This window comes from Schistocerca cancellata, chromosome 4 (assembly GCF_023864275.1).
Source record: "Schistocerca cancellata isolate TAMUIC-IGC-003103 chromosome 4, iqSchCanc2.1, whole genome shotgun sequence".
Taxonomy (NCBI): Eukaryota; Metazoa; Arthropoda; class Insecta; order Orthoptera; family Acrididae; genus Schistocerca; species Schistocerca cancellata.
In genome coordinates this window covers 211,038,907-211,291,291 of record NC_064629.1, presented here as the reverse complement: position 1 = coordinate 211,291,291, position 252,385 = coordinate 211,038,907, and the positions used below count along the sequence as shown (strand labels likewise).

General features: G+C 42.0%; 1 protein-coding gene across 3 annotated transcripts; it reads left to right on the top strand.

Annotated features, from left to right (window-relative positions):
* Window positions 1–8,818: 8,818 nt before the first annotated feature.
* On the top strand, window positions 8,819–179,897 carry LOC126184728 (uncharacterized). Of its 3 annotated transcripts, none has more exons than XM_049927263.1 (12): window positions 8,819–8,950; window positions 39,779–39,906; window positions 55,425–55,519; window positions 80,633–80,843; window positions 80,924–81,063; window positions 97,571–97,728; window positions 108,382–108,473; window positions 123,650–123,761; window positions 133,037–133,122; window positions 141,070–141,219; window positions 163,218–163,398; window positions 179,063–179,897. In XM_049927263.1, coding segments are annotated over exons 3-12 (1,182 nt in total). In that variant the 5' UTR covers window positions 8,819–8,950; window positions 39,779–39,906; window positions 55,425–55,517; the 3' UTR covers window positions 179,113–179,897. The 3 variants fall into 3 exon arrangements, with proteins under 3 accessions (XP_049783220.1, XP_049783219.1, XP_049783222.1); XM_049927262.1 differs by having other exon boundaries at window positions 55,425–55,588; XM_049927265.1 differs by lacking the exon at window positions 55,425–55,519.
* The last annotated feature ends 72,488 nt before the right edge of the window (window positions 179,898–252,385 follow it).

Here is a 252,385-nt window from a genome sequence, read left to right as displayed (position 1 = left end):
GCTGAAACCGGGACTTAAGCGGATTGTTCAAATGGTTCAAATGGCTCTGAGCACTATACGACTCAACTTCTGAGGTCATCAGTCGCCTAGAACTTAGAACTAATTAAACCTAACTAACCTAAGGACATCACACACATCCACGCCCGAGGCAGGATTCGAACCTGCGACCGTAGCGGTCACGCGGTTCCAGACTGAAGCGCCTTTAACCGCACGGCCACACTGGCCGGCCAAGCGGATTGTGGACAGACAGTTTTGTGGTGGTGTTTCCCCATTCCAGATGCTTCAGTCATATGTTCTGCTGACGGGAAAAGAATTGTTGTCAGAACAATCATTGAAGCTGTTTCGTCTCCATCCCCTGTCTAATAATGTGCAAGCTGTTCTCTCTGCTTTCCCTGAACTCTCTGTGGATGAAATGGCACATAAGGCGGATGCTGTGGCGATTGCCTGTTTAAACGGTAATTCGTGCGCCGCGATAAGTAAGGTTATGGATGATGGCCCCCAATCATGCATGCAAGCAGTGACGACTGAAGTGGGCCCAGACTCGCTCATTTCACAATATGCGTTGAGTGATACAATGAAGGCTTTCACTACCGGATGGTACTGTTGTTGATAATTCTTCCGGGTCATATGGCCGTGGTCCATGGAATACTTCTATTCCTAACGTTTCGTCCAATACTACGCTGGACATCCTCAGAGGTATGGCTGATCCTGTTGAGTCCTGAGTATTCCATGGAACACGGCCATATGACCCGGAAGAATTATCAACAATATGCGTTGAGTGGTTTGACAAACTGATCAACGAAATGGCCAGGCTTAATTCACGGCTTTCAAAGAAGGGAGGCTACGACGGTAGTGACAAATGTGCCTCTCCCACACGCCACAGATGCCGGTGCTGGTACCTCGAGCGTTTTGGCAAAGCTACGAGATATTGCACTCGTCCCTGTGTATACGCAAGAAGGCGCACGTGCTCTTCCAAATTTTACAGACCGCCAACCATTCAACAAGATAGCTACAGTACGGGCAGCTGATGGCTCCGCAAGATTATTAATCACAGACAAAGCGTCTGGAGATCGTTTCCTAGTAGATACTGGTTCGGAAATTAGTGTGGTTCGCCGCGCGGGATTAGCCGAGCAGTCTATGGCGCTGCAGTCATGGACTGTGCAGCTGGTCCCGGCGGAGGTTTGAGTGCTCCCTTCGGCATGGGTGCGTGTGTTTGTCCTTAGGATAATTTAGGTTAAGTAGTGTGTAAGCTTAGGGACTGATGACCTTGGCCGTTAAGTCCTATAAGATTTCACACACATTTGAACATTTTAGTGTGGTTCCAGAGAGAAAAGGAGAATTTTGCCGATCCACCGGCAACTGCTAACGATTCGTACATTGTGACGTTTCGGAAGAAGGCGCTGAGATTGGTATATGATGACAGGTTTTATCCTACTTGGATGTTTGTGCTTGCTGACGTTTCAGGATCAATCGTGTGCGTAGATTTTCTCGAGCATTGTCTGATGGTACCTAATTTATTGCACTGTTGTCTGATAAGAATACTTCTGTCTGTCAAGCTCTTGACCTACCGAGCCAACACTGCACAATGCTGCTCATATCGGCTGCGTAGAAATATCCAAGCTTTCCTTGCCTACCACTCCAGACGATTTGCATCTGTCTCCTTTCTTGTCTGGGCAACGGCCTTGTCGCAATGGATACACCGGTTCCCATGAGATCACTGAAGTTAAGCGCTGTCGGGCGTGATCGGCATTTGGACAGGTGACCATCCAGGCCGCCATGCGCTGTTGCCACTTTTCGGGGTGCACTCAGCCTCGTTATGCCAATTGAGGAGCTACTCGACCGAATAATAGCGGCTCCGGTCAAGAATATCATCTTACAACTGGGAGAGCGGTGTGCTGACCCCATGCCCCTCTTATCCGCATCCTCCAGATAGGATGACGCGGCGGTCGGATGGTCCCGGTAGGCCACTCGTAGCCTGAAGACGGAGTGCTCCTACCTTGTCTGAATGCGGAATGCAGTTCTGTGCATTACCGAGAAGCTTGCGATTCCTGATCACGTGACAGTCGTGAGCTTGCTGAGTTATGTGAAAAGCGCTTGATGCTTGACGCAAAAATTTGTGAGATCAACGTATTATACACTAAGAAAGTCGTTATCGTACTACATGAGAACAATGTTCATTTAAGACTGAATGTGGCAAGCACTGGAAAATGGTTGAAAGAAACAATCGATGTATTATGGCGCCTGCATGACACGGTGGCTGTCTTGGGGCTGAGCTCTTTCCTTTCTCCTTCGTCCCCCTCCAGGGGCACACCACTGACGGAGGACGGCCTTGGTCAGATGCTCCTGCAGGAGTTCCCTGCGCTGACGGACTCCATTGTGTCTTAGAGTAAAGTGAGGTTTTCTACTACTCTTCACATAAGAACTATTCCTGAGCAACCTGTATTTAGTCAGCGTAAAGGTTTGTGTCCCGAGAAACTGCACGCAACAGAAGTTGTATTTGATGAAATGGGGCGGTGTCAAGATCACGTAATGCACGGGTATCACCACTACAGATGGTGAAGAAAAAAGATAGATCATGGTGAATTTGTGTGGATTAAAGGGGTCTCAATGCTTGTACTGTCCCTTATAGACATATCAAAAAAACATTTGCAATAACCCAGTTCCCAGAACTCCCAAAGTGAAACGTTGACTGTGGATGTCGTATCACAGACACAGTCCCTTTGATTGTTCAGAAATGTCACTAAATTCGCCCAAAGATGTAAACAACCATGCATGAGCAGAGCCTATTAGACAGAGGGGGTCCGACAGCCGATCAATTACAGTCATTTCACCAGGAATGAGGTACACGGCTTGTGTTGTTTGTAGTTCAAGCATGCCTAGGCGGTCAGTACCGCGGTTCGATCGCGTCCGCATTGTTACTTTGTACCAGGAAGGGCTCTCAACAAGGAAAGTGTCCAGGCCTCTCGGATTGAACCAAAACGATGTTATTTGGACATGGAGGAGATACAGAGAGACAGGAACTGTCGATGACATGCCTCGATCAGGCCGCCCAAGGGCTACTACTGCAGTGTATGACGGCTGCCTATGGATTATGGCTTGGAGGAACCCTGACAGCAACGCCACCATGTTGAATAATGCTTTTTGTGCAGCCACAGGACATCGTGTTAACGACTCAGACTGTGCACAATAGGCTGCATGATGCGCAACGTCACTCCTGACGTCCATCTTTGCAACCATGACACCATGCAGCGCAGTGCAGATGGGCCCAACAACATGCCAGATGGACCGCTCAGGATTAACATCACGTTCTCCTCACCGATGAGTGTCGCCTATGCTTTCAAACAGACAATCGCTTGAGACGCCTTTGGAGGCAACCCGGTCAGGCTGAACGCCTTAGACACACTATCCAGCGAGTGCAGCAAGATGGAGGTTCCCTGTTGTTTTGGGATGGCATTATGTGGAGCCGACGTATGCCACTGGTGGTCATGGAAGGCGCCATAACGATTGTACGATAAGTGAATGCCATCCTCCGACCGATAGTGCAACCATATAGGCAGCATATTGGCGAGGCATTCGCCCCCATCGTGCACATCTTGTGAATGACTTCCTTCAGGATAACGACATCACTCGACTAGAATGGCCAGCATGTTCTCCAGACATGAACCCTATCGAACATTCCTGGGGTAGATTGAATTTTTTTCCTTTTTTTCCAGCTATTAGCTGAAAAAAAAAGAAATTCTTTCATAAGCTTTTGATAATCACCTTCCTGTGGCATTTTTGGACGTGAAATAACCACTGAATTAATCTCTAATGTCTTGGGCAGTCTGCATTGGATGCCGTCGAATGTTTCTTAATCCTGCACACATTGCAGGAGGAGTGATCTCATTTCTCCAAGTTCCTGGCGCTAAGTGTTAGTACTCCTCATGATCCACTGCTCCTACAGTTGCATAAATTTGTCAGTCAGCAAAAGTACTTCGCAGGAAATTATGAAGGTGTATACAAGTCATACTACAATTCGGGCTTTCTCAGGCTGTAGTAATATAGGCTTTCTTAGTATCCAGAACATGGAAGAATGTATTTTGAAAGCATTTTCCACAATCCGTCGTGCTCTTGAAAGTCTGTCGTAAAAAATTTTCTTTATTGACCTCCAAGGTTGATGTTCACAATATGATGCTTCATATGATTGTTGAGGGGTAACGCATCATCTGTGATAGTAATGTTCTCTACCCAGATAGAAATGACTGAAAAGGAAGCATAGCTCCGTTAATAATATCCTCTGTGGCTTTTGCAATACAGTATATAGATTTTACCACTACATATAATTTTCATGTGGTACTAACAAAAGTGTCTGCAGCTCATGGTCTTGTGGTAGTGTTCTCGCTACCCACGCACAGGGTCCCGGTTTCGATTCCCAGTGGGGTCAGGGATTTGTTCTGCCTTGTGATGACTGGGTGTTGTTGTGTCGTCTTCATCATCATCATTCATCCCCATTACGGTCGGACGAAGGCAATGGCAAACCACCTCCGCTAGGACCTTGCCTAGTACAACAGTGTGGGTCTCCCACCTCCTCCTCGGAGTATGGGACCTCATCATCATCAGCAACAAAAGTGCATATTTCATGACAAGTTTTAACTATAATCCCAATGTATTGTCTGTTGAGATCTAAAGTAACAATAATAAAATGATACTCACTATTTAATCAGTTAAACCCGCCAATTTTAATACATGGAGACTTTAATGCTCATAATTCTTTATGGAGCTGCAAAATCAATAACATCTTGAGAGAAGCCATTTTGGAAGCAACGGTTGAATTTAATTTATTCATACTAAACGATGAGTCTCTGACACTGTTTACTATGCCACACAAGAGAAACTCGGCTGTTGTTGATTTATCTACTGGTTTAGCATTCCTGAAAGACACATTTGAGTGGAAAGTTAGCTCATATCCGATAGGTTCCAGTCACTTGCCAATTGAAATATCAGTATATAATTCCCCAAAGATGTTATCTACGAACCAAAATCGAGATGGAATGCAAGAAAAAGCAAACTTTAACATAGGATGTATTACATTTTTAACTAGCAGAAGAATGCCATAGTTTCTATACTTAATTTGTAAATGTGGTCAGTGCAGTAGTGTCAACCTCCATTCCTCAGACGAAGGCGGCAAGAAATCTGAAATTTCGATCTGTATTGTGGTGGAATAATGAGTGTTCACGTGTAAATGTAAATTAGCATTTACACAACACAAGCGTAATAACGCGTGGGAACATTCTTGCAACTATGAGAAAGTAGGTGTGAAAGCTAAACGATTCCTTAAGCTCCAAAGGGCAGATTCTGAAAAAATATTGTGAAAGGTCTGCAAGAAACGCCCCTCCCTCAGAGGTCTAGGCAATGACAACAAAAATCAACAACAAACCTCTACTACCAAAACCTATAAAAAATTGGCTTTGAGACTTCGCAGATATTGTTACACCTCCATCAGCAGAATGGGAGCCATTACAGTTTAAGAAAGCATTTACAAAGAAGCACAGCCATCTAGTGAATCATTTACAAAACCTTTTACAATCCAAGAATTAGAAGTGGTACTGGTACTTAAAAGTCCAAATAATACAGCACTGGGAATATTACCCTATGATATCCAACTTACCAGTAGCAGCAAAAGACATACTGTTGCCAGTCTTTAATAGAATATCGGTGGAACGCGAAATTCCTCAAGAATGGACCACACAAATTATTGCATTTATACTAAAGCCCAGTAAAGATGCTTCAACTGCAGATTCGTATCATTCAATAGCACTGTCATCGTGCTTAGCAAAGATTTTTGAACACCTTCTCAAATCACATTTCGAGAAGTGGTTGGAACATAATAAAAATCTGCGTGTCACAGTATGGCTTTCGGAAAGGTGTTTGGTGTCCTAACTGTTGTGTTGCAGAAGAGCCAACACAGTGTTACGAATGGAGCCCGAAATGCACGCGTTTTAGCTCACGCAGGCTGGCGTGAGGAGGGAAGGACTCTACTGACGTGAGGTCTGCAACATGACAAGGAATTAGAATTCAGAAAGCGGACGTAATTAGTTTCATACTTAACTTTAATCCATTAATGATGAACGTCGCTCTTGATGGTACATGATTCACAATATTATCTGTTCAGAATAGTAACTGAATATGGCGCCTTGCTAGGTCGTAGCAAATGACGTAGCTGAAGGCTATGCTAAACTGTCGTCTCGTCAAATGAGAGCGTATGTAGACAGTGAACCATCGTTAGCAAAGTCGGCTGTCCAATTGGGGCGAGTACTGGGGAGTCTCTCTAGACTAGACCTGCCGTGTGGCGGTGCTCGGTCTGCAATCACTGATAGTGGCGACACGCGGGCCCGACGTGTACTAACAGACCGCGGCCGATTTAAAGGCTACCACCTAGCAAGTGTGGTATCTGGCGGTGACACCACACTCACAATGGAGACTGAAAAAGTTTTCGATGAGAAAGATTATATTAAAACTTTATCCTTCGATATATCGAGAGCAAATCACTCTGTTGACCTTTACTTGCTGTTGTAGAAGTAAGACCACTTAGTTGTTCCACACATTTATCTTAATTTTCTTCAAACTTATTTACACCATAGAACCGTTTCTACATCTACACCTATGTATATACTCTGCAAAGTACCATGGTGTGCATGGTTGAGGGCATGTCCCATTGTACCAAAGTCTACCACCAGCTCTACCCATAACTGAGCCTATGTGATCATTCTATTTTGTATCCCTACAGAGTGTTACATCCAGGTATTTGGATGAGTTGGCCGATTCCAATAGTGACTTATTGATATTATAGTCATAGAATACCTCGTTTTCTGTTTTGTGATGTACACACTTTTACACTGTTGAACGTTTAAAGCAAGTTCCCAATCTTTGCACCACTTCGAAATCTTGCCAAGACCTGACTGAATATTTATGCAGCTCCTGTCAGACAGTACTTCATTTCATATCACTGCATCATCTTTGAAAAGCCTGATATTACTATTAATATTGTCTGAAAGGCCATTAATATACAACATGAACAGCAACGGTTCCAAACACTTCCCTGGATTACACCTGAAGTTACTTCTACACTTGACAATGACCCTCCACCCAAGGTAACATGCTGTGTCCTCCTTACCAAAAAGTACTCAATCCAGTCACAAATTTGACGTGATACACCATATGATCGTTCTTTTGACAATAAGCGTAGGTGTTGTACTGAGTCAAAAGCTTTTCGCAAATCAAGAAATACCGCCCCTACCTGACTGCCTTGACCCAATATGTCATGTGAGAAAAGTGTGAGTTGGATTTCACTGAGTGATGTTTTCAGAATCGATTCTTGTTGCCACTGAGGAGGTCATTCTGTCCAAGATAGGTCATTATGTTCGAGCTCAGAATATGTTCCAAGATTCAACTAGAAAACAAAGTCAAGGATAAGGATGGTAGTTCTGTGGATCACTTCGACTACTCTTCTTGTAGACGAGCGTGACCTGTGCTATTTTTCCAAGAAGTAGGTACGGTTTTTTGTTCGAAGGATCTAGCATAGATTATAATTAGAAGAGGGGCTTACTCAGCCACAAATTCAGTATAGAATCTGATAGGGATTCCCTCGGCCCTGGAGCTTTGTTCAGTCTTAATGATTTCAGCTGTTTCTCAACACCACTGACATTAATACTTATTTTATTCACCTTTTCAGTGGTATGAGAATTAAACTGGAGCAATTCTCCTGTGTTTTCCATTGCAAAGGAACATTTGAAAACGGAGTTAAGCATTTCAGATTTTTCTTTGTTATCCTCAATTTCAGTTCCTGCCTCATTCGCTAGGGTCTGGACACTAACTTTGGTGCCACTAACAGCCTGTATGTAAGAGTAGAATTTCTTTGTGTTTTGTGAAATATGATTTGTCAATATCCTGCTACAGTAGTCACTGAAAGCATCACACATTCCTCCATTAACAGCCAAACGCGTTTCATTCAGCATTTCTCTACAATCTACATATAGCCCTACACTTTATTTTACACCTGTTATGCAGTAGGCTCTGTTTCTTTACATTAGAAAGGAAGACAAGAGTTTATATAGCACCTTTCGTAGTGTGGAAATGAGTACCTCAAGGAGCTATTCTAAGTCTCCTCTTACATGCCTTATTTATAGTAGATTTGGAAAACACATTTGGCCTCACTATTCATGTGCTACAATTGGCAGTGATGTCTGCTTTTCACAGCATCTATCAGTCTGGAATTGTGTTGCTCACGGATGAATAATGCTGCTGATCTACTATTTGTATGGTTGCTGAAGAAAGCTCTCAATTTGTCACCATCAAAATCTCTGTAGTTTTCTTTACATGAAAACACCAAACATACCCAACAAATTCGATAGGCCTGGGAACTTTTAAATTTCGTGTACGAACATCAGCAAAAGTGTTGGTGCTTTTTTTGGATAGCAGGCTGCACAGAACATGTTAATCATGTTGATTTTTGTTGCAGTTGTTAAATGTCTCCCACAGTGGCGTCAATTTAGTTTTATTTGGATTCCTGGCTTCATTTTATTGAATTATGATTTTTGTTGCAGTTGTTAAATGTCTCCCACAGTGGCGTCAATTTAGTTTTATTTGGATTCCTGGCTTCATTTTATTGAATTATTCGTTGACCAGCGTTCAGGTATTCATTTCGTGAACGAACAGTACTGATTCAATCACTGAATAATGATGTACTTTACTTTAGTAAAGTTCCTTATGCATAAACTACGTTGTACCAAAGCTGTTTCGCGTTAACGACAAAACACACACACCCCCATCAATAGTTTATCTTTGATCATATTAGTTGTGTTGCGCATGCTCTGTGTTGTGGCGGCGAAATGCGAATGCTGTGAAATTGAAAGGAAATGTGTTTCGAAGAGTTGACATATTATGTTACTCATCATCATCGGAAAACGCGAATGTGAGTGGCTGTATATCTGTGCACCCCATTTTTGTTTTTGTTTATAAATCGGAGTTAAGTGTAATGTACGTTCCTCGTACGACCGGCGAAAAATACGTTATTGAGTACAATACGGAGGCAAAGCATCTATATTTTCTTATAACTGTTCATGTAACTAACGATTTGCGTATTGCATTCTGTTTTACACCCCTATTGTTTCCTAACCAGTGGGATGTTTTTGTAACGCCAGAAATGTATATTTACATAGTTGGAGACGAACTACTTTCCTGATGCACTGGTCTTGGAATAGTACTATATTTTTTTTATTTTTCATTGTGGAAGCTATGGATCCTGAGGAGCTGCGAGTAGATGAACACTGATGAGAGTCGGCTGTTTCATGTGGACGAATTAGTACAGTGTAGGGAGTCGAAATTTGGGCTACAGTAGTACTGGCGGGCACCATGCTTCGGGTGACACATCAAATGTATATCGCTCATTCGTTATTTGCTGTGGTTTTGTTTCCTCATCCGAAGATACATATATTATTGAGCGTCACTTCAGAATTTGCTTGCAGTTTTATGGTGAAGGACAAGGATATCTTTTTTTCTTCAGTTGTTTCATCACAAAACTTACAAGTCAATGTTCGCAGTTTTTTTGATATCTGTTAAGGGGGATCTTTGTAGTTATATTGGAAGATATTTTTGCGATACCTTTACAATGGGCTGAGGCGTCTCCTTAATTATGTACAGATACCAGTTATTTGCAGAAAGATAGTTGTTTCAGGGGGAGAGGGAGGACCTGTCAGATTATATTCCCACCACAAGTCAGACGGGGCATCAGTGGATGCTTTTACAAACGTCTGAGTTTCTGTAGCGTACCCATATAAATTTAATATTCATGATTTGCGTTAGGTACCCATAACTGCTAGTAAAAAAATTACTCTCCTAGTATACTTGTATTAGAAATCAAAACATAGCATTAAACAAATTTTTGAAGGTGTATCAGTGAGACTAAGTAACATGGGGGTATGGGATTGGCAGAATATAGGTAAATGTGGGAATGTTAATCATAGTGGTGTGAATGTTTATGCTACATCTAATGGTTAAAATTTTTCCTAGACAAACAGTGGCGCACACACTCTCCAGTTTGCATGGTGAAGATTTTCTAAAACTAACTTTATGGCATGATTTATGTTAGGAAAATATGTATGCTAATACCACAGTGACACTTTCTGGGTACACATCTTTCAGCTAATAACCTGATGACTGAGCTTAGTGTTTAACACACATCACCACCTACCACCCCCATAATAATATTTATACACTTCCTAGTGTATATTTTAGTTAGTGTAATAGTGGATCACCTGTGACATCTTGGATGTGGTGACAGAGAGATCAGGAGCATAAAAACACATCTGTCAGTTTGGAAACTGATAATGTGGTTGTGAGTTGGCAAAACTAATGAACGTAAAAGTGAAATAAAGATTGCGGTAACAGACTGATCAATAGCATCTCTTGATGTCTATGTTTGTGCCATATTTAACACACTTTTTGCAATATAAACTAAAATTGTGAGGTAAATTTAGAAAACGTGTTTGATAATGTACAAGTCTTTGAGTATTTTGATACATATCATATACATAAACTATGAGAAAGTGCAACAGGATTTCACTACATAAGTTCCACAAGTAGGCTTATATTTTTCCTTCTGTGATCCATTTGAATTTGGTACTTTGACATTTTCACCAACCAGTAGGAATGCTATTTGTATCACTTTGATAGGGGACAAAATCTCCTTTTATGAGGATATCAACATTTTTGCAGATGTGGTACTAAACAGCCTTCTTGAACTTGCCACTATAATCTACTGTATTAGTTCCCTCAGACAAAACACCATGCCCAGTTCTTGGAAAAAGGCACAGGTCACACCTGTCTGCAGGAAGGGTAGTAGGAGTGATCCACAAAACTACTGTCAAATATCCTTTGACATTGATTTGTTGTAGAATCTTAGAACGTATTCTGAGCTCAAAGATAATGAGATATCTTGAACAGAATGATCTCCTCTATGCCAATTAGCAAGATTTTCGAAAACATCGCTCATGTGAAACTTAACTCACACTTTTCTCTCATGATATACTGAAACCTTGGAATCAGGGCCACCAGGTAGATGCAGTGTTTCTTGATTTCCAAAAAGCATTCGACTCCATATTGTACGTATGTGTATTGTCAAAAGAACAATCATATGGTGTATCAGGTCAAATTTGTGACTGGATTTAGGACATTTTAGTAGGGAGGACACAGCATGTTATCTTGGATGGAGAGTTATCGTCAAATGTAGAAGTAACTTCAGGTGTAATCCAGGGAAGTGTTTGGAGCCCTTGCTGTTCATGTTGTATATTAGTGGCCTTTCAGACAATATTAATAGTAATATCAGGCTTTTCAAAGATGATGCAGTGATATGAAATGAAGTACTGTCTGACAGCAGCTGCATAAATATTCAGTCAGGTCTTGGTAAGATTTCAAAGTGGTGCAAAGATTGGGAACTTGCTTTAAACGTTCAACAGTGTAAAAGTGTGTACATCACAAAACAGAAAACGAGGTATTCTATGACTATAATATCAATAAGTCACTATTGGAATCGGCCAACTCATCCAAATACCTGGATGTAACACTCTGTAGGGATACAAAATAGAATGATCACATAGGCTCAGTTATGGGTAGAGCTGGTGGTAGACTTTGGTTTCTTGATAGAATACAGGGGAAGTGCAATCAGTCTACAAAGGAGATTGCTTACAAATCACTCATGCATCCCATGCGAGAATATTATTCAAGTGTGTGGGACCCATGCCAAATAGAACTAACAGGCAATATTGAACATGTACAGAGAAGGGCAGTACAAATGGTCACAGGTTTGTTTAATCCATGGGAGAGTGTCACAGAGACACTGAAGGAAATGAAGTGGCAGACTCATGAATTCTTGCAGACAGACATTAACTATCCCGAGAAAGTCTATTAACAATGTTTCAAGAACCGGCTTTAAATGATTTCTGTAGGGATACACTACAACCCCCTACGTATCACTCACATGGATTGTGGGGATACAATTAGAGTAATTAGTGCACGCACAGAGGCATTCATTCAATCAATCATTCTTCCTGTGCTCCATATGTGAATGGAACAGGAATAAACCCTAATAACTGGTACAGTGAGATGTACCATCTACTATGCACATCATGGTGGTTTGCAGAGTATAGATGTAGATATAGATATGTTATGGAACATGTTATGAATTATTTTTGACAAATTCAGTACCAAGTGAAGAAGAACCATCTAAGAACATTTTCAGGAGTGAAAGTATTCATATTCTCACTAACCCCCATTACCAAATTGGACCAAGGATCTTCATGGCATGGCTTCCGTGTATCAGTGGTAGAGAATGAATAAGTGCAACATTGTCAAGTGAGTATATGTGAAAATACCATACTAACATGCATCCTGAAGAGGAACAGCAACATTTTTAGTTGTTGACAAGCAACAATCTGGATGTTTTTCTGATCTGGCCCTATAACATTGACACGAGCTTGTCTTGCTGGTACTGGGAATGACTGAAAGTAGGGGAAAATGCAGCTTTTATGTTTCCCAAGGACATGCAGCTGTTCTGTATAGCTTCATGTTGATAATGTCCTCTTGGGTCAGATACCCTGGAGGTAAAATAATCCCCATTCACGTCTCTGTGTGGGACCTAATCAGGATGATGATATGTATATAAAAAAAAGCAAAACTGACATTCAATGAATAAGTATGTGGATCGCTTAATGGAGTAGATACATCAGAGAATTTAGGAAGTGTAAGTGGCTGGGTTGAAGTTATTGTGGGAAATAGTGAAGTGCAGTTTCAGGGAGAACAGGACTTCTGGTCAGGTGAGTGCTGGGCTATAAACACTAACTCAGATAGGGATAATGCAGGAGTAGGTCTAATAATGAATAAGAGAATTGGAATTTAGGTAAGCTGTGACACCATACTAACATTATCATAGTCAGGTTACACATAAAGCCAATTCCCATCATAGCAGTGTGCTAACTATGCAGGTGAAGAAGAGATTGAAATACTGTGAAGTGAAAGTTAAGGGAGACAAAAATTTTTGATGGTTGACTGGAATTTGAAAGTAAGCCAAGAAAGAAGAGTAAACATAGGGAAGCAACATGTGCTAGAGTGTAAGGAACGAAAGAGGCAGCTGGTAGAATTTTGTGCAGAGCACAGTTTAGTTATTACTAATATTTGATTTAAGAATAATGAAAGAAGATTGTATACATGGAAGAAACCTAGAGAACAGGAAGGTTTCTGATACATATTTATTAGGTTTGTAATATGAAACAACAGCTAGCTGCAAGTATGGTGTAAACAAGTTTATTTGAATCTCTAACAAATCCGTTTTCAAATGGCTCTTACAGACTCTTTTTGCTTTCCTATTGGGGCCATGTTTTGTAATAATTATTTGTTTTATGCAGTAGTTTACATTTCTGTGTGGCAAATTTGTCATGTATTTGTTATAGACCTACATTTTAAAATTTCCATGTTTCGGTACTTGCAGTGTTTCAGTGCTGTTAAATTCTTGCAGAACTTGTTAATGCACTCTGTCCCAAGTTTTATGGCAGTGCACATGTTCAACATAAAAAAAAGTGTGCCTGAGCTTCACATAGCTAACAAGAGCGTTAGTTTCCAAGAAGCTTTAGTATTATTAGAACGTGTAACAGAAACACATGGCAAATAGACTGAACTGAAATATGCACCACTCCACACAAGCAATAAAGCCTACAAAACAAAGTTGCAGCAGGAAGGCAAGAAACTCTAACTGGTAATGATTAAATTTGAATAAACTTGTTTAAACTATGTATGTGTGTGGTTACTGTTTCAGTGTACAAGAATTATAATGCAACCATGGCTCTCAGCTTTGTTCTCAACAAGATGGGTTTCTGAAATGTGGAGTGGTTAGACAGAGATTGCAAAACATTTCTCTGGGGAAAGATGTGAACTGACCAAATCTATTAAATTACATTAGAATAAAATAGAAGACAAACATGTAGCTTTTATAGATGCAGTAGAGGTTCAAACAAGCAAAATGCCAGGGCCCAATATATTCTGTTCAGTTAGCATGAGTTCAAAATACAAAAATGAAAAAGGCAAAGGGCTGTGAAGAAGTCAAAATAATGAGATTGACAGAAAGTACAAAATATAAAAGCAGGAATGGATAGAGGATAAATGTGAAGCTGTAAAAGCATGTATGACTGGGAAATGTAGAAGCTGTATATAGGAAAATTACACATTTTGGAGAAAGAAAGAGGTACGTGTATGCTCAGGTGGCAAGCATGTACTAAGCAAGGGGGAAAAGGCTAAAAGATGGAAGGAATGTACACACGGGCTGTACAAGGAAAACAAACATGAAGACAGTATTACAGAAAGGGAAGAGAAAGTAGATGAAGATTAGATGAGAGACGTGATACTGTGAGAATTCCTCAACATTTTTGAGATCCTTGGGAGAGTAAGGTACGTAAGACGGAAAATATTTGATGAGGTGAACATATGTAGCTGAGGAATGTATTTATAGAATAAATAATAATTCAGTTGCTAGTGATTTTTCAAATTTATTCCAAGACTAATGGTGTAAAATACTTGTACATTTATAAATTGGGGCAAATGCTCAGGATAAATACCCAGGCATTTTAAAGATTAATTGATAAGGGGCACCTATAAAAAAATTTAAAGGTAATATTGTGTATTGGTAAAGGTGTTTTGCAACACTGCTTCTTTAGTTGTTGGGTAACCTTGTTGAAAAAGTTACTAGAAAGTTAGGGGAGAGTTATTAGGGGAAATAAATTGTACTATAAATGTAACTTTTTACAGCGTCAATGAGGTCAAGTCTTGGGGTACTGCTTCATAAAAAAGAAAATAATATTCAGGTTTAAAATTAATTTAGCCTGTAGATAGTATTTCTACTTATACTGTACTACTGCAAAAAAAAAAAAATTAAAAAATTGGTCTCAATCAGTATCTTGATCTTCACTCTGAATCATAGTCTCCTGTGTCTGATTTCTTGTGGACTACTGGGTTCCTTTCCATTTTGTCTTTGCTTTGGCTGTTCAGCGTTGCTTTTTTCTTGGGATCAACAGGCTTATGTTGTGTTCCTGCTCCCTTCGTCAACTTCCAGTTCGGTTAGTTTTGCAACTCTCTCTGCTTTGAGTATGTTCCTTTTTTTACTGTGGATCCATCCAGAAGTAATGAAGGCACACTCTGTAGCAGCAGATGTAACTGGTGTGCTCAGAATTTTTATGCCAACTTCTGCCAATTCACAAGTTTTTCTTAAACATAAACACCACAAATGATTTGCACAATGATTATCTTCATGTGGGGGAGAACTCACTGTCCCACATACTGTTTCTGGACCAAATTCCTTGTTTGTCTATATAACCAACCAGGTTCTCTCTAACCTAAATACCATTTATTCCAGTGTTCTTTGTTGTGCCACAAACAAAGCTTATTGCATCAAGCGTCTCAATAGGCTTCATGTTATTACTTCATACTGTAGGGTCAAGATGGTTAGCTTCAAGGTGGGCATTGATTCTTTGTTATTAAATCCTTTTTATGTTAGTGTTATCTTTACAGTAGTGCAGCCATAAGAAAATAAATAAAAGAAGGAGCAGAGTGGAAAACTATAGTTTCTCAACTGTTGCTACATCTGACAGTAAAGCATTTTTTTTTTACTGAAAATAGTTTAACATTTAAGAATGAATTTATCATCAAATAACACATGCAAGCTATTTAATACATTCAGTAATAATTTTGCTATCGATAATCATTCTTCAGTAATATTCAGAGATTTGACACGGATTGTAAAGTGTTACATTAAAAAGTGGTGACTTATGGACGATGTTTTTTTTTTTCCCAGCTTATCAGTGCACAGCTGTTCAGTCTGTGTGCATGCACGTGTACGTGCGTGCGATAGAGAACGACTGAGAGTGAAGAGTAGAACTGGTAACATTATAAATGATAAGCAACTGCCAACAACACATGCCCTTTCTCGGTACAAAACACATGCTCTCTCCCTCCCTCCCCCTTTCCTTTTATTCTTAGTAATAAAGTCAATGAATGATACATGTAAGTTTAAATGTAACACTTAGTAACTTTTAATGTCGGGAGTATCGTCTCGTCCCTTATTTTAATTGGTAAATTTAACATTATTGCTGTAAAAATGTTAAAAAGTACTTTTATAAATGCCCAGATTTTGGGCATTTAAAACTGCTTTGGACAAGTTCCCAGACAAGTGCCCATTTATAAATGTCCTGCCCTCTGGGCATTTGCCCAGCTTACATCACTATCCAAGACTGGATTCGAAGCATAAAGCCTCATCGTCAGTTGCCACAAAAGAATTATGAAAACATAAATGTATAACTGACTTTCCCAACTGCTAGGCATTTATGTGTTCATAATTATTTAGTAGCTCCTGAAGATGGAGCTTTGAGCTTCAAAACTGGTCTTGGAATAAATTTAAAAATTACTAGCAACTGAAGCAGATTTTTATTCTCTAAATACATAAAACAGACTTAACATAAGAAGCGGTACTAACTATGACATTTTAGAATATTAGTTAAAGAAAGGCAAACCTTTGTTTTTAGGGTTGGTAGACTTAGAGGAGGTTTTTGAGTGTGTTGAGCGATGCAATAATGTTTGAAATTCTGAAGGTAGCAGGGATAAAACTCAAGATAAAAAGGGTGTCTGCAACTTGTACAGAATATGGACAAGTGTTACAAGAACTGAAAGACAAGAAAGGGACACAATGGTTGAGAGGAAAGTGAGACATACTTGTAGCCTATCCCTGATGATATTTGATCTGCACATTGAGTGGGCTTGAGGAAACTAAGGAGAAAAGTAGAATGGCAATAACAAGGAAAGCTTATTTAATAAACACAGTTGTGATTGCATTTAAGTTGTTAAATTTTATTTCTTAGATGACTGGTATTGATCTTCTGAGATACCATCATCAGATCTATACTCCTTGACCACTGTAGGAACCTGCAGTGTTCTCGATGCCTGTGCAGATGAACCCGCTTGATGCCAGCAATTCCTCCTGTCATCAAGGAATATAGAGCTGATGGTCTCATAGAAGACCAAAGCCGGTCATCTAAAAAATAAAAATTAGCTGCTGAAATCCAATCACGACTTTGTTTATTAAGTCAGTCATAATATTAATAGATCACTGTTTGTCTTGAAACAATGTTCCAAGAAAAGCATCTCTGGATGTTCATTGTGTGGCCTTGTATACTAGTGAAAGTGGATGATAAACAGACAAAAAGTGAACAGAAACTTTATAAGAAATATGAAAATTAGGTGGGTAGATTGGATAACTAATGAAGAGTTGCTGGACTGAACAGAGAAGGAAACTTTTCTAAAAGAAGGAATTGGTTGCTCAAACACAACATGAAGCATAAAGGAATTGTGTGTGTGTGTGTGTGTGTGTGTGTGTGTGTGTGTGTGTGTGTGTGTGTGTGTTTTTTGGGGGAGGGGTCATGACCCCCTATAAATTCCCCCGCCATCCTCCCCATCCATCCACCTTGTATCCAATGTAAACATGTACTAAGCAAACTAGTGAAATGGTTATGATACTGGATTTTTACTTGGGAGCAATGTGACTCATAATGCTGTAAGGCAGTATTAATTTAGGCATTTCTCAGGAAGGAATAAATGGCTGGGGTGAACTTCTCTTGAATCATGCTGTAGGTCCTGTTCAGCAGCTGGGTACTGGATGTCCTTAAGGTGGACAGTTCTCTTGTTTCCATTTCTGTTTACTGCCAGTTTAATGGTAGGCACTTTTGCTCTTCATATTTCTTAATTACCTTATTCTTTTTATTTTCCATGTATCTTTTTTTTTTTTAAGTGATGCTTCTTAGTAAGACCCTTCCATCATCTCTGAGCAGGAACTGCACAGTGTGTACCAATGCACGATCTTTGACCTATTCTGGCACATTCTCCCTCTTCACATCTCCTACCTTGTTATCACAACAGGTGTGTCCATCCGAATCTTAGAGTTGTAATGACATGTCTCCGTCGCCTTCATTCTAATCTTCTCCAACTAACCCTGCTTTCTTCTGTGAAATTAAGGTTACTTTCTGCTTGTAGGACTGGGAATTGGGCCTCTTGGAGGTAAGCTTCTTACCCTCTGATGAGATTAGGCCAGCTTGGATTAGATATACATTTTGTTCCAAAGGATCCATAGTGAAAAGTGTCTCCAAGATGTGGATCTCAGTAACAAGAATATGCAATAAATATTAAAAAAAAAAAACAAATATTGCAATGTACATCCCACAGATCCCAAGTGAAATGATAGAATGTGGGAAAAAAATTGTAATCATATTGTTGTTTAAAAGGTAATAACTTGTAACTACAAAGGTAAATGCTCATTACATTGAGGTGCATGCGATAATTCTTTTGCTTTTGTAGCCACACATCATCAAATTGAAAAATCATTTTATAGCACTTATTTACAATGATCCCATTACTTCATTGAATTTGTGCAGAAGCCAAAATACTAAGGTCATTTGATATTATCAGTAAAATGCAAACGAGTTTGTTTAACCAATAAATTCATCAAAGGAGTGAAAGGAGTTAGCCACCAATAAACCCTTTAATCTTGTCTTAAACTGAACTTTATTACTAGTTAAACTTCTTATGACTGCTGGCAAGTTTTTAAAAAATCTGTGTTCCGGAGTAATGGACACATTTCTGGACCAAATTGGCTTTATCAAAGGTTTTTGTTTCTAGTACTGATTCCATGAACTGAGCTGTTGGTTTGAGAAAGATTATCTGTAATGACAAATTTCATTAAGGAAGAAATATCTGGGAAAGCAGTAATTAGTATCCATAGTTCCCTAAACAGACATCTGCAGGATGTTCTTCAGTTCATGCTACAAATAATTCTTATTGCACATTTTTTTACCCGGAAAACTTGAGCTTGGCTTGATGAGCTACCTCAGAATATAATCCCTTATTGACATTCCTGTCAGAGGCAGATGATTTGAACCATTTTGCTGCATACCTTGTGTCACCGTAATGTCTAATTTACTTAAAAGGATAGTGTGATTTTTCGTAGTAAAATGTCTTCGACTATTACAAAATACACCAGCAGCGTATAATTTATTGTCTAATGAATTGAGTAAATTCTTACTGTGTGTGTAAATAATCTTCTCAGTATCAGAAATCTTTAGCAATCCTAACTGTGACTTTGACAATATATTTTTTGCTGTCAGGTGGCTAAGAAGCTTAGTGTATATTACCTTAATGAAATATTTTGAGAATGTTGGTAAAAGTGAAGCTTGTTGGAAATTTTGATGTTAGTTCTGTATTGTCTTTCGTAAACAAAGTTGTAACTTCAGCCTATTTGTCATTCAGGAAATGTTTGTGATAAATGACTGGTTGCACAGATAGCTCAATACGTTGTTAAACCCAGAAGAACAGTTTTTAATTAACTTTGTTGATGTGTTATAATAACCTGTAGATTTTTTGATTTTGAGGATTTTTTTGATGGACATTTATTGTATTGGTTTTGTAAGGTTCACTTTTATTTTACTAAAGATATTTGTAAAGAATTGCCAGAGATATTCCATGGCAGCACCAATTGAATCTGACAACCCCAACTTTTCAGGAACAGTTATGAAATGCTCATTAAAGTTTTGCAACAAAGCACACATCTGTTATAAATGTGTTGTTTACTGTAAATGCTTTCTGCTCCTCTTCACACCTGGTTCTGCCAGTCTCCTACTTCACTATTCCCATATTATTATCTTTATTTTGCTTTCTGATCTGATTATCTTTCCCTCGTAATATTTTTGCTTTGATGTCCGTATTACTATCCTCAGTATTTGGCAGTGTAATGAGCTATAGCACCATCAGAGCTCTTTCTGACTGATGGAAATTGTTTCCTTTTTTGGTTTACAGGATATTTTTATTCATTGAGTAATCTGTGGTTTCTTTGTAGACTGTAGTTGAATCAGTGTTAGTTTTAGGGGAAAACAGTATTCTAGCAAAGGAAGGACATTAATTACTAGTGTCATATTTTTCATTCATTCCATGAGCACTTTATACATCACTCTCGCTCATGTCTTCGAGGAGTGTCCTAAAGTAATAGCATTTTGGCTTACTAACTTCCCATTTGAATAAGAATTAGTAGATTTTATATCATATTCAGTATTAACATTTAACAAAGGGAACTGCACGTCATGGTCTGAGATACCATTGACCATTACTTTCGTAATGTAATTTTGTTCATTAGACCTTTCCATAAAGATGTTACGGTTGTTCATGAGCAGTTGACTACCCTAGTTGGGAAGTTTGCAGTAGGAATTAAGTTGAATGGTTGTGTTCCTGACTAGTAAACTCTTCCAGTAAGAGTTGTTAAGAAAATGTACATTAAAATCTCCAGGAACCATGTCCGCAGCTCGTGGTACATCTACATCCATACACCGCAATCCACCTGACGGTTTGTGGTGGAGGGTACCTTGAGTACCTCTATTGGTTCTCCCTTCCATTCCAGTCTCGTATTGTTCGTGGAAAGAAAAATTGACGGTATGCCTCTGTGTGGGCTCTGATGTCTCTAATTTTATCCTCATGGTCTGTTTGCGGGATATATGTAGGAGGGAGCAATATACTGCTTGACTCCTCGGTGAAGGTATGTTCTCTTACTTCAACAAAAGCCTGTACCGAGCTACTGAGCATCTCTCTTGCAGAGTCTTCCACTGGAGTCTATCTATCATCTCCGTAACGCTTTTGCGATTACTAAATGACCCTGTAATGAAGCGCGCTGCTCTCCGTTGGATCTACTCTCTCTCTTCTATCAACCCTGTCTGGTACGGATCCCACACCGGTGAGCAGTATTCAAGCAGTGGGTGAGCAAGTGTACTGTAACCTACTTCCTTTGTTTTCGGATTGCATGTCCTTAGGATTCTTCCAATGAATCTCAGTCTGCATCTGCTTTACCGATGATTAATTTTATATAGTCATTCCATTTTAAATCACTCCTAATGCCTACTCCCAGATAATTTATGGAATGAACTGCTTCCAGTTGCTTACGTGCTATATTGTAGGTAAATGATTAAGGATCTTTCTTTCCATGTATTCACAGCACATTACACTTGTCTACATTGAGATTCAATTGCCATTCCCTGCACCATGCGTCAATTCGCTGCAGATCCTCCTGCATTTCAGTACAATTTTCTATTGTTACAACCTCTCGATATATTACAGCTTCATCCGAAAAAAGCCTCAGTGAACTTCCTGTGTTATCCACAAGGTCTTTTATATATTTTGTGAATAGCAACGGTCCTACGACACTCCCCTGTGGCACACCTGAAATCACTCTTACTTCGGAAGACGTCTCTCTATTCAGAATGACATGCTGCGTTCTGTTATGTAGGAACTCTTCAATCCAATCACACAATTGGTCTGATAGTCCATATTCTCTTACTTTGTTCATTAAACGACTGTGGGGAACTGTATCAAACAACTTGCGGAAGTCAAGAAACACGGCATCTACCTGAGAACCCATGTCTATGGCCCTCTGAGTCTCGTGGATGAATAGCGCGAGCTGGGTTTCACAAGATCGTTTTTTCAAAACCCATGCTGATTTCTACAGAGTAGATTTTTAGCCTCCAGATAAGTAATTATACTTGAACATAATAAGTGTTCCAAAATTCTACAACTGATTGACGTTAGAGATATAAGTCTATAGTTCTGCACATCTGTTCAATGTCCCTTCTTGAAAATGGGGATGACCTGTGCCCTTTTCCAATCTTTTGGAATGCTACGCTCTTCTAGAGACCTACGGTAGTGACTAGTGTTGCTGCCTCTAGATCACAGGGTCCTGGGGGCGATTACCGGCCGGGTTGGGGATTTTCTCTGCCCGGGGAATGGGTGTTTGTGTTATCATCATCATCATCATCATCATCATCATCATTTGTGACAGTGGCTAGATTGGATTGTGTAAAAATTGGACTGTGTAAACATTGGGACATTGTATGGGCGTCAACAACAATGGCATGTCATGATGCTGATGCAGTTATCCAGGTCACATTCTATATTATACCCAGAATCTCTGTCAAACTATTACCTGGCCCATCCACTATAAGCATGGGTCTTCCGTGGTGAAGTCTTTGCCAAGTGATCCTAAACCCTCTTGTGACCTGCTCCAGACCAGCACTAGGTTTAAAAAGTTGGTGACCTGATATTGTGATTGTAGTTTATCCTGAAAAATTGTCCAACACCTCTAGCATGAGGACTACCTAACAAAAAAACTTTTTTTTATTTACTGATTCCACCAAATTCTTACTCCCCAATTTACTGCTGGAAGTATGTTGTGCCCTGTCTTCACCTACCTCTGTCCAAGACTTGACAGTTTCTAACTGGTGTAACAGGTCAAATTTATTTATCACTTTCACCACAAAGCTGTCATTACCTTTTGCCTCTTCACAGCTCCTTTTACCCTTCTTCCTCCTTAACCTAACCGTATCTTTCCTTGCCTTCTTAATTTAGCCTGAAGAGCTGCATTTTCTCCTCCTGTTTCATCTTCCTGTGTCAGCTACATATCCTGCAAAACCACTGAAAAACCTCATTTACTTCTCCAATTCCCAAAGCACTACAATCTCCACAGTGGAAAAGAAAACTACAGCACCCATCACACCAGACCCCAGAACAAACAGTTCTACAGCAAGCCGGCACTTTTTGCTTGTAATAAAAATCATACTTCAGTAAGAATAAGCCAATTAAATTACCAAAAAAAAAAATTAGGCCTATTTGTAAGTATATGTAAACTAACTACTGTTGCAAAGATCTGATTCAACTTAAAATGTATTCTACTTTCTGGAAATATGAGCTAAATGAAGGTATATGCTCTACTTAAATTGCTGGAAAGAAAAATTAATAGTTAAATGAGTTTAAGTTACTGTGCCAAAAATCATACAGTGACACACTGTACAGTGGTAAGGTATTACTCATAACCAATTTAGAAAAGTGTTGAAAATTTTAATTATGGTGGCCTGAGATTGGATCAGTTAACATCTTGAGAATGAATCTAAATTTGACTGCTGCACTGTTCCTTTCATAGATACAGGTCTCCATGATTGGCTATAAGCACAGGGAATGAGAGCAAAAGTGCCCATTGTGCTTCAGTAACTGACTAGAGCAGGTATTTCAGTATTAGCTTCCTGTAGTTTTTTTAATTAGTTCTGGAACTGAAATGAGAAATGGAATACACGCCACGCTCTTACAAAGAGTGAATGCTGTGCCTGAGCCGTGTATGTGGTGCTGTATTTCAAAAGGTAAAGAATTACACATAATGTTGTTGTGTTGTTGTGGTCTTCAGTCCTGAGACTGGTTTGATGCAGCTCTCCATGCTACTCTATCCTGTGCAAGCTTCTTCATCTCCCAGTATCTACTGCAGCCTACATCCTTCTGAATCTGCTTAGTGTATTCATCTCTTGGTCTCCCTCTACGATTTTTACCCTCCACACTGCCCTCCAATGCTAAATTTGTGATCCCTTGATGCCTCAAAACATGTCCTACCAACCGATCCCTTCTTCTGGTCAAGTTGTGCCACAAACTTCTCTTCTCCCCAATCCTATTCAACACCTCCTCATTAGTTACGTGATCTACCCACCTTATCTTCAGCATTCTTCTGTAGCACCACATTTCGAAAGCTTCTATTCTCTTCTTGTCCAAACTAGTTATCGTCCATGTTTCACTTCCATACATAACTACACTCCATACAAATACTTTCAGAAACGACTTCCTGACACTTAAATCTATACTCGATGTTAACAAATTCCTCTTCTTGAGAAACGCTTTCCTTGCCATTGCCAGTCTACATTTTATATCCTCTCTACTTCGACCATCATCGGTTATTTTGCTCCCCAAATAGCAAAACTCCTTTACTACTTTAAGTGTCTCATTTCCTAATCTAATTCCCTCAGCATCACCCGACTTAATTTGACTACATTCCATTATCCTCGTTTTGCTTTTGTTGATGTTCATCTTATATCCTCCTTTCAAGACACTGTCCATTCCGTTCAACTGCTCTTCCAAGTCGTCTGCTGTGTCTGACAGAATCACAATGTCATCGGCGAACCTCAAAGTTTTTACTTCTTCTCCATGAATTTTAATACCTACTCCGAATTTTTCTTTTGTTTCCTTTACTGCTTGCTCAATATACAGATTGAATAACATCGGGGAGAGGCTACAACCCTGTCTTACTCCTTTCCCAACCACTGCTTCCCTTTCATGCCCCTCGACTCTTATAACTGCCATCTGGTTTCTGTACAAACTGTAAATAGCCTTTCGCTCCCTGTATTTTACCCCTGCCACCTTCAGAACTTGAAAGAGAGTATTCCAGTTAACATTGTCAAAAGCTTTCTCTAAGTCTACAAATGCTAGAAACGTAGGTTTGCCTTTTCTTAATCTTTCTTCTAAGATAAGCCGTAAGGTCAGTATTGCCTCACGTGTTCCAACATTTCTACGGAATCCAAACTGATCTTCCCCGAGGTCGGCTTCTACCAGTTTTTCCATTCGTCTGTAAAGAATTCGCGTTAGTATTTTGCAGCTGTGACTTATTAAACTGATAGTTCGGTAATTTTCACATCTGTCAACACCTGCTTTCTTTGGGATTGGAATTATTATATTCTTCTTGAAGTCTGAGGGTATTTCGCCTGTCTCATACATCGTGCTCACCAGATGGTAGAGTCTTGTCATGAGTGGCTCTCCCGAGGCCATCAGTAGTTCAAATGGAATGTTGTCTACTCCCGGGGCCTTGTTTCGACTCATGTCTTTCAGTGCTTTGTCAAACTCTTCACGCAGTATCTTATCTCCCATTTCGTCTTCATCTACATCCTCTTCCATTTCCATAATATTGTCCTCAGGTACATCGCCCTTGTACAAACCCTCTATATACTCCTTCCACCTTTCTGCCTTCCCTTCTTTGCTTAGAACTGGGTTGCCATCTGAGCTCTTGATATTCCTACAAGTGGTTCTCTTCTCTCCAAAGGTCTCTTTAATTTTCCTGTAGGCAGTATCTATCTTACCCCTAGTGAGACAAGCCTCTACATCCTTACATTTGTCCTCTAGCCATCCCTGCTTAGCCATTTTGCACTTCCTGTCGATATCATTTTTGAGACGTTTGTATTCCTTTTTGCCTGCTTCATTTACTGCATTTTTATATTTTCTCCTTTCATCAATTAAATTCAATATTTCTTCTGTTACCCAAGGATTTCTATTAGCCCTCGTCTTTTTACCTACTTGATCCTCTGCTGCCTTCACTACTTCATCCCTCAGAGCTACCCATTCTTCTTCTACTGTATTTCTTTCCCCCATTCCTGTCAATTGTTCCCTTATGCTCTCCCTGAAACTCTCTACAACCTCTGGTTCTTTCAGTTTATCCAGGTCCCATCTCCTTAAATTCCCACCTTTTTGCAGTTTCTTCAGTTTCAATCTGCAGTTCATAACCAATAGATTGTGGTCAGAATCCACATCTGCCCCAGGAAATGTCTTACAATTTAAAACCTGGTTCCTAAATCTCTGTCTTACCATTATATAATCTATCTGATACCTTTTAGTATCTCCAGGATTCTTCCAGGTATACAGCCTTCTTTTATGATTCTTGAACCAAGTGTTGGCTATGATTAAGTTATGCTCTGTGCAAAATTCTACAAGGCGGCTTCCTCTTTCATTCCTTCCCCCCAATCCATATTCACCTACTATGTTTCCTTCTCTCCCTTTCCCTACTGACGAATTCCAGTCACCCATGACTATTAAATTTTCGTCTCCCTTCACTACCTGAATAATTTCTTTTATCTCGTCATACATTTCATCTATTTCTTCATCATCTGCAGAGGTAGTTGGCATATAAACTTGTACTACTGTAGTAGGCATGGGCTTTGTGTCTATCTTGGCCACAATAATGCGTTCACTATGCTGTTTGTAGTAGCTAACCCGCACTCCTATTTTTTTATTCATTATTAAACCTACTCCTGCATTACCCCTATTTGATTTTGTATTTATAACCCTGTAATCACCTGACCAAAAGTCTTGTTCCTCCTGCCACCGAACTTCACTAATTCCCACTATATCTAACTTTAACCTATCCATTTCCCTTTTTAAATTTTCTAACCTACCTGCCCGATTAAGGGATCTGACATTCCACGCTCCGATCCGTAGAACGCCAGTTTTCTTTTTCCTGATAACGACGTCCTCCTGAGTAGTCCCCGCCCGGAGATCCGAATGGGGGACTATTTTACCTCCGGAATATTTTACCCAAGAGGACGCCATCATCATTTAATCGTACAGTAGAGCTGCATGTCCTCGGGAAAAATTACGGCCGTAGTTTCCCCTTGCTTTCAGCCGTTCGCAGTACCAGCACAGCAAGGCCGTTTTGGTTAATGTTACAAGGCCAGATCAGTCAATCATCCAGACTGTTGCCCTTGCAACTACTGAAAAGGCTGCTGCCCCTCTTCAGGAACCACTTGTTTGTCTGGCCTCTCAACAGATACCCCTCCGTTGTGGTTGCACCTACGGTACGGCCATCTGTATCGCTGAGGCACGCAAGCCTCCCCACCAACGGCAAGGTCCATGGTTCATGGGGGGATTTTACACATAATGGCTAAAATTATTCTGAATGCATTGACCCACACTGCTTGGAATTTTCACCAGTAAAGTTTTATTGGTATTTGGGATGTTGCTGTAATTCAGTTTTAAAATGTATGCATCATTCTATGTTGCAATGTTCCCACCACTCCTCCTTACAAGCTATAATGTTAGAGTTTCTACATAGTTTTAAGTTTCAGCATTGTCAATTGTGTTGAAAATACTTTCCAGTTTGAATGTAAAGTGTGAAGTAAAGGATTAGTAGAACATACATTTAAGTGATAAATATTAAAAGTTAAACAAAAGAAAACTGAGGAAATAATTGGTGTTAGGTTGCAGAACTATACAGACAAACAAAAGGTGACCGAGCTATTGTTTATTAGGGATTCCTTCATCCTGCAAATGAAAAGGCTGCAGGAAATGAAACTGTTCTTGGATTAACTATGAAAGTTAACAGTTCAGGGCAGGCACAGTAGAAATGATAAAAAAGGAAATTGGGCAAGAAATTAATAAAATTAGTTGGTGTATACCTGTATAGAAAAAAAGTCACCATGTGTCCACTTTCTGTGTGCATGTGTGATGGTGTGAAAAATAAATGTTGGATTATTTATTCTTGGCATTATTCACTGATGGGCCAAAGCATGAAGACTACCTGTTTAATAATGTGTCAGTCTACTTTCGAAATGTAATACAGGACTGATTCTGTGTGGCATGAATTTTATAAGTCCAGAGATATGTAGCAACAGATTTGTATACACAGGTCACAAAAACCCCATAAATTATCGGCTTCTTGTTTGTGTATGTGGAGTTCGTGCCTGATAGCATCCCCGATGTGTTCCATTGGGCTAAGATCAGATAAATTTGGTGGTAAAGATGTCAAAATGATCCAGAATGAGATTTTCACTCTGCAGCGGAGTGTGCGCTGATATGAAACTTCCTGGCAGATTAAAACTGTGTGCCCGACCGAGTTCGAGTCTCGGTCGGGCACACAGTTTTAATCTGCCAGGAAGTTTCATGTCAAAATGAGTTCACTGTTGTGCTCCTCAAACCACTGTAGTATGTTTCTGGCCATGTGATGCAGACTTCCGTCCTGCTGGAAAATGTCATTGTCATTGGAGAAGACATCAAGCATGAAGCGATGCAGGTGTGCAGTAATGTTCACTTATTCGCCAGCTGCCATGGTGCCTTTAATCAGTACCACAAGCCCATGGAAGCTTAAATAAATGTCCTCTATTGCATAATACTATCTCTAATAACTGGTGTCTGTGTGGCTTTGTATGTTGAAACCAGTTGTACACTTGGATGATTGTGTACCTGGACATGATCATTGACATGGTGTAACAAGAAACATGTTGCACCTGATGAGGTAACAAGTTTCCATTACTCCACAGTTCATTCTCTAAGATCTCATGCTCACTGATATTGAAACTGATGATGCCATTGGGTCAACATGGGAACATGTAAGGGTTGTACTGTGGGCCTCATGTCCAACAGTGTGCACCGAATTGTATGCTCCAGAACATTTGTGCTTGCACTGGCATTATACTGGCACCAGATCTGCCACAAATTGTCCCCTATCCTGCTTTACAGAATGAGCAAGACTCCAACCTCCACTTTCTGTGATGAGACTTTGACATCCAAAACCTTATCACCTATTTGTGGTTTCACCATCCTTCACCCACTTTCCATAAACACTTGAGATAGTAGCATGCGAACAGCTAACCAGTTCGCTGTTTCAGAGATAACTCATTCCCAAGTGCTGAGCCACAACAATCTGCCATTTATTGAAGTCACTTACATCATTGAATTTCCTTATTTGCATCCCATATCATCGGTAGAATGAATGCCCCATCCATCCCTGCTGCACTTACATACTTTCCTTACTATGTCATATGCCTGCAATGCTACCATGTGGCATTGAATCTTGTGGTGTACAGTGGTCATGATGTTTTGGCTCATCAGTGCCATAGAAAAATGATTATTGTTTCTTTATGTGTACTTTCAATATACTCAACAGCGCCAATTGAGTTAGTTGCAACTTGGTTGCTCAGGATGTAAGAATGTTGGGAGGTAGGTTAATTGATGTGTAAAAGTAAAGCAAACTGATGAGCTTGTTTTAAAATAGTTGGGCTATGTGGTAATTTATGGTTGTTTTCCATTGTGTTTCTTTGATCTGGTTTTGAGGGGCTTATTGTTGAAATGAAGATTTGTTTGAGATAGTATATTTAATGTGTGCATATTATTGCTGAATTTGAATATTGGGTTAAAGTTAGATAAAAAATCTAGTAGTCTGGTGACTGAACCCAGAGCTAGTGGGTGAATGAGGTGATGTTTCAGTAAGGAAGTTACCAAGCCACTGTAAATAAAATGTCGTAGGATAGTTAAAATGTTTGTGGCTTTTTTTTTTAACTTTAAGCAGTGATTGTGAAAATTGAGAGACAAACCTGTCACAAGATATTATTGCCTTAATTTGTTTCACATACTGCATTCTAGACCCAGTTTCCCCCCCTGCGGGTCTGAGGGTTAGAATAGGTCCTAGGTATTCCTGCGTGTGATAAGAGGTGACTAAAAGAAGTCACACATTTCGGCTTTTATGTGATGGTCCTCTGACGGGTTTGACCTCCATCTTTCTAAATTTTGCCGAAGAGTGAGCCAATTCGGGAAGGGCGCCTTACATGATGCAACATGTCCATCATGCATTGAGATCTTTAGCCCACGTTCTCATTGTCGCATTCAGTCCCACTCATTTTCCATCTCTTGGGCAAGGACACCTTCCTGGGTGCGTTTTCCACCTTACACTATGCAGTGACGCTTTCTGCGCTGACGATGACCATGGACTTCTTAGCGTCCCATATCCAGCATGGTAGCCAGTCCGTTGTGGGTTGTGGTGAGGCCGCCATGTGCCCTGTTGGTTGTAGCCGCCTGAAAACACAGGGATCGCTCTGCTTATGCCTGCACTGTTAACTTCCCATGTATGCCATGGAGTAGATGCCCTTCTTTCTGGGACATCGGGACTCCTGGCAAAGGCCATCCTGCCAGGTGGCCGTTCCTGAGGCTGGGTGGCGCCCGTGGAGAGGGCCCCTGGTTGGAGTGGGTGGCATCAGGGCGGATGGCACGCCATGAAGCGTAGTACATCATCTCTTGCTGGTGGGCCACAGCCCCCAGTCTCTAAGCAGGCGAAGTCAACATCAATGCTAAGAAATATGACTCCAAATCGTTGCCCTCCATGGCCACACCATGGTAGGAACGCCAGGCTAAGGATGACAGTGAAACTTATTCACCGCGGTACCTCGTATGTATGAGAGTTGATGGGGAATCTTTCATGTCCATGATGCCTCAGTTTTTTGTGAAGCATTTGGAGGACTAGTTCTGGGAGGTGGAGGGCTTGTCCAAAATGCGCTCTGGGTCAGTCTTTTATAAAAACAGCATCCTGTACCCAGTCAGGGGCATTACTGGCATGTGACAAATGAGGGGCTGTTTCTGTTACCATCACGCCCCATAAGAACTTAAATATGGTCCAGGGTATTATATTCCACAGGGACCTTCTTTAGCAGTCTGACGACGAGCTGCGCACCAATTTAGAGCAGCGAGGTGTTCGTTTCGTCCGGCACGTCCATAGGGGTCCGAGGGATAATCAAGTTGCCACCGTGCCTTCATCTTGGCCTTCGAGGGTGACACATTGCCCGACAAGGACAGGGTGATGGTCTACCACTGTGATGTCAAGCCCCTCTCCTGATGCGGTGCTTTAAGTGCTGGAAGTTTGGCCATATGTCTCCCCGCTGTACTTTCAGTGTCACATGTTGAGATTGTGGTCATCCATAACATCCCAGTACTACATGTGCCCAGCCTCCCATCTGTGTCAACTGCAGAGAGCGTAATTCATCTTGCTCACCAGACTGCAGGATTTTACAGAAAGAGGAAAATCATGGAATATAAGACCCAGGACCAACTGACCTACACTGAGACTAATAGGAAATTTGAGCGCCTACATCCTGTGTCTATGACCACCTCTTAACCTGCCACTACGAGAACAATTGTCACCCCTTGAGTTCCTCGTATTCCTGTCACTTCTCAGAACCAGAATAGTACACCTGCCCCCTTGATGGTGGGGGTGTGGCACTTCCCTCCCTGTTGCTGCCGCACCGCCTACTTAGGGCCAACACCCCCCCCTTCCCCTCTCCGCCCCCCCTCTCCCCCCTCCCCCCTCTCCCCAACCATTGGGGATATCAGTCCCCACGTCTGAGCCGGAGAAGCGTAGTCCCGGAGACTGAATCGGTGAAGTCCTCCCACCCAGGGAAACCCAAGGAGCAGTGAGAGAAATCCAAAAAGACCAAGGGAATTGCTGTGGCACCCACTCCACCGCTACCTACAAGCTCTGCATCTGCGGATGAGGTGAAGATTCTGGCGTCCGCTGAGGACCTAGATCTTGCCGGACCCTCAGCCAAAATGGATATAGACTGCTCAGGCAAAAAGTCGGTGGCAGCAGGTGACCCTGAGGCGTAAACTGCCTCATTGAATTTTACATGCCTTCCCAATCTCATGATGACATCATCCTCCAGTGAAATTGCAGCGGTTTTTTCCACTGCCTGGCTGAGCTACAGTAACACCGAGCGAGGTGGCGCAGTGGTTAGCACACTGGACTCGCCTTCGGGAGGACGATGGTTCAATCCCGTCTCCGGCCATCCTGATTTAGGTTTTCTGTGATTTCCCTAAATTGCTTCAGGCCAATGCCGGGATGGTTCCTTTGAAAGGGCACGGCCGATTTCCTTCCCCATCCTTCCCTCCCCTGAGCTTGCGCTCCGTCTCTAATGACCTCGTTGTTGACGGGACGTTAAACACTAATATCCTCCTCCTCCCTCCAGCTACAGTAACTGTTAAGCTTTACACCTGATTTCTGCATTGCCTTCCAGGAAACCTAGTTCCCAGCAGTGCCCTGCTCTCCGCAGCTATAAGGGATACTACAGGAACTGTAGCGACTGTAATAGTGTGTCAGGTGGAGTTTGTGTTCATGTCTTAAACTTTCTGTAGTGAACCTGTGCCCCCTTCAAACCCCTCTTGAAGCTGTGGCTGTCAGAATAAGGGCGGCAAAGGAAATAACTGTCTGCAATGTATATCTTCCTCCAGATGGTGCAGTATCCCTGAATGTATTAGCTGCACTGATTGATAAACTCCCTAAACCTTTCCTATTTTTGGGAGATATTAATGCCCATAACGCCTTGTGGGATGGCACTGTGCTTACTGGCCGAGGCAGAGATGTCGAAACTTTACTGTCTCAGTTCAACCTCTACCTCTTAAATGCTGTGGCTGCCACACATTTCATTGTGGCTCATGGAAGTTACTCGGCCATTGATTTATCAATTTACAGCCCAGGACTTCACCCATCTATCCACTGGAGAGCACATGACGACCTGTGTGGTAGTGACGACTTCCCCATCTTCCTGTCACTGCCCCGCCGTTACTCCCCACAGACGCTTGCCCAGGTGGGCTTTAGACAATGTGGACTGGGAAACTTTCACATCTGCTGTCACTGTTGAATCTCCCCCACGCGGTAACATTGATGTAATGATTGAATAGGTGACAACAACAATCATTTCTGTGGCAGAAAACACGGATCCCCTGCGAAAGGTAATCCCTTCGTGGTCGCCGGAAGTCGATGAAGCAATCGAAGAGTGTTGGCAACCTCTACAGCGGCACCCTTCCCTGGAGCACCTCATAGCCTTTAAACGGTTCTCTGCCCGCGTTCGCTAACTTAACAAACGACGGAAGCAGGAGTGTTGGGAGAGAGATGTCGTGACTATTGGGTGCCATCCGTCACCTTCCCAAGTCTGGGCAAATGTCAAACGTGTTTTCGGGTACCAGACCCCAACAGGTGTTCCCAGTCTTAACATAAATGGTCTGTTATCTACAGACGCAAACACAATTGCCAAGCACTTTGCTGAGCACTGTGCTCGAGCCTCTGCATGGGAGAATTATCCCCCAACCTTTTGCACTCTCAAACGACAGCTTCAAGGGAAAGTCCTCTCATTCACTACATGTCACAGTGAATCCTATAACACCCCACTCCTCAGTGCCCTTGAACATTGTCCCAACACACCTCCTGGGCCAGATCGGATCCACAGTCAGATGATTAAACATCTCACATCTGACTACATGCGACATCTTCAAATGGCTCTGAGCACTATGGGACTTAACTTCTAAGGTCATCAGTCCCCTAGAACTTAGAACTACTTAAACCTAACTAACCTAAGGACATCACACACATCCATGCCCGAGGCAGGATTCGAACCTGCGACCGTAGCGGTCACGCGATTCCAGACTGTAGCGCCTTTAACCGTTTGGCCACCCAGGCCGGCTGCGACATCTCCTCATGGTCTTCAACCGGATCAGATGCGATGGCATCTTTCCATTGCAACGGCGGTAGGGCACCATCATTCCGGTGTTCAAACGCTGTAAAAACCTGCTTGATGTGGATAGCTATCAGCCCATCAGTATCACCAACGTTCTTCGTAAGCTGATGGAACGTATGGTGTGTTGGCTGTTGGGTAGGGTCGTGGAGTCACGTGGCCTACTGGCTCCATGTCAGGGCAGCTTCTGCCAGGGTCACTCTAACACTGGTAATCTTGTGTCCCTCGAGTCTGCCATCTGAACAGCCTTTTCCAAACGCCAACACCTGGTTGCCGTCTCCTTTGATTTACGAAAAGAGTGTGACACCACCTGGCGACATCGTATCCTTGCAGCATTATAAGGAGTGGGGTCTCAGAGGCCCACTCCCGATTTTTATCCATAATTCTCTGTCCCTTCGTACTTTCCATATCCAAGATGATGCCTGCCGTAGTTCCCCTAATACCCAGGGGACTGGGGTTCCATAGGGCTCTGTATTGAGTGTTGATTTGTCCTCCATCGCCAGAGGGCGTCACGGTGCTTAGCGTGCGAACGCTGACGGCTTTTGTGGAGAGGACATACTAGTGTTTGGGCAGTTGGTGGTAGGTGGCCTGCGTGGATGGCTGTGTTTCGCGATTGGGATTGTATCATACAATGAGCTGTTTTCATGTGGGAAGCCATGCCTCGTCGCAGTTTGTTTTGCGACTCATCCAGAAGGGCGGTGAGGCGGTGTGTTTTGAGGCATGAGGCATGATGTTCTGCCATTTGTATTATCGAGTTCCCGGCTTCTTGTGTTAAGACTGCTCTTTCCTTATGCATTGTACCCCCGCCCCGTTGAAGAGGATGTGGTGGTTTAACTGTGGCCTTTGGTCTGTGAAACTGTGGCCATTGGTGTTCGAAGCTGCTCACGCAGACTAGACTCATGATTGCTAGTATGTGCCAGTTGTTTGCTATTTATTTTGCTGTCCTCAAGGTTGCATTGGCGAGATTGCCTCCTGGTAGAGCGACGCTCACTGTTGGACAATTTGACTCTGCCTGTGGTCGCATGTGTGTGTTCACCGTTAAATGGTAGATTGTCAACTTGATCTGCAAGTTTGCATCTTGCAGATTAGTGTTGTTTCTTTCTTGTAGTGTTCCCCGATTTTGCTGTTGTCATTAACGTGCACCGTTGAATGACAATTTGTTTAACGGCAAGCACTAAGAAGAGCCCTTCGACAGAATGCCGTTGAGTGTTCAGTGAGCTTACAGTCGAAATTACTGTTACAACCAAATACGTCATTGTTCTGTGATTATTAAATACTGTTGGTAAGATTACTACTTTTCAACAGAGTGCTGTTGATATTCCTGTTGTTGTTAATGTTTACTGTTGAATGGCAATTTGTTTAATGGCAAGCAACAAGAAGAGCCTTTCAACAGGGTGCCCTTGAGTGTTCAATCAGCATACAGTTGAAAATACTATTATTACCAAATGTTTTACAGCCACTAACAGTTGTACTCTGGGCTTGTGACTTGGTTGATTACATTTTTCTAGTTTTATGTACATACGTACTGTTTAAATCTTTGTATAAAAGTCTGAGAATTAAGGTATCATTATTGAGAATTGTGCCCTGGTTGTTGGTGTGATTGCATAGTGACCATAATTTTGTTATATCCTATTATATACATTCTTCCGACTTAAGGTTTGAGAAGACAAGAAAAGTCTGTATTATGATCATTGCAGGGCCTACAATGGTTTCCGATGTTCTGCACCCAACCGTGATCCTGTATCCTGTACCTTGGGGGCGTATTTGGGTTGAAGCGCACCACTCGCTATCTCTGTCAGAGCCTGTATTGCTCGATCCCCCGGAACTGGGCCTAACCCTCCCACTCCCACTCATACTTAACGATAAATCCAGACTTGAGTAGGACCTTATCAAGTGTCTATTTTTAGTTGTCATTAATGTTCTAGCAGCAGCTGTAGGGCCGTCCATTTCACCTTCTCTGTATGAAGATGACTTCTGCATTTCGTACTGTTCCACGAGTACTTATGTTGCTGAGCGGTGCCTACAGGGAGCCATCCACAAGGTGCAGTCATGGGCTCTAGCCCACGATTTCCTGTTTTCAGCCACAAAGTAATGGATTGTGCACTTTTGTCAGCATTGTACTGTTCATCCAGAACCAGAACTTTACCTTAATAACAATCCACTCACGGTAGTGGAGACATATTGATACTTAGGACTGGTTTTCAGCACCCGATTGACTTGGGTTCCTCACCTTTGTAAGCTTGAGTGGAAGTGCTGGCAGCACCTCAATGCCCACTGCTGCCTGAGTAACACCAATTGGGGTGCAGATCGGTCTACGCTGTTGCAGCTCTACAGAGCCCTTGTTCAATCACACCTTGAGTATGGGAGTCTGGTTTATGGTTTGGCGGCCCTGTAAGCATTGCGCACCCAGTGCACCACTGTCGCGTTCGCCAAGCAACAGGAGCTTTTAGGACAAGTCCAGTGACCAGTGTCCTTGTGGAGGCTGGAGTCCCTCCATTGCAGGTTAGGCATCCACAAATTCTAGCCAGTTATGTTGCACATGTTCATAGTTTTCCTGCGTATCCGAATCACCGTCTCATTTTCCCACCCATGGTGGTTAATCTCCCGCATTGGCGGAGCAGGTCAGGGCTTCCAATTGCTGTTGGTGTCCGATCCCTTCTTTCTGAACTGGAGTCCTTGCCTTTACCACCTGTACTTGAGGTCCATTCACCTACACCTCCAGGGTGTAGACTTAGGCCGCGGCTTCATCTGGACCTTTTTCATGGCCCTAAGGACCCCGTTAACCCCACCGCTTTCCGCTTTCACTTCCTCTCGATTCTTGACGTGTTCCGGGGCTCTGAAGTGGTTTACACTGACGGCTCAATTGCTGATGGTCATGTGGCTTTGCATATGTTCATGGAGGACATACTGAGCAGCACTCGTTTCTTGTTGGCTGCAGTGTTTTCACTGCAAAGTTGGCGGCCACATCTCGTGCCCTTGAGTACATCCACTCATGCCTTGGCGAGTCATTTCTCCTGTGTACTGACTCATTGAGCGGCCTACAAGCTATCGACCAGTGTTACCCTTGTCACCCTCTGGTAGCGTCCATTCAGGAGTCCATATATGCCCTGGACCAGTCCTGCCACTCTGTGGTGTTTGTGTGGACCCCAGGACACGTCAGAATCCCCGCCAACGAACTTGCTTACTGGCATGGCCAAACAGACAATGCAGAAACCGCTTCTGGAGATAGGCATCTCCGAAGCTGACCTGCATTTCCGGCTTTGGGAGACGGAATGGCATAACAGCACGCACAACAAACTGCGTGTCATTAAGGAGACTATGAATGTGTGGAAGTCTTCTATGCAGGCCTCTTGCAGGGAATCAGTTGTCCTCTGCCAGCTCAGCATTGGCCATACGTGGCTAATGCGTGGTTACCTACTCCGTCGCGACGACCCACCTCAGTGTTGCTGTGGCTACCAAATGACTGTTGTCCACCTCTTGCTGGACTGCCCACTTTTAGCCACTCTGCAGCAGACTTTTAACTTTCCCAGCACCCTACCTTTGGTGTTGGGCAACAAAGCCTCACAGCAGCTTTAGTTTTACGTTTTATCCGTGAGAGTGGGTTTTATACTTGTATCGAAGTTTTAGCGCATGTCTTTGTCCCTCTGTGCCCTCCACCCTAGTACTTTGAGGGTGGAGGTTTTATTGTTCTGCAGAGTGGCTGGCTTTCCCTTTTTATTCTCGTGGTTGGCTAGCCATTCTAATCTGCTTTCATGTTTTACTCTCTTGTGTTGCTAGTGCCTTTCTGTTGTTTTCTTGTCCTCTTTTGTTGCTTTTAATGTTCGTTGCCTTCCCTTCGTACTTGTGGCTTATCCTTTCTTTCTGTTTTGTGTTATATGTTTTGTCCATTTTATTCTCACACTTGTGGCATTGTTTTTTTAGGACCAAGGGACTGATGACCTCATAGTTTCGTCCCTTCTCCCGCCTCTAAACCAACCAACCAACCATCCATCCATCCATCCATCCATCCATCCTTCCTTCCTTCCTCTCGATTCTTGGCATGTACCAAGGCCACGAAGTGGTTTCCACCGATGGCTCGATGGCTGATGCTTGTGTTGGCTTCATGGATGTCCATGGAGGACATATTGAACAGCATTCCTTGCCCGATGGCTGCAGAGTTTTCACTGCTAAGCTGGAGCCTATATATCGTGTTGTTGAGCACATCCGTTCATGCCCTGGCGAGTCGTTTCTTCTGTGTACTGACTACTTGAGCAGCCTACAAGCTATCGACCAGTGCTACCCTCATCATCGTTTGGTAACGACTATCCAGGAGTCCATCTATGCCCTGGAATGGTCCAGTCATTCAGTGGTGTTTGCCTGGACCCCTGGTCACTTCGGAAGCCCAGGCAATGAACTTGCAGACAGGCTGGCCAAACAGGCTACGAGGAAACCGCTTATGGACATTGGGTGCTCTGCAACTGACCTGCGTTCAGTACCACACCGTAAGGATTTGCGGATTTGGGAGATGAAATGGCATCACCTCAGCACACACAACAAACTGCATGCCATTAAAGAGACGATTAATGTGTGGTAGTCCTCCATGCAGGCCTCTTGCAGGGACTCTGTGGTTTTCTGCCGGCTCTGCATAGGCCACGCTTGGGTGACACAAGACTACCTCCTGCGCCGTGCTGACCCACCTCAGTGTCAGTGTGGTGCCCGGCTGACAGTGGGCCATATTTTGTTGAGCTGTCCTTCTTTCGCTGCCCTGCGATGGACTCTTCAGTTACTGGGCTCGTTGCCATTAATTTTAGCTGACATCGCCTCATTGGCTAATTTAGTTTTATGTTTATACTTGACGGTGGGTTTTTGTCACTCTATATATATTTGCAGAGACCTTGGTTAGTATGGGATGCGAACATTGTTGCCCATGTCTTTGCTGATGTATGTCGGCAGGTGAGCCATTCATTACAGGAATGCTTAAGGTAGATGCTTGATGCGTCGGCCACTAACTCCACTTGCTGTTGTATCATTTCACCAGATTGGAATTGATTCTTAAAGTTTTCTCAGTGTGACGGGTATTCCATGACATTCTGGGATTACAGCCAGATGACGCTGACATTTTATCACTGTAACAGGAATCTGGATGAACGGAGTGTGTGAATCGCTCACTGGTGACGAGTGGAGATGCTGGCACTGTTTGCAGCCAATTTGTTGTTAAAGCTTTTTACTTTCAATCACAAAAAAATAGTGCACCGTGTCTGCAATCCAGACCAGCCCTGTGGAAGACAGCTGAACTGTCCAGGTGGGTACTCTTGTGTTGGTAGTGGCAGAGCACTGGCCACCAGGTGGCAAGACTGTCAGGCAGTGGTTGTTGGTTAGCAGCTCAGCTACGTTGATGGTAACTGCGTAGGGAAAATTTCATCAACCCTGCAGCAAAGACTGACATGCAGTGGCTGTTGTGTATGGCCTTGTCATGCCAATGACCTGATCTGCTAGCGTGGAGTTATATGTATGGCGAGAGTGGATTTGTTAATGCGGAAGACGAGGGCTGCCGCATATTTTCAGTCCAGCGAAGTCATTGCTAATGTGGGGGATGAGGGCTGCCATTTACTTAAAGTATATTGACACTTGCTGAAGTTTGGTCACTGTCAGGAAAACTGGGTCGTTTTCCAGGAAGCAGCTAGTACGGCAAAATGCTTCAGTGACTTAATGTGACAAATGCCCTGGAAACAGCACTGGGCGCTGACTTTGACTTGTGCTGTTACACCTTGATATTTTGGCTGACAGCCATTCAGCTGTCTTCAGGTGAGTGTTTTACACCCCTGTTGGGCTAGTTGAGCTTTCAGAAAAAAATTATAATCTATACTGAATATTGTGTCATTTGGTTTGGATGTTGTGTGTGAACGCAGTGTTGCAATCCTATGTTAAGAAAACACAAGTATAGAGATGTCATCTGTTTCATCTGTATTAAGCCCTATTAGTCCTGAGGAGTAGATTGCTTATGAAGACTTCCCATGTAATGGTCTTTAAACCAAACAAGGTGATTATGAAACCTCAGTGGGAGGCTCTAAATTTCGAGCATCGTAGTGGCGATGTGGATGTGTCAATATGATCAGAGTGGGAGAATTCTCAAATGCACCATACACAGTGGTACTTTGACAAGATTCAGGGCCAGAATTCAGTACTGAATTCAGAAAAATCTTCTGAAGCAGTAGGTTGCTATTTTTTCAGGAGGAACAATATACCACAGCTAGTGCTTTATCCAGCTTGATTTAGCAGTGTTCAAGTTCTAATTTGGGTTCTTATCTGTTTCCAGTATTTGTCATTTTATATTTATGCTCTCTGCAAGATTTTTGAATGTTAACAGTGACAGACATTTGGTTGTTTGGGGAAATTCAGTTTTGCTTTTAAAAAGGAACAATCTTTGTGTAGGTGGTAGTTTAGATCCGTTAATGAGCCTATCATATTTTGTGCAATAAACCTGCTTTCAGTATTGAGTGCTGGCATTCATTGACAACCATACTCTCCTGCTTATCACATGATTCTGATGACTACATGACAATAATTGCTGGTTTGTTAGCATATTTAAAGTAGTCTCAAGTAACATGAAATTGTGAATGAGTGGGCAGTGCTAATGTAACACTTGAAATACATGTAGGTAAATAATTTCTGGCAAAGAGTGTTGCACATTTTGTGATTTATGCACTATATTGTTATAAATGAAGTGTAATAAATGTAATCATGATGGGTTTTTTGAATTGCTTATTTTGTGTAAATGATTTTTGTTATTCCAGGTCCTTGGTGATGGTTCAGTGAAACATATTTCTTATTAGCAACAACCATACATTACATAAAGTAATGATAGTTTGCCACAAGGGAAATCTTCATTTGCTTGCATTTCTGAAGATAAGAAAGAAGCAAAGTAGTACAGTAGTTTCAGTATCTACTTGTTGAAAATTCGTTACTACTTGTAAAGTTGAAAATGTGCTAAACTTAAAAATTCACACACAGTTGATGCTACATATTGAGACATTGGCTTACAGACATGGTATGTCCTATTTTTACTGCCCAAGAAAGAAAAAGCTTATTGTAGATTAACAGTTTAAATTGAAAATCTGTCGTTGTCTGATGAGAAGTTTTGAATTGTTGCAGTAAAAATGGTTCATTACCATAACATGCAAAATATAATGAAATATTTAGCAGTTCTCAAATTGAATTATTAGATTTCTCAAGACGTTAAACAATTATTGCAGATCTCCTCCACAAATATTAATGGACATTTGTTACTGTTGTGTTTAATCTGTTTCTGCGTACGGTTTTTCATAAGATTTGTACTTGTAACATAACTGACTGATTGCAGAATCTTAAAAGTGTTTGATAGGCAGAGACTACACTGTTACCCCCTCTGCTTATTTGGCAGAAGGATGCTTTTCAGGCTTTTGTGACATATTATGTTTGCAGAATACTATCCTCGAGTAGTTACATGAGTAGTGAAGACCAGATGATGAACAAACATAATTTTGAATAAAAAATGGCAACTCTTCTTCATGACTGCAAAATTGTAGGATGTTACTGAAGTTGCTAATTTAAGTCACTCAGTTTTTTGTGTCTTGCAGTTTTGGTGATTGTGAAGCAGTGGGCCTGACAAACAATATATTTATGTTTGTGCCTATGCTTTCATTTAAGTACGGTTTTATTTAGAAATTTCTCACCTCACACAGCTACATGCTCCATGTTGGGACCCTGATGATGAAAGCCAAAGTGTACTCTTTGTTAGAGAATGGCACCCTCTGCATTTGAACAGTGTTTAAAAATGGCTGATGTTTTCCTTGTATTCCATTTGATTGGTAATACTGCTATGTCAGTAGGTCTCGCATTTCTTTGTGGTGTTTGACTGTGTTGGATAACACACTGTGTATTTCACGCATCTCCCTCTCTTGTGATATGTCATACTAGAAGATGCTGTTGCCGGTACATCAACATGTTATCTTTCACTAGTTAGTATTCCTCATCAGTGAATACTTCTGTAGTGTGTGTGTGTGTGTGTGTGTGTGTGTGTGTGTGTAGCTTATTCAGGACAGAAACAAACTCCCTTTTGAAATAATTTAAATCAGAACTAATCTATAGTGACATAAATGGACCTGAAACAAATTTGCCCATACATTATTCACTTCTATGGCTACGAGTGCTGTTTATTAATAATTCAGCTCCCAGGATAGGCACATAAATTAGTCACCCAGTGTCATCCCTTCCTGGTTAAAATTGCAGTGCTACTTGGTCCTTTGACTCATTTGCGATTAAAATTGCACTGGGGCTCCAGGTTGCTAAAGTGCTGTAAGAATACTCAAATTCTAAAGATTCAGAAGCTTGAATTTACTACTGGGTGTCTAACAAGAAAATTATCACGTGCGCTTGTTAGGTACACCTTACCATAAGCTCTTTCTTGTTGCTATTAATAACACCAAACATCAGGATTACTGTTCCATGTCGCTCCACATTAGAAGGAAGATAATGATTATGTGAAACTGAAGGAACATAAATGTGGTCCTTCTGTGGCCAGTCACTTAATGCTGTTGGATAACAGCAGTTCAATACCCGCTGTTTCTTTAATGACTTTAATGTAGATGTACCAAACACAAATTTGCCAGTTGGCACAGCAGACTTCTATGGTTGTGTGACATTAAGTATGAATAGCATTGAGTGCTGACCTTGCAAATTTTCTTGGAGTTTAAGAGAAATATAGGTAGAATCTCTAATCCATAATAAACTACGGAGGTGTATACCATAAAAGCCATATTTTCTCAAAGCTGTGTATAGTGGTGAAGTTGAACACAAATTTTATGTGAATGTATGTCATTTAGAGATGCTTATCTTGACTTTGTTTTTCTTCTAAACTCTCATGTACTTGGTGCAATGTTTCACTATCTACATATACTGCTTTAACTTAGCCATCAACACAGAACTGGTTTTCTCGATGACTACTATGACTTACATTTAGCAGCAGATAGTTAGTTGATAATTTCATAAATCAGGAACTTAGTATTGCCTATATTACTGTGGAGAGTTTTAACTTTGGATTCCAGAATTATTTAACTTTTCAATATTGTTTAAATTAAAACATCATTTAATCTAGTTAAAAGATGCCACTGCATTAAAAGATGCCACTGCTGAAGAGGTTGGGGGAACTTTACAGACTGCAGGATTAAATGAGTCTCTCACACTATACATTATACAGGGTGATTCAAAGAAACGTTTACAAACTGAGATGGCATGTCAAGCATACAACAAGGATCAGTAGTCACATAGGAACCGGATGTTGTAAAGGCCGTCTGGGGCTGCCAAATTACATTGCAGTTATTTGGTCACAGCCTTCAAATGGATGCCCATTACAGGAAATGCTCAAAAGTTTTGTCCAGATGCACAGACACTCGCCTGATGATGATGCTGCATTGAACAGTGCACCCTCTCAAAGATACGTGGTGTAGCCCGAAGACATCCTGCTGCTGCAACAATCCTGCCCACTACGTCCTCCAGCGATGTAAAAGGCTTTCCAAGCAAAGGTCCCTCAGATATCCTCACAAGAAAAAATCTGTTGGGGACAGATAGAGTGATCATAGTGGCCATGTCACAGGCCCACTGCGACCAATCTAGTCACCAGGAAAGGTTGCCTGCAGATGTGCCCTCACTTATTTGCTGAAATGCACTCGAGCTCTGTTGTGCTGAAATCAAATACAGTAATGAATAGTAATGTGGACATCATTCAGCGTGTCCAGCGGAACCCCTCGCAGGAATAAGACATAGCTGCGACCATAAAGTCAATCTGGGAGAATGTACGGCCCTGTCAAACAGTCTGACAATGCCAGACCACACATTAAGGGTAAATTAGCATTGTGAGGCTTTCGTACATGTAGCGTCCGGTGAAGCTTTTGTTTGCAGTGGATTCCTGCAGAAACCATTGTGCAAACCCTCTGTGCTTGGCGTAGTCCCCCAGTTACAATGCCTGGGTGCACAGAAAATGAAACGGATGCTGTCCTTCGCTATGTACAGTGCACCGGATGAAGGGTTGGGGGATATTTGTAGCACAGGATATGTCTCGTGTCCTTATTGATGGATTATGCTGCACCCTTTAGAGAACGATACCTTCTGCTGCCAACGAGCATCCAGCTTGTGCACATGGAATCAGCCGGTTTTGCACAGTGGTGAATAATTGTGGCACGGCACCTTTCTGTTGAGACATTTTTCACGGTACAATTGCACAACTTCTAGTCCATTGCACTTGGCTGCGCCATAAATTGAATGCATCTCAATCATTTCACAGTACATGTATGTAGCTATGTTACTCCACAGTGTGAACAGAATGGGCTCTGTGAACTCTGCCCATATTTATACAGCAGTGTCCTCATGTGACCATAGCGCCCCCTTGTGTGGCTTTTGCGACCCCCCGCCCTTGGTTGTGTCCCTGATGTGCCATGTCAGTTTCTAAATACACTCCTGGAAATGGAAAAAAGAACACATTGACACCGGTGTGTCAGTCCCACCATACTTGCTCCGGACACTGCGAGAGGGCTGTACAAGCAATGATCACACGCACGGCACAGCGGACACACCAGGAACTGCGGTGTTGGCCGTCGAATGGTGCTAGCTGCGCAGCATTTGTGCACCGCCGCCGTCAGTGTCAGCCAGTTTGCCTTGGCATACGGAGCTCCATCGCAGTCTTTAACACTGGTAGCATGCCGCGACAGCGTAGACGTGAACCGTATGTGCAGTTGACGGACTTTGAGCGAGGGCGTATAGTGGGCATGCGGGAGGCCGGGTGGACGTACCGCCGAATTGCTCAACACGTGGGGCGTGAGGTCTCCACAGTACATCGATGTTGTCGCCAGTGGTCGGCGGAAGGTGCACGTGCCCGTCGACCTGGGATCGGACCGCAGCGACGCACGGATGCACGCCAAGACCGTAGGATCCTACGCAGTGCCGTAGGGGACCGCACCGCCACTTCCCAGCAAATTAGGGACACTGTTGCTCCTGGGGTATCGGCGAGGACCATTCGCAACCGTCTCATGGAGCTGGGCTACGGTCCCGCACACCGTTAGGCCGTCTTCCGCTCACGCCCCAACATCGTGCAGCCCGCCTCCAGTGGTGTCGCGACAGGCACGAATGGAGACGTGTCGTCTTCAGCGATGAGAGTCGCTTCTGCCTTGGTGCCAATGATGGTCGTATGCGTGTTTGGCGCCGTGCAGGTGAGCGCCACAATCAGGACTGCATACGACCGAGGCACACAGGGCCAACACCCGGCATCATGGTGTGGGGAGCGATCTCCTACACTGGCCATACACCACTGGTGATCGTCGAGGGGACACTGAATAGTGCACGGTACATCCAAACCGTCATCGAACCCATCGTTCTACCATTCCTAGACCGGCAAGGGAACTTGCTGTTCCAACAGGACAATGCACGTCCGCATGTATCCCGTGCCACCCAACGTGCTCTAGAAGGTGTAAGTCAACTACCCTGGCCAGCAAGATCTCCGGATCTGTCCCCCATTGAGCATGTTTGGGACTGGATGAAGCGTCGTCTCACGTGGTCTGCACGTCCAGCACGAACGCTGGTCCAACTGAGGCGCCAGGTGGAAATGGCATGGCAAGCCGTTCCACAGGACTACATCCAGCATCTCTACGATCGTCTCCATGGGAGAATAGCAGCCTGCATTGCTGCGAAAGGAGGATATACACTGTACTAGTGCCAACATTGTGCATGCTCTGTTGCCTGTGTCTATGTGCCTGTGGTTCTGTCAGTGTGATCATGTGATGTATCTGACCCCAGGAATGTGTCAATAAAGTTTCCCCTTCCTGGGACAATCAATTCACGGTGTTCTTATTTCAATTTCCAGGAGTGTATTTTTTGAATTGCCCTGTATTTTATGTAAGTTGTCTTGGAAAAGTGTAAGCTAGATGTAGTGATGTAATTAAAATTGTGTGATGTAGTAATTGTGTGTACTTATGCAAGTCCTCGTATCAATTATTCTTTTTTAAGCAGCAGGTAGATTTCAGAATATATCGTGCATATGTTGGGAACAATTGTGAGATTCGGCATTAGTGTAGTGCCCTTATTAGTCAGTTTTATTGGAAGCTAATGTGGAAAGATTGTATTACGAGACAATTGATGTAATTTTTTTCCTTATTCGAATGACAGGAATTTTCTGAAAAAAGGTGCATATGGTGATGTAAATTGACTGTCAGTTTGTGAAACTGGAAGTGCTGATTTTTAAACTTTTTACTTGTCCAAGGTTTGATGGCAGCCGTATAAAGGAGCGCAAGACAAATGGGTATCGTGACATCAGTGTGACTTTAAGAAATGTCTGTTACATTCCTACTTCATTCATCCATGTGAGTGGTCTGTGTGTGATATTGAATTGTTATTTATGTCCGATATTATATGCTCAAAGGGAATTACATTAATTAAAGGGCCTACTGCCTTTGTCAGTGTAATAAAGTGTGAACATTTACATCAGGGAGAAAATCCAAAATGAGTGGTCAGAACCACAGTCTTAATTGGTAGTGCAGAATGTTGTGTTTTTGGAGTTGACTTTCACTTATACAGGGAAAGAGTGCAATGAAGATGCAGGTGACTGTACTGAACTTCATTAAAAGTTACTGTTTCTATTCATTATAAATTGATAATACCTAGTAGCACATCCTCATGCATTGGTGCATGCCTGTATTCGTCGTGGCATACTATCTAAAAGTTCATCAAGGCACTGTTGGTCCAGATTGTCCCACTCCTCAACGGCGATTTGGTGTAGATCCCTCAGAGTGGTAGGTGGGTCACGTCATCCATAAACAGCCCTTTCCAATCTATCCCAGGGATGTTCGATAGGGTTCATGTCTGGAGAACATGCTGGCCATTCCAGTTGAGCAATGTCGTTATCCTGAAGGAAGTCATTCACAAGATGTGCACGATGAGGGCGCGAATTGTCGTCCATGAAAACAATTGCCTCACCAATATGCTGCCGAAATGGTTGGACTATCGGTTGGAGGACAGCATTCACGTATCATACAGCTGTTAAAGCGCCTTCCATGATCACCAGCGGCATACGTCGGCCCCACATAATGCCACCCCAAAACATCAGATAATCTCCACCTTGCTGCACTCGCTGGACAGTTTGTCTAAGGCATTTAGACTGACCAGGTGGCCTCCAAACACAGCTCCGACTATTGTCTGGTTGAAGGCATATGCGACACTCATCTTTGAAGAGAACGTGATACTTTAAGTGCTGGAAGTTCGGCCATATCTCCCCGCTGCACTTGCAGTGTCACAGGCCGAGATTGTGGACGTCTATCACATCCCAATACTCCATGTGCCCCATCTCCGATCTGTGTCAACTGTGGAGAGCATCATTTGCCTTGCTCGCCAGACTGCAGGATTTTACAGAGAGGAAAATCATGGAATATAAGACCATGGACTGACTAACCTACACTGAGGCTAAGAGGAAATTCTAGTGCCTACATCATGTGGCTATGACCTGCTTTACGCTGCCACTACAAGAACAGTTGTCGCCCCATCAGTTCCTCACATTCCTGTCACCTCTCAAAACCAGAAGACTACACCTGTCCCCTTGATGGTGAGGGGCACTTCCCTACCTGTCACTCCCGCACCACCTACTTCGGCAGCAACAGCCCCCCAACCATTGGGATTATCAATCCCCACCTCTGAGGCGGAGAAGCGCAAGTCGTAGTCTCCTCTCGTTAGGAAGGGGTCCATTGGGTCACTCCCTTCCCAGGTTTTTGCTAGTGGGAAAGATGACACCCGCCAGTGGCTGAAGAGCCCAAAAGCAGCTGGTTGTAGGGCTTCATGCTCATCCTCAGTCCCGGAGACTGAATCAGTGAAGTCCTCCCATCCAGGGAAACCCAAGGAGCAGGGAGAGAAATTTAAAAAGAAGGTCCCAAAGACCAAGGGAATTGCGGTGGCACCCACACCACCGTTATCCACAAGCTCTGCATCTGCGGATGAGGTGGAGATTCTGGCATCCACTGAGGACCTAGGTCTCGCCAAGCCCTCAGCCAAAATGGGTATAGACTGGTCAGGGAAAAAGTTGGTGGTAGCAGGTGACCCTGAGGCGTAAACTGCCTCATTGAATTCTGCATGCCTTCCCAATCTCATGATGACATCATCGTCCAGTGAAATTGCGGCAGTTTTTTCCACTGCCTGGCTGCGCTATGGTAACTGTTAAGCTTTACACCTGATTTCTGCATTGCCTTCCAGGAAACCTGGTTCCCAGCAGTGCCCTGCTCTCCGCAGCTATAAGGGATACTACAGGAACTGTAGCGACTGTAATAGTGTGTCAGGTGGAGTTTGCGTTCATGTCTTAAACTTTCTGTAGTGAACCTGTGCCCCCTTCAAACCCCTCTTGAAGCTGTGGCTGTCAGAATAAGGGCAGTACAGGAAATAACTGTCTGCAATGTATATCTTCCTCCAGATGGTGCAGTATCCCTGAATGTATTAGCTGCACTGATTGATAAACTCCCTAAACCTTTCCTACTTTTGGGAGATATTAATGCCCATAACGCCTTGTGGGGTGGCACTGTGCTTACTGGCCGAGGCAGAGATGTCGAAACTTTACTGTCTCAATTCAACTTCTGCCTCTTAAATACTGTGGCCACCACACATTTCAGTGTGCCTCATGGTAGTTATTCGGCCATTGATTTATCAATTTTTAGCCCAGGACTTCTTCCATCTATCCACTGGAGAGCACATGACAACCTGTGTGGTAGTCATCTTCCTGTCACTGCCCTAGTGTCAGGCCCAAGTATGCCTGCCCAGGTGGGCTTTAGACAAGGCCCTCACGATGTTAACATAAATTGTGTGTTATCTACGGACGCAAACGCAATTGCCAAGCACTAAGCTCGAGTCTCTGCGTTTGAGAATTACCCGCCAGCCTTTCACATTCTCAAAGACCAGCTGGAAGGGAAAGTCCTCTCGTTCACTACGTGCCGCAGTGAATCCTATAACACCCCATTTACTGAGTGGGAACTCCTCAGTCCTTGCATATTGCCCCGACACAGCTCCTGGACCAGATTGAATCCACAGTCAGATGATTAAACATCTCTCATCTGACTACATGCGACATCTCTTTGTCATCTTCAACCGGATCTGGTGCGATGGTGTCCTTCCATCGCAATGGCAGGACAGCAGCATCATTCCGGTGCTCAAACCCGGTGAAAACCTGCTTGATGCGGATCGCTGTTGGCCCATCAGCCTCACCAACGTTCTTTGTAAGCTACTGGAAGATGTGGTGTGTTGGCAGTTGGGTTGGGTCCTGGAGTCATGTGGCCCACTGGTTCCATGTCAGGGCTGCTTCCGCCGGGGATGCTCTACCACTGATAATCTTGTGTCCCTCGAGTTTGCCATCCGAACACCCTTTTCCCTACGCCAATCCGTGGTTGCCATCTTTTTTTTATTTAGAAAAAGCATATGTCACCACCTGGCAACATCATATCCGAGGCCCGTTCCCAATTTTTATCCAAAACTCCCTGTCGCTTTGTACTTTCCGTGTCCAAGTCGGCGCCTCCCTTAGTTCCCTCCATATCCATGAGAATGGGGTCCCTCAGGGCTCTGTATTGAGTGTCTATTTTTAGTGGCCATTGACAGTCTAGCAACAGCTGTCAGGCCATCCGTCTCATCTTCTCTGTATGCAGACAACTTCTGCATTTCGTATATTTCTCCACCAGGCCATCCGTCTCATCTTCTCTGTATGCAGACAACTTCTGCATTTCGTATATTTCTCCACCAGTACTGGTGTTGCTGACCAGCACCTACAGGGAGCCATCCACAAGGTGCAGTCATGGGCTCTAGCTCACGGTTTCCAGTTTTCGGCTGGAAAGACATGTGTTACGCACTTCTGTCAGCGTCATACCATTCATCCAGAATCAGAATTTTGCCTTAATGACGGTCTACTCACTGTAGTGGAGACATGGAGACATATCGATTCTTACTACTGGTTTTTGACCCCCGATTGTCTTGCCTTCCTCACCTTTGTCAGCTTAAGCAGAAGTGCTGGCAGCATCTCAATGCCCTCACCTTGACTATGGGAGTCTGTTTGGTGGCGCCCTCAGTGTTGCGTTTACTCGACCCAGTGCACCACTGTAGCGTTTGCCTAGCGACAGGAGCTTTTAGGAAGAGTCTGGTGACCAGCGTCCTTGTGGAGGTCGGAGTCCCTCCATTGCAGGGTTGGCAGCACAACTGCTGGCCACTTACTTTGCACACGTTCGTAGTTCTCCTGCACATCTGAATCACCATCTCATTTGCCCACCCACGGTGGTTCATCTCCCACATCGGCGGCCCAGGCCAGGGCTTCCAATTGGTGTCCAATCCCTTCTTTCCAAACTGGAGTCCTTTACCACCTATACTTGAGGTCCATTCATGTGCACCTACATGGTGTACACCTTAGCCATTTGCTTTGTGTGGACCTTTCACATGGCCCTAAGGCCACGGTTCTCCACTGCCACTTCATCTCGATTCTTGACATGTACTTAGGCACAAAGTGGTTTACACCGACGGCTCAATGGCTGATGCTCACGTCGGATTCGCACATGTCCATGGAGGACATATTGAACAGCATTCCTTGCCCAATGGCTGCAGTGTTTTCACTGCTGAGCTGGTGGCTGTATCTCGTGCTCTTGAGCACGTCTGTTCATGCCCTGGGGAGTCGTTTCTTTTGTGTACTGACTCCTTGAGCAGCCTACAAGCTGTCTACCAGTGCTACCCTTGTCATCCATCGGTAGTGACCACCCAGGTGTCCATTCATGCCCTGGAACGGTCCAGTCATTCAGTGGTGTTTGTCGGGACCCCAGGTCACATTGGAATCCCAGGCAACAAACTTGCTGACAAGCTGGGCAAACAGGCTATGCATAAACCGCTTACGGAGATTGGCTTCTCTGCAACCGAAGTGTGTCAGTACTATGCTGCAAGGTTTTGCAGTTTTGGGAGACGAAATGGTATCACCTCAGCACACACAACAAACCGCTTGCCATTAAGGAGACTATGAATGTATGATAGTCCTCCATGCAGGCCTCTCGCAGGGACTCTGTGCTTCTCTGCCGGCTCTGCATTGACCACGCTTGGGTGACACACGGCTACCTCCTGTGCCATGATGACCCACCTCAGTGTTGGTTCTGCACCCAGCTGACAGTGGCCCGTATCTTGGTGAGTTGTCCTTCTTTGGCTGTCCTGCAACAGACTCTTCAGTTACCGGACCAATTGCCATTAATTTTAGCTGACAAAGCCTCAGCGGCTAATTTATTCTTATATTTTGTATGTGATGGTGGGTTTTATCATTCTGTATAAGTTTTGGCACATGTCCTTTATCTCTTTGTGTTCTCCATTCTAATGCTTTTAGGGTGGATGTTTTAATGTGTCACAGAGTGGCTGGCATTTCCTTTTTATTTTCGTGGTCGGCCAGCCACGGTCGCTGCTCTCTTGTTTTTACCCCTTGTACCTGTTTCTTGATTCTCTGTGTTTTTTTTCCTGTTTTGTCCATAGTAGTGTTGGTTGTCCTTTTGTCATTTTCTGGTTTTTCCTTTCTTCTGTTATTGTGCTGTGTGCCTCCTTTCTTTTCTTTTTTCCCTTGTGTAATTATTTTACTGTAGCAAGGGACCCATGACCTCACTGTTTGGTCCCCCCTCCCCTCCCCCCCCCTCCCCCTCCTTTTAAACCAACCAACCTCTTCATGAGACGTGGCCGCAGGCCCGGATTTCATTCACAACCAGATTATTGAACACTTTGACGTTCCCCGGAGGCAACTCCTCCTCAGGGTCTTCAACTGCATTTGGCTGAGGGGTGCTTTTCCGTCACAATGGCGAGACAGTATACTTATCCCCACCCTTAAGCCCAGGAAGAACCCAGTCTCTCAACAGCTACTGTCCAATTAGCCTATGTAAACTGCTTGAGAGGATGGCCAGCTTCAGATTATGTTGGATACTTGAATCTCGAGGCCTTTTGCCCCCGTATCACTGTGGCTTCCGGTCAGGACAATCTCAAATTGACCATTTACTCAGATAGGAATCAGCTCTCTGGCAGGCTTTTACTCACTGCTGGCACCTTGTCATGCTCTTTTTTCGACCTACATAAGGCGTACGACATGGCTTGGCGCCATCACATTTCACTTACTCTCCACGACTGGGGGTTCCTTGGTCCCCTTTTGACTTTTATCTGTGAGCTTTTATTTCACCGGCTCTTCCGGGTTCTAGTGGCACTTTACTCAGCACCCCTAGGATTAAAGAGAACGGTATCCCACAGGGTTGTGTGCTAAGTGTCACTCTCTTCCTCATTGCCATCAATAGACTTGTGACCTCTGTTGGGCCTCTGGTTACCCGGCATTGTACATAGACATTTTTGCATCTGGTGCAGCTCCCACTCAATAGCATCTGCTGTGCGCCGGATCAAGGTGCAATCCAATGGGCCTGTGTGTGGGCCACCTCCCATGGTTTCCAGTTTTCTCCCTCCAAAACGCAGGTTATGCATTTTTGTCGTCAATCCACCGTACACCCCAATCCAGAACTTCATTTAGTTGACTAGCTCTTCTGTGTTGTAGCAATCCAGTTTCTTGGGCCTTATTTTTGATAACAAGCTGACATGGGTGCCCCGCATTTGCCACCTAAAGACTGCATGTATGCGGAGGCTTAATGCTCTCTGCCTCCTGGCCCACACATCTTGGGGTGCAGACTATTCCACTGTTCTCCATCTTTGCTGTGGTCTCGTCTTGTCCAGACTAGATTATGGTTTATGGCTCAGCAGCTCCTTCCACTTTGAAACTGATTGACCCTGTTCACCATTATGGGGTGCATCTGGCTATTGGTGCCTTTTGCGCTAGTTTTGTTGATAGTCTCGTTACAGAAGAGGTGATTCCCCCTTCCCCATACAATGGAGCCAACTCCTGGTTTCATACGCAATCGCCATTCACCAATTCCCTGACCATCTCGTGTACCCTGTGCTCTTTGCGAATGAGGGATGTCTCCCTCCTGACACCCGCCAATGGGTGGGATTGCTGGTTGGCATGTGTCTCACTTCTCTCTGTTGGAATCTCCATCTCCACTCACTGTAATGCAGCCCATGTCTTTCCTCCCATACACCCCCCCCCCCCCCCTCCCTCCCTCCTTGTTTGGTGCCTAGACCATGGATTAGGACCGATCTCTGTTGCTTCTAGGGTTTTCCGGCGTCTTGTATGTGCCATCCTTGCAGAGTTCCAGGGTGCCATCATCTTTTACACTGATGGTTCTAAGACAATGGATAAGGTGGGATATGATTTCAAATTTCCTACTGGCTTAGAACACCATTTATTGCTGGGATCATGGAGCGTGTTCACAGTGGAGCTTCTAGCCATTTACAGAGCCCTCGTTTTTGTTTTTCAGGCCTCTTTCCACTGTGTTTTAATTTGTTCAGACTCAGTGAGAAGTCTGCAGGCTATCAACCGATGCTACTCTCATCACCCTTTGGTATGTGCTATCCATGACCTCCTGTCTACCCTTGGCTATGCTGCCTGTTCTGTTGTCTTTCTCTGGATCCCAAGTCATGTGAGCATACCAGGCAATTGATTGGGTGATTGTTTGGCTAGAAGAGCAGATACTTACCTCCCTTCTCTCCCCCCCCCCCCCCCCCCAATTTCTTTCATGATTTTCGCTGCAGATATGCGGATCTACATCAAATCTCTCTTTGCCCAAAAATATTATGACATCTGGTGCACTACTTCTTATAGTAATAAACTCCGCGCAGTCAAGGAGTCTACTGCAATTTGGCGCTCTTCCTTCCACTCCTCTCTGAAGGAGTCCACTGTTTTATGCTGTTTACGCATTGGTCATACCAGACTCACCCATTATTTCCTCCTGCGTAACGACCCACCCCCACAATGTGTTTGTGGAGCCAGACTGACAATATCTCACATAGTGATGGAATGTCTCCTTCTTTCGGCCCTTCGTGCTAAGTATAGTCTTCCTGATTCCTTAAATTTAATATTAGCAAATGATTCTCGGTTGACTGAACTGGTTCTCAGTTTCCTCTGTGAAAGTGGCTTTTATTTCCACTTGTAAGTTTCTACTTTAGTCTTTGAGCAGAGGCAGGTTGGTTGTGGTTGAGACTTCTCTTCCAGTCTTCTCTGTCTATGACCCTTTTAAACATGTAACTTTTATACCTTTTACTGCGTGTGTTTAATCATGGTTGCCATAGGTTCTGGAAATCAGGGAATAGCAGGGAATTTCAAATGCATCAGGGGAATATAAGGGAAATTTGAAAAAAAAAAAGAACAATGGAAAAATCTCACTTTTGTTTCAGTAGGTTAAATGGTTGTTTACTGAGGTGTCATGCATTGTCACTGGCTGGGTGCTACTGAGCACGTGCACCACTTCCCTACTCCCTCATTACTACTGCTTCTCTCCTCCCTACCACTCCCTTCAGCTTGCAGTCAGTGCTGCCACCACTTCTTGCCGCTAGCTTAGCAGCTGCTGACGAGATGCAGGGAAGCATGAGTGGTGTTTGGATCTGATTCTCAGAGACTGTAGACACAGTGGCCGGAGATGGCGGTCATATGTGCATGAGTTGTGTCAGAGTGATTGTGTGAATGTGTGTGCGCTCTCATTTTCTGACAAAAGCCATGGCTGAAAATTTGGTGGTGAGAGTGTGATTGTCTTTTCTACATGCCTATCTGCAGCTCAGCAATCATCTTTATAGTGAGTTGCTACCTATCCTCATTATTATTGATTCTCAGAGTATTTGAACAAGTTACATGTTGCATGATTGATCACCGTGGTCTCATTTCATCAACATGCCACCTGTGGCTCATGAATAGCTGGCCACATGAATGGATTTCTGTGACAGGCCAAAACTACAGGCTGTTTCTGCAGGTATCTGTAATGGATCGGGTGTGCTGATCCGAAGCCATTCAGTTTCCATTAATGTGCAGGCCTTGCCCGCTGTATCTAGTATCACCAACCTGCCCACAGGCCAGGTCTGTCTGTGTGTGGTGTAATGCAGCGGATTTTCATGATTTATCCTTGCAGCCAGGACTGCAGTGACCCTCAGCAGGCCAGAGGCCATGGGTGATGGATTTCAGGAATAGTGACTGTCTCACCACGAGTAAATTGTACAGTGTGGCATTCTTAGACAATTTATTTGTTATAGTACCTTTTGGCACTTCAGAAGTAGTTCATATGTTAAAAAGTATGGACGATAACAGGAAGAACATTGTCAGTCGCTGGTGGTTTGTACGCTATGTACTTATGTATTTCTCGATAGAAAAATCGCAAAATACATGTAAAATAATAGATATACCACAGTGGGTAATAACCGACAGTAATGAACATAGCAGAACCAACACTTTACAGGCAGTCACCTACAGTGTTGGTTTACACAATTCTTCCCTGCCTTATACTCTTGAAAGAAGAGACATACTTGTTTCTGAGGTTATTTCTGAAGTCAGTGAAGGTATTTTAAATCTGTCTTGTGACTCCAAGGAAATGCGTATTTTTGTCACCAAATGTGTTTTGTTTTATTGAAATAAAATAACATCATTGGTCTTAATGAAACACACATGCCATTTGGCTTGCTTTCTCCATCTAAAAACAGTTCATTATGAAAGATATTGATGTTAGTACTGAAGATGTTTGCTCGCATCAGGAAACGCCATCTACTTGCAAGTTTTTTAATTATTTCCTTGCTTGCACTATTGTTTCTTGTATCGTAGCTGCACAAGACAGATTGTCAACTTATGTCTTAACTTACCCTTGAGATTTCAAAGTTTGTCAGGGAAAAATGCTAAAACTTCTCTGGAAATCAGGGAATTTCACTTGGAGAAACTTGAGGCAACCCTGTTAATGTTTATTATGTTATAATTGACGCCCCTGACTGGATCCGTCCACTTTTGGTGGACCGTCTTTCTTCTGACTAACTTTGAAATCGCGGGACTGATGACCTCGCTGTTTGGTCCGATAACCTCTCAGAATTAATCAGTTGAGCAAATTAATTCATTTGATACAGTACTGAATTTCTTCTCATTATTCAACATACATACTGTGCTGCATCAAATTAAGTGCAACATTGCACCCAGTTTTAAAGAGTTTGGAGAGGTAAATACACACTGTGTAAACTTTGCGTATGGTTCATTTTAGCTCATACATTGCAGGGAATGAAATGTAGATAAGATATCAAAACTTAATTTTAAATTGAGAGCGAATGATATCTCGTTTTATTTTAAAGTTATTGGGTTTCATATCCAACGGATGGTCACTTGCAGTGCAGCCTTTCACGTCATTGCACATCACAGATCACATGGTAATAACAGTCCTCATATCTCATAAATGATTCAAGATATCAAAACAAAGTTTTTTGCAAATGATAGCATCTAGTGAGGCACATGTGTTGAATGATAAATACTCAAAACTTTTTTGTTCACAGATACATGGATGTCACTCATTCATAGCAGTGAGAGGTCAGTGGTTCAGGAAGCATACAGAAGTCCATAGCACTGTAGGAAAATCCAAGTGACAAATGTACGCTAACCACAGCACATGGGGAAATGGCGTAGCAGGATGTGTATACACACCCACAGCTGCAAAAGGGTTAATTAACTTTGTTGATGTTTTATCGTAACCACTAGAATGCTCTGATTTTAAAGATTTTTAGTATGTATGCTATTTCTTTTGGCGAAGAAAATGTAACTCAATTTATTAGTAAAGACTAATCTCAGGTATTGTAGGGCATTATTTACTGACCCTGCCAATCCTTTGCTTTTAGCATCAGAGATTTACTTGCTAAAGAGATTTGCCACACTACACACACCTGTTTGCAGTGTATCATCTATGCTTAAAGCTATCGGCTCCTGTTCCATTATAGTTTTACCAGTCTCCTCCTCCACTATATCCCATACTGTTTTTATTTAGTTGCCTAATGTTGCTATCTTCTTCTCGTAGTGCATTTGCTTAGATATCTGAATTACTTTGCTTGTTATTCTGCAGTATTTCCTGTAATGAGCTACATCATAAACATTAGAGATGTTTCTGGCTGAAATGTAGTGTTCCTTTTTTTTCGTACAAGATACAATTATTCTTTCGGTAATCCATGGTTTTATTGGAGACTTCTGTTAAAAATGTATTACTTTCAGAGGAAAACTTTTTTCAAACATCGTTTTCATTGCTTGCTTAGTGGCTGGAGACATGTACACAATGTATGAAATAAGTGATAGTCCAACATGAAACTTAGTCTTGATTGTTTATTTTCATTTACTTATGACACATGGTATGGTATTCTGGGGTTACTCCTCCATTCACAAAAAGTATTTTTGTCCAAGAAATAGGTAGTTTGAGGAGTATGTAGTATAAGTTCACGAACCTCTTGTCGACTCCTGTTTCAGAATCTGGGCATTCTGACATTGGTCTCCCAATAATATATATTTTCTTTAATGTCATTTATTGTAAACAGTATGAACTTATATTCACAATAGTTAAAAGCTTTCACTCTGCACTCTGTCAATACTAGGCATAAATCCGATCTGCGTTTGGATCCCATCTCCTTGACTCTTGTGCAGAAGGGCATGCAGCATTTTACTGCATCCATTTTCAACAGGCATAAGAACTAAAAATATTAGCAGTAATCCATGCACTTTCAAGTCTAAACTGAAGAATTTACTTATGGATCACTCCTTATAATCTGTCAGAGCTCTTGCAAAAATGAAGCCAATCCCTGTGTTGTACTGTTGATATGGTAGTATAGACATGCAGCTTGCCATATGTATATGATTTCTCTACATTTCATTTTTTTATTTATTTTACACATCTAGTTCTGTAGGACCAAATTGAGGAGCAAATCTCAAAGGTCATGGAATGTGTCAGTACGTGAAATTACAACATAAAAGTAATAACAGATAAAATAAAATGTTTATGAACCCAAAAAAGACAAGCCATAAGTTTATGTAAATACAATCAACAATATAACACAGGAATCGGCTTAATTTTTCGAGAAATTCCTCGACAAAATAGGAGAAGTGACCCATGAGGAAACTCTTCAGTTAGGATTTGAAAGCACATGTATTACTTCTAAGACTTTTGAATTCTTGTGGTAGCTTATTGGAAATAGATGCAGCAGTATGCTGCACACCTTTCTGCACAAGAGTTGAGGGAGTGTGATTCAAATGCAGATTGGATTTCTGCTGTTTCTCAGCCAAAAATATTCTTTGAGAAGGGGAAGAGTTACCCCAAAAAATAATACTGTACGCCATAAGCAAATGAAAATAAGCAAAGTAGACTACTTCTTGTGTGAGTCTATCACTTGCTTCAGATACCATTCGAATTGTAAAAATGGCAGCAGTAAGTCTTTGAACGAGATCCTGAATGTGGGCTTTCCATGACAGCTTGCTATCTGTCTGAACACCAAGGAATTTGAACTGTTCAGTTTCACTAATCATATGCCCATTCTGTGAAATTAAAACTTCGGGTTTTGTTGAATTATATATTAGAAACTGTTAAAACTGAGTCTTACTGTGATTTATTTTGTACAAGCCATGAACTTACACTCCTGGAAATTGAAATAAGAACACCGTGAATTCATTGTCCCAGGAAGGGGAAACTTTATTGACACATTCCTGGGGTCAGATACATCACATGATCACACTGACAGAACCACAGGCACATAGACACAGGCAACAGAGCATGCACAATGTCGGCACTAGTACAGTGTATATCCACCTTTCGCAGCAATACAGGCTGCTATTCTCCCATGGAGACGATCGTAGAGATGCTGGATGTAGTCCTGTGGAACGGCTTGCCATGCCATTTCCACCTGGCGCCTCAGTTGGACCAGCGTTCGTGCTGGACGTGCAGACCGCGTGAGACGACGCTTCATCCAGTCCCAAACATGCTCAATGGGGGACAGATCCGGAGATCTTGCTGGCCAGGGTAGTTGACTTACACCTTCTAGAGCACGTTGGGTGGCACGGGATACATGCGGACGTGTATTGTCCTGTTGGAACAGCAAGTTCCCTTGCCGGTCTAGGAACGGTAGAACGATGGGTTCGATGACGGTTTGGATGTACCGTGCACTATTCAGTGTCCCCTCGACGATCACCAGTGGTGTACGGCCAGTGTAGGAGATCGCTCCCCACACCATGACGCCGGGTGTTGGCCCTGTGTGCCTCGGTCGTATGCAGTCCTGATTGTGGCGCTCACCTGCACGGCGCCAAACACGCATACGACCATCATTGGCACCAAGGCAGAAGCGACTCTCATCGCTGAAGAAGACACGTCTCCATTTGTGCCTGTCGCGACACCACTGGAGGCGGGCTGCACGATGTTGGGGCGTGAGCGGAAGACGGCCTAACGGTGTGCGGGACCGTAGCCCAGCTTCGTGGAGACGGTTGCGAATGGTCCTCGCCGATACCCCAGGAGCAACAGTGTCCCTAATTTGCTGGGAAGTGGCGGTGCGGTCCCCTACGGCACTGCGTAGGATCCTACGGTCTTGGCGTGCATCCGTGCGTCGCTGCGGTCCGGTCCCAGGTCGACGGGCACGTGCACCTTCCGCCGACCACTGGCGACAACATCGATGTACTGTGGAGACCTCATGCCCCACGTGTTGAGCAATTCGGCGGTACGTCCACCCGGCCTCCCGCATGCCCACTATACGCCCTCGCTCAAAGTCCGTCAACTGCACATACGGTTCACGTCCATGCTGTCGCGGCATGCTACCAGTGTTAAAGACTGCGATGGAGCTCCGTATGCCACGGCAAACTGGCCGACACTGACGGCGGCGGTGCATAAATGCTGCGCAGCTAGCGCCATTCGACGGCCAACACCGCGGTTCCTGGTGTGTCCGCTGTGCCGTGCGTGTGATCATTGCTTGTACAGCCCTCTCGCAGTGTCCGGAGCAAGTATGGTGGGTCTGACACACCGGTGTCAATGTGTTCTTTTTTCCATTTCCAGGAGCGTATGTCATGAACTGCACTTTTTGAAACAGTGCCAGTGCTGCACACAACATCCTTCACTACCAAGCTAGTGTCGTCACCAAACAGAAACATTTTAGAATTACCTGTAAGACTAGAGGGCATATCATTTATTTAAATAAGGAACAGGAGTGGCCCCAGCACTGATCCCTGGGGCATCCCCACCCCCAGTTGACTGTGCCCCACTCAGACCCCACATCATAGCCATTCAGAACTCTGTAGATAATGACCTTTTGCTGTCTGTTGTTAAAGTAAGAGGTAAACTAATTGTGAACTATTCCCCGTATTCCATAATGGTCCAACTTCTGGAGCAATATTTTGTGATCAGCACAAACACCGTAATTAAATAAAAAAAGGTGCCTAGCATTTGAAACGTTTTTTGTAATCCATCCAGTACCTCACAGAGAAAAGAGAATATAGCGTTTTCAGTTGCTGAACCACTTCTAAAACAGAACTGTGCAGTTGATAGCAAATTACGTGAAATAAAATGATCAATTATCCTTACATACAGTCTTTTCAATAACTCTAGCAAACACTAATGGCATAGAAATAGGTCTAAAATTGTCTGCATTATCCCTTTCTTCCTTTTTATGAAGCAGCTTTACTACTGAATACTTTAATCGTTCAGGAAAGTGACCATTATTAACCCAAATAGTCCTGAATTATTTGTTTTTCAAAATTGATTTATATCTTATCTACAATGATTCACAAGGTTGTAAGGAAGAAAGTAAAAACAATTTTGAGTATTTATTTTTATTTAGTATTTCCAAAAATGGGCGTCCTTCCAGGACGATGTCAGGACAATAAGGGAACATGTTTTTAAAGTATATGACATTGCACAATTAACTTGTTTTGGTTTTTATACTTTCAAATAAACATAAATAAATTTGAATTATGGGCTAAAACAGCTAGTAAATACAAAAAACAAAGAAAATAACCTATACACATTTTATGCACTAGTATGATAAGACAAAAAGCAACAAACATGAAGTGGTTCTTCACATTTTACGCACATAGTAGTAGTTTTTTTTGTGGCAACTTCGACATTTCAGCTGCTTCTTCTTTTTTGTTATCTCGTCCATTGGTAATTCAGCAACCTAATGTTCTCTTCCATCAAATCTAGAATATAGTTTTGCCCTCTTACTAGGACGTCCTCTGCTGGTAGTGACTCTTCTGTTACTTTCAAGAATTGCAGTGACAATTCGACGACGAAATGTCAGATGATCTATGGGTTCTTCGTTGTGCGTGTAAAGATCCCAGGCATTTTGCTCTGCAATAACTATAAAATGTGCAATGATCGGGAAGTACCACTTTTTCCCTCTTACAGAGCATCTATATAGGGATACATTTTGGTCAGCTCGATCTATGCCTCCCATATGAATATTGTAGGAGTGTAATAAATTAGGTTGAGGCACGCTAATCCTTTTCTTTTGTTCTGTGGAAAATCTTGCCATAGAGCATAGTGGTTGCACTCTGTCAAAGTTAGTGGCTACAGTAACAACATTGTTGTCATTCCAACGTACAATGGAAATCCTGGATGCTGAGTCAGAACAAACTTCATATGATCCTCTATTTTCTTTTATCATTTTATATACATATGATAGAGTACAATTCTTAGCTCTGTTTCCTCTTATTGTTCCTGTTGCTTCCACGCCCCTCTCTTCTAGGTCATGTAGTAGTTCAACGCTGGTAAAGAGGTTATCAAAGCATATTTGATATAGAACATGTGGAAGTAACTGGTCAACATAAGTCATTACCACCCCATACCCCATACCTTTCGTTTCATAATCCTTACTACATATGCCAGTGTTAGGTATTTCCTCATCTTTTGATCCTAACATGTCCAAAAGTTCCATCAGTGTACATCATTTTCTGTGAATACAAAATGACAACATATTACCCTGACATCCTTCTGGAAGGACGGTTGAAAACATAATTGAATTACAACTAACGAAAACTTTGAATCGTAATATGAACCCATAAATAATATAGGTTAATTCTTGAAGATATTATATGACAAGTTTCAGAATTATTGATGCAATATGAAAGAAAATATACATACACATCGATGACAAGGTCGGTCAGTTCGTCCATGGTAAAATAGGCTCTATTTTCAAGACACAGTTTCTCACTCAGTATGAACGACAGCGGCAAACTGACTGTCGCAGCGCGCAACTGACTCGGCCTACTTCATATAACAATGCGTCACAGTCCGTTGCAACAATGTGTTATTCGCAATAATAAATAATTTCAACAGTGAGTGATGCTGTCCTTCCAGAAGGACGTCAGGGTTATCTGGGTTAAAGGAAAAATTACAAATATGGCTAAGTACAGGGCTAACATGTGTAGCACAATACTTCAATATTCTTCTAAGTACGCCATCATATCCATGAGAGTCCTTACTCTTCAGTGATTTAATTATTGACTCAATCACACCCTTGTCAGTATCACAGAGGAGTATTTCAGATATCAGCCTCGGAAAGGCATTTTCCAAGAGGTATATGATTCCCTGTAGAAACTATGTTTTTATTTAATTCACCAGCAATTCTCAGAAAGTGAGTGTTAAATACTGTACATATATCTGATATACAGAAATAATTTTACTATGAACTGACTTTATATTGTTGACCTTGTGCTGCTGACCAGACACTTCCTTCACAACTGACCATTTGGTTTTAATTTTATCCTGTGAATTAACTATTCTATTTGCCTACCACATACTCTTTGCCTTCCTGGTAACATTTTTTAAGCACCTTACTATGCTGTTTGTAATAGGCTGCTGTAGCTCGATTTTGACTACTTATAACATTTTGATATAATTCCCACTTTGTGCCACATGATATCATTATCCCAGTAGTCAGCCACCCCAGCTGCCTTTTACTGCTAGTACCCTGTTTAGAATGTTAAAATAGAAAGAAACTTTCAAAGAGCATGAGAAATGTGTAAGGAAAGCATTAAATTTGTTGTGTATGTTATCGGTGCTATAAACATCTGCTACTCTTGTCCCTTAAATAAGTTTAAAAACTCTGTTGCTGTTGGATTAGCTTTTCTACATAGTTTGTAATTATATATAATATTTGTGTATCATGTAAAATTTGTGTATCATGGTCTGAAAGGCCATTCATCCTTTTACTAACAGAATGTGCATCTAGTAATGAAGAATGAATAAAAATATTGTCTGTGGCTGTGCTACTGTTCCCTGCACCCTGGTTGCAAAAAACACAGTGTGTGTCAGGTCATATGAATTAAGGAGATCTTCCAGCATCCTTTTTCTTGCACAATCACATACAAAGTTCATATGGAAGTCACCACACGTAACTAATTTTTTGTACTTCCTATAAAGTGAACTAAGAACCCTCTGTAGTATGAGCAGAAATGATCTGAAGTCAGAGTTAGGGGACCTATTAACAACAACAATTAGAAGTTCAGTTTGACTAAATTCAACTGCCCCTGCACAACATCAAAATATCTATTCAGTGCAGTGCCATGACACGTCTATGGACTCAAATGGAATACTGTTTTTTATGTACATGGCCACGCCCTCACTCCTTGAAAAACAGCCAGCCAATCTGTATTCTGGTAAAGGAAGCCTCTGAATTGTCAAATTATTTAAGTGGTGCTCTGATATACCAATATTGTCAAAGTCAACATCTACAGGGTGAGTCACCTAACGTTACTGCTGGATATATTTCATAAACCACATCAAATACTGACGAACCGATTCCACAGACCAAACGTGAGGAGAGGGGCTAGTGTAATTGGTTAATACAAACCATAAAAAAATGCACGGAAGTATGTTTTTTAACACAAACCTACGTTTTTTTAAATGGAACTACATTAGTTTTGTTAGCACATATGAACATATAAACAAATACGTAATCAGTGCTGTTTGTTGCATTGTAAAATGTTAATTACATCCAGAGATATTGTAACCTAAAGTTGACACTTGAAACCTCCGATGTTCAGTTGCGTGTTATAACAAACACGGGCCACGGTCGGCGAGCAGCATCTGCAGGGACATGTTTACGATGATGACCGTGTTTACGAGTGTGGCTGTAGTGCACTGTTGTGGTTTGGTCTAGCTGTCGCAGTGTCCGCATGCAGCGCTTGCTGCTATTGTTCTTCTGCATTCGTCTCCGCACGCAGACCAACTGTAGTACACCGTGTTACCAGACGTCTGTGATAGTGTAGTGTTGTAGGAACTGTGACCATAGTGTATTCGAACTCTGAAAAGGCGGAGATGATACTCATCTATGGCGAGTGTCGACGAAATGCAGCTGAAGCCTGCAGGGTGTATGCAGAAAAGTACCCAGAAAGAGAGCATCCAACATGCCGCGTACATTGCAAAACATCTACCGCCAACTGTATGCAACAGGTATGGTCGTAGCACGCAAACGGGTCCATAACAGGCCCGCCACAGGAGAAGCGGGTGCAGTTGGTGTGTTAGCTGCTGTTGCCATGAACCCACACGTGAGTACACGGGTCATTGCGAGAGCCGGTGGACTGAGTCAAAGTAGTGTCATGCGCATACTGCATCGTCACCGCTTTCACCCGTTTCATGTGTCGCTACATCACCAATTACATGGTGATGACTTTAATCTTCGAGTGCAATTCTGTCAGTAGGCATTAACAGAGAATGCGTTGTTGCAGTTCTACCTGTTTACCGATGAAGTGGGTTTCACAAACCATGGGGCAGTGAATCTACGGAACATGCATTACTGGTCTGTGGACAATCCTCGCTGGCTCAGACAGGTAGAGCGACAGCGACCGTGTACTGTAAATGTATGGTGCGGAATCATTGGCGACCACCTCATTGGTCCTCACTTCATTGCAGGGGCCCAAACAGCTGCAACATACATCGCGTTTCTACAGAATGATCTGCCAACGTTGCTCGAAAATGTCCCACTGGAAACGCGTCGATGTATGTGGTATCAAGCATGATGGTGCACCTGCACATTCCGCAATTAACACTAAGCTGACCCTTGACAGGATGTTCGACGGCTGTTTCATAGGACATGGAGGACGCATAAATTGTCCAGCCCGTTCTCCTGATCTTACACCTCTGGACTTCTTTCTGTGGGGTACGTTAAAGGAGAATGTGTACCGTGATGTGCCTACAACCCAACAGGATATGAAACAACGTATTGTGGCAGCCTGCGGCGACATTACACCAGATGTACTGTGGCGTGTACGACATTCATTACGCCAGAGATTGCAATTGTGTGCAGCAAATGATGGCCACCACATTGAACATCTATTGGCCTGACATGTCGGGACACACACTATTCCACTCCGTAATTGAAAACGGAAAACACGTGTGTACGTGTACCTCACCCCTCATGGTACTGTACATGTGCGTCAGTGAAAAAGACCAATAAAAAGGTGTTAGCATGTGGACGTAATGTGCTGTTCCAGTCTCTTCCGTACCCAAGGTCCATCACCGTTCCCTTTGGATCCCTACGTAATTCGGTGCTCTCCGATACACACGATCGAAAAGCGGAGGAGTGGTACTCAAGCGTCAACTTTAGGTTACATTATCTCCGGATGTAATTAACATTTTACAATGCAACAAACGGGACTGATTACGTATTTGTTTATATGTTCAGATGTGCTAACAAAACTAACGGGGTTCCATTTAAAAAAATGTAGGTTTGTGTTAAAAAACATACTTCCGTGCATTTTTTTATGGTTTGTATTAACCAATTACACTAGCCCCTCTCCTCACGTTCGGTCTGTGGAATCGATTCATCATTATTTGGTGTGGTTTACGAAATATATCCAGCGGTAATGTTAGGTGACTCACCCTGTATAAGCAGTTCACTAACTTTATTGCTAATACCTCTTATATTTCGATGAAATAACCTAATTCCACCACTACTTGGATACCTGGCCCCCCTTTGAAGGTGATTCGTTTGTTAGAGATACTTCCTTTAAACATAGATAACTATCAGCTGACTTCAGTCTAAACAGGGTGCAGCTATAACACCAAACTACTGCAGGAATTTTCCCGTGAGTGATCCCATCACTGCCCATTACACTGTCACCTATAAGCTTTGCCAGCCTCCCTGTCTCATACCTATCGAGGTGCAGGCCATGCCTAGTAAAACCGATCTGTTGATAGACTCAGCTGGCACCACTGCAATGTGAGCCATTCCCTCTGCCATCAGTGCCTTCTCCAGCCCCATGTTAACATGCCTAACAGCAGTGTTAAGATGAGGCCGACCATGACGCTTAAACAGTTGCACGAAGTGCAATTTCATCTATGGACTCATTGCATGATCACGAAGATTTGCCTCTACTCAGTTGGGTCCTGTGGAACTAGACAGGTAAAATAAAAATAAATCCTTCTTCTTCTTATTCTTCTTCTTCTTCTTCTTCTTCTTCTTCTTCTTAGCATTCATCCCATGCTAGCAGGGTCCACTTGTTGACACACATGCCTCCATTTGGTTCTGCTAAGGCTATCTTCATAGGTGGCATTGATGAATTCCATATCCTTTTTGGGTCTGCCACGAGGTCATCGGTCATTTACGACCTGGTGCATAGCTGTTATTGCCACAGAGTCTCCTTTACTGTGCGTGATATGTCCGTACCTTCTTAACCTACTTTCCTGTAGTTTGTCTGAGATGGGTGCAACTGCAAGTCACCAAAAGAACGTAGACGTTTGTTGCATTGTCAAATTGGGTAAGCCCAAGGGACCACCGAAGCATACGCATTTCCATCACGTGGAGAGTGTGCTCGTGCTTAGCTGTCGTTGGCCAACACTCCGACCTGTAAAGTGTGATTGGGTGTACTATAGTCCTATAAGCTTTTAACTTCAGAAAGGCATATGGCGATCACACATGATGCCAGTCACATGTCGCCATTTCACCCAGGTTGTCTTAACATGGGCACAAACGTCTGGGAGACTTTTATCATCACCGTGTATGAGTGAGCCAAGATATTTGAATTGCTCCTCTTTCTTCAGGTCTTCTCCACTGACTTTGATGGTCCAATCAGTTGAACACCACACTCCATATATTCTGTCTTCTTGATATTCAGCTGAAGACCAAATTTACCAAGTCATTGAATCCATTGCTGCATCTGTTCCTGGAGGTCTTCATGGTGTTTGCTTGCCAGTAAAACCAAGGGTGGGGTGACTGTAGGTCATATGTCACAGTGTCCATACAAAAGCTAAGCAGTTAAGGTGACAGTGCTGAACCTTGATGTACTCAGACATTGATAGTAAAAGGGAGTGATATTCCCACTGCACATCAGACGTTGCTGGAGACATTTTGATACAGCAATTGGACCCATCGGACATAAGCTTCAGAGACATTGAGATCTTAAAGCATGCTACATAAGGTGATATGGGACGTGTTCAAAGGCCTTTCCAGATCTAGGAATGTTGTATGAATATCTTCTCAAGGTGTTTCTCAATAAGTAACTGAGTGACATTCATGGCATCTGTGGTTCCGCTTTGATAAATATGCATTTATTTGGGGTCATAGAAACAATTGTCTGTAGCCTGGTGCCCGTAACCTGCTCAATGATCATCATGATGTCACAAAGCAGTTGAATTGGTCGATACTGTGAGCATTCTGTCACATCACCTTTTCTCTTCCAGATTGCTAGTTGTCCAGACTGCTGGGATTGTATCATCATCAATGATTCTGTTGAAGAAGGTAGTATAATTGAGGCACATTTGTGGCCAAGGATCTTCTATACTTTAGCTGGTATGTCATGAGGGCCAATAATCTTCCCATTCTTCATCTTCTTGACCACTTCCTTGACCTCCTGGATGGTGATTGGTAGTGCAGATCCACCAAACGGTTCAGCACTCAGTATTGGAGGATGGTCAAATTCCTCATTGCTGATTTTGGAGAAGTGATCACTCCATCTGCAGAGAATGTTGAGATGGCCTTGAAGGAGTTAATGGTTTTCGTCCTTTGTGTTTGACATGACCACTGTCCTGGGTTGCTTGGTGGCATGCTTTGGTGAGGTAATAAATTTTATTTACTCCTTCAGGTTTATCTAGTTCATCGTGCACACGATAGTAGTAAGATGATTTGGCTGCTGCAACTGCTCTCTTGGCAGCCAGTTTTTGCATCTTGTAGCGTTGCAGATCTTCATTAGTGTGGGACTGGAACAGTAGTTTAAAAGTCTTCTTCTCCCTCACAGCTGTTCACCCATTTTAATTCCACCACCAGACTTCTTTATTGATTGCACATTTGCCTAGTTTTGTGCTGCTAAGAATGTTATTTACTGCACAGTGAGCTTGGCTGGTAATGCTGTCCCATGTGCCTGATACTGGCTGGTCTGTGTCTATGTTGATGGCCGTAAGAGCAGTGGTGAGCTGAGCTTTGATTCTCTGCACTCCAGTGATTTGAGGATGATTTTCATTGTGGATATTCAACTTAAGGTCCATGGCAAGAGGCTGATGCTGCGGCAATTGATTCTAAGTCGATGACTTTTATGTCATTTACTAGCTTCAGGTTGCATCTTGTAAGCAGATGGTCAAATTGAGTCTTGTGCACACCACTTGTATAGGTTATCAGATGTGTATGGTTCTTCTTGAAGAATGTGTTGGCCACCATAAGCTCATGTGCTTGATCAAAATCCAGAATCTGTGTCCCATCCTCATTGACAGTGCCATATCTGTTTCCACCATGGTATTGATGATACCTTTTTCTTATTCATCCTACATGACCATTGAGGTTGCCTCCTATTATTATGTGGGGTTGTTCAGAAAGTAAATTCTGATTGGTCGTGAAATAGACACCACAGTGTAAACCTGATGAAGCTTTGCACAGATGTGTTGCGTAGTGGCTCTAGTATGACCATTGATCACATCAAGATGCTCTTTTTCTAGATTTGACCTTAATTTCCTAAATTTTTCTATAGTACGAACCAACTGCATAGGCTGTTATTTGCACCTCAAAGCCAACATGATAGCCAATCTGACATGTTAGGGGTCGTTATGTATCTTTTTGGTTTAGCCACCTGACAATACAGGGATCACACAGTTGATGCCTGATCTGGTAAGTTCCTACACATGTAAAGGAGTAAATGCCCCTCTTCCTGCAGAATGAGGACTTCCAGCAATGTGTATCATGCCATATGGCCTTTGCTGCGGCTGGGTGGCACCCGCAGGAAGAGCCCTCGATAGGGATAGCATCAGGATGGATGTTTCACACATGAAACATATCAAATTACAGCAGAACAATGAACATTCGGATCCATCCATATTTTCAAACAGGAATTGAAACTTTATGGTGGACAGTCACAACCCTGCTGCTTATCCTCCCCCAGGGAATGAACTGGCAACTGTTTGGTTAGAGTAGCAATTACCCCCATCCATCCTTGTCTCCCACCCCGTTTCCCCTTCACTTTGCTAATCCCAGGTGAGAATTTGCAGGTGCAAGAAAAACCTTTGCTCACTTGGAGATGGAACGACGTCTGGTTGGCTACTTCCCTGCCTAATAAACTCTGCACAATCAAGGAGACTGCTGGTGCATTGTGCTCTTCCTCTCGGAAAGAATCCGCTGTCCTGTTGCCTCTGTATTTGGTCGTACCAGGCCAATTCATAATTTTATTTTACATAATGAGCTGCCGCCGCCCCCCCCCCCTTCCCCCCTACATTCTAGTTGTGGAGCATGACAGACAGTAGCTGATATGCTGGTGGAGTGCTCCCTTCTTGTGGCCCTTCATGGTAAGCATGACCTTCCGTATTCTTTACCTCTAATATTGGCAGACAATTCATGGACAGTTGAGCTGGTCATCCGTTTTCCCCATGAAAGTGGTTTTCATTTTCTGATATAAGGTTTTAAACTATAAGCAGGGCAGGGGCTGGGTGGTTGGGGTTGGGATGTCTCCAGCTACATGCTGGGTCTGGGGGCTCACAACCCTACCCTACCTTCTTGACCAGCTTACTCTTTCATCCCTCTTAGTCTGTTTTAATTGCTTTTAGATGTGGTTTGTCTCATCCTCTGCCACATCCTATTTTCAGGGTTAATGGTAGCATTCTGTGGAGCAGTGGATGCTCTTTAATGCCTTGACTACAGTGGAGCAGGTGTGGGACTGTTGTGGTTGGGGCGACACCTTCCGCATGCAGAGCCCTGCGGACACCCACCTGCTGCCTTAGGTGTTTCTCTCCTCTTGTTTTTGTTACTGATGGCCCAACGTATATTCATTACATATTTAGCCTTCTTTTGTTGTGTTCTGAATCTACTGACTAGGAGACATTGCAGTTCAACTGTTCATCAGGCTTGTGGGGATTGGATGCGGGGTAGGGCATTTCTCACAATTGGATGAGCCCTGGAAGATCCCTCGTCTGCTCAGACCTTTGTAACAGCCCTTTCCATACACTTCTCTGTGAATTCCTTTTTAGCTCTTGGCATCAGTATTACCTTCAGTGTCTCAGTCTGAGTGCTCCGACATACTTTCATAATCAGAACATGTACTTAGCAAGTGTCAGTAGTTCCTGATGAATTACACCTGGATTGAGGTACACATGAACTTCCTATTTAGCCTCTTAACCCCCAATCAATCAACCAACCAGCCCAAATTAACTGTCCTGATGAAAGAGTTAAAGTAATGTTGATTGTTGTGTCCCAAAACAGACGCAAATTGCACTCTGTTATGCTTCATTGCTGACTCAAATTTAATCAGCTCACTCTCCATAGAGTAATTAAGAATCTCTGTCAATACTATTACATGGTTCTCCTGCAGTGACATGGTATCTTCCTTTGTAAAGTGTACATGTAATGGTCCTGTATCCCCTATCACTTGACAAGATCAGCACTAGGTTTAAAAAAAGTCTGTGGCCTGATACTTCGGACTTAAAGCATCGTGTAACAGTTGGCCAACATCTGTACTAAGTAAACTATGTAACAACACTTTCTTTTGCTTTACAAATTTTTCTCCCTTTTTATATCTCAAATGCTTTATGGAAGTTCATTGTGCCCGTACGACAGCTTCATCTATGTGAGGCTCATCTGATCTAACTGCGGCAACAGGTTAGATGTGTTCTCCACATTAACTATAATACTGTCTGCAAATGTCTTGTCTGTTCCTTCTGTTAGCAGTAGCCATTTTCTGTTGCTCTTTACCCATATGCCTCCACAATGTGTTTAAATCTTTCCTTGCCTAGTCTAGTTGAAATAGAGGAACTGCTATCTTCTCCTCCTGTTCCACTATCTTCTGCTCTCTACTGCATGCCCAGCAATACCACTGCAGAGCCTCATTTCTTTCCGTATTTCCCAGTCCATTGCCGTTCCCTCTGTGGGGAAAAGCTACAGCAATCATCACACCACACTCCAGAGCCAAAAATCCTATGACAAATCGAGCACTTCTTATTCATGGTACACTACGCAAATATAACTAAAATAAATTGATAGATTATCGAATAAACCAAAACAACTCATACATAAAAAAATTATGCCCGAAAACAGTAAATACTATGCAACTTTACCAAACCAGGAAATTTAACACTCTTTTCTGTCAATGTATGGTTGATAGTAATGTTACCTTGAACAGAAGTAAACAAAAAATAGTGCCCCTGTTTGTCGCAGCTAAACGCCCCCCCCCCTCCCCCCCCCCCCTCCCAACACCAGCTTTTCTGAATTGCGCAGGTGGGAACTTTCCCTGCAATACATCCTATGTTCATGTAACCCTCCTGGCCTAAACCTTCGTTAGTCACTGTCCTCACCCATCCAGCCCCTTCCCTGTTCCCATTCCAGCACTATACAGCTGTCATTCCACCAGTGGATCTAGTCTTTTCACCCCGCTGCAGGTCCGGGGGTTAGAATAGGCCTGAGGTATTCCTGCCTGTCGTACGAGGCAACTAAAAGGAGTTTCACACATTTCGGCCTTTATGTGATGGTCCTCTGTCGGGTTTGACCTCCATTCTTCAAAATTTTCCTGAAGAGCGAGCCAATTGGGGAAGGGCGCCTGACAAGGTGCATCGTGTCCTTTGTGCATTGTATCTTTGGTCCACTTTCTTGTCGTCGCATTGCAGTCCTGCTCATTCTCCATCTTGGGTGGGGACATCTTCCTGAGTGAGTTTTCCACCATGCACTGTGCAGTGTTGATTTCTGCATCGGCGATGACCATGGACTTCTTTGCACCTGATATCCAGCACGGTAGCCAGTCCATTGAGGTGGGGCCACCATGTATCCTGTTGGTTGTAGCCCCCTGACCACGCAGGGATTGCTCTGCTGATGCCTTCACCGTTAACTCCCCATGTATGCCAATTGGTAGATGCCCATCCCCCTGGGGCATTGGGACTCTCGGCATTGGCCATCCTGCCACGTGGCCATTGCTGTGGCTGGGTAGCGCCTGTGGGGAGGGCCCCTGGTCGAAGTGGGTGGCATCAGGGTGGATGACACGCAATGAAGTGTCCATCATCTCTTGCTGGTGGTGAAACAACAGCAGTCTCTAAGTGATCACGAGCTCAATTCAGTGCACAGAAGTACAACCCCAAATCGTTCCCCTCCCTGACCACACCGTGGGAGGAACGTCAGGCTAAGTATGGCAGCAGATCTTATTCGCCCCGGCACCTTGTGTGTTTGAGAGCTGATGGGAATCTTTTATGGTGATGAAGCCTCAGTTTTTTGTTGAGCATTTAGAGAACAAGTTCGGGGAGGTGGAGGGCTTGTCCAAAATGAGATCTGGGTCAGTCTTGATCAAAACAGCATCCTCTGCCCAGTCACAGGAGTTACTCGCTTGTGACAAGCTGGGGGATGTTTCTGTAACCATCACGCCCCGTAAGAGCTTAAATATGGTTCAGGGTATCATATTACACAGAGACTTTCTTTTGCAGTCCAACGATGAGCTGTGCCCCAATTTAGGGTGGCGAGGTGTACCTCTCATCGTGCACCTCCAACGGGGTGCAAAGGATAATCAGGTTGCCACTGGTGCTGTCATCTTGGCCTTTGAGGGTGATAGATTGCCTGAGAAGGTAAAAGTGATGGTCTACTGTTGTGATGTAAAGTCCTGTATTGCTCCCTTGATGTGGGGCTTTAAGTGCTGGAAGTTTGGCCATAAGTCTTCCCACTCTCCTTCCAGTGTCACATGCCGAGATTGCAGATGCCCATCATATCCCAATACTCCATGTGCCCTGCCTCCCATCTGTGTCAGCGGTGGAGAGCACCATTCGCCTTGCTTGCCTGACTGCAGGATTCTCCAGAAAGAAAGGATAATCATGGAGTACAAGATCCTGAACAGACTGACCTACACTGAGGCTAAGAGAAAAATTGAAAGCGTGTATCCTGTGTGTATGACATCGTCTTGCACTGCCGCTACAACAGTTCTGGCACCATCAGCTCTGCCAACCCAGGTCAACTCTCAGAGCCGGAAGACTACACCTGCCCCCCCCCCCCCCCCCCCGCACCTCCACCCAACCATGGCGGACGTCTGCCCCCACAACTAAGACGCAGAAGCGTAAGTTTTCTTTGGCTTCTCTCACTAGGAAGGAGTCCCTTGGGTTACTCCTTTTCCAGGTTTCTTCTAGTGGGAAAGACGACACCTGCCAGTTGCTGAAGAGCCCAAAAGCAGCTGGTTGTAAGGCTTCATGCTCATCCTCAGTCCCGGAGACTGAGGCAGTGAAGTCCTACCAGTCAGGGAAACCAAAGGAGCAGTGGGAGAGATCCAAAAAGAAAACCCCTAAGATCAAGGAAATTGCAGTGGCACCCACACCACCGCTACCTATAAGCTCTGCGGCTGAGGATAGGGTGGAGATTTTGGCGTCCTCTGAGGACCTAGATCTTGCCAAACCCTCAGACACACTGGATGTAGACTGCTCAGGCAATAAAACGGTGGCAGCAGGTGACTCTGAGGCGTAAACTGCCTCACTGAATGTTCCATGCCTTCCCAGTCTCAAGATTTCATCCTCCAGTGGAATTGCGACCATTTTTTCCACTGCCTGGCTGAGCTATGGCAACTGTTAAGCTTTACACCTGCTATCAGAATTGCCCTCCAGGAAACCTGGTTCCCAGCAATGCGGACCCCTGCCCTCCATGGCTATAAGTGATATTACAGGAACCGTAGTGACTGTAATTGAGTGTCAGGTGGAGTTTGCGTTCATGTACTAAACTCGGTCTGTAGTGAACCTGTGCTCCTTCAAACCCCTCTTGAAGCTGTGGCTGTCAGAATAAGGGCGGCACAGGAAATAACTATCTGCAGTGTATATCTTCATCCAGAGGGTGCAATAACCCTGAATGTATTAGCTGTACTGATTGATCAGTTCCCTAAACCTTTCCTACTTCTAGGAGATATTAATGCCTATAACCCCTTGTGGGGTGGTATCATGCTTACTGGACGAGGCAGAGATGTCGAAACTTTACTGTCGCAATTTGACCTCTGTCTCTTGATTACTGGGGACGACACACATTTCAATGTGGCTTGTGGTAGTTACTCGGCCATTGAATTATCAATTTGCAGCCCAGGACTTCCCCCATCTATCCACTGGAGAGCATATGATGACCTGTGTGATAGTGACGACTTCCGCATCTTCCTGTCACTGCCCCAGCGTCAGGCACATGGACGCGTGCCCAGATGGGCTTTGAACAAGGCAGACTGGAGAACTTTCACCTCTGCTGTCACCGCTGAATCTCCCCAACACGGTAACATTGATGTGATGGTTGAGCAGGTGACAACAATTATTTCTGTGGCAGAAAACGCAATACCTCGCTCTTTAGGGTGCCAGAGGCGTAAGGCAGTCCCTTGGTGGTCAAGGCAGTCCCTTGGTGGTCGCCGGAAGTCGCTGAAGCAATTAAGGATCGTTGGCGAGCTCTACAGTGGCATAAGTGGCAACCTTCCCCGGAGCTCCTCATAGTCTTTAAACGGCTCCGTGCCCGTGTTCGCCACCTTATCAAGCAACGGAAGAAGGAGTGTTGGGAGAGATACGTCTCCACCATCGCGTGCCACACGCCACCTTCCCCAGATCCCAACAGCTGTCCCCGGTGTTACTATAAATGGCGAGTTATGTACCGACGCAAACGTGATTGCCGAGCAATTTGCTCGAGCCTCTGCATTGGAGAATTACCCTCCAGCCTTTCGCACACTCAAACGGCAGCTGGAAGGGAACATCCTGTCATTCACTACACGCTGCAGTGAATCCTGTAATGCCCCATTTACAGAGTGGGAGCTGCTCAGTGCCCTTGCACATTGCCCCAACACAGCTCCTGGGCCTGACCGCATCCACAGCCAGATGATTCAACGTCTCTCATCTGACTACAAGCGACATCTTCTCGTCATCTTCAGCTGGATCTGGTGCGATGGCGTCTTTCCACCACAATGACGAAAGAACACCATCATTGTGGTGCTCAAACTTGGTAAAAACCTGCTCGATGTGGATAGCTATCGGCCCATCAGCCTCACCAATGTTCTTTATAAGCTGCTGGAACGTATGGTATGTCGGCGGTTGGGTTGGGTCCTGGAGTCACATGGCTTGTTGGCTCCATGTCAGGGCAGCTTCTGCCAGGGTCGATCTACCGCTGATAATCTTGTGTCCATCGATTCTGCCATACAAACAGCCTTTTCCAGACGGCAACACCTGATTGCTGTCTTTTTTGGCTTATGTAAAGCATACGACACGGCTTCGCGACATCATATCCTTGCCCCATTGTATGAGTGGGGTCTCGGAGGACCATTCCCGATTTTTATCCAAAACTTCCTGTCGCTCCGTACTTACTGTGTCCAAGTTGGTGACTCCCATAGTTCCATCCATATCCAGGAGAATGGAGTCCTGCAGGGCTTTGTATTGAGTGTGTCTCTATTTTTAGTGGGCATTAACAGTCTAGCAGCAGCTGTCGGGCCCTCCGTCTCACCTTTTCTATATGTAGACGACTTCTTCTTTTCGTACTGATGCTACAGTACTGTTGTTGCTGAGCGGTGCCTCCAGGGAGCCATCCACAAGGTGCAGTCATGGGCTGTAGCACACGGCTTCCAGTTTTCAGCCACAAAGTTGTGTGTCATGCACTTCTGTCGGTGTTGTACCATTCATCCGGAACCCACACTTTACCTTAATGATGATCCACTCACTGTAGTGGAGACATATCAATTCCTAGGACTGGTTTTCGTCACTTGATTGACTTGGCTCCCTCATCTTCATCAGCTTAAGCAGAGGTGCTGGCAGCATCTCAATGCCCTCCGTTTCCGGAGCAACACCAATTGGGGTGCAGGACGCTGCACGCTGCTGCAGCTCTACAGAGCCCTTGTCCAATCCCAAATTGACTATGGAAGTCTGGTTTGTGTTTCGGCAGGGCCTTCAGCATTGCATTTACTCTACCCTGTGCACCACTGTGGGGTTAGATTAGAGTCCAGTGACCAGCGTATTGGTGGAGGCTGGTGTCCCTCCACTGCAGATCAGACGTGCGCAACTGCTCACCAGTTATGCAGCACACATTCCTAGTTCCCCTGAGTATCTGAATTACAGTCTCTTTTTCCCGCCCGCAGCAGTCCATCTCCCGCATCGGCGGCCCAGTTGGGGCTAACGATTGCGGTTTGTATGCGGTCCCTTCTCTCTTGTCTGGAGTCCTTCCCTTTACCACCTCTACTTGCAGTCTGTTCACATATGCTTCCATGGTGTACGCCTCAGCCGCAGCTTCGTCTGGACCTTTGCGTGGCCCTAAGGACTCCGTTAACCCCGCTGCTCTCCGCTATTACTTCCTCTTGATTCTTGACGTGTTCCGGGGCTCTGAAGCGGTTTACACTGACGGCTCAATGGCTGATGGTCATGTAGGCTTCGCATATATTCGTGGAGGACATATTGAGCTGCACTCCTTGCCAGTTGGCTGAAGTGTTTTCACTCCAGAGTGGTGGTTATACCTCGTGCTCTTGAGTACATCCACTCATGCCCTGGCGAGTCATTTCTCCTGTGTACTGACTCATTGAGCAGCCTACAAGCTATCAACCAATGCTACCCTCGCCACCCTCTGGTAGCGTCTATTCAGGAATCCATCTATGCCCTGGAACAGTCCTGCCGTTCCGTGGTGTTTGTGTGGACCCCAGGACACGTCAGAATCCCCGCCAACGAACTTGCTTACTGGCATGGCCAAACAGGCAATGCAGAAACCGCTTCTGGAGATAGGCATCTCTGAAGCTGACCTGCATTCTGTCTTACACCGCAGGGTTTTCCGGCTTTGGGAGACGGAATGGCATAACAGCACGCACAACAAACTGCGTGTCATTAAGGAGACTGTGAATTTGTGGAAGTCTTCCATGCAGGCCTCTCGCAGGGAATAAGTTGTTCTCTGCCGACTCCGCATTGGCCATACGTGGCTAATGCATGGTTACGTACTCCATCGCGAGGTCCCACCTCAGTGTCGCTATAGCTCCCAAATGACAGTCATCCATCTCTTGCTGGACTGCCCGCTTTTAGCCGCTCTGCGGCAGACATTTAACTTTCCCTCCGGTGTTGGGCGACAGTGCCTCCACAGCAGCTTCAGTTTTACGTTTTATCCGTGAGAGTAGGTTTTATACTTCTATGTAGGTTTTAGCGCATGTCCTTTGTCCCTCTTTGTCCTCCACCTTACTGCTTTTAGGGTGGAGGTTTTAATGTGTTGCAGAGTGGCTTGCTTTCCCTTTTTATTCTCATGGTTGGCCAGCCACTGTAATCTGCTTTCATGTTTTACTCTCTTCTGTTTCTAGTGTCTCTGTTGTTTTCTTGGTCTCTTTTGTTCCTTGTAGTGTTTGTTGCCTTCCCTTCATTCTTGTGGCTTTTCCTTTCCTTCCGTTTTGTGTTATTTGTTTCGTCCATTTAATTCTCACACTTGTGGCATTGTTTTATTAGGAACAAGGGACCAATGACGTCGTAGTTTGGTCCCTTCTCCTGCCTTTAAACCAACCAACCAACCAATCAGTCTTTTCAGTTCATTCCCTTTCAGCTACCAACCCCCCCCCCCCACTCCCCCACTCCCCCCGACCTCTCCCCTGCCCTCAGTCTAATCTGCAGCACTTTGCTGTCCGCCGTGCCCACCATACTATCCCTCCCCCTCCCTGCTCCAGCCTCCTCCTTACCGCCACCCAATTGCCACTCCCATAATGCACTGGTGCTGCTGCTCACAGTGTGGTTTCAGTTGCCTGGGACTGTAGTCGTGTGTGTGTGTGTGTGTGTGTGTGTGTGTGTGTGTGTGTGTGTGTGTGTGTGTTTGAAGGTCTTAATGGCCGAAAGCTATAATTGTGAGTGTCTTTTTGTTGTGCCTATCTGTGACTCAGTGTCTCCGCTATATGGTGAGTGGCAGCTTTCCTTCTCATAATATTGGCGGAATTAAAGACTTGATAGTTCATATGACAACTTAATGAAGATGGACGCAGCAGAATGCTGCATGCACTTCTACAAAAGTCATGGAGGTGTGATCCAAATGCAGATTGCATTCCTGCATAGTATTAACTGTGTGAAAGCTACTAATTCTTGGGAACAAGCTAATATTATTAACAGCAAATGACATTAAAGAAAATACATATTGAGAGGCCAATGACAGAATTCCCAGACTTCTGAACAGGAGTCGACAAGAAACTCAAGAGTTTACACCACATATTGCTCAAACTACCTGTTTCTGAGCCAAAAATACCCTTTGTGAATGGAAGAGCTATCCCAGAATATAATACCATATGTCATAATCAAATGAAAACAAGCAAAGAGATTAATTTTTGTATTGGACTACCATTTATTTTAGACACAGTTCTAACAGTAAATATAGAGCAGCATTAAGTTAGTGAATAATATTCTGAACTTTGGCTCTCTACAACAGCTTACTGTCTATTTGCAACATGGAAATTTGAGTTTTTCAGACTCACTTATCATATGCCCGTTCTGTGTAACCCAATTTCAGTTTTAGTTGAATTGTGTCTTAGAAACTGTAAAAACTGAGTCTTCGTGTGATGTAGTATAAGTTTATTTTCTACAAGTCACGAACTTGTGTCTTGAACTGTGGTATTTGATACGTTGCCTATGTTCCACACAACTGGTTCCTCCTGCCTTCTTAGCCTTTAATGAATATAATGAGAGCAAATTTGGTGGCGTAAAAGCATACATGCTTGCCCACCCTCATACTTCGTTAAATATGACTCAGTAGGGAGGATCATTAGCTTGAAGAGCTAAAATAGAATTAAAATGATTAAGTATGTGGATGTATGTGTTGTACCATCCATCGTGTTCATATATCTATAAAACCTACCATTTGTGTACAGTAGATGTTTGTAAGTAAATGACTCTACAGACAACAGAGGCAAAAGTTGCAAGAACCACAAATGAGATATTAATTGGCCAGAACTGAACATTTGCTTGAAACAATGTATTAACACACGTAATACTTACAAAGTCATACTTATCAAGATAGCTGTTGACATATTGTCATACATTTCCCTGGAAGTATCATTGTGGATACTGTTAAAAGCATCTTGCATTGAGTTTTGCGCTAAATTTTGTGCTTGATTTATTGAGTGGTTGCTTGAGGGTGGGGTTATGGGACATAAATTTCCCTTATTCGTCATTGCAGATGAAATGTAAAGTTTCTATGAAGTCATTAAAATGCAATGGTATGGAACAGCTCATAGCAAAGTTCTAGATACTGTGATTACTGTCGCTTTTAGTTCTGGACTACTACTGTGCTGATACACTGAAAAGGATGCGTATCCACATGTTACACATGGCAAAATGCGCATATTTTTCCATTCCACAATGTTTCAATCAGCTCATTGTGGTGCCACATTAATAATGAGGAAGGGAAGAGTGTAGCCCAAACCAGCAGTATCTGTTCTGGGAAGGATGATTTTGTGGGTATTTAATGTACTAACATATTGTTTCAAGTAAATGTTTAGCTTTTGGTCAATTAATATCTCTTAAGACTTGTGTGACATATTCTTTTATATTCCCTAGATTCATTAACCTTCAGACATTCACTGTACACATAAGCATGACTGTGGGTTCAAAAACATAAACTATTTCTTTATCTTAAAATCAGTTACATTCAGTTTTAGGTGCTCGAGCTTGTTTGTTGTTTTTAAATGTAGATGAAATTACACTTCTTTTTTTGATAGGCTCTGCTCCTTCCCTGTATCAATGTGAAGCCCGATTGCTACCCCAACAATTATTTGCATATTATTTTGAGATGTTTATATTTTCCCATCTCCGCGTTGCAAATGTTTTGAGTGAAATGCCCAGCCGATGCGCTGTTGTTTTCACGTCAATTCTACCAACATTGAGAGTTGTTTAGTTCTTGGGGTTTTGTAAAATTCCTGGATTCATGTCTCGCCGCTGTGCAGCCTATGAAAAGGATTGCGGAAGACTCCCAAATAAATTACAAAATACAGTGCAGTTTTAATACCAATATATTTTCAGGACTCTGGTGTCCGAGCCTGGTGCACTGTACTGGTTCCATCACATGTACCCAAAGTTGACATCAAATGACACAGAGTTCACAACAATCAACAAACGAGTGAGCCTACAATACATTTGCTCGCAACCCTAGCCAAAAAACGAGTGCCCCAAGGTGCCTGCGTGACCTCTATTTATATTTTTGTTTACAATTACGTACAATGAAAATTACAATTTTATGTAAAATTAAAATTAAAAGTTAAACCGAATATGAGCTACACATTGATAAAAATTTACAATCTCAGTGCTGAACAAGGTGAACCTGTTTTCAACTTAGTTACGAGTTAATATAACATTTTCTGACTAATTATGTTACAGGTAACAATTACATTTCTAAATTTGTTTATAACAAATCAACTAGTGCCTAAATTTTAGTGCTAACATATATCGGAGATTCAGTTAACATGCTTTATTTATATGTTCTATTTAATTTGCTGTAGTAATTTTATACTGATAGGTTTACAGGTACATCCTGACCATGTGCTAAATTTATTTCGATTAGTTACAGTATTTATTTCACATTTATATTATGTTTCTCACATAAGAACAATGTTAATCAGCAAAGCATTGTTTTCAAATTATATGTATACTGAAATAGTGTTTATTTTTGTATGTAATTTGGAAACAGGTCACTTTACAATTGGACAATTAGGACTGGTGTTTATCTTTAATGCTCTCCGAGGGGTTCTGATAGGTAGCAATGAGATACAGTAATATTTCAATTACAAGCTTCTTAGTTTCATTTATGACAGCTTGAATTTGATTGTGATAGTTAGATGAATTATGTCTTGCAGTCACTTACAAAGTATCAAAGATGCCTTAGCTTAATATCAAATTTCGGTCTCTCTTTCATTCTTCTTACATTGAAAAATCTATTTTACTTATCTGTAAATCAATTGAAACTGTCTGTGAAGGCAAAGTATTGCCTTCCAGTATGAAATAAGGTATTTAGAATTTCTCATTGCCACTGTGATAAGTGTGTGTAATGAAGCAAATGGTTATTGTGTCAGTGGCATCAGATATGCAATGTGTTGACAGCTGCAGCTTCTTCATTATAAATAAGCATTTTATTGGCATCCATTTCTCATATTGTTTTTCAAAGCTCCTGTTGTCCACGTCCTGGTAAATAGTTTATTAGTAAATATGAAAAAATATGTATATCAAAGATTTCACTTTGAATTTGTGTTTCCCAATTAAGAATGACGGTTATTCTTTTTATTTATTTTTATTTTGTTTGAGTGTGTGTTGTCTTAACTGTCAAGACTCCTGAAATATTATGGAATGTTATGAAGAATGCCAATGGTTGATTACTTTTAGGTTTGGCATGGTCCAAGAGATGAATAAATATTCACAAACTAAAGACCTGAGCAGTCCCTCAGAAGACAGTGGATGTGCAGAAATTACTGGCTGTTCCTCAGAGGATTTTTCAAGAACCTCATTTGATCGTTCCATTAGAAATCCATTCTATATCAGCTATGTGGACAGACTGAGATATCCAGTATGCAGCCCTTCTCTTTTCAAAAGCACTGTGAGTCATAGAATTTATATAGAGTAAGTTAATGAAAGCATACAAGAAAATTAGCTAATTAACTAAATTAACTTTTTCAGGGAAAAACGAGAGCTGATGTCAACAGAGAAACTGATATATCATCATTGATATCCCGTGATTTTGATGAAAGTGAGAGCGTAATTTTTGATGAGACATTGGATCCTGAGACTGAAAAAGCAGCTCAAGAAGCCATTTCCAAGTATTAACTTCGTGTTTTGTCTTGCCTTATCAAAGTTTAATAGTTTCTTTCAAGAACCAGTTCTCCCTCCCGTCCTCTCCTGTCCCCTACCATGCGTGTGAGAGAGAACAAGTAGCCATCTCTAGAAACAAAGAAGCTACTACACATACTGAAAGGCACTTCTACTGACTTCTTAATGTGGTTAACTTGAGGGTGTAGTCATCAGTCTGTGGAGATGATGAAGGTTTATCTAGATTGTACAGAAGGTCATAGAAGCTCTAAATGAAAGCAGCCGCAGTGACATCAAGAACACAAGTACTAGACCATAGCAGATATTTGTAGCATTCAAAGAAAAGCCAGTTTCAATCATAATCTGTAAGGGAAAGGATTCAGTTAATCAAAACTTCATCTGTCCAAAGTGCTGCACGCTTATGTCGTGGAGTTTGTCGTCCTGTCTCAACATTGTATACCGAGCGAGGTGGCGCAGTGGTTAGCACACTGGACTCGCATTCGGGAGGACGACGGTTCAATCCCGTCTCCGGCCATCCTGATTTAGGTTTTCCGTGATTTCCCTAAATCGTTTCAGGCAAATGCCGGGATGGTTCCTTTGAAAGGGCACGGCCGATTTCCTTCCCCATCCTTCCCTAACCCGAGTTTGCGCTCCGTCTCTAATGACCTCGTTGTCGACGGGACGTTAAACACCACTAACCTAACCTAACCTGTCTCAACATTGCTTGGTACATATCTGCTTCTTAAGTCCATCTCAGTGTTGCTCAGCTCTTCTTGGCATATCATTTAAATTTAACAGTGCAATACTACAATGTTTCTTCTGACATTTGGTGCAACATTTTTTGGTTAGCACAACATTCAATTCAGGAGAATTATAGTGGCAGTGCGGTTTCTCTCTTGCTATTTGCTCTTGGTTTAAAGGAAGTTCAAAGGTCCAGTAGCTATTGCTGTGGGACATACACAAAGAATCAGTCTGGTGACGTATTTGTCACAAGCGTTTGAAAATGAATGGAATTTCAGTGCTTTTTCGAGGAGAAGGATGGTAATTTTCACCCGTTACTCCACTGCATAATCGTTGGGCACCAAACGTTTTTTGTTGAACAGCATTACAGCATATGCACAAAGAATTTCATGATTTAGCAGTCATGTTAACAGAATCTTCTGTCAGTTCTTGGTAGAACAACATTATAATAAATGAAAAGCACCAGTTTGCTTTTGTTCTAAAATATTAATTTTATTGTTAACCGGTTTTCGGCTTAGAAGGCCATCTTCAGACATTTACTGAGTATTATCACCAAAGAAGTTACAGTGTTTGCAAACAACATTGGAAGAGAAGTGACATGTCTAGACTGAAGTAGAAACATACAGAAAGTAACATCTTTGACAGTGTGGTGGTAATGCAATGAAAAAGTAAAAATTGAACAGTACATAAATAACAATGGAATAGACAGGAAAACCTTTAACTCAAAATAGGAGTAGCATGCCTACATACTAAGTGTAAATATTTAGAGACTGAACCACTACTTCAAAATAGTCAGTGATGTTCCATAAATAGATAGGAATAACAGTGTAAGACAGGGCCAGCCACAGCTTGGCGGACTGAATGTGCAGGCCTTGGGTGGGCCAGGGTCTGGCCTGCCACTTGGTTTTGCGCGGTCCTTGGAAATACCCAGAACAGCGCGAAATTTCATGTAGCATTGCAGTATGATAGTTTTTGGTCAGCAAAAATCTCAGTGTTTGGCAGAATCGAGGTCTCAGTGCTGTTTACCCTTCGCTATTGTTTGTGGTATGAGGACGTTCACACGTCCAGTGGCTGTTTGCACAAAAAGAGAGAGTCTAGTCATTTGTCATCACAGTCCTTTAAAAATGAATAACAGTGACAGAAGAGAGGGATGAGAATTCTCAATTTTCATAAGCGATGGATGTCGTATATTTACTAAGAAACTACATTACAATCAATATTGTGCAGAAAGAATTTAAATATTTAGTTGACAATTAAACAACCAAAAATTGCAATGATTGACAAATGGTATTCATTGTTCTCTACATCAAGAAACACTTTGTGCTAGATTTGCAGGTATGAAGTACGTAAAGAAATTGGTGATACAAACAGTAAAATTTCGGAATTCACACATATTATTCCATTGTCAGTTGCAGTCGTTTTCAGTGAAACTGAACAAAAAGCATGGAGGCTTCATTTATCACTGCACTGTACATTTGTCAAGTCAAGGGGCATGTTTGGAATAATTTTTCAATTTAAAACTTAGTATTGTTGAATTTATGAATGACAAAAGAGTGCAGTAACGAAAATTAGAATGTATGGAATGGATTGCAGACCTCGCATTTTAAGTCAGCTTGACTGAACACTGCTTACAGAAGACATGGCAAGGTAACTTCTTTCTGATTTGATGGGGATGTATTTAAAAAGAAAATACTTTTGTAGAAGAGATAAGATTTGACAAAGGCAGTCCAGTTCCCTAAGCTCACTGGCATTAAGGAAGATGTGAGGTTTGAATAATTTATTGCAGCCTTGAAAGAATTACAAAGATAGTTTCCTGAACGTTTTGAGGACACTGCCAATCTTACATTTTCAAACCGTTTGCACGACCATTTACCATGTCATTTGAAAGTGGGGCTGTGCATGTGCAGAAGTAACTGTTTGATCTCAAAGCAATTACTGTTTCAAAGACAAATACCTTTAATGTTAAAACAATCTAGGACATACAAATTGCTTTCCTAAGGTAGAGTTTCCACATCTCCATGATGGGGTTCCAAAAGTGCTACAATATTTCAATCAACATCTGTATGAAAGAAGTTTTTTCGATTACAAAACTAAATACGTCCTGATTATATGGCAACCTGAGTTCGAAAATCTGTGAAATTGTCTGCATCTGTCCATATACCTACAGTTTGAGCCAGATAAAAATTGGAACATGTCTTCAGTGCTTCAAAAACAATCAAGTAATTCTGAAGATTTGTTTTGTTTTTGGTCTGTGTTATTGAGAAGTATGAAATATAAAATTAAGTCATATGTTGTGCAACTGCACTACCATTCAAATGCAGCACGTTTGCAGTTGCCCCTTCTTCCCCCTCCACACTGCCAGACAGTGTAGTGTGGTGGTGGGGGAAATATGCCAGCCTGGTTTAGCTCTGTGGCACTTGTGCCAGGGCATGGCTCAGGAGCCAAATCCTTGGTCACCCCTGATGCAAGATGAAATGAAATGAAACGAAACCATTACGTAGCTTCAGACATTTGTAAAAGATGTGATGGGCTGAAGCCCTTTCCTAAGGTTACTGGGAAACTGTAGTTTGATTGTGGAGAGATTCCTTTCAAAATGGTAGTCACATGTATAGGAATTCTTGCTTGAATGTGTGGAAATGATGAGACACATCAGGGAACTGAAGCATACTCAATGATAAGAAATAGAAAGTCACCGCATAGAACCAGTTCAGAGTTCAGTAAATAAATATCTCCCAGTCTCCTAGATAGTGCTGTATTAGAGAATGTATGAGAACAGGAAAACATATAATATTACTTACAGCTTCCACAGAGCCCTAAAACTAGTTCTCGGGCACCATATGTGTATGAAATGGAGATAAGATTTTATAGTGGTGTATTAAGAAGTACCATGTGCAATGTAGATTAAAACCTTATAAAGAAAATTAAATCTCTTTTTGTGAAAAATGCGTTGTTAAAATATGATTTCAGTGACAGTATCCATGTGACCGAAGTCCTTGAAGCCTAAAACCTACATGCTGGAGAAATAAGGGAGCTAGTTGGAGGAAAAACAGAGTAACGAATGTGATTAATTTGTTAATTTCAGTACTAATAAAAGTGGGGCTGCTGAGTGTTTCAGGATAGAGTGCTGAAGTTGCGGTGATGTATAAGAAAAACTAATTCTGAAGGAAAGGTACAAGTAACTGTAATTTGTAATCCTCCCTTGGATTTGCAGTATTGATGACTGTGGTTATTGTCTGAATAGGAATAGTATTTTTTTTTCTTCAAAATTTTAATCCAAGTTTGAGAAAGGTCATACAGTGGAAAGACTTGACTCACATTTGCATGAACAGTGTTTCAAATCTCTGCTCAGCCATCCGGGTTTTCATTTTTTGTGATTTCCGTAAATTGCCAGGCAAATGCTGTGATGGTTGCTTTGAAATGGAAGTAGCTGATTTCTTCTCCATCCTCCCCCAATTAAAATGTGTGCTCAGTCTCTATTGACTCTGTCAGTAGGCTGTTAAATCCTAATCTTCTTTCAAATGCCAATAATTTTGCTTCTGCTTTTTATTTTGTTTCAAAGGACATGACAGATTTCCTTCTCCATCCTTGCCCTGTCTGAATTTCTGCTTTGTGTTTAATAACTTCAACAGGATGTTAAACCATAATTTTCAGTTTCTTTAGCTTAACAGTAAAATCTTTAGTACAGAGATGGTACAGGTACCATCAGAAGATCTTTTTATAAATATAATTTGCACATATGTCAAAGTTGTTTCAACATAGTCATTATTGGAAATTTGTGGTAAGTTCCTATGGGACTAAACTGCTGAGGCCGTCGGTATAGTCATTATTATCCCATATTTTAAATACCAGTTGATACAAAAAAGATTTCAATTGTTTATTACAGACAAACTATAAAAGATAGAAATACATTGTGCATGTTACTGGATAGGGGAAGGTTCAAAGTTTTGACACAGCTGTGCTGTTAGTTTTTTTTTTTTTTTTTGTAGCGACATGGTGAATACACCATAAGAAGAATCATTTTATGCATTTGGATTTGTATGAAGTCATGCCATTGCCCAATTGCAACAAATGTTCCGCCATCAATTCAGCAAGAAGCCGCCTCTGTACAAGTAGATTTATGACTGGCATACAAAATTATTAGAAGTTGGCTGCATCTGCAAAGGCAATAGGACTGGTCAGCCACGCATGTTTGGTGAAAATGCCCAGCGTATCTGAGATGTGTTTACACACAGCTGTCAGAAGTCCACAAGGTATGCAAGCCAGGAGCTGCAACTCCCTCAAACAATGATGTGGTGTGAATTGAAATGATGCCTGCGCGTGAAGCCTTACAAGTTGCAGTTACTGCAGCAATTGGGTCCTGGTGACCTTAACAGAAGGTGCAAATTTTGCATTTCAGTTATCCAGAATATGGCAGGGGGCACTTTTTCCGAATGACTCATCTTTATGGACAAATAGACTTTTCGTCTAACGGGTAAAGTAAACTGTCATAATGTAAGAATTTGGAGGTCATAAAATCCTGGCATCATCATTGAACATGAGGGAATCGCTGAAACTGAATGTGTTTTGTGTCATTTCTGTCCACAGAGTTTCTGAACTTCTTTCTTTTTGTGTAGGAAACTAACATTAATTTCATACCTGGAAATATCGCAAAATTGGTACTTTCCACAACTTCATGAAGATTTCAGTGATACCATTTTTGTGTAAAACAATGCCCTCCCTCACTTTCACCTTGAGGTGCAGCAGTATCTTAACACCACCACCCCGCAATGTTGCATTGGAAGAGGTAGACAACATGATTTTGTTCATTGCTTTTGGCCTCCCAGGTCAGTAGACTTCACACTTTCTGATATTATTTTATTTTTTTCTGTAGGGTTACATAAGTGTCTTTGTCCCACCCATGGCAGCTACTCTTAAGGAGCTGAGAAATCGAATGGTTGAAGTTAAGTTTTTAAACATGGATATGTTGATTGGCATGTGGAATGAAATGGACTACCATTTCAATGTTTCTTGAGCAAGGCATGATGCTGATGTTGAGTGTACAATATATTGTCTGTGCAAACACAAAAGTTTGAACCTTCCTCTATCCAGTGACAGGTGCACTGTGTTTCTATCTTTCATAGTTTGTCAGGAATAAACAATTGAAATCTGTTCATTCTTTTTGAATCATCCAGTACAATAAATAGTGTTGTTACTGTAATCTCATTGCATACTACATAATAGTGAAATTAGCTTCTAAAAAATTAATCAAACAAAAAGCAGGGCATCTGTGGATAAACAAGGAGAAAAGTTATATAAAGTAAGACACATGTGAAACAAACAACTGCTAATGTTATATTTAACAGTAGCCAGTAGTATGTGTCCTTGTATGTGGATTGCAGTCGAAATAATTTACATTATTTACTAGATTTTTAAGACGTGTAACACATATAGCAAGAAACTAATTCATTGCAATGCAAACAGAGTAAACAGAACACTGTATAACAAATAATAGAAGCTACAGAGAAATAGATCTGATGTAGCAAGACTTCATACAAATGCAAACATTGTGGTGGGCCACAATAGGAATAAGTTGTTAGAAATGGAATGTTAAAAAAAAAAACAGTAAATTACCTCAAGATCAGCATAGGGAAGATATGAATAGGAAGCAGCAGCCAAGCAATAAGGCCTAAAGCAGATGGAAAGGCAATGTTTTAGTGACAATGCAAGCATATGGCTACATACACAAAAGTGAGGAATTCATCAAAGAAAATAATATTACGTAGTTGGAAACCTTTTTCAGAAGATTTGTAGTGATATGCCCATGTATATTTTGTCTATTGGGAAGGAAGACACCTCTTCTACATTAATCACAAATGTGCACTGTTACAAAGTCAACAACAAAATCAAACTGAAGTTGGTTAAGCAAAAGGCTACCTCTGAAAGCACATCAGCAGACAAACTTTATCATAAGCTCAATGAAATATCCAGAAAGTCCCCATTTAGAGAAATTTAGTTTACAAAAAACAGTGTTCCATAGGTTAGAGACTTGGAGGGTATGCCCATTCTTTTCATTGCACATTTTATATCTTTAAAAACAAGAAGTTCAAACTCCTGCATATAATTAGTACAAGGTATATATGTCATTAAGAACAATTTACTAAATATGAAAGACCCCTTCTACAATATTAAGAATTGCGCAGTCTAATTTTACATTACTAATATTTCAAATTCAACAATGTGTTGTACATGTAGTTAAATGTACTGGAATTGAACAGCCTCTTTTTTATACTGTTGCTGATACATACATAAACCATTATTGCTGATACCTACAAGAACCACCATAAGCAGTAAATATTTCACAGCAGTGGACCATGCATGAGGAAATAATCTACCACAGATATGAAGAAGACTGTTAATAAAAAGAGAAACAGGGTTACTGGAAAACCTAGATTTTTGGATAATTTATGGTACAAAATAAAACACGCAATAGAACCCAAGGAAAAGTGTAATGTAAATTCCTGTGACCTGTGTATATAAAACCACAATTACAGACTCTGCATTACAATTCACAGAAAGGAATCATCTCATTATTTCCCTGTATCTACGTATATTTTTATGGACCTGACTATTAGCATACAAACAAATATGCCTTCTCTGTATATTTTTCTTTTTTCCAGCCTGGCACCAAATTTCAGCAAGACTTTGTCATTTCTCATAGCCTCAGGCCTTTGACAAGACTTCCCTTCGGCATCTTCCTCCCCACTCACTCCCACCACTCTACAGATGCCCAATTCATAGACACGTCCAAGATCTAGAAGATAAGCCATCCCGATTCTGCCTGATTACTATATCTCTACTGAATTAATCTCTGTTGTTCTAGATGAACACTGGATGAACACTGTAAACTTACTGCCCTCAGTCTACCCTCCCATTTCCAAGACGCTAACCATTTCCCTCTTATGTCACCACCTCCCAAGGGAGGGTGGGGGGGGGGGTGGTACTGCATTATCATTGGCACCCTCAGTGCCAGATGGGAGCGTTTGTGCACCTCAGTGAAGCTAAGTGTTATGCCGGCAGTAGCATAGCTACTGGCAAGCTTCCCAAGCCAGACAGATCTGAACAGAGGGGCCTGATACAGTGTGTCCCACAACATAGGGAAGAGAGGGCTGTGTGTTCCCAGGGAGCTCCACAAGCTGTGGTTGGATATGGGCATGGCGACACTGGGGACTTGCCAGCAGTGCCAGGTGTCTTCTACTGAAAACTCTGGGCATATTTCAGAGACCACTGTTAAGCACGATGATGGAATTTTGTGTGTTTCGGAGAGTTGGGCCCTTGGCTTCAACACCTGGAGTGTGGGTAAGGTACACACTTCCATAAAAAAAAAAACCCCAACCTCAAGGTGTGCAACGTGCTGATGAGATGAATGGCTCTTCAGGCAAGACAGTCTCTAGTGGGCAACTTCTCTTGAAGACACACATTCCGTATGGTGAAGCTATAAAAGCTTTCAGATGTATTCAGCCTCGGGTATTTGCTACTTCTTTTGCATTGGCACTTAGGAAACCAGTTGCTCAGTGTGATGCCTCCACTCTGCCCCAGACCACAGATTCAGTCACTTGTCATTGTATCAGTCATTTGTCATTGTACTTATGAGGGGATAAGCCACACTTTAAACCAAAATCATTCAGAAGCCGTCAACACCAGATGTGAGACCTCAGCCACATGCAGCTGCACACCATCAGAAGCCCACTAAGCAGTTGTCTCTACCCACGCAGGAAACTTCTCCTATAAGTAAGGGGGGGGGGGGGGGGGAGAATCACACAAAAAGTTCTTCGAAATCGAAGAAAGTAGCAGCTAAACTTTTGGATTGATGAGCACTCTCCCTTTTTGATTGTGATTTTACTTTCGAGGATATTGATATCCAAATGGATGAACTGGAGAGCCGAGCACCATTTAATGTTCCCTCTGACCTCTTGGTACAATCATCGCTAGCCTTTGCATCCATAGGGCCTTCTTTGTTGCAGTGGAACTTAAACTGATCCTTACTTGATTCACATTCACCTCAGTAAGTCACTAAAAAGCCTTAACTATACATACACTGTCGTATGCAACCCAAACTGATCATTACACCCAGAAAATGTTGGCCATGATAGCCTACTGTTTTGGAAAAAAAAAAAAAAAAAAAAAAAAAAAAAAAAAAAAAAAAAAGAAAGCAAAATATCCATTGTATTTAAAGTCTGACTGTTCATTAAGCAAGTTATCGAGCCCCTTTATCTTGTTCTTATAAATCCCAAGTTCCTCTAAAATTTCAATCTTTAAGGGTAACTTGCAGTATCTTCATCTTCTCTATGCTACTGTCGACGTGACCCTCATTGCCCAAATGTTGAACAAAAACCATCCTGTTAGCAGAATCAGTATGCTCTTTGATCTTGGCTTTTGAAACATATACCCATCTGGCTGATGTAAATTTTATCGCAGATTCCACATTTCAATTAATAGAAGTGATAAATTGTAATCCAGCCAGACAGGTAGATACTTCACACCCAGGTTCAAGGAGCATGTCAATTTTGCTAACAGAATTGCTTTTGTCCAGCATTTACATAATGAGGATTACGTAGCTGGTAGCATAAAGAAGACAATGAAGATATAGAATATTGCCCCTAAAGGCTTAAAGTTTGAAATTTTAGAGGAACTTGAGATGTATGAGAGCAAGAATAAGAGCCAGATAAGCTGCTTAATGAACAGTTGGACTTTAAAATATGATGAATATTTTGCTGGTTTCAAAAAAGGAGTCCAATATGGCCAAGGTCTTACGGGTCTAGTGATCAATTTGAGTTTCAAGACTTCCATATGTGACAGTGTGTTAATAATAGCTTTTTAGTGACTTACTGATTAGACTGTGTGACTCAAATAAGAATAGTCAGCCATTGCACTTTTATATGTGAAAAAGAAAATAAAATTTTACATTCATTTTCATTAGGTCAGTGTTGTGTGGCCACTGTTATTTGATACCAGACTAATTTTAAAAAAGTAGTAATGCTGTGTAAAAGTGGTTGGAAGCTTTATCACTGAAATTTTATTCTGGGTTTTATATTTAGACAACGAAGTCATTTAAGGTATATAAATAAATCGACTGGCGATAGGGAATGTTCCATCAATAATGTAAATTTGTACACATCAAAAACTGACACCTAATGTTGATGACAGGTGTTATGCTACCGATGCGTCAGTTTTCAGTCGTAAACTATGAATGACAGTCAACTGTGATTTGACAATAGCTTTTAATCTGGGTAAGAGGTTTCTTTGGGAGTACAATTTATGTGGTAAGGTGGCATTCCATAGTCACTGACTTTTTTTTGCTACAGGAGACTTATTTGGTATGTTTTAAGCATTCTGTTACTTGATTACAGGTACACAGTAGTATGGTTCTGTATATTTAATCTAGATATTGTTTTATGCCACTGTATGTGATGAGCATTTTATGCTCTATTCAACAATATTATGAAAAGGATAGTTGCTACTCACCATATAGTGAAGGTGTTGAGTTGCAGATAGGCATTACAGTTTTATGTTTTATTTGTAGACTGTAATTAGTGGTAGGTTTTAAGAACTAAATTGATTATTTGGTTAATGCTAGCTAACAATACCATTTTAAGGCAGCTGGCAGATCGTACCTTAGAGGGTGCATAGGATCTCATCCTTCTACTAGTGACTCCTGGCATATATACTTCTAAGTTGCTGCAATGTCATGTATCAGTTGTACTAGTGCTGTTTGGCAAGAAGCACTGATAATATGTTGTAGGTGAGTTTGTACATGTTCATGATTGCAGATTGTGGCTATTTCCAAGTACACTGGTTGTTAGTGTTCTTACAATGAAATTATCTGTCTGTGTATAAAAGCAAGATATGTTCTCCACATGTGAAATTGTTTATTATAAAAGTAGTTGGTCACAACTGCTGTAATTTGTTTATAAATGATGGTTTGATAATGGAAGTCATGTCTGAAACTAATCAGTGCAAATGAAGGATTGTTTTAGCCACAAAGTTGACAGAATTACTAATAATTGTTTCAATAAAAAAAAGTTGCTTACATGTTTCCTGCATCATGCTATAGGTTCACAAACTCCTGCATTCCAGGTGTTCTGTAGGACTGTGGGATGACGAGCCTTCACTACTTCTTGTATAATGAGGTGGTTTAGAATTTTCCATTCTATACATGGGAATTGTAATCAGCTCTGTCAGTGCCCAGGGACACTGCTCCCATACATGATCAGATTCATTATCTGATGCTCCGTTATCTGTGCCCTGAAGGCCAAAGGAAAGTTCCTATCTTATTTCAAGCAGACCTGGTGTGATGGGCAGTACCCCACAACTTGGAAGGAGGCAATATTAATTCCATTATGGAAACCAGGCAAGGGTCAAACCGATCCTAGCAGTTATTGGAGTGTAGCCCTTACCAGTTATACTGGTAAGACTCTTGGGCACACGGCCATCCACTGCCTCGTCTGGCTCCTCAAATCTCAAAGTTACCTGTACTGCTCCCGGTGCAATTACAGGTGTTACTGTTCAGTACTTGATAACTTAATTCTACTGGAAATTGCGATACAGGAATTCATCTTACGCTGAAACTATTTGGTACGTGTATTTCTTTACCTCGAAAAAGTGTGTCACGACTTAGAGATAAGATGTCCTTCGCCAGCTTCATGAGTGGGGACTACATGAATATCTGCCTCTTTTTATCCAATCCTTCCTGCAGGACAGGTGCCTTTGATATCATGTTGGTGATGCCATGTCAGATTGCTGCGTTCAGGAGAATGAGGTCCTCTAAGGCAATGTACTCAGTCATATGGCTTGCAATTGCTATTAATGAAATATCCTCTGTTGTCAGAAGCCCTGTTAAATGCTGTGTGTTTGTGGATGACTTAGCAATCTTCTACCCTTCCTCCAGTCTTACGAAGACAATGAGGTAAGTACAGATGACCATCAGGAGGCTGGAAGCTTGGACAAATAAAACAGGTTTTAGATTTTCACTAGAGAAGACTAAGAGTGTTAATTTTAACCACACTCGTTGAAGTTTTAAGCTACCAGAGCTCATAATATTTTACATTTTTAGGTAATTGTGTCCCACCACCTGAAACACCTACTTCAAATCACTGAATATTTTGAAATGCCGTAGTGGAAAGGCAAAGTGAGCTGACAGGTCTTGTCTCCTGCAGCTTCATAGGGGATTTCTCAGATCACATTTTGGTTTTGGCAGTGTGGTCTGTGGGTCAGCCTGTGTTTCCTACCTCAAGATTTTAGACACTGTCCATCATGAGGCCATTCGAATATCGTGTGGGCCCTATCGGACCAGCACAGTTCAGAGTCTGTGTGCAGAGGCAGGTGAACCACCGTTCTGGATTTCACCATGCCTCTATCTGACTCAACAGGCCCTGAAAATCTCAAAATGGTCTGTCATTGGCATTCAGCGCAGCAATCCAACACCTTTGAGTGGCTCTCTAGGAATCAGTCCCATGCAACCAAACCATTCAGGATATGTGCTACTTGATAGTTTCAGTCCTCTGAATGCATTGCCAAGGATGGAACAAATTGGTGCCTTTAGAGGCCCAAAGTGATTTTGAGCTTGATGCTGTGGAAGAGAAATTGTACTCAATATTAAGTTTTTACAACTCTTGGTTACTTCAATTTTAAGTACATACTTTGTCATTGTTTTTATGGATGGATCCCAGCAACAGAATGCCCTCAGTTGTTTTCGATGAGGTGTTTTCAAAGTGCACCTTCCAGAACAGTCTACATACTATGATGCTGGTATTATGGTGGCATTGGAATGGATTCACAGACGTTACAATACAAGGTTTCTAGTCTATGACGACTCGCTCAGTGCGCTACAAGTGGTCCACCAGATGTATCCGGTAGACCAGTTTTTTTCAGCTCGTCTATGACCCCTTACCTCATCTACAATACACTGACGAGGTGTTGGTCTTCTGCTGGGTACCTAGACACATCAGGGTACAGAGAAATGACATATCCAACAAATCAGCCAAAGAAGTATGTAGGGATGGTGTTGTCTGTCAATATGCCATACCCTTGGAGGCCATCATCTCATTATCTGACAGTTGATCATGCATCATTGGGAAACTGAATGTTTGGAGGTGGTGGAGAACAAACTGCAGTCACTCAAATTGACCACGCAGGCATGATGATGGACGCCATGCCAATCTCGCCAATGGAAGGAAGTGCTGCTCACCAGACTGCACATAGGACAAAGCCTTTTAACAGTTCCCTCCTCCAGCAGGATGATCCGCCACTCTGTGAAATTTGTGATGTGCCACTTTTGATTCAGCATATTTTGGCTACATGTGTGGTACATAAACAGCCATTGGTTTGGCTGGAGATCTGTCCACAATCCTGTCTGACAATGATGCCAGTGTTAGATGGGTTCTGAAATTTTGTGTACTTTTGGGTCTTCTCTTTAAAGTGCTGGGGAGGGGAGGCAGACTTCAATGCATTGTAAACTATTCCATCTGTGGGTACAGCCTTCACCTTTCTTTCAAACTGTGTGGCCACCCATGGCAGACATATTGCAAAATAACCTGAAGAGTTTGGTCACAAGCAGTTGCTCCAACATTATGCTGAAAGTCGAGAGGAAAATTTTGAAGAATTTCAATATTCTGAGTGTCAGTTTGCTAACATGACTCCTCAGAAGATGCAAATGCCATGTTGGTACCAACTCGTAATGAAGATGAGCAATCGCTGTATGTTGTGCAGTGGGCATTTATAACAACTTGTATTGATAATTACACAGTAACAGAGCCCAATGTTGCAGTTTTTGTACTGTCTATGGTGGGAGAGGCTTGCAAGGATTGAACAAAGCTGTTAAAGGCTGATTATCTGCAATCAGTTAGAACGTCTGACCATACAAATATTAGTGAAACTTGGTAACAACATAAATAATGGAGAGAGCCTCTTTTTCAAATTATCTGTAATTTCACTATACTTCGTTGAGAGTTTTCGAGGCAAAAGCAATAGGTTTATCAGATGAACCAATTCTACGGGAGAGCACAGCTCCAGTCCTGTAAGGTGATGCATGCATAGCTAACACAACAGGCTTAACTAGATCAAAATGAATCAGATGACAATGATGACATAGACTTAACAATTCATCCTTTAACTGCTGAATGGGTCCCATAGTTGTTGGGGCCACAAAAGAACACCTTTCCATTGCAGCCGGTTTAGCAAAGCTGCAATTTGCCCAGCATTTGCAATAAACTTAATGTAATATATAATCTTCTGTATAAAAGAGTGGAGCTCCTTCACATTACAGGGCACCGGGAGATCTTTATTCACAGACAAGTGTGAATTAGCAGGTGAATGCCATGTGCATTTATAACATGTTCTAAGTATTAAAGTTCTTCATTTCCTTGTTACACTTTTGCCAGCTGCAGAAAGAACTTAAAACAAACAGTCTAAATTTGTGACATGTTCAGGAGGCATGTAATCTGGTGACGACAATGTTGTCCAGATAGTTTGTACATGAAGGGACTTTGGCTATTAATTGGTCTGTGAACCACTGAAATACAGTAGCAACTGAGGTGCTTCCAAACTGGAACGAACTCAGGTGAGTGTTGATCACAAAATATTGCTTGGACTGCTTGTCTGTAAGTATGCCTCGCATAAATCAGTCTTGAAAAAGAATCTGCTCTGTCCTAATCTGTCCATTGATTCCTCTAGTAGTGGAAGAGGAAGTGAATCCACAACAGTTTGTGTGTTTTCTGTGGCTTTGAAATCGGTACGCAAGTATAAATCTCATGATGGCTTTTTGAGAATGACCAATGGGGATGCCCATTGACTCGCAGAAACAGGTTATATCGCCCCGTTGTCTTTCCATCACTGCAGTTTGTGAGAAGCCTGCTCCCATATTGCATGGGAGACAGGTCTAGCATGAAGAAATCATGGCTGTGGAATGTTTTTTAACAGTAATGCGTGCATCAAAATCCTTAACTCTTCCTAGTCCTGGTTCAAACTGTTCACTGTACTTTCTACACAAGTCAGAAACAGTGTGACACACTGAAATACTGAGTTGTAACACAGTCTTGTACACACATATTGAACAAGTCAGACAAGTCTAAACAAAAAATGTTTGCACTGTTTCTAGAACATAGTAAATGAAATGAAACATATTTTGTAACTTCACCTAAACTTATGGCGAACTGCAAATGTCAAGTACTGGTATTTCATATCCGTTATATGCAGACAAACAAAAGTCAGTTTCTGTAAATATGGGCTACCAATTATTTCATAAGTGTCCTTATTGATGAGGGAAACTGATGCTCCTGTGCCTTATTAAAACCTTGTCTTTGAGCCACCATTGACTGGAAAAACAACTTGTTCATCTGTCTGTGGACTACAGCAGGAGTCTTCTACAGAGCGGAAATATTCTGCCTGAGTAGGTGCCATCCATGGTTGTCTGGACTCAATGACATGTACTTGCTGAGAGCTACACTGTTGCCTCACGATAGACTGGCACTGTGAATTGCAATGCAGTAAACATATGGCCTGTATATGATCATGCTTACCACCCTGGAGACACTTTGAATTATGATAAGAATGACCTTGTTTATCATGCCTAGAAAAAGAGTGAGGACAAGATTTCCTCATATGGTTCTGATGTTTCTGATCCTTGTTTTTATTCACTTTAGATTGTGTCACTTGTACACTCTGAACAAGAGAAATAGATGGAGACTCAGAATTAACTTCAGTTGTGTACACCAATCTTAGAAATTCTACAGTAGACAAAACTGTTTTCAGATCCGGATCTAGTAATTTGAGAATAACAGCATGAATGTATGCGTGCAACACATTTTGCATGATTGTGCAGTATCAGCCATTATCTGGTCGACTGCAATTTCAAATATGCCTGCTGCCAGCTATGCCACAGTGTTTCCCACGGCCGCCACCATGGCACGAGGGCACTGCCATGAATGATTACACAGCAGTTAATGAGAGGTTCAGACACTAACCTCATTCTTCCAGAACATCAACACTTTCTGTCCCACTAATTTCACCATGTCCTCCTTCATTGATCTTCATAAAACATATTCACGTTCATCCTACCAATAAACAACAGTATCTCTACTACAATTACTGTCGTCTAGTCCGCCCTAAAAAGTCTCTCATATCCAGCCTGGCCAAATGTGGGTGCCACATATTTAGTCGGAAGCAGCCCGTGTCCCAGGAAGCTGGAAGTCTTGCCAAGGTTTTGCAGATGCTTGAGCTTCTTCACTTTACACAGAAGCATATATGTTCTGTTCTTTATCTCCACATTCCTCACATACATGATCAGCCATGAAGGAATACCAGCCAGTAACATACAGGACTGTTACAGCAGTCTCGTTTGTTGCTCTGAAATGAGGTATACAGGATGACCGAGTCATCTAAGCAGTTCAAGTCAAGTGGTGGTTGTTTTTTTTTTTTTTTCTGAAAGAGAGAGTGGGTGCAGATACAGTGTGTGAAGATACAGATCATTCTTATAGTGAAACCATATTTTATGTGGATACGACATTTTAAATTGCATGAATGGCACAGGGCATGGTAAATTAAATGTGTTGTTGTTGTATTATAGATAAAGATAATTTATAACTGATATCAAATTGCTGAGTCCACCACAGGCAGGTCCTTGTCACCTCACAAAGTTACTCAGTGAAGTGTTCTCGGCTAAGCTGTCAGAAAATGTTTGCTGCAAAAAATATTCGCTCATTATTTACATTAAACAGCCCTAATGAAGACTAATTCGCTTTTCAGGTTTTTTGAAGATGAATCTAAAGATCTCTTTGTCACACCTGACAAAGTGGTAAATTCATTTTTATTAAATCCAGAAGAGGAGCGGGATGATGAGGATATTTCTTTGCCATATACCTGTGACCCATCAACTCTTCAGCATGATATTAATCTTAGTACCAGTAAGCATATCTTCATTTCTTATTCACAGAACAAGCCTGTCTCAGTTTTTAAATGTTGTTTATCTGTTTATTGTGGCTACCTTGAGAAAACAAAAAACTGAATAGGAAGAGAATTAGAAAAATTCATACATTAAAATCAGTAATTTTAAAAAGTTTCAGTTTCAAGTAGAAATCGGGTAAGTGGTTCAGTGAGAGTTTTGAGCTATCATGTTTATTTTAGTATAATAATGTGTTTCATATTGGTGAGTATCAGAGATTCTTGTTTGTATGCCTAGTTGTTTAAACAGTTGTCTACAGGCTACATGAGCACATGGACTGCATGTTACCGCTACTGCACATTTATATGCAGTTAATATTTTTTACCCGAGTGTTTGTTTTCATTAATTATAGAGAATAATAGTCAACAATCTTACAGAAGAAGATAATGTGGACACTTATCACCAAAATAAGAAAAATTACAGCAGCCTTGCATGTGTGCATTTTGCTTTTGCTCAACCTGCTCAACAGTTATTGATGAAGATGCATAATTTATTGTAATATCTTGAAAAGTGATCAGAAATTTTATTGCAGATTTAATTAGCTGTGCTTTTGATTGATGTGTCACTGGATTTTGATTGTGATCCATAGTAACAAAGTGACTGGTTTGTACTTCTTCAGGTCAATATAATCAGATGCTTGTTCGTACTTGTTCAGATCAATACAATCAGTTGCTTTTGCAAGGTCATATGAACTGTTTTATATCTCCCGTACAGAGGGATTTACCTGAATGGTTCTGGAGCATCTCCAGCCAGGCTGCTTTGGTATGAATCCACAGTTCATAGATACTGAGAAAGGGGCCATCATTGGGGCTTTTACTGTGTGACAGAATGTCTATATCGTAAGGTGGGTAGGACGTCAAATGGGCCGACTTGGAGCAGGAGAGAGACCACAGAACATTTTAAATTCCACTGTCTATACTTTTACAAATAAATTCATAAAACTGTGTCAGCATGACCAGGAAGGGTTCAGGATTCACACTCGTAGCAGTAAAAGCTCAAAAACATAAGGAAATAATTTTTTTTTACATGCGAAATTTCATGATTTTTTTCACTTACTATTCGCTTAATTTGTTGCTATAGGTACACTTTTCTTCATAAGTAAGAGAGATTCTTCCACGAATTTTGCACTGCTTGTTAAACACAAACTCCTTAATGCAAAACTCTAGAATTTTCCAAATCTATTAAAATCTGTGGTAAAAGATGAGATAAATAATTATAAAATTTGAATTTCTTCTAAGCATGAAGTTAAAAATGTAACAGCTCATTCATTTTTCCATAAATTAAATAAATTCTAGAGTTTCATACACCTGTAAGTATGGTTTGTATGCTGTGCAAAATTCATCGAAGAATCTCTCTTACTTATAAAGAAAAGTGTACCTATAGCAACAAATGCAGCCAATAGTAAGTGAAAAAATTATGAAATTTTCTATTTTTAAAAAAATTATTTGGTTATGTTTTTGAACTTTCATTGCTATGAATGTGAATTTTGAATCCTTCTTGGTCATGCTGACAAAGTTGTAAGAATTTATTTGTGAAAGGATACACAGTGGAAATTAAAATGCCCTGTGGTGCCTCTCCTGCTCCAAGTCGACCCATTTGACGTCCTACCCCCTTAAAGAAATCGGTATGCCTAGTAAATGTGCAATACTATGTGACATGTATAAACTAAAATAATGAATTTTGTGGATGTGGTCAGGCATTGGTTTTTGGAGTATAATGGAAAGTGTGTGCCTTTGACTTCTGCAATTACCCTGGCATAACCTTACATGCTGAGATTGCCCTAACTTAGTAGTTGCAAAACTCACTGAATCCACCTTCAGATCCAAAGGATTATTGATAGCTACCTTTTTGTAGTCCACTAAGTCTGTATATTGTGTATAGTTCAGATAGTACACAACAGTGTTTTACTAGGCTTTAGAGACCCCTCAGACGAACAATTTTAACAATGAAACTGAGTGAGACATATCTTCATTTGTGCCAGACTGTGAGTTGAACTGTAACATTCAGGTACGTAGAGAGAAGTTTAGGTACAAGTTCTTATCTGTGTGTAACACGGCATGCAAGAGTGACACCTGGAAGAGCCATATGTAAATGGTGCAACTCGCACCCAAGTATGTGCAACTGTGTGGAGTTCCATCACTTCTACTGCAGCAGTAGGTACTGCAGTTACCAGTATGAACATAAATAAAAGATGTGGTTCTGTGGGTATAAGTACAGGTATTGTCACAATCTTATCCCTTTGATTAGTTATGAGACAGTTAACTATTGAAACTATTAAAGAATGAACAGTGTGATATGATATTGGATATCATCAAAGACTACCCCACCATCAGTTGTGTACTCATTGACTTCATCAATTCCTTTTTGGTCAATACCATATTCATCATTCTCACTCAGCAAGAGATTTACCCTCACTCACAGAAGCATACATGTTACAATACCTCACACTGGCAGCTCTTGATCAATGGTAAAGAAAAGCAAATCGTAGTACAACAAAGATGGTACAAAAATATAAGAGAGAGACCTTCCACTTAACTTTCTGTCACAAATTTTCTTCAGTTTCTTTCTTCATCCAGCATTGGGAATCTCATGATCACGTCACATACTGCAGGTTCCTGGCAAGAATCTGTGGGAGAGTGCACAACAATCGTTTCATGTACTGTAGGCAACTGAGAAGATCCTGTGTGAGAATGTCACATGCCATGCATTGCTGCATTTCTGTTGCATGCACGTTGTCAAAATGTACTGGCATGCAGGTACAGGATGCATCTGACCGGAATCTTAAATACACATGTGTCTGGTTCATGAGATGGCATCTGCATGGACCCTAAATGGCATAGTCATGAGTGTCCGTGTGAGGGGTCCTATTGGATGATACGGTCTTCCATCATGTGGAATTGAAACTAGGCAGCTAGTTAGCATTTTTCACATACACAATGCATTGTCAAAGGAGAAAGCAGTGACAGGAAAGGTGTAAGACTTGACATGGGATTGAACCCAAATCTTTGGATTTGTTGCCTGTACCATATCTACTCAGTCACTGAGCTACAGTCAATCCATAATGACAAAGCAAAATCTTGCTGTACACAGTGGTCTCCAGAATCCAGATCTCCAGATTACTAGATAAAAAAAATGCATCTCCTTATCTGATGTTTATATTGTAGTCTGAGAGGTAGATGGCTTTATTGGATGTCTTAGACAGTATTGGCAACAGTGCTAAGGAACAGTGAAAGTGATGGCTGTAGTGCAAATAACTGTTCTCCCACTCTTTCCCTCTTCTATTAAAGGTGGTGAGAAGCCTTTAGCTTAACTGATGACTTAATACTGTGCAGCCACAGTGTATTTTCTGCTGCAACCATTCTGAGTAGCATTGTACGGAAGTGATGGCTACCATATTCCTTTGTACATGGTGTGCAAGTGCCTGTTTCACACATATGCCATCAGTACAACTGTGATGCTGTTGTGAATGATTGTCTTTTGTGTGTCTACTGTTTGGTACAGTTGATTTTTCTCATATTTGTTCGCTGCATTCTGTTCAGTTTGTTTTTGGTTTAATATCGCCCATTTCCAAGATACTGGGACTCAAATGAAGGGTATTGTGTATAAAGTGTAAGAATTTTTGTTTGTGACAGAGAATCCCTGTTGAATCTGCAGAACTGTGACAGAAGCAGCATGCAATATTGTACTTCAGATGGTTCAAAGAAAATTTACATGCACATGGCTAATGGAAACTTGTTATCATGGTAATAAATTTGTCCCAGAGGGAAAACAGTGGAAGAAATGTTAGCATTCATTTGATGTCCATGAGGATGATACTAAAAATAGGAAGGTTCAACAGTAATTCGAAGACTGAAATTCTGCTACAGTATTGTCTGATGACTAAGATCAGTGGGTGTTGAATAACATGTATGTTACTGGAATGAAATGCAATTTGTTTGCTTTTCACCCATAAATAAAATATGCTACATATCTTGAAAGCCTATCTTCTTTTCATTGTTTGGATTACTGGACCCTTCTCATATGCAGGATTTGTGAAGTTTTAGCACAAGTAGGCCGGCCTTTTCCCAAGTTAGTTATTGGGTTTTGTATTCTGCATTGTAGACCCTTTTGTTCTGCTATCAACTTTAAATATGTAGTATCTCAACAGTAGCATTGGGCACTTATACAATGTATCTTATATGTCAGCTCGTAAGACTCGGGATTCATTCCTGTGGGCATAGGCTGCATCTTGTGAAATGAGCACATGCCAGGAGGAAGCACACAGAAAAGACAGTGTGGAGACCTCAGTTATTTGACTCTACAGTTCTCACTTTCACTGCTCCCTTGTGTAAGAATTTTGAGTGCTTGTAACAGAAGGTAAAGAGGCTTAAATTATCCACTTTTTTCAGTATGTTCATGTTACTATATTATCAAAGCTGCTCCCCAAACATTTTATGTGACATGTCCTAGCCTTTCTTGCAACACAGTGGATGTGCATTCTTCATTGCCCATTCTGGTCACCAGGAATTGTTTGGGACACTGCCAGCTAGGAAATGCTTCAGCATTGTTTTTCAGTTCGCATTATCTTTAAATTTTGAGTTTTGATCAAAGTAGCTTAGTTGGCAACACCCTGGAACATACTCAGCGAATCCTTGATTTGATTGCTTATAATGCATAGTTTCATGGGTCCAGAATGAGTCATTCACTCTGCAGCGGAATGTGCTCTGTTTTGAAACATTCTTACAGATCAAAACTGAGCAGGACACTTACTTGGCAGGCAGGGTTCCAGATTAGAAGTCCGGTTGGTACACAGCTTTTATGTTTCACAAAAGGTTTTTATTGCAACTGATGGTTCTTCATAAAATTCTGGTTTTGGTACTTGTCCTGTATTCGACTGAAACTTTGTAAAACGTGTATTCTGTGTGAGATACATTTTGTCTTTTTATGGTTTGTTAATGGTACTGTGTTCTTTTGTTTTGAGGAACACTGAATGATAAACTTCAAGGGGAAAACCTTAGCATAAGGCTATGATTGTATATTTTGGCTGTGTTGAATGTTGTGGATTGCTGATAGTGGAACGCTTTTATGTGGTAACAAAAATTAATATTACAGACCTATTCTTTGTGCTGAGTGAGGTGTCCTATTCTCATTACACACGTGTAAATTCGTATGTCTGTTCCTTGTATGAAGCTCCTGTGTCATTGTAAAATAATCCTTGGGGAAACAAATTACTGTACTGTTTAAGTCCCCAGACTCAGAGACCGACCTTCCTTATGGAAGGACTGAAGCTGAAATATCCATCTGACCATCCATATTGTTTCACATGGTTTGCCCAAATAACTTTAGGAAAATGCTAGAATGGTATATTTTAACAGGGCACAGATAATATCCTGCTTCCCAATCCTATTCCTGCTTGTGCATTGGAAGACCTTGTTGTCAGTGGGGCATTAAGTCCCCAATCTTCCAGCTTTCCTTTTTGTTCTTCACTGAGAAATCAGTGAATGAAACAATATTACTGTAAAGCAAAACAAATGTCCAGACGTATTTTCTTCCTGTCTTCCCCTTGCAAGTAATCCATGAGAGCTGTTTTTGTAGAGCTGTTTTTGTAGAGCTGTTTTTGTAGAGCTGTTTTTGTAGAGCTGTTTTTGTAGAGCTGTTTTTGTAGAGCTGTTTTTGTAGAGCTGTTTTTGTAGAGCTGTTTTTGTAGAGCTGTTTTTGTAGAGCTGTTTTTGTAGAGCTGTTTTTGTAGAGCTGTTTTTGTAGAGCTGTTTTTGTAGAGCTGTTTTTGTAGAGCTGTTTTTGTAGAGCTGTTTTTGTAGAGCTGTTTTTGTAGAGCTGTTTTTGTAGAGCTGTTTTTGTAGAGCTGTTTTTGTAGAGCTGTTTTTGTAGAGCTGTTTTTGTAGAGCTGTTTTTGTAGAGCTGTTTTTGTAGAGCTGTTTTTGTAGAGCTGTTTTTGTAGAGCTGTTTTTGTAGAGCTGTTTTTGTAGAGCTGTTTTTGTAGAGCTGTTTTTGTAGAGCTGTTTTTGTAGAGCTGTTTTTGTAGAGCTGTTTTTGTAGAGCTGTTTTTGTAGAGCTGTTTTTGTAGAGCTGTTTTTGTAGAGCTGTTTTTGTAGAGCTGTTTTTGTAGAGCTGTTTTTGTAGAGCTGTTTTTGTAGAGCTGTTTTTGTAGAGCTGTTTTTGTAGAGCTGTTTTTGTAGAGCTGTTTTTGTAGAGCTGTTTTTGTAGAGCTGTTTTTGTAGAGCTGTTTTTGTAGAGCTGTTTTTGTAGAGCTGTTTTTGTAGAGCTGTTTTTGTAGAGCTGTTTTTGTAGAGCTGTTTTTGTAGAGCTGTTTTTGTAGAGCTGTTTTTGTAGAGCTGTTTTTGTAGAGCTGTTTTTGTAGAGCTGTTTTTGTAGAGCTGTTTTTGTAGAGCTGTTTTTGTAGAGCTGTTTTTGTAGAGCTGTTTTTGTAGAGCTGTTTTTGTAGAGCTGTTTTTGTAGAGCTGTTTTTGTAGAGCTGTTTTTGTAGAGCTGTTTTTGTAGAGCTGTTTTTGTAGAGCTGTTTTTGTAGAGCTGTTTTTGTAGAGCTGTTTTTGTAGAGCTGTTTTTGTAGAGCTGTTTTTGTAGAGCTGTTTTTGTAGAGCTGTTTTTGTAGAGCTGTTTTTGTAGAGCTGTTTTTGTAGAGCTGTTTTTGTAGAGCTGTTTTTGTAGAGCTGTTTTTGTAGAGCTGTTTTTGTAGAGCTGTTTTTGTAGAGCTGTTTTTGTAGAGCTGTTTTTGTAGAGCTGTTTTTGTAGAGCTGTTTTTGTAGAGCTGTTTTTGTAGAGCTGTTTTTGTAGAGCTGTTTTTGTAGAGCTGTTTTTGTAGAGCTGTTTTTGTAGAGCTGTTTTTGTAGAGCTGTTTTTGTAGAGCTGTTTTTGTAGAGCTGTTTTTGTAGAGCTGTTTTTGTAGAGCTGTTTTTGTAGAGCTGTTTTTGTAGAGCTGTTTTTGTAGAGCTGTTTTTGTAGAGCTGTTTTTGTAGAGCTGTTTTTGTAGAGCTGTTTTTGTAGAGCTGTTTTTGTAGAGCTGTTTTTGTAGAGCTGTTTTTGTAGAGCTGTTTTTGTAGAGCTGTTTTTGTAGAGCTGTTTTTGTAGAGCTGTTTTTGTAGAGCTGTTTTTGTAGAGCTGTTTTTGTAGAGCTGTTTTTGTAGAGCTGTTTTTGTAGAGCTGTTTTTGTAGAGCTGTTTTTGTAGAGCTGTTTTTGTAGAGCTGTTTTTGTAGAGCTGTTTTTGTAGAGCTGTTTTTGTAGAGCTGTTTCTGTAGAGCTGTTTCTGTAGAGCTGTTTCTGTAGAGCTGTTTCTGTAGAGCTGTTTTTCTAGAGCTGTTTTTCTAGAGCTGTTTTTCTAGAGCTGTTTTTTGGGAAGCAATTGTTTATGAAAGGGACATAATTTCTCTTAGTGCAGTGCTATGATTATGTTTATCTGTCATTTTGTGATTTGAAGTTTTTATTGTGCTGTTACACATTGGATTTTGCACACTCGAAACTTATGAATGTTTTTCAGGAGTTATAAAATAGAGCTGCAAGTGGAAAAAAAATCTTAACATTTGATATATATTGTTTGCTCTGGGTGAAGACAGCAAGGCAGTTCGGAACACTTGCATCCATGGTTGTTGTGGTTGGGCAGGGAGGGAGTGGGTGTGAGTTATGGTGTTGTAGACTGTAACAGTTGTTTATCACTTCCAAACTGAGGTGACAGTCTACTGCAAAAGAAGGAAAAAAGAAAAAAAAAAAAAAAAAGACACTGCCAGAAAGACACGGGCATATGGCGTTTCACTGCAATGAACTAGTTTATTATGGGTCTGTGTTTTGTGTAGGTTACCAGGGTGTGGAAGCTATTCACCCACTGCTGAGCAACTCTTTTATGAGCAGAAAATAAGCCTGAGCTACAGTCCGACATAGTGGGAGTTTAGCATCGTGGATTAGCAGCATGTAGAGATAGTCTCTGCAAGTACTTTATCTGTCTGTCCATCTGTGCTGTCATATTACTACCTGCTGATTCTCATCTGAGTATTGTGGCAAGATAGAGGCGTGTTTGCTTTTGAAGAGAGCGCTGCTTTGGGTCACGGTTCCAGTCTCGCTGAAGACAAGAATTTGTAGCCTTTTCGTGACAGAGCAAAGGCATTCAGATCCAAAGTCAATAAATAAATTATAACTATGAAATGCCAAATTTGTATACGGTTTCTGTTTGACATATGACAGCAAACAAAAACATACTGTTTTGAAGTTGAGAATGAGTAATATCTTATTCATTCGTGCTGTTTTGGACATGCTAGTGTTACAGTACTTTCTGTTCTGTTAAAATAGATTTTCGTCGTAAGGTTACCGTGGTAAGCTGAATTACACTTAGTTGTTGGCAACAAACACCAGCTGCAATAGATGGGACCCGGGAGAGGGTTTTGTAGTGCATGACATCCTTATTGACACACCTGCTGAAAAATGTTATGTCACACTATCCTTTCGTCAAGGTGATGTCTTTTCTTATGGCCCAGCCATCAATTTCACTTAAGAAGTTAACATAAATACATCATAACTAGACACCAGTAACAGTACTGCTTAGGAATTCTCAATGAGTGAAATGACAATGTTTGATCTGAAATGCATTAATAGTCCCACCTTTTATTTATACTGTTGTACCACAGTTAAATGGTCACGGTTCATCATGTATGTTTGTTAATGAGACTTCCTGAATGTAGAAAATGAGTCATGACAATGAAAGACATTTCTTGAAAAAGTAAAATCCTTTGCTGACATGTTTTGCCCAAAAGCACATGCTCCACCCACAGTGAAAGTATACTTGAGCTGCCTTGCTGCCCTCACACCTCTGTTAAACCCAGAGCAAACTATGCGTTTCAGATTTTAAGACTTTTTCCACTTTGAACTCTATTTCACAACTCTTGAACAACATTCATAAGTTTCGCGCTTGCAAAATCCAATATGTAACTGCAAGATGAAAGAACTTCAAATCGGAAAATGACAGATAAACACAATCATAGCACTGCATCCACCTGGTCGTACGACGCCTGATGATGTTGACAAGCGGAGTGCGGCTGGTCGCTAGCTACGGAGGGCTGCTATAGGGTGAAGAAACTCCCACGTCTAAACTTCGTCTTGAAACGTGTGACCTGTGTGGTGGAATTGTTGTGGAGATTTCTAGTATTGCAGGTGAGTTAGAGTGTGAAGGGAATTACTTTTGAGCTCCATCAGACTGACTACTTCCGCAGACAATCAAAATGTGACTAACGCAAAAAAATGGAATGGAATGGAGTGGATTCGATCTCATGACTTCATGGCTACGTTGTACGACATTTACCACCATGAGCAGTTACAGCCTTTCAGCTTCTCAAGGAAAGGACAAGATTTGCTCCAGACACTTCCACATTCTACAGTGTTGTGAGATCATGCATATTGCCGTAATTAGAATTCTGAGGGGTGATTAACTGCATTGGCCACCATAAGTGAACGACTTGGACTTAGCCTCTGCAGCAGCTGGCCAGTTATCAGTTTTTTTGTGAAAGACTGTACGTGCTGACAATTAAATGATAACATTGACCAACAGTGAGAAACTTTATCAGTGGAAGGTGCTTATTATCGTAACTATGGCCTATTTCAAAAGGATTCATCTGATTTCCCCAAGACCATATCTTCAATGGAATGAAGGTCTTTGTCTCTGATGTGGTGAATATTCAGGTTATGCAGATATTTTATTCTTTGGATTCCTGTTATGAATTTATGTAGACAAGAGCATTTACCAGTGAGCAAATACATTTATGCATTTATTCTGACATAAGCTGAATGTAAGCTGGCTGCTGTTTTAATTCATGGCATGTGTTTTTTTTTTTTTACTTTTATATCACTTTTATATATGACAACAGCCGCTCAGCTTCAGGTAATGCAATTTACCACCATGTGATATAACAAGGCCCACTTCTTCTGAAGATATGTTTAGAAATATTGAAACCTAGGTCAAGGGCTAAATAAACCTTTGGTTTGCAACTGATTGGCTGTTTTTTTTTCCAAATTTATACAGTTGCTGAATGGCAGCCATGTTTAAGATTTTGAATTAAAATGACTAAGTGAGAGTGAAGCTACAAAGCTGTGATATTATTCAAGGATGGTGTTATTAAATTCTTCAGAAACAAAAAGGATGTAACCACCATGCTGGAAAAATTCAGCTAATTATGTTGCTTGACGAGCAGTCACCTCAGTTTTTTTCCCTGAAAATTTGGGCATTGTCAGTGGGGAATGAAATCAACACTTCAGAATCGTCAGAGTTCAGGGCTTATGGAATACCAGTATGATGAGACAGTTCTGTTGATTGCTTCACTGACACACACAACAGGCAGTTCTTGGTGAAAAAGCTAGTTAGATGCTTTAATGAGAAGTAAGGAAGGGTATATGATCCAGTGGACGCAAAATTCCAGAGTAATAAGGTTGTGTAAAAACACTTAAATAAAATCCTGTTAGTGTTTAAAAGTTAAATTACCTTTTGTTCCAGATACACGTTTTGCTAATTTCCTGGTTCATTGAAGTCATGTTGTGACAAAACTGTATGTGATTTTTACCCCATGTGGATGCTTTCATATCTTCAATGAATAATGGATATTTTTTTTGTCTTGCTTTAAGCGTGGGCACAAACAAACATCACATTCCCTCCAAATCTACCTGAGGAAGTTGAGGCAGCCTTAGCTTCATACAGAAAGCAAGATGAGAATGAGGTAGGTCTACACAGGAAACTGCTAACTTTCGTAATTTGTGGACAGTTTTAGCTCCTCTATTATTTTGCTGCTGTAGTACATGTACAATGAATCAGCATGCAAGCATTGTGGTTATTTTCAAAATACATGTTGGAATTGGAATTAACTATGCCTTCATTGTAGATTTGCCTGGTCAGATATATGTACAAAGGCAAATACACATAAAATAATACTAAAGTCCTCTGTAAATGTAAGTGACAACTTAAATGATTTGTTTGTACTAGATGTGTATTACTAATAATACACTCCTAGGTCATTTTTCTTTTTCTCCTGGTGCATGTAACTAAACAGTGATTAGATTCTGTAGCATAAAATGTAAATGTGGGGAAACAGTTATCCCTTGTGTATTAAGTTGGAACCAGACCGAACAACTGAGGTTGTGACAAAACCATTGCCTTGCTTATCACTTTTCACAGGGGCCAATCATGAATTGGGCCTGAACAGTTTAGCAAGAGCAATGCCCACAAATCGCCAGTCTCTAGGTTAGAGTCTTGGTCTGGCAAACTGCTTTAATGTCAGGAAATTTGACCTGTGTGAGAGATCCATAAGTAATAGGTGTTTGCAGCTGATTTCCCATTTTAATATGTTTCCTGTGCAAAAGTGTATTCTGATACTCACTTGGTTAGGGGGTGTCGTCAAATGTGTAAGAAGACTGTGTCCTGCTTGTCTGTTTTTAATAGGACTGTATTTGCAATTATCTCTAAGTGATAAATTTTGTATGAGGAGGAACGAGGAACCCTGTAGAAAGACACTTCTTTGTGAAATGTGTTTGTATTTTACAAGCCTTGTCTAGTAGTGTAACTGAAATGTGTTATTTTGATTAACAGTGAATAGATTGGTTGTATTATTTAGAATATTTCCTGCAGAAATCTCTGATTTTGATTATTAAATCTTTAATCTACCTGAATTTTGAATGATAAGTGTACTCAATTTGGAACAGTTAGTAAAATTTGTGGGTATCCCATTTGATAGTGAGATTACTGTTACAGGATTTCAAATGAATAACTTTAAAACTGCTAAAATTTTAGCCACAGAGTAAGGAGATGTGACAGAGTACATCATTATCAGATTTGCATTGCTTTGAGTGATCTAGCTTGGCTATAGTTGCACTCTTGTGTGTTTCCAGAAGCTTATCCTACCTGAAAATAATGAGGGGAGAATGGTTTAGTCTGGAGAACGGCATTTTAACATGTTTTTGTTACATCATTTTCATGTATGTTGGTATGTTCAGAACAAATTTTGCAATTTATTTCTAACTAACTTCCTGATGACCTAGAGATTCCAAACTTTCTACACAGCTCAGAACTAGATGACATTGTAATACTAAATCACTTTCCTGTCTGGTGCGTGGCAAAGAGTATTTTGTATTCCACTGCTATTTTCTCCTTTTTCTGTTCATTACAAATGGTTTGTGGTAAGAATGAGCTCAATTGTCTAGTTTTTTTACCTTCATGGTTTTCCTGTGAGATACACATAGGAAGAAGCAATATATTGGTTGGCTCAGCTGTCAGGAAACTGAAATAAACTTGAAATTTATTTCTCTCTCTTAATCTTGTGAAAAAATTTTAAATCAGTTGAAAAATTTCTCACACAACAGTAAAAAGCAGAAAATAATTATTAAAATAAAAACTTTAATGAAGCATATTTTTAAAACAGACTGAAAAGTATAAAATGTTTTCTCTTGGCCCCAAACAGGTAGTCCTGATAATTTGTGCTTGGATATTTTTGATAGCTTAGGCAATAGTTGTAAAGTTTGAAATGAAAAATGTGGTGCACATGCAATAGGTAATAATAAGAGTAGAGTAGCTGTTAAGAAAAACCACACATTAGTTCATGTCATTTGCAGTGGAATAAAATTGATTTTCAGTAATTAATAATATGTATCTACTATGTGTGATTAGTGCCTGCGGTTAAAGTACGATAATCATGACTAGCCAATTTTGGTGGTGTTGTCAAGCTTCATTTGTGCCGATTAAGGTAAATTTTGAACTTTGTGAAGTGAATTCATGTTTAGGTTACATAACAGAACACATTCCTGAACAGAGTTCAATTTCTGAACTAGGGCTAAATATCATCTCCAGTCAGCAATGTTCATACAATTGACCGTAAGACTTTTTTATAGCATCATACATTGATGAGAGGTTAGTAACTGTAGCTGAAAGAAAGATGTGATTGTTGAAATATGTCACTGAATTGGGACATAAGTCTCAAAATTAATGAAATATTATTAACTTGTCTTCAAATAGATGATTTATTTGTTTAAGAATATCAGTGGTAAAAATTCAAATATATTATCTTCTCTGTACAGTAATAAGGCACAACAGTTAGATTATTCAGAATGTGGGAACTATTTTAGATGGCAAATGAAGTTACAGGTTTTGTATCCTGCCTGGAAGGCAGTGCGTGGGTCTGTTTCTTTGAAAAAATAACACCCTCCCCGTTGTAAGTAGTACAAAGTCTCAATAGTAAGTAAACACTCTGAAGTTGAAACGATGTATCCAGGCCGTCTGCTCTTGATGAAATGGGGCAGAAAGCAGAGCGGCACTCGTTGAGCTCCACAACGTCAGCTAGAGGGAGCTGTGGTCGGCATAGTTCGTCTGCTCTTGTAGTGCCAACCTACGAGTGTGCATCTACGCTGTGCCATCGGAACTATCAATACTACACCTCTCCCCCCTGAAATGGTGCACCGTCGTGGAGTAATGCTTCTGACGGCGGGTGGAGGGACCCAGGGGCGGTGCAACTGAGGGGGCGGACAGCGGAAGTGCTGGGGCGCGTTGCCCACCTGCGTCTCCGAATTGCTCGCGAGGGGGGCGAGGAAAATGTCCCGTTTAAAGCCTGCCCGTGGCCCACACCGCCACTGGGTATGCTCGGATGAGGCGGCGGAGCAACAACCTCCATGGTTGGCAGTGGTGTGACGGCAGCTGCAGTGTCCATTGGCTCCGGCACTGTGGAGGAACACGGCAGTGACGGCGGTCAGAGGTGGGGCCGTGGCGGTGGCTAGAGGTGCCTGCCCGATGCTGCAGACTAGACTGGCGGCACAGGCAATGGTGCCCTCGCCACAGATGCCGTCAGTGGAGTCATGAGCTGTGGCAGTGGAAGCCACGAAGCATCCAATTCTGCTGCAAAAGAACCAGCGGCAGAAAACCGAGGGCGGCACAACAGATCTGGTTCCGTTGTCGCTTGACAGTTCCAGAGGGGCCAGAAATGACAAGTGAGTCGCAGCCAAGCTGGCGAAGAATGCACCCTTGCTTCCAGCGTTGCCTGCTACAGAGAACGCGACAGAACACCAATGTATGTGGTTCCAACCCAGAACGAGGCAGAGTATTGGGAGTGCGCAGCAGCCGGTGGGCATGGCCATGTAGCCATTCTGCTGGGGAACGGGCGCCGTGCGGCTTGGAGCAATAGGAAGCAAGGAAATCTCTTGTGCGAGTGCATGGCTTGCAACTTGCTCATCTGAGACTTAAATGTACACACAAAGCGTCAGCCTCGCCATTTGACTGGGGGTGGAACGGGGCTAAGGTCAGATGGCGAATGCCATTAGCAGCACAGAATGCTTCAAAGGAGTACACGAATTGGCAGCCATTGTCGGAGACAATAACTTCAGGAAGGCCCTCAATACAAAACAGATATTTCAAAGCCCGAACAGTACTGGCAGATGTAGTAGGAGACATAGGTACAACAAAAGGGAAGTTGCTGTATGTATCAATAACTATCAATGAGCAGGTGTCCCAGAAAGGACCCGCAAAATCAATATAAACGTGCTGCCAAGGCGCAGGAGGAGTCAGCCACGCAAAGAAGCGCTGACAGGGAGCAGATTGATGCTCCGCGCAAGAGTGACAGTTAGCAAGCAAATTCTCAATTTGTTTATCAATGCCGACCCAAGTGCAGTGACGACACGCTAATTGCTTTGTCCGCACTATACCCCAATGACTAGCGTGCAGTAAGTGGAGGATTTCCAGCTGCAATGAACGATGTACGAGTGAGTCAAATGAAAACCTAAAATATTTTTTAAATGTTATTTATTGTGCAGAGCTGGTACAAAGCTGTATCACTTTTCAACATAATCTCCCCCACACTCAATGCGAGTTCTCCACTGCTTACAGAGTGCATGAATTCCCTTAGAAAAAAATTCTTTTGGTAGACCGCGCAATCACTCGTGCATTGCGTCGTGTACCTCTTCATCACAACGGAACTTCTTTCCTCCCGTTGCATGTTTGAGTAGTCCAAACATATGGAAATCACTTGGGGGCAAGGTCTGGTGAGTATGGTGGATGAGGAAGACACCCAAAAAGCAGGTCTGTGATTGTTGCAACTGTTGTACGGGCAGTGTGGGGCCTTGCATTGTCATGTTGCAAAAGGACACCTGCTGACAGCAATCCATGTCACTTTGATTTGATTGCAGACTGCAGATGATTTTTTAGGAGATCTGTCCTTCGCTGCTGATGGTTCTGTTCGAAACTACTTTGGTTTTGGTGATGAGGAATTGCGCCATTCCTTGCTTGCTCTTTTCGTTTCTGGTTGGTGGACGTGAACCCAGGTTTCGTCCCCAGTAACGATTCTTGCAAGAAAGGCATCACCTTCTCGTTCAAAGTGCTGAAGTTCCTCACAAGCATCAACACGTCGTTCTGTCATTTCAGGAGTCAGCTGCCGTGGCACCTATCTTGCAGGTACTTTGTGAAACTGGAGCACATCATGCACAATGCGGTGTGCTGACCCATGACTAATCTGTAAACGTGCTGCAATGTCATTCAGTGTCACTTGGTGGTTTCTTCACTATGGCTTCAACTGCTGCAATGTTCTGTGGAGTCACAACTCGTTGTGCCTGACCTGGACAAGCAGCATCTTCCACTTAAGTCACACCATTTGCGAACTTCCTACTCCATTCGTAGACTTGCTGCTGTGACACATTCGTAGACTTGCTGCTGTGACAAACATGCATCACCGTACTGAACCTTCATTCATCGATGAATTTCAATAGGTTTCACACCTTCACTACGCAAAAACCGAATAACAGAATGCTGTTCTTCCCTAGTGCAAGCCGCAAGTGGGGCGGCCATCTTTACACTGATACTGCAACGGTATGTGTGCATCTGCATTATGCTGCCACCTACAGGTCATTCTGCACGCTGTTTGTAGCACGCTTACCAACTTACAGGATAACTGCGCCAAATTTCGATTTGTTATTACAAGTTTAAGGTTTTCATTTGAGACACCCTCGTACAACCGCATGAGACTCATTATTGTCAGTTCGTAACAAAATAACACCATGGTGTACAGCAAAGTTGTGACTTTGCACAAAGTAACATCAAACAAGGGGATCACTAATCTACATAGCAGATGGAGTCCATTGAGTACAAATATAATGCAAAAGAATCTGCAAAGAAGCATTGCCAGCTGTCGCAGAAGCAATGCGACGAAAATCCACTGGAAAACAATCAACTAATTCCTTATCTTGCGAATCAATGAACGTACATGACAGTTCGGAAGAATCAAACTCGTCAGGACCGATAGGGAGGCGAGACAAAGCATTGGCATTGCCATGCTGGGCCTCAGGCCGAAACAAAATTTCATAATTGTAGTTAGACAAAAACAAAGACCAACGTTGCAACTTTTTTGCAGTACGGGTTAGAACTGGCTTTGATGGGTGAAACGACGATGTCAGAGGCTTATGGTCGGTGACCAAATAGAACTTACGACCGTACAAAAAATCGTGAAACTTTGTCACTCCATATACAATAGCTAAACCTTCTTTCTCGATTTGAGAATAGTTTTGCCGGGCAGAATTGAGCAACTTAGACCCAAAAGTGATCGACAGAATTAATGCAGTGTGAGAGAATTGCTCCGATGCCATGAGAAGATGCATCGACAGCCAAAACAACTGATTTGGAGGGATCGAAAGAAATCACGCAGCGATCACTCAACAAAGAAGATTTGAGCTTGTGGAAAGCAGCATCACATTCCAAAAGCCCAAACAAAAGGAACATTCTTATGCGTAAGGCGACGCAAAGGCGCTGCAATCTGTGTTGCATTTGGTATAAACCGAATGTAAACATAATATGTAATTTTGCCAAACACAGACTGAAGTTCTTTCAAGTTCCTAATCGCACAGAGATGTGATGGTGAGGGGTGGATACCCTGTCCGGTAATCATATGTCCTAATTACTGAATCTCAGGTGGAAAAAAATTGTACTTGTCTGTTACACTTGAGTTCTGCCTGATAAAGTACAGTAAATAAGGCACGCCAATTCTGCAAGTGTTCGTCAGGTACTCAACCTGACATAACAACATCGTCCAGATAATTGGAACAACCAGGGACAGTGGCACACAACTGCTGCAAGTTAGCTTGAAAAGTAGCAGGAGCTGAAGGACTACCGAATGGAAGTCGGTGAAACTTGAACAATCCAAGGTGGGTGTTGACCACAAAATAACGCTGCGACTGTTCGTTGAGCGGAATTTGAAAGTATGCATCCCGCAAGTCAATCGTGGAAAAGAATTTTTGCGCACCAAGCTTATCAAAAATGTCTTCAGGACACGGTAAGGAAAACATAGTGACCACTGTCTGGGGATTTACTGTAGATTTAGTCAGCACAAATACGGAGATGACTGTTTGGTTTCATCACACACACTATAGGTGAAGCCCATTGCAAAGCAGGAACAGGTTCAATGACACCACTGTCTTGCAAATGCTTAAGCTCAGCAGCAACGATGTCGCGCAGTGCTTGCGGTACTGGGCGTGCGTGCCGCAAAATAGGCATGGCATTGTCTTTAACTACAACATGTGCTGCAAAGTCTGTGCCACAACCAAGGCCATCAGAAAAGAGTTCAGCAAAATCATTGCATAGTGTGGCAACACTGTCTTCATGGTCACTAGCGTTATCCTGGATTGCGAGGCCAAAAAGTTCAAACGCGTACATGCCAAAAATGTTCGTAGCATCACTAGAGTGGATCTCATGGAAAGACACTGTTTTCGTCATTGCACTATATGTGACTTGCAAACGACAGTGCCGAGTATTGAGATTTCCTGTCCAGTAAATGCAGTCAGTGTGGAATGTGAACGACAACGCGGGCGCGAACAAAGCAAGTCATATGTTGATCTGTTCAGTAAAGAAACAGACGCACTAGTGTCCATCTGCATCCGAACAGAACGTCCACAAATGTTCAAAGCCACAAAAAGTTTCCTCGCATCGCGCTGAATGTGAGAAGCAGCATCTGGCAAAACTGGTTTATTCACACGACGAGCTGTAGAAGAACGTGAAGCAGAAGGCCTTGAAAAAATGGCATCAACATCCATAGGCTGATGATGTGAATCATGATCACGGCAGTTTCCATTGCGGTGACGACCACACAAATCACGTGAATGGGAAACAGGTTGTGAATTTGGTTATCTTACTACACACAGCTTGCATATGTCCTTTTTTATTACAAAAATAACACTGTGCTTGACGAGATGGGCAACTGTCCTGTGGGTGGGCACGAAAACAGTTCGGACAAGATTTCAGTTTCTTAGTGGGTTCCTGGTTGGAAACTTGTTTACTTGCACGCGAGCAGCGCAGTGCGGCGCGGCACTCTTGCCGGGGCCGGGTGGGAGGGCCGTGCCGTGCTAACAGTACACACACCCCGGGTCACGTCGAACGCTTAAGTAGCCGTATCTAATGTATCTTGTCTGTCTAGCAAGTCCACTACTTCCTGCAAAGACGGGGTTTTAAATCGTAAGATTTGCTTGTGGATGCGGTGGTCCGCCACATTCTGTGCAATAGCGTCTCTAATCATATCATCTGCATAAGAGAGTCCACATGAACAATTAAAGGCACAATCAGATGTTAGTCCCTGAAGGTCCACTAACCAAGATTTATTAGACTGAGTAGGACCTTGCCAGAGATGAAAGAATTTGTAGCGTGCACCTACCACATTTACACTGTCACGGAAGTGGGAGTTCAATGCATCAGTCACTTCTGCGTAAGTTTTAGTCTCTGGGCGGATCAGTTTTATGAGCACACGGTATAACACTACACCCGCGTTGGCAATGAAAAAGGCAAGCCGCTCTGTACCTGGTATGTTGTATGCGGCGAAGTGTGCCTCGAGCTGGGCAATGTATTCTGGCCAGTGTTCAAAGTCAGGATTGAAGGCATTAAATGACGGCACCGTAGGAGATGTCTGTGGTACAGATGGGGGCGTCGGAGGCGCCGTAGGAGCTGCAGTTTGTAGTGAGACCAATCCATTTACAGCAGCAAGCAGCTGCATCATTTGCTGAGCCTGAAACCGTACAAGATTGGACAGCGGAGGCTGTTCCTGTGGCGAAGCCATCTTTGACACAAAATAATGTCTTATAGCGAAGGGTGAAAGCGAACACTCACACAGTCACATGGGGATATCACAAAAAAGCTAATGCAGTACTGAGCAAAAAACATAGGTAAGAGGAGGAAAAATGATCCTCGTTGCCAATTATTTTGTGTACCGGCTGGAAGGCGACACGTGGGTCTGCTCCTGTGACCTGCAAAATAGGCTGAATGAAGGAAGCGAGTAGGAGCAGGAGAGGTAAAGCACTTCGGTATTGTGTTTAAAATTAAAGATGTTTACTATAGGCAAAAAACAAGTTAATAAATGGTTACATAACTTTGCGATGATGAGCACATAGGTTCGAAGCCTTATTCCAGTTGTAAGTAGTACAAAGTCTCAATAGCAAGCAAACACTCAGAAGTTGAAGTGATGTATCCAGGCTGTCTGCTTTTGATTAAATGGGGCAGAGAGCAGAGCGGTGCTTGTTGAGCTGCACAGCATCTGCTAGAGGGAGCTGTGGTTGGCGTAGTTCATCCGCTCTTGGTAGTGCCAACCTATGAGCATGCACCTACGCTGTGGCATCGGAAGTATCGATACCACAACAGGCTTTCCTTGACCACTCATTGTTTCTTCAGAATGGTAAATAGGGATGAAGGAATGCCTCCAATTTTTAGTAGTTAGTTACTATTTTGCTAATACATGCTGTAGGCAATGTGGTCCAGAGAGACTCACAAAGGCAGTATTTAAATGTAGCATGCACATTGAACAGTGGGAGCTTTGTAGGTCATCATAAACCACTCATTATAACAGTCTTTCATTTTAATCATGTTATTATGTAATTGGTCTTGAAAATCAGACAAATAAAAATGGAACAGGTGGTAGGGCAGACAAGCTGTTAGAAATAAATTTATGTAATAATAAGCTTCTGTAAGAATTTATGATTTTTGTAACATATTTGGAGTAACAGCAAACTAAATTTAATTATAATTGAAACAATCAATCTTTATCACGAAACAGAACATAATTTATTAGTGTTGACCAGTTTCAGTCTGTACAGATTATCTTCAGAGCCTAAGGTATCTCAGAAAATTTAACGTAAATTTTCTTAGACGGAGATCAGAAACTATTAAACATATGAGGGCAGTTTGTGTATTAAGGTCTGATAAGTTGCAAAATGGAAACCACAGTGAAAGTATGATGAAGCTTTGTACAGATCTGCTGGGCAGTGTCTCTAGTAGGTCTGTTGATCGCGTAACAATGCTCCTTCGTCCTGAGTGCGTAGTCAGCGTGTAAAGATGCCTAGAAAATAGTCTCTTGCCAAGTATGGGTGCCTGCTGAGAGATTGTGCCTGATTTTATACAGACCACATAATGTAACTGTCCTTGTTGTTGAGAAATTCTCAGCTGCTTGCTGCAGATGCAGTGAAGACACTCCCGTAGCATTTTGTCTCTGCTCACATGAGCTGCTGGCTGTGAAGACAACATTTTGACATAACAATGAGCTGCAGACCAACATAGAAAATTTTTGAAAAGCCCAGGTGGCCGCCTTGTATGACAAGGGTATTGGAAAGTTGGTACAACGCTATGTCAAATGTCTAACAAGGGAATGGTCCAATAAGACATGTCGAAACCTACCCTGAAATTTTTGACGCAGGAAGAAGACAACGAAAGAAATGCACCGTCAAAATTTTAGCTGCTAAGAGGCACTCAAAGTATTAAAGAATACCTGAAAATTGCCAGATTTGCCAGTTGCCCAATCAACGAATGCAGTGACAAATCATATATGATAATGCCAGTGATAAGTATGAGTGGTTTACTGTTTCTACAGCTGTATGTCTGTCTTCAAGAACCACAAGGCAAATTAGTACCAAACATTACACTACACTGCTAGATTTATTCCCGAAAGTGACCAGAACTATTAACTAGACATATATAACCTTTAATGTAGGCTTTACAAGGTATTGTAATAAATAATACAATAATAAAACACAAGGACCAGTACATAAGTTCCTTAAAGGGTACTGAGGCAGATTATACCCGCAGAAGACGTGGACTGATGGAGCGTTACACTGAACTACTGGTCATCAGACCTCTTTTTAGAACACACATGTTACAAGAACCAAGGGGCAAAAATCTTGTAATCAGCGTATCAAAATCTGGAAAAATTGGAAAAAAATATTCTCAACATTTCATTCAAAAGGTATTCCTACCAGCCACAGAAACTAATTCATTGGTTTTGTTGGATTCATGGTCTGGACAGAACGATGCCTCTGTTTTTGTGGATGACGACGAAAAATCTGTAGATGTAATGTGGATTCTGCCTGGAACTACTAGTGTGATTCGACCTCTTGATAAAGAACTTTTTTGGCAGTGGAAAGCATTTTTCAGGAAATTATCAGACAGCATAATTTCTGATACCTCTCTCTCATTTCAGGTTTCTCAGCAGAAGAGTATTCTTAAGTTCCACTCATTTGTGCATTACCAGTTTTCTTCACCTTTTCGAATTTGACAAAGTATGCCTGGTATGCAGCGCAATATGCAGAACAGTGGCCGGGACCATTTCTGACACCATCCCAGTTCTGTCTAAATAAAACTAGTGGTTACTGTGAAGTGCCTGGCTGCATCAATTTTTCCTTTGTCTGGTGTGCCTGGTGCAAGAAAAATGTTTGTTTCTGTCATTCAATAGACACTTTACATTTTTGTGACGACTACAGGGTATAAACAAAGAACTGTTTCACTGATAGTCAAATGTACAACATTCAAACATTATTGTAAGGAATGGCCTACAGGAATTGTTATAAAGTGTAGTACTGCATGACACATTTGATTTCAACAGATTAAAAGTCCTCATTGATGGACATCAAAAACAGCCATAATTTTATTTTCTCTACTAGCCACTTTTATTAGAATTACATGTGCAGGAATTGAACTGTTGATATTAAGCTATTCCAAAAGAATGTTTGTATAGTTTAAGCCAGGTTTTCACTGGAGCAAATAAGCTAACAAGCACGAGCAAAAGAGAATTCTGTCTGGTCTAACCGGTAGGCCTCTTGCAGGTTTTTCAACTGGATGCCACTGCAGTTACTTACGTGTCCCTAAGCTTCCCCAGTTACCTAATCAGAAAATGGAGACCTGCAGGTAATGTGGAATTCGAACCACATGTCTTTCATGGCCACTTACAACATCTGTGAAAAGTTAATGCTTGGTTCAAAATCATAGTGAAAAAGTTATGGGCTGAATGGGATTTAATCCCGTGCTCTCTGGATCAGAAGCATGCAGTTTGCCACTAGACCATTTTTGTTTTAAGGAGGAATAAAAAAAAAAAAAGAATATGACCATTAGACCTTACATGCGTAGTGGAAACGCTAGCTGTGTCACCTCTTGAGATGATGCTCATCATCAGTAATTAGTGTTATGTTTATAAATTTCCCCTCAGTGGTAACAAGAAGCCAGGGAAAAATGGCAGCCTACATATGAGGAAAATTTTGGACCAGTGCTAAGGAGAGATGGAGATGCAATTCTGTGTAAAGGGCACAATCTCCACGCATGTCACGCTTTCATACAAATTGAGACATTTAAATTCTTGTTTCCCTGCGCCATTTTGCATACTCAGTCAAGAACACTATACTCGCCATACAAAATAATCCTCACTGAATAGCAACATTTCACATTGTGGCTCTTACAAGATAGAGGTGTATCCTGTATACCGAATATTAGCTCCGTAAACTAAAAACTAATAACACAGCATTCATAGGCAATGTTCGCTACCTCGTGTTCTCTTCCATTTCCTGTAGTATAAACGATTCTACCCATATGCAAGTGAATGGCAGTGAATTTTCTGCAAATACTCATTCACTCGTGTTCCCTTACATTTGCTCCATTGTAAACCAGACTTTAGGTGCTTAAAATTGGTGTCTATGAACTCTGGATAATTCTGCTATGCGGCGCTGTGTGAGTGATTCGCCGAGTCGCACACTAGCTGGACAGGGCTGTACAAACCGCTGTTATAAGTTGTTCTTCACCTGGCAAAAATGTGTATCTTCAACATTTTTTACAAAATACTTGCAGTGCCCCTTAGCAGTTAAAATTTTGGCAATGCATTTCTTTCATTGTCTTCTTCCTGTGTAAGCAATTTCAGGGTAGGTTTCAACATGTCTTATTGGACCATTCACTTGTAAGTTGGAACGGTGACTTAGTGTATGTGAGGAGCTGGAAGGTGTAGTTAACTGGTACAAATGAAACATTTTTGATTTTCAGTATGGTTTCCATTTTGCGACCAATCATACCGTACTTGTATAATAACCCTTGTATTAACAGTATACAGAAAAGGCAATATACATTGAAATAAAATTGAAGACATTTATACTCTTGCGTGATCTGCAGAGGTGCAGAGCAGAGCTGAACTGTATTCCAGGAGGCACATTTATCGACGGCTGAATAGAGTAAAAAGGTGAAGCTCCACCCATCATTTAGCCCATGATCACAGAAGATCCTAGTGAGAAGAAAATATGATGGTATCATACAGAATTACACTGATAAATAATAATGAGTAAATTAAAAGGCTGGGAAATATAAATGAGGTGAAACACGTCACTATTCATTGTGTTATGCATTAAACACATTTAAATAATATAGTGGAAGGAATAAATAGGACAACCAATAGAAAATGGTTACAGTGACCGGAACTGCTATCTGTGGGCAATATGTGAAAATAATAGACCGTAGCCTTGATCAGTGACTGTAGGAAACTGGAAATTAATGCAAAGATGTATCCAAAATAATTCCACCAGTCACCATGGAGATGAGTGGTTTCAACTTCAATGATGAAATGTGCCTGTGACAGTGCAGAAATCAGTCCAGAGATGCAGTGAAAAGGGACACCACCAGTCACCATGGAGGCAAAAGCATCGATGTATGCCGATACAGCAAACATTGCCATGAAAATAGCCAGCTCGAAGTTAAACAAGAAATGTATGTCTTTGGGTATGATATTTTGGCACTAGATGCCATCTGTCACAATGGGGATGAAAGATGTAAATTAATGACATGTTGTACCTATGTGGGTCCATTTCTAGTAAAATATTATACCTTATGGCCAGCTGTAAGCTGCTAACATTTTATATTATTATTTAATAACTGATGAAAAAGGAAAATTAAATTTAAAAGTTAATTGACAAAAGCCAGTAATATAATTGACAAAAATTGCAATAAAAAAAAAAGATGAGACTTAAAAAATCTCTAACCTCGTAGCATAGAAGAGGAAATAATCAAATATTTTATTTCCTATACTATGCTTTGAAATTAAATATTTTTCTAATCTTATATATCTTCTATTTTAAATTTTGCCAATTATATTACTGGCATTTTCAATGAATTTTTAAATTTAATTTTCCTTTCTCACGAGTTTTTAAACATTTATATGCAATATTGCTGTTTATAGCTGGTCCTTTGGTATGGTATTTCACTATAAATGGATCTAAATAATTTGATACCTTTCATCCCTATGGTGACCAATGTCATCTAGAGGCAAAATATCTTCTCTTGTTAAGCTTCAGGCTGGCTATCTCCATGGCAGTGGGCATTATATTGCCATATATTGATGCTTTCATCTCCTTGACAACTGACAGCTCCTGTTGTCACTGTGTATGTGGATGTGTGACTGCTCTGCCATAGACAGGTTTCATCAGTGGTCTGAGGCCATTTGTCTGGTGACTGCTGCCATTGTTTCATTACATCTTTGTATTGATGTCTTGTTTCCTTTACAAAGACTCCAGTGTTCATTATTTTCATGTATTGGCCACAGGTGGTAGTTGTGGTTACAGTAACCTTCTTCTATTGGTTGTCCTTTTTGTTAATTATGTTATACTGTTAAAATGTGTTTAATGTATAACAACACAATTAGTATTGATGTGTTTTGTCTTACTTAAAAACGTTCAGCTTTTTAATTTACTCAGTGTTATTTCTTGATGTAACTATATATGATACCATTGTAATTTATTCTCATTGGGGGCTTTTTTAGTCATGTGTTAGGTGGTGGATGAATATTCTGTAGCACTTTTACGGTATTCAGCAGTTGATGAATGTGCCTTCCAGCATACAGTGCGGTTCTGTTCAGTGCCTCTGTGGATCACTGAAGGGTATAAATACTTCGAATTTTATTGTAATGTATGTCTCTTTCCTGTATACCGTTGACATATGATCTCTCTCTAAGAAAACCAAAGTTAAATTTTCAGTTATGTTATGGTCTGCAAATCTGTATAGATTGAAACTTGTCACCGCTAATAAATTATATTATATTCTGTTTTACAATCAAGGCTTATTTTTTTTAATTATATAATAAGTTCGATACTTGATGGGCTTTTTGGTACCTACTGTTAATGGCATTCTAATTCTTGTTGACTTCATAATTTAGTGTCATATGTGTTGGCAGCCCTAACACAATATTGTTTCTTCCCCAGAAATTACTAACTGAATAGTCTTCAGATAAGTGCAACAGTTCTGACCCCCTTTTTTCTGACTGATATGTCTATCAATTTAGAAGAAAAGAAGAAATGATTTAAAACTTGAGTTCTACTGTTTATATTTTGTGCATATTAACTGTATTGACCTGGTACTGACTTGAAGATCTGCACCAGTAGTGTAGTATTTTACTCTTTTTTTTTTTTTAGATGCATGTTTCTGCTCTGCAAATTATGGCGTTCAGGTAAGTTAACTTGTGTGCAACTTTGCAGTCAACTCCATTTTCACATTGTTGCAAAGTCTTACATAAACTATGAGCAATGTATGTAAAAAGTAATAGGGTAGTAACTGTAGAATGCACCATTCTTTACTGTTCTGTTAACAGTGGTTTTTGATTTTCAGCTTCTGAAGTTAGCTACATGCAGAGTATGTGATACAGAATGTGGGAGACACTTACAAGGTACTGAGACTGATGACCAGGAAATGAATCTCAGAAGTGTTAAAACACTTGAAAGTAAGTGAAGAAATGTCAAATTATTTCTACTGTAATGTATAAGATGCTTTTGTTTTAAAATTACAGTTAATTTTAGAAGTGTGAACTTCCTGTTGTCGGTTGTTTCTGCTGAAATCAGTTGTAGACATTTTGATAGAATATATTGTGCATTGCAATCTGATCAGACTGTAATGTACACAGGCTAGCATTAGAAACTACCATTTAGCTATAGAACTGTAACTACAAAAGAAGGAAAATCAGAAAGTGTAATTTTTCTCTTTTTGCACTTGTCAAATGTGAACGTCACTGTAGCTTCTGTATTTGTAAATAAGACAGAATGCGGCTTTGCATGGTGGCCCATGACATGGTTTTCTGTTAGTTTTATTAGAGTAATTTTATGTTTTTTTCCAGGTGGTAGTCACAAGACAATAGTTTTTCTTATTGATTGGTACATTGGAATCTCTCTGAAATTGTGAAACAAATAGGCTTGGCAATTTTTAATGTTTTACAGCTGAAGCCTTTATCCACTCTTATAACAGAGGTGAACAACTCCTCTTAAGAGTTTCAGAGTGTTGAGGATATCTGAACTGTGTCGTATGTATAGGAGGAAAACACTTAATCATAGTACCGTAATAAAACTGATTTGCTTTCTATTTTTCCCCCTGCTCATTCTTATAAGGGTAGTTGGTATAGGATGTTATTTGCATCACAGTTAAAGTGCTATTTTTTGAGAGTTCATCATTTTATCAATGAATTCATCGATGGAAAAGTAATCTGCATTTGAAGCCATTGCCTAGTACAGGCATTCCTGTTTCATATTTTGGTAGATGAGACAAGGTTTGTGCTGCAAACTTATTTAAATGAGGCATTACCCAGAACTTGAAATAGTCAGCAATGCAAAAAGAAACAATTCAGTGCACAGCTTTGTTGAGCATGTTATTTAGTTGATAATGCATTCCACATACTGGTTATATGGTATGTATTCTTCAGGATCAGTGAAACAGATGTTGGGATTACTGAATGTATTGCAGAAGGAATTTAATGTTTTCACTGTTTATGTACTAGTGGACAGTAAAATCAAAAGAACCCACAGCTGCTGAAACTAAAAGACAGTAAGCCCATACATGCATTCGTGGTAACTGGATTAACCAATCAAAGGTTTTTTGATGCTGCAATTCAAATTCATGAACATTTTGCACATTACTGTTGCAGAAGATGAACTGCACAACAAAACATCAACTGAGTCACGTCCAGTTCTAATTTTACATTGTCTAAATCTAAACCATTTCCTTATAGCGGAGATGCTGAGTCGCAGAAAGGCAGAAGAAAAACGACTGTCGTAAGGTTAGTTTTTGGCCAACAAGGCCTTTGTCAAAAATAGACAACATACACACAAGCACACGCACACGAATGCACTCCTGCATACGCAATTTGCACATACGTCACCACAGTGGCAAAGGTCTTGTTGGCAGAAAGCTAATTCTCTGACAGTCTTTTTGTTATGCCTTTCTGTGACTCAGCCTATTCACTATATGGTGAATAGCAACTATCCTTTTCATTATATTGTTACATTCCATCCTGGATTTTCCATTGTTTGATTTAAACTATTTGCGTGGTAGTAATAAAAGTATATTTATCTCTAATCTTGAGGTCTGTTGTTTTCTCATTTCATCCATGAGATTTGACGTTTTTTCAGTATTTATATTAAACCCAAAAATGAAACAATCTTCACTTTTAACCTGGAATATAGTTAATGGTTTTATCCATATTTTTGTGTAACAAGTTGCTCCAGAAAGGCACAGTTTCGGGAGTTCATTAATGTGGTGCATCAGTTAAACTGCACAGTTTTGTAGGGTGCAATATACATCAGAAACTCATCAAATACGGCACTTAAACTTTACAAGTATGGACATTAATATGACACCTCTTAGTTTGCATCCATGCCAATCAGAGCACAAAACACATGACGTCATGCAAACGTGTTTGTGGTGTAGAAACTGAGAATGTTTATTTCAATATTTATTAAATATTAGTTTTTCTATTTTATGACTAATGCTTGTGGTGATGGTGACCTATTGCGTATACTGGGATCTGGGTTAGGTTGAAAGGCAATCAGACACTGTTGATTTATGTGTTTACATGACTAGAGGGCTGTGTTTGATACTTCTCATAAATATGCTTTTGTGCTACAAAAATATGTAGGTTGAGGCACTACATTAAATGTTTTTTACCATACGTTGTGCGAAAGTGTCGGAAAATAAGTCGGTGACAAATTGTTACTGGAACAGAGATCACTGCAAGTAGGGTATTCTCATTTGATGTTGCGTTTAGAGCCATAGTTCTTTGTGCAAGAAACCAATCCAGATTCTACGAAGTTGAGAAGAATAGTCAGTCAAATATGTGTATTAAAAAACTATCAGTTACCAATGTTAATAAACTGTGCCCCCTCTCCCCCATCCCATCCCCCCCCCCCCCCCCCCCCCTCCAGTTTTACCATATTTTTACACAGGTACAGGGAAATATGCAAAATTTTGTGACACTTCATAAAAATACTGCTTTCACATTATGTAGCTAAATATCGCAGATTACATGTTATTTTTTACTTCATCATTTGTGCAGAATTTTCCTGTCCCGTCCCAAGTTAACAGTTTTGATGGCATTGTTGTATAGGCACTCAAGGCATATGTTACTTTCATCCTAACACTTTGTATCATCTTGATAGTTTGTTGTAATACCCATTAGTTCAGTACCATATGCCACATAACATTTTGATGTGCTGCCTATAATGCAGTTAGACTTAAAAAAGTCAACATTTTGCAACTACAGGTACTACAGTTGCTTGAATTTGTCTCATTCTTCACAAAATGTAAAGACAGAAACATTCCCAAAGCTACATAAGAATACAGCTGGGTTCATGAGCATGTTGGGGTGTATATACTGTGGTGACTAGCTGTTCTCTGCAATGAAGAGGAAAAAAAAAAATGCAGAATTCATTGCTTCAGGATCCTACAATGAGAGTTTGTTGTGCATTACTGCAACAAACATGATATCACCTTGATACAATGCCACTTGCCTCACCAAAAAATAAAAAAAAATCAATTGTTAGTTCTGCAAAGGTTGCGTGTTATTTTGTTCTGCTTGCCACTTCCACACAGCCGTCAGTTCCCTTTCCAGGTGTTACATTTTTATGATGTTCAATTTGAAGTTATGACCAATTTCATATAGAAAGGAAATGTAAAGACATGGTCCTGCCACATTAACGTGACCACCGCATATGTTCGACATCAACTTGTAATAATCATTTACTGGTGGCGGGCGGCAGTGCTAGCAGTGTACGATATGTAGTGTGTGTGTAGGGGGATGCAAAAACGAGTGCAGTTGTAGTCGTAATGCGGAAACAGTGTGATTTATCTGCCATCCAAAAGGGCATGATCATAGGCTTTCAGACCAAGGGTGGAAGCATTTCCGAAATGACTAGTTGTGAATTGTTCACATGCTGCCACGGTTAAAAGTATACCGTGAATGGCAAAATGACGCTATCCAAAACTGGCAGTGAGGTAGCTGTGGTGCACGATAGACAATAAGTGATATGGGTGAATGATTGTTGCAGAGATGTGTACAGGCGAATAGAGGGGCAACTGTTGAGCAACTGACCACCCAGATGAACTGACGGGCTACCAACTGTGTGTCCTAAACGACTGTTTAGCGAAATGACGATTCAGCGATTGTTACTGTGTGTGGGCCTCTGCAGCAGGCACCTGGTTCATGCACCTGTGCTGGCTACTGTTCATTGGCGACAAATTCTGGAGTTTGCTCGCCAATACCAACTGGATGTCCCCTCAGTGACAACAGGTGCCTTCTCAGACGAATCACAATCTATGCTGTATTGGACAGATGCTGTTGCTGTGTATGGTGTGAAATGTTGAAAGAAAACACCCTGATATCTGGAGGGAGCTTTATGGCCTGGACAATGTTTTTGTAGCATTCCATGGTTGAACTCATCATTCTGGAAGGCACAGTGGATCAGCAGAATATGCATCTATCCTTATTGACAATGTTCACCCCCTACATGCAGTTTGTGCTCGTCATGATGGCCTTTACCAGCAGGACAATGTCATGCGTCACACAGCTCACAGTGAACATGCATGGTTCAAAGAGCATCAAGATGAGTTTACTGTACTCCCCTGGCCACCAAACTCTCCGGATTTAAACCAATTCAAGAATCTGTGGGACTGCCTCAATCAGGTTGTTTGCATCTTGGATCCTCAACCGAGAAACCTAGTGCAGCTGGCCACAGCACTGGAGTTGGCGTGGCTTGACATGCCTGTTGGTAAACTCTCTCCCTACACGTCTCGCAGCAGTCAGCTCTGCAAAGGGGGTTATTCTGGCTTTTGACAGGTAGTCGCATTAATGTGACTGGACAGTGTAGAATTAGTGATTTCACAAACAGCTGATCCCGAGGTGGGATATGGAGTGCAGCTGCCATTCCATGTAATGTCACACCCTGTCTGGCTCCTTCACTTGTACAGTTGCTCACCACATCATTGTCCCCATACAATAAAAGACAATACAACCACAGTCCACCATTGAGAGGTGGTGCCCCACGGGCAGGTAGGTGCTCCCAAGCTCATATTCAAACAGACAGGCTGGACCAGGCTGAATTTGGGGGGGGGGGGGGGGGGGGGGAAACACTCCTCCATGAGCTCTGGTCTGCGAACAAAGTGTGAACCCCGTAATATTAAAGCTGAAAAAATGCAGGAAGCTGACAGTGGTCACTTAATTCATTCTCCAAGGCTTAAAATTGAAGCATTGCAATATGCTTATCAAGTGCAATGAATATGAGCAACAGCGAGGGTACAGCAGCATCATAATAAAATTTCTTGAGAGGCAGACTCTTTTCTGTATAGAACTGCATCAATACCTACTTACGCTTTATCACTGTACTATTTTTACATCTAAATGAAGTTAAAAAATTATTTTGCTGTTGACAAACAGTATTACAACTATATTTATCTATAAAGTTCAGTATAACAAGATATTATGCTCTTTGTATAATATTATTCGCCAAAGACGTTGTTTTGATTTTCCTTGCTATATTGTGCATGGTACAAGAATATTTTCAGGCTCTGCAGAAGACTGGATGCCGTGACATTATGCTGCAAAAATTGTGGCCTTTGCATCAATTTTATCTTGAAAATACATCTGGCTGCTCACTGCAGAAGCATGCAGCTGGCTGTGTATATAATGTGCATCTTGTGCCACTGACAAAATACAGTCCTCTGCATTTAACACCCACAGCCTGGCACAAGAGTACTTAGCTGTGATGGCAGGCTGCACAGTCTCTGGCTAGATCTTCAATCCTTGGAGACCTGCTGAACGTTGTTCATTTGTTATAGTTCGTCTTATAACTGCTGCAGTATGTACAAAAAATGTTTTATGGTGGATGGCATGGTGTAGTCACATCTGGTAAAAAGATAACCAATCTGAATGCAATGATACTACACAGATACTGCAGAGTTTTATTATCTTGTACAATTTTGATGAGAACCACCAGTACCAGCTAATATTCTTTATTAGTCATCTTAAAAATATCTTGTGCTTTTCATATAAGTAGGCTTGGATGCTAATCCATAAAAATTCTGATACTTTCTTTCTGTCCAACTTCTGTGTTACACTTTTACTATTACACAATCTGTGGGTTTCATTGCAGTGAACATTGCTTACCAATGCTGTAGAGGGTTTTTGAGATGTAATGTATGATAGATTTTGATATGTAGACCTTACATGAAATAAAAGCTGTGGATTGAGCTTTGTTAGATTAAATTACTGGATTGTTGGATTTGACTTGACCAGTCAAAATTTGGAGAAATGATTTTGATGTGTAAAATCAGAAATTCTGAGTCTAACTTAAAATGTGTGCTTTTACATAAATTGTACATCTTTGTGTAACACTTACCAGTCCTATCAACTGCTAATTTTTTTTAAATTCCAGAATTTGCAGAGTTTTCCATCCATTAGTGTGGAGTTGTTTAGAAGCAGCTATCCTCTTAGTACATCATTTCCTCTAATACGTTTCTCATTTTTGTTTTCCTTTATCAAGGTTTTTGTGATATTAAATCACAATAAGGACTTGTATAAGTGTTGTAGGAAGGTTCTAGTAGAATGTAAATGGCTCTGAGCACTATGGGACTCATCATCTTAGGTCATAAGTCCCCTAGAACTTAGAACTACTTAAACCTAACTAACCTAAGGACATCACACACACCCATGCCCGAGGCAGGATTCGAACCTGCGACCGTAGCAGCCCCGCGGTCCCGGACTGCAGCACCAGAACCGCTAGACCACCGCGGCCGGCAGAATGTAAATACTCTTGGATTAAAGGAGACATCTCGCCAAGAAGCATAAGAGTAGAGTTGTCAACAGGCATTTACAAAAAGAAAGAGAAACTCCATAGCTTCTGGAGTAATCCTTTCTTGAGCTAGAGTTAAATACAGACATGAAGGCTTGTAAAGGAGAGAATCACAGTGCACTTTGACATATAAAAGGTAACAGGTCAAAGGTCTTGGATGTACCATACTTTAATGGATATTATTTTTAACAGTTAATAAAGTCTTGAATATCTTTTATTTTATAGTGTTGTTCTTATTGAAGCATAAGACATGAGTCTGCTAATATTCCATTTATTGTGCATGCATATTTCTACTCTTTCTGTTCCTTGTTAGATAAGTTTTATTCAACAAGGAATATGGAGAAACAGATATTGATGAGTTTCATGAATTTGTATACAGATTAGCCCAAAGGTCATGGGTTCATTTTGCACTCACTCTTAGGATTTTACTCTATCCCTTCTAACTTTTTTACCTCTGGCACTGTTTGTCAGTGTGACAAATGCTGAGTTGACCAGTGGTTTGGAGTTACTCTTAAACTGTAGGTGCTCCTGTCACTGGCTGGGTGAGCCGGTTAAAAGGTTGGAGGAAGGCAACGGCATCCCACCTCAAAAAGGACCATGCCTTGTAAAGCAGCATAGCATTCAAACCAACCTTCAGATTCATGTTTACTTTTTCATACAAATTAATAACTGTTCTATGGCTCTAGAACAATTTCATTTTATGGCGTAAACATGATTTTCATACAATTATCAGAAAGATAAACTTCAGTCGTGAAGCAAATTGCCTCTTTCTACTTGTAACATACTTGGAGCACTATGTTGTTTGATGTTTCAATGGGTACAAATTGTGAATTGTGCCTCTGGTCTACTAGCATCCCTCTTCAAACAATACAACATGCTTGAGGTATTTAAATTCTGTGTGAATGATCAGTTTCATTTAAGATTTTCTGGCCGAACAAAATGTTAAGTTTTAAAGAAAATGTTTCACACAGATGTTTTACTGAGGAAACAGCTGTTTAAATGGGGGACTAAAAGTAAAGATACCAATTCATCGCACAGTGAAGGCATGGAGTAGTAGCAATGGTTGTGGTCATAATATGGATTCAAAGCCAAGACACACGTTCTTCTTTCTTCTTCACCTCAAATGAGCCACCACCCTTGGCATTGATATCTGCTTCAGTTAGATATGTATATATCAAACCCACCAGCAACCAACAATACCATATCTTCAATAGCTACCATTACTTCCACATCAAAAGATGTATTCTGTACAGTCCTGCGAACTTAGAATGATGCATCTGCTGTGATGAACAGTCCCTCACATAGTGCACTGAAAGCCTTCCCATATCTTTCACAGAATTACTACACCCTGTTGCAACTTCCTTTGCATGCTGTGTGGTTCTTTAGTGGATACAGGAGTGAGGCTATTTGTGAACAGATAAGCCGGATATTAATTTGTTCTATATCTGATATCAAATAGTAAAAATAATACATAACTTTGTTGCTGTAATGGCAGCATCAGCTGCTAACAGGAGATTTGTATGTAGAAATCTATAGAGATGCAAAAGATTCATAAATCTGTCACTCTTCAATAGAATGTCTATTCAGATGATGTTGAATCCTGGCCACTTTGAAAGTTTGTAAATGGTGTTCAGCTGGCAAACACACACAGTGGGGTCAGTGCATGAATGTTCAAACTTGAGTGTACCTGCTGCTGGAGCTTTGGAGAGGGGATGCTTGCATCTCATTGGCAGCAGCATAATCATTTGTGACAGTACCTTCGTGCCGCAGCGGCAGCTGTAGGCAACGGGGTGGCACAACTGGCATCGTGTGTATTCGATAGCATGGTTGACGAGATAGTGGCTGGTACCACACACCCAAAAAGATAGTGTGTGCTGTATTCTGCCATGTGATTATGGAATCAGAGGGTTTTGTAGAGGAATACTTAGTGTCATGCAGGTTCTCATCTGCCCCACACGACTAGTGCCATAAAGTACAAACATACTGTTCATTCGATTGTATAGAATCATACAGGCATGTCTTACATCTTGAGTTAGGTAATGGCTTGTTTGCAGCAATACAGGTATCCACAGGGACAGTGTAATAGCATCTGGAGCATCACAAACTGTCTGCACAGTGACTATTATTGTGGCTTCCTTTGATGCAGCAGCAAAGAGAGACGGGCCATTGCTGGTGCGTCCAATGACAACACTGAACACAAGAGTGGCACAATATATTTTCAAATGAGTCCCAGGTCTACGTACAGCAGGAGAATGAATGTTGCCAGCATGCAATCATTATCATAATATTGGCTCAGCACCTGGGGTGATGGTACAGGGTGCCATTAGGTAGGCAACATTGTCATCTTTTGTTTGCAAACCTGTTAATGTGGACAGTAACCAAAACATTTATGATTTGTTGAGGCAGGGATTGTGATTTAGCTTTGAAGTCTCCATGATCTTTCACCAAGATAACATAAGACCACATGTTTCTGGTGCTGCACTGATATGTCTTGATACAGAGGGTGAAGTTTGACTTGGTGCACAGTGGGATTAGAGCAATATTATTGCTGCAGGAGGTCTCAGCTCTGTGTACTAAATTTCACACCCTGTTAACCCCCAAATCACTTACAGACTAAATTATGTATTCTCCCTACTATACTGCACACACACACACACAAGTAAAGTTTCATTATTTGGTATTCTTCATTGTTTCACAATTTTATTGCTCCGCAATATAAATAGTACTTCTATGCATGATGAACTATCATATTAATGGCAATAATTTTCGATTCATTGTATGTTTAAATTAATTCTTGTTATGTATACTTTGTTTTCTCTGATTTTTCTGAAACATTCCTGTAGCACACTGTAGTATAAACATTTATTCTGAGTATTGTTTTTCACAGGTAGTTCTCAGACAGTTCTGAGCCTCTCGAAAAGACTGCCAGAAGCAATGGAATCCCTCTTATCTACGTATGAAACGTTCATTGAGGTAAGTTGTTTTAACAGTTACAAGCCCCTTGGTTTCTGTTTGACTGCTTTCATGAAACATCTGTGTAGAATGCTCAGTGAAACCCAACGTTGCGTGATATAAATAATAATTGTTGTAAGACAAAGTATGTAATCCACATGAGTAATTTTCTAACATACAGGAGCAGCAGAAGAGGCCAGACCCCTGCTGTTTATGTTGTATATTACTGACCATGCAGACTGTGTTAATTGTAACATCAGGCTTTTTGTGGTTTATACAGTTATCTATGATGAAGTACTATCTGAAAGAAGCGGCATCAGTATTTAATCAGATCTTAATACCATTTCAAAATGGTGGGTTGGAAACTTGCTTTAAATGTTCATAAATGTAAAATTTTGCACTTCACAAAAAAAAAGAGTAAAAAAAACATAGTATCCTATGACTATGATACTACTGAGTCATGAATATAATGAGTCTCTATAGGAATTGACCAATTGGTAGTAACACTTCGAAGGGATATGAAATCAATGCCGGCCGCGGTGGTCTAGTGGTTCTAGGCGCTCAGTCCGGAACCGCGCGACTGCTACGGTCGCAGGTTCGAATCCTGCCTCGGGCATGGATGTGTGTGATGTCCTTAGGTTAGTTAGGTTTAAGTAGTTCTAAGTTCTAGGGGACTGATGACCACAGATGTTAAGTCCCATAGTGCTCAGAGCCATTTGAACCATTTTTTGAAATCAATGATCACATATGCTAAATCGTGGGTAAAGCAGGTGGTAGACTTAGGTTTATTGGTAGAATACTGGGAAAATGCAAATGTCTGCAAAGGAAATGGCTTACAAATCACTCGTGTGATAGTTGAGAGCCTATTGCTCAAGTGTGTGGGAACCTGTACCAAATACAAGTAACGGGGGATAGTGAACGTATACAGAGAAGCCACAACAAATGGTCATAGGTTTGTTTGATCCATGGGAAAGTGTCACAGAGATTCTCAAGGAACTGAACTGGAAGACTCTTCAAAATAGACGAAAACTACCCAGAGAAAATCTATTAAAGTTTCAAGAACCGGCTTTAAATGATAACTCTAGTGATATACTACGATCCCGTACATATCACTCACATAGGGTTTTGAGGATAAGATTAGAATAATTACTGCAGTCACAGAAGCATTCAATCAATCGTTCTTCCAGTGCTCCCCATGGGAATGGAACAGGAAGAAATCCTAATAATTTGTATAATGGGATGTACCCTCTGCCATGCACCTCGAAAAAGGTGGTCTGCAGAATATAGCTTTAGATGGAGATAAATTCCTTAAGAGTTTAATTTGGAATGAGTTTAAAAGTGTCACTGCTAAATGAAGTGTTTAAGCAGGTGTCGATAATGGTATTGAAGAAAATGAGTGCTATAAGAAAATAGTATTATTCATCTGTAAGTCTAATGGAAAAGATAATCATCTGTGGTGGTAATGTGGCCATAAATGAGAGGCATTAATTAGGATACATTCCTGACAGTCTGCCAGAATGGTGGTGATCAGCAGTGTATAAACTCAGAATAAAAACTTCAAAAAGCCAAGATCACTAGTAAATTATTTATTTGATTAATTAGGATTTCATTTATAGGTAGTTCATGAAATATATCATGATAAACTGATAGGCAAAGAAATAAAATGTCACTAGGTTTCTGAAGAAAGAGATAGCACACATCTACCAGAATAGTTGAGATGGTGTATGGGACTTTGGCTTCACCCTCACATTAACATTTTCAAAAAGTCTTTCAGAGGCTAACTTGGGGGAATTATGAGAAGGGCATTATGAAAGATGAATAAGTTTTAGAACATGTTGAGCATGAATTTATTACTGAATTTATATTATGGCAGCAGAAATTCTTATTTTAGAGCAACTAAATCAGTCATAAAATAAAAGCTTTAATGTGTATATCTGGAGTGTGCTTTTTTTTAAAAAAAATCTGAACGTCACTAAAAATTAATGTAAATAACCTGGTGTATTATAGTATTTTAACTTACATCTCATCTCTTTAAACTATCAAAGCCTTCTAATTGTATCACACATTTCATGTGTGTTGCAAAATTTGAGTGCATATTATTCCCAGTCCCAGCTTGAAAACTTTCTAATTAGGCTGTTAAGCCACTAGACTTGGTGTTGGCAGGGGAAATTTTCTAATCCTCATTTGGCCATCAACCCCTAGTTTTTCCATGGTTTCGTAGACTGATTAAGATAAAAGGCATCAGCAAATCCTTCCTATTCATCATCAATGATCTTTCTTTCTTTCTTTTCTCCCTTTTTTTTTTTTTTTTTTTTTTTTTTTTTTTTTTTTTTTTTTTTTTTTTTTGGGAACCTTTGAACCATTTTCATGTAGCTCATCATTATTTTTTTATTGTGGAAAATATACATGAATTTGCTTAGAGTACCTGCCCTTACCTTCCTTGTTGGTGCCTTTGGTATCCTCTTAAATTATGACTAACGTTAAATAAAGTGAAATTATTGTCCACTAAAGATTCATGCAACCATTACAGTCCTTTACAAGGCATGGTCCTGTTGGAGGTGGTATGCCTTTGCCTTTCTTGATCTTTGAATTGAATTACTCAGCCATTCATAGAGGGAGTTACAATTTAATATTGATACAATGGTGCAACTCGGTATTTTCCACATCAACAATCATTGCTTGAGGTGAAAAAAGTGATAAGTGACAGATTAAAATCATAGGAATGGCCAGGGATCCAAATTGTGATGATGCAATTTGTAGCTTGACACTTTTCCAACAAGCCACTGAGGTCCACTAAGCGTATTACAAATACTTCATCTCTAATCTTAAAAGTAACATGAGTTATATCCTGGCTTCAGTGAACTATGATTAGGAGTGTTCACCCAGTTACTGTCTTCATTTTATGGTTGCTTAATGGATGAATGTAAAAACTGCAAATTCAATAATTTTTTTACAAACTTTGACTCCAGCCAGTGGTTTTTATACATAAAAAAATGAAAAATTGTTGTCTAGTTGTGTTCCACATTAAGCTCTAAAAATCCTCATCCTGGCTTATGGAAATTGTTCTTGGGTTTGAGGAAGTCAAAGGCATACAATTAATTCCATTGGACAATGCCTTCTAAATCACTTTCATGTGACGGAAACAAGTAAGAATCGCCCCCGCCCCCTGCACTACTTACGTAAAATAATCAGAATTAGAAATGGATTTTATTCTCTTCTTTCTTCGGGAATCTGTTAAATGTTGTAATTACGTCCATGAAATCATGTTTAAAGGTAGAAGATTTAATACATCACTATTATTGTTAATCAGATAAATTTGATAGGAACTGACAATTAATGTGAGGTTTATTAATTAATGATTTTAATTTCAGTTGCTAGTGAACAGGGCTTGTGTTGTTCAAACCTGTACAGTGATCTTTTTTATCAAGATGTCTGCTGACTGTAGATATTAAAAACATAAATTTTTATTCCAGATGTTGTTGTTTTAAGCTTACAACCTTGTATTTGAAACCCAGAGTACTTGTGTGTCTCACATGGCATAGACAATGTATTTTAATGCCATTCAGAGGTCTAACATGTTTTAACTATAAAAATAAAGATGTTAAATCTGTCAGATGTAGAGAGATGCCATATTTAAGACAGATCTTTTTATGTTATGGACACCATAACAGGGTAGGGGGACATGAGGAACAAGAGAGGCAGTTCTGGCACTGAGACTTCTTATCAAAAAGGAAATAGGGAGAACTAAACCAACTTATTCTTTGTAGACATGGAAAAGTCAATTGATAATGTTATGGAGCCGCGCGCGACGGGTCCTGACGTTTCATCTCGGTGTGGCCTGTTTATTCCATCCGCCGCCACCAACCTGCCTGCATCATTGTGCTCGTCTCATTCTTGATAATGTTGTGTTCCACGCCCTGCTGCGATTGAAGCCACTATCCCGATTGACCAGGTTATCACTGTGACCCGTATCTCCACTACCGAAACTCAAATTAGATGTGCTCTCAAGATAGGAAAGAAGAAGAAGAAGAAGAAGAAGAAGAAGAAGAGGAGAAGGACCGTCAGGAAGAAGAGAACAACAATGGTCTGCTGTTCCTCTCATATGCAGGGCCGCCCACGGCCAAGATTGCCAGGATACTGGAGAAGAACAAGATAAAAACCATCATCCATCCTCCAGCAAAAATTGGAAATATGCTGGGCTCAGTGAAGGACAAATTGGGTCTAAGAACACCGGGTGTCTACAGTATTTCCTGTGAATGTAGGAAACAATATATCGGACAGACACAGTGTTGCATAACACAACGCATCTCAGAACATCCGAGAAGCATCCGCCTCGGACAAACAGAAAAAGCCGCGGTAGCGGAGCACAGCCTCAGTGAAGAACACACGTTTCAATTTGAAGAGACCAAGAGACTGTGTAGAGTGAAAGGTTTCTGGGACTCTATTATTAAAAAGGCAGTGGAGATACGAGTCAGTGATAACATGGTCAATCGAGATAGTGGCTTCCAACTCAGCAGTGCATGGAACACATTATCAAGAATGAGCCGAGAGCGCACCGATTGAGGCAGGTTGGTGGCGGCGGATGGAATAAACAGGCCACACCGAGACGAGATGTGAGGACCCGTCGCGCGCGGCTCCTCCCCACCATGTGCTGCTGCACCGATTGGCCCGACCGGTGCCGAGGATGCAGAGATGCCCGTGGTCCAGCGGCTATAAAGATCCGGACAAGACATGAACCTGACACTTTGCCTGAAGATGGCAAGTAAGAAACTTCCTGAAACGTTGCTGGAAAACAACACATTGACTCGGCTGTCAACCTGAGAAGATTTTATCATCAAAGCAGAACTTAGATCACCGGAGGTTAGTGTATTTGTGTTGGGGAAAGCATTGTCACCCTCCCACAGTGCTTCCATCAAAGACCCTTGTCGTGTGGTTTTGTGTAAGCAGAACTGACACAGGGCCCTTGGGGGTGACAATTGCTTCTGTATTTGTGAAAGTCACAATTGAGCTTGTGATGCACCAGAAGTACTCTCTTCATTTCAGAATAAGAACACAAACAGTGCAAAGCATATTGGAGTACCAAACCATTTGTTAATGGCTACTGCCCAGTTTCTTGCTGAGGATTGGTAGTGTCATAAAGCTGCTAATTGAAGCCCAACTTCTACTAGTATTTTATGCAACCATAGTTCAAAGCACATCACGTAAAACTGCCTTGTTCCCGCATAAAATGACATGCTCAGTAACAAGTTTTGCAGCACAAGTTTTTTCTTTGTTGCTACCTTGTAATATAATGAGTGTTTATTCTCAAAAGGTTTATTCTTGCAGCAAATATAGCTGTGTATAACAACTGCTATCACAAGGGTCCATTAGTTGAATTGTTACTCATAAAATGTCATCACGAAGGTGAAGGCTCTATTAATAAATGTGTGTGTGTGTGTGTGTGTGTGTGTAGCTGAAAACATAAATCTAATCTGAGAGGAAGGAGAAAACTCTTTAATGTTGAAAAGGTGACTTTTCCAGAATTGTTCTCTTCTTAGGACATGGTTTTTCTTCTAAATGATAAATTCTCAAAGTTACATTGGGGATCCTGTTGACTAGTTAACATTGTGACTGGGAACAGTGCACATAAAAAGAAAAAGCTCCCAAGTAGGCAAGTAACACACCCTTTATTAGGAATAGTGGAAATAAAGACACTGCGATAGCCACATGGGTTGTCATTGAATTGGTCATAGAACAACACAAAAAGCAACTTCTGAATGTAATTTGCTGTACTACAGTCTGATGATAGTTTTGTTAATTGATGACTATTTCTAAGTATGCATCTGCTATGAGAGTCATAGTCTAATGCCTACATGCTGTCAGGCTACAGGCTGGGCTGCTATCAGATGTTCACAGTAATAAAGTTTACAATAGTTCGATTCCACGTCCGAAGCTCTGAGTCATCAGAGACCATGGTTGATGAGGCTAAGGCTTGAGTAGAGTGGCTGGTAGCTCAGGAGAATGGTGCAGGTGAAGACGGAGAAAAAGTCAAAGGCCAGAGCCCCCAGAGGCCCAGCTCAATAAGGAGAAGGCTCGTGGTTGACTAGGTGGCTGCTCTAGAGGATGGTGCAGGTGAAGTGGTCCTAGATTGGCAGCTGGACTCAGTCCAGAGTTGGCAGCTGCACTGTCGGGGACCTGTTGCAGAATACAACTGTTTCAATGGCTGTGACTGATCTGGCTGGCTGTGGCCATGCATTGTCATAAATACTGTAGCAGTGGTGTTAAATTGCACGGCCTACTTACAGACATGACCTTGCAGATGCGAGTAGTGCTGCGATTGTCATGCCTTCTCCTGGCGCTGAAAAGCATGCCTGTTGATGACACAGACACAGCTGGTCACTACAGCATCTGCCATAGTTTCTCATGATGACTACCTGTTGCCACTGATGTTTTCATCCTGGACTGTTGTTTGGTTCTCAATGATGTGACCCCAGGAGGCCTGTGTTGTTGCTGTTGCCATCTGGACTGTTGTGATAATTCATTCCTCATGTGATCATTCATTCCTCAATTATGCGTCACCAACAGGCATGCGATTCAGCAATATACAAAAATGGTCTGTATTGCTGGCAGACGACCTCTCTCTATTCAGCAGTTAGCACATTACAAATTTGTTACAAATTCTTTCGTTCATATAATTGCAACTTTTTTCATTCTTAAGTGTTATCTTTGTAGTTTTAGAATTTATTGTTAATAGTGATCACTTTTTACTACTGTAAGATTAGAAAATAAAATTTAGTAAGAGTGCCTTCTAAACCATTGTGAGATAAATAGCTGCAGTGACTTTGATTCCTCTGTCTTCTTGTTCTTTGAAGTATTAACATGAAACTGGAAATTTCTGCATAATACAGAGATAACCACACAGTAATGCTGCAGCCTGACTGAGTTGAAAGCTTAGTTTGAAATTTGAAAGTTTAGTATAGTATATGTATCGTGCTGTTTAATACCTCAACTATATGGTGAGAATACATTCCATACCTGTGAGTAATAGGTTATATTTACAGTTTATGCTGTGTAATAACCACACACTGCTTCATTTGCATAAAAACCATCAGTCCTGCTCCAGTCCATGGCTGATTTAGGCAATGTTAAAAGGGTGCATGTCATTTAATCCTTCGTAAGTCAGCTGTTGATTGTAGCATGACTGAAACACTGACTCTACAAATGAAGCAGTATGTTTATATGACAAATACAGTCAAAACTGCGGTAACTGGACTTCCCTTTTTGCCTCTTTGGCTACAGCAGTGTTTCATTCTTGCAAGAATGATTGTGTAATTTCCCTTTGACAATCATTTCTGGATCAGATCTATGCAAGCATGTGACCAAGCTTTATTTCATGATAAACAAGACCCTTTTCGTAGTAAATTATTTCTAGAAATGTTTTATCTATTAAAGTCATTTTTATATTAAATTAGAATTACATACTTATGAATTATGTGCACACATTAGAGTACAATGAAGGAAGAGACATGTGTCCAAAACACATCTGAAAATAAATTTTGACAGTGGCTAGTAGCTTATTCATTTTACAATAGGTTGCAATGTTGCTGAATACAGGTAACGTAATGCAGTTGTTGTCGCTGTTCATTTATCTTTGTTACTTTTCCTGTCATTAATACCAGAAGCCCTTCAGTGATACCACCAAGATTTGAATAAATAATTTTAAAATTCTGTACCATTTACCATTACATTTCTGATATGCCCTTCATTCTGTTTGTCAGCTTGCTAACTAAATTTTTATCAGTTAATTTATTAGCACTCAGTTAGTGTTTTGAAAAGTTTGGTGAAGGAGCAGAATTAGGTAGTTGACATGAATTACTGTTGTGTAATGTTGCCATCCCTTGAAAAGAAATGTGACTGAATATTTAATATACTGTGAGAGTAAATTCACAATTATGATATAAACATAAATTTTCATATTTTTCCCCACAGGAAATCTGCACTGATATAAGGATGTCGATGATGAAACGTCAACTGTTCAGCGAACATTGTGCTTCATCTCCACAGTTACATAGTAGCAGCCCTCTGTCAATGTTAAATGATACTAGTCCTCCACAAAGTGGGTCATCATTTACACCTCAGGTTGGTATCTTATTGAAGTGTAAGAATAATATCATTTTGCTACAAACAAGACACTCCAACTTTACCAAAACTAAGCATTGAGAATGAGGTTTGGCATGCATACAATTTGTGGGTTACACAGGAGACAAGAAATTGTGTAATAATTTTTTTTTAATTTGCATATGTCAAGAATTTTCTGTGAATGCAGAGAGCAAGTAGCTTTCTACCTGTTTCCAACAGTATGAAATCATATTGATCTAAAATTACTTAAGCATTATTGAAGTCACTTTGTAAGTATTTTCCAGCAGCGCTTGGTAATGGCCTAAGGCCAAAATTGCAGTAGTGTAATAAAAACTTATAACTGTTACTGACGTAAAGATGATGTCCTAAAAAAAAAATAATTATAATTTTATGACTGTGACTCACAGTGACAAGTGGATTGATCACTTTGTTTGCCACACAGACTCAGTAACATACAAATGTAACTTCCACTGCAAGCAGGTCATTTAGCAACACTGTTGGCCTATATTTGAGGCTCAGACTGCCATTTTTGCCTCTGGCTACACTTGTAAGTGTCCATCCAATACAAATATAATTGAATGATCAGTTAAGTCTATTGTAATAAATTGTGAAGAAAACACAGAAACATTCCAAACTGAAAGTCTTGGTTGGCTTAGAGTTCAAAAGATTTCTAAAGGCATTTGGACCACATTCATGTGCTCAGTTCACAGCTCACATGAAACTTGAGTTTGAAAAAGGGGGAGGGAGTGTGTAGCTGGAAGATCAGAAAGCGGTCAAATCCAGTGAATGGTGTGCACAGAGAGAGAGAGAGAGAGAGAGAGAGAGAGAGAGAGAGAGAGAGAGAGAGAGAGATCTACATCTACATCTACATCGATACTTTGCAAATCACACTTAAGTGGATGGCAGAGGGTCTGTCCGTGTGTGCTCCGATTTTCCTTATTTTATTATGATGATAGTTTCTCTTATGTAGGTTGGTGTCAACAAAATATTTTTGTATTTGGAGAAGAAAGATGGTCACTGAAATTTCATGAGAAGATTCTGCCTCAACGAAAAGCACCTTTGTTTTAATGATGCCCACCACAAATCCTGTATCATGTCAGTGACACAGTCTCCCCTATTTCACGATAATACAAAATGTGCTGCTCTTCTTTGAACTTCCTCGATGCACTCTGTTAATCCTATTTGGTAAGGATCCCAGACCGCATAGCAGCACTTCAAAAGAGGATGGATAAGTGTAACATAGGCAATCTCTAGTAGATCTTCTATATTTTTTAAGTATTCTGCCAATAACACGCAGTCTTTATGTGTGTTCTTTCCAATTTAAGATGTTTGTAATTGTAATTCGTAGGTATTTAGTTGAATTTATGGCCTTTAGATTTGCCTGATTTACTGTGCAAGGATTCCTTTTAGCACACATGTGGATGACCTCAAACTTTTCATTATTTAGGGTCATTTCCCATTTTTTTCACCATTCAGATATCTTTTCTGAATAGTTCAGTGATTTGTATTGATTTTCTGATGACTTTACTAGATGATAAATGACAGCATCATCTGCAAACAACCTAAGGCAGCTGGTCAGATTGTTTCTAAATCGTTTATATAGATAAGGTATGGCTGAGTGCACTTGCGTTTTACCGAATGACTTTCTATCAGTTTCTACAGTGTGTGACCCTTGTGACAGGAAATCGTGGATCCAGTCACATATCTGAGACAATATTCCATTAGGATTCAATTTTACTACAAGCCGCTTGTGTGGTACAGTGTCAAAAGCCTTCTGGAAACATAGAAATATGGAATCAATTTCAAATACCTTGTCAGTAGCACTCAACACTTCATGATAGAAAAGAGCTAGCTGTGTTACACAAGAACATTTTTTTCTAAATGCGTGTTAACTGTATGTCAATAGATCATTCTCTTCAGGATGATTCATAATGTTCAAACACAATATATGTTACAAAATTATGCTGCATATCAATGTTAATGATATTGGCCTGTAATTTAGTGGATGATTTCAAGAAAGGCATTGAATATTGGTTTGTAATTGTAATTCCTAGGTATTTAGTTGAATTTATGGCCTTTAGATTTGACTGATTTACTGTGCAAGGATTCCAGTCTTTGGGTACAGATCTTTTGTCTAGTGAGCGGTGGTATATGATTAGTAAGTATGGAGCTACTGCAACAGCATACTCTGAAAGGAACCTAATTGGTATACAGTCTGGACTGGAAGACTTGGTTTTATTAAGAGATTTAATTTGCTTCTCTACTCCGAGCGTGTCTGCTTTTGAGTTACTCATGGTTGCAGCTGTTCTTGATTCGATATATGGGGAGCTTACGTGTGACACTCTGTATTTTACCTTTTTTGATCTTCCTGTGTGGTACACGTAGGAGGATGCAGTATATTGCGTGACTCTTCGGGGAATGTACGCTCCAGAAATTTTAACAGTAAATCACATCATGATTCATAATGCATCTCTAGTTGCATCTGTCACAGGAATTGGATGAGCATCTCTGTGGCTATCTCACATTTACTTGACAAACGTATGATGAAATGCACTGCTATCCTTTGGATGTTCTTTATTTGTTGTGGATCCCAGGTTGATAAGCAATATTAAAGCATTCATTGAACAAGGATTTTGTAAATGATCACCTTTATGGGTAGACCAAACTTCTTGAGAATTCTTCCAGTGAATCTGTCTTGCATTTGCCTTCACTGTGTTTAATTTTATGTCTTGATTCCATTTGAGAATCGCTCTATACTCAAAAGTCCCAAATATTGAATGGATGTAACTTCTTCCAGAGATTGTTCAGCCGTCATGTAACCATACAAGAAAGGATCTTTTTGCCTATTTATGTGCAATACATTACATTCATGTTGAAGGTCAACTACTGATCTCTGCAGTAACTGTTGAGCCTAAGGAGGTATTCCTACATTTCGTTATAGTTTCATAGAAGTGTAACTTACCTGCATACAACAGAATCATCTGTGAACAGTAATGGTGCTATATCATTCCCATGATGTATATTTGAATCTACTTTCAGGTCTGTAGGTTTCTCTTTGTTAAAAATGACATGCTGTGCTATATTTAATAGGAGCACTTCAATCCAATCACAAAGCAGTTCTGATATTCCATATGCTTGTATTTTGTTCATTAGGTGACAGTGTGGAATTGTATCAGACACCTTCTGGAAGTCAAGGACCATGTTGTCCTGGAGGCAAATATTTTACTGCTTTCTGGATCTCTTGGATGAACAGGATGAGCTGGACTTCACATAATTGATTGTAGGATCCATGTTTATTGCTACAGAGGACACTTCGGTCTACAGAAAGGTCATAATATGTGAGCGTAAAATCTGTTCCAAATTATATAACTGACTGACGTCAGTGATACAGACTTGTAGATGTTGGTTCAATGGCCCTTCTAGAAAATGTGAATGTTTTCCACATTTTTCCAATAACTAGTAACATTTTGTTCCTGCAGCAACCTATGATATATTCCTTCTAGAAGAGGAAAGAAGCCTTTCCCATACTCTGTACAGAATGGTGTAGGTGTCCCATCAGATCCAGTCCTCTTTCCTCTTTTGAGTGAGTGATTTTAGTTGATTTCTGTGTGAAGATTGTTTGCAATGTCTACAAATTAGATCATTTTGTGACTACAGTATGTCGGCTGGTTCTTGCATGAGAGAACAATTTTAAATACTACCCAAGTGAGTTGAATATTGCATATGGGTGAGTGTCCATTACAAAACAAATCCAATATAGCTGTAGCTGAATATAAAATCTATTTGGATGTAAGTAGAGAGAGTGGAGCAGTAGTGTACTCATTTAAGTTGGTGAACTTCACTCATGAACCATGGACCTTTCCGTTGGTGGGGAGGCTTGCATGCCTCAGTGATACAGATAGCCGTACCGTAGGTGCAACCACAACAGAGGGGTATCTGTTGAGAGGCCAGACAAACATGTGGTTCCTGAAGAGGGGCAGCAGCCTTTTCAGTAGTTGCAGGGGCAACAGTCTAGATGATTGACTCATCTGGCCTTGTAACACTAACCAAAACAGCCTTGCTGTGCTGGTACTGCGAACGGCTGAAAACAAGGGGAAGCTACAGCCGTAACTTTTCCTGAGGCCATGCAGCTTTACTGTATGGTTAAATGATGATGGCGTCCTCTTGGATAAAATATCCTGGAGATAAAATAGTCCCCCATTCGGATCTCCGGGCAGGGACTACTCAGCAGGACGTTGTTATCAGGAGAAAGAAAACTGGCGTTCTACGGATCGGAGCATGGAATGTCAGATCCCTTAATCCAGCAGGTAGGTTAGAAAATCTAAAAAGGGAAATGGGTAGGTTAAAGTTAGATATATTGGGAATTAGTGAAGTTCGGTGGCAGGAGGAACAAGACTTCTGGTCAGGTGAATACAGGGTTATAAATACAAAATCAAATAGGGGTAATGCAGGAGTAGGTTTAATAATGAGTAGGAAAGTGGGAATGCGGGTAAGCTACTACAAACAGCATAGTGAATGCATTATTGTGGCAAAGATACATATGAAGTCCACGCCTACCACAGTAGTGCAAGTTTATATGCCAACTAGCTGCCCAGATGACAAAGAGATTGATGAAATGAATGAGGAGATGAAAGAAATTATTCGGATAGTAAAGGGCCGCCTGGTAGAATTTTGCACAGAGCATAAGTTAATCATAGCTAACACTTGGCTCAACAATCATAAAAGAAGGTTGTATACATGGAAGAAGTGTGGAGATACTGGAAGGTCTCAGATAGGTTATATAATGGTAAGACTGAGATTCAGGAACCAGGTTTTAAATTGTAAGACATTTCCAGGGGTCAGATGTGTGGACTCTGACCACAATCTGTTGGTTATGAATTGTAGATTAAAACTGAAGAAACTGCAAAAAGGTGGGAATTTGAGGAGATGGGACCTGGATAAATTGAAAGAACCAGAGGTTATAGAGAGCTTCAGGGAGAGCATTAGGGATCAAGTAGGTAAAAAGATGAGGGCTAGTAGAAACCCTTGGGTAACAGAAGAGATATTGAATTTAATTGACGAAAGGAGAAAATATAAAAATGCAGTAAATGAAGCAGGCAAAAAGGAATACAAACGTCTCAAAAATGAGATCGACAGGAACTGCAGAATGGCTAAGCAGGGATGGCTAGAGGACAAATGTACGGATGTAGAGACGCATATCACTAGGGGCAAGATAGATATTGCCTACAGGAATATTAAAGAGACCTTTGGAGAAAAGAGAACCACTTGCATGAATATCAAGAGCTCAGATGAAAACCCAGTTCTAAGCAAAGAAGGGAAAGCAGAAAGGTGGAAGAGAATGTAGATGATGATGATGATGATGATGATGAAATAGGAGATATGATACTGCGTGAAGAGTTTGACAGAGCACTGAAAGACCTGAGTCGAAACAACGCCCCAGGAGTAGACAACATTCCATTAGAACTACTGACAGCCTTGGGAGAGCCAGGCCTAACAAAACTCTACCATCTAGTAGGCAAGATGTATGAGACAGGTGAAATACCCTCAGACTTCAAGAAGAATAAAATAATTCCAATCCCAATCCCAAAGAAAGCAGGTGTTGACAGATCTGAAAATTACCGAACTATCAGTTTTAATAAGCCACGACTGCAAAATACCAACACAAATTCTTTACAGACGACTGGAAAAACTGGTAGAAGCCGATCTTGGGGAAGATCAGTTTGGATTCCATAGAAATGATGGAACACGTGAGGCAATACTGACCCTATAACTTATCTTAGAAAATAGATTAAGGAAAGGGAAACATACATTTCTAGCATTTGTAGACTTAGAGAAAGCTTTTGACACTGTTGACTGGAATACTCTCTTTCAAATTCTGAAGCTGGCAGGGGTAAAATACAGGAAGCGAAAGGCTATTTACAATTTGTACGGAAACCAGATGGCAGTTATAAGAGTTGAGGGGCATGAAAGGGAGGCAGTGGTTGGGAGGGCAGTGAGACAGGGTTGTAGCCTATCCCTGATGTTGTTCAATTTGTATATTGAGCAAGCAGTAAAGGAAACAAAAGAAAAATTCGGAATAGAAATTAAAATCCATGGAGAAGAAGTAAACATTTTGAGCTTCGCCGATGACATTGTAATTCTGTCAGAGACAGCAAAGGACCTGGAAGAGCAGCTGAATGGAATGTACAGTGGCTTGAAAGGAGGATATAAAATGAACATCAACAAAAGCAAAACAAGGATAATGGAATGTAGTCAAATTAAATCGGGTGATGCTGCAAGAATTAGATTAGGAAATGAGACACTTAAAGTAGTAAATGCGTTCTGCTATTTGGGGAGCAAAATAACTGATGATGGTAGAAGTAGAGAGGATATAAAATGTAGACTGACAATGGCAAGGAAAGTGTTTCTGAAGAAGAGAAATTTGTTAACATCGAGTATAGATTTAAGTGTCAGGAAGTCGTTTCTGAAAGTATATGTATGGAGTGTAGCCATTTATGGAAGTGAAATGTGGACAATAAATAGTTTAGAGAAGAAGAGAATAGAAGCTTTCGAAGTGTGGTGCTACAGAAGAATACTGAAGATTAAATGGGTAGATCACATAACTAATGAGGAGGTATTGAATAGAATTAGAGCAAAGAGAAATTTGTGGCTCAACTTGACTAGAAGAAGGGATCGGTTGGTAGGGCATATTTTGAGGCATCAAGGGATCACCGATTTAGTATTGGAGGGCATCGTGGAGGATAAAAATTGTAGAGGGAGACCGAGAGATGAATACACTAAACAGATTCAGAAGGTTGTAGGCTGCAGTAGGTACTGGGAGATGAAGAAACTTGCACATAATAGAGTAGCACGGAGAGCTGCAACAAACCAGTCTCTGGACTGAAGACCACAACAACAACAAGAAGTTGGTGAATGCTGATTCTCTTGTTGAATTTTACGCATCACATTGGTTTATATTAGGCATGTTTAGGTGGTGACCAGGCAATCGAGAGTGCTCACACACTCTGCCTGAGAAGTGCAGTTAAACGGGGCTGTTGGATGACATTACTTAGTGCAGGGGAACTGCAAATAATACCCTGTGTTCAAAGCGGTGCCCATTGTTATGTTCCTGGACGCAGTGCATAAAGTAAAGAGTAGCACATTTCAAATTGATGAAATGTAGCATGATGGCTGGGTGAGGAATTTCAAAGTGAAAGTCAGACATACCAACATTGTGTGAAGATGGACTTTGCCACCGAGCGAGGTAGCGCAGTGGTTAGCACACTGGACTCTTCGCGTTTGGGAGGATGACGGTTCAAACCTTCATCTGTTCATCCTGATGTAGAGTTTCCGTGATTTCCTCAAATTGCTTCGGGCAAGTGCTGGGATGGTTTCTTTGAAAGGGCACAGCCAATTTCATTCCCCATCCTTTCCTCATCTGATGAGACCGATGACCTCGCTGTTTGGTTCCCTCCCTCACAAATCAGCTAACCAACCATAAACTTTGCTAGAAGATGATGAGTATGACACTCTTTGAAACAACATGATATTGTAACACTGCTATCTGGCTGGAAACTTCAGATACTTTCCTCAACACAAGCACTAATTTACAACATGTTAATGCAGGATACTTATACATTTAAGCTTCTCAAGACACCATTGCATACCATAGTGTGTTTCAAAGCTCTGAGCACTATGACAAAAATTTAATGTACAATGACATTACAATATGTTGTATGCAAAAGATTATAGACACTTGAAAGGCAAAGAGCGAGAAGGGGAAATGCAAAAATTAAAGCACTGTTCAACAATGTGACTGAAGTAACTATTCATCATGTGCGAGCAGAGGAATTAGTGATTTTTTTTTCCTGTAATATTTCCACTATGAAAATGCACGTCAGTTGTAGCAGTTTGAGCAAGTTACCATACTGCTGTTTATATTGTCCAAGCACTGAGCAGTTTCACTGAAGGAGAATTTACAGAGACATGTTTAGGACCTCCAGGTGGACAAATAGCTCGTGAGAGACTTGGAAGAGTTCAGGCTCGTTCAACCATTTGATGCAGACTCAAGAAATAGCTGATAATGTTTGAGATAACTTAGTAGTGTTTGCAAAAAATATTATCACCTTTTATTAGTGCTGGATGAGTGCGTAGGTGTTCCTGATGCTACTCAGTTGACAGTTTGCATTCATGGAGTAGATTGCAGTATCATTGACACAGAACAGCTGATGGACTTAGTTCCAGTGCAAGACACAAGAACAAAGGCAGATATTCTTGAGTGTGCAAGAGAGTGATCGGGTATGGGTCTGCAGTGGAAGAATCTCTTTTCTGTGGCTACAGATTACTCAGTAGCTGTGGTTGTGTGAAATTTTAGTTTCCTGTCTTTTTTTTATGAGAGATGCTAAAATTTACTCATTCCACATGACATTTTTGCAGTACATAACATTCTCCATCAAGAGAATTTATATACAGAATTAATGGTGATGTGCCGTATCACTGTGAAATGCGTGGGCTGAGTTGAGAAACATTTTTGAGATTTTTTGAATTTCAGAGTGAAATATGTATTTTTATCGGGGTGTATACGACCCGGGACAACCGGGAGATCTGGTAAAAACCCGGGAGTTTTTTCATCCAGGAGAAAAACGGGAAAAAACCGGGAATTTTTTTATTGTTTTAGTTTTCAGTTAAATTTTTGTAATTTTGACTGGTAAGAACCGATACTCTAACAAAGGCTGTTACTGTATCCCCCTACTGCAGAATAATACTTCAACAATAAAACATAAACGAGAGAAAAAAATGAAAATAACTTAAATTGCAAAGGAAATGCGCCATACGCAACAATGATACACAGTGCTAATGCAATCGTCTGCCAACAGCAAAATGTGTCAAAGGCTTTAGGAAGACTATGAAGTGCTTCATAACAACAAATTGCCTCCAATGATCGTAAAGTCACAACTGTTTACATTACATTCGTTTTAGCAGTTACGAGCTCGTGCGCATGTGCAGTTGAGTCGCGTTTGAGTAGTAGATTCTCCCGCTTGTGGCTACAGGAGTGTGGCTGTTAGCTGTGCAGGCAGACGCAGCAAGCAGCTAGATGCTACTGGGAAAAGGGGGCGCTGAATTCATTTCTTGAGGGGGAAAAAACTTGTTTCACAAAGCACCTAGCATCCAGCGTGCTTTTGTCTATCGACTCACATCCTTTCATCTTTCCCTCTCCTTCCCTCTTTCCTGATGAAACAACCGTGGGTTGCGAAAGCTTGAATTTTGTGTGTATGTTTGTGTTTGTTTGTGTGTCTATCGACCTGCCAGCGCTTTCGATTGGTAAGTCACATCATCTTTGTTTTTAGATATATTTTTCCCATGTGAATGTTTCCCTCTATTATATCCAGATTATTCATATGATTTTGAAACGGTTCCCTGTTGGTTTTTGAACATTTTTGAACACATTTTAAGTTGATTTCTGAATTAATCATAAGTTGATTTTTGAAAGCGTGCATAGCGTACGTGATGTCTATGTCAGGAGAATCCTGGTCACATCTAGAAATAAACTTTACGCAGACGAAAGGCGACAGGGCTATACGCGTTTAGTGGACTAAAGCCGATCAGATGAATGCCAATCGCTGTCTGATTATGTGGTTGATTGGGTTTGCGAATGATCAGTGTTGTTATAATTACTAGCGATATCCATAGATTCAGACTACCAGAACAGAAATAAACGACTGACAGGAATAACAGGTTAGAAAGATTACGTACTATCTTCTTGGTGTACCCAAGAAAATGAAATTTTGACACAAAATTTTTGGCCAGGTCGCTACACTAGTAAGGACCAGTTGTACAGTCCCCGGCTAGCAGCTGCTTAAATTCTGTTCTGGAAGTAACGCGGAAAAAGTGTTGTACAAACACGTAATAACGCCTTACCAGAAAACAACCGCGGGATAATTAAACCTGTGATTCTGGCAGGGTTAGTGAAATTAATCGGTGAACAAATTTTGACAATGGCAGGAATAGCTGCAGAATTGGTGATGACAAGATTGTTTGTTAGAACAAGGAAGGAGAAGAAACGGGGACATCACACAAATTATGGAAGAATAAGACGATTCCAAATTTATATAAAAATTTCTCAATACTACTTTTCCATCTCATGCTTGAGAAGCTGGTGCGTATGAATGAAATGTGAAACTGTTTCCTAACATAAAGCTTTTTGCTTGTAGTAGGCCTAATAGGCATTTGATATTGGCACTTCGTAAATTATATTCTGTCGTGTTATAAATATGACCATTTGTGCCAAAACAGTCTCGATTGTTTGGTGTGTCTTACAAAATCGCTCCAATATTACAAAGGCCTTTTTTGTTTTATCTAGCAGACAGTGACAAAATAGACGTAATCAGATCGAGAAACCACACCAGTCTTGGGTCTTACTTGTGTTAACAGCTTTTTCAGTATTAGATAACGACATTTATATTTTTCATGTAGCAAATCTTTTGTTGAGCATTGATGAGGTAATAGATTCTTTTGCAGAAAGGGAAGCATGCCATGTAAACCTGTAGCAAGATTGGAGAGAAAAAAAAAATGCTAGGAACTAAAGATTGAAGAAATGTGTACTTTCTCGCTTGTCTCTTTTCTTTATTGGTTTTATGTATCCTATATTTAATTTTATGTCACACAAAGCAGCAAGTTATTACCTAATAGGCAATAAAGAGTGCAAATCTTATGGAGAGTTCTTGTTCTCCCGATTACAAATAATCCCATCCGCTATTGCAGGCTGTCAAATTGGCCGACTAGGAGTAGGAGAGGCACCACAGGACATCTCAATTTCCACTGTCCTGAATATAGTTTGATGGCATCCAGTACAAAATATACACGTTTCAATTCCGCAGAGCGAACTACAGTGACCTGTGATAGAAGAATGCTTAATGTAGAGGCGTGGCACTGCACTTTGGCACACTTAAGACCAAATAACGTCTTACATTTCCTCGAAAACATATGTTTTATGTTTCAGACTGTTCAGAAAGTTGTTCGCTACAAGATGAACATATTTTTGAAAATTCAAATTTTTTTTTTTTTTTTTTTTTTTTAAATAGTATTTACCCGGTTCGCAAATATCGTAGATCTGAGGCTGATGCGCAGAGCAGTCTGAGTTATAGGGGGTAGTCTCCACGTGACCAATGTTTACATTTAGTGATTTTGTGGTTTCCCCTTGGTTTACTCTCGCGTCAAATGAAAACAAAACGGATATCTGTGGCCGGGAGCTATCAAGTGAATTAAAATACATTCTCGTAATTACGGAAGGCTAAAATACGTCATTAGTTTCAGATTTTATTTTATTTCCACCTTTCTGTCAAGCATTAATCGCCATGCAGAGCAATGAAGTTATTTTTGTCTGTTTGCTAAAGAAATTTGACTTTTATTAACCTTTTCCGCAGAGGCATTCAGTGTAGTTGAAACGAAATGTTTAATTCCACAGTAATGGCTAGTTTCAACTGTTCGCTGCATTTCAGGTGCACGTTTTCATCTTCTAGCACGTATGGCATTATGCCATAATAAAGAACCAAACATGGTATACACTCCTGGAAATGGAAAAAAGAACACATTGACACTGGTGTGTCAGACCCACCATACTTGCTCCGGACACTGCGAGAGGGCTGTACAAGCAATGATCACACGCACGGCACAGCGGACACACCAGGAACCGCGGTGTTGGCCGTCGAATGGCGCTAGCTGCGCAGCATTTGTGCACCGCCGCCGTCAGTGTCAGCCAGTTTGCCGTGGCATACGGAGCTCCATCGCAGTCTTTAACACTGGTAGCATGCCGCGACAGCGTGGACGTGAACCGTATGTGCAGTTGACGGACTTTGAGCGAGGGCGTATAGTGGGCATGCGGGAGGCCGGGTGGACGTACCGCCGAATTGCTCAACACGTGGGGCATGAGGTCTCCACAGTACATCGATGTTGTCGCCAGTGGTCGGCGGAAGGTGCACGTGCCCGTCGACCTGGGACCGGACCGCAGTGACGCACGGATGCACGCCAAGACCGTAGGATCCTACGCAGTGCCGTAGGGGACCGCACCGCCACTTCCCAGCAAATTAGGGACACTGTTGCTCCTGGGGTATCGGCGAGGACCATTCGCAACCGTCTCCATGAAGCTGGGCTACAGTCCCACACACCGTTAGGCCGTCTTCCGCTCACGCCCCAACATCGTGCAGCCCGCCTCCAGTGGTGTCGCGACAGGCGTGAATGGAGGGATGAATGGAGACGTGTCGTCTTCAGCGATGAGAGTCGCTTCTGCCTTGGTGCCAATGATGGTCGTATGCGTGTTTGGCGCCGTGCAGGTGAGCGCCACAATCAGAACTGCATACGACCGAGGCACACAGGGCCAACACCCAACATCATGGTGTGGGGAGCAATCTCCTACACTGGCCGTACACCACTGGTGATCGTCGAGGGGACACTGAATAGTGCACGGTACATCCAAACCGTCATCGAACCCATCGTTCTACCATTCCTAGACCGGCAAGGGAACTTGCTGTTCCAACAGGACAATGCACATCCGCATGTATCCCGTGCCACCCAACGTGCTCTAGAAGGTGTAAGTCAACTACCCTGGCCAGCAAGATCTCCGGATCTGTCCCCCATTGAGCATGTTTGGGACTGGATGAAGCGTCGTCTCACGCGGTCTGCACGTCCAGCACGAACGCTGGTCCAACTGAGGCGCCAGGTGGAAATGGCATGGCAAGCCGTTCCACAGGACTACATCCAGCATCTCTATGATCGTCTTCATGGGAGAATAGCAGCCTGCATTGCTGCGAAAGGTGGATATACACTGTACTAGTGCCGACATTGTGCATGCTCTGTTGCCTGTGTCTATGTGCCTGTGGTTCTGTCAGTGTGATCATGTGATGTATCTGACCCCAGGAATGTGTCAATAAAGTTTCCCCTTCCTGGGACAATGAATTCACGGTGTTCTTATTTCAATTTCCAGGAATGTAATACAGTACTGGTGCCCCAAGAAAATTTACATCCCGAAAACCACTCTGAAAAGTTTAATATGAGGTTGAGGTCTTCTTCATTGGGAATCTGGACATATGAATGTGCACCTTAAGTATGCACTTGAAATGCGCACATTTTAGCGTGGTTCACGAAATTCCGATGCTCTTGGAGTATCCTCTGATGTCTTGTTTCTTTTATGACATAATGTATGACCTTTCAATGTTTTACACATATGTACATAAGCTCTTCCTACGTCATGGTAGCTGCAAAAGTGCAGTGATGCCTGTTATCTGCGCTCTCTGGCAACTGTTGAAATGAACCTATTTCTAATAACTCGCGGGAAAATATTGCGAATGGTAGTTTCAAAAGGGTTACTTTCAAAGTAAATATCCTTTTACGTAAGTTGAACTATGTACAAGAATGTACCGTGAATTTATTAACTCACAGAGTGTTTGCCTCTCATTTAAATGTCAACTCTTCAATGACGAGCCAGTTAGAAGAATTTTGAACCCTGAAGTGATATATCTTAAAGTGTAACACACGCAAAAAAGATCAACATTATATGCGAAAGCTTAGCTTCTCTTGCTGCTTATTAACCTTAGAGACCAATATTATATGTAAAAGCTTTGCTTTTGTTGTAGCAACACTATGTATATTAATTTAAACTATTAACTTTCCCTGTTTATGTGTTCCTGCTACGTAGCAGTGATGTTGCTGTTGGCTGACTGCATCACGTGTCCTATGCTCTGATCATCCGCTGTAATCGGCTGCCGAGATCACATGACATGCACTATGACTGGCTTACAGAAACGCACCGCAATATTGATTTTCAATGATTCGGGAAGTAACATACGGTGTTTGTTGGAATACCAATGTATACTTTCGTAATACGAAAATACGCAACGTACATGTTGCTGCACATAAAAGGTATTTCCAAAATGTGTCTTTTTCTCCGAGTTTCGTTTTCTGAAGTGCCGGGAAATTCTACGCCCATGTTTAAACCCTGAACTATTCAAAGCATTGATAAGGGAAAATATACTGTCACTTAAGACGGAGAAAGCGTGTTTTCACTCCGGAGAAAGTGTTTTTGGAAATTTTTCTTCCTTGTCCACATATACACCCTGATTTATGGACATGAGTGGTAAGCCTATTGCAGAACCGAATACTGAACAGTGAATATCCGATTTGGCCATCTAATATATCGTCATACTTAGGATGATCGAATGCATGTCTAAAAGAATAACTTTATTAACAAAACCAAAACTCAGTTATAATGTCCTTGGATGATTATGCACACAACACAGTTCAACAGAAATGTGTCTTATGATGTTGTCTGTGACGATGTGCCTATACGGCGAACCTTAGAGTTAGGGTAGATGGCGGCATCAAGACCTGGGATGTTACTGGGCCTGTTTTGCCAACATGTTATGACTGACGTGCTGCTAGTGCAGACCTGGATGAAGTGGGCTGGATCTGTCAGCATGGAGCACTGAAATGAAACTGCTGGTACTGCTGACTGGTTGCACTGGGACTGAACTGCTGATGCGGCTGGACGGAACTGCTGGTACTGCCAACTTGAGGAGTACCGTGTGACTGACATCGCAGGGGTCAGCAGTGGTCTAAGTAGTAGGGAACAGGTGGAAATCCACATGGTGCCACAATGGAATGTGACCTGGTGTAGCAAAGTAGTGCCCTCCTAATGGTGCTCTCTACTGGACAGGCATGCTGCCTGTCAGTGAGGTTGGCACCCCCAGATGCTGTTGAGGTGGTGTGTAACTATCTGGTAAGCAGCCCAGTCCATATAAGGAAAACATCTTGGTGTTCATGAGAGCTGTTTATGTACATCCTCCTGGAAGGGCGGCTAAGCGCACCGCCTGCCTTGGGTGTGGAGGAAATGAGTGCCAGGCGGATACACCACTATCCTCTGTGACTTTATTTACCATCTGAATGTTCTGAATTTAGCATTCCAGGGTTAAAAAAAGTTTCAGAAACAGATGACTGCATTCAGGGGTTCAAAATAAAACACTCTTTGTGGAATAGACAGGTAGGAAATAGGCACACTGTTCATTTATCCAAATTGTCACGTTTAACAATGGGAGCAGAGTGGAATTTTGAGTTGTCCTTGAATTTGAGACTCATTTCCAGGATTTTGAAAAGTTTAATGTCTTTTCACTTACTTTTTCATTTGACTAGCTCTACAGCTATTGGTGAGCATTGGAATTTGGAAATGTGTGTGCAGTATGTTGGCATTACAAGCAGTTCCATCCAGCCACATCAACAGTTCAGTTCTAGAAAAACCAGTCGATAGTACCAGCAGTTTCATTTTAGCACTCCATGCCGACAGACCCATCTCAGTTTGTCCTCGTCTGCACTATATTCAAAAGTGGGCTCAAGATGTGTTCCGTGAATGTTCACGGCAGACCACAGTATTCAAAGAAAAAACTATTTTATCAGAACTGTGGGAGCAGTTTGAGACATGGAGACGCCTTTCTGTCACGGATTGTGATGAATGACAAAACTTGGGTACATTACTTTGAACTGGAAACAAAAAGGCAGTCACTGGGCTGGCATCACCTGCAGTCATCAATAAAGAATAATTTGAAAGCAGCTCCATCTGCTGTCAAAGTCACATTGACAGTCATTTGGAGTCATTGGATTGGATCATTCGTGTCAGCATGTGCCCAAAAGGGTTGGCCATTATTGAGAGGCATATGGGAAGACGCTGAACTAACTCAAGAACTGTTCGCAATGTGTTCCGTCTTACAAGAACATAAAAGAAATGTTGCTTCAATGTGACAATGCATGCTGACATACAGTTCTCAGTACGTGGTAACACACAACCAAATTTTGTTGGATGTATTGAGTCATATACTCTTTAGCCCAGACCTGGTGCCATAGGACTTTCACCTGTCTGGGCCACTTACGGATTCTCTGTGTGTTATTTACTTTGAAGATGATCAAAGCATAATTCATGCAGTGAAAACATGGCTATGCATGAACCATGGACCTTGCCGTTGGTGGGGAGGCTTGCGTGCCTCAGTGATACAGATAGCCGTACCGTAGGTACAACCACAACGGAGGGGTATCTGTTGAGAGGCCAGACAAACGTGTGGTTTCTGAAGAGGGGCAGCAGCCTTTTCAGTAGTTGCAAGGGCAACAGTCTGGATGATTGACTGATCTGGCCTTGTAACAATAACCAAAACGGCCTTGCTGTGCTGGTACTGCGAACGGCTGAAAGCAAGGGGAAACTACGGCCGTAATTTTTCCCGAGGGCATGCAGCTTTACTGTATGATTAAATGATGATGGCGTCCTCTTGGGTAAAATATTCCGGAGGTAAAATAGTCCCCCATTCGGATCTCCGGGCGGGGACTACTCAAGAGGATGTCGTTATCAGGAGAAAGAAAACTGGCGTTCTACGGATCGGAGTGTGGAATGTCAGATCCCTTAATCGGGCAGGTAGGTTAGAAAATTTAAAAAGGGAAATGGATAGGTTAAAGTTAGATATAGTGGGAATTAGTGAAGTTCGGTGGCAGGAGGAACAAGACTTCTGGTCAGGTGGCTACAGGGTTATAAACACAGTCAAATAGGGAGAATGCAGGAGTAGGTTTAATAATGAATAGGAAAATAGGAATGCGGGTAAGCTACTACAAACAGCATAGTGAACGCATTATTGTGGCCAAGATAGATACGAAGCCCACACCTAATACAGTAGTGCTAGTTTATATGCCAACTAGCTCTGCAGATGACGAAGAAATTGAAGAAATGTGTGATGAAATAAAAGAAATTATTCAGATAGTGAAGGGAGACGAAAATTTAATAGTCATGGGTGACTGGAATTCGAGTGTACGAAAAGGGAGAGAAGGAAACGTAGTAGGTGAATATGGATTGGGGCTAAGAAATGAAAGAGGAAGCCGCCTGATAGAATTTTGCACAGAGCACAACTTAATCATAGTTAACACTTGGTTTAAGAATCATGATAGAAGGTTGTATACATGGAAGAACCCTGGAGATACTAAAAGGTGTCAGATAGATTATATAATGGTAAGACAGAGATTTAGGAACCAGGTTTTAAATTGTAAGACATTTCCAGGGGCAGATGTGGACTCTGACCACAATCTATTGGTTATGACCTGTAGATTAAAACTGAAGAAACTGCAGAAAGGTGGGAATTTAAGGAGATGGGACCTGGATAAACTGAAAGAACCAGAGGTTGTACAGAGTTTCAGGGAGAGCATAAGGGAACAATTGAAAGGAATGGGGGAAAGAAATACAGTAGAAGAAGAATGGGTAGCTTTGAGGGATGAAGTAGTGAAGGCAGCAGAGGATCAAGTAGGTAAAAAGAAGAGGGTTAGTAGAAATCCTTGGGTAACGGAAGAAATATTGGATTTAATTGATGAAAGGAGAAAATATGAAAATGCACTAAATGAAGCAGGCAAAAAGGAATATAAACGTCTCAAAAATGAGATCGACAGGAAGTGCAGAATGGCTAAGCAGGGATGGCTAGAGGACAAATGTACGGATGTAGAGACGCATATCACTAGGGGCAAGATAGATATTGCCTACAGGAATATTAAAGAGACCTTTGGAGAAAAGAGAACCACTTGCATGAATATCAAGAGCTCAGATGAAAACCCAGTTCTAAGCAAAGAAGGGAAAGCAGAAATGTGGAAGGAGTATATAGAGGGTCTATACAAGAGCAATGCACTTGAGGACAATATTATGGAAATGGAAGAGGATGTAGATGAAGATGAAATGGGAGATATGATACTGCGTGAAGAGTTTGACAGAGCACTGAAAGACCTGAGTCGAAACAAGGCCCCCGGAGTAGACAACATTCCATTGGAACTACTGACGGCCTTGGGAGAGCCAGTCCTGACAAAACTCTACCACCTGGTGAGCAAGATGTATGAAACAGACTTCAAGAAGAATATAGTAATTCCAATTCCAAAGAAAGCAGGTGTTGACAGATGTGAAAATTACCGAACAATCAGTTTAATAAGCCACAGCTGCAAAGTACTAACACGAATTCTTTACAGACGAATGGAAAAACTAGTAGAAGCCGACCTTGGGGAAGTTCAGTTTGGATTCCGTAGAAATACTGGAACACGTGAGGCAATACTGACCTTACGACTTATCTTAGAAGAAAGATTAAGGAAAGGCAAACCTACGTTTCTAGCATTTGTAGACTTAGAGAAAGCTTTTGATAATGTTGACTGGAATACTCTCTTTCAAATTCTAAAGGTGGCAGGGGTAAAATACAGGGAGCGAAAGGCTATTTACAACTTGTACAGAAACCAGATGGCAGTTATAAGAGTTGAGGGACATGAAAGGGAAGCATTGGTTGGGAAGGGAGTAAGACAGGGTTGTAGCCTCTCCCCGATGTTATTCAATCTCTATATTGAGCAAGCATTAAAGGAAACAAAAGAAAAATTTGGAGTAGGTATTAAAATCCATGGAGAAGAAATAAAAACTTTGAGGTTCGCCGATGACATTGTAATTCTGTCAGAGACAGCAAAGGACTTGGAAGAGCAGTTGAACGGAATGGATGGTGTCTTGAAGGGAGGATATAAGATGAACATCAACAAAAGCAAAACGAGGATAATGGAATGTAGTCGAATTAAGTCGGGTGATGCTGAGGGTATTAGATTAGGAAATGAGACACTTAAAGTAGTACAGGAGTTTTGCTATTGGGGAGCAAAATAACTGATGATGGATGAAGTAGAGAGGATATAAAATGTAGACTGGCAATGGCAAGGAAAGCGTTTCTGAAGAAGAGAAATTTGTTAACATCGAGTATAGATTTAAGTGTCAGGAAGTCATTTCTGAAAGTATTTGTATGGAGTGTAGCTATGTATGGAAGTGAAACATGGACGGTAAATAGTTTGGACAAGAAGAGAATAGAAGCTTTTGAAATGTGGTGCTACAGAAGAATGGTGAAGATTAGATGGGTAGATCACATAACTAATGAGGAAGAATTGAATAGGATTGGGGAGAAGAGAAGTTTGTGGCACAACTTGACCAGAAGAAGGGATCGGTTGGTAGGACATGTTCGGAGGCATCAAGGGATCACCAATTTAGTATTGGAGGGTAAAAATCATAGGGGGAGACCAAGAGATGAATACACTAAGCAGATTCAGAAGGATGTAGGTTGCAGTAGGTACTGGGAGATGAAGAAGCTTGCACAGGATAGAGTAGCATGGAGAGCTGCATCAAACCAGTCTCAGGACTGAAGACCACAACAACAACAACAACAACAACAACAGCAGCATTGGACAACAGCTTCTACAACGGGGAATACATGCTCTTACACAATGCTGGCATAAGGCCATAAATGTGATGGAGACTATGTAGAAAAATAATACATGTAAAAGAAATGTTAATTGATGTTATCACCAAATTCTAACTGTTAAGACTAAATATGTTCAGAGAAAAAAAATTTGGTGTTATTTATTGAGTGACCTTTGTATATCAGAATATAAAGTGCAAAAGTTAATATGTAAGCTTTCAGGTCCATGTTCTCTAATAATTCCTTAACAAAGCCTTGGTTAATTTTTCTAAAATTTTTGTCATAGCTGAGGCAGTGCTCTGCAGTGAGGTCTTATCATCGATAACTTTGATCACTAGCAAAAGAACTAAATATGGTTTTAGGCTTTTCAGTGTCACTGTTTTGAAATTCAAATAAACTACTGTGATACAATGTCCACTAATGGAGAGAGGCAAGATTTTTTTGTGAAGAATTATGACACAATGTTCCTTTGGACATGCGTTGTGCTTCTTCACAACACAGGCACTGCAATTTCATATTTATCTTCAGATTGTGGGCCTACAGCTTAAAAATAAAATGTCTACCCTCCACAGGATTAACTTTAATGGGATGTTTGAGTACAGATATGACACATGGATGATGATATGTGGAAGTATGGGTCTGGCTGTGGGTCATGTCTGGATAGCAGGAGTGATTAATGCAGCCACTTGCATAAAATGGGGAAATCCGGGTTCAGTTCCCAGTCCAGCACAAATTTTCATAGTTGTTTCTCCAATATACAGCTGGAGATGGTTTGTATTCACAACTGCAAATACATTTCAAGATTTTTGGGAGATTGAAAATTGTATTTATTACATGTGCAGAAGGTTTTTTTTAATTCTTGTTCCCTTATGCTAGTTGTACACACAAATGAATGAGAACTTTTTATGAGTCTGTTACTAATAAGCCCTACTTTTAGTGGCATCTGGATAATAGAATGTGACGAAACAGTCCCTTGACTGATAGTGGCAGAGTTCGCTAAACCACTACTTATTTGGTAGCAAATTCTCTTGGTATGTGCTGAAATGATTTCACCCAATTAGTACAGTTTTCAGTGGTCTGACATCATACTGTAGTCAAATGACTATTGTTTTATGTTTGTAAACAATGAAATAAAAGTTCTGTACTTCAAATACTCATACTGTTTGTTTTGGAGAGTGCTTTTTTTCTTTGTGCTGTTTTTATCTACTACTATAAATTTCCACTGAAAAGACGTTAGTATGTTTATTCTGTTGTTATGCACATTGTGTGTCTTAAACATAATTTCAAGTGTTAGTGTTTATGGTACTTGGAGTTGTGCCTCTTAAAGGATGTCTTTCTGCCTCTTCGTAATTTTAACTATGCAGATTAGTATGTTAATTGTGGTGCGCATACTGTAAGACCTTCGGTACACACACCATCATATTATTTGACTTGTCGCTTTAATGAAGTAGGCGAGTGTCAGCAATATGTCTCGTGGTCTTATCGTGGCGTGTTTATCTTCTGCCGTTGGGTCAGATGATAGAAATGCCACTTGCACGCTTAGAGTACCAGATTGACGGTGTCAAACTTTAAACAGAACTTGATTAATTTTCACACACATTTATTAAAATAATAATAAACATAGACATTACGTAACTTGATTCTGGATGCTGTTTACGATTGACTATCTGAAGTTCCTTTGGTCTTGGTACGTTAATCTTATTCTCACATATCTCTGATACTTGACGAAGTGTCTATACATTTCTCTTCATGGCTATGTACAGGAATATGATAATCTTATTAGGCGCAGACTGAAACTTGACTACAGACTAATGCAGACTAAGGCAGACTGACTAATCGGAGGTCTGTACACTCGTTATAATACCTCGAGCGTTCAGGTATCACTGCGCGAGTGTGATCCGCGAGGTGAAAAGGTTCTACGTTAGCAGCAGTCTCACTGGCTGCGTTATGTATTAATATGCGGATCAGTGGAAGCAGAATTTGGTCCGTCTCTAAGACTGCGCCATCTCGTAGTGCAGAGATGGACGAGCGCTGCGCCTGCGATGTTGTGCTTAGTGGGGCGCGCTCTAGTGGGAAAGTTGTGCACGCGCTGACTACGCGGAACTATGTACACAACATTAATACAACTGATCCTCCTGCTTGTGTTGACTGTTCAGTCATTTCCCAAAATTGTATTTCATGGTAGGGGTGGCTCCATATTTATAAATGTTCATCTCTGATCATTCATGGGCACCTATAGGCATTTCAGTGTACTTAGCAAATGCAGTCATTGCCTTCAGGGTACACAGCGACCATTGGGAAATAATATGAAGTTAAACCACACAGTTTGCATATTATTTGCTGTATTACGAGGAGAGCATCTCCCCTATTGATTGCCCTGATTACAACATGTTGAGCTTCACTTATCATCATCATCATCCTCAACACATGATGCAGAGTGGAAATTTGAACCTGTACAGTGATACCATCAGGCAAATGGTGTTCTTTCTTTGACCCAGAAGGCATTGACTTAAATCAATGCCCATTCACAGCTCTAGTGTTCTTAATTTCTTCGTGTCTTAACATTAAATGGTTTTATGTGAACATTATTGGATTCTTTGTTAAGATAAAGAACTAGGCATTTTTTCCTTACCAGAGTTTGAACAAATACAAAATGTTTAGCATTAAGTGAGTCACTTTTCCCAAAAAAATTATGTAAAGCAATGTAATGTTTACTATATGATATCGTGTTAATTCTGTTAACAGTGTGCTGCTGTCAGGTTAAGACACCATGGGTCCCCAATGGGTGACATTTTATCACCCACAGGTGTGTCACCTATTGCAAGACCTTCAAGGGCAAACAGATTTCTATCAAAATTGGATTTTGTTAATTGTCAGTTTGAGAGAGCATCGTCAATGTCTCCTCCAGCATTCTTGCGACTGAAAGGTAAGGGGTGTGTGTGTGTGGGGGTGTGTGTGTGTGTGTGTGTGTGTGTGTGTGTGTGTGTGTGTGTGTGTGTGAGTGTGTGTGTGTGTGTCTGTGTGTCTGTGTCTGTGTCCTATAGAGCATAAGACTTATCTGTTGCATACCATTACTTTATAAGGAATCGAGTAGTTGGCTCAAACAGCTATTAAATTTATTTGAACTGTTGTTCTGTGTCCTAGTACAAATGAGATATGCTTATGCTGTTCTTTTGCTGGCTCATTTGTTGATTTGTTGTTATTACATAGATAATTCACAGAGGGCTCATAATTGTTGTTGTGCTGTAATTTAACAGTTGCAACTCATTAATTCAGCAGCCGAGTTGTGTGTGTTTGATACTTTAACTCTTCCTTGCACTCTGTTACAGTTAATTGATTCTAAAGGGTATATTTCTTTATTGTTGAAAAGTAGAGTTTCCTTTCAAATGTTTTTCACTAACCAAGGATTTTAGTGCTGACTTAACTGTGGGTCAATCTAAGTTTTAAAGTAGTTAACAGTTTGGGGTTGCCATTAGGTGCGTGCTATTCACTATTTAAAATGTGTGCTTTGCATTATGTATGTAATCTGCAATCATCTGTATCTACATACATATTCCACGAGCCACCATGAGGTACATGGTACTGGGTATCTTGTATCATTAGTGGTCATTTCCTTTCAGAACTGCTTTGATGTCTTCCTTTAATCTGACCTGGTCAAGATCCCAAACACTTGAGCATTACTCAAGAAAAGATCATGTTAGTGTTCTGTGTGCGTTCTCCCTAATAGACTAGTAATAAATAAAGTCTACCATTCGCCTTCTTTACTACTAATCTGACTAGTTCGTTCCATTTCTGTTCACTTGGTACTGTTGCACGGAGATATCTGTATGAGATTGATGTGACAGTGTTAACCAGCACTCTACCAATACTGCACTTGTACATTATGGAACTGTTTTTCCTACTCATCTCCATTAACTTACATTTTTCTACATTTAGAACACACAACCTAGAAAATTTTTGTAAGTCATCTTGTATCCTCTGAAAGTCCCTTAATGACAACAACTTCCTGTACATCCACTTGTTGCTGTTCACACTGTTCGTCAGATCATTTATGTAGGGCTGTATAGAGAATAAGGGTGGTGTTAGCACACTTCCCTAGTGTTCTACTCATGAAACCCTTGTTTCTCATGAGACAAGTGTGTTCACGAGGACAGTGTATTGTGTTCTGTTACTTCTGAAGTCTTAAAGCTTATTCCATATGATTGGACCTTCATTAAGTCTACGGTGGGGCACCATGTAAAATGCTTTCCAGAAATGTAGGAATATGGAATATGCCTGTTGTCCTTAATCCATGGTTTGAAGGATATTGTGAAGAAAAGGGCAAGCTGTTTGACTTGAGTAATGCTTTCTAAATAAATGCTGATTTGTGGACATAAAATTTCCCATCTCAAGGAAATTTATTATATTCAAACTGAGGATATGTTCAAGAATTCTGCAGCAAACTCATGTTAAGGATATTGGTCTGTAATTATGTGGGTTCATTCTTTTACCCTTATTGTACAGGGTGTATCAGAAAGAATCATCAGATTAAAAAAAAATAATAATAATAACTATTATGTTGTTGGAAATATGTGCGTGAACAACATACTGTTGAAAAGACCAAACTGTCAAGTTTCACATAGTTCCCACTAGGTGGTAGCAGCAGTGTGCGCCCACTTCAGTTCTTGTAAAAATGGTGTTGGGACAACAAAAGGTTTTTTGGATTCTACGTTTTGCGCAGTGCAGGTCATAGTAACTGTTCAGCATGACTTTTGTACTAGGTATGGTGTGGATCCTCCTACAGGACAGAGCATTAGATGATGGGATGAACAATTGCAAGAAACAGGTTGTATGTGTAACAGCAAATCGCTGGGACATCCCTGAGTGTCCGACACAGACGTTGAATACTTCTGCCATAGTTTCACAAGGACTCCGCAAAAATCCGTTCACCGTGTGGCTTAACATGCCTCCGATGTCAGTCGGGCATGTGTTGTGTCGATGTTTACACATGAAACCATACAAAATTCAGCTACTGTGAACTCTTCATGAAGGTGACAAACAACATCATGTGCAGTTCTGTAATTTCGTTCTTGGCAAAGATGGAGGATGATAGTTATCTTCCACGCTTAGTGTTTAATGACGAGGCAACATTCCATTTAAGTGGAAAGGTGAAGTGTCATAATGCAAGAATGTGGGGTACAGAACAACCACATGAAGTTGTACAACATGAGAGGGACTCTCCAAAATGTAATGTGTTTTGTGCAGTTTCACGGGAAAAGGTGTACGGTCCATTTTTCTTTACCAAAAACACTGTTACAGGAAGCACTTATCTTGAAATGCGTGAGAAGTTTCTTTTCCCACAGTTGGAGATTGATTCAAATGACTTCATTTACCAACAGGATGGGGCACCGTCACACTGGTATCTGGAAGTGCGGGAATTTTTAAATCAAAGGATACTAAACGGTGGATCAGTCGCACTGGACCAAATGATGCAGCGTTATATTACTGGCCTCTAAGAGCATCAGACCTGGGTGTATGTGATTATTTCTTGTGGGGGTTTATAAAAGACTTTGTGCCTCCATTACCAACAACAATGAATGAACTGAGACATCGCATAACAGCATCTGTGGAAGCTGTAACTCAAGACATGCTTGCTGCAGTGTGGGAAAAGTTTGAATACTGCATTGACATATGCTGTGTATCTCATGGGGGGCATATTGAACACACATGAAAAGGTATTGGGGGAAAAAATTAAGTTTCCCATTCATCAAAAACCAAAATTTGTTGTACATGCTTATTAGTTTCAGAAATATATACTTGCCAAATCGGATGATTCGTTTCGATACACCCTATACACTGCTCGACACTTGCAAAGGAACAACTGACACTTGCTAAGGAAAAATTGCTAATTGCTATGAAACGAGTGACAGTTGCTGTGGAACACCTGACCAATCATAGTAAAATGAAATCTAGAAGGCGGGATGTGTTAACTGCATCAAAGTCTGGGCATGAACACTCTGTATGCATTGGACAGTTCACGCAGTAAGGTGTTTGACAAAGGTGGTTGTGGAAAAGATCAGCTGGATGACTTGAAGACTGTAAGAATGTCACTACTGTTCCCAAAGCAGTGGGTGTGTCCAAAAGTGTCATCTTGTGATTAAAAAAGGCTGCTGAAGGTGGAAATGCTATGCGCAAGTATGCCGGTGGTCGTGTACAGACCGTCACACTGCAAGAGGGTTAACATATACCCTAGTGGGGAAAAGGAACACACATTTCACTCCTGGACAGATCACTGCAGGACTGCAACCAGTACACAAGTGTTTGCCAGAACCATATTGTGGTGATTAAATCAGGCTGGTTGATATGCTCGGAAGCCTGCTAAATGTATCCCAATTCAGCCACGTCATTGTCGAGAAAGAGTTCATTGGCATAGGAAGCATGTTGGTTGAGGTCAGCAGCAATAGTCCAGAGTGATGTTCTCCAACAAATTCCATTTCACTGTTGCTAATGACTGGCCATCAGTTAATGTGGAGAGAGGTGGGAACACATTACACACCACAGAATGCTCATGAACATCATCGGTATGACCTAGGCTTTATATTGTGGGCAGGCATTATGCATAACAGCCGAACATTTCTGCATATCATTGTGTGAGGTACCATTACAGCACAGTGGTATTGCAGGGAGATTATTCTGGATCATGTCCATCTCTTTAGGGTGTGGTAAGTCCCAGCTTTGTTTATGGATGACAATGCCTGCCCACACAGGACCACTGTGGTGTCAAACACATCGGAAAGTGAGGATATTGAATATATGGAATGGCCCCTGTAGAACATGTCTTGGATGTTCTTGGCAGACACATTCCTCAATGGACATCCCCTCCCTTTACTGTGTAAGAACGGAAAACTGCCTTGAGAGTGGAGTGGGACAATATCCCCAATGATGTCTCAGCTGTTTGGTAGTCAGTGTGCAAAATGTGCATTAGTGCCAGAGGAGGCCATATTCCTTACTGAGAAATCAATATCAACCTTCATGTCGGGAATCTGACCTGTGTCAAAAACGAACCTTATTTATGCCTTTTATCCTGCTTTCCCATGTGGTGAAATAAGTACCCATTTTTTATAGTAAATATACCACTCCAACTCTGCTATATACTTACTGTGTTCACTGTCATCTGTCATTGCCTGTGATTATTCCTATACAACAATGTCTCTGTTCCATAGCAGTTGTCAAGCATTGTGTACAGTAGTCATCTGCACTTTTTTTCCGTTAGCTTGGGTCATTGCAGTGGGCAAGAAATTTGCAATAAATGCAAGCTAAGTAAGGGGTCGTAGCCATAGGGTGCCCTTTCTAAAACCAAATTGGGATTCAGTTTGGACCTAGTGACTTAGTTGTCTTATAGTTACTTCTCTGCACCAGGAATACCTATTACTGTGTCCTCCATATGGGAGTCTGTGCGATGGTCAAACAATGGTATGTTTGTATTATCTTCTTGCGTGAATGATTTCTTAAATGCAAAATTTAAAACCTTCGCTTACCATTTGCTGTCATCTATTGCTGCACCAGACTGGATAGAAGCCTTCAACCTACTTAGTGATTTTACGTAGAACCAGAATTTGCTTAGGTTCTTGGCAATATTTTTTGCTAAGATATGATAGTGGATGTTGCTGTATGCTTCACGCATTGTTGTTTTACAGATGCACTTAATTTCCGTTAAGTTTTGCCTGTTGTCATTAGAGTGTTCTTCCAGAACAAAGTGTGCAATAGTCTGCTGCTGCATCAGCATTTTCGGAATTCTGTTACTAACCCTTCCAGTACCACAGAGGTCAATGTGATCCCATAAGCACATTCATAATATATGTCTCCCTTGTTTCCAAAACTATTGTTTTCAAAATATGACAGTCTCCCTCAGAGTCAGTTGTATCCAATGATTTCATGTCCAGTTTTATATTTACAACTGATAAAAATGTATTCATTTTTTCCGCTGAATTATGTGACCCCAATCTAATTTCTTTTTGTTTCTTAAATGTAACATTTATGAAATCAGAATTATGACTGTTACATAGAAGAGCTGTAATAAGGTTTTTATGTTAGTTCATTAAAATACTGCCAATTTCTCCCATGTAAACTGCTTGGAGTCTTTACGACACCAGTGGTACTCTGTGAAACAAAAACCTGGTAATATCCGGATTAAACCACAGTAGGTCTTAGTCATCCTTAATCCACTTGCTCGACACATACTTCTTCAGAATGCAATTTAAAATCAGTTCAAACTTCGCCCATAATTCCTCTACATTCATCGTACTGGAACTAAATGACGTCCACTCATTGTCCTAGTGGTGTGCTGACAACTTCCTATCTGCTGTTTCTAGGAGAAATACTCGCATAGCCTTCTTGACGGTTTTATTAACTTCAGTAGTGACAATAAGATATTATAATCACATGATCTTTGTACTAACTGTTGATGAGCTCAGGCCTATTTGTAGCTACATGGTTTTAAATATTTCCATCGCGTGTGGACTGCCCAACCAGCTACTCAACACAGTTTTTGGAAAACATCTTCAAAATGACTTTACAAAACTGTTTGTCTCTACCACCTGCAATGAATCCATAGAGGTCCCAGTCTATACGTGGTAGGTTAAAGTTGTCTCCAACAAATATTGCACGCGCTAGGTATTTCTGCACTGCTGAGTGTAGACTTCCTTTGAATGATTCTAAAACTTTAATGGTGGAATGGAGTGGCTAGTAAAAGCATTCAATAATTAACTTAATTTCATGTAGGACTGTTACTTGCATCCAGATAACTGCACAGTTAGACTCAGCTTCGACCTCAATAGACTATGTTTTTTGTCAACTGCAGTGAACACTGCTCTTCCTGTGGTGTCTGTTTGTATGTTATATGTTCAATGCCTTGCTAAACGTTTTGGAGCTTTTTACTTTGGGTTTAACCAGCTCTCTGTTCCGAGAATAATTTGAGTGTAACTTCCTGGAGGGCAGTAAATTCAAGAACTGCATTACAAATACTTAGACAGTGTACTATTAAAATTTTGGGAATCACTGTGTCTTTACTGTGTTGCTATCTGATTTCACTCGCTGCGTACTGACTGGCAAGGGTTCATCAGAAGACTTCAAAGTATCACCTAGCTGAAAAAAACCCCATGTGCACTCCACACGTACTCTGTACCCGAGTAGCTGCTTCCTTTGTGTTGTGTACCCCTGACTTATCAATTATCCACCCCATAACACAAGTCCAGAAATCTGCACCTGAGATCATCATAGAATCGACAAAGCCTTCGGTTCGATACTCCACTCTGTTCCAACCCAGAGGACCACAATCAACTCTGGTAATGTAGCTGCAGATTGTGCACTCAGGTTGCACCCTGTGTGTGAGGCTAGCAATCTTCACCACTTTCATGTCAAGTATCTGAAATATGGTAGCCTCCTGACCATGCAGTGATCACATTGTTGGTGCGTGCACTACATACTCCCCATGTGTGCCAAGGAGTATGTGCCCATTGTGAGTGCAGCATGGAGACTCCTGGCTACGGCTTACTGGCCAGCCAGGTAACTGTTACTGTTGCTGGATGGTGCCCATGGGGAGAGCCCCCCCCCGTTTGGAGTGGGTGGCACCGTAGCAGATAGTTTGCATGTGAATTGACAAACTTTCTCCCACTGGTGGTCACATGGCCCCAGCAGCCTCTTCATATGGAAAGGTCCAATGCGTTCCCTTCCCTGGCCACATTGTGGGAGGAATGTAGGACTAAACAATAAGTAGCAAAATCCTCCCCCAAATACTTGGTCTGTACTGGGACCAACAGGGACACGTTTTTGGGCTAAAGCCTGTATTTTTTGTTTTAACACACTGAGGACAAATATGGGGAAGTTGCAGCTATCTCTAAGATGCAGAATGGTTCCCTCCTGATAAAAAGTCATCTCCTGACCAGTTACAGACGCTGCTGTCTTGTGAAAACTTGAGTGACATAGCTTTGACTGTCACTCCCCACGTGAGTCTCAGTATGGTCCAGGATGTTATCTTTCACCATGTTCATCTTTCACAGTCTAACGATGAGCTGCAGGCCAACTTACGACAATGGGGTGTGCACTTCATATGTCGTGTCCGTAGGGGACCAAGGGTAAACAGAGTTGCTATTGGGGCCTTCATCGTGGCTTTCTAGGGTGATACAGTGCTTGATAAGGTCAAGGTGATGGTCTGCCACTGTGACATGAAACCCTATGTTCCTCCTCCTCCTATGAGATGCTTCAGGTATATGTCTTACGTCTTCCTGTTGCACTGCTTCCCCATACCGAGCGAGGTGGCGCAGTGGTTAGCACACTGGACTCGCATTCGGGAGGACGACGGTTCAATCCCGTCTCCGGCCATCCTGATTTAGGTTTTCCGTGATTTCCCTAAATCCTACAGGCAAATGCCGGGATGGTTCCTTTGAAAGGGCACGGCCGATTTCCTTCCCCATCCTTCCCCCACCCGAGCTTGTCCTCCGTCTCTAATGACCTCGTTGTCGACGGGACGTTAAACACTAATCTCCTCCTCCTGCTTCCCCATTTCTGCAGGGATTGTGGATGTCCTCTGCACGTGAACATTCCTTGTGCCCCTCTCCCCACTTGTGTAAACTGTGGCAACTTCCACTCTCCCTGCTCACCAGGTGGCTCAATTTTCAAGTGTGACAGGAAAATCCAGGAGTATAAGACCCTGGACAAGTTCACATTTCATGAGGCAAGAAGAAAGTATAAGTTTCATAATCACGTACAAATGACGCAACATTATGCTACAGCTGCAATGTCGTCCCCATCTTTGTTGACGTGAGCTCTGAGTCCCCCGCTAACATCAAACCCCCCCCCCTCCCTCCCCCACCTGTTGGCGTTCCTTCTGGTGCTTCACTGCACCCACTTCGGGAGCATTGGCTCCCCATCTGCCGAGTACAGTGGTCTACATCTCCCAGTAGTAGGTGCCTCCTCATCCTCCTCTCTTTTCTAGCTGGGAAGAGGTCCCTCGGGACTCTTCCTTCCTTGGTTCTTGCTGATCCACTGCCAGATGCCAACGAGTGGCTGAAGGAGCCACAGGCTGCTGGCTGTCAGACTTCTTGTTCTTCCTCTTCTCCTGAAACCAATTCAGGGAAACCTTCTCAGTCCTCATCTTCTAAGGAGGAGGACAACAAGGAGGATAAAAACAAGTCTTCTAAGATGAAGGAAACTCCAGTGGTCCCCACACCACTGGACTCTACATGTACTCTGCACAAGTTGGAGATCCCGGTGGCCCCTGAGGCACTGGATCTCCCCAGGCAGTTTGTTGCAGAACCTGTGTCAGTGGATCACCTGATGGCTCAACTGGTGCAGCACATGACCGTGGGTCATAATCTGCCTCCCTCCCCCCCCTCCCCCCCCCCCATCCCACCCCCTATCTTGGTCGCTCCATGCCCCCACTGTATTCAGACAGTGTGATTCTGCAGTGGATTTTTGAACCACCTGGTTGAGCAATGGCAGCTTTTAAGCACTTACCCTGCATTCTGTATTGGCATTGCCATTGCCATTCAGGAAACATGGTTTCCAGCAACATGGGCCCTTGCTCCTTTGTGGCTACTGAGGTTATTTTAAGAATCTTACTGACAATCAGAAGGTATCAAGTGGAGTTTGAACTTGTGTATTGGTCTGTATACAGTGACCTTGTGCCTCTTGATACACCACTGGAGGCTGTGGCTGTTCAGGTAAGGACGCATCAGGATTTTACCATTTGTAATGTTTATTTCCCTCCCAGTGATGTTTCCAAAGATGTACTGTCTGCATTACTCTCTCAGCTCTTTCCACATTACTTCAACTGCTATAACCCTTTGTGGGGTGGTACAAGGATTGCTGGCCATGTTAAAGACATCAAAATTTTACTGCCACAGCTCGATGTTTGACTATTGAACTCTGGTGCTCTCACACACTTCAGTGTGGTTCAAATGGCTCTGAGCACTATGGGACTTAACATCTTAGGTCATCAGTCCCCTAGAACTTAGAACTACTTAAACCTAACTAACCTAAGGACATCACACACATCCATGCCCGAGGCAGGATTCGAACCTGCGACCGTAGCAGTCGCACGGTTCTGGACTGAGCGCCTAGAACCGTGAGACCACCGCGGCCGGCACTTCAGTGTGGCACATAGAACTTATTCGGTCACTGATATCTCCTCCTGCAGCCCAGGTATTCTAATATTTATCCACTGGAGGGTCCCCAATGACCTGTATGGTAGTGACCACATCCGTATCTTCCTGTCACTTCATTTCTACTGTCCTTGGTTCCCAATTGTAAGGCAGTATTGATGTGGCTGTTCAGTGTATGACAACAGCCATTCTTTTGGCTGCCACCCAAGCCATCCCCTCTTTGTTTCCTCAGGATCCCCCGTTCAGAAGACAGCACCTTGGTGTACCCCAGAGATCGCTGCTGCCATTAGAGATCGTAGGCGGGCTCTCCAACACCATAAATGGCACCCTTCATTGGAGCACCTCATTGCCTTTAAATGGCTCCGTGCCCACATCCGTTGCCTCATAAAACAATGACAGCAAGAATCCTGGTAACAGTATGTTTGCACCGTTGGATCACATACCTCTTCATCACAACTGTGGCCAAATATCATACACCTTTACAGTTTCCAGTCCCCTGCAGGTGTACCAAGTATTTTCGTAGATGGTACCATTTACTCTGATCCAGACACTGTTGCCAAACATTTTGCTGAGAATTACACCCACGCATCTGCGTCTGAGAACTGCCACCCAGCCTTCTGGCTCATTAAACAGCAGGTGGAGTGAATGTGCCTATCAATTACTACCAGCCACCTGTAGCCGTATAATGCTCCATTCAGTGAATGGGAACTTCAGTGCCCAAGCCTATTGCCCTGATATGACCTGAGGGCCAGACCGTATCCACAATCAAATACTGAAACATCTCTCGGTGCACTGTCAGCATCATGTACTCGCCCTCTTTAATGGGGTCTGGAACGAGGGTGAATTGCCATCTCAGTGATGAGAAAGCGCGGTAGTTCCTGTGCTGAAACTGGCCCTGACCCCGTAGAGATGGACATTTATCGCCCAGTCAGCCTTAATGACATTCTGTGTAAGTTGCTCAAATGCACGGTGAGCAAGTGGCTGTGTTGGCTGCTTGAGTTTTGGGGCCTATTGGCTGTGTCTCATGGCAGTTTTCGCAAAGACTGCCCCACTGCTGATAATTTGGTTCATCTGTAGTCCATCATCTGAATGACCTTTGCATGTCGTCAGCACCTCGTCAATGTCTCTTTCGATCTTTGGAAGGCTTAAGACAGAACATGGCATTATCACATCCTTATTATGTTTCATGAGTGAGGTCTCGGGGTCCACTCAGCATTTTTCTCAAGAACTTCCTGTCACACCGTACACTCTGGGTTCAAGTGGGAGCTTCACTCAGTACTGATAGCCAAGAGAACATGGTCCCACAGGGCTCTGTACTGAGAGTCCCCATCTTCCTGGCTGTCATCAATGATCTTGCAGCGACTGTGGGATATTTGGTATCGCCCTCCTTGTATGCCTATGATGTTTGCTTTTATAATTGCTCCTCTAGTATGGGTGTCACTGATCATTGCCTTCAGGGTGCTATACAAGTGGTGCAGTCATGAGCTGTCACCCATGGCTTTCAATTTTCAGCTATCAAGACTCGTGTCATGCACACACCCAGAGCTTTACCTAGACGATCAATTACTACTATTAGTTTATATGCACCACTTTCTGTGACTGGTCTTAGATTTCTGGCTGACGTCGCTTCCCCACCTTTGCCAACATAAGTGAAAGAGCTGGCGACACCTCAATTCCCTTCTCTGTCTCAGTAATACTGGCTGGAGTGCAGATCGCTCTACCCCTTTGTGGCTCTACAAAGCCCTGATTGTGCCCCATATTGACTGTGGGAGTCTTCCATATGGTTCAGCATCATCCTTGGCACTGTGGATACTGGACATCATTCGTCATTATGGAGTCCAACTTGTGACAGGAGCCTTGCAAACTAACCCTGTGAACAGCCTAATAATCGAGGCCGGAGTCTCTCCATTACCAGTCAGGTGCCAACAATAGCTGCTGTATTACACTACACATGTTCATAGCTTCCCTGAACATCCCAATTACTGTTTCCTTTTCCATGGAAGGGAGTTCCACCTCCCAGAACAGCGACCCAGAACTGGGTTCACAATTGCTGTGCACGCCTCCAGTGTCTATGTTTAGAACTGAAACTTCCTCCATTCAGGGTGTATACGACCCGGGACAACCGGGAAATCTGGGAAAAACCCGGGAATCGTTTCATCCGGGAGAAAACCGGGAAAAACCCGGGAATTTTTCGGAATTCCGGGAATTTTTCATTGTTTTAGCTTTCAGTTAAATTTTTGTAGTTTTGATTGCAGAATTGATTCTCTAGCAATGTTATTGTATCCTGCTACTGGAGAATGATAATGCAGCAATAAAATATAAACGAGAGGGAAAAAAATAAAACTTTAGTGGCAAAGGAAATGTGCAATTTACAACAAAACACCGTGCACGCACAAGCGTCTGCAAATAGCAAAAATATGTCAAAGGCCGTAGGGCGCAGACTGTAATTCTTCGTAACAATAAACTGCTTGCGATGAGCATGACGTCACAACTTTTCACATTAAGGTTCGTTTGACCAGTTGTCAGCGGTCTGTTGCGCATGCGCATTTCACTCGCTTATAAGCAATACCTTCTCCCGCTTCCCGCTACTTGAAGTTTGGCTGTTACCTGTATCGGTAGTAGCAGCAAGCAGCCAGATGCAAACGAGAAAAATTGTTCTCGCATGCCCTAGCTGCCAGATTCGCGCTTGCACAGAGTTGTCTGAGTTGTAGTGGGGAGGGGGCTAGTCTCCACGTGACCTGTTTTTACGTTAAGTGATTTCGCTGCTTCTCTTCGTGTCCAGCTCCCACGTCAAATGAAAACAAAACGGATTTCTGTGGCCAGGAGCTATCAAGTGAATTAAAATACATTCATAGGAGGACAAAAATATATTATTAATTTCAGTTTTCCTATTTTATTTTATTTCCAAGTTAGTAGCAGTCAAGCATTAATCGCCTTGCAGAACAATGAATTTATTTTTGCAAGTTTGCTAAAGAAATTTGGCTTTATTAATCTTTCCACTGAGGCAATCATTTTATTTGAAACTAAGTGTTTCATTCTACAGTATTGGCTAGTTCCAACTGTTCGCTGAATTTCAAGTGCACGTTATCATCGTCTGCCATGTATGGCATTATGCCATAATAAAGAACCAAAAATGAGATCGTAGAGTACTGGTACTCCAAGAAAATTTACATCCCAAAAACCATACTGAAAAGCTTAATATCAGATGGGACCTACTTCATTGTGAATCTGGAAATAGCCAATTTGCGCTTCAAGCCGAATTATGTATTTTAGTATGGTTTACGAAATTCCGATGCTCTTTGGAGTATCCTCTGATGCCCTGTTTCTTTTATTGTGTAATGTAAGCTCTCTTAGTGCTTTATACACACGAACATGCGGGCCTCCTACACCACTGTAGTTGCAGACGCACAATAATGCCTGTTTCCTGGCAACTGGTAAATCGAACCTATTTCTAACAGTCTTCGGATAGTATTGCGAACGGTAGCTAGAAAAGCTTTACTTTCAAAGTAAATTTCTTTTTACTCAAGATGAATTATGTTACGTGTGAGAAAGTGGGATGGATTTCTAAATCACAGAGCGTTCGAAACTGAACTTTTTGAGGACCAGCCACTTACAAGAATTTCGAGCCGAGACATTTATGTCATAATTTTAAATTTACTAGCACATTTGTGTGATGTATTTTAAAGTATAACACACACAAAAAAGATCAATATTAGATGTGAAAGCTTAGCTTCTGTTGTAGAATGTTAGAGACCAATATTATATGAGAAAGCTTAGCTTTTCTTGTAGATATACGGTACTGTGTACATTAATGTAAACCGCTAACTTTTCCTCTTGTGTGTTCGCATGTAACCAGTGATCTTGCTATTGGCTGACTATAACACGTGTCCTATGCTCTGAATAGCTGCTGTCATCGTCTGGCGAGATCTCGTGGCTTGAGATATGATTCGCTTACAAAAGGACATCGCAACCTCGGTTTCAATGCTCTGGAAACTAACGCGCTGTGTTTGGTGCAATTAGAATTTATACTTTCGTAATATAAAAATATGCAGCGTATATGTTGCTGCAAATCAAAGGTCTTTCCAAAACTTCTCTCCTTTTTTATTAAAAGTCTCTCCAAAACTTCTCTGCCCCGTCTTTTTTTTTTTTTTGGGAAGTTCTACGCGATTGTATAAAACGTTAATCATTCAAAGGATTGATAAGTTTTACAGTTCCGAGGGAAAATCTACGGAAGATCTACTGTCACTTAGCACAGAAAAAGTGTATTTCCGCCCGGGAAAAAGCATATTTTTTAAACGGGATATCCGGGAATAATCCGGGAATTTTTTCTCCTTGTTCCCATATACACCCTGTCCATTGTCGCCTCTGGTCAGGGAGACATCACATCTACCCCTCCAGTGTGTACCATGACCTCGGATTTGCCTCAAAGTCGTCTTTGGTGCTGAAGATTCTGTTGACACCACATTTTTTTGCTGCCTGTTCTTGGCTGTCCTTGGGACACATCTGGTTTCAGAAGAGGTATTCAGTGACAAATAGGCCAGACGTCTGCAGTGTGTTCACTGCTGAATTGATCACCATTAAATTAGCCCTCAGCCATTTTGTCCTTGCATCAGCAAGAGTATCTCAGTCTGTAGTGACTTCCTCAGTAGCCTTCAGGCTATAGCCCAGTGCTACTCTACTCACCTACTGGTTATGGATATCCAGGATCTTGACTCTGGCCTCCATCAGGCTGTGGGACCAGTTGTTTTTGATTGGACCAATGGTCATGTTGGGATTTCGGGGCAAATGAACAAGCTGACTGGTTGGCCAAGCTGGACACCAGGATACTGATTCTGGAAATGGAGGTCGCAGAACCGGACCTTCAGTCATTTATACGTCATCAGTTGCTGGAAGTCTGGATCTCGGAATGGTCAACTCTGATCTTTCCAAACTGAGGGCAATTACGGAGACCATGACCACATGGCAGTCTTCCCTTTGTGCTTCTTGGACGGAATCCACTGTCCTCAGTTGACTCTGCATTGGCCACACTTAACCGACCCATGGCCACATTCACAGATATGTGGACCCCCCCCCCCCCCCCAATGCCGATGTGGAGCCCACCTGACCGTACCCCACTTACTCATCGGCTGCCCTAATTTGGCTGCTTTGAGGCAGCATCTTAATGTTCCTGACACGCTCCCTCTGCTACTAACAGCTGACCACCCACTGATCTGGTGGTTTCTGTTCCTCCCTGTAAGCTAGGGCTTTTTGGCCTCATTTACCGCCTGAGGGGTTGGTGGGGCAAACCACATACCCCCCTGTCGCCCTCCAGAGTTCCTTTGGAAACCCTCTCTCATTTTTTGGTTTTAATGCTTTGTCTTGACAGATTTTTTAATAACTTGTCTGCACTGTTGTTTCCTGGGCTTTTATCTCTGTTTTTTATTGTGTTAGTTACACTTCGGCATTCCAGAATTTGCTTTACGCCTCCTTCCTTCGACAACCACTTCCAATTTGCCACTTAAAGGGTTAAGGGGCTCATGACCTTGCAGTTCAGTCCCTTGCATTCCAAACCAGCTATCCCACTGGTCCCCTCCTAATTGAGACGTGACCATCACTGGCACTGAGGCAAAACCAGTTTCTTTCAGAAAACACAGCAATCCTCCACCCTGCCATCCAATGAGCTCTCGCTGGTCACCGCTGGAGTTGTCCTTGAAGTAAATGATTTGAAGCAGATTATCGGGTCTCTGGGGTGCCAACTGTTACTCAAACTGCTGCTGCAGATGCAGTACGATGTGCCAGAGCCATACACAAAACACAATGATCTCTCTTGGTAGTGCCCAGTGGCCTTCTGGAGCCTGGTCTTCTTGCAATTGTACATTCTCAGGACCATCAACTCAGTCATGTACAGTGGCTACATTCTTGCCAAGTCTTCCTACAGTATCGCAGAAGGAACACCCAGCTTCTTGCAGCCGTACTACAGGACCTTGTTCAAACTGAGTGAAGTGTTGCTAGTGATATCTTTGTCATCTTGAAGGCTATTATCAACTCGGCACGTCCAATCTTGGCGGTAACTAATGCTCATGACTGTTGCAGTGTGTGGTTAGAGCAAACCTGATTGCAACCTCATAGTGGCACTACTAACACCACTCTTATGTGATTGGCACAAATTTGAACAGACATCATCTTCCAGATGTAGAAACATGCATACCACGTTTTGTTCATATCTCTCAACTCCTTTTTGGTTTGTGATTTTTTTGAAGGTGCATATTCTCAGCTAGTTTTAACAATGGACGGTTCCAGTAATGTGAAATATTAATGAAACATTTTTTTCCCTTCAGTGTATTTTGAATTCACCAAAGCTACATGTACTTACAGAATTGATGTTCTTTGCTCTATATTTACTGTAACTTTTTGTGATATAGTTCAATAAAGCAATAATGTTTTAGCAAGTTGTTGTTGTTCCTTTTTCAGGTTCAGTTTTTCCTTTGTCAGAAGAAGATGAAAACTCACAAAGGAACTAAGAAGCCACTTGTAATGCATGTTGTGAAAATAGGAATTGATCTATTTTTGCTGTTCATTGTAATGCATTTTTAATCATGTGCCATCTTTGTGTAGTGTTTATGGAATTAGTATTTAATGGTGTACACTAGTTTTAAAATTGCCTAAAAATTGGGTTGTAATAGAAAATGACATTGAAATTGTTATGTGTGGGGTACTCTGCAGCTTGTAAGTATGTGTTAAAAGGTATCATGCTGTGCACTATGAGCTCCATAAAAAAAGCCAGACCAGTATTAATGCACTATCACCAGTGGCATCCACCCAAATTCCAGTCTGACAATTAAGTATTTGTAAATGCAGTTGATGATGCACAGCAAAATGTCTTTTAACAGAAACTTGCAGTATATTATAATCGGCAATTATTTTTAAATCAAGTTACACAAGAAATTCTAGAATGACTGATACATGAATTTCAAAGACAATGTGGTGAATATTGTGAAATGACTATTTCCATTTATTGGAACTGCTATTGTGCATTGAGTTGGAATATCAAGAAGTTCTAGCTATATTTGATATTTGGAACTGAAACAGTGCTTGTTGAATATTGGCACTATTTATATTTGCGGGAATTGTTAGTGACACAGTTCAGTGTCGGAAGCATTTTACACTTTGGATGCAGTGCCAGTTTATATTTTAAAGTTCTGATTTAGTAAATCATGTAATGAATTTTATAGTACTGAAAATGAATGTGGAGCTATTTTTATATTTTTTTAAAATAAAAATGTTTTTCAGCATTGGTTTAATGTTAGTGACAGTGTTTATTGTTTTATCACATGTCATTATAGATCTATGTCCAGTAAAATGAATTAAAGGTAGTATTCAAACAATCCAGGCATCATACCCAGAAGATGTGCATATGATGTAAGTGACCATCTAAGTGTACTGCAAATGTACTGAAGACGTCAGGATATATGTTTACCTTTTTGAAATAGGAATAAGGTGGAATCCAGTTATTGTAGAGTCCTCTGGAAGGGAAAATATAAGGGTTAGTGTTAATTTTGGGTGGGGAGGGGAGCTTCCATCAATTCAGAGTTACAGCAGGTTTCACTGACTTCACCAGCTTGTTAACTAGAGCCGTTTGGCCCCAGTGTGTTCATGACACTACCTCCAACAACACAGTAGTGCTTACTAATGAAATTAGTGTCAGTAGACAGGGAGCATTTGCATATGATAATGAAATGAAAAGAATTGTCAGCATTTATACTAAACCTTATCATGAAACTACTATGTTAATTTCAAAATGTTTCTGAACATTGTATAGTAACTTATATGTACAGTTAACTCTATAACAGAAAGGGTATTCTAACTTGCCCTGATCTTATGCACCAGAGAAAGAATGGAGAAATAGCAAGGAAACAGAGGGAAAAAGTGCTATAACTCGGTATGTAATACTTGGATACACACAGCAGCATTAGGCCACTGGCACACTACACTTCAAATATTCTGTCAACAGCATCTGTGCATGCTGCCCACCAGAAGCTGTCTGTAGTGAGCCACATGACATGTGCACACAGCATGGCATGGCATCCACCTTGCTGTCTACCAAAGCCCTTCTTTCTAAGTGCAATGCAGCAGGCACTTGCCTTCATATTGTGTTCATACTTATTGTCAGCAACTGCTTGTGTCAGTACCTGTATTGTTCCTGTGTTGGAGTTTTCAACCTGGTTTGCTTGTACATGCAAAAATAATAAACTTTAGTTCGTGGTGACCGTGCTGGTGTTTGTGTCCTACAATATGATAGAAATGGTGACAAGTGTTGTGGTCACTTCTGTGTACTCAGTCGATTTGGTTGTTCCTTCAGTTCTCTTGTCCGTGGGGGCAGTGCTCCAATCTCTCCTCGAGCAGTGCAAGCTCTTACGGTTGTTATCATAAACTTGTCACCTGCATTGACTATGCAGGCTTCCATGCCGTTGTCGTACCCACTGCCCTTTCCCCCATAAGGCAATGTGGTTGAAGACTGGGAGGCTTAGGGGAACTGACTTTGGCAACACTTCCTCACTTTTGGTGTCACTGCTGCAATCATGTTTAGGGCTTTGTTCCTTTCTTGAATTTCTCCTCAGATCTACTTGTTGTTGTGCTAGTTAGCCCCACTCCTGGAACCTGCGTTGCTTTTGTTCAGCAAAATGTGTAAGTTGTTGTCCAGTTATCACAGTAAATGCACGCATGTCACTGCAATGCGTGTAGAGCGCTATCATTGTCATTAACAGCCCCACCAGTGCTACCAGGCGTGAGAAGCTGAACTTCACGAACTCGGTCATCATGGTGTCTGTGCTAAATCTATGGTCTGTGATACCATAATTTGGTTGGCTCCTGACTAGGTACATCAACGTGTGCTACAGTATGAGAATCCCTCTTTGTCTGAAGTATTAAATATTGTTCAATCTTCCGATGTATCTCATGCTATTAGTGATCGGATTTAGGCTTAGTGTGACATCGTCGGATTGTGTCCTGTTCCTGGTGGTTGGGTGTTAGTCAGTTTTGGGGAGTCGGTGATGTGGCAGTCATAAATGCAGCCTCCCCACAGCTATGTGTCAAACCACCACCACCACCACCACCACCACCACCACAGCAACAGAAGCGCTCCATGCTCCCAACTTTGCCCATTCCGTTCCGTGCAACTTGACAGGGCTGTGTGCCATAAGTGCTGGGCGACTAGCAACAACTGTAGGAAAAAGAGCATATGGCATCTGTCTCTCTTCCCAGTCACCTCTTGCTGATGTGGACATGGATGTCAATTTTTTGTCTCCAGTGCTTACGAATCATAACAAACTGTTTATCAAAATGTGAATGATGGACAAAGTGGTCGTATTACAAATGGTTGTGGGTGCAGCTGTAACTTCACTGAACTCACAAACTTATGGGGATTTGGGATATCGGGTGTTGTCTCCAGGTGGTGAGGTACAACAAGCAACATAGTCCAATTGTGGGGAAAATGATGGCTCCCAATATGTATAAATGTATGGTTCATACCTTGGCTTTTTTGGTCATGGATGATGCTGGTACCGCGAATTTGTTCGGTCATGATGCATTCAGTGCTTTTGGTTTTTCCGTTTCGGATACTGTGCCCCTCATTTCTGACCAGGCCACTTACTAGCAGTTAGATTCTGTGTGTTCTGAGTTCTCGTCTCTCTTCTTGGTTGACTACATGCATGCGCAAGCGCAATGCCCTCCACCTCCTGGCCCACGTATCTTTGGGTGCAGACAATGCTACTCTGCAACTTTACCGCTCTCTGGTCTCGTCCAGACTAGATTATGTTAGTTTAGGTTTATGGCTCAGCAGCTCCTTCCACTCTGAAAATACTGACCCTGTTCACCATTGTGGAGTGTGTATGGCTGTTAGTGCCTTTCGCACTAGTCCCGTTGACAGTCTCCTCGCAGAAGTGGGGATTCCCTTTCTACAAATACCGTGGAGCCAACTCCTAGTTTCTTAGGCAATATCACCATTCGCTGATTCCCTGACCATCCTGTGTACCCTGTTCTCTTTGCAAACAAGGGATGTCTCCCTCCTGATAACCACCCACAAGTAGGATTGGCAACTGGAATGTGTCTTACTTCCCCCCCTATCAGGATTTCCAACTCCACTCACTGGAATGCGTCCTTTGTATTTCCACCCACATCCCCCCCCCCCCCCCCCCCTTGGATGGTGCCTAGACCACAGGTTAGGGTGGATCTATTCCAGGGGCCTAAGGTCTCTGTAACCCTTATGGTCTTCGGGTATCTTGTATGTTTTAGGGTGCCACCATTTTCTACACTGATGGTTCTAAGACGATAGATAAGACGGGATATGCTTTCATGTCTCCTACTGGTTTAGAACACAATTTATTGCCAGGATCATGTAGTGTATTCACAGCAGAGCTGCTAGCCATTCACAGGAGCCTCCTTTTTGCTACTAAGGGCGACCCATAGTGATTTAATATCTACTGACTCAGTGAGCAGCATGCAGGCTATCAACCAATGCTACTCTCGCTACCCTTTGGTCTCTACTACCATGACCACCTCTCTGCCCATGGTCATGCCGCCTGCTCAGTTGTTTTTCTCTGGGTCCCACATCATGTGGGTGTCCCAGTGAATTAATTGGCTGACCGTTTAGCTAGAGAAGCAGATACTTACCCCATTGCCTTTCTTGATTCCAGCTGTGGATATGCGGATCTACATCAGATCTCTCTCTTCGCCCAAAAGTGGGATGACATCAGGTGCGCTACTGCCCTCAGTAATAAACAATGCACAATCAAGGAGCCTACTGTGGTTTGGCACTCTTCCTTCCGCTCCTCTCGGAGGGAGTCCTCTGTCTTATGCCATCTACATATTGGCCATACCAGGTTCACTCATTGTTTCCTCTTGCCTAACAAACCACCCCCACAATGTGGTTGTGGAGAAGGACTGACGGTATCTCCTATATTGGCCCTTTGTACGTAGTGTAGTCTTCCAGGTTCCCTAATTTTAATGTTAGCAGACAATTCATGGATGGGTGAAGTGGTCCTCAGTTTCCTCCGTGAAAGTGGTTTTTTGTTTACAGATATAAGGTTTTGCCTTACTCCTGGAGCAGGGGCAGGGTGGTTGTGGTTGGGGCCTCCCTTTGTGTTTCCTTGGTCTGGGACCCATGACCACTTCCCCTTGCAAAGACCGCTCTTTTATCCCACTGTTTTCTCAGTTTTAAATTTGGGCTATCCCTTTTATATCTTCTACTGTGTGTGGTTTAACTTCCTCATTTTATAGTTTGACTATTCTAACTGCACCCATCCACTTTTAGTAGACCCTCTCTCTTCTGCATGTAACTTTGGAATCAAGGGACTGATGACCTTGCTGTTTAGTCACATAATCCCCATCAATCAATCAATCAATCAATCAATCACTCGGTCACTTCTTGGATGATTTAGTTTGTGCCATTATATTTATGGCCCACATTACCCTGAAACCTACAGTGTGGCCATGCTTTCTCCATGTGCGCCCTGTTGCAGTCGCTTTGCATGATCAAGTGAAATCAAAATTGGACAGGTTGATGTCGTTGGGGGTCATGCAGCCTACTAAATCGAGCAAGTGGTCTACCCATCTCTTGATTAAAAAAATGACAGGTCAGTTTTGCCTCTGTGGAGACTTTAAAGTTTTAGTTAATGCTCAGTCTATCATTGACACCAACCCTTCATCCCGTGTGGACAAGTTATTGGCTAAACTCATTGGGGGCAAGTTTTTCTCCAGAACTCATTTATTTGAAGCCTGATTACAGGTTCTGTTCAATGAGGATTCTAAATGGCTCCTTATAATTAACATGCTCTTTGGGTTGTACCCATGTCAGTGCCTCCTGTTCGGTGTGGCAAGTGCTCTGGCAATTTCTCAGCATTTTTTGGAACAATTAAAAATTTCCATTCCAGGGTACATCAACTATGTCGATGACCTTGTCTTTACAGGTGCATCCACGGAAGAGCATTAACATAACTTAAGCCCCTTGTTCATACTCTTACATACCGCAGGGTTGAAATGCAGCTCGGTCAACTCTCACTGTTTTCAGCCATCCATTGTGTGTTTGGAGTTAGAGGTTTCTTGGGATGGTGTTAAGTTTTTATGTCGTCATGTCACTGCTGTAACAACTATGCCTCACCTTACAAAAGTCAAAGAACTCAAAGCATTTTTAGATAAAATTGCTTACTATCACAGATTTATTCTGGGTGTGGCCATGTTGGCCCATCCCCTCCATGAGTTACACTACATGAAGGTTCCTTTTCAGTGGACTTGGTCCTGCAAGTGCACATTCATGCTTTTGAAATCTAAATTACATTCTGCTTCTTGTTTGGCTACTTTCGTTCCTAGCTGCTGCCTGGTTTTAGGCTATGGACACATCTCAGTATGGACTTGGAGCTGTTCTCACACATGGATATGAGGATGGTTCTGAACTAACCTAATCTAACGATAGTTTATGCAACTCTGCTCAGTAGCACTACTCCCAAGTTGAAAAGGAAGTGCTTGCTATCGTTTATGCCCTCAAAACGTTTAGTGTTTTTTGGTATCTCTCTTACGTTCCACCACATTACGTACCAAAAGCACTTGATTTTGTTGTTTAATTCTTCTGCTTTGTTGCTCAATAAGGCACCACATCCACTCAAATGTTGGCCGTTGTTTCTGTCTCACTAAAACTGTGAAATACATTTTCAGCTTCCCACGCAATGTGCCAATGCTGATGTGTTGTCCTGGCTTCCAATGGAGACAGATCCTACCTTTAATCAGAATGAACTCCTCCGTTTTCACTTTAGCTTCAATATACAGTGGAAGCATTTCCTATTACAGGATTCTGGATCACAGCTGCTGTCGCTGCCGATCCAGTTTTGTGTCAAGCTCTTCACCTCATTCTGCATGGTTGATCAGGCAGGCCTCCGAGCAGGGCTTCTGACCTTTGCGTAACTATTTTTCACTCTGTCACTGCCTTTCTATGTCTGGTGGTGGTCTCTTAGCTACGGATGAGCTGTCGCCTAAGGTTATGATCCCAACTGCAGTACAATGGGGCATTCCTTAGCTCCTACATCAGGGATATTAGGGGTCTGACATACCAAATTACTGGCCCGTCAGCATGTGTTCTGGCCCGGCACTGACGGTGACATTGTGCATCTTGTCACTGCCTGCTCTGTCTGCTACCAAATGAGTGATGTTGTGGGCGAAGCCCTTCACGTGGTCTGCACCACAGGGTCTTTCAGAAAGCATCCATGTTGATTTAATGGGTCCTTTCCGAAATTATTCTTGGTTGTAGGTTGTAGATGTTCTCTCTAAATTACCATACGATATCTGCTGTCCTCCATTTTCAATTGTGGTTATGAGTCAGGCCCTCTCCAAAATATTTCTGTTGGATTACCTAATGAGCTTGTGATAGCTAACAGTCCACACTTGGTGTCTCAGGTTTTCCACTGTGTTTGTGCTTGTAAAGGCATTTGCCATTTGACCGCTCCTCCATTTCACCCCCAATGTAAGGGCAGGGTGGAACATCTCATCTGCACATTTAAGGTTCAAATGAAGTAGTATATCATGGACTCTTCTGTGGGTGATGCCTTACCGTGCCAGTGGACAATTGGAGTCTGGCTCAGATGCTCCATGGTCGCCGTTCACAAACCCTCCTAAATCTGTTCTGCTCATGTTGCGCCACCAACACCCATCGGCTTGGCCCTCATTGCAGTTCACTCCCAGCTGCCATCCAAAGTGGATTCCGGCCAAGGTTCACAGCTGCTGAGGCCACCACCTCTGTATGATGTGCACCAGTGATGAGTCGGTGGTGCGCCACTATGCCTAGCTACGTCCTCGTGCTACAATGATGGCTGTGGGTCAGGCACTGCTGCCTTTACCTCCTCCCTCAGTGCCTACCTGTCCCTGTTGGGGCGTCTCTTCTGTGGGGATGGATCCGCCCACCTTGTGAATGTTGTCATCTCCTACCTCTGTTGTGGAGGTGCCGCCCTGCCCGGCACCTGTTGCCGGGCCTTCCTGTGATGCTTTGCTGCCACTGGCGACTCAGCTGCCAGCTGGGCCAGTGCCTTCGGGCCCTTCAAGCTCAGCACTCCTGACGAGTGGTTGTGTAAAGATATTTTACTACTTTGTGATGCAATATTTGGGCTACATAGAGGAAATTTTATTCAGGTGCACAAGAACCAAAAATAGAATGTATTGAACTCGCATGTTTAAATATATTAACAGTTCAATCATTTAATTCTTTGTTTCCCCCAACCTTAATAGTTGTTAGAAAAGTCAGTGTAGCAGCATTCAGAACAAATTTGTGCACTTGTCTGTGGAAATAGTTTTCCCTAAGCATGTAAAGGTGAATAAATAATTAAACATATCAGTGTCAACTGGAAACAACTACTCAACATTTACTCTTTTCAGTGGACCCTTCAACATAAATGGAGAAGGGATTAAAGAAGCAACAAAGTAAGAAAAGAAGAAGAGAGGCTATCAGATGCACAACCACAGTAACTTAAAATAGCTAAGGCTTTGGCATGACGTGTGGATCGGTGTAAGGAACATTGGAATATCCTGTTAACTTCTCCTGTCAGTACAAAAGTTTTCTGTGTGGAATGGAACAGTGGTAGGGGTAAGTTAGGCAATACAAGTGTCCCATACTCATTTTAAATATGAGTGGATTCAGGAGCCATTTGGAGGAATAGAATTTCTGAACAACACATAATTATGCACATGTATGCAAGAAAAGCATTTTGAAGAAAGTGGGTCTCGTGAACTAAATGGTTACTTTCTCGAACAAAGGACACAGTCTCTGTGGTAACACTACTGATGGTAGCATGACAGTAACTGTGAAGAGACTATTACCACTCTGTACTTCATCTAACCTGTGATCTCCAAGCAATGTGGGATTTCTCTTTGCCTGGTCCATCGGCCTTCAGTCCTGAGCAAGGAACTGTACAATCAGTTTCTCCTCCTAGCATACTTATAGAGCACATTTGCTCTGATTTTATTGTAACATCTGGTCCAGCTGTTGAGTCAGAAGGAAGTAAGATTAGAGTTTAATTTCCTGTTGACAGTGCAGTCATTAGAATGGAGCACAAGCTCAGATTATGAAAGGATGGGGAAGGAAATTTGCTGTGCACTTTCCAGAGGAACTATTCTGCTGTTTACCTGCCTGGAGTGAGAGAGAGAGAGAGAGAGAGAGAGAGAGAGAGAGAGAGAGATTGCTGTTGTATTGGAAGACATATTTAGTTATTGAAGTCCAATCAACACTCTACAACATGAAAGTTGGATGGTCATCCACAATTGATATCTGGTTTCTAGTTCTTGCAGATACTTCTGATTGAAAGCAGACTCCAACAGCCATTACACGTATAATGTTCTGGAGGCAGACTCATCCAAATGAATGCTCAGCAAAACTGAGAGAATATTTAGGGTATAGTCGATCTTACAACCTGTAATAGCCATTGAACTGCCGAAGCATCTGTCCTCAAATCTTCTGATAACACACTAGAACCACCTATCTGAATGTGCAGTAGTTATTATAGTTCTGTATATGGGCGCAGAACTGCAGCACTGTGCAATCTGTTCAAATTAGGTTCTTTTACTATTGTAAGGGTGAAACGGATGTGGAAAAGAGGCAACAGGCAGTTATAGAAAGATTCTATTACACTCATATCCTTAAGTTGTGAGATATTAGACAACCATGAAGAAACTTGTCCACAGTAATGCTATGGGAACCATGATGGAGAAATACTTAACACAAATGACATGCTAGTAGGAGACTGGTTAGTGTGCCTGCAACAGTATGTATGGGTAGACATCTTGAGTACAGTGGTTTTTATTGGTTGTGTTGTGCACAAATTTAAGAATTAGGGGAGCAAGTTTTCACATAAAACGCATTTGGATGTCATTACATGTGGTCGAATAAGTGATAGATTTGAAGTAGGCTTCAATCAGTGCAGGGTTGAGTGAGAGTTGAAATTCACCTGAGTTGTCATTTCGCAGGCTCAGGGAAGATTCTAGGAGGCATAAGGTTGACTATGTGCTAGTACACAACACCAGGCTCAATAATTTACCATAACTGAATGAGATCGACAACCTCTATCGCACCTACCCTCGCTAGAAATGTAGTGGTAGCTATGGGGTCATATGTCCTGTCAAACACTGCGTTGCCAGCTTCAGAATGCTCCAGATACTTGGCCTCTGCACTTGCAGTTTGCTGCATGGAATTTTCTCTAAAGAAATATAGGAAAAGTGTCTAGAAGATAGGCTTAAAGGGGTATGCAGGTAGACATTGTCCTCATCCTTACTAAAAATTAAAACTTTTGCTGTTTTTCCCACATTATAAAAACTGACCACACTATGGACAATGCCACTACCAAAGTACTTGGGTACTCTTCCTCCTCTTAGGATTGCATGATTGAAGAGACCTTTGAAATCAAGGTCCAAGGTGGTCTAATTAATAAAGATTTAAGCCTACAGTTGAGCCGTGTGGAACCATGCACTGAGCCTAGAGGAAGAACTCGACAGTGATAGTGTAGTGACTGGAGACCAAATTTCAGAGCTGGGCACTGCTAGCCCCACCACCACCACCATCCACCACAGCAGCTGCGGGTCCGCCGCTCGTGGTCTCGCGGTAGCGTTCTCGCTTCCCGAGCACGGGGTCCCGGGTTCGATTCCTGGCGGGGTCAGGGATTTTCACCTGCCTCGAGATGACTGGGTGTTTGTTGTCCTCATCATTTCATCATCATCTCATCATCATCCAGGAAAGTGGTGAAATTGGACTGAGCAAAGACTGGGTAATTGTACGGGCGCTGATAACCACGCAGTTGAGCGCCCCACAAACCAAACATCTTCACAGCAGCTGCACAGATAGCAATAGGGGTGGGTGTGGCGGTGTAGTGGTAATGGCCAGCACATATAGGATGCTGACAGGAGTGGATCAGCAGTCGTCAGTGACCACATGAGGGTAGCAACATCTCTTTTTACCAAAATATTGTGGAGTAAATATGACGTGATCTGGCCAGACACCCAAGAATTCTACAAGTTAGAAATATGGTAGGGAAAAATCTGATCATAAAGTGTGCTTTTATGGGGTTTCCACACTTTTGCTTGCATCCTTGTATATCGCACTGCACGTTTGGGTCACTGCAAATCATTGTTTAGTCAGTTACAGCAGTCAGCCAATCCCTGTTAAAAACCAGTTCATGATTGACAGCGAGTATCTGCATGTCATGAAGGCGATTACATTTTTGGCTGTCGACAGTGCAACTTCGGAAAACATTTTCGGTCTCGACACGTTCACAGTTTTTTTTGTTTCGGATGTTGGATGCTGACTCCATCCTGTTCCAGACTTGGACATTTTCTGCCATGAATTGGGATATGTTTTTGTCTGGATTGGCTGCTACAAAAACTGTGGGGGCTCACATTACCCTTAAAGCTATTTCCGTTCCAAGATTTTGTCATGCTCGGCCTATTTCTTTTGCTCTGTGACTTGCTGTCAAGGACAAACAGGACAGGTTGCACAGTATGGACATCAGTGAACATGATCATTCCAGCTAGTGGGCTACAGCTGTGGTGGGTATTCTGAAGCCTACTTAAGCTTTGTTTGTATAGGGATTTTAAATCTACAATTAATGTCCATTTGACAGCGGTCTTGTTACACAGTTCCTCACCCAATGAAATACCTGCAAAGCTGTTTGGTGGTGAGTGTTTTTTGAAAACCGCATGACATTTCTACATCAACTACGAAGGACTGAAGAAATTCACGAAAATAAATGTCTAACCATTGCTGTGCATTATTGACACATTAGATTGCTTGAAATGAACAAAGTATTTCTTGTCCGTGAAGATAAAGATAAGCTCCTGGCAAATTAAGGCTGATGAAGCTGACTGGCAAAAGACTGCGTTCATAACACTTGATGACTAGTGACATTTGGACCTTGTAACATTCCAGCCACTTTAGTGTGTTTGATAGACAACCTGTTGTTGCAATCTATGTGACTTTGTTTTTCCAAAGACATCAGAACAACATTTAAGTCACTTACAAACAATGTTGAAGTGTGTTAAGACTGCACTCTTTTACCTGAATCTGAAAAGGTGCCTCTTTGTCAGCCAGGAAATAAATCTCTAGGGGCATGTAGTTAATGACGACGGAGGCCGTCCTGATCCAGAGAACGTAAGAGCAGCTACAGATTTTTCTACTCCTTTTCACAACGTGATATGATAAGAGTGTGAACGTCCCAGGACAACTGGGAAAGACCCTGGAATTGTTTCATCCGTGAGAAAATCGGAAAAACCCTGGGAATGTTTTAGAATTCTGGGAATTTTTCATTGTATTTGTTTTATGTTAAATTCTTATAATTCTGACTGGTAAAAACGGGTACTCTAATAATAATGATACTGCAGCAATAAAACATAAGCGAGAGACAAAAAAACCTTATGTTGCACAGGAAATGCGCCATTTACAGCAATAAAGCATAGTGCACCTAAGTGTCTGCCAACAGCAAAATGTGTAGAAGGCTTTAAGACGAAGACTATACAATACGTCATAACAAGAAGCTCCTTCCCAATATTGTGACGTTCCAACTGTTTGCATTCGGTTTGTTTGAGCTGTTGCCAATGGGCTCATGGGTATGCGCAGTTGAGCTACATATGAGCATTACCTTTTCCCGCTTCTGGCTACAAGAAGTGTCTCTGTTAGCTGCATCAGCAGTAGCAACAAGCAGCCAGATGCTACCTCGAAAAATTTTTCTGTCGCGCCCGTACTAGCAGATTCCCGCATGCGCAGAGCAGTCTGAGTTGTACTGGGGGGGGGGGGGGGCGTAGTATCCACGTTTTCGTGTACAGCTCTCTTGTCAAATGAAAATAAAACTGATTTCTGTGGCCGGGAGCTGTAAGGTGAATTAAAACACAGTAGCGCAATTACGGAAGGCTAAAATATGTTATGAGTTTGTTTTCTGGCCTTATTTCATTTCCACGATTTTGGCAGTCAAGCCTTAATAGCCTTGCATAACAATGAAATTATTTTTGGCGATTTTGTAAAGAAATTTGGCTTTTATTAATCCTTCCCGCAGAGGCAGTCAATTTATTTGTAACGAAGTGTTTCGTTCCACTCTATTGGCTGGTTTCAACTGTTTGCTAAATTTCAAGTCCACGCTTTCACCATCTGACAAATACGACTATGGCAGAATAAAGAACGAGTATTGGTGCTAAAAAAAAAAAAATTTACATCTCGAAAACTACACTGAAAAGCTTAATATCATGTTGGGGCCCACTTTGTGAACCTGGACATATGAATGTGCACTTAAGCAGAATCATGCATTTTGGTATGGTTTACGAAATTCCGATGCTTTCAGGGTATCCTCTGATAGCCTGTTTCGTTTATGAGCTAATGTAAGATCTCGTAACGCTGTATATGTGCGAACATACGGGCTTCCTACGTCATCGTCGTTGTGCACCTGTTTTCTGGCGCGCTCGGACAACTGCTGAAACGAATTGTAACGGGTCGCGTGAAAATATTGCGAATGGTGGTTTGAAAAGCGTTACTAACAAGGGAACATCCCCATCGCACCCCCCTCAGATTTAGTTATAAGTTGGCACAGTGGATAGGCCTTGAAAAACTGAACACAGATCGATCGAGAAAACAGGAAGTTGTGTGGAACTATGAAAAAATACGCAAAATATACAAACTGGGTCGTCCATGCGTAAGATAGGCAATATTAAGAGCAATATGAGGCGAGGAGCTCCATGGTCCCGTGGTTAGCGTGAACAGCTGTGGAACGAGAGGTCCTTGGTTCAAATCTTCCCTCGACCGAAAATTTTAACTTTTTGTTTTCAGTTTACGTGACAAACTCTTATGTTTTCATCACTTTTTTTGGAGTGATTATTACATCCACAAGAAAACCTAAATCGGGCAAGGTAGAAGAAACTTTTCACCCATTCGCCAAGTGTACTAGTTAGGTGGGTCGACAACATATTCCTGTCATGTGACGCACATGCTGTCACCAGTGTCGTATACAAAATATCAGACGTGTTTTCCTGTGGAGGAATCGGTTGACCTATGACCTTGCGATCAAATGTTTTCGGTTCCCATTGGAGAGGCACGTCCTTTCGTGAACTAATCACACGGTTTTGCGGTGCGGACTCAAAACACAGACACTAAACTTATTACAGTGAACAGAGACGTCAATGAACGAACGGACAGATCATAACTTTGCAAAAATGAAGAAAGCAAAATTTTCAGTGGAGGGCAGATTTGAACCAAGGACCTCTCGTTCCGCAGCTGTTCACGCTAACCAACTTCTTGTAACAGAACCACGGGACCACGGCGCTCCTCGCCCCACATTGCCCTTAATATTGCCTATCTTACACATGGACGACCCAGTTTGTATATTTTGCTTATTTTTTCATAGTTCCACACAACTTCTTCCTGTTTTCGCGATTGATCTGTGTTCAGTTTTTCAAGGCCTATCCATTGTGCCAACTTATAACTAAATCTGAGGGGGGTGCGATGGGGATGTTCCCTTGTAAGTAAATTTCATTTTACGTGTGTGAGAATGTGCCTTGAATTTCTTGAATCACAGAGCGTTTTATTCTCATTTAAAGCTTAACACTTTGAGGACCAGCCGCTTGGAAGAATTTCGAGCCCAGAAGACCAGACATTTATGTCGTAATTCAGAATTTTACTGGCACTTTTGTGTGATGTATCTTAAAGTGTCACACACGCAAAAAGATCAAAATTATATATGAAAGCTTAGCTTTTCTTGTAGCTACACCTTCTGTTTTAATTTAAACTTTTTGTGTGTGTGTGTGTGCGTACCGTCAATACGGGTTGTATGTATCTGCCCTGCTACCCCCTGGAGCTCGCTTTCGTCGCCTCCTTCAGCACCTTGATTTTCCACTCCCTGCAACCTTTAGAGTGGGCGAGAACCAAACGCCACCTTTGGCTCCAGGCTCAGGTTCGCGTTCACCTTGACCTCAGCTCGTTCCCAAAGGAGGTTACCCCAGCTTCGGTATACCGCTCGCGGTTTGTCGAACTTCGTTCGAAGTTCATTAATACTATTTTCATTTATACAGATGGCTCTAAGACCAATGACGGTGTCGGGTGTTCTTTTATTGTAAGGGCACACAGTTTCAAATACTGTCTCCATGGCCATTGTTCGGTCTTCACAGCTGAGCTAGTTGCCCTCTATCAGGCTGTTCTTTACATTCGCCGCCACCGACATTCTGCTTATGTCATCTGCTCTGATTCCCTGAGCGCCATCCAGAGCCTCAGTGATCCGTATCCGGTTCACCCTTTCGGGCACCGGATCCAACGCTCTCTTCAGCAGCTGGCGGACGACGGTTCTCCGGTTACCTTTATGTGGGTTCCTGGCCATGTCGGTATCCCTGGGAACGAAGCTACATATGCCGCGGCCAAGGCTGCGGTCCTCCAGCCTCGGACAGCCTCTTGTTTCGTGCCGTCATCTGATTTTAGCAGGGTCATTTGTCAGCGCATTTTATCGCTGTGGCATGCCGATTGGTCTGCACTTACTGAAAACAAGCTTCGGGCCTTGAAACCTCTCCCCACGGCTTGGACGACCTCTTCACGCCCTTCTCGACGGGAGGAGGTCGTTTTGGCCCGGTTGCGGATTGGACACTGCCGGTTCAGCCACCGCCATCTGCTGACGGCTGCCCCGGCACCGTTCTGCCCATGTGGGCAATTGCTGACGGTACGCCACATTCTAACGTCCTGTCCGAATTTTAATACACTGCACATTGATCTTGGCCTGTCATGTACTCTGGATACAATTTTAGCGGATGACCCAGGAGCAGCTGCTCGCGTTCTTCGGTTTATCCACTTGACGAACCTGTCTAAGGACATTTGATTATGCTGTTCTTTTAATCCCTTGCCTGTTCATGTGCCTTTTAGAGTGTTGCTGTTTTAACATTGTGTCGCACAGTGCATTCATAATGTAGTCTGGGCACTAATGACCACTGTAGTTGTTGTGCGCCCTAAAACCACAAAAAAAAAGACGTGCCCTATGCTCTGAATATCTGCTGTCACCGGCTGGCGAGATCACGTGACATGAGCTACGATTGATTTACAAAAGCGCATCGCAATCTCGATTTCAGTGCCTCGGAGATTAGCGTGCTGTGCTTGGTGGAATTCAGATATATACTTTCGTAATACGAAAATATGCAGCGTACATGTTGCTGCACATCTAAGATATTTCCAGTGTATTTTCATCCGGGAAAAAAGTATACTTTTAACTGGGAAGAGTCCAGGAAATTATCTTTCTTGTCCGCGTATACACTCTGGATAAGTTTTTTCTGAATGTGCTTATACTACCGGCGCCTCATGAAGGTCATCTGTAGCTAATGCATGCCCTTTGCCAAATTGTCCTGGAACAAGCTGCAAGAAAGATCATTGGTTGTCTGCAAGGAGGTGCTACCGTCTTCTCAAGTCCTAGCAATGTATGACGAGAATGCTGAGTCAGAACTTCACACCAACGCTAGTGGGTATGATATACGGGCGTTTCCAGTGAAAATTTAGGAAGGTGATGAAAGGGTGATAGCTTATGCTTCCACAGTACTCTCAAAGTCCGAAATGAACTACTCTACAAGCGAGAAAAAAAATGCCTTGCAGTTGTTTGGGCCATAAACAAGTTCTGCCCGTATTTATTTGGCAAACCATTTACTGTCGCAGAGTACCACCATTCTTTATATTGCCTGAAGGATCAATGGGATCGACTGGTGATTGATACCGAGGCTTCAGGAGTACCATGTCAGTGGTGTATATAAACCGACGCTAACACAAGGATAGTGGAACACAGCATTGTGGAAGTAGCTTCAACCATTGCTGCTGAACAGAGGAAAATCTAACACTGTTGAAATCCATGCAGGCCTTGGAGGAAGAATCGACGAATGGAGAATTCCAATTAATGAAAGAAACAATGATCCAAAGGGACACAAATGGTTGTGTCATGCAAGCTCATCTATGGCCAGCTATCCTGAAGTTTTTTCCACGTTGCTCTAACAGCTGATCATCTGGGATTCGTGAAGATGACGCTTATCATTAGTGAGAACTCAACTGATCCGTTAGATACAGTGTGCATCTGCAAGGAATATCAGTGACAGAAGTTGTGCAGCAAGTGCCACTGGGGCATCTGAGACTAATTCCTCATGCAACAGCGCCATTCTACCGGATTGGAATCGACTTCTTGGGAAGGTTCCTGAAAACAACAAATGGGAATCAGTGGACAATAGTCTGCATTGACTATGGCACCCACAACAATACTTCACATCTATGGCGCTCTGGCAAGTAGATGGGGAGCACAGGGCTGCGAGCAGTGCCATACTCCCTCCCCTCCACTGACGCAGCAGAGCACAACACAGGGAAGGAAGGAGTAGTTTTGTGGAGTCTTGAGAGGAGACACCGCATATTTCTCAGGCTAATTAATTTTGCAACCAAAAGCGTGTAAGTCACTGAAAACGAGGTTTCACTGCTATACCTTAACCAAATAAACTAAAAACGTAATGTGTCACATTTCATGCTTCAGTGGGTTCATATTTCTTAATCAGGCATTAACATGTAAAGATTTTTAGTCAGCTCTCGAGCTGCTTGCTCGTTTTCACTTTTACAGTGTGTAAGCGCGCGCGCGTACGCCTGTGTGCGTGTGCGTGCATTTTAGATGTAGCATGCACTTGAGGGTACAATCTGAAAACGAATTTCTCAAACATCTGTTATTGTTCCTCTTGTTGAAAACAGTTGTTCACAGAGGTAGGTGAGCTGCAACATTGATATGACGCCTGCAGACATTTAGTGTAATGCTGGTTCAAAATGGCGCTGAGAACTATGGGACTTGACATCTGAGGTCATCAGTCCCCTAGAACTTAGAAGTACTTAAATCTAACTAACCTAAGGACATCACACACATCCACGCCCGAGGCAAGATCCGAACCTGCGACCGTAGCGGTCGCGCGGGTCCTGACTGAAGCGCCTAGAACCGTTCGGCCACACCGGCCGGCGTGTAATGTTGGAAATCAACCCTGAGGAAAATGCTTGTAGAAATAAACTGATTCGTTCCTGAGACATAATTTCATTTTGAATGCTTGTGTGATTGAATTTTTAAGATGTGTGGATAGTTGATTGTATCGTTCAGTAATGCAAGGTCGCTTTTCCATAAATCCTTTATAAGTACAGGAACACACACACACCTATTTCTATAAACAAATCTATCTCATAAAAAAAAGGTGTAACAACCAGCCCATATTAAACAAGTGCACCTTACTGTAATAAGGCAGACTTCTTTGCTAGCTGTCGACTTCTTCAAGGAAGTTCTCTAACTGGGATTGCTGAAGTCCGTGATGTTGTATAATATTAATTGTACAATCTATAGTCATTAAATTTTTCAAAGTGACATTCTTTGCACATACATCCTACTGGCGAGTCATGCAGAGAATTCCTCCGATTTCCTTGGTCACTGGAAGTTTTTCCTTTTTCTCATTCAGTTGCGTTAAGAGTCCTGATTTAGTTACAACGTGGATGGTGAGCTGTCTATAGACACACAAACTAGTAACCTTTATTTTCTACACTTTCGTCTGTGCTGCTAAGTGTGTTCTTTCTTACTATTAACCCGTCCGGAAGATCTCAGCCTGAAGTCCACTGTTTACCAATATGATAAAAATGGCCAGCTGCGCCTCTTTACAAAGATTTATAAGCTGATTATGAATGACGTCTGCCGTATCATGTATGTGATGCACGATTGCTGTGTTTGATAAAAGCACCTTGTGAAACTGAAAATTCCTTCCACTGCAGAATGAAATGTGAAGTCTCTGCCAGTGTTACACAATGGTGACTAGCCATCGCTGCTTGGCTGCTCCGCTGACCCTCCCCCCATTTCACAGTCGGCGCGTGTCATGTGCTATCTCGTCCACAGTTGCGTGCACATTTCACTTCAATCCCCACCATGCTGCAACTGCCCTGCTCACGAGCCAGAGCTTGACGAGGCGTGAATGCTCGCATTCAAAATCGGTGAGTTGTTAAGCCTGTGCTATGCTGTCACCAAAGCTATGCCAACTGCTGAACATCCAGAAATTGCAAGGTTCCTTGATGAAGACATTATTTTGAAACATGGGACAGTCCTGGTTGTTATCTCTAATCGTGGAAATTGTGATGTCCTGCCCACTCGTCTCTCATAGGGTGCCTAAAGGATGCTGCTTTCTTGGATAGCTATACAACAATTCAAACAAATCATATTAATGGTTTTTATTACAATAAAGTAGATTGACAATACTTAAGTCTGTGTCGCAAGCAATTTGCGACATGCAAATAATCAATGTCTCTCGCTATATACAATGTCCATACGAGTAATTCACACAAGTTCATATGGATCACTAATCACGGGGCATGTAGTGCCTCTCTTCTAGAGTGTGGTTTCTAGTCCAGGTCTGCTAGTGCGCGTCTTCTACTGTCCGGCCGAGGCTGGCAGGAGCGGCGCCTGTATTCTCTTTGGGTAGAGTCCACCCCTCTCGTGGTGTGGTCCTAGTTAGTGTACTATTGGCGGACGTTGTTTCATAGCCTTCTCTGCGGTTTCATTCTTGATCTTCATGTTGGCGCTTGTCGTTACGTCGGAACATTCCCCCCCTCCCAACCACACCGAAGCGACGGACTATCGTCGTATACGGCGTGTGACAACGGGAGGGGGGGGGGGGCGCATCGCTGGACCAGAAGCTGTGGCTGCAGGGGACGTCAAGGTACCAGTCGTACCCCGCCATCCGGCCTTCACTCTGGCGGAAACGTCCCCCGGGAAACGACCAGAAGGGTATGCGTCCACTTCCAGATGCCATGAGCCAGATGAAGGTGGCGACTGCTGCGGTGTGGACGGGTCCAGCTCCTTCGGTAGGACGAGTGGAGGCTCCATCTCCATGGGGTCGTCCTGCAGTGTCATGATAACACCCTCTGGCGGCTGCTGTGGCCATGCTGTCCGGATCAGTGAATCTGGGGGAAGAGACGCTGAAAGATCATCGTGCACATGACAGTGGCGAAGTTCATCTGGCGGCGCTGCAAGCCATCTGGACCTGAAATAAGGTACACGCAAACGCCAAGTCGATGGACGATCTCGCCTCGCGCCCACCGACTGCTGCTGCTAAAAAACCTGTAAAAGACAATATCATGTGTCGCGAAGCAATACTTGCGGCCTTCTGTTGGCGCCGGATGCTGAGGAGAGTGGGGCAGTGTCCGATGGCGGCGGCCCTGAAGCAATTCCACTGGCGATGGTTCATCTCGTGGGTGCGAACGATAGGAGGCGAGAAACAGTTGCAGTGCTTGATCCCTGGTATGCGTGGAGCGAAGTTTGGCATCAGCTACTTGAAGGTTCTGACAAAACGTTCCGTTTCGCCGTTTGACTTTGGATGGAACGGTGCACTAGTTAGATGCTGTATGCCACTGCGTTCACAGAACGTTTCAACTTCATTTGACGTGAACTGAGGACCGTTGTCTGACTTCACGTAAAACTTTGAGGCAAAAAAATCGATGACAACACCTGAATTGTGCAGCGTGACGTTGCCGATTGTATTGGCACAGCAAAAGGAAGCCTGTTATACTAGTCAACCACAATCAACAAACGAGTGTTCCAAAAAGGTCCCGCAAAGTCACACGTTGCTATGGTGATTGCGACTTAGACCAAGCAGAGAATTTTTGAGGTGGAGCGGACTGATTTTCCACACATGCATGACACTGTGAGGTCATCTGTTCTATTTGGGTGTCCATACCCTGCCAAGTACAGTGTCGACGCGCTAACTATTTCGTATGAACAATCTCCCAGTGTCCCTGGTGTAGTAACTGCAACACTTCTTTTTGCAAAGCTCTAGGGATCAACACACGTCACTGTCCACTGTCATTCTGAACAAGAATCACATCTTTCTGTACAGCGAGGCTATTCCGACGTGCAAAGTATCGGCGCTCTACAGTGTTCTTCATGCAGTGCAAGGAGCGAGGCCAAGATGTGCGAATGTATGTTAGCAAAATTTTTAAATCTGAATCAACTTCAGTGGCCTATACAGTTTTCCTATAGTTCAGAGGAAAAGATTGAAGCAATTCAGAATTCTGAGCATCGATGTGACAACAAGATGCAGCAGAAGCGTCAAAGTTTGTATCAAGGCCAATCGGAAGACATGAAAGTGCGTCCGAATTACCATGTTAAGCTGTCGGACGATATAAATCTCGTACGGGTATTGAGACAACAACAAAGCCCATCCTTGCAATTTTTGGCCAGTTCGTACAGGAACCGGTTTCGTCGGTTGAAACAAGGACTGCAAAGGCTTGTGATCCGTTACTAAGTAGAATTTTCTGCCGTACAAATAGTGGTGGAATTTGGTGACACCATACACAATAGCCAAAGCCTCTTTCTCAATTTGTGAATAGTTACACTAAGCTTTGGGCAACACTTTTGATGCGAAAGCGATAGGCCTGTCTTTATCACCAATTCTGTCCGAAAGCACTGCACAGATTCCGTAAGAGGAAGCGTCAACTTACAATACAACTGGTTTGTTAGGATCAAAGGGAACTAACAAGGGAACCTCCCCATCGCACCCCCCTCAGATTTAGTTATAAGTTGGCACAGTGGATAAGCCTTGAAAAACTGAACACAGATCAATCGAGAAAACAGGAAGAAGTTGTGTGGAACTATAAAAAAATAAGCAAAATATACAAACTGAGTAGTCCACGCGAAGATAGGCAACATCAAGGACAAACTGAGCTCAGGAGCGCCGTGGTCTCGTGGTTAGCGTGAGCAGCTGCGGAACGAGAGGTTCTTGGTTAAAGTCTGCCCTCGAGCGAAAAATTTTTCTTTATTTTCGCATAGTTATGATCTGTCCATTCGTTCATTGACGTCTCTGTTCACTGTAATAAGTTTAGTGTCTGTGTTTTGCGACCGCACCGCAAAACCGTGCGATTAGTAGACGAAAGGACGTGCCTCTCCAATGAGAACCGAAAACATTTGATCGCAAGGTCATAGGTCAACCGATTACTCCACAGGAAAACACGTTTGATATATTCTATACGACACTGGTGACGGCATGTGCTTCACATGACAGGAATATGTTGTCGATCCACCTAACTTGTACACTTGGCGAATGGGTAAAAAGATTCTTCTACGTTGCCCGATTTAGGTTTTCTTGTGTATGTGATAATTACTCCCGAAAAATTGGTGAAAACATAAGAGTTTGTCACATAAACTGCAACAAATGAATCCAAAAGTCTCATAGTCGCACACTTTTCCCTGTGCTCTGCAAAACATATGTTTTTAACGTTTTCAAATTTTTCCGTGTGTAGACCGTCAAATCCTGCATATGTCCAAGCAAATCTGAACATGTCCCGGAATTTTGGAGAGCGAAGTTGATTATGTGTGAGTGCCTCAACTTTGATAATTGTCTGAAAATAAAAAATTAAACTTTTCGCTCGAAGGAAGACTTGAACCAAGGACCTCTCGTTTCACAGCTGCTCACGCTACCCAAGGGACCACGGCGCTGCTGAGTCCTTCCTATCCTTGATGTTGTATATCTTGCGCATGGACTACTCAGTTTGTATGTTTTGTTTATTTTTTCATAGTTCCACACAACTTCTTCCTGTTTTCTCGATTGATCTGTGTTCAGTTTTTCAAGGTCTATCCACTGTGGCAACTTATAACTAAATCTGAGGGGGGTGCGATGGGGAGGTTCCCTTGTAAGCATCGATCACTGAGCAATACATCTTTAAGTTTTTGAAAAGCTACTTGTTACTCACCTGTCCAAACAAAAGGGACATTCTTGCAACGCAAGCGATGCAATGAAGCCGCTATTTGTGCAGCATTTGGTATAAACCGAATATAATAGTTCATTTTCCCTAAAACTGACTGCAATTCTGTGACACTGCGAGGAACTGGCAAATTGTGTATGGCTAAAAATGCAGCTGAAGAGGATGTACACCTTGACTGTTCGACATGATCAAGGTACTGCAAATCAGGTTTAAAAAAGAAAAAAAATTAAAAGAATCACACTTGTCCAGTCTACACTTTAGTCTTGCCTCAGATAATACACGAAACGAAGGACGTACATTCTTCAAGTGTACGACCTGCTACGACAAAATCGTCCAAGTAGTTTTAACAGTTCGGCACTTGTGTAGTCAGCTGTTCCAAATACCATTGGAAAATGGCGGGTGCAGAAGCACTACCAAAAGGCAAATGCAAATATTTAAAGAAGTCCAAATGAGTGTTTACGACACACACTTTTTGAGATTCTTCATTGAGCGGTATTTGAAGATACGTGTCGCGTAAATCAATTTTTGAAAATTAGCGTCCAGCACCTAATGTGTCCATGAGATCCTCTGGCATGGCAATGGATAAGTATCAATTACAGTTTGTGGGTTGAGTGTAGACTTAGTCAACACAGAGGCGAATGCGACCTGAAGGCTTGGGGAGCAAAACCAGTGGACCTGCCCACTGACTAGCTGATATGGGCGCAGTAACTCCGCTATCTTGGAATTTTTTAAGTCCAGCCACGACTTTGTCCCATAATGCAATGGGAACAGTTCTGGCCCGGCAAAATTTTTGCTGACCATTGTCTTTCAGAGTAATACGTGCAACAAAATTGTTACCCTTGCCTAAACCTTCAGAAAAAGAGTTCCGGGAATTATTTTAGCAAAGTAGCTACACTGTCTTTTGCATTGAATGCAGAGACAGACAACACATTGTCCTGAGTGTTAAAGGCAAACAATCAAATAAATCAAGACCAAATATGTTCTCACACTCGCATAATTGTAACACCATAAAAGTCACTGTTCACGTACGCAGGCGATACATGGCAGGCGATGTACATTTACCGGGAATGGGAATGTCTAGTCCATTATGAGCTGTCAGTTGCGTGGCAGTTTTAAACAGATTTGGGGAGTCTAACAGTTATATGTGTGACGATTTAGCAATGTGATGGAGGCATCCGTGTCCAACTGAAATTTCACACGTTTCGCACAAAGAAGTAAATGAACAAAAAGTTTGCTCTACCTGTATTTCACTGAAGATACTGCTCGCGTGCCAGTTTTGTGATCGCCTGTTGCAGACTTTGAGTATATTGTGTTAATGACGTGGGTCTTGTGACTAGATTTTAGTGAGTGGACTGGATTCTTATGTTTGTTCCATTGCAAACATACGGATTTCCTAGCACAAGCATAACACAGGGGCAGTCTTGGCATTTGTGCCGTGAATAACACCTAGGGCAAGATTTAATTCTGGTCGCCTGTGTAGCTTCCTGTTTAGCAAAGTGGTTCTGCGGCGTGGAGGGTTGTTTACTCAGCGTGGCGGGCACAAGCTGGTGCCACCGCCGATTGGGCCGATCGCAAACAAGAGACTCAACCCAACAAATTGTTGGCTGCTCAAATTTATTGTTGGCTTGTTTTTAGCCAGTCAGTCATCAGTGAACCAGAGGTGATAGCGTTGTGTACGTAAAGACACCCATACTATCACATCAGATTTTGGAAAAATGCAATCTGGTAACGTTCGTTCTCTTTAGACCCTCCTCAGATGGATACTTACATCGTTATGCTGTACCTAGAACTGGAACTCGTCTGGAAAAAAAAAGACGCATAGTGCCACTCTTGTGTGCATTGCTGTTCAGCACCCTGTTGTCACCACATCTCTCTCTCTGGTGGTGTGTCAACGGAAGCTACAATAATTCTCGCCTTGCTGACACCATCTGCTACTAAAGACCTCACACTGTTTGTGTGGATACTTGTCTTGCTGTAAACAATACCATTTTCTGACTCAAGGTAGGTGTAATGGCTGTACTATCTAGCACAGCTGAGTGAACCATATGTCTGTCCTCTCAGGTGCTAGTCGCATTGCCTCCTGAAATCGAGCATGGTGTTCAGTAGGGCCCTTCAGAACTCATCGATTCGGTATTCGCATGACACTCGTAGAATCTGACCAATGTGAACAGCAATATTGTGGAATGATAAACTGTTGTCTCAGTAGGCCATGATCGGTCTGCTGTTGAAATAAGACACATGCTGGTAGACATTCCCCGTATTACTCAGCACAGAACTTTCAGATGTGATTTTTGAATGAGAAATCCGCCGTGCCATCTTCTAGATGGCGTTCCTTCTACCTACTTTGTGCAGCTGTGCTGAAATGCCAGGACATTTCATCCGAGTTTGACATTTGTTGCATGCCATCTTCACGATGTTGCAATTGCAGTGGCCAGCAGTGTACTAATACTCATTGACAGAGTAAATGTAATTCATTTAGGATACCTGTTGTGTATAAATGGAATTTGACTTTAAAGAAGCAAAACGTACACAACAAACAGTTCAAGATGAAGAAAAATGAATCTTTTGAAATTTGGTGCTGCGGAAGAATGCTGACGTTCTTATGGGATGATAGGATCACTAACGAAAAAAGTACTGTGTCAAATCAGGGAGAAAAGAAATTTACGGCAGAATTTGACTAAAGGAAGAGAGTGATTGATAGGACACATCCTTAGGCATGAAGGAATTGTCAATTTGGTAATGGAAGGAAGTTGGGAAGGTAAAATTTGTGGAGGGAGACTAAGGGATGAACGCAGTTAGCAGGTTGAAATGGGTGTAAGTTAAATTAGTATCGCAGAGGTGACGAGGCGTGCACAGGATAGACTATTGTGGAGAGCTGCATCGAACCAACTTTCGAAGTGTCTCCCGCCAAGTATGAGGGACTGGTGAGAGATTTCGCCTGATGAAACGCAGCCCACTTAACATAACTGTCATGAGTTTCCTTCTTCATGACAATAATTCTCGGCCGCATTCTGCAGGGACAATGAAGATGCTCCTGCAGCGTTTTCGATGGGAAGTGTTTGTTCACCCACAATGCAGCCCGTAATTGGCTCCCCCTGAGTTTCATCTCTGCTCACATGAACCGCTGACTATGAACACAACATTTCGGCACAGTCAAAGAGCTGTAGAGCAGCGTAAAGAATAGGTGGAAATCACAGGTGGCTGCCTTCTATGACGCGGGTATTGGAAAGTTGGTACAACACTACGACAAATTTCTAAGTCGAAGTGGCGACTATGTAGAGAAGTAGCTGGAAGGTGTGGCTAATTGTGGCAAATAAAACATTTTTGACTTTCACAGTGGTTTCCATTTCGCAACCAGTCGGACTTTAGTATCCGAATAGTCCACGTATGTGTGTATTGTCGCCACACCTTTATTGAATATTTCAGTTTACATGAAATATTAAAGCGTTCCTTTGTTTTACAGGGCAGTTTTAGTCGAGTGTTTCCCCATGCGCGCCTGCGTGCACACACACACTCGCACACCGTGGCAGTCGGTGTACGGGACACAGTTAATTCCATCTGCTCCTCTCTGAAAGGACTGAATGGAACACGATCAAATTAGCTATTCCCGTCTTCTTAAATCAGCTTGTGAATGGTTGCGATGGTTTATTTAAGAAGCTCAAAAGCAATTTCCTTTTGCATTGTTTTCAGGTTAAGTTAGTTCTCCATTTACAATACTCACTATTTCGACGAGATATTAAACTTCAACCTCACTTCGCTGAAACGGATAAAATAAATTTGTGAAATGGGATTCCCTCTCTTTCCTGCTCTGAGAAAAGCAGTAGCTCGATAGGTCCACACGTAAATTTTGGGAGAGATTCATGGCAGAAAAGAAACGTCGTGTGTGTGTGTGTGTGTGTGTGTGTGTGTGTGTGTGTGTGTGTGTGTGTGTGTGTGTTTGGGGGGGGGCTGTGAGGGAGGATGAGAGAGAGAGAGAGAGAGAGAGAGAGAGAGAGAGAGAGAGAGAGAGATTTCACTTCGAGTGCGTTGAAGTTAAGGGAACTATGTGATACAGCAGACCACTCCACTCAGATATCAGTAGACGGAAATATCCGCTCTCCGATGGTTTACAGAAGCTTTGCGCGTTGTTGCTCCGTGTATCTAAAGCCAGCCACGCGGAAGTGTTACCGAGATTCTGACATCATCGCTGTTAGCGCAACTGGTCTCATGTCGGCGTCACAGACACACTCTTCTGAGCTGTGTAGAAGTAAGTACTTTATATCCTACACAGTGCTGCCACCGTGAAGTGCAGTTTGATATAATACCACCTCCGATTGCTGAGCCATTTCTGTTCACAGACAGTATGCTAAGAAAAAGAACTGATTCGCTTCTTGCAGTTAATCCTGTCTTGCGTCCACGATTTCTGTGTAACATTTATGACTAAGAGACCGAAAATTGTCTTTCTTATTCGCCAATTTAAATCGTTCTGCCGCATGAATTAGTTTTTTTTTTAGGAATACGTTATTATTTTCCCATGTTGAACAACATATTACGGAGTAAATAACTATCAAAATTGAAACATCCCTTGCATTATTGCTGAATAGCACCTTTAGTACTATTGTGCTTGTCCTAACGTCCAAGAAAATATGATATTTTATAGGAAACTCGTGTGTCGTTTGAGACGTACGTCCGGTTACTCGTTTTTGACCTTAGCGTAACAATCATGACCGTCATGAAAAATCTATAAAATTGAACTGAGAGCCGTGATGAGGTAGGTGCTTCAATTTGAAACGTTTCATTCTCAGAGAATATTAAGGAGTTACATCCGAAGTTAAAGGCTCTTTCTGCCTCTTTTCGCTGGTTTAGAAGTGAGTTGCTGAATTTAAGTACGGTCGCATACCCATAGAAAATGGTGAGCGCTGAAGGACGCCTAAAATAACTTTTCGAACCGACGAGATTACGGAAAAATTAAGAATTTCGGATTCAGTGATCACTAATGGCATGTACGCTAGTTCGCTAAAGTTGCACAAAATTCGACAGGGCGACACTGCCACAGCATTTTTTGGTAATTTATTGGCTTTCGGGATGTGTTCATAAATTCACTTCAATAGTGGATTGTCAGTCATGACGATGCGATCGTAAGGGCTACGCAACACCCAGTCCCCAAGCAGAGAAAATCTGTGACCCAGCCAGGAATGGAACCCGGGCCACATCGGTCAGCAATCTTACGTGCAGCCACCAAGGCAGACTATTGCCCCAATTGAATAAAGTTCTGAGTATGATAAAGAATTCCTCTCGAGGAATGCGCGTCTGTTAACTGTAGGAAAAAAATTCGTTCGAATGAAAATTGTTTAGAAATTTTTAACTTCAGTTTCAGTGAGTTTCTCTGATTTTCACAACAGCAGATTTAATTTGGATTCATCGTTACTCACTGTAGGTCAAGAAGCAGTAAGAATAGTACACGAAGAAAGGGAAAGTGAACCAAGTCCGAATGCTGGATTAATGCATCTCTCCCCGCTAGTCTATCCTGGACAGGCCTCTTCATTCCTGCATAGTTACTGATATCTGCATCCATTTGAACCTACTCCCTGTAGTTAAGCTTTAGTCTCCTTCAGCAATTCCCTCCACTACCAAAACGACCATTCCTTAATGCTCCAGGATGGGAGTAGGGGTGCAGTGCTGGTCTTAGAACAGGTGACGATTGTATCTCAACGTCAGTGATAAGATAAGAAGGTATCATACTACGCATTGAATTTCAGGTTACACCTGAGGCACTTGGGCAAGGTGTATTCAAGGTCACCAGGTCATTCCCACCCTCCCCCACCCCTCATGCTGCCCATGAACCTGAGGCTTGCTGGTTCTGGTTTTGAAACAGTTTTTACTTGTTCAGTCCACTGATAAAATCCTCCCCACACACATGAGGGTGTTGTATATGGTACATTTAGGATCACACTTTCCCACAGCCCCTCCACCATTTCTCTCTGGACCAATAGGAATCAATAAATAATAATAATAATAATAATAATAATAACCTACATTATGGACAGGTAGACAATTTAAGAAAATTCCTTATAAAACGAGCAGAAACTAGCAAAATACACAAAGCAATCACTCATATAAATACATCTGCCACACCACTGCAATTTCATAACCACTTCTACAACCCTTTAGATCACATAACATCAACAGATACGAAGAAAGTAAATTGGAAAAAGAAAACACTACATGGCAAGCACCCATATCATCTAACACAGCCACACATCGATCAAGACGCATCCAACACATGGCTAAGAAAAGGCAATATATACAGTGAGACGGAAGGATTCATGATTGCAATACAGGATCAAACAATAAACACCAGATATTACAGCAAGCATATTATTAAAGATTCCAATACCACAACAGATAAATGCAGACTTTGCAAACAACAAATAGAAACAGTAAATCACATCACAAGAGGATGTACAATACTAGAAAATACAGAATACCCCAGAAGACACGACAATGTAGCAAAAGTAATACATCAACAACGTGCCATAAAACATAAACTAATAAAACAACACGTTCCCACATACAAGTATGCACCACAAAATGTACTGGAGAATGATGAATACAAATTATACTGAAACAGAACCATTATAACAGATAAAACAACACCACATAACAAACCTGACATCATACTCACCAATAAAAAGAAGAAATTAACACAACTAATCGAAATATCCATACCCAATACAACAAATATACAGAAGAAAACAGGAGAAAAAAATTGAAAAATACATCCAACTGGCTGAGGAAGTCAAGGACATGTGACATCAGGATAAAGTTGACATTATACCAATTATACTATCAACTACAGGAGTCATACCACACAATATCCAGCAGTACATCAACGGAATACAGCTACATCCAAACATATATATACAACTACAGAAATCTGTAATTATTGATACATGTTCAATTACTCGAAAGTTCCTAAATGCAGTGTAACATATACCATTCAGTTAAAAGGAAGTCACGCTTGATCAAGGTCCGCGTCACTTTCCATTTTTAACCAGACATAACGTCTGAGAAAAGGATGATAATAATAATAATAATAATAATAATAATAATAAACCCCGTGGAGGCCCGGGAAAAGAATAGGCCTCCGGTATGTTCTGCCAGTCGTAAAAGGCGACGAAAAGAACAAACCACTAATAGGGCTAACCCCCCTTGTAGTGTGATTACTTGGTTCAGGACAGAACTAAAGAAGCCTCGGACAAGTGCCGTCATGGTCGGGGACGACGCTTGAACCCTATGCCCGCCCACAATGGTAACGACACTGCTAGCCAACTGGAAAAGGATTTAAATCCAAATAGAGGTGTTTTGCAGGATATGCTTCCTGCAACCACCCTAGAAGGAAAACAAAGACAGAGGATGAGATGGTCAGATGAAGTTAATCGACACCTCATGTTCTGTTATTACCAAGCAACAAACCTAGGAACCAACACAACTGGATACAGATCACAAGTATACACAACATTTATTACCAGATACCCGGAATTAAAATTTTTAACAGAACAACGACTAGCTGATCAGATCCGTGTAATAATCAAAAATAACAGGATACCCCAGTCAGAGTTAGAAAACATCAAACAACAAGTACAACAAATACTGGAACAAAATAATGTGCAATCAGAAGAAGAAGAAAATACAGTAATGGACTCAAACATCCCAGAGCAAACAAACAAAGGACAACACGCATCAATTAAACAATCAGAGGAAAACGAAATCTTAAGACAGCCACCAGAACAAGCACAAACAGAACACGAAGTGACACACATGTTAGATATAGAAGAAAAATTTCAGCTGACATATATAGAATACAAAGACACAAATACAGACATTAGACCATTCTTGCATAGATCGCCAAATAACCCACAAGTCGAAACAACAATAAAAACTATCAACACAATCATACACAACAAAATAAATGAAAACACAACTATGGAAGAGTTACAACTACTGGTTTATATAGGAGCACTCACTACACTAAATATACACACTAGGCAGAGATCAGAACCAACCAACACACAGAAGAAACCCACAAAACCAGCATGGCAACACAGGCTACAGATCGGAATAGAAAAACTGAGAAAAGACATCAGACAGCTAACACAATTTATAAGAAATGAAATGTCAGAAAAAAAAACGAAAAAGGTTAGGTAAAATCTCACAAGAAGAAGCGATAGAGCAATTAGATGAAAAGAAGCAGAAATTACAAGCATTGGCCAAACGACTTAGAAGATACAAAAAAAGTGAAAATAGAAGGAAACAAAACCAAACATTCAATACAAACCAAAAGAAATTTTACCAGAAAATAGATAACACACACATTAAAATAGACAATCCACCAAACATAACAGACATGGAACACTTCTGGAGCAACATATGGTCAAACCCGGTACATCATAACAGGCATGCACGGTGGATACAAGCAGAAACAGATACATACAAGATGATACCACAAATGCCTGAAGTGATAATTTTGCAACATGAAGTCACCCGAGCAATTAATTCTACACACAATTGGAAATCCCCAGGAAATGATAAAATAGCAAATTTCTGGCTAAAGAAGTTCACCTCAACACATTCACATCTAACTAAATTATTTAACAATTACATTGCAGACCCATACACAGTCCCTGATACACTTACACAAGGAATAACTTATCTGAAACCTAAAGATCAAGCAGACACAGCAAACCCAGCTAAATATCGCCCCATAACATGCCTACCAACAATATACAAAATATTAACTTCAGTCATTACACAGAAATTAATGACACATACAACACAGAACAAAATTATAAACGAAGAACAAAAAGGCTGTTGCAAAGGAGCACGAGGATGTAAAGAGCAACTGATAATAGATACAGAGGTGACATATCAAGCTAAAACTAAACAAAGGTCGCTACACTATGCACACATTGATTACCAAAAAGTTTTTGATAGTGTACCCCACTCATGGTTACTACAAATATTGGAAATATACGAAGTAGATCCTAAATTGATACAGTTCCTAAACATAGTAATGAAATATTGGAAAACCACACTTAATATCCAAACAAATTCAAATAATATCACATCACAGCCAATACAGATTAAGCGTGGAATATACCAAGGAGACTCATTAAGTCCTTTCTGGTTTTGCCTTGCTCTGAACCCACTATCCAACATGCTAAATAATACAAATTATGGATACAATATTACTGGAACATACCCACACAAAATCACACATTTGCTATACATGGATGATCTAAAACTACTGGCAGCAACAAATCAACAACTCAACCAATTACTAAAGATAACAAAGTATTCAGCAATGATATAAATATGGCTTTTGGAACAGACAAATGTAAGAAAAATAGCATTGTCAAGGGAAAACACACTAAACAAGAAGATTACATACTGGATAACATCAGCGACTGCATAGAAGCGATGGAAAAAACAGATACCTATAAATATCTAGGATACAGACAAAAAATAGGAATAGATAATACAAATATTAAAGAAGAACTAAAAGAAAAATATAGACAAAGACTAACAAAAATATTGAAAACAGAATTGACAGCAAGAAACAAGACAAAAGCTATAAATACTTATGCTATACCAATATTGACCTACTCATTTGGAGTAGTGAAATGGAGTAACACAGACCTAGAAGCACTCAATACACTTACACGATCACAATGCCACAAATATAGAATACATCACATACATCTACATCTACATTTATACTCCGCAAGCCACCCAACGGTGTGTGGCGGAGGGCACTTTACGTGCCACTGTCATTACCTCCCTTTCCTGTTCCAGTCGCGTATGGTTCGCGGGAAGAACGACTGTCTGAAAGCCTCTGTGCGCGCTCTAATCTCTCTAATTTTACATTCGTGATCTCCTCGGGAGGTATAAGTAGGGGGAAGCAATATATTCGATATCTCATCCAGAAACGCACCCTCTCGAAACCTGGCGAGCAAGCTACACCGCGATGCAGAGCGCCTCTCTTGCAGAGTCTGCCACTTGAGTTTGTTAAACATCTCCGTAACACTATCACGGTTACCAAATAACCCTGTGACGAAACGCGCCGCTCTTCTTTGGATCTTCTCTATCTCCTCCGTCAACCCGATCTGGTGCGGATCCCACACTGATGAGCAATACTCAAGTATAGGTCGAACGAGTGTTTTGTAAGCCACCTCCTTTGATGATGGACTACATTTTCTAAGGACTCTCCCAATGAATCTCAACCTGGTACCCGCCTTACCAACAATTAATTTTATATGATCATTCCACTTCAAATCGTTCCGCACGCATACTCCCAGATATTTTACAAAAGTAACTGCTACCAGTGTTTGTTCCGCTATCATATAATCATACAATAAAGGATCCTTCTTTCTATGTATTCTCAATACATTACATTTGTCTATGTTAAGGGTCAGTTGCCGCTCCCTGCACCAAGTGCCTATCCGCTGCAGATCTTCCTGCATTTCGCTACAATTTTCTAATGCTGCAACTTCTCTGTATACTACAGCATCATCCGCGAAAAGCCGCATGGAACTTCCGACACTATCTGCTAGGTCATTTATATATATTGTGAAAAGTAATGGTCCCATAACACTCCCCTGTGGCACGCCAGAGGTTACTTTAACGTCTGTAGACGTCTCTCCGTTGATAACAACATGCTGTGTTCTGTTTGCTAAAAACTCTTCAATCCAGCCACACAGCTGGTCTGATATTCCGTAGGCTCTTACTTTGTTTATCAGGCGACAGTGCGGAACTGTATCGAACGCCTTCCGGAAGTCAAGAAAAATAGCATCTACCTGGGAGCCTGTATCTAATATTTTCTGGGTCTCATGAACAAATAGAGCGAGTTGGGTCTCACACGATCGCTGTTTCCGGAATCCATGTTGATTCCTACATAGTAGATTCTGAGTTTCCAAAAGAGACATGATACTCGAGCAAAAAACATGTTCTAAAATTCTACAACAGATCGACGTCAGAGATATAGGTCTATAGTTTTGCGCATCTGCTCGACGACCCTTCTTGAAGACTGGGACTACCTATGCTCTTTTCCAATCATTTGGAACCTTCCGTTCCTCTAGAGACTTGCGGTACACGGCTGTTAGAAGGGCGGCAAGTTCTTTCGCGTACTCTGTGTAGAATCGAATTGGTATCCCGTCACGTCCAGTGGACTTTCCTCTGTTGAGTGATTCCAGTTGCTTTTCTATTCCTTGGACACTTATTTCGATGTCAGCCATTTTTTCGTTTGTGCGAGGATTTAGAGAAGGAACTGCAGTGCGGTCTTCCTCTGTGAAACAGCTTTGGAAAAAGGTGTTTAGTATTTCAGCTTTACGCTTGTCATCCTCTGTTTCAATGCCATCATCATCCCGGAGTGTCTGGATATGCTGTTTCGAGCCACTTACTGATTTAACGTAAGACCAGAATTTCCTAGGATTTTCTGTCAAGTCGGTACATAGAATTTTACTTTCGAATTCACTGAACGCTTCTCGCATAGCCCTCCTTACGCTAACTTTGACATCGTTTAGCTTCTGTTTGTCTGAGAGGTTTTGGCTGCGTTTAAACTTGCAGTGAAGCTCTCTTTGCTTTCGCAGTAGTTTCCTAACTTTGTTGTTGTACCACGGTGGGTTTTTCCCGTCCCTCACAATTTTACTCGGCACGTACCTGTCTAAAACGCATTTTACGATTGCCTTGAACTTTTTCCATAAACACTCAACATTGTCAGTGTCGGAACAGAAATTTTCGTTTTGATCTGTTAGGTAGTCTGAAATCTGCCTTCTATTACTCTTGCTAAACAGATAAACCTTCCTCCCTTTTTTTATATTCCTATTAACTTCCATATTCAGGGATGCTGCAACGGCCTTATGATCACTGATTCCCTGTTCTGCGCTTACAGAGTCGAAAAGTTCGGGTCTGTTTGTTATCAGTAGGTCCAAGATGTTATCTCCACGAGTCGGTTCTCTGTTTAATTGCTCGAGGTAATTTTCGGATAGTGCACTCAGTATAATGTCACTCGATGCTCTGTCCCTACCACCCGTCCTAAACATCTGAGTGTCCCAGTCTATATCTGGTAAATTGAAATCTCCACCTAAGACTATAACATGCTGAGAAAATTTATGTGAAATGTATTCCAAATTTTCTCTCAGCTGTTCTGCCACTAATGCTGCTGAGTCGGGGGGTCGGTAAAAGGAGCCAATTATTAACCTAGCTCGGTTGTTGAGTGTAACCTCCACCCATAATAATTCACAGGAACTATCCACTTCTACTTCACTACAGGATAAACTACTACAAACAGCGACAAACACGCCACCACCGGTTGCATGCAATCTATCCTTTCTAAACACCGTCTGTACGTTTGTAAAAATTTCGGCAGAATTTATCTCTGGCTTCAGCCAGCTTTCTGTACCTATAACGATTTCAGCTTCGGTGCTTTCTATCAGCGCTTGAAGTTCCGGTACTTTACCAACGCAGCTTCGACAGTTTACAATTACAATACCGATTGCTGCTTGGTCCCCGCATGTCCTGACTTTGCCCCGCACCCGTTGAGGCTGTTGCCCTTTCTGTACTTGCCCGAGGCCATCTAACCTAAAAACATACATTCAGCAACAGAAAGATTCACATTAAGCGGTAAGGAAGGAGGAAGGGGATTTATCGATATAAAAAACCTACATTATGGACAGGTAGACAATTTAAGAAAATTCTTTCTAGAACGAGCAGAAACTAGCAAAATACACAAAGCACTCACTCATATAAATACATCTGCCACACCACTGCAATTTCATAACCACTTCTACAACCCTTTAGATCACATAACATCAACAGATACGAAGAAAGTAAATTGGAAAAAGAAAACACTACATGGCAAGCACCCGTATCATCTAACACAGCCACACATCGATCAAGATGCATCCAACACTTGGCTAAGAAAAGGCAATATATACATTGAGACGGAAGGATTCATGTTTGCAATACAGGATCAAACAATAAACACCAGATATTACAGCAAGCATATTATTAAAGATCCCAATACCACAACAGATAAATGCAGACTTTGGAAACAACAAATAGAAACAGTAAATCACATCACAAGAGGATGTACAATACTAGCAAATACAGAATACCCCAGAAGACACGACAATGTAGCAAAAATAATACATCAACAACTTGCCATACAACATAAACTAATAAAACAACACGTTCCCACATACAAGTATGCACCAGAAAATGTACTGGAGAATGATGAATACAAATTATACTGGAACAGAACCATTATAACAGATAAAACAACACCACATAACAAACCTGACATCATACTCACCAATAAAAAGAAGAAATTAACACAACTAATAGAAATATCCATACCCAATACAACAAATATACAGAAGAAAACATGAGAAAAAATTGAAAAATACATCCAACTGGCTGAGGAAGTCAAGGACATGTGGCATCAGGATAAAGTTGACATTATACCAATTATACTATCAACTACAGGAGTCATACCACACAATATCCACCAGTACATCAACGCAATACAGCTACATCCAAACGTATATATACAACTACAGAAATCTGTAATTATTGATACATGTTCAATTACCCGAAAGTTCCTAAATGCAATGTAACATATACCGTACAGTTAAAAGGAAGTCACGCTTGATCAAGGTCCGCGTCACTTCCCATTTTTAACCAGACATAACGTCTGAGAAAAGGATGATAATAATAATAATAATAATAATAATAATAATAATAATAATAATAATAATAATAATAAGAAGAAGAAGAAGAAATTTAATTTATTATTTATCCACTTACTTGCGTTTTGTCATTCAAGGTCTGTATGCTGTAGAGAGAGGAGAACCAGCACCAAAATACTGTAAAAATAGTGTTGAATATTATCACAGTTTATCATGCAAGATACTTTGACATTACAGTTTGTGTGTATATTAATGATGTTGTGGAGTATTTTGCAAAATGGTGGAAAATTTTGTCCAGTAAGGTGGAAGACTCCAACATATTCATTATAAAGTATGACACTGTTTCTAAATTTGATTCTTATGAGTTACGAGATGTATATTTTAAATTCTGCAAAATGGCAGAAAATATTAGTCTATCCACTCTTCTAAGCGAAGTGTGCGCCCATCACTTTGGTAAGATTAGCCTGGAGTTTTCTTCAAACGTGGGCAGGAGAGGCCAAGCTACTGACGTTTCACACAGGCGTATCTAGGAGCAGCTGCACTTCACACTGTGCCATTAACTAACGCATGCAATATTTGTCTGCAGCGACCAGAAAGCGTCGTGTCATGCTGCAGAGCTGTGGAGCACAATCCTTGTACATGAACAGCGGAAGTTGTTCCAGCACCTCCAGCTTGATGTCTACAGTGATCATGTGGACACATCAGTTTGTTAAAAATAAAGGTATAGTCACTCCACCTCCCATCGCCATTTACATTTTTAGACCATTCCCCCCCCCTCCCCCAATACCTGTGTGCTATTCTAAGATACATAAGTAAATACAGTATCATGACACATCCTGTAAAATGATGGAAAAATGTTAGTCCATTCACTTCAGCTTGTACATTCTGCAAGCACATCCCTCCATTTCTGTTTACTGGATTGATGAGAGACTGCCACAACGTGAAACACACTGCCAGGTCCCTACTGCACACTAGAATCCTCCCATCCCCTGAGTTTCTCTCTGCACCAATAAGAATTAAGCTCCCTCTCCAACTTTTATTTCTAGAGAAATTGTGTAGGTGGCGTGATTTTTGTTCTGTTCACCGTAGAGAGAGGATTCTCATGAAGTGACAGCAGGGGTCAGCTAGTGTTACTGGGCTGAACAAAAAGAAGAAGACGACATCTAAGTACCATTAATATACCAGAACACGGTATTTAAACAAATAAACTCTCGCTGAATATCCAGTATCGTCACTCCTACATTATTGCTGTGTATGTGTTAAAAATGGGTGTGTTCTCCTATCGGCAGAGTTAATATAATTTAATAATGTGATGGCATTTGTAAGCACGACAAAGCATGACCCCAACCAGTATACCAAAACACATACATACACTGAGGTGACAAAAGTCATGGGATAGCTAATAATATCGTGTTGGACCTCCCTTTGCCCTGTGTAGTTCTGCAGCTCGGTGTGGCATGGACTCAAAATGTCGTTGGAAGTCCCCTACAGGAATACTGAACCACGCTGCCTCTATAGCCGCCCATAATCGTAAAAATGTTGCCAGTGGAGTGTTTTGTGTATGAACTGACCTCTCGGTTATGTTCCATAAATGTTCGATGGAATTCACATTGGGTGATCTGGGCAGAATAGTCATTAGCTCGAATTGTCCAGAATGTTCTTCAAACTAATCACGAACGGTTGTGACCCAGTGACATGGCGCGTTGTCATTCGCAAAAACTCCATAGTTGTTTGGTAACATGAAGCCCGTGAATGGCTGCAAATGATCTCGAAGTAGCCGAACATTACCATTTACAGTCAATGATCAGTTCTGCGGGGCAAAGGACCCAGTCCATACCATGTCAACATAGCTCACACCATTATGGAGCCACCACCAGCTTGCGCATTACCTTGTTGACAACTTGGATCCATAGCTTTGTGAGGTCTGGGCCCCACTCGAACACTATCGTCAGCTCTTACCAACGGAAATCACGACTCATCTGACCAGGCCACGGTTTTCCAGTCATCTACGGTCCAGCTTATATGGTCATGAGCCCAAGAGAGGTATTGCAAGCGATGTTGTGCTGTTATCAAAGGCACTCGCATCAGTCGTCTGCTGGCATAGCCCATTAACGCCAAACTACGACGCGCTGTCCTAACAGATACATTCATCATTTGTGCCACATGGATTTCTGTGGTTGTTGAGTGAAGAGCGTCGGCCACTGCGTTGTCCGTGGTGAGAAGTAATGCCTGAAATTTGCTATTCTCAGCATACTCTCGACACTGTGGATCTTGGAGTACTGAATTCCCTAATGATTTCCGAAATGAAATGACCCATGCTTCTAGCTTCAACTACCATTCCGTTCAAAAATGGCTCATATGGCTCTGAGCACTATAGAACTTAACATCTGAGGTCATCAGTCCCCTAGAACTTAGAACTACTTAAACCTAACTAACCTAAGGACATCACACACATCCATGCCCGAGGCAGGGTTCGAACTTGCGACAATAGCGGTCGCGCGGTTCCAGACTGAAGCGCCTAGAACCGATCGACCACATCGGCCGGCTACCATTCCGTGTTCAGAGTCTGTTTATTCCCATCGTGCGACCATAATCACGTCAGACACCTTTTCACCTGGATCACCTGACTACAAATGACAGCACTACCAATGCACTACCCTCTTGTTCCTTGTGTATGCGATACTACAGTGCTCTGTATACACCGATATCGCTGTCCCATGATCTTTGACCCTCAGTGTAAATACGAGCCACTTGAATGTTTAACAGATTCTTCAATGCTTTATTTAACAATAAATATGCACTTGCTAAGTACTAAGTCTACACTCTACCAGCATTATCAGTGTGTGAGACATCACTATGAGTGTGTCCATAATAGGCTTATAAATAACAATGAAAAATTCACAGTATGGTATCACTAATTTATACTGTAAAAACAATTGCCCTCACCACCAGCATAATATAAATGACGTTGCTGGGTTCCAAGTCTGCATAATTAGTGCGCGACGATGCTATAAGACTCATAAATAACTATGGAAAAATCGAAGTATGTGCCCTTACAATATATCACTAAATGTACAGAGTAAGCAATTATCAGCACCAGTATTAAAATCAATGATGACATATTAGGTTAAACGATAATATCATTATAGCACCTGTCATAGAACTGAAAATCCGAAGTATACACACGTCCCCAACATCCAAATGAGACTGAGCAATGACCGCAGTGCAGCAAATAAAATATTTTTACGTACCAAATCATCAACTCCCCATGGTGACAGGAGACTCTGCCGAGCCTACCACTGTACTACAACACCCAGGCATAGAGGAATGCAGCATTTCTGCACTACCTCTTGACAAGCCGACAACACCCTAGCAATGATCACAAGCCATCAACATTTGCCTAAGGACTCTACACAACTGTGAGAGATAGGGAATCATCGCTCTGTGTTCCCTGGCCAATGGTTGAATACTCCCCTGCAGATCGCCCTCTCAACGATATAGATGCATTCCTAAATTGGTCACGTATGGTAGATTGTAATTGGTGACAGGAAACAGCCTTGATAATTCTAGCAGGTTGCATCTTTTCAGAGCAGCTAGTGGACACGGTATGCAGGTGATCTGATAATATTTTAGTACACGTCTCTCTAAATATCGAGAATTATTCCAGTAAGGTGTTGTTCTTAAAATAATCACAACAGAAAGGAGTAATCATCCATCACTATACTAGTCTGTAGTTAATTTCCTGCGACTTCCGTTATCTTGTAGGCGAGAGCATTAAAAAGTTTTAATTTTACGTCCTATTTCGTGCATAGCGCTACTATTAAAATATTCCACATTTTCGTAGATGTAACTGGCAGCTCTCGTGCCCGACATCACTTGTGTCATGTGACAGCCTGACCATTGTTATAGGAACGTTAAATATGCCTTTTCTTCACGTATACAGTTGTAAACTACACTGAGGAGCCAACACATTATGATCATCTGCTCAGTAGCTTGTTTGTCCGTCTTTGGAACGAAGTACGTCACCGACTTCTTATATCAGGGATTTGACATTTGTTGGTAAGTTTTTGGAGGTATGTGGCATTAGATGACGACGCACAGATCACGTAATTCGCGTAAGTCCGCAGCTAGTGGTCATGCGGTAGCGTTCTCGCTTCCCGCGCCCGGGTTCCCGGGTTCGATTCCCGGCGGTGTCGGGGATTTCCTCTGCTTCGTGATGACTGGGTGTTGTGTGTTGTCCTTAGGTTAGTTAGGTTTAAGTAGTTCTAAGTTCTAGGGGACTGATGACCATAGATGTTAATTCCCATAATGCTCAGAGCCATTTGAACAATTTTTTTTAATTCGCGTAAATAATGGCCTGCTGATTTGCATACACGGTGATGGCACACGATAGCAACCAACATGGGTTCCATAGGTGAATCTGGTCGCCGAGACATCCATGTGAGTTCACTATAATGCTTCTCAAACCAATGTAGCACAGTTCTGGCTGCGAAACATGGACATACAGCTGAAAGATGACACTGCCATCAGGGGAGAGATCAGGCTTACAGGGATGCAGGTGGTTTGCAGCTGTCAGCATGTCTTCAATTCCTACCACAGGTTCCATACAAGTGCAGGAGAATGTCTCCCATAGCATAATACTGCGACCACCAATGTGTGTCTGTGGGCGCCGCACATTTCGAGCCGCCGTTCACCTCGATGACGGCGTTGATGGAGCAAAAATGTGATTCACCCGAAGATCCGACATATTTCCATTGATTGATGGTCGAATCTCGATGGTCCCGTGCCCACTGCAAACGTAAATGGTTCAAATGGCTCTGAGCACTATGGGACTTAACATCTGTGGTCATCAGTCCCCTAGAACATAGAACTACTTAAACCTAACTAACCTAAGGACACCACACACATCCATGCCCGAGGCAGGATTCGAACCTGCGACCGCAGCGGTCACGCGGTTCCAGACTGAAGCGCCTAGAACCGCACGGCCACACCGGCCGGCTCAAACGTAAATGAGGATGTCATTGGGTCAACATGTGAACACGTCGGGGTGGTCTGCCGCGGAGCTCCATGTTTAACAATGTACGATGAACGGTGTGTTCCGAAACACTTGGGCGTGCGCCAGCTCTTTTGGCAGAGATGCCACAGATCACCATCTATCCTACTTTAGAGAGCAGACAAGCCTCTGATCCCCACATTCTGTGAAGTGTCGTGGACATCCAACCATGTAGCGCGTAGTGGTGGTTTCACTGTCCTTCTACCTCTTTCCATAGATGCTAACGAACAGTAGCACCTGAATATTCGACCCGCTTCACCGTTTTCGAGATACTCGTTCACAGGCTCTGTCCTTTGTCAAAGTCGCTTATGTCAATAGCTTTTCCAATTTGCAGCGCATGTCTTCACTAGGGTGATCTCCCGTTCATGTGTGCTCCGCTTACATACTTTTGTTATGGTGTCACATGCCCACAACGTCACCAGGCAGCATCCAACGTCACGGTGGGCATTGGTCATATTGTTTTGGCCTATCAGTGTACACTGTTATGTGTATCAGGCAGGCGATTTGTAACGATGGGTGAACTGTTTTGATATGTAATCATGTTTGTGCTCTGCTCCTACTACAATAAGATCGTCGGGTTTAACACATAGACTGCCGTGTGGCTGACAGTGGCCACAGCAGAACCAAATGCTACAGATCAGAAACGGAGGGAGTCCGAGGCGAATGTTGCAGGTTGCATGCCTTACAAATCTAGGCGCTGCTGGTACGTCAGTGCTATACCGTCTGCTTTCGTTCCCGTTGTAGATCCACGAGTATGACTAGTCCGAGAACGCTAGCGGTGCATACTCGTCGACGCGTGCAGGAGACTAGATGTGACTTAGTAAGGAAGTTGAGTACATGAGGTTGCAGTTGTGAAGTAGCATTGACAAGGCGAAATGACCAACTGTTGGGATCAGATTGAATGTAATGAAGCTGTGTTTTGTTTTTTAAGGTGAAAATCCAGTAATGCAGTATACACACTTGCATATGAGTACCATCAGAGGAGTGATGTCTAGAATAGGTTTCGTGCTACGCTTCAGACGAAAAACATTCAAATTTGTCTGGATTAAGTTCGATGCCACAGTCAACGCTATAGACGAAACACATTCGAATTCCATCCAATGCAAAGGAAGTGGTTGTATTGTCATTCGTTCCGCCTCCAGCGTCATCAAACTGGGCACAGAGCAGCATCCTTTTATGTCCCTGCACCCAAGATGCGCGATGTTTCTGTATTCTGTACATATGTATGATCCACATCTTCTCCTAAACCACTGGACCGATTTCTGCCAAATGTTGTAAATATATTACTCACTAACTTGTAAGAAATACTTTAGGGGTAAGCAACCTGCAACTGGGGTAGGGATGATAACATGGAGAGAGAAGGGGGAAGGAGGAGATGGACAGGGAGAGGCCGAGGAGTAAATGGACAAAGGGGAGAGAAGGAGATGGACGTAGAGAGGGGACAGGAGGAGGAGAACAGAGAGAGGGAGAGGAGGTAATGGACAAAAGGGAGACGAGGAGATGGACAGAGAGAGGGGGAGGAGGTAATGGGTAGAGAGAACAGGGGATGAGAGAAAGATCTGATAGCAAATTGGACTATATACAGAAAGGTCGTAATAAAATTTGTTTGGAATTGGAAGGAGAATCAGCATTGGTCGTATTTTTTTGTTTTATTATCCGCAAAATCGATTTTCGGTCACTTAGTGACCATCCTCAGTGCTGTAATATACAATTAAAATTGGTAGGCACTGGTATCAACAAGCTTAGAGCGATCACATTTTTTTGAGTTTCTGTGATCGCTCTAAGCATGTTGATACCAGTGCCTACCAATTTTAATTGTATATTACAGCACTGAGGATGGTCACTAAGTGACCGAAAATCGATTTTGCGGATAATAAAACAAAAAAATACGACCAATGCTGATTCTCCTTCCACTTCTATCCACTATTTGGTCGTGGTGCTCAGAACACTCCATGGAGTCGTCAATCAATAAAATTTGTTTGTCTCAAAGGGGGATATCCAATGACATCAAAATCGACTCCCATACGCAATTCCAGGCCGGGGACGAGGTCAATTTTGAAATCTTAAATAGAAACACCCATTTTTTATTGCAGATTCAGGTTCTCTGGGAAATTCTGTATTAACCATTTTTTGTTGCTTGATAGATGGCGATCGAGAAAAATCAAAACGGTCTGAAACCTTTAAAAAATGATAATATCTCAAAAAATAGACATCAAATTATGACCCCAGGCGGTCAGAAAGGTAGTTATTCTAGAACCTTTGATGAAATACCGGTTTTTTATAGCAAAAAATACTTGGTTCTCCAGAACATAATACATTACCTTGTCCACATTATCGGTGTAATTTCTTTCTTAGTTCTCAAGCAACACTAAAATTAGTTTTCAATTCATTGATAAACAAACTAATGAACAGTTCCAACTGCTTTCTATTACAATGATATCTGTGAAAGAAATTACACCAATAATGAAAACAAAGTGACGTATTATGTGCTGGAGAGTGCTGGCCGCGGTGGTCTAGCGGTTCTGGCGCTGCAGTCCGGAACCGCGGGACTGCTACGGTCGCAGGTTCGAATCCTGCCTCGGGCATGGGTGTGTGTGATGTCCTTAGGTTAGTTAGGTTTAAGTAGTTCTAAGTTCTAGGGGACTTATGACCTAAGATGTTGAGTCCCATAGTGCTCAGAGCCGTTTGAACCATTTTGCTGGAGAGTCAAGTTCTTTCACTGTAAAAAAAACTGGTTTCTCATTAAAGATTTTAGAATAACTGCCTTTATAACCTCCTGGGATCCTAATCTGATGTATATTTTTGGGATATTTTTATTCTTCAACGGTTTTTAACGCAGATTGATTTTGTAAGGAAAAAAACTTAAATAAAAAAGTTACGCAGTTTTTGCAAAAAATCCGAATCCGCAATAAGAAATGGGGGTTCCTATTTAAGATTTCAAAATTGACCCCCTCTGCCCCCTGTGTGTTGGGACAGGTGGTTCGAGTGTGGTGTCGTTGGATGTCCCCTTTGGGATGAACTACTATTGTGACAACTTTTTTAAAATCCAATTTGTAGTTTTTCAGATATTTCCAAAAACAGTTTTAAATGCCTCACGTTGTATATACAAATAATGTATACGCATGCATCTATGTAAATCTATGAATAAACAGAATAATATTCACTGCTAACGAATCTGTCATTGTACTGGCATATAATTATTGCCGTACCAATGATTGTGTATGGAGCAGGATGCCGGTGGCCCACAGTTATACTTTTGAAGTCGTGTAATCACTCTCCTTTCTGTGAGGGACGAGTCCACTTGTACCCGACAACGCACATACGCACATACTACATGGCAGCAGCGGTGATGGACGAGTCGAGTCTCCGAGAACACGGAGATAGCGAGTTCGCAGATGAAGTCAGAGCACTCGCTGGCGAATTTAATGTGAATATTCGGAGTTCACTTCCGATTTCTACCGCACGCTTGACACCGTTTGGCCGCTCGCGGCCCTTGCGGAACGTCACATCTAGCAGCATGTGCTTGGCCTAGCCTGGCGTGGCTTCACAGTCAAACATTCATCACTTATGGTGTGGCCGTCTCTGTGTTAAGTTGCTGGATGTCAAGATTTTCCACAGATTCCTCTTTCTTGTCACCCATTTGTTGTGTTCCTATGTTTAGAGCAATAACGGCTCAGACATAAAGGTGAAACTGATACCACGAACATCCCACATCTACTAGTCCAACCTGATAGTCTTAAGATGATGAGCAATAACGGTAACCTGAAGTATATTTATGTATCACGCCGTGAAAAAACGCACTTAAAAATCCGAACCATTTCCCAAAATGTGTTGAGGGAGTGATAAATAATTATAGATTACCAGAATGAAATTTTCACTCTACAGCGGAGTGTACGCTGATATGAAACTTCCTGGCAGATTAAAACTGTGTGCAGACTCGAACTCGGAACCTTTGCCTTTCGTGGGCAAGTGCTCTACGACTGAGCTACCCAAGCACGACTAATGCTCCGTCCTCACAGCTTTAATTCCGCCAGTATTATAGATTAGATCAATCATGAAGGGTAAACGTAGGTATTCTTACAACAGCTTATTGACAATAGTGTATCTGGTGGAATTGTTACATATTGCCGGCCGCGGTGGTCTAGCGGTTCTGGCGCTGCAGTCCGGAACCGCGGGACTGCTACGGTCGCAGGTTCGAATCCTGCCTTGGGCATGGGTGTGTGTGATGTCCTTAGGTTAGTTAGGTTTAAGTAGTTCTAAGTTCTAGGGGACTTATGACCTAAGATGTTGAGTCCCATAGTGCTCAGAGCCATTTTTTTTGTTACATATTTGCATATATACTGCTTTCAATTTGTAGGGCTATAGCAGTAGGGCAGTTATTCATCCATACTCTGCATTGTTAAAGTATCTGTGTCATAAATTATGTTAATGTTAACCGCCATTTTATAGAATATGCCATGATGTCCTTCATTTATATACCCAGTATAGTGCCAAAGTGTCCTACCTCATAAATTATTGAAATATTCAACTCCATATTTTTACATTGCTTTGGTACTCATGCTCCTCTCACTGCAGTGTTCAGGCGTCGAGTGACAAAACTCGTGTAACTAAATTTCTTGCCCTACTCTACCCTTGAACAAATACTATTATCTCTCTGCAGTGTATACACCTCAAATGATGTAGCCCATACAATTGCTCTAGCATTAAAACGTGGAAGGGAGCTTGATTCCTAGTGATCTAGTGAGAAATAGAGGGGTGGTGATGTGGGGGTGACCTTGGAGGTTTCACATAAAATTAGCTCAGGTGTGTGGGCAGAACTGAATCAGTAATAACTGGTTCTGTACCAGAGCTGGCAGTGTCTGATGTGTGTGAGCAGGCCTAGGCGAGAGGGGAGGAAGCGACGTTGAAGGTACCTTGCCCGTTTGCCTCTGGTGTAACCTGACACTGGATATGTAATATGTTGTCTTATCAGTGACGCTGAGATAAGATCGTTATCTGTCCAGAACTGGCCCTGCCCTCCTACTGATGTATCCTATCAACTGGGCTCTTCTTTTAGTTAAGTTATGCAATAAATTTCTTTCTTCACAGTTCGATTAACTGCTTCATGATCAGTCAGTCGACATACACAACAAATCTTCAGCACTTACTTGTTTCATCATGTCCAATAGCATCTATCCTGTTCTTGTTTGTACTGTTTGATGTCCATGTTTCACTTCCATATGAGGCTACTCGTCAGACAAATACCTTGTGAAAATGCTTCGTAACAGTTAATTTTATATTCAATGTTAACAAATTTCTCTTTTTCAGAAACGCTTCTCTTGCAATCACCAGTCTAAATTTCATATCCTTTCTATTTCTGCCATTATCAGTTATTTTTCTGCCACTTACTAAAGCTCATCCACTACTTTAATGTCTTTGTTCGTAACATAATTCCCTCAGTATCACCTTATTTAATTTGACTACATTTCATTACTAATGATTTATTTTTGTTGATGTTCATCTTATAACCTCTTTTCAAGACACTATCAATTCTGTTCAACTGTATGAAGGTAGAGCCATCACTGGGAAATACTTTATTATCTTCCATCACAGTCAAGGATCCTCACATACACCTCAGATTCTTGCTGCAAAGCCGCACGAGTGTCGCTTCGAAATGCCACCAAATCCACCCTGTTTGTTTTCCAGCCAGTATTTTTTATTTCCAAACCTATACAAAAGGCTGGATGGATGAAGAATGACATTAAATGTTTCTCAAACTGAAATAGCTGCTTATTTTGCGCCGTTAGACAAACAAATTAAAAAATTGGAAGTTAGTTGATTTCAATGTCTTGATTTACCAGATAATTAACTTGAAAAAATCTCTTAAATTTTATGTTTTCTTTATCGAGCCGAGATCGCTTTAAAGCTCCTGCTATACTTAGCATACGCCTTCTGATTTCCTTTTATTTCAGTAGTTGACAAATTTAGTACGTTTATACAATTTCTTTGTATCTTATATTTATACATTCTTATACTAGTCAGAGTGTACTTGAGCGTAACTTGGGCTACCGGACGCATTGTTTGCGCGGTTTATTTCCTATGCTTAATCAGAGAGTACTTGAGAGTAACTTGGGCTACCGGACGCATTGTTTGCGCGGTTTATTTCCTATGCTTAATCAGAGAGTACTTGAGAGTAACTTGGGCTACCGGACGCATTGTTTGCGCGGTTTATTTCCGTTGCTTTGAGTGCACAACATTCGTTCGTTTGCATAGAATTTCTGGCAGTCATCCATCTTAAACAGTACAGTTCACTAAAGGCAGCTGTCGTACCTCTCAGCGCTAACGTGATTCATTGACGATACTGCCATACTGTGTAAAGTATACAGGGTGTTCAAAGAAAGGTGTCGAATACTTTGAGAGGTGGTAGTACTTATCGAAACAAGAAAAATAACTCCAATAAACACGGGTCCAGAAGCGCATACTTTCAAGGTAAACAGATGATTATAGGAAGAGGTGCACGACGGATGAGGCAGGGTTCACAAGAGATGGAGTTGTGAATTTTCATAATCAGCATGTATGGGCAGATTGAAATCCCGCAATTCAGGAAAGATTGCATCAACATCGATTCTCAATCAACGTATGGGCAGGCGTAGTTGGCGATAGATTAGTAGGGCCAGACGTGCTGCCACATAGGTTAACTGGGGCGCATTATCTGGACTTTCTCATTACTGTATTGCCTACCTCGCTGGAGGCTCTGCCATTGCACCAGCGAATATAAATGTTGTTCAAGCGCGATGGCGCACCAGCACACTTCCTTCACAATGTACGCGACCGTCTGACACAGATATTTCAGGACCGCTGGACTGATCGGAGGGTAGTGGGGTGTGGTGAGGGGGGTTGGGGGGTGGGAAGGGGGAGTACACCTTGGCCAGCTCGCTCCGCAGACCTCAATCCCTTAGACTTTTGGTAATGGGACACTTGAATGAATTGGTCTACGCCATGCCAATCAACGATGTGCGGACACTACAGGTCGCGTCTTCAATGCATGCCAACTGGTACAGCGACAACTGGGTATACTTCAAAGAGTGCGGTCCGCCGCTCGTGGTCTCGCGGTAGCGTTCTCGCTTCCCGAGCACGGGGTCCCGGGTTCGATTCCCGGCGGGGTCAGGGATTTTCACCTGCCTCGAGATGACTGGGTGTTTGTGTTGTCCTCATCCTTCCATCATCATCCCGGAAAGTGGCGAAATTGGACTGAGCAAAGATTGGGTAATTGTACGGGCGCTGATAACCACGCAGTTGAGCGCCCCACAAACCAAACATCATCATCATCATCATCTTCAAAGAGTGCGTCATTCCTTACGCCGGAGGGCAAAAAGGTGCATTGTCATGAATGGACACCAGATTGAACACCTAGTGTAAACACATGTATATCACAGAAAGTATGCATTTCTGGACCCATGTCTCTTGGACTTATCTCAGAAAGTAAGCATTTCCGGATCCATGTTTCTTGGACTTATTTTTCGTGTTTTGATGAGTACTACCACCTCTCAAAGTATTCGACACTTTTTTAACACCCTGTGTAAGTAAAACTGTCAGGTTTCTCACTGTCATCTAACCAGTTACATATCAAAAGAGCTAAACAGATGAGTATTTTGGCAGCTACGAGAATTCCAGACTTAAAGGCGAAGAAATAAAAAATGTAGTGTATTGAGCAGTTCTGCTAGTCGGACACTGGATTCAAAAGTGTGTGGAGCCGCAGTACAGGAAAGTCCTACGCACATACACTCCTGGAAATTGAAATACGAACACCGTGAATTCATTGTCCCAGGAAGGGGAAACTTTATTGACACATTCCTGGGGTCAGATACATCACATGATCACACTGACAGAACCACGGGCACATAGACACAGGCAACAGAGCATGCACAATGTCGGCACTAGTACAGTGTATATCCACCTTTCGCAGCAATGCAGGCTGCTATTCTCCCATGGAGACGATCGTAGAGATGCTGGATGTAGTCCTGTGGAACGGCTTGCCATGCCATTTCCACCTGGCGCCTCAGTTGGACCAGCGTTCGTGCTGGACGTGCAGACCGCGTGAGACGACGCTTCATCCAGTCCCAAACATGCTCAATGGGGGACAGATCCGGAGATCTTGCTGGCCAGGGTAGTTGACTTACACCTTCTAGAGCACGTTGGGTGGCACGGGATACATGCGGACGTGCATTGTCCTGTTGGAACAGCAAGTTCCCTTGACGGTCTAGGAATGGTAGAACGATGGGTTCGAAGACGGTTTGGATGTACCGTGCACTATTCAGTGTCCCCTCGACGATCACCAGTGGTGTACGGCCAGTGTAGGAGATGCTCCCCACACCATGATGCCGGGTGTTGGCCCTGTGTGCCTCGGTCGTATGCAGTCCTGATTGTGGCGCTCACCTGCACGGCGCCAAACACGCATACGACCATCATTGGCACCAAGGCAGAAGCGACTCTCATCGCTGAAGACGACACGTCTCCATTCGTCCCTCCATTCACGCCTGTCGCGACACCACTGGAGGCGGGCTGCACGATGTTGGGGCGTGAGAGGAAGACGGCCTAACGGTGTGCGGGACCGTAGCCCAGCTTCATGGAGACGGTTGCGAATGGTCCTCGCCGATACCCCAGGAGCAACAGTGTCCCTAATTTGCTGGGAAGTGGCGGTGCGGTCCCCTACGGCACTGCGTAGGATCCTACGGTCTTGGCGTGCATCCGTGCGTCGCTGCGGTCCGGTCCCAGGTCGACGGGCACGTGCACCTTCCACCGACCACTGGCGACAACATCGATGTACTGTGGAGACCTCACGCCCCACGTGTTGAGCAATTCGGCGGTACGTCCACCCGGCCTCCCGCATGCCCACTATACGCCCTCGCTCAAAGTCCGTCAACTGCACATACGGTTCACGTCCACGCTGTCGCGGCACGCTACCAGTGTTAAAGACTGCGATGGAGCTCCGTATGCCACGGCAAACTGGCTGACACTGACGGCGGCGGTGCACAAATGCTGCGCAGCTAGCGCCATTCGACGGCCAACACCGCGGTTCCTGGTGTGTCCGCTGTGCCGTGCGTGTGATCAATGCTTGTACAGCCCTCTCGCAGTGTCCGGAGCAAGTATGGTGGGTCTGACACACCGGTGTCAATGTGTTCTTTTTTCCATTTCCAGGAGTGTATTACGCCAAATTGCAGCATGGTGCGGGATGAGATTGTCACACCACCATACAGGCAATGGCGGCAGATGTTGAGCAGACGGCTTCTACATCATCACGTAGGTCTCTAGGGCCTGTTCCTGCTGGATGGACACACTGTCACCTTAGCGCAGCAACGGCAGTCCTTTTGAGGCGCTCACTAACTGCATTACCTATTATTTATAGGACCACCACATTATCCGGCTTCCCTAGCAGCTGAGTTGTCTGGCGATGGGGCTCGGACAAAGTGACACGAGGTGCACTAAGAGAAGCCAACAACAAGGTAATTGACCTTAGCATCATGGCGCATCACCCTAGCCCCGTTGCTCCGAAATAATATCGGATAACTTGATTGGCATTCATTGTCTTATTACACACAGCGTGGCACGAGATGTCTCTCACCTGCCCACGTGACGGACTTGTCTTTACAGGGGTGTACTGACATGTGCGTTGTCGCTGTGGAAGTATTCACATCCCGTCAGGAAGTAACTCGTCTTAATAACCCAGTTGTACCGGCATGGTGCTGATCAGATGAAGTGGGTGCCTCGCACCAAGGATTCGAATCGATTTATGGATAGCAGCCTGCACCACTCTATCCACACGTCTAAGCTGATCATGGTAATACAGTACTTCACAGTTCTTGGTCACGCAGATGGTTGTGTAGCCGTTAACGCCTAAAGCAAGAGATTAGACTGAGCCAGAAAGTTGCCAGGGGTAAACAGAATCACAGTGGTGCGGTTTGGAAGGATTTCTTCCACATGAAAAAAAGTATGGAAAAGAGCCTAGGTATTAGTTCTAAATTCAAGGTAGATACCTGATTTCTGAGGGCATTAAACACCCTAAAATACAGTGGTATAGCGCCTTTCTTTCCTTAGCTTTGTCAGTGATAATATGGATGACTGTGAATGCGTGTTCTGTGACGCATGATGTCGTTGTACACGTTTATGGAAATAACAGGAATGGAGAGAGTGAAATCTAATCCTCACACAGAATATTCCTCTCAAATAACATCAAGGGATCAGGCGACAGGTGCTTGAACAATGAACGTACTCCCTGAGATGCTGCAGACAGGATTTAACTATGAACGTTGTTGCAAGGTCCCATGATCAGGCACTGTACGACACCATCTCTGCTTGCCTTGCCTGGCAGATAATAGTCATGAAAATTTCTTCCACTACCAGAATTGTTTTAGTTAAGAGGATCGTTGGGAATTTCGAAGAATTGACGTGTACAGCTCTGAATGTGGTATCGTTGTCATATTGGGCAAGATGTGTAGAAGGCAATGGGTAAAGGCTCTGGGAAGTCTGTATGACATGAAGGAACGGTGATATGCAGGCCCTTGGAAAATACTGGCATTGGGTGTAAAATGCAGCAGTGAGTATTGTTTACAGTTGCAAACTTAGTAGGAAAGGGCAACACTGAGTAGATGCGCACAACAATGAAGTTTGAATACAAAGCTCTAACGCCATACTTGATATTAGATTGGTTCAAATGGCTCTGTGCACTATGGGACTTAACAGCTGTGGTCATCAGTCCCCTAGAACCTAGAACTACTTAAACCTAACTAACCTAAGGACATCACACACATCCATGCCCGAGGCAGGATTCGAACCTGCGACCGTAGCAGTCGCGCGGTTCCGGACTGCTCGCCTAGAACCGCGAGACCACCGCGGCCGGCTCATGATATGATGAGTTTTTGTAGTGTCCAGCTACTGGAAACGGGACATTCGACAATTGTTTTGATGTATGAGGGTTCCAGATGCAGGAGTCTTACGCGGAACAGAAGCCGCAGTAGATTATATAGAAAAGAAGTCATTAAAGTAATTTGTGGGTGGAGTCAAGGTCCTCGTTAAAGATTGACGGGAGAAAGGATGATTAGGGTTTAACATTCGGTCTATGACGAGGTCATTGGAAACGAAGAATAAGTCAGGGTTAGGGAAGGCTGGCAAGAAAATCCGTCTTGTCCTTTGCAAACGGATTATCCCAGAGTTTGCCCTAAGCGATTTAGAGAAACCACAAAAAACCGAAATCTTTGTGGCCGAACGGGGGATTTGAATGTCATCCTTCAGAATAAGAGTCCAGTCTCTTACCTCTGTGGTATGAAAACTGAGGTAAGTCCAACTTATAGGTAGGAAGAACTTTCAATGGGAAAGTTGTCAGCGTTAAGAGGAAAAAAAGGATATTTCCAAGACTCGACATAGATACTAGTGTGAAAAATAGTGTTACACAGAATTAGTTAGTTAATAACTTAATTCCATGTTCTTTAATTTGTTTACAGTATTTCTATCGAAATTATGTGGAACGTGTCAGCCCGCGTCTCAAATGGGATAGAAATGTACCCTGCCTTTGACACTGCTCGTACTCAAATTTTCCGAGAAAGTTGACTGCTCGGTTTTATCCAACCAGTTCCTCTTTCGTAATAACGGATTACTCTAGAAAAAAATACCAAATGAGGTTAGTAAGAGGATTTATACAAAACATGTTAAGATTTTGTTTGTTTTTGATACCTACATAATGCAAAGAACAAAACTTCAATTAAAACAGAAGTAATATCTGGCGTTCGCCAAGGAAATGTTATAGGCCCTCTGCTATTCCTGATCTGTAGAAACGATTTAGCAAACAATCTGAGCAGCCCTCTTCGATTGTTTGCACATGATGCTGTCATTTACGGTCTTGTAAAGACTTCACATGTTAAAACCAACTGCAAAATCGTTTAGATAAGATATGTGTATGGTCCGAAAAGTGGCAATTGACTCTAAATAATGAACAGTGTGGAATCATCATCATAGGTACTGAAAGGAATCCGCTAAATTTCAGTTACGCGATAAATCGCACCAGTCTAAAGGCTGTCAGTTCAACAAACTATCTAAGACTTACGGTAATGAACGTCTTAAACTGGAACCATCACATAGATTATTTTGTGCGCAAAACGATCCAAAGACCGCGTTTTATTGATAGAACACAAACAAGATGAAAGATATCCACCAAAGAGACTACCTACACTACGCTTGTCCTTCCTCTGGTGGAGTACTATTGCGCGGTATGAGATTTTTGCCAGATAGGATTGATTGAGGGCATCAAAAAGTTCAAAAAAAGGCAGTTCGTTTTATACTGTCGCAAAATAAGGGAGAGAATGTCACCGATATGATATGCGAGATGGGTGGCAATAATTAAAACAAAGGCGTTTTTCGTCGTCCGGCAGGAGCTTTTTACGAAATTTCAAACACTAACTTTTTCTTCCGATAGCGAAAACGTTCTGTTGACGCCCATCTACATAGGGAGAAATTATCATCGCAATAAAATAATAAAAATCAAAGAACGTGTTTTCTAGATGTTTGCGAATCGTGTAGTTGAGACGGGATGTGGGTATCAGGCCGGTATTCACCTAGTCGAATTTGGGGAACCGACTAAAAGCCACGTCCAGGCCGGTCTGCACACCCTGCCTCGTCGTTAATCCGTGGTGCGGATTCGAGCCGAGGCCGTTGTGTCTACCCGAAGCCCCGAAGTGGCGTGCTAACGCGCACGGCTATCTGGGTGGCTCCCGTAGTTCTTCAAGTGTTGAGAATAAATGCTATCGACTTTCACAACTATTTAGACTGAGTTCTTCCAATGCATACCGGGCAACAAGTTTCCTCCAGCGAACTCGATCAGCTGCCAGGTTTTCAGTTTTCTCCAAGTTCATGTCAGTGCATTGCAGATCCTTTACAGAAATTCGTTTCCAGGTGTTACGAGGTCTGCGTCTACGTCTGCATCCAGCCGTTGGTTTACGGAACAGTTCTGATTTGCGGTTCTTCTATCTTTCATGGGTAGAACATATGACCCGCAAGGTTCATTCTTTCTACAACGCTTTTTTCCTAGCTGCCTAGACTACTTCTACTCAGCACTTCATCATTTGTAACGTGGTCACGATACCTCATTTAAAAAAATTCTCCGCAAGCATTATTGGTGATAAAAATTGAGCCTGTGTGGTGATTTTGCTAACATTTGGCCAACGGTAGCCTGATAGAGGAATACAGCCAAAGTTTTGTTGGCATTTTCATAGAGTCTACATCTACATCTATATGACTACTCTGAAATTCACACTTACGTGCCTGGGTTTTGGTTGATCGAACCACTTTCACACGATTGCTCTATCGTTTCACTCTGGAAAAGCACACTGGAAAAATGAACACATAAAGCTTTCCGTGCGTTCTCTGGTTTTTGTTATTTTATTACGATGATAATTTCTCCCTATGTAGATGGGCGTCAACAGAATATTTTCGCTTTCGGAAGAGAAAGTTAGTGTTTGAAATTTCGTAAAAAGCTCCTGCCGCACGACGAAAAACACCTTTGTTTTAATGATTGCCACCCATCCCGCGCATCATATCGGTGACAATCTCTCCCTTATTTTACGACAGTATAAAACGAACTGCCCTTTTTTGAAATTTTTCGATGTCTTCCGTCAATCCTATCTGGCAAAAATCCCGTACTGCGCAGTAGTACTCCACCAGAGGAAGGACAAGCGTAGTGTAGGTAGTCTCTTTGGTGGATATCTTTCTTCTTGTTTGTGTTCTATCAATAAAACGCAGTCTTTGGATCGTTTAGCGCACAAAATAATCTATGTGATAGTTTCACTTTAAGATGTTCATTACTGTAAGCCTTAGATAGTTAGTTGAACTGACAGCCTTTAGATTGGTGCGATTTATTGTGTAACTGAAATTTAGCGGATTCCGTTCAGTACCTATTTCATTATTTAGAGTCAATTGCCACTTTTCAATCCATGCACATATCTTATCTAAACGATTCTGCAGTTGGTTTTAACATGTGAAGTCTTTACAAGGCGGTAAATGACAGCGTCATCGGCAAACAATAGAAGAGGGCTGCTCAGATTGTTTCCTAAGTCGTTTCTATACATCAGGAATAGCAGATGGCCTATAACATTTCCTTGGCGAACGCCAGATATTACTTCTGTTTTAATCGACGACTTCCCGTCACTTACTAGGGACTGTGACCTCTCTGAGAGGAAATCACGAATCCAGTTGCACAACTGAGACGATACTCCATAGACATACTCCATAGACACACAATCTGATTAGAAGCTGCTTGTCAGTAATGGTATCAAAAGCCTTCTGGAAATCTACAAACAGGAAATCAGTCTGAGATCCTCTGTCGATAGCCCTCATTACTTTTTGAGAATAAAGAGCTACTTGTGTTGCACGTGAGCTATATTTTCTGGGTCTGTGATGACAGTGTCCCAACAAATGGTTTTCTTTGAGGTAATTTATAATGTTCGAACACAGTATATGCTCCAAAATTCTACAGAAAATCAATGGGTTTGTAATTCAGTGGATTACTAATGTTTCCATTCTTTGATATTGGTGTGACTTGTGCAACTTCCCTGTCTTTAGGTACGCATCTTTTATCGAGCGACTGGTTTAATACGATTGCTAAGTGTGTAGCCATTATATCAGCATACTCCGAAAGGAACATAATTGCTATACAATCTTTATCTGAAGACTCGCCTTTGTTAAGTGATTTGAGTTGCTTCGCTACGCCGAGGATATCTACTTGGCAGTTGATCTTGATTCGAGTTCTGGAATATTTACTTTTTTTGTGAACCAATTTCGGAAAACCGTATTACGTAACTCCGCTTTTGAACACTGTCATCAGTAACATTACCATCGTTGTCGCACAGTGAAGGTATTCAGTGTGTCCTACCACTGATATACTTCACATTTGACCAAAATCTCTTTAGATTTTCTGAAATGTTTCGAGACAGAGTTACGTTGTAGAAACTGTTAAATGCATCTCGCGTTGAAGTCCGCGCTAAATTTCGAGCTTCTGTAAAACTTCTCCAATTTAGGGTATTCTACGTTCCATTAAATTCAGCATGCTTTTGTCGTTGCTTGTCCAACATTGTTCTGACATGTTTTGTGCACTATGATGGATCAGTACCGTCTCTTACTAATTTATTTGGTATAAAGCTCTCAGCTGCTGTCAGTACTATTTTCTTGAGTGCAAGACACATCTGGCCTACACCTACATCTTTAGTTTGGAAGGAATAGCCATAAGGATCGTATTCGTTGGAAGACTGCTGAAGTTTTCCCAATTCTGCTGGTGATGTCTGCAATATGCCCCCCTTATCGTAATAAGTTTGCAGATGTATGGAAATCAGTCAACATCTTATAGTACCTTCTCGTGCACTAACCTGTGAATGCTAGATTTCCAGTTTTTATGTACATTGTTTTCGTCTTATCACTGTTCATTTTTAGTTGTAGAAAACTGGCCATCCCATCTAGCTTATCAGTCATTAGTTGAAAACTTCATGGTGTTTCTGCAAGAAGCACGATGTCATCAGCAAAATCCAGATTGATGATTCAAACGTATGCCTATGTTGGAATTGTCCATAGTTTTCGTTACAATGAAATGTGCGACTAATATGAAAAGGAATGGTGACAAAATGCATCCTTACGTGACACCTGTCAAAACACTGAAGAAGTTGTGTTCCCATCTTCTGTTCTTATACAGGAACTCGAACCTATATACAGGATTCTGGAAACGTCAGTGAGCTGGTGAGTACAGGCTTACAATTTTCCGTAATCATTCTCGGTGTATACTGTCAAACGCTTTTTTAAAATCAACGAACTTTAGCTGCGGCGAACAGTTGAATTCTATTGTACATTTAAAAAAGAAAATTGTTCGGAGCACAAACTCCAACTTCGAAAGCCAGCCTGTTCTTCCAATAGTCGACAATCTGCTGCTTTTTGTTTCCTTTCTTTTTCATTTTTTACTTTTTTTTTACGAAGTATGAAAAATGAACGCAATTCTTGGTCTAGCACCGGGAAGGAAAATCCTTATATAGTATGGCATAGCAGCGTATGGGGAAAGACGACACATGTCAGTTTCCATACGTAGTGTATCGTCCCTTTTCTATGTTAAACGTACTTCCAAGCTTTTCTGCAGAAATTCCGTTAAGTCAAACCATTAAAGACGAACCTCAACTTGTTTAGAACCTGCTATAAACTGGAGGAAACGAGGACACGTTCAGGATTCGAAATGGAAAGGCAATCAAAAAGTGGATCCTTGAACAGCGCTGTAAAAACTAAACACTTATGTACTGGGAACGTTTTCTGGAATTTTAGGGAAGTCGATGATGTTGTCAAAACCATCCTTCTGGCACTGGCGGATTGAATAACACTTAAATCACAGAAATTTTGTAGGATAACAGATGTCTTAAAAACGTATTATATTTACCACCATAATGAGGAAACGACTGTTTTCTTACATTTTATGTGTTAAATAACTAGATTTTTTCATTTTTAACGAAAAATATTATGATTTTTAAATTGAACATAATCTTTCTATTTCGAAAGCAATATAAAAGGGCAGATTTATCAGTTTTCGCAACTGTACCTCTCTTTAATTGTCCATTGGCAGTTAGATATACTTCGAATAAAATTTCTCCTGTCTGTAGATTCAGAGGGGAGAATCAGATATAACACATCTTGATTATCTTTTACGTGATGCACTAAAGATACTGTATCAGTAGTTTGCCGAAACAAGGAAAGTACTGTGTTGAGAATATAGTAACTGAATACTACAATTAATTCATCCCAAATATCCATAATAGCAAGAACGTGTTTGCCTGATATAGTTCCTTAAGGGTGGCCGATTACACGCTAGCTTATTAAACACGTATTTGACAGTGTGGAACTACAATAGAAATGGGATGACACAACGAGGTATAACGAATAACATTTGTGAAGAGCATGTTACAAATGGTACTTAACTTGGGTACAATTTAATGTATGGCACTCGATGTCCTAATCCTAATACAATGAAATTCAAATAATTTTGCCGGCCGCTGGTGGCCGAGCGGTTCTAGGCGCTTCAGTCTGGAACCGCGCGACCGCTACGGTCGCAGGTTCGAATCCTGCCACGGGCATGGATGTGTGTGATGTCCTTAGGTTAGTTAGGTTTAAGTAGTTCTAAGTTCTAGGGGACTGATGACCTCAGATGTTAAGTACCATAGTGCTCAGAGCCATTTGAACCAAATAATTTTTCCTGTCTCTTGGCAGTCTATGATATTGTCACTATAAGTGACAGCAGTGATTACTCTGGATACAGCGACCACCAAGCCAGAAGGTAGTCTTCAGAGTACTCTATTGAGCTGGCTGCGGTCACTGAACTGAACTACCTAAATAAAAAAAAAATATATTTTGAACTCCGTCCGAACAGGCGTTGAAGCCCCAATGGTACCGACCGACGGGCGTGTCATCCTCAGCCCACAGGCGTCACTGGATGCGGATATGGAGGGCCATGTGGTCAGTACACCGCTCTCCCGGTCGTTGTCAGTTTTCATGACCGGAGCTGTTACTTCCCAATCAAGTTCAAATGCTTCAAATGGCTCTGAGCACTATGGGACTCAACATCTTAGGTCATAAGTCCCCTAGAACTTAGAACTACTTAAACCTAACTAACCTGAGGACATCACACACACCCATGCCCGAGGCAGGATTCGAACCTGCGACCGTAGTAGTCCCGCGGTTCCGGACTGCAGCGCCAGAACCGCTAGACCACCGCGGCCGGCCCAATCAACTAGCTCCTCAATTGGTCTCACAAGGGCTCAGTGCGCCTCGCTTGCCACTAGCGCTCGGCAGATCGGATGGTCACCCATTCAAATGTTAGCCAAGCTCGACAGCGCTTATCTTCGGTGATCTGACGGAAACTGAGGCTACCACTGCGGCAAGGCCGTTGGATGAACTGTCTAACTGCTGGTTCACGACTGTCTTAGTGTCTGCAGTGCATTGTGGTTCAAAATGGTTCAAATGGCTCTGAGCACTATGCGACTTAACTTCTGAGGTCATCAGTCGCCTAGAACTTAGAACTAATTAAACCTAACTAACCTAAGGACATCACACACATCCATGCCCGAGGCAGGATTCGAATCTGCGACCGTAGCGGTCGCTTGGCTCCAGACTGTAGCGCCTAGAACCGCACGGCCACTCCGGCCGGCAGTGCATTGTGTTTGGGTGCCTCTCGGCGGACGGATATCCGTGTCCACCCATACAAGGCGGATGCAGTGTAGTTAACGGTTGACAGTGCTTTCCGGGGTGGCTGTCCACTGTATCAGCAGACGTACATGACGTGCTGGAGGAAGTGGCCTGGAAGAAGAAGAGTTCCGAGTTCGCGAGCGCCATCTAGCGGGGCTGCTGCTCGGAAGTGCGGTGTGTCAGGCAAGTGGTTATGCCTGTGTAGTGGAGGCCCCTTGCGGTTTTTGTTGAGCACCTCTTGCTTGGTATACAACATACTGATAGACTGAATTCTGGAAGTATGTCGGTCACTGCCAACTGCAGAGATACTTCAGCATACCATAAGTAAACAAGAACATAGCATGGGGAGGACGATGGTTCAAATCCGCATCCGACCATCCTGATTTAGGTTTTCCGTGATTCCCCTAAATCTCTTCAGGCAAATGCTGATATGGTTTCTTTGAATGGACATGGCCGATTTGATTCCCTAATCCGAGCGTGTGGTCCGTATACTCGATGGGACGTTAAACACTAATCTCCTGGTATAAAATGGAAACAAACTTTAACTTTGTCACAGCTAACTGGAAACAGGAAAACGTTTTCTTCTGAAATAATCTCTAAAAATAAGATTATTTAAATTAAAAAGAAATCAGTACATCTGTAACATTTAAAATTGTGAAGAAAAAATTGTTCAGATGGATCTGAGCACTATGGGACTTAACTTCTGAGGTCATCAGTCCCCTAGAACTTAGAACTACTTAAACCTAACTAACCTAACGACATCACACACATCCATGCCCGAGGCAGGATTCGAACCTGCGACCGTAGCGGTCGCACGGTTCCAGACTGTAGCGCCTAGAATCGCTCGGAATTGTGAAGAGATATATATTCAAAATATGTGATGCAAGGAAAGGTGTTTTCTTCTCTACAACATTTAATAATATTATTATTATTAGAACATCCCTTAATCTGAAAAATTTGTTTTTAATTCCTGAAACACTGATCCACATACCATTGTTCTCAAAATATAATCGAATCGCCACAAGATATGAAAACAGTTTTCAGACAAAAATGGTTCAATGTTGAAACCTTTACTCCGCCATGCTAATTTCCGACTGTATCCGATCATATTCCTAACAATGTGAAGTTACTGCCAAGTTGCTTCTTAATGGTTTGTCTAAAACGAATTTCATTCTAAAAATTTCGCGTCTTCCGTGATGAAAGAAAGAGATGGTGTGGTCATTTGGGATACTCTGTATGCAACACCAGAAGTAATCTAAAAGATATGTATCATTTAGTACAACCAATCAAAAGCTACTCTCCTACCACTAGCTTTCCGTCATTACTCTGCAAACGCTTCGTAGAATTTTGGTCGCAATATGCGCTTGATATTTCCGTTGTGAAAGAGCTGAACGAGTGTCATGTCTGGAAACAGCAGACTTGCTAGACGCGTGACCACAAACGCTCCTTGACTGTTGGGCTCGAGCCCGAGCGGAAGAACTTCAGCTTTCCAGGAACTGCCGCCGAGGCCTCTCGTACAGGCGTTCTCGTGCGATGACAAACAGGCACACTCTCCACGTATGACATAGGAGACAACGCTTCTGACTATGCGCGTCGCTTGTATGTTGAAAGCTTCCAAGAATAGAAGGCTCCCAAATGCTATGAGCAGGAATTAAGGGGAGATACGACCGTTCACATCACTTAGAAAATGTCTGCTAACCAGGAAGTCTGGGAAAGAAAGAGGTTGTGTTGGGTAAGACAGAGAGAGGTCCACCTATTGCCCCCGGCCATGATACATTAGATGCTGGTCAAAAATACGGCGTGGATGTCACGCCTTTTGTTTGGTTTACTATTAAGGAAACAGATATCCATTCGTGTCATCCCAACGCCAAAACCTTATAGCTTTGGACTGGCAAGGAACTTGTGTAGATGGATACCTAGGGGCATTTGTGATAACTAGCGCGGGGAAAACATCCAGTTCAGTGACGAATTGAATTTCTTATGTAATGCCGTTTCCAGTATATACGAAATTCGCACCTTCCACCGATAGATATCGCCCATCCGACAGAACGAAGGAATTTTGACGTATCATTGTCAATGTATTTTGGTGCCGTCTTATTGTTAATAATTTAATTTGACCTTACATCATACGACCTCGATTTTCAGGTCCAGTTGTCTAATGTTGTTACAGTGGAATTTACCAATACTGTTAGAGGAAATTGATTTGACTAGATTTCTTAATACCAGTAAACTCCCGATTCTAAAGAGTCGAACTGCCGTGTATAAAGTAGCTTCAAACGTCTGACTACTTTATACAGTACTGGCCATTAAAATTGCTACACCAAGAAGAAATGCAGATGATAAACGGGTATTCATTGGACAAATATATTATACTAGAACTGACATGTGATTACATTTTCACGCAATTTGGATGCATAGATCCTGAGAAATCAGTAACCAGAACAACCACCTCTGGCCGTAATAACGGCCTCGATACACCTGGGCACTGAGTCAAACAGAGTTTGGGTGGCGTGTACAGGTACAGCTTCAACACGATACCACAGTTCATCAAGAGTAGTGACGAGCCAGTTGATCGGCCACCATTGACCAGACGTTTTCAGTTGGTGAGAGATCTGGAGAATGTGCTGGCCAGGGCAGCAGTCGAACATTTTCTGTATCCAGAAAGGCCCGTACAGGACCTGCAACATGTGGTCGTGCATTATCCTGCTAAAATGTAGGGTTTCGCAGGGTTCGAATGAAGGGTAGAGTCACGGGTCTTATCACATCTGAAATGGAACGTCCACTGTTCGAAGCGCCGTCAAAGCGAACAAGAGGTAACCGAGACGTCTAACCAATGGGACCCCGTACCACACGCCGGGTGATACGCCAGTATGGCGATGGCGAATATACGCTTCCAATGTGCGTTCACCGCGATGTCGCCAAACACAGATGCGACCATCATGATGCTGTAAGCCGGCCGGTGTGGCCGAGTGGTTCTAGGCGCTACAGTCTGGCACCGCGCGAACGCTACGGTCGCAGGTTCGAATCCTGCCTCGGGCATGGATGTGTGTTATGTACTTAGGTTAGTTAGGTTTAAGCAGTTCTAAGTTCTAGGGCACTGATGACCTCAGATGTTAAGTCCCATAGTGCTCAGAGCAATTTTTTTTTTTTTTTTTTTTTTTTTTTTTTTTTTTTTTTTTTTTTTTTTTGATGCTGTAAACAGAACCTGGATTCATCCGAAAAAATGACGTTTTCCCATTCGTGCACCCAGGTTCGTCGTTGAGTACACCATCGCAGGCGCTCCTGTCTGTAATGCAGCGTCAAGGGTAACCGCAGCCATGGTCTCCGAGCTGATAGTCCATGCTGCTGCAAGCGTCGTCGAACTGTTCGTGCAGATGATTGTTGTCTTGCAAACGTCCCCATCTGTTGACTCAGTGATCGAGACGTGGCTGCACGATCCGTTGCAGCCATGCGGATAAGATGCCTGTCATCTCGACTGCTAGTGATATGAGGCCGTTGAGATCCAGCACGGCGTTCCGTATTACCCTCCTGAACCCACCGATTCCATATTCTGCAGTCAGTCATTGGATCTCGACCAACGCGAGCAGCAATTTCGCTATACGATAAACCGCAATCGCGACAGGCTACAATCCGACCTTTATCAAAGTCGGAAACGTGATGGGACGCATTTCTCCTCCTTACACTAGGCATCACAACAACGTTTCACCAGGCAACGCTGGTCAACTGCTGTTTGTGTATGAGAAATCAGTTGGAGACTTTCCTCATGTCAGCACGTTGTAGGTGTCGCCACCGGCGCCAACCTTGTGTGAACGCTCTGAAAATATAACCATTTGCATATCACAGCATCTTCTTCCTGTCGGTTAAATTTCGCGTCTGTAGCACGTCATTTTCGTGGTGTAGCAATTTTAATGGCCAGTAGTGTAAATGAGCTAATGTGTCAAATAGCTGACTTTAAACATGTGAGCGAGAAGAACTTTAGGAAAGGTTTGAAATTATGCTTTAAGTTTGTTGGAAGCCGCTAGCGCTCTCATTATGAAACGCTGGATGAATATAGTTTGGATAATTTTAAGCCAAAGCAAGTTTTTCGTGCATCTTAATATTTATTACGTCGTATCTCCTGAACCATGTGTCTTACAAGACATAATTTTTCAGATACATTCGGTGACACATGTAGATGATGTTTGCAAATTATGTAACTTACTAGTAAAGAAGTAATAAATTAAAACGCCTTGTCTGATGCTGAAGATTTACTGCATGAGCAGCGAAAATGTTGTTGTTTCATCATTTTGTGGGATACATCAACGAGAAAAAGTTTCATAAAGATTTGAGACTGTGTATAAAGTTTATTGGAAGTCGCGAAGTGTTCTTAAAGACTGGGTGAATGAAGTCTGTTTATTTGCACGTCGTCAATTACAGTGCCTCAACACAAACACACAGTTTCTGCTATGCTTCTACATCTATATACATATTCCGCAAGCTACCGTACGGTGCGTGGTGGAAGCTACAATGTACCACTACTAGTCTATAGGCCTCCGTGCACGCTCTGATTTCTCTCATCTTTATGATCCTAAAGCCGTCGGCACACGGACCGTGCGTACGAACGTTGAGCGTTGAGCGTGCCGAGTTTGTGACGTCATAGCGTGGAATAGCACGTTCGGGAGTCTTTCCGAACGTGCAGAGCAATATCTATCATGTCAGATATTCTGAGCGTGCGCCTGAGCGTTGACCAATGAGATGGCACAACGCTAACTACGTCACATGCACGCCATCTCCCATCAGCACATAGTTGTGAGGCGCCATATTGGCATTCATTTCAAGCCTACACGTATATATGCCGTTTCTGAGCACCAGCAAAATGAGAATCACTGGAAAACCCGTTGGTAACTGTGTGATCCGTTGCAATAAAATAATGAGAAACATCATATTCGTGGTAAAAGAATTATTGTAACTTGCGTATTATGATAGTATGCTATTTGAAGGCAGCAATGCACTGAGGATGCACCCAAAGCGCATTGTTCTTGGTACAGTTTGTTATAATTAAATCCAGTTAGTAACATAATTACGATTAAAGCTTTCAGCAAGTGTTAAGATTGGTAAGATCCTAGGGATAACAATTTACGACATAATGTTGGTTTAGCGTGGTGAGTAGCGTCACTGACATGTGGAAGTTTTATGTTTGGGCGGTGGTTCGCGAGTCGCCAGTACGTGATTTTTTTTCCTAACATTTGCATTTTTATTAGGTTCTGTTACTTTATTATTAGTTTAATATAAGTATATACTATAATTTTTGACGTTATGTAAATATAAGTTCACCTTTCTTTGGGTGTTCGATTGACATGATCTACAGGACACCTTGCGCTACTTGTGTAAAGCTATTTTGCTTCTTTTTCTTTTACGCTTCGTAATTAACGTGTTGCAAAGATTCTGCTACTGGGTAGGAACAGTGATCGAGTAAGACTGACTTTAGAGTTTAACTAAAATGTGGGAATGATGAAATAATGTTTATCTTATGTGAAGAAGTATTGCAAATTTGTATCGCACTGTTTATAATGGAACATTTACAAGCCTGTGTCCTTATTGATTGGACATGGTACTTTCCTTTTTGTGGACAATCGAGGAAATGTGCGTTTTAGTAGAGCTAACGTGGGAATTTTACCCGCGCCCGTTTAATAAACAGTGTGATTTGCGAACTATAAACTTCCCGCAACTGCCGCCGGAGTGCGTCGCGATCGCGTGTACCACGATGGGGCCCACGTACCGTATGCACAAGTCGCATTGTTTCTGAGCGCTCAGCAACACGTTGAACTTAGCACGGTCCGTTTGCCGACGGCTTTACGCGAAATGTACGTTGACGGCAGTAGAATCATTCTGCAGTCGGAATCAAATTCCGGTCCCCTAACTTTCCTCAATAATTCCCTCCAGGAATTCTCGTTTGAGTTCACGAAACATCTTCATAGTACTTTTGTGCTGATCGAACCTGCCGCTAGCAAATCTAGCGGCACGCAGCCGTACTGCTTCGATTTTTCCCTTAATTCGACCTGGCTGGGATCCCAAACACCCGAACAGTACTCAAGAATTGCTCGCACTAGTCTTCTATTTGCCGTCTGTCTTGCAGCTGAGCTACACTTTCATGAAATTCTCCCAATAAGGCGAAGTCGACCTTTGCTCTTCTTTACTACCAACCTAAGGTGGTTGTTTCACTTTAGTTAGCCTTGCAACGTTACGCCGAAATATGTAATTGACATGACTGTGTTCGGCAGCATACTATCAACGCTGTGCTTGAACATTATGGGATTATTTTTCCTATTCATCGGCATAAACTTACATTTTTCTACGTTTGGACCAAGCTGCCATTCATCACACCAGCTAGAAATTTTTTCTAAGTCCTTTTGTATCCTCCTACAAACCCTCAACGATAACGCTTGCCGTACGCCACTGGGTCATCTGCAAACAGCCACAGATTGTTGGTCACCCTGTCTGTCAGATCATTATGTAAGCCTGTATCTCCCTATATATAAGTTGAAGTCGCCTCCCAGCATCCGTCTGTATGTCCAGGTTACTCTCAGGAACTGATGTAGGGATTTGAATACTAGTAGGTACACTGATTCACGAAGAACGTTTTTGTGTATAATTATAAACATTTCGTACAATTTGTCTGAATTACGATGAATTTCAATTAAATTGCGAAAACGATGCCACTTCAGAGTACCGAACAGCGGCCATAACTCGAAAGAGCAACAGTGCGTTGCGTTAGTAGAAAGCGTGACCGAATTGGCATCTGATTTGATGGTCTAGTAGTAGAGCGCAACCGAAAGGATGCCGTATCGAATCCCGGCCCATTCAGTTTTTATACTACGCCTTTTAACCTAGGATTCAGCTCTCAATGATGCGGATATTCGCCAGAAACGAGAAGAAGCACGAACTTCACGTAACACTGCAGCTCTCTTTTCCGTTTGATAACTGATCAGGGACGTGCAAGGTGCCTAAGTGACAACCAATTGACTGTAATCGTTTCAGAACAGCTGCCTATCCGAAAAACATGACAGTCCAAAATGTGCGCTTTTCAGTTATTGATGCATAGAGCAAAACGCAGCATGGGATGCAGCTTTACTTCGTTTATAAAAAGAGTTTTGCAGCAGCACAGCAAATGAGTCAACCTTATGCCTTCTGCTTTCCTTGAGTCAAACACGCACTGATGAGTCAAGCTTATGACCACCTGCTTAATTGCTTGTTTGTCCGCCTTTGGAATGAAATACATGGCTACAGATTGTTCAAAGGTTTGTGGAGCAATTTGCGGAAGGGTTGCACTTCTGTCACTTTGAATGATTCTCTTCAGTTGTCCTTCGTCCCATTCTTGCAGGATCTTTTTCCGGCCGCAGCGATGTCGGAGATATGATGTTTCACCGGATTCCTGATATTCACGGTACACTCTTGAAATAGTCGCACTAGAAAATCCCCACTTTCTCGTTACCTCTGAGATGCTGTATCCCATCGCTCGTGCGCCAACTATAACACCACGTACAGAGTCACTTAAATCTTGATAACCTGCCATTGTAGCAGCAGTAATGGATCTAACATCTGCGCCAGACACTGGATGTCTTATACAGGCGTTGCCGACCGCAGCGCCGTATTCTGCCTGATTACATATCTCTGTATTTGTATACGCATGCCTATACCAGCTTCTTTGGCGCTTCAGTGTACTTCCGCAGCCACCATACAGTCCTGACATGGGTCCAGCAGATTTTGATTTGTTTCCCATTGTTTCCCATATTGAAGGAACAACTCTGTGGAAAACTTTTTGATATAGTTGATAAAGCTTCTAGTGAGGAGACCAGTGTAATCAGACAGCCCAATAATAAAGGTGCCCTATCTTGAATACAGAAGGCGCAAAAACGTTGTAAAGCTGTCATAAGCAAGCATGAAGATTGTATTGAAGGCTTGTAAAGGTACTTTGTAAAATAATTTTCTTCATTTCTGCCTTACAGTACGAAGAATTTTTAAAATGATCCTCGTACTCACATGCTTCCAGTTGACATGCCTCTTCAAAAATGGTTCAAATAGCTCTGAGCACTATGGGACTCAACTGCTGTGGTCATCAGTCCCCTAGAACTTAGAACTACTTAAACCTAACTAACCTAAGGACATCACACACACCCATGCCCGAGGCAGGATTCGAACCTGCGACCGTAGCAGCAGCGCGGCTCCGGACTGGAGCGCCTAGAACCGCACGGCCACCGCGGCCGGCATGCCTCTTCACAGCGAGAGTTCGTCCTCGGCATACTTGCTTACAGAGCTCCCGAAATCTGCGACCAAGAGAGTTTAGCAGAGGCGTGGCAGCAAGTACAAACAGTTTTCCGGAAGAACAGTTGAAATTAGCGCAGATCAAGCGTTTCATAAAACCGAAGGAGTCTGTCTCATAGCTTTGTGACAAAGAAGAGAAACCTGTTGCAATGATATTTATCTCTTACGTCGATAACACGTTCGCGAAAATTTGTAGAATACTCCGGAAGCATAACTGCAGGTGTATATTCGGCCTACAACCCAAGACGAGAGTATTTTTGGGGTCTGTTAAGGATGACCTACGATCCCAGAAACGGCGATTCTACTGCTTTCTGTGCCAGTGTGGGAAAATGTACGTCGGTCAGACGATGTGGACAAATTGATAAGGAACAACAAAAAATGTCAGCTGTCGAATAGTACTGCATCTTCAAAGGACATTCCATGAATTACGAGCCGGCCGAAGTGGCCGTGCGGTTAAAGGCGCTGCAGTCTGGAACTGCAAGACCGCTACGGTCGCAGGTTCGAATCCTGCCTCGGGCATGGATGTTTGTGATGTCCTTAGATTAGTTAGGTTTAACTAGTTCTAAGTTCTAGGGGACTAATGACCTCAGCAGTTGAGTCCCATAGTGCTCAGAGCCATTTGAACCATGAATTATGACGGCGCTAAGTTGCTAAAACAGGTAACTCGTTATTAGATTACGTTTTAAAAGAGTCTGTAGAGATCTGTCGACATGATGAGCTGATAACTAAAGGTAGCACTTTCAAATTGACGAGGAAAACACGGCAAGTGCCATAACTCGATTTCGTAGAAACTTCGCACCATGGAGGAGGGCACAAATTAAGCGATCACCTATCTCGGCTTGTCCGTAGATGGTTCAAATGGCTCTGAGCACTATGGGACTTAACATCTGAGGTCATCAGTCCCCTAGACTTAGAACTACTTAAACCTAACTAACCTAAGGACATCACACACATCCATGCCCGAGGCAGGATTCGAACCTGCGACCGTAGCAGTCGAACGGTTCCGTACTGAAGCGCTTAGAATCGCTCGGCCACCGCGGCCGGCTTGTCCGTAGATATTCGACGTGTCTGAGAAAACGTCGGTAAGATTTTGCAGGGACTTGATGTGCATTTAACGAGTAAACAGTTACACCGAAGCTGTGGCACAGTGGGTAGCGACGCGGCTTCGCACGTTTGCACCCCATGTTCCAGACCGTGCGCTGCGGTCGGCAACGCCTATGTAAAACAAGTGTCTGGCGCAGTTGTTAGATCGGCTACTGCTGCTACAATGGTAGGTTATCAAGATTTAAGTGAGCTCGAACGTGGTGTTATAGTCGGGGCACGAGCGAAGGGACACAGCTTCTCCGAGGTAGCGATGAAGTGGGGACTTTCCCGTACGACCATTTCACGAGTGTACTGTGAATATCAGGAATCCTGTGAAACATCAGATCTACGACATCGCTGCGGCCGGAAAAGACCCTGCAAGAACGGGACCAACGACGACTGAAGAGAATCGTTCGTCGTGACAGAAGTGCAACCCTTCCGCAAATTGCTGCAGATTTCAATGCTGGGCCATCAGCAAGTGCCAGCGGGCGAACCATTCAACGAAACATCATCGATTTGGGCTTTCGGAGGCGGAGGCCCACTCGTGTATCCATGATGACTGCATGACAAAAAGCTTAACGCCTCGCCTGGACCCGTCAACACTGACATGAGACAGTTGATGACTGGAAACATGTTGCCTGGTCAGAGGAGGCTCGTTTGAAATTCTATCAAGTGGATGGAAGTGTACGGGTATGGAGACAATGTCAAGAATCCATGGACCCTGCATGTCAGCAAGGGACTATTCAAGCTGGTGGAGACTCTGTAATTGTGTGGGGTGTGTGCAGTTGGAGTGATATGGGACCCCTGGTATGTCTACATACGACTCTGACAGGTACGTAAGCGTTCTGTGTGACCACCAGCATACATTCATGTCCACTGTGCATTCCGACGGAATTGGGCAATTCCAGCAGGCCGACGCGACAACCCACACGTCCATTAATTGCTAGAGAGTGGTTTCAGGAACACTCTTCTGTGTTTAAACGCTTCCGCTGACCACCAAACTCCCCCAGCATGAACGTTATTGGGCCTTGCAATGTGCTGTTCAGAAGAGATCTCCACCCCCTCGCACTCTTAACGGATTTATGGACAGTCCTGCAGGATTTATGGTGTCAGTTCCCTCCAGCATTACTTCAGACATTAGTCGAGTCCATGCGACATCGTGTTGCGGCACTTCTGCGTGCTCGCGGGGGCCCTACACGATATTAGGCAGGTATAATACATTTATGACACTTACTGTGAAATCCAGTTGACAATTAATATAACGCCCTTGTATCCCCTTACTTGATAAGAAATATTCGTTTAGTAACCTTCTACGGACGTGGGCACATAAATGAGAAAAGTAAATAAATTAAATAAAAACAATAATCAGGTTTCGAAAAGGGAATGCAAAATTTAGAGGCCGCGATGCTAGTCACTATGCCACCACTTTCGCCAAGCGTATTGCGCTATAAAAGGCATCTGAATTGCGTCGAAAACATTGACCGTCGTTTTCTCAATAACGGTCGAGTATCTACGGTTAAGCTGAGACAGTGTTCGCCTATTTTGGTTCCTCTTCCACTGAGCCAAGTTTATGGGAAATTGGGTTACGGCACTTGTCGTGTTCTTCTCGTGATTAATACATGGCTCCCAGCTATGAGCGGTTTCCTATCACTACGACAGTGTGTGGGAAGTTCCTCTCACATCACACCACCCAGACGCGCCAGTTCCGTATCAATATCGTCCTGACTCATACGGTAGTCCGCATCTCGTGGTCGTGCGGTAGCGTTCTCGCTTCCCACGCCCGGGTTCCCGGGTTCGATTCCCGGCGGGGTCAGAGATTTTCTCTGCCTCGTGATGACTGGGTGTTGTGTGATGTCCTTAGGTTAGTTAGGTTTAAGTAGTTCTAGGGGACTGATGACCATAGATGTTAAGTCCCATAGTGCTCAGAGCCTTTTGAACCATTTTTGACACATACGGTGGCGACATAGGACCGCATATCGTGTCCCGGCCGCTCATTCGCCGTCCACCTCGCAAGCGGAGCCGCGACCGGAAACCGATGAGCGTGAGTTCGATAGCGTGGAGGAAGGGGTACACGTATAAGACTGTATAAGATGCCAGCAAGTCAGGTTGTTGAAATATCACATTGGGACGACGCCAATCGGATTAACAGCCAAGAACATCGAGCAGTAGTATGCTACAGTAAATTTTCTCGCAAGCGAGTGTTTTAATGGAACTGAACTGACTTCATGATTTTCGTAGACTTGAAATTTGAAAGTAAAAAACCGAATTTTAATTTGTAGTCAAGAGCTGATTAATTCAATTATTTTTGCAAAACCGTATAATTTTTCGCAAAAATTGCAACAAGATTATTACACGCGTATCCATATTCGTAACTGCCATGTAAGTGTACAACAGCCCGCCCGGTTAGCCGTGCGGTCTAACGCACAGCTTTCCGGAGTTGAAAGGAGCGCCTGGTCCCCGGCAGGAATCCGCCCGGCGGAGTTGTGTCGAGGTCCGGTGAGCCGGCCAGCCTGTGGATGGTTTTTAGGCGGTTTTTCATTTGCCTCGGCGAATGCGTTCTGGTTCCCCTCTTTCCGCCTCAGCTACACTATGTCGCCAGACAAGTTCTCCATGTACCTGTACACCACCGTTACTCTACCACGCAAACATTGTGGTTACACTCGTCTGGTGTGAGACATTCCCTGGGTTGGTCCACCGGGGTCCGAAGCGCACAATAACCCTGAAAGAGTGTTTCGGTGTGGGGTGGCGGAGGGGTGAAGTGGACTGCGGTAGTCGTCGTGGGGTTGTGGACCACTGCGGCTGCGGCGGGGACGGAGCCTCTCCTTCGTTTCCAGGCCCTCAGTTAACATACAATACAATACAATACAATACAAGTGTACAACAAGTATATATTTGGCGTAATTGTGTGCAAGAAGCTGACTTATTAAAACACCCGGCTAAACACTGTTGTGGAGCACGCTTATGTATGAAGAGTACTAACCATTGAATGTCATTAATATTAGTGTTCCTTGGGTGTGTTTCTGTCGAAATTGTTGAAAAAGTTTGGGTTCGATACAGATCTAGTTCGATTTCCTTAAGCGTGCTGTATATGTCACTTATACTCCAATGCACTCGTATCTGGAACGCTACTCTTCGGTGAGTATGGTCTTTTGCACTTCTTGTTGAGTATATTACCTTAAGAAATAGCATTTAGAACTGATGAAGCAGTGATAAAAACATATGTTTTAGTTCAAAGTGGTTCAAATGGCTCTGAGCACTATGGGACTTAACATCGATGGTCATCAGTCCCCTAGAACTTAGAACTACTTAAACCTAACTAACCTAAGGACAGCACACAACACCCAGCGATCACGAGGCAGAGAAAATCCCTGACCCCGCCGGGAATCGAACTCGGGAACCCGGGCGTGGGAAGCGAGAACGCTACCGCACGACCACGAGATGCGGGCATATGTTTTAGTGATTCTTAAATTGTCTTGCAGTAGTTAGCGTTTCAGTTCCTTGAATTTATATATCAGGTTGTGCATTCCGTTAATTCGGTAAGGCGATAAACAGTTATCCACTGCATGCAAAATGTCATAGTATTTGTGTCAGTGGCACAATAAAATCATTCGAATAAGTCACAGAAATCCTCAGATGCCGATATTTTGTCATGAAAATACGCGCTCTGCAAAACTTAAGGACGAGATGGAAAAGTAACATATGAGAGTGAGTCAAATGAAAACCTTAAATATTTTTTAAAATATTACTTATTGTGCAGAAGTGGTACAAAACTGTATCACTTTTCAACATAATCTCACCCACGCTCAAAGCAAGTCCTCCAGCACTTACAAGGTGCATAAATTTCTTTAGAAAAAAAGTCTTTTTGATAGTCCGCGCAACCACTCATGCACCGCGTGGCGTACCTCTTCATCAGAACGGAACTTCTTTCCTCCCATTGCGTCTCTGAGTGGTCCAAACACATGGAAATCACTTGGGGCAAGGGCTGGTGAGTAGGGTGGATGAGGAAGACACTCAAAATGCAGGTCTGTGATTGTTGCAACTGTTGTATGTGCAGTGTGGGGCCTTGCATTGTCGTGTTGCAAAAGGACGACGCTTTGATTTGATTGCTGGCTGAAGATGATTTTTTAGGAGATTTGTGTACGATGCACTGGTGACAGTAGCCCTCTAAGCATGTAATGCTGCAAAATGACGCTTTTTTCGTCCCAAAATAGAGTCAGCATAACCTTCCCTGCTGATGGTTCTGTTCGAAACTTCTTTGGTTTTGGTGATGAGGAATGGCGCCATTCCTTGCTCGCTCTCTTCGTTTCCGTTTGGTGGAAGTGGATCCAGGTTTCGTCCCCAGTAACGATTCTCGCAAGGAAGCCATCACCTTCTCGTTTAAAGCGCCGAAGAAGTTCTTCACAAGCATCAACACGTCGTTCTCCCATTTCAGAGTCAGCTGCCGTGGTACCCATCTTGCAGACACTTTGTGAAACTGGAGCACATCATGCAAAATGTCGTGTCCTGACCCATGACTAATCTGTGAAAATGCTGCAATGCCATTCAGTGTCACTCGGCGGTTTTCCTTCACTATGACTTCAACTGCTGCAATGTTCTGTGAAGTCACAACTCGTTGTCCACTGAAGTCA

What these genes read in the sequence shown, in the direction of transcription:
- LOC126184728 (XM_049927262.1), top strand. Translation starts at nt 55,518, where the DNA reads ATGTACGCTAACCACAGCACATGGGGAAATGGCGTAGCAGGATGTGTA. An exon ending in ACACCCACAGCTGCAAAAGG is followed by an intron (nt 55,589 to 80,632) that starts GTTAATTAACTT and finishes GATTACTTTTAG; the next exon opens with GTTTGGCATGGTCCAAGAGA. An exon ending in GGTCATCATTTACACCTCAG is followed by an intron (nt 141,220 to 163,217) that starts GTTGGTATCTTA and finishes TTCTGTTAACAG; the next exon opens with TGTGCTGCTGTCAGGTTAAG.